The 288,358-nt window shown below is 40.9% G+C and overlaps 9 protein-coding genes and 1 long non-coding RNA gene across 24 annotated transcripts; 5 read left to right on the top strand and 5 right to left on the bottom strand.

Moving 5' to 3' along the window:
• Positions 1-84,460: 84,460 nt before the first annotated feature.
• rapgef1b (Rap guanine nucleotide exchange factor (GEF) 1b) lies at positions 84,461-122,790 on the top strand. 10 transcript variants are annotated; one of them, XM_075456292.1, is made up of 27 exons: positions 84,461-84,767; positions 103,019-103,164; positions 103,716-103,894; positions 105,650-105,806; positions 105,913-106,001; positions 106,083-106,238; positions 107,206-107,256; positions 107,819-107,933; positions 108,061-108,241; positions 108,843-109,364; positions 110,297-110,499; positions 112,541-112,702; positions 114,473-114,619; positions 115,132-115,224; positions 116,215-116,300; positions 116,696-116,801; positions 117,440-117,515; positions 117,820-117,907; positions 118,782-118,871; positions 119,658-119,843; positions 120,297-120,381; positions 120,486-120,580; positions 120,705-120,783; positions 120,875-120,976; positions 121,095-121,192; positions 121,278-121,406; positions 121,568-122,790. In XM_075456292.1, the coding sequence occupies exons 1-27, from the start codon at positions 84,740-84,742 to the stop codon at positions 121,716-121,718; spliced, it is 3,600 nt and encodes a 1,199-aa protein (XP_075312407.1). In that variant the 5' UTR covers positions 84,461-84,739; the 3' UTR covers positions 121,719-122,790. The 10 variants fall into 10 exon arrangements, with proteins under 10 accessions (XP_075312407.1, XP_075312406.1, XP_075312409.1 ...); XM_075456291.1 differs by having other exon boundaries at positions 106,080-106,238; XM_075456294.1 differs by lacking the exon at positions 107,206-107,256.
• Position 122,791: 1 nt separating this feature from the next.
• Positions 122,792-125,818, bottom strand: uck1 (uridine-cytidine kinase 1). The gene is made up of 7 exons (XM_075456301.1): positions 125,616-125,818; positions 125,023-125,182; positions 124,417-124,513; positions 124,161-124,303; positions 123,990-124,084; positions 123,864-123,912; positions 122,792-123,772 (listed from the first exon to the last, which is right to left on the bottom strand). The coding sequence occupies exons 1-7, from the start codon at positions 125,709-125,711 to the stop codon at positions 123,579-123,581; spliced, it is 834 nt and encodes a 277-aa protein (XP_075312416.1). The 5' UTR covers positions 125,712-125,818; the 3' UTR covers positions 122,792-123,578.
• Positions 125,819-126,537: 719 nt separating this feature from the next.
• On the bottom strand, positions 126,538-129,503 carry dnlz (DNL-type zinc finger). Its single transcript, XM_075455765.1, has 3 exons — positions 129,102-129,503; positions 128,832-128,971; positions 126,538-127,027 (listed from the first exon to the last, which is right to left on the bottom strand). The coding sequence occupies exons 1-3, from the start codon at positions 129,414-129,416 to the stop codon at positions 126,874-126,876; spliced, it is 609 nt and encodes a 202-aa protein (XP_075311880.1). The 5' UTR covers positions 129,417-129,503; the 3' UTR covers positions 126,538-126,873.
• Positions 129,504-132,027: 2,524 nt separating this feature from the next.
• Positions 132,028-152,918, top strand: lrrc8aa (leucine rich repeat containing 8 VRAC subunit Aa). 3 transcript variants are annotated; one of them, XM_075455918.1, is made up of 5 exons: positions 132,028-132,231; positions 138,734-138,797; positions 139,733-143,938; positions 145,284-147,408; positions 148,659-152,918. In XM_075455918.1, exons 4-5 carry the CDS (start codon positions 145,294-145,296, stop codon positions 148,932-148,934), a joined length of 2,391 nt encoding a protein of 796 aa, XP_075312033.1. In that variant the 5' UTR covers positions 132,028-132,231; positions 138,734-138,797; positions 139,733-143,938; positions 145,284-145,293; the 3' UTR covers positions 148,935-152,918. The 3 variants fall into 3 exon arrangements, with proteins under 3 accessions (XP_075312033.1, XP_075312031.1, XP_075312032.1); XM_075455916.1 differs by lacking the exon at positions 138,734-138,797; XM_075455917.1 differs by lacking the exons at positions 138,734-138,797; positions 139,733-143,938.
• A 678-nt stretch (positions 152,919-153,596) lies between these two features.
• phyhd1 (phytanoyl-CoA dioxygenase domain containing 1) lies at positions 153,597-160,859 on the top strand. The gene is made up of 11 exons (XM_075455920.1): positions 153,597-153,871; positions 154,755-154,913; positions 155,193-155,268; positions 155,359-155,406; positions 155,511-155,566; positions 155,653-155,715; positions 155,809-155,830; positions 156,252-156,380; positions 156,501-156,617; positions 157,581-157,707; positions 158,290-160,859. Exons 1-11 carry the CDS (start codon positions 153,839-153,841, stop codon positions 158,336-158,338), a joined length of 879 nt encoding a protein of 292 aa, XP_075312035.1. The 5' UTR covers positions 153,597-153,838; the 3' UTR covers positions 158,339-160,859.
• Positions 159,670-163,437, bottom strand: dolk (dolichol kinase). Its single transcript, XM_075455919.1, has 2 exons — positions 163,300-163,437; positions 159,670-162,769 (listed from the first exon to the last, which is right to left on the bottom strand). The coding sequence occupies exon 2, from the start codon at positions 162,624-162,626 to the stop codon at positions 161,055-161,057; it is 1,572 nt and encodes a 523-aa protein (XP_075312034.1). The 5' UTR covers positions 162,627-162,769; positions 163,300-163,437; the 3' UTR covers positions 159,670-161,054.
• Positions 163,438-164,330: 893 nt separating this feature from the next.
• nup188 (nucleoporin 188) lies at positions 164,331-180,318 on the top strand. The gene is made up of 43 exons (XM_075455602.1): positions 164,331-164,484; positions 166,199-166,253; positions 166,418-166,491; positions 166,576-166,660; positions 166,761-166,841; positions 166,945-166,989; positions 167,092-167,184; positions 167,307-167,426; positions 167,564-167,775; positions 168,844-168,958; positions 169,202-169,402; positions 169,873-169,953; positions 170,051-170,143; positions 170,240-170,359; positions 170,462-170,588; positions 170,731-170,889; positions 171,433-171,559; positions 171,643-171,730; positions 171,832-171,908; positions 172,027-172,141; positions 172,226-172,346; positions 172,445-172,511; positions 172,706-172,831; positions 172,949-173,189; positions 173,268-173,474; positions 173,566-173,735; positions 173,859-173,928; positions 174,021-174,088; positions 174,195-174,390; positions 174,649-174,726; positions 174,836-174,921; positions 175,012-175,157; positions 175,239-175,417; positions 176,226-176,426; positions 176,526-176,618; positions 176,742-176,894; positions 177,666-177,803; positions 177,893-177,967; positions 178,128-178,346; positions 178,486-178,617; positions 178,699-178,772; positions 179,073-179,202; positions 179,535-180,318. Exons 1-43 carry the CDS (start codon positions 164,459-164,461, stop codon positions 179,712-179,714), a joined length of 5,244 nt encoding a protein of 1,747 aa, XP_075311717.1. The 5' UTR covers positions 164,331-164,458; the 3' UTR covers positions 179,715-180,318.
• A 45-nt stretch (positions 180,319-180,363) lies between these two features.
• Positions 180,364-212,886, bottom strand: cdk5rap2 (CDK5 regulatory subunit associated protein 2). Of its 4 annotated transcripts, XM_075456327.1 has the most exons (51): positions 212,695-212,886; positions 209,711-209,766; positions 206,995-207,056; positions 206,142-206,252; positions 205,296-205,372; positions 205,013-205,136; positions 204,704-204,882; positions 204,469-204,607; positions 204,201-204,254; positions 201,154-201,276; positions 200,925-201,044; positions 200,674-200,766; positions 200,318-200,536; positions 200,028-200,198; positions 199,812-199,922; positions 199,594-199,731; positions 199,334-199,513; positions 199,016-199,210; positions 198,585-198,776; positions 198,273-198,402; positions 198,038-198,180; positions 197,826-197,942; positions 197,533-197,676; positions 197,323-197,435; positions 197,011-197,150; positions 195,203-195,340; positions 195,006-195,115; positions 194,689-194,832; positions 194,047-194,148; positions 193,355-193,533; positions 192,903-193,245; positions 191,227-192,793; positions 190,970-191,071; positions 190,423-190,568; positions 189,025-189,386; positions 188,671-188,903; positions 188,378-188,429; positions 186,955-187,118; positions 185,875-186,222; positions 185,255-185,380; positions 184,977-185,093; positions 184,589-184,778; positions 183,580-183,701; positions 182,841-183,062; positions 182,637-182,726; positions 182,282-182,544; positions 182,044-182,193; positions 181,821-181,959; positions 181,610-181,656; positions 181,444-181,498; positions 180,364-180,873 (listed from the first exon to the last, which is right to left on the bottom strand). In XM_075456327.1, exons 1-51 carry the CDS (start codon positions 212,745-212,747, stop codon positions 180,749-180,751), a joined length of 8,820 nt encoding a protein of 2,939 aa, XP_075312442.1. In that variant the 5' UTR covers positions 212,748-212,886; the 3' UTR covers positions 180,364-180,748. The 4 variants fall into 4 exon arrangements, with proteins under 4 accessions (XP_075312442.1, XP_075312439.1, XP_075312440.1 ...); XM_075456324.1 differs by lacking the exons at positions 200,674-200,766; positions 200,925-201,044; positions 201,154-201,276; ... (7 more) ...; positions 209,711-209,766; positions 212,695-212,886 and having other exon boundaries at positions 194,047-194,145; positions 200,318-200,534; XM_075456325.1 differs by lacking the exons at positions 190,970-191,071; positions 200,674-200,766; positions 200,925-201,044; ... (8 more) ...; positions 209,711-209,766; positions 212,695-212,886 and having other exon boundaries at positions 200,318-200,534.
• A 2,654-nt stretch (positions 212,887-215,540) lies between these two features.
• Positions 215,541-287,011, bottom strand: col27a1a (collagen, type XXVII, alpha 1a). Its single transcript, XM_075455292.1, has 61 exons — positions 286,578-287,011; positions 282,433-282,503; positions 275,344-276,854; positions 272,535-272,588; positions 264,343-264,396; positions 261,652-261,705; positions 261,448-261,501; positions 254,055-254,099; positions 251,873-251,926; positions 251,371-251,415; positions 250,197-250,250; positions 249,427-249,471; positions 244,183-244,236; positions 242,824-242,868; positions 241,229-241,282; positions 240,951-240,995; positions 239,749-239,802; positions 239,285-239,338; positions 238,115-238,168; positions 237,970-238,023; positions 237,469-237,522; positions 237,276-237,320; positions 235,480-235,533; positions 235,322-235,366; positions 235,158-235,211; positions 235,012-235,065; positions 233,019-233,072; positions 232,364-232,417; positions 229,067-229,120; positions 228,816-228,860; positions 228,062-228,106; positions 227,715-227,768; positions 226,589-226,642; positions 226,208-226,261; positions 226,065-226,118; positions 225,898-225,951; positions 225,661-225,768; positions 225,489-225,542; positions 225,257-225,364; positions 225,097-225,150; positions 224,926-224,979; positions 224,694-224,750; positions 224,537-224,590; positions 224,396-224,449; positions 224,226-224,279; positions 222,055-222,108; positions 221,653-221,760; positions 221,298-221,405; positions 221,026-221,133; positions 220,881-220,934; positions 219,698-219,760; positions 219,560-219,613; positions 219,438-219,473; positions 219,311-219,328; positions 219,171-219,206; positions 219,057-219,083; positions 218,874-218,924; positions 218,597-218,765; positions 218,406-218,515; positions 218,095-218,313; positions 215,541-217,976 (listed from the first exon to the last, which is right to left on the bottom strand). Exons 1-61 carry the CDS (start codon positions 286,628-286,630, stop codon positions 217,830-217,832), a joined length of 5,295 nt encoding a protein of 1,764 aa, XP_075311407.1. The 5' UTR covers positions 286,631-287,011; the 3' UTR covers positions 215,541-217,829.
• Positions 250,038-254,864, top strand: LOC142372406 (uncharacterized). The gene is made up of 3 exons (XR_012768237.1): positions 250,038-250,132; positions 250,211-250,291; positions 254,729-254,864. It is a non-coding gene; the product is annotated as an uncharacterized LOC142372406 (long non-coding RNA).
• Positions 287,012-288,358: the final 1,347 nt, after the last annotated feature.

Below are 288,358 nucleotides of genomic sequence, written 5' to 3'. Positions count from 1 at the left end.
GTCTATTTGGTAACTCACCTGTAAATTAAAGCAACCCTGCCCATAATATAATTAAAATGAGTGAATTAGGTAAAAATGAATCTCGTAATAAGTGAATGGCTTTTGAGGCAGGCCTTGAGTGACCATTCAGTTTGTGTAACCACTTGTTACACTTTCTTTTTTCAGCCTTAGAAGCAGCCAATTGCTCCACATAAAACCCCATGTTGAAATGCCTAACTTAATGAACAGCAGAAACATCTGTAAAGAGTTGTAGAGTTGTAGGTGCATTTAAACTACGTTAAATCTATTATTCTTAACTGTTATTGCTACTGCCCACTGACTGTATAAAAAGATGGACAGAGCCATCCACTGTCAGACATGAAGCTGATGCCTTAAAGTGCACACCACCAACAGTTCCAAAATATGTCAACAACAAACAAACAAACAAACAACAATGGCAACAGCAAAATGCCAAACTGGAGGCTTTGACACAAAAGTTCACAAACAAGTTGGTCATGTCCATCTTTTTAAATGAATTTTATAGTTGATCCATACTTGATAGCTATATGATGGACACCCATTCATTGTTGTGGAACTGGCATGATTAAGTCTAAGGTTTATTAGTTAAAACGTTTCTGCTGTACTTTGTGTTGGCAACAAATAATCAGAAACTGGTATTTTAGCATCTTAGCAACCCATAAGGTAGTGTTTCTTAACCCTGCTCTTCGAGGCACACTGCCCTGCATGTTTTCAATGTTTCCCTGAGCTGTTTCAAATGATTGGCTCTCTATCAGCCTTGTGCATAGCTTAAAGAGCTGAAGAGCTGACCCATTTATTTGAATCAGATGTGATGGAGCAAGAACACATGGAAAACATGCCCTGCTGTGTGCCTTAAGGACCAGGGTTGGGAAAAACTGGCATACGGTGTCCACGGAAAACACTATACTTGTTAATCATTTTGTACATGTTAGAATTTAGTTCAAAACACTACTGTGCCTCACAATGCTTGAAACACTCCATTCAATACTATTCAGATTATCTGAATCTGAATATTGATGAATCAGAATGTGAAACCTTTGACATTTATTTATTGACCATTACACTCCAAAATGCTTTGTCATCAAAGTTTTACCCAAAAGAATGCTCCACAAAAATGAATATTGTATTGGGAAACTGTTGTAATTCTTTTGAAAGCCTCTTAAATACTTCATATGCCTGTACTTTAATGGGGATTTATGTAAGCAGATTTGACCTTCATGTTATCTCTTCAAGTATGATCTGTTGTCGTCTCACTCTTCTATTTTCCCCTCCTGACACAGCTATACACCAGAGCCAGTTACCCCAGTAAACTGCAGCAGTGCAGCCCTAATCAGAGGTGTGTATCAATGGTATCGAATTCAGAAATCCTTGTGTCCCATGGCGTTTGTTCTGATGCATTGATGCACTATTGACGGAAACAGGATGGCCAACAGTGACAAATTAAAATGTCAGCAATGGCAAAGGTGAGCCTCGCCTCTCCTCGCTGTGTCCTTAAGGTGAGCTGACAGGCCATCGGCTGAACGATTCCTGATAAAATGCTGACACCTCACTCACCTGCATACCCACACCAACAAGGACATCAGTGACAAGGGGGTGTTGCCTCTTGAGAGGGAGTGAGTCAAATGGAAAAAAAAGTAGTGAGATTAACTGTGACATAATGGTTCACTGATAGATTTCTAGGTGGTGATTTTGGTTATAAACTGAGTTCCAACTTTTTAAAAGCAGCTCCAAATCAACTTACTACAACAACAATTGCTTATGAGTTATTTTAGCCATTTCTTTGTGACAACAGTAAAATATGATTATAGCATACAGATTAACACAGTAATTATGCAAAAGAGAGCATTTTCCTAGAATTGAACAAATTGTAATGCTGGTATGAGATTAATCTTGAGTAGGACTGATGCTCACTGATTTTGTGCAGTGCATTTAGAAGAGTGTTAGGAGGGTTTTTCTGGGCAGATGATCTGATGTGTTCAGTTTAAAGAGGCAAAGTGACAAAGGAGGCTGGAATCAACAAGGCTAGAGACTATAATCTTCAGTGGAGAGCTGTCTTTAATAATGTGCACAGAGTCATCCAACTTGGATGCCAAATATGTGAGACAATTAACAAGAAAGCCAGTTTCTTTTTATACCCAGATGTATATGCAAAACAACACATCTGTCCTCTGGTTCTGTTTTTCAACGTATGGTTTCGTCAAAGTCCTCCTAGACTTTCAGGAGGAAATTTCAAGTCTGTTCGCTCACTCCCACCCATCTACCCACGTACACAAGACACACAGAGTGTATGATAACTAAAAAAAAAATCAGTGATCAAGCTTTACAACAACTTAGGCCTCCCCATCTTTTCTGGTTCTCTTTTTACTATTTTGACAGTTGTCTGGATTTAATTGTGGCGGCTTATAAACGTCCGGTGAGCACATTAATCTTTCTATGTCATTTTCTTGATGTTCCAGCTGTTCTTTGGTTGTAATGGCGCTGCATTGTTGATGAGCACAGTTCTGACAGCCAACTGTCCAGAAATTCGGGACATTCAGGATGAACTCAGGACAGCCACCATCGTCCAGCCTCCAGAGAACCCTTATCAGCCAACTGGGGTCAAGGACTGCCACTGAGTGACAGCTCCTTTTAAGTTGGATCTATATTAAGTCATTGTGTTTACATGGCATGCATCCTAACTTCCTGGGACTAACGAGGGCCTCAACAGTAATGGTGTCTGGTTTCCCAGGTCTGAAGACTGCTTTGATATCGTGCTGCTGAATGCAATGGACAGTGGGAGTGGTACTGTTGGTATCAGATTTGTTTTATTCATGTTCTCTGCTGCAATATTAAGCCTGATATCGAGCCATCCTTGACTGACCTGTACTTACTGGAGCCTCTGCAAAGTGAACAAACCAACACCTCGCTTCTCTTACATAGCTCAGAGTCCATCTGATCAACTTGTCTAATCTATGCATAAGCACGTGTATTACACAACCACCATTAGCATAGCATCTGAAAGCTGTCATCAAGGAAAAATGTTTTTAATATAAGGTTATATTTTTGTCTTTGTGCCTGTGGCAGAGATGGGAGATTGCTTTGCAAATAGCATTGTGATATTACAGTTGTGCCTTTTAAAAATAAAAAATATAAGAATTAAAAGACCAAAAAGGTTGGGGACTCCTGCTCTACACTTCCACTTCACTACCCTCTCTCTCACTGAAAGACAAACAATTCTGAGTCTGTTTCATCTTAGCAATTGTTAAATATTTAGCAACATTCAAATGAATTAGTGAGATCTGATAATCAAAGTATAGTAAGTTTTACATTATCACACAACATATGAAGCTTACAAATGCTGCTTATGTACAATATCGTATCTTCTTACTCTCTCTGTTAGTCTAATTGCTTCGGCTTTGACTGTGTTCAATCATGTTTGGGTATTTAAGGGTCTTCCCAGAATATTAATTACTTGATTTTTGTGGCAAATTATTATAATTTTAGTCATGTCTATCACTTGATTCTCTCACATGGTTGAATTACCAGGAACTATTTAGCTTGAAGTCAATCTATTAAATTTGACACAAGAAATTAAAGGGATAGTTCGCCTCTTTTGACATGAAGCTGTATGACATTCCATATTAGCAATATCATTTATCAAATTTGACTTACCCCCTGCTGCGTACTGTGAGCCGAGTTCCAGCCTCGTTTTGGCGTTGACGAAGGTAGCCCGGCTAGTTGGTTGGGGCTTAAAAAATAAAGCGTTTTGCTTCTCAAAATAATATGCGTTCAAAAGACTAATACATTTGCATCACAAAATCGTTCATCCAGAAAAAGTCAGACCACACAATCGCTTGGCGCTATTTTCTCTCCAGTTTTGAGAAGCAAAACGCTTTATTTTTTAAGCCCCAGGCAACTGGCCGGACTACCTTCGTCAACGTCAAAACGAGGCTGGAAATCGGCTCACAGGACAAAAGAGGCAAACTATCCCTTTAAGCTTTTTACAGATGCTATCCAAAACAGAAGAAGTCATTGTTGCTTGTAAGTTTATACTTTACAACAAAGATACGGTTAGCAGACAATTTTATCTCATCTTTCAAAGCCATGCGTGCCTCTGAGATGCAAATGAGCTGTCCTTAGATGTTGGTGTTGGAGGTACGGCACTCCGACCTCAACCTTGTTTTCCCTATGAGTGAGTTACAAAGTCAACACAAGGTTGTAGGATGGTTGATGGCAGTATATGTAACAGCCCTTTTAGCTAGAGGACTGGGGCTTAAGTTCCTTTTAAGATTTTTGTTTGTTTGTTTTTGTTGTAATTTCCCATTGCTCATGCTTATCCCCAAGACAGGTTTTATTTAGGCAATGCCAGATTTATTCACAAAAAAACATTTGATTAAGGTTAGAAAAATACACACTTTAGCAGTGCAGGGAAACAGGATGACCGTCTGCCCAGTCACAGTGTTAGAAACACAGAATGTTTAGATTTTAAAATCTCTTTGGCACTCATGAAAAAGGCTGCCAAACCAAAAATGTTGATGGACTGTGGATATTACATTTGGTCACTTTAGGTTTTATGCTGTTTTTATCATCTTGTAAGCAAACTGTTACTGAAATGAGGATGAAATGAGAGATTTTGCAAGCAGCAAAATTGTGCTGACATTGAACAAGTGCGTGAGTCATTGTTCTCAGTTTTCCTCATCCAGATAAATATGTGTGGTTGTGTTTTTGGATCTTATCTACACAAGAAAATGTTTTAAACATTTTTGGCAGGGAAAGTTGAAAGCTTTGTGTGGCCAGCATAGAGAGAAAGAAAAAAGCTCCATTGTGCCAAAGCGTGTATCCACAGTGAAAATGAATGGTGGCATTCACACAGCTTTTTCTTATACACATTATACACATTATACACATTACTGTTCCTGTTTTAGGCACAAAAATGTGTAACTTCTAACTGATCAAACAAAAAAATATTATTCTAATAATTAGGCTGTCACATCTCCAGCGGGTTTGAATATCACTGAAAGAATCATCCATTTTCCTTACCTAGTCAGGGGGCCTTACCTAGTCAGGGTCACCTATCCCGTCAGCCACTGGTCAAGAAGCAGGGTACACTCCTGACATGGTGCCAGCTCATCACAGGGCTAACACAGAAAGAAACAAGAGAAACAACCGTGCAAGCTCAAACTCTCCCCAATGCTTACTTTACACATGCTTTTGGACTTTGGGAGGAAGCTTGAATACCCAGCAAGAACCCCCACAATCATGGAGCGAACATGCAAACTCCACACAAAGAGTACCCAGCTGAGACTTGACCCAGGAACCTTCCTTCTCGTTCATAACAAAATTCTATTCAACAACTTTTATCATGTATGAATAACCTGTTAGGTTACAGTGGTGATTGAACATTTGTGACTCTTTGAGATCTAAAGTATCATCAGATTGTAGTGCTTAGGTTGTACAATAAAATCACATTAAACAAATAAGACAAAAATTGTATTCTTGGCCATGTATTGAGGAAAATGATACCATTTTATTTTTAGTTGCAAAATAATGCAAATTTTTCCGATTTAGTATTTGGTGTGACTATCACATGCCACAGTCAGAGGTGTAAAGATCAACCAACATGAATCCAAACTAGATTTTAACACGAAAACTGTACATCGTGTAACATTATTACATAGATTCCTGGATCAGATAAGCTGTACCATAAACCCGTCTCTGGCCCTGATCTAAATTTAAAAGCTGGTTGACTAATGTTTTGCTAAAGATCCTTGTGAAATGAAAGTTTGGCTCCTTTATCAACTTTATCACGCCAACGCACACTGGTGGTGAGCCAAGCAAGCTGGATTTTGACAACTTTTAAACAACGTATCAACAGGATACCACATTCAGAGTGGTGAAAGTGACGCATCGGTATTCCATTATACTTGCAAAATAAATACAAATACAGTTTCCAATTCTAATGTTTCACAGTCATTTGGATTTTATTGAAAGGAAGAAACATGGGACCAGCCTGCCCAATAATCTATCCAATCCTCTATCCTGTTTTCAGTTTGTAAGGGTGTGTATTGTAAACATACTTCTTCTTTTACACAAGTTGAGTTCCAAGCAGTTAAATACTGTTAAATAATGACCATGCAGAAACGCATTAAAAAGAGAGAAATAATAATTTACCCACACTGTCCTTATACTTGCAATAAACTTTATTACAACATACATTTTGGTCTTTTGACATTCAGTGGGTGAAATGTTGTTTAATTATTTTTATTTTTTTTCGGAATCTTCTCAGGCACGGTTTATGAGTAAATCATTTTCTGCATTTCATACCGGTGACAAATTTGTTAATCTCTTTTTTGTGTGTCAAAAAAGACATACTTAGTTGTCTTTGAACCTCCTTTGTTTCCTCTGTCTCTATCTTTTCTTAATTAAAGGTAGAATATTTAACTGTGACGAGACCTGACTGGCTGGGGTTCCTGGTTCAAATCCCGGCAGGGGCCTTTCTGTGTGGAGTTTGCATGTATGTGTGGGTTCTCTCTGGGTAGTCTGGCTTCCTCCCACTGTCAGGTTTACTGGTAAATCTAAAGTGTCCCTACGCGTGAGTGTGAGCATGCATGGTTGTGTGTCTCGTTTGTCTCTGTGTGGCCCTGTGATGGACTGGCGACCTGTCCAGTGTGTACCCCGCCTCTCGCCCAATGACAGCTGAGATTGGCTCCCCTCCCCCCCCCCCCCCCCCGCAACCCTAAATTGGATTAAGCGGGTATAGAAAATGGATGGATGGACATCTGACCAAACTGCATAATGTTTGATGAATAAATCAGAAAATGGCTGAAGCTGTTTTGAATATCTAGAAATGTAGACGGTGGCATGAATGTTTACCCAAAAGTGTTACAGTAAAACACTGCATCCTCTGTGAGGAAGGTACCCTGATTGTTTGACCATGTCGTCCTAAATTAACATCCTTCATGGCTTTGTTACAGTGATTTCCCACAGTCTTGGTATTTGAAATACACTAATGAGATTTACCAAAGGTCTTTTTTCCCCCTTCGTTTGTAATATGAAGCCCCTGTCACACATGCACTGGTTTCCATTAGTCTGTCATGTGGGAATTATGGAAATGGCAATCTGACTAGGTTGAACCTGGTAACATTTATGATCGCTTTAGCACAACCATGAACTGCCGCAGTCACATTAACGGACAGACACACAAAGCAACAATTACTTTATTTAACATGTGATAAACTCTCAAGACAAGACCAACAAGTGAAAATATAGAAATGCTGTTCAAACTTTCTTTCGCCATGGTTTTATCTACAGTATAGCTACAGCACAGAGCTCTTTTTCACTCTGCATCTGCGTCTGATCTTGTATCAATATTTCAGCTTCTCCCATCCACCACCATTTTGTTCAATATGATACTTCATGTTTGTGAGCTTCATATGAATTCTTAATAATAAAACACATTATTACGGGAAAACGGTAACTATTGAGGGACTCACAGATTTTTTTTGTGGTGTAGTTTCTGTTCTCTGAGAAACAGCAGTGACTGTGCAGAGACGATGTCCTCAAGTAAAAAACAAACAAACTGTTTTTCTCAAGTTGATGGCAGCTACACTCTTACTGTAGTACAATGAAACCCTCACAATATAGCACTGACTGTTCAAAATCTTATAAATAAATAAAATTTATATTCTTAGCTGCTTCCATCCACCTTTGCTTAGTTAAATACATGCACCCCTGGCACCCTAATCTCAATTGTTCTGGCAACATGAATTATAGCTGCGAGAGAACAGACTCTATACGAACTATTGTGTTATAACCTACCACACGTTCACACTCTCCTCTTACACAAACCACAAATATTGTGTCTGTTTTTGTCACTTTCAATTGTATGTCTGAATGTATCATGTTGAATCTAATTGTGTCAGAAATTATGACTGAAAATTAGTACAATAATGTTTCGTGTCAATTCAGGGTGGTTTAATTAAAAGGCCAAGTTGAGCTGTAACCGAAGCTTGATTCAACTCAGTGCGCAACAGTGCCGACCGAATGCTATCCCTTTAACTGAGTGATGAAGCAAATAATGATACAAATCTCACGCATTAAAAAGGCTTTTTATTTCAACGTATCTTTGTATTATCACAAAGAAAAAAGTATCTATTGTCTACAAGTTTTTTTTTCTCTTTTTTTCCCCCCATTTTGGTCAGTGCATTCAAATCTAACATGGACCCAATTGCCGTTATCAGTTGCCTCGGGGGTAATGGCCTGCAGTTTCAGGCTTCCAGTGAAGCCTGCAGATGTCTCAGACTTGTTCTGTTCTGTTCTTGTTTCCAACAGATATCACGGATCATAGCAACTATAGAACTTTGTAATAATTAATCACTGTGGGCACCTATCACATTACTATGCTCTGCAATTCAATCTGTTGTTAATATACTGTCAGAGTATCATTTCATTAGTTTTAAGAATTACATTTTTAAGGCAGGTCATCGCCAATTCCTAAAGAGCAAAAGAAAATATAGATCATCAATCTTGAAATTCTATGACATGCAAACTAAGCCAATACCCTTAGCTAGATATGTGGGACAAAGTCAGGATTTTTTTAACTGTGCATTTTTTATTTTTTATTTTATGTCTGTTAGTATAAACTATGTTTATTCTCTAGCAGGAGAAACAGACGATCATTTATCTCACCGGTCATTTGAGTCAAATGCTTGTTACATCAGAATTTATTAATCAATCATCTTGTGTCTAATAATTATTTTTTTTAAAAAGGAGGGTTTCCAAAGTGCAACTTTGAAATATAAATCAAAAACTTGAGGGAACTTCAATTGACTTGTGGCTGTGCTAACTATACAACACAATAGACTAAAACACATTTGTTATCTTAGTCTGAATAATTTTATTCTCTGAGCTATCACAGTTGGCTGGCAGACATTTACCTTAAAGCATGAATGTTTTAGAGGCAGGAGGTCTGTCTACAACTGAAATAGTCACTACGGCCAGTCAAGTGTTTATAAAAGATGCTACATACATTTTTTAGATTAAAAAAAAAAAATGAAAATGGGCTCTCATACTATATGACTCTGTTTCAATGAATTCACCAAATTTACACCATCGCCTTGTTCCCTTTTACCCACATCACCTTGCTGTTATATAAGTGCTCCAGTTCTGACTTTTTGATTTAGTATATATTTGGCTGTGTTGCTGTTCTGACTTTGGTTGACCTGAATTTTCACACTGAACTTGAAATGGACAAAGAGGCTCATTGGTTTGGTAAATGTGCCATTTTTTAAACTATTGAACTTGTCAAATCATTCTTTGTGTGGAACAAAGTCAAAACATCTATCTGACTAAATTGGTTTAAAAATAACTCAGAATTGTTGGATTATCCAAGAGGCTTCTATGTTTCTGTTTTGACTGATATCGAGGTGTTTAAATGTTTCATAGATGTATTTCAACACTTCAGGCTATACGCCTTTTTTAAAACTGTACTTGGATATGTGAAGGTTCACACTAAATAATGGAGAACTAAATGGTAAGCGACATAGAATTACTCTCACAAATATTCACACTGAAGAACTTGCAGTGAAGCCGCTCATCCAAACTTGAGTCAAAGATCATCTCCTTCATAGTCATAGTCAAGTCAAAGTCCACAAAGAGTTGTTCTTCCCATTTCCCTCCCTCATCTGCATCTCTTGCTCTATACCTGCATTTCCTTGCAGCCATCCTGGTGACAGAGCTGCGGCCTAGAGCGAGTGGTCATGGGGTTCCAGATGGTCTGGTCAGCACAAGGTTCTGAACCGACCCCTTGGCAGCTGATCCTGTCCTGCCTCAAACCCCAGGGGCTCTGAGAGGGAACAGGCATCTCAAGCAGGATGAGAGGCAAAGGACAGGAGTGGGATTGGGAGCTGGTGGAGAATTGCGTAACAGGCAAACCTGTCATTTACTGCATCTCATCCTCAAACAGTTTGAGACTTCTTTGAAAGTGCCTGCACTCCAGAGTTGTTTGAAGCACAAGCATACACACTTTGCTATCACTCAAGTGCTGTGTAACAAAAAAAAATTACTAGAGCTGTAGAGGGAGAAATACAGACAGATCATATTACAGATAGAAATGTGAGGAAGAATTCAAGACAATGAGGGAGGAGGAACGGAAAGGGAGACTCAGCGAGGCATAGATGACAGCTTGTGACGCCACATTAGTCATTGTGCAAGAAGACGGAGGTGTCTACACGGCCTCTTTAACTCTGTCTACTCTAATGGCTGTGAGGAGGTGCAGTGCCCACAGCCTGTATGGTGCGTCCCGGCAATGCTGCCTGTGTTTAGACAGCGGCTGCAGTAGTGTTGAGGGAAACACACAGGGGAAGGAGGGGGGAGGGGGGAGGGGAGCAGGGCAGTGCTAATTGGGACAGAAGATCGGGGTCAGAAAGAAAGAAGGAGAAAGGGAGAGTAGAGGATAGAAGAAACAGGGAGTCCTCAAGCCCTCAAGTGGTGCTCTCTGCTTAATGATGCGTCTCTCGCATAATTAGCAGACGGTAATTAACGCTCGGATCACCTGGGTCTCTGTGGATCACATGCTCTCTCTCTCCCACTGGCCATCCAGTCCCAGCTATGAACAAGAGGCAGTTACATCCCTTTGGTCCGACTCTCCGGACCTCTCAGCAGCCCCTGCAGCTCAGACCTCACTAATGAAAGCATTCCTTCCATATGGGACACATATTATGGATAAATCTATGGCTCCCTCTAAACCAGCTTGTGTTTATTTTTGCGTGCATGCGGTTGTCTGTCATTGCTGCTGCATGTGTGTATGTGCGCTAAGCGGGTTTATATGGGAGACCGCCAGTGTTTTGTACACATGGTCTGTCAGGCTGTGTTGGAGTGGGCCTCACCTCCAGGCTGGTTTAAATATTAAGACTGAGTGGTGGCCCAACATGCATATTTTAATTCAGCCCTTGTGTGGATGCAAGAAGTGGCACATGACCGATTATTCCACACAACAAAAGTTTACACTCAAACGTATTCATCATGATCTGAACCAACTAGATTACAAAAACTTACCTGATCTTAATGGATGTGCATTACAGAAAAAGGGACGCATAAACACACGTTTGATCACGCATGAACACATGCAAAGAAAAATACACACAGATGGAGGCGCAAGAGACAATATGCTTTTGCTGGCTTGCTGCACGACCGTTAATAAAACATGGACTTGCTGAGACATTCATTCCAGGCAAACCCATCTCCAAACAAAGCTGTGTGCTTAATAATACAGTTATGAATTTATCCACATCTTTTCTTTTCATCATCCGTGTGCCCCTGGGATCGGGTCGTGTTGAGTCTTGCCCCCCAGGGGTGGCATCAGCTCATGGGATGTTCACTTTCTTATTAATTGAATTTTAAAGTGACCTTCCAGTGATATTGATCTGCATTTGATGAAATCCACAGTCACACACAGAGAAGGAGACACACACATATCCATCCTGCCTTATGCATCCTTCACAAGCTCAAGGTTAGCATAGTAGCAAAGTAAGCAGCGAGTTGGAGTGCTTCGTTGTGTAGAATATTTGTCAGAGTTCTGTGATGGCTGAAGTTTGGGAGTTGTGCTGAGTCGTGCAATAAAAGGAAATAGGGGTTGATGTAGGAAACAAGAGGAGAGAAAGGTGGGAGGAGGGGGAGGAAATGATGTGAGCAAAAGAGAGAGGCAGCAGGGGAGGCATGTCCAAAGTGCTCTGGAATGTCAGTTCGATGCTGTGGTGGAGGGGATTAAGGTAAAGGAAGTAAAGGAAATAACAGTTTTACTGGATTTTAAGCAAGTGAAGATACAGGAAGCCAGGTGTGAGAAAGAGAAAGACTCCTCTGACCTATTTTGCAGAGTTTGGGTGCTGTTTGGCCTCAGCTTCATCACTAGCAGCTCCCTCTTCTGGTTCAAAATTGGCAATGCAACCAGAGACAAGCTCCATTAAGTGTTTTCATTCCTAATTAGTTGCAATGAAAGTCAGTACTTGCATCTGAACACACTCATCCATCACTTACCCTGTTAACAACAGCTGTCAGTGGAATTTTGACCTTTCGAATTTGAAGCTGATGAAAGCTGACTCTGATTACAGGAAACAGCTCAGAGATACCCAGATGACCGTTATTGAGACAAATTTCTCCTTGAAGAAAATCCCAGATTACTTCATCTTCAGTGCCACAAGTCTGTTGAATTACATGTGAAAACATACGGGACTCTTTTGCTCTAACCCACGATCCAGCACAAGTGTGTGTCCATGTGTGGGTGTGTAACCGCCTGTCTGGTGTTGAAATGAAGAAAAACATTCCAAGCAATAGTTTCTCCAGAGAAATTGTGTTTCTAATCATGACATGTACAAAATTCATCTTTTTTTTTTGCTTTACCAACTGTTTTAAGTTAAATGAGTCCAATCAAAGTCTTAAATCCACTTGAGAATTTTGCTCACAATACAATGAAGTTTAGTTGAGCTCCTATATGTGCTGCCTGTCATTTTGTGCTGTTAGTCAGGCCTTACATGGGAGTAGGGTTAAACACAGTGAATCATAGATCTGAGCTTTCTGCTTGGTGACATTTACAGAGACAGAAGGATGTTAAAGAGCCTTCGATAATTTCTGGCTTTCATCACACACGCAGTGATGCTGATTGTGTGCTTCACTGCTACATGCAGGGGTTAATGGCGATTGATTGCTTGTCGTTAATCACCGTGGTTTGTGATTACCTGGCAGGGCTATATTGATTCCTCATTGATCAGTGCAGCTCCGCCACTTCGACCACTCTGTCTGTGAGCTCACTGTCATTTAGCACTTTGCTGGTGCAATATTGTCGTTATGACACCCCAGGCATCAGTGTTGCTCAATCACTCCCTGGAGGAACATGTCTGCTGCGTTACAGAAGCACCAGCCAGTCAGCCAAAGTTTGATTTACATCAATATAGATTTCAAAATCAACAAAGAGGAGACGATTTGTCTGAGTTTGGTTACATGGTTGGTGTTTTTTTTTTGTTTTAGTTTGTTTCTTCATTTCCTCTCTAAGATGAGTTGCGGGTGTGGTGTGAATGAAGAAAAAAAGTTTACTCTCACCGCCATCCCTTTCTGCCTTTCCGTCTCCATCTCATCATTTCTGTACCTTGGTGCAACTGGTTCTTGCCTCCATTAAAAAACGTGTCCAAAGTAATGAGTTTAAAGTCAAGGTGCCTGTCTCAGTGGGGGAATAGAAACTGTGTGTGTGTGTGTGTGTGTGTGTGTGTGTGTGTGTGCAGTAAGGCTTTGAGGTATCCTTTGACAGCTGCAAATTTAATAAGCAAATGTTAAAGGTAGGAGGAGGTGGGCAGGAGGGGTATGCATATGGCTTTGCTTATGAAATATGAATGACTGTTTCTGTATCTTCTTCAGCGGGCCTCATATCGTCTCTAGTTTGCATTTCCCCTGCTTCTCGCAGAACAGGATGCACAGTCCAGCGGTCTTTTGAGGAGGGATGTTGTGCTCAATATAAAATTCTTTCCTCCACTTGACAAACTGATTTGCACAGAGTTATTATGAGTTGTTTCATGTGTTAACTTGAATTAATATTTCTGTTCGGTTTTAGAACTTCTGAGTTTAGCATGCAAACCATCGTGGAACTGCATGAGGAGTAGGTCACCAATACCAAGTGAGTTGGCTCTTTAAATAGATGTTACCCACATTGTCTCAGTTTCAGGCCTGTATTAAAGAAATAAGTCCTCTGAAGCAAGGGAATACAGATTAGGTGAATGTGTTTTGTTCGGTGGCACATTTTTTTTACAAAGCTAAAATTATTTTGGAAACGTTGGTTTCCAGTAGCTCAAGTCATGAAGGCAAATATGGAAAAATATTTAGTAATATACAGTATATCACACAAAAATCTTCTCCAGCTGATGACTTAAATTCAGACAATTATCAGTCGTTCAATATCTAAATAACTTGTGTTTTGCATTGTGTAGTGTTTAGAAGAAAGAGGTCCCACACCCTATATTTGTTTTTATGTTGCAGGAACCATTAAAAGCATAATTTTACAATCTCAGATTTTAAGCGTAGAGATAAACTGGTGGCAGGTAAATATGATTAGTATGATCAGAGTACAGTGATTTATACAGCTTTGGCTCCTATGAGAACAATTCTAAATTACAGAATCCTATATCTACTATAGTATAATGCATTAGCTTTTTTTCATTAGTCATTCACTATATGGCTCACTCAAGTCTCTCAGACTCCACAAAACCAGCGGAGTCATCTGTCAGCCGACTGAAGTAATTAGCATTCAAAAACATCGAAAACATGAACAGGGTCACAGAGAACTTTGAACAACAGTTATTACTAGGGATGCACAGATACCGATACTGGTATCAGGCCGATACTATTCTAATATAATTGTACTCGTTAAAGTTAACCGATACCAATTTATTGCATGAAGACCGTGATCAGAGGGTGGTTGTCATTTTTGTTGTATTTTTTTAGATTGGCGGCTAGGGGAGATGCCGAGCTAATCAGGAACAGTGCAGTTAGGCTAGTGAGACCGAAACATGTCTTCATATTCATTGCATTTTTTTTGTGGTAGAAGTATCGGCATCGGTACTCCGTCTCTGCAAGTACTCAGATCCAAGTATCGGTATCGTATCGGTTTTTAAAAAAGTAGTATCGCTGCTTCCCTAGTTATTACAGAATTAGTATTTCTCCACATGGACGATAAATTCAAAATAATGTAGAGCACCAAGAAAATTAACTATCTATAAAGACAATAATACATTTTAGATAATGCATTTAAAGGTGCATTTTGTAAAAATTTTGTAAATTTGATATTCTGACACAATAGCCACAAGAGGGCAGCTTTACTATACGAGGTTTAAAACAATAAAGAAGAAAAGAAAAAAAAATCTCTGTTTCCATATCAATATGACATTGGTTTATTCATGATGACATGTATGCCCCAAAATGTTTTTAGAAAGATTGATTTATTCATTTACAACTATATTTGTTCCCCCCCAGCCTACCAGGTTTACTAAGAAGAAAATCAACAAAGGAAAAAAAAACTTCTCTTCATTACCTTTGTTTCCTGTTGATTCCTACTGTTTTGTTTTGTTTTTATTTTTATTTCATTTTAACTGAAAAATCATCATGAAGAATAGCAGACTAGCAACACACGTTTTTGGTACAGACATGGTGGTAAACACATGAACACTTTAGATCCTTTCACATATGGGTTCTGCGTATTGGTGAAAAACTACATCCTTGTTAACACCTCACTGTTCCTCTTTGGTGATTCACACAAACCAAACAGGGGCAGCACATCAACACATTAATAAGCAAAGCCATTACAAAATAAGCTGCATCCACAACGTTTACTATATAACTTTTTATCTACCTGTCCAGAAGAAAAGTTCTGCATCAGATGTCAGTCTTTTACTAGAACTACTACTGCTACTGAACATAGTTTCTGTGTGGAAGGGGTTTGTGGTGGTAAAGATCTTATTTTCACTTGTCAGGAGCTTTTGCTATTATAGTAATTACTCTGTTTTCACTTACTATTTATTTTCTCTATACTCTGTTAGCTGACAGTTTGTTCGTTTTTTTACTTCCACAAATGCCAACAACTGCTTCCTCTTCTTATTCCGTTGCCCCCAGGTGAGCCAACTACAGTGAATCACCTTCCATCTGGTGGCACAAAGTGGTGTTCCAAGAAAATCTGGTCCCCTTGTAAAGTTTCACAGTTGTATAACTCAGCTGCATACTACATAGGCATTGTTTCTGCATAATGTCACAGGTACTGCTTTTTCCAATTCTGTTGTTGAATTTTTAATGTTTTAAACCTTTTTTGTTTCAACAAAGAGCACCTTTAAGGTTATGGTTCGGCTCACCAGTTAAGCTTAAGTTTAAGGTTGCTACTCTTGCCTGCTGATAACTTGCACTTTGGCATGGTTTTGATCAGTTTTTTGCATATGTGATGTAGCTGATGCCTTTGAAAAGGCATAAGCTATTGATACAAGTCAGTGAGTATGTCCTCCTCTACAGGTATCTCTACAGTCCATTATTACATCAGCAATGGAATTCAGTCGCAAAGCTTGTGGAGGAAGATTCCTGCAGCAGTAGCAAAAGATGACTAGCTACTCTGCACTTCCTCTACATAACTTCCTTTTTTGCTGTTCAAACTGTAGTACCTGTCTTTTGGACTCAAGCAACTTGAGCAGATCTTATGTGCAAGTAAGGCCAGCTTTTCACCCAGAAAGTTTACTACCAACCTCTCCATTGCAGTGCTTCTGCAGCACAGTAACTACCTGCACAATTGTTTGCAAACCAAGGAATGCCTCTGATGATGACCGTGAATACGGTTTTGTGGAATTCATGGTTGATATGACTTGAAAAGTGAAGGCATGAAAGTTGCCCAGATGTAACTTGAGAGCAATGATGTGCAACTGCTGAAATTAGTTAAAAATCAATCATTATCATAAGAGGAAAGGTGTGTTTTCATGTCTCTGTCTTTCCTGTACACTAAAACTATAGTGAAAGGTGTATTATTGCTAAGATTACCAACAAATGCTTTCACTGTCTATTTTGTGGACAGCCAGGCCCATTTCCAAGATGCTTACCTCCTACATGAAAATTAGGCACCACACAAAAACTCTAGAAATCACGTGACTGCAGAGCGGCTTGAGCCGTGACTGAGACATGTGCCACATGCAACCAATGTAGATGCTTTCATCTGTTAACATAAGAGCCAAAATAAAAATCACACCACGCACGCATGACTCTCCTTGTGTAAGCGATAGGCAGGATTTACAAGTATGTAATGCAATAATTGCTTGACCGTGGAGGTGCCTGATGCTTGTAATTGCAGCAAAATTTGTTCACAATTTTACATTGCTGGTCCATCTACTGCCATGTGAAAATTGTAACTTTTCTAATGTTTCCACAGCTAGCAAAGCAAAATAAAAAAATGTGCCAACAATTACATTCAACACAGCATAACATCATGCCATTAGAAGGGTATAAGGAGCAGGACTGTTAAAGATCACGTTAGCCGTATGGTAGTGTGTCGAGGTTCACACAAGCAAAGCTCAAACATTTAGTCATAAAAACGTAAAGGAAAGCAATATGGCCTTTGTACGACTGCTGTATTAAAACACCTTCGGATGCAGAATATTATAGTATAATCAGTTCTGTTATGTGGCATATGATAATCAAATCTAAAAACATACTTTAATCTGTTTTGTATCCCAGAAAGTGTTTATGAACTGAGCCTTATTTCATTTGGATGGGGTTTTAGAATGCAGTACTGTATGATAACACCTATTTTCTTCTTCTCTTCCTCATCACTGCCCCTTTTATAAGTGTTCATATCTTTTTATTCAGAAACTTAAATAAGCTTTAGTTTTGCTGCGTAGGCTGTAAACAACAAAGCTCATAGGGTGTATACTCTAAGAATCCTGCATAATGTCTCATTGTCCTGTTAACAGTTTGGTTCTGCACTAAAACATATTTTACTGGCTGAATATTTGTTAAAAATATTTGAATATTTGTTAAAAAACTGCAAATATACGCCAAAGGAAGCCTTTGGAGCAGAAACATGAGAATATTTCTTGGATAATGGAATCAAAATAATCTGCAGCTCACCATAAGTTCGCAATGGGGCAAAGCTCTGAATACAATTTTAAAAGGTGGGAACCATTAGTTGTTAGCACAAACTATGAACAGCAACAACCATTGTAGTAATAGTAGCACCATACGGGATACATGCCAGTGTTGTTAGTATTGTTTATCTCTACACTGTGGTTCATTGAAACTCTGCTTGATGAGGCCTGAAGATTGAATAGATCTCAGCTATCCAGCTGCTGACATTCAGAATATTTGGCCTCGCTTGCTTAATATACACTCTAAAATATGACAAGGATTTTGTCAGATATTCACTGACAAAGCACAATGAAACAGTGAGGTAGGAGAGTCTATCTTAACACGAAGCACACTCTCCTAACAAATGTCAAATAAAGATGAACAAGGTCATGGAACAAATCTTCCTCTATTCCCCCATTTCTAATGTATATTAAGTCCACCCTCTCATCCTTTAGATGGGATTTGTGTCGTTCCAGCGGAGGGGTCCTCTCCTCCCTCCCTGGCCTGCAACTCTAAAAGGGTGATGAAATGTGAAAGAAAAGGGGCAAAGAAAATGGACCCAGTTTCTATGCAAAGAGAAAAAGCCTTCCCTCCTCTCCCAGATGTCTTGCTTCTCCATAGTGTTCAGTTTAACCCCTCCATCCGTCTTTCTCTTGCCTAATTACAAACTTGCACACACACACATGCTGTTTTTTTTTTGCTCACTCCCACAGTAACAGACAACTAGCTGTGTGCTCACCAGGCTCTAAAGGCTGAAACCGATGGTGTAACAGGCACACACAACGGCTCTCATTAGCAGTCTCACACCGATAATGTGAAGATGAAAAGACATTGCACCCTAGTGTGTGCAATGCTGTTTTCTATGAGCTCCGAATATGCATTACTGTACAGCTCTGAGAGACACACCAGTGCTTATGAGAATGTTTTAAACCTGCTTTGCTGGTGGAGAGAAAAGTCCAGCAAGAAGAGCATACTTCTGTTTCCTTCAGGCATTGTTTGACCAGCATTATGAATGAGCAGCTGTATTAATCAATGTTTTGTCAGGCTGTATGAATGCACTGAGAGAAACATTTTTGAGAGTTATCTTAACTCTCAGAGCCACCGGACATACAAATGTTGTCATCCAAAGTGACATGTGACTTCTTTCTCCAGCATCGAGCTCTTTGTGACATTGTTACGAATACCGAGTTAATAGGGTTGTGGAAACTGGCATTTATTTTTTTGTGTGTAGTTTCAGTACAGGGTATCATACTGCACTACTGACATCCTGAAATACTTCTATAATGATCCGGATAATTCTGCAGCTCTTTTATCAGCTGGTGAAACTCTACTTTCTCCGAGGGCAGATTGGATGGACATAGTTTTTGCTTTTCTTTGTGAACTGTGAAGAACTAAGAGGACCAAAATATAAACACATTTTCAGGGGGTGATGCCTCCTTTAAGCCCTTTATTGCATAAAGTCAAAAAAAAAAAACACATTAAAAATATTGTTCATCGGCTTTAAGTGAGATGCGAATCATGAATGACTTGATAATCAATAATTAGTTAACAATGAACTTTATTAATAACCCTTAAAGGACGATAGTGGTCATGATTAGTTTATGCTATCTGTATCATCTGCATCTTTTTTATAGTAGCTTCTAGTTTTTTCAAAGGTGATTACAAGTCAACATCACAGGACTGGAAGCCACTCATTTATTACTGTTTTTTGTGCACTGCATGTAGTAATATGTAAAACTGATTATAGTTACCTTTTATTTTCCTCATAACGTCATTATTATTGTGGGCCTTGAAAGGAAGAGGGACGAAGCTGAGACTATTGATAGGACAGAATTATTACATTAACCTGCAGATTTTTGTATGTTAAACACCAATTCCCCTTTTACACCTGTTTCATTGTATTCAGGCATGAACTTGCATACCTAAGCTGCACGTCTTTGGACTGGAACAGAGAGAACAGGTAATATGCACAAAATAAAGCCCCTGCTGATTAACAGGTTTGAGCCCAGAACCCTTCTTGCTGTGAGGCAACAGTGCCGATCGCTGTGCAGACCTGCGTTAGATTGAGGCGAGTCAAAAGATAATATCTAATTGGAGTAACATAATTAACTGCTTCACCCACTCTGAAACTATCCACAGTATATGACTCACTATACTTATATATAACCCACGGCTTGGGTCAATATCTCCAGATGGTTCAGAATGCTGCAGCTCGACTCATCATAGTACAAAGAGGTTGATTACATTGTCCCTTTGCTCGCCTCACTTCACTGGCTTCCTAATTTTAAATTCAATTTCATATTGACTTTAGAATCCTTCCTCCGTTTTTCATCTCGCAAAAACATCTGATACGGAGCCCGGCTTGTTTTTTCCAGGTCACAGTTTGTGACAAAAGGTGATCAGGCTTTTGCTATTGAAGCCCCGGCACTATGGGACTCTCTGCCATAGTCAGTTTAATGTCTCTGCTTAATCTGCACACATCTTGCTTGGCCTGGTGCTCATTTTACCTGCCAATCTGATTTTATTCCGTCTTGTAAAGCATTTTGTTAAGTTGTAAAGAAAAGTCCTACATGAACAACGTTTTTTCTGTTATTCCTACTATTATATTTGTAATTCCAGCACCATTTATGTCCTCTTCTGACAAACCCGGTCTTGTACATGGTAGAGTTTGAAGATGCAATGACATTGTGTGTGGTATGCCCTCTTGAACATCTTTTTCTTTCCTCACCATCTATCTCCAATTCATTTTTTTCACCTTGGAGAATTAGCAGAGAGGTGCTAAAAGCCACTGTGGTGTTGACAGGTTGCACTTCCTCTTTTGAAGAGAGTAACTCTCCATTATAACCAGCTGCTGAGCATTTTGGCATGTTGGATTTTCTGATTCTTATAAGATTTTGTGCGTTTGAGCATGAATCCATATCTATGTACAGCCCTGACATAAGTGGATAATCATATTGTTTCTGTTATTTTAGTAGTTTAACAAAACATATTGGGGTTACAGTATACTGAATATGAGCTCCAGATGCAGACTCAGCTTTAACTTTAGGGTATTCACATCCAAATTTAAGGAAGAATTTGGGAGCTATGTGTCCTCGATATCTGCAATTATCTTTTTTAAAGTGTAATTGGATAATTCACTCAGAGGCCTATTTGTTTTTCATAGATGTTCAGATTAAACAGGTACAAATTCAACGTAAGGCACATGTTTTGGAGAAGACAGAGTAACAGTTTGGTATACTCTGCTTGAGACATGAAAAAGCCTGTACAACCAGCGAGGGCATCATTTGCAGTTGATTTCAGGATCCTCTCCATAACAAAGTAAAGATTCTTCTTGACATCCAGCCAGAACACTCTCCAGCAGGAAGATACTACTTAATGCTACCAAAGAAAAAATAAGCTTTGGGAACATGGTCCCTGGTCACATAAATCAAAGGTCAACTTGTTCCAGAATGAAAGGAAGTATAGAGAAATGACACTACGTCACAAATGTTTAACGATTATGTGATGGAGAACAGGAGCAGTCATATTCATTCTGAAGTGAATTGACGCTGTTTGACCGGACTCATTCAAATGCCACAAAGATGACAGGGCAGAGCTTTACAATGCAAGCACACAATTTGACCTCAACCCCATAGAGTTGCTTTTCACATTCTAAAAAACTAAAGGAAATCTTTAATATACAACAATGAAGACAGAAAAGCAACACAAAGAAATGACTCTTTGTTGCCTGCAAAGGGTTTTTGACAAAACATTCAAAATAAATATTTTATATATGGTCATTGCTAATTTGACCAAATACATCTGAACGCCCCCAAAAAGATGGTTGCACATATTAAATAACACCTTTTTTTTAAACCACGCTCTAATTTGGTTGTAAAGAGTCCATAAGCCCATATTTGTCATACAAGTGTGATTGGAATATGCTTTTGTAAATAGTAGACAAATCTGAAATTGTGTCAGTGCCCAAATATTTCTGGATATAAATGTATGTGTGGAAGTTTGTGTCTATGTATGAACAATATGTTTATACATGCAGTCCTTTTTTTTTTTTTACATTTGAAGAATTTATTATAAAAGAAAAAATATACTGACCAACTCCATTGTGAGTAGTTTTCTGGTAATGCATGGCTGTATGGCACAGCTCAGGAGTGTTTAATATTTTGCGTCCCTTCCCTAGATGTGGGCGTAAGGCTCTTGATCTTCCCTTGTTCATATTAAATAAGTCAGATTCCAGCCCCCACCTCAAAAACCTATACGCGCATTTAGACTGGGGGCTTATTGGATGTGAGTATGAGCTTGTGTGTAGCTTTCCTTTCAGCTCAGGCCAGTGAGTTTGAAACCTTTTGAACAGGCAGTAACATGAGGCAACTATGACAGGCAGGACGACCCTTGATCACTGTTAATTACCTAAGTGGACGTGAAGCTCCCAAACCGCCAGAGCGGTGCTGCTAGCACTCTACATCAGGGAGCATGTGCATATGTGCTTTCAAACCAGTGTGAGACATGTTGTGTGGGTGCACCAAAGCATTTGTTTGGGTCTCTGTGTTAGGATGCTCATCACCATGTGGCATATTGCCCTTCAAGTGTTTGGCATGTTCACAGGAAGACAATCATGTCATTAAATATTGTTCAAAAGCAAAGCAGGGTTTGTCAAACCTGTCAAACACAGAAGCAGACAAAGAAGCTCTTGAGTAGCAAGTCTTTAATGAAGCTGAGGCCATTTAAGATTTATGAAAGGAGTTTAAAAACCCAACTACAATGGTCTGTCATTACACTCGAATTCAAAATAGTTGCATCAGCTCTTAGGAAATGATCTGCATTGAGATTACGAGGCTGATTTGCTAGATTCCCAGGTGATTCAAAGTAAAGAGCAAGAGGGTTGCGGCGTCATTTTTATTCACGCTCAGAACTATTATTACATTTTCAGATCTTAAGACATGAAAAAGGAAGAAAACTTAAAAGAAATCTGACCAAAAAAAAGTTGTTTCCTCAACTTTAAAAGTGTCCTCTGTAGCGTTGACACGTTATTAATTAATATTTACCTCGAAAATAGCTGGGACACCACCTCTTTTATTTTAATTTGTTACGTTACAGTCCAAAGAGGAAGACTGTTTAAAATCTTGCAATCCTAGTATGTTATTTTAAGAATCAGTCTCATTCTGAGTCGTGCGTCCTATTTGGATTGGTAACCGGCTTTAGTAACTGTCTGTGACACTCTTAAGTGGCTTAAAATAAACATTTATTCAACATTGCACAGGTATATAGGGGTATAAACAATTGATAAAGAGACAGAAATTAGAATTATTGGGGAAACCAAAAAAAAGGGTAATAGGGAAGAAAGGAGCAGGCCATTAACAGAGTTACCTATCAAAAATGTGACTAAATCTGGTTCATAACACGGATATTGTGCCAACAGTCTTCTGCCCGCGTAGGTCTGTTCATTCGTCGCTTCCAGAGAAAGTTTTCACTTTATCCACGGTTTCAAAAGATCTCAAACCAGCACCTTACTTTGTCGTAGAGTATCGTGGTTATTTACAAGGTGAGCGTCAGTCCTTGGAGACCACGTTTCCTTGGTTACCAGCGGCTGGGCGTCGTTGTTGGAGACCACGTTTCCTTGGTTACCAGCGGCTGGGCGTCGTTGTTGGAGACCACGTTTCCTTGGTGACCGGCTGGGTGACGTTTAGTCGGCTGTTCTTCTTGGGCCGGGCGGTGTGATTTAGCAAACACTCGCGTGTATCGGACCAGACTTTTATAAAAAAGGGGAGTCTAAAAAAATGGGAATTAATAGTTACGGAGTAAAATAGAGAGAGGACAGAAGAGTTGAGCTAAGAGCAAGCGATAAGACTACAAGAGGTCAAAAATTGTAAGCATAAGCTTAGGGGACAAAGGGAGTGGTCAAGGCTTGGAGGACCACAGGGAGGTCCCAGAGTTGCGGATTTTGAGAGTAAGCAGTAAGAGCGAGCTAAGAGGGGGGAGATGGTAGATATGAGAGCTAAGCAGGGCAAGAGCAAGAGGCCGATTTTCTGCGCGCCTCTCTTTTAAGCTGGAGATCACATGTCAGCTTTCGTCCAATCAGAGTTCAGCTGGCTTTTGACCCAAGGGAAAAAGGGGGGGTTGACCACGCTGAATTCATGAGACAAAAAGGGGGGATTCTGCTCCTTTCTTATACCGTATTTAACCCATATGACAGTGATTTTAGACAATATAATGTTCTTAACAGACAATAATGTCACATAAAAGCAGGCATAAACACAAATATGAGCATGAAACACTTATTAGCATACAATACTTCATATTATCATGACAAAAATGGTAATGACAACTTTGCTTGCTGTTAATTTAGAATGATCTGCAGCTGTTCGAGTAATACCTGTGGAATTAAACCCTATTAGGTTTTGCATTGCACATAATGAGAACATTAACATCCGTAGTTGAAATTGTCCATGGTTGTTTAGGCTGACATAGCGAAAAGTGTCCGTCTTCTGTGTCCACTGGGGGGCGCTGTGGCTCCACAAAAGGGATTGTTATTAAATCCAAATCTTCATAGTTTGGAAAATACTCCATGTAAGAGAATGGCGAATGTTTCAAAATGATCTGTAGATTTATGCAGTTCCGATTTTAACAGTTTTATTCCAGGAGAAAGTGAGGATTATGGTGAAAGTTCTACTTTCTAGAAAATAGAGAAGTGTGGCATTCCTTCAGGTTGGACCAGCAGGACATTTGAGGCTACATCTGCTCTCTTATCAGGAGGTGTCCTACATAATTTATTATTCGTAGCTGGTCTGGGGGAGAGAAGACTCGGAAACAAAGAACCCCATTTAGTTGGTCTCACATCTGGCTCCGTTATCTCCTTTGAGCTGATCCGTTGAGAGGGTCGTAAAGAGGGTACGTTTCTTGATGTCAAGAAAGGTTGGATCTTTATGTAAACATCTCTGTGCTCTGTCTTTCCTGAGAGCACGCTACATATCCCCCACTTGATTTGGAGGTGTCCTGGGGAGATCTCGGAATCACGGAGGAGTAATCCCAGTGGTCTCAGGTCCAAGAGGCTGAGGTGTTCTCTGAGGTGGTTGTGTTGGCTTTTCCTATCTTGTAGTACTATTTTACTGTAAGACTTATGGAATTAGAAAAACATATAAAAAGATATAACGAATTTAACTACGGTTTCTTAAGGGACTATAGTCGTAGCCTGAAACTAATGTCTAACCTATCTTCTAGCTAATTCTTTATAAAAGGGTAAATGGACTAAGTAACAAAGAAAAATCCAAAAGGGGCAGAGGTGACAGAAAAGTTGGCTTAGAGTTATACTTCATTCGCTAGTTCGTGGACTGCAGGGGAATATATGACTCGGGGTTCTTCCGATTCTGTCTCCTCATCAAAAGTCACTAGATCGGTGGTGTTTTTGTCCTGATCTGGCTTCTTACGTTTGTTACGTCTCGTGGTCCATTTGAGTAGGTTAATTTGGCCCTGGAGGGCGTTAGCGCGTCGAGAATATAGGTACGCGATTCCGAAGGTGAGGAGGTAGCCTAGGGCAACCATAGTCGCGGTTACTGTGTCGGGGCCTGACCATGAGTAGGATATAGTTGGTCGGGGAGGTTTGTTGCTGGAGGTTATTTCTTTCAGCACGTTCTCTATGGGACTGACGTCAATGGTTTTAAAACCTTCAAATTGGAGTTGAGTGACCGTGTCTGCCTCAAGCTCCAGGGATTGCTTTGAGTAGAAATCGGAGATTTCTATTTCCCCGTCGTATTGGTCAGGATTAAGGTGGTAAAGGGCCAGGTCTCCTATGTGAAGGATTGCGCCTTCAGGAACTGTGACCCACAATGTGCGGTTTGGTAGTTCCATTTTGGTAGACGTGTCGTGTTGATCGTAACTAATAGTGGCGGTCTTCGCTGGAGTGTTAACCAACCAGCGACTTCCCACAGTTTCTGCTTGGGTGTTAGTTACTTGGTATTTTGGTGTGAGAGTTGTTTGGCACTGGGAGTCTTCGGTGAGAAGTTTAAGTCCACAGAGGCCCCCAGTGTCATCTCTAACGAATGGTTTGCTGGGGCAGAGATAATGAATGTCTCTGGTAAGGGTGCACATTTTTAAATTGGGCGCGAGGTAGAGATCTGGAGAACTATCGTGGTACGCTACCACTGTTGGTGTGTGCACTTTAACGTGGGTTTCACCTTTCCAGATTCCTACGTTGATGACGTCTTTTAGTCGGTAGATGTTGTCGAGGGTAACTATGGGAAGATTAATGAGGAAGGCTATTTCGCGGCCTTCGGGATTTACGTGAATGGGGACTGCGCTGCCTAGTGTATAAGCTAGATGTGCTTGCAAGGGGTTAACAATTTCTCTAGTGGCCGTGGACAGAATGTCCTGTACTACGGCTAGCGACACTAGGTACGGAGGGATTTTTCCCATAGCTAGAGTATCAACGGAGGAGCTAACATCTCTTATCAGATCAGACATGAGCATAGTTACCAGCTGTGTGTGAGCATAATCAACCTTTAAAACTCCCAGCAGTGTGTCTTCTGCTGCGACTGTCTTCATCAGGGTTTCACTATGGGAGTTCAAAACCAAGACCGTGCCTTCCACAGTTTTGGTCACCGTGCTGAGCTGTCCTCTCTGCAAGTCTAGTTGCTGTTGGATGCCCGGGATTTCACCCTGCAACTCACCCATATGACGCTTTATCGCGGCAATGTTTACGGCATTCACGGCTGACGCCCCCAAACTGAATAGGGAGCCGACGGCGGATGCGGCTGCCAGTAGTCCCCCAATGAAGCGTTTCTCCCTTCTGTTCGCCCCACTCAGTTCTGATTGAGTGATGGTGAACTTCTGGAGTTGTTGCAACATATGGGTGATGTCTACCTCCGCATGAGTGATGACTTCTCTCTTCCACCGAGCGCCGGCCCACGAAGTCAGTTTGGCGGAGCTAGGCACGTTCCTCGTGCACAGCACACTAGGACTGAACCGGACATACACCTTCTGGGTGTGTAGCCGGCAGTTGGTGATCAGGAGTCCGGGTTGTTCCATTAGAACAATTCCGGAGTCTGGTCCGGGTTCAACGATCTCAGTCCAAGTGGGAATAGTTGCCAGTCCCATCGTCGCAAGTATGAGCCAGAGTGTCATCATCCTGGTGAAAAACAGTGATGGATATTAGGGCTTATTTCAAATTGATACACTTTTGGTTGGACGGAGGTTAGAGTTGGCTAGTTCACCCCCACTTGCAGTTAGTGTGTTAGTAGCTTTTATTAGACAGGCAGTCGGATCGGGAAGACGGACTTTAGTTTGAACTATTCTGGTTTTGCCTATTTTGATTTTAGTTCCTTGCTAATAATATTGTTTAGGAGGGAGCTCTGTGTTCTTTTCTTTTATCGTTTTGTTAAGGCTTTTGCTCCCCCCCTTGTGGATCTCGGTTTTATGGGTTTGCTGAGACCTGATTGTCCTCAGCGGGTCCCCTAAAGCTTTTATGTGGTCTAATTTGGTTTCTGTGGACCCATTTGGACTTGGCTTCTTTCTGTCCTTGGCTGATTTTTATCTGATACACCACTGGTGACAGTTTTTCGGTGATCAGGTGGGGTCCTGTCCATCGAGGAAGGAACTTTTTGGCCAGCTTTCCAACCTTGTGACTCGTCTGTTCACCGGTTTTGGTGAAGTTGTAGTACCAGACCTTGTCCCCCACTTGGAGTTCCTCCTGTGAGGCTTTTTGGTCATAATAGCTCTTTCTTCCCTCGACCGATTTTTCCAGGTGTTTCTGAGCGAATGCAAAGGTTACCTGTAGGTGTCTGCTGCGGTCCTTCATGTACTGGTGAGTGGTGTACGCTGTTGCTACACTGGCTTCACCTGGTTGGTAGAGCAGATGCAGTGGCATTGTCATCTGTCTGCCTGTCATCATTTCAAACGGGGAGATTCCCGTTGCTTCGTGTGGTGTTGCTCTGATGGCCATTAAGACCAACGGCAATTTTACATCCCAATCTCGTTGGTTGGATGCAACGTACTTCTTGAGTATGTTCACCACAGTTCGGTTGGCTCGCTCTACTTGACCTGAGGCTCGCGGGTGATAACTGATGTGAAAGTTTGCTTTCACACCCAGAGCTTGCCACAACTGTTGCATGACTTCTGCCGTGAAGTGTGTTCCTCTGTCTGAGTTGACACGACTCGGAAGGCCGAATCTTGAGAACACATGGTTCATGAGCAGGTAGGCGGTAGTTTCAGCTGTATCGTTTGCAGCTGGTAGGCATTCTACCCATTTGGTGAATGCACATGTAACCGTGAGGAAGTATTTGTTGCCTCTGGTTGATTTGGTGAGAGGTCCCACCCAGTCAATTTGGAGGTCTGACCATGGGAATGAGATGCCTCTCCTCTGCAACGGAGCCCGGTGTATCGGGTTTGTCGGCTGAAACTGGCAACACACAAGGCATCCTTTGATGTAGTCGGCTACATCTTTTCTCATTTTTGGCCAGTATGCCACTTGTTTTAACGCGCTGTATGTTGCTTTGACACCTTTGTGTCCAGCCGCGGGAAGGTCGTGTGCGTGCACAAGCATCACCCCCCTTTGGTTTCGAGGGACCACGAACGCAGGTGAAGAGAGTGCGTCGGAAACATGAACTAAGACACCTTTGACCAACCGCAGGGCTGATCGAGTGGCAAAGAGTTTCCTTAAATCAGGAATGTTATTGAGGTCAGACTCAGAGGGTGTGTTTGAGCCGTCAGACACGAACAACACCATTTTATTGATGGCAGGGTCGAGCGATTGAAGGGTGACCAGGTCAGTGTCGGTGAACGCTGGTTCTACTGACACTGATCCATCGTTAGATGTCTGGGCGGGAGGGTTCGTTTTGGAACGCGTCACCACACAGACCTGTGGTTCGGAGGAGTCCGCGGTGGCTGCGGTTAGCCACGAGGGATCCAGTGACCAGGGGATGCCATGCATCGCTCCCTGTTTTGCCAAGGAATCAGTTAGATCGTTCAGTTCTTTGTCTTGCCCCGGTACACGTGAGTGGCCTCTGACCTTTTTCCAGTAGATCTGCATGTTGTTGGACTCAATGGCGTGGTTACATGCCAGGAACAATTCTTTATTTTTCACAGGTTTTCTGCTGGAAGTCAGGAAACCATTGCGTTTCCACGTGGCAAGGTGGCAAGAGAAACTGAGACGGGCGTGGTTTGAATCAGTACAAATCAATAAGTCTTTCACACCTTTTTCTGCAGCGAGTTGTACCGTGATCAGGACACCTGCCACTTCTGCGTATTGGGACGACTGTGAACCAAGCTGGAAGCTTTGAGGTTCATAGGGGTTGTTCTGGAGCCAAACGACGCCTGCACCTGCTCGTGTAACCGTGTCATGATGAAAAGAGCACCCATCTACATACGCAGTAGTCATGTTTTTACATACGTTTTCATCGTAGTAGTGGTGGTGGGGGTTGGTTACAGGTGAGGGTTTATCTGTAATTGCGCAGAGTGGAGGTGTATCTGCAGTGCAGTTCTGACATGCAGCAAGATCGGTGCCGAGAGGGCTCTTTTTGTTCTGCGCGTAGCGGACTTCTAAGTCGAAACTTTGCAGAGCCATTAGCCATGAGGCCACACGGGCATTTGTTACAACTCCATCCCTTATACGTTGGCTGTTAAGGAACGTGGTAGGTTGGTGTTGTGTTTCTACAATGACCTTTTGGCCTCCAAGGTAGTTGGAGAAATGTTTAACTGCCCAAACTGTGGCAAGCAGAGCTTTTTCACAGTCAGAATATTTCAGCTCGGGTATAGCTAGCGTTTTACTGGCGTACGCCACTACTCTCTTATCCTGGTCGTATTTCTGATACAGACCAGCGCTTAAACAGTGAGTTGAGAAGCCCACTTCGAGGTGGAATGGTTTGTCGCAGTTAGGGTAGTTTAAACATGGTGCTGTGCACAGTTTTTCTTTTAAGGTGGACATGGCCTTTTGTTGTGGCTCAGCCCAGATAAAAGGTGTGTCCTTTTTAAGTAGTTCCGTTAGAGGTTTTGCTATGTCGGCATAGCTCTCAATGAACTGTCGAGAGTAGTTGCAGACTCCTAAGAAGCTGCGGAGCTCAGAGACGTTTGAGGGAACTTTGATGTTACTGATGCCCTGGATGCGGTTAACTTGTGGCTCGACACCACTTGGTCCTACTAGGAGACCGACGTAGTCTACTTTGGTTTTGCACCACTGACATTTTGAGAGTGATATTTTTGCACCCGCAGTGGTGAGTTGACCCAGGACATGGTCGATTTCCTGAATGTGTGCATCCAGGTTGGGGCTACGGAGAAGGATGTCATCAACGTAGATGAGGTTACCTCGTTCGCCGGCATCAGGACATGCTTTGTTCAGAAATATGTTGAATTCAGCAGGTGAGTTGGCGTAGCCAAAAGGACACCTGGTGAATGTATATTGACGGTTAGCGAACGTGAATGCCAACTTGTGTTGGTCCTCAGCGTGTACTGGAATGGTCCAGAAACCCGACGCCACGTCTAGAGTGGAGAAGTATTTGGCATTTTTAACGCGAGGAAGTTCTTGTTCAAGCTGAGTCATTGGCCACCTCGAGAGAGGGACCTGTTGGTTGAGTTTTCGATAGTCGATCGTGAGTCTCCATTTTCCATTGGGTTTCACGACCGGCCAGAGCGGTGCCGAGTAAGTGCTGTTACAAGGCCGAATGATCCCGTTTTTCAACAGGTCGTCTATTATTTCTTGTATAGGCTCCTGTGATGCTAGAGGAATCTTATACTGACGCACAAACGTTGGTGGTGCGTCTGGTGGAGTAGGAATGCGCATTGAGTGGATTGTGGTTAACCCACAATCTGAAGAATCAAGTGAGAAAAAGTCCTGATATTTGAGAAGGGTTTGGCGTAGCTTGTCGCGTTCCTCGTCATTAACGAGAGCGTTAGCTTGCGTTACCACTTCTTCGATTCGATCAGCAACATTAGGGGATGGCCCTGTTGTTACTTTTTCCTGTGCGTCGGGAGAGTCTGGGGTTGATGTAACCGCCAAGACGTCAACCGTGTGAAGTGTCATTTGTTCATCATGACTAAGATCAATGCGACTGACTGAGTTCTGGTCGAGAGTCACGACCGAAAAGAGTGCGATCGCCCTTGAAGGCTTTGTGTAGACAACGTGAGTTGTCTGATGTTTTGGGTAGAGTGGAGTTGGGATTTGTCCCAGTATTGGGATGCCCAGCTCAAAGTCATGGAAGTCAGTACTGATAAGCCAGCCCAGTGGCGTGCCTTTTGGGATCAGTATGGCTTCCTCGCCGATGTTGTTGATCAGCAAGAATGTGGTCCTAGAATTTAGGCCCAAAAGAGGAGTTGCTTCCAGGGACAGTCCAAGTTCGAAGAACAATGGCGAAGGTTGAAACAGAGCTTGTGAGTGGTTAAGACTCTGGCCTGGTTGCATGCATATCCGGAGAGGGACATTCGCCGTGCGTGCTGGTATTGTGGCATGTTGGAAGTTAGCTACTTGGCATACCTCTGGAATTGTCTGTCCTGACTTCAGGTTGTCTGCGTCAGGCAGATAAGAAGAATCACGCACGGGTGTTAGTGACCACAGAATGTTATTTACTGTGTCAATTTGGACTCCTAGTCTCACCAGTATATCGCCTCCTACGTACACTGAGTGTGGAAGGTCGGGAATAACCAGAAAAGTGTGAACCAGCATTCTGTTATTCCACTTTACTGTGAGAGCACAAACACCCATGGCAGTGAGTGTTGTGGTTGGTGTAGGATCTGATGGGAAACGGAATGTCTTTTTCACCATCCGGAGATTGGCGTTTTCTCGTGCCAGTGACTCATATAGATCTTTACTGATTGCGGATTTATCAGCCCATAAAGCTATAATCACATCATCTATCTGCGACTTTTGCAGTTCAAGACCTCCGAGCACCTGTGGACAGTACTCGTCCTGCGTGGCTGACGGTTGTAATGCACACAGGAAAGTGTCTCGCTGTGTCGCGAGCTGCGTCACCAGGTTGTCAGGGTCGGCCTGAGCGGCTGGACTGCTGTGGACAACCTCATCGTGTGTTACGGTTTCGGACGGCTCGAGTGAAGTTATCTGTTGGACAGAGTTATGCTTTTCACTTTCAAGGACATAGCAGCTAAAATCTTCATTGTACGGAAAAGTAATCGTCAGAGGTTCTCGCACTTGTGCCCACACTTTCAATCGTTTGAAATCGAGTAAAGGCTCGAAACGGTTCAGAAGATCTTTTCCGACAAGCAAAGGAATGGACTCAAGCGATGACACATACACGGGATGAATCAGAGTCATTGGTCCGATTGACAGTTGTATCAGAGATACTGCTGACAGCGTAGTGTTATTAGAGGCGTACGGGCGCACCTCCAGAGAGCAAGGTTGGAGTTTTAACTCTTTATTGCCGTGGTTTGCTGCCTTACGAAGTCTGTTAAAAAGAGATAGAGACATTAAAGTTATATCCGCGGCGGTGTCGAGGAGAGCTTCATGTCTCAGCACATTTTCCAAGGTTAGTGAGATGTAAAACTTGCGTGCGACTCCCTTTTCAGAGAGGTTGCACAGAAATTGGTGTACAGGTGGTTCAACTTGTATCAGAGAGGCATCCTGGTCAGAGGAGATCTCTTTTTGATCCAGCTGTACAACCAAGACTGCGCTAGGTGGGAGAGGATCTTTTGCCTCTTCTTCTGTGCTGTTCACAGGAGTTTGTGACTCTGTTTGAGCCTGTTGTGGGTCCAGCTCAGATTCTGGAGTTGGCTCGGCTACTCGTTCTGGCTGTGAAAGGGAATCAGCTGGCAGGGCCAGGTTCTGTGTCACAGTGGTTATAGACAGAAGGTCAGACTTTTTGTTAACTTTCTTTTCTTTCATTTCTTGCAACAAACGTTTAATATTGTCTATCTCATCCTGGCTGAGACCAAAGGCTTCTTTTTCCTTTTCAGATCTCATGCCTGGAGAGTCTTTGTTGCTCCTTTTGTGTGAATCATTCGATTCCTGTTGGGATAATTTGGACCATTCCGTGCGTGGATGTGTGTCCCGAGGCCTATTTTTATAGTCACCCTGGTTCTCCCGAGCTGGGTATTTGGGAAACCGGTTTGGGAAGAACTTTCCTCTGTGAGGGTTAAAAGGAGGTTCGTTGTGTTCTGCACGTGAGTGAGATCGCTCTTTACTGGGCCAGTGAGGTTTCGAGTAGCCGTCTCTCGGATGAGACGGTTGAGTCTGTGATGTCTTGTGACTCTCACTAGACCGCTGTGGTCGGGTGTCGTGACCAGTTGCCTTACCCCTTTGGGCTCCTTCGAGCTCCATAGGTGGGTGTTCGGCGTTCAGCGTCAGAACAGTGTTATGCTCTGGCTGTTTAGCTTGTCTGTGTTTCTGGAAACCTAAAGTGGCCCACTCACGGAGCTGCACAATTGTGGCTGTTCGCGGATTAGCCATGACCCCCAAGTGGTGACTAGTAACGGGATGGAGATTTTGGATGAAGAGAGTTTTGAAATTTATATCTTCCTCCATTCCCTTGTCGTTGCGTGAGCCAAAATAAGCTTTGAGGAGACGGTAATAGTACTGCTGAGGCAGCTCACTACGTCCCTGCTTAATCATCATGGCGGTACTTAGACCAGACTGAGACAGCTCATCTGAAAATTCCTTCTCCATCGTTTGACAGAGAAGTGCATAATCATTTTGGATGTAATCGAGCTGACGTTCGATGAATCTACTTACTTCACGGCTGGACGTGATTTTAATCAAGTAGATTTTGTCCGTAATGGATGCGTTTGGAAATCGACGCAAATAGAAGTCAATATCATTTAAGTAAGCTCGGGTGTCGTGCGGCCCCCCAGGAGTGGGTTCGAACCTTGGCACGTTGCGAGCGATTTTGTCTAATTCTCGGTCAGAAGGTCCCAACGGTGTGTGGTTTCCCAGAGCAAGGACCGACTGATCCAGTCTGGTTGGTTCTGGGGACTCACCGTGGGCTCTGAAAGGATTTGGGGTAGCTGGCCCTGTTGGGGGAAAGAACGACTCCCCCTGGGCTCCCTTATAGCTAAAACGGCCTTCCTTTTCTGGTTGAGAGGGATCATGCATTTTCAGTTTGCGTTCAGCCTCCAAGGACTGACGTAAATCTCTTTTTGCATTTATCAACTCTGCTGTTAGGCGTTCGTTTTGCTGATACGCTTCATTGATTTTGTCTTTAGCTTCGCCGAGGTGTTCCTGCAAAAGCTGTATCTGTTTTTGTTTAGCACTGAGATGCGTCTCATAGGATGCGACTTCAGTGTTCAAATCCTGCACTGTCTGCAGGGCATCGTGGAGAGGTTGTTGCGAGTCCTTATGGGCTTTATCAACCTCTTCCAGTTTAGCTTGGTTAGCCAGCAACTCTTGTTGGCACTGCTGGAGCGATTCCCCAAGCTCCCCGTTTATCCCTTTTAGTTGATTCATATCTCTGTCTGATTGTTCAACCTGGGTTGTTAATTTCTTTATTTGGTCAGCAGCCTGGCTTGCTGTCCTTTCAGAGACATCTAATTTATGTTGGAGGAATTTCTTTTCCTCCTGTAATTGCGTTATCGTTTGCGACCGAGTTTTGAGTTTTTCAGCGGCTTGCTCCACCACCTTATGGGCATGTTTGAATCGCGCGGAGAAGACGACAGCTAAGCTCCCCAATAACTTTGTTAAAGTTTTGTCTTTGGGCGTCTTCGCTTCCACTCCTGCAATAAGTTCTGACACTATTGCCCCGAGCTCGTTGGGGTCAGTGCCTGTTATTTTGTTGACATAACCTGGAATTAGCTCTTCAGTCAAATCCATCAGGGTGTTTTCCATTGCTTCGAATGGATCGTCCTGACTGGACGTGTCAGAAGTCATGTTGATTTGTCGAGAAAAGTTTTGTTAATCTATTTGTTTAGGCGTAACCGTGGTAAGCAGTTAGGCAAGTTATAGACTAAGTTTAGCGTGTCTGGAAGAAGGGAAGGAAAGTAAGAAAAAGAAAAAGAAAAAAAAAAAATTCTTTCAATTTAAAATTAATAAAATAAAAAAAAAAAATAAAATAAAATAATTAAAAATTAAAATTAAAATCAATGATCAAAAAAAAAATTTTAAAAGTTTTATCGCTTAAAATTATTTAATTCCAAATTGCTTTTGAAATTAAACTTAGAACAAAATTAAATAACAACAAGATGGAAATAATCAAACAAAAGAAAATTCAGAAAGAAGTATTCCTTAATAAAATTTATCTTACTTGATTAAGCCAAAATATTGATAAGTTCTTTCCTTCTTCCAAGTGTCGTTCCTTTTCTAATGATGTTAATTTTGGGGTTGCTGATTGGGGTGTCGCAATTTAGGAGTTGTGGATATAATCCACCGTTTTAGGTTGACTCTCTTTTAACCGCAAAAATCAGTTACTGTTGAGTTTTCTGATTTTAAATTTCCTATTTATTTAAGAATCGTTTTTCTCTTAAACCCTTAAACAAGTTATGCAAACAGTCATTGTTAGTACAGGAATTAGTTGTGAACCACGTGATTGCTTTTCAATTCAATCACTTCACCACAAGTTACAATGGCGCTGGTCAGATTTGTTAGTCAAACACCATTTCCCAGAATTCCTTCACTTTGTTGTAATTAACCAAGCTACCAGCAGATGACGCTAAGGCTCGTTCTTGTGTTATGTGCAGCGGGCTTCCAGGGGAAGAGTGAGAAAGTGCTGACGTCAGATGTTGACGACTTTGGCACCTCCCACTCAGGAAGTGTCCGTGCTGTGTGGCTCTCAGCCCACAGCAAATTTTTAGCTTAGCAGACTCACGCCAAGCTTTTAAACAACATTCATGTCACAAGCAAAGAGAAACACGGCGGTTTCTAACACAGCTTTTATCAACAGCTTTGCAGAAGAGGCAGCATTTGCGAGACGTGGCAGTCTCCAACTTTCCACCTTAAGCTTTTAAGGGCTTCCAACACGTCAGCGCTCCTGCCGACGTGCTGACTCAATTGGGCTCGTGCTTCTACGAACACCGAGTTAAAACAGACTTGCCTTTAGGCACTTCAACTCTTCAAAATTGACTATAACTACCCTCTCTTCGGGAAGTGATAATACACACGCCGTATAGACGTTACTTTCACCGGCCACGGGAGGTTTCGCCGTAGGCCTGTCAAATCTCCTGACTGTTTGTAAACAAACCAGCCGCAAAAACTTAGGTAGCTACTTCTAGTTTTGCACGGAGTCCTGAGTTCAGCAGACAACACCGGAATTTCGCGGATAATTATCTCTGTTTCTCAGAGTGGTTATATCAATGTTGGATACTCGCAACCATTAATCCCCACTTGGCCAGATATTATTGAGCGTTTTTTTAACACGCTCTTGCATGCAAAATTACTTCAGGAGGAAGCACACTCAGGCAGCGCTGACGTGTTCCGTTTCTGTGTTTTTGTAATACTTTCTTACTACAAAAACAATTCAAACAACAAGTTTATGCGTCCATAAAGTTCGTTATTTGGCTCTTCTTTACTCTCGTTAACTCTCAACCTGATGCAGGAAACAACAGTTTGTAAAAATGCTCACACACAGACAGCTTTGCTAAGCGCGGCTACTTCACAAATAGCCTCACACGGGGCACCAAAATATATGTAGCGTTGACACGTTATTAATTAATATTTACCTCGAAAATAGCTGGGACACCACCTCTTTTATTTTAATTTGTTACGTTACAGTCCAAAGAGGAAGACTGTTTAAAATCTTGCAATCCTAGTATGTTATTTTAAGAATCAGTCTCATTCTGAGTCGTGCGTCCTATTTGGATTGGTAACCGGCTTTAGTAACTGTCTGTGACACTCTTAAGTGGCTTAAAATAAACATTTATTCAACATTGCACAGGTATATAGGGGTATAAACAATTGATAAAGAGACAGAAATTAGAATTATTGGGGAAACCAAAAAAAAGGGTAATAGGGAAGAAAGGAGCAGGCCATTAACAGAGTTACCTATCAAAAATGTGACTAAATCTGGTTCATAACACGGATATTGTGCCAACAGTCTTCTGCCCGCGTAGGTCTGTTCATTCGTCGCTTCCAGAGAAAGTTTTCACTTTATCCACGGTTTCAAAAGATCTCAAACCAGCACCTTACTTTGTCGTAGAGTATCGTGGTTATTTACAAGGTGAGCGTCAGTCCTTGGAGACCACGTTTCCTTGGTTACCAGCGGCTGGGCGTCGTTGTTGGAGACCACGTTTCCTTGGTTACCAGCGGCTGGGCGTCGTTGTTGGAGACCACGTTTCCTTGGTGACCGGCTGGGTGACGTTTAGTCGGCTGTTCTTCTTGGGCCGGGCGGTGTGATTTAGCAAACACTCGCGTGTATCGGACCAGACTTTTATAAAAAAGGGGAGTCTAAAAAAATGGGAATTAATAGTTACGGAGTAAAATAGAGAGAGGACAGAAGAGTTGAGCTAAGAGCAAGCGATAAGACTACAAGAGGTCAAAAATTGTAAGCATAAGCTTAGGGGACAAAGGGAGTGGTCAAGGCTTGGAGGACCACAGGGAGGTCCCAGAGTTGCGGATTTTGAGAGTAAGCAGTAAGAGCGAGCTAAGAGGGGGGAGATGGTAGATATGAGAGCTAAGCAGGGCAAGAGCAAGAGGCCGATTTTCTGCGCGCCTCTCTTTTAAGCTGGAGATCACATGTCAGCTTTCGTCCAATCAGAGTTCAGCTGGCTTTTGACCCAAGGGAAAAAGGGGGGGTTGACCACGCTGAATTCATGAGACAAAAAGGGGGGATTCTGCTCCTTTCTTATACCGTATTTAACCCATATGACAGTGATTTTAGACAATATAATGTTCTTAACAGACAATAATGTCACATAAAAGCAGGCATAAACACAAATATGAGCATGAAACACTTATTAGCATACAATACTTCATATTATCATGACAAAAATGGTAATGACAACTTTGCTTGCTGTTAATTTAGAATGATCTGCAGCTGTTCGAGTAATACCTGTGGAATTAAACCCTATTAGGTTTTGCATTGCACATAATGAGAACATTAACATCCGTAGTTGAAATTGTCCATGGTTGTTTAGGCTGACATAGCGAAAAGTGTCCGTCTTCTGTGTCCACTGGGGGGCGCTGTGGCTCCACAAAAGGGATTGTTATTAAATCCAAATCTTCATAGTTTGGAAAATACTCCATGTAAGAGAATGGCGAATGTTTCAAAATGATCTGTAGATTTATGCAGTTCCGATTTTAACAGTTTTATTCCAGGAGAAAGTGAGGATTATGGTGAAAGTTCTACTTTCTAGAAAATAGAGAAGTGTGGCATTCCTTCAGGTTGGACCAGCAGGACATTTGAGGCTACATCTGCTCTCTTATCAGGAGGTGTCCTACATAATTTATTATTCGTAGCTGGTCTGGGGGAGAGAAGACTCGGAAACAAAGAACCCCATTTAGTTGGTCTCACATCTGGCTCCGTTATCTCCTTTGAGCTGATCCGTTGAGAGGGTCGTAAAGAGGGTACGTTTCTTGATGTCAAGAAAGGTTGGATCTTTATGTAAACATCTCTGTGCTCTGTCTTTCCTGAGAGCACGCTACACCTCAGTCTCATTTATATTATGAGTCAATGTGGGATTTGGGGGGGAGTGAGTCATAACGGTCTTGTCAGTGTAGTGCCCACTGAAAAGCCAGTGAGTGTAGATGGTCAAAGTGTCCTTGGAAGTATTGACTGGATTACAACATAGCACTGATAGACAGCAGATGTAATCCCACTGTTTCTCATGGGTGGAAACTTGTCGATAAAAAGGAACTAATGGCCTGTTTTGCACATGAAACCAGATGCCGGTTGGATGTGTTATTCATGCTTTAAATATACATCAAATAAGAAGGTGAAAGACGCAAAAGCAATATACTTAAAAGGCACTTGGGCTTTCAAATTACATTGGATTAATGGTTTTTGTTGTTGTTTTTTTGTTTTTTGTTTTTTTTTTGGCTATTCACAAAACTGGCCTAACCTGGATCCCTGTTTATACCATTTGTGGGCAAAACAGCTTTTTCTTGATGTTTTCTCATTGTCTTTGGTAAGAATACCATTTCACTATCGTTTCTTGCAGCTCCTAATCAAATAACAACCATTTGACAAGAAAGACCTTCACTTTTCAAAAATATTTTCAAGCACCAGCTGCCAGACTGTTTGAAATAGAGAAATAACTTGTAAATGTCTTTACATTTATCCTCCAAAGGTGTAATGAGCAAATAGAGGAAACAGAAATCATCTGTGACAAGTGCATCTGTGCCGGCGAAGCTGAGGAAAGTTGTGAAAAGACAATGGCAGAGGGAAAGTTGCATCATGTCCATGGACGTTCCATCTGTCTTCTTTGGGGAAAGATGGAGCCAACTATGCCTTAGGCTCTGAACTTGAGCTACAGCACAGATCAAATCTTCCCATTGGCAGGGGATTTGAGACCTTTATCCTTTTATGGTGTTGATCTCAAATTGTATCATACAGTAAGAGAAATAATTTTGTACAATAAGATTGTTTAGATCAGGCCTTAGTTTTCCTTTCAAATGTCAAATTAGAGTTCCCTGTCCATTAAAAGAGGGTTGTGCTTTTTGAGTTTGATAGAGTATAATGTCACTATTCTATAGATCAGACTTTTTTTGTAAGCTACAATGTATTGTGTGTGGAAAGAAGGGAAAAGCAAGGAAGAGATGGAGGGAGAAAGATGCTTAGGGAGCACAGAAAACAACACTATCAAAGGAGGGCTTCAAAGACTATCAACTGCGTCTCCTGGGTAATTTGCGATCCTGCATTCTTTTGACTTCAAAGGGCCGCTGTGTGTTGAAATACTGCAAGTGGGAGAGTGAAGGGGATGGGGGGACGTGGGTTTAGAGGAGGTGGGGGGGATCTGATTTCTCTAATAAATGCTGACACCAGACCTGTTTGATATTAGATTCAGGGAACAGTTTGATTTGTTATAGCCTTTGAAACTCTTCGGACGTCCTTCAGAGAGCCAGGCTGGCTACCACCGTGCCCTGAGAGCAAGATAGGAGAGCAGAGAGTGCCAGGCTGGTAGGACAATTCTGACTCTTTGCCTGTCTCTCTGTTGGGACTCATTCTGTATACACCTTAGTACACCATCAACAACTCAGAGCACATAAAGCCTAATTTTTTCTGAAGCAATGTGTATCAGCAGAAAGTGACTCAACAGTTCCTACTCACCTATTGAAAGACTACTACTTTACTCATTTTAAAGTAATTTAGCTTATCTTCAATACAGCACAAAAATTCCATCAGCCAATATCAAGTGCTACGCTATAAACTAATTAGCAAATACATAAATAAGATACTGCATGTGCTTGTATTTAAGATAAACCTTGAAACACTATTAGCCACGGTGACATAATGTCAAACTGACGAGTTAACTTAAAACAGGAAATGGCCAGGGGCCTCGAGAGAATTGTCTCACCCTGCAGAGCTGTTATAGTGTGGCAACCATATTTTGATACCTATCACTGACTGCAAGTGGAAGATGAATAGCAGAAAAGGAAACTCTCAGGGGTAGTTAGAAAAGTACTTCTAACAGGATAGTTCACAGCTGCAGTTACTGCATACTGGCACACTTTGAGGATTTTTCCTGATGTGGATCTACAGTATGACTGCAGTTTGGTGCAATGTAGACTTACTGTCCATCACTCAGCATTTTAGAATTATAAAGGTGGGTCAAAGAGAAACTTTGAATTCTTGCATAAAAACAATGTGCAGATTCATAGCTCAAAACTGCATGTATACTCATATAGCCCCAATGTTAATACAATACCAATAATCCAATACAGAAAGGTTGGAATGCTGTCCTACAGCAATAATTAATTCACAATAGAAAATAGAAAAAATATCAAATGTTGAAAGTGAGACGTTTTCCTAATTTATGAAAAAATTTCAACTGATCTTGAAATTGATGGCAGCGACACGCTCAAAAGTTTGTCAACAAAGAACTATTAATCTGCTATAAAGAAACACCTGGAGGAACATGTTGCAACTGATTATTTAGCATTAAATCATTAACATAAAGGTAGAGATTTATGGTAGAGGTTTAGCAATTTTGCAATTTAATATTTAATATTTGATCAACTACAGTCTCATCGAAAGATCTGGGAATCTGGAGACATCTCCAAAAATCTTAATAGGATGCTAATGATCTTCAGACCTGCAGAAGATCTACACGTACCTACACAGACATGATTCTGTCATGGCAATCATAGAGACTATCCAAAAAGAAGAAGAACACATAGAACATTATCCAGAAAACACAACCGTCTTCTCTGGGCCAACCCTAATTTGAAAAGCAATGAGGCAAAGTGGAAAAATATACTGTGGTCAGACAAATCAAATTTGGAAATCATGGATGCTTCCTCCTGGTGGTATGGAGGCGTATTAGTCCATGTGGAACTGGCTACTTGTGAAAAGGCAACATCAGTGCTGGAAGGTATATACAGATTTTAGAGCAACACTCTCATCTAGAAGGCTTCTTTTTCAGGGAAGGCCTTGTATAATTCAGCAAGACAATGTTAAACTTCACATATGCATATATAATAACATGGCCTTTTTATTAGAAGCGTATGGTGCTGGACTGGCCTGCCTGCAGTCCCGATCCCGAACTGAAAACATTTGGCACAACATGAAATGGAAAATATGACCCAGTTTTCTGGAATTTGGTTAAATGTGGAAATGTGCTTACACATATTTTTAAGCAGATTTATAAACAATATTTCATAAAGCATACACCAGCCTGGTTTCTGTTTGAGTCCAAGTGTGGAGATAGTACATGCTTTGCAGTAGAGCAGGATAAGGAATGTGTTTTATTTTGTTGGTTTCCTCCGGAATCACAAAAAAAGAACAAAATTACTGAATGAAAAGAAAGCAATTTCAAGTAAAGAGTGAAGGTCCTGGTAGAGGTGAAAAAGACATCGCATTGGAAATGCATTGGCAAGGTTCACCAACAATACCAGGGCATTAAGAGAGTCTTTCAGTCAGAGTCAGAGCACTTTCTTCCTCTAAAACTACATTTATGAATGGGGAAAAGGTGTGTCCAAGGTTTAAACGTGTACTTATTGTTTATACTGTACATTCAGTCCACTTTTTAATCCCAAAAGCTAATGTTGATTTGAATGATGCATTAATGGTATTTAAGAAATAATTGAGAAATTTTAAGCAGAAAATGTACATGGGGAAGAGAATCTTTGGAGATCGTTTCACCATTTCAACATTTAATTCAAGACACAATAAATCTGCAGTTACGAATAAATCGAAGAGGAACTAATGGGATTTTTAATCCTTTATTCCTAATAACTCCCAATCCAGGACTATATAGTAGATACTGATGGTTTTATAGAGGCAAGATGATCAATTTTGAAATAATTACTTGATAATTACCTGTAAAGTCATACTTCAGTAGTTTCAAATTGATTAAGAATTCCTTATCGAACACCATTGACACTTTCTGTATCCTCCTAAGTAAAGGGAGATATCATCCCCCAATTTGCCATTATCTTGACAAATATTTCCTCAACAGTCAATCAAAGATAATAGTTGAGAATAGGACCACACATTCATAAACATTTTCTCAAATCTTCAGTAACAATTGAAAACACACAATGAACATTTGACGCTAACCTAAATAAGCATAAGCGGACACGAAACTACAAAACGTTGTTATTAAAGTGCTTTGAGTCTTTACAAAGTATCTCAATATCTTGCATCTTGATACTCTGAACATCAATTAACTTGTCAAACAAACAAACAAAAAAACACCATATTTGATATAATCGATCTAGGCTATCTCCCATTTGTCTCATTAGTATTTACCATAATCAAACCAATAAGATAGAATATGTTATTCCCACTGATTTTAATGCTACATCAGACTTCTGCACACCAGGAGAGCTGACTAGTGGAAAGTTAGATCCTTTGGTTGTTAGCCAATTTGAATATCAGCTTATTTAACCATTTCTTTGCTTTTCAGGTTTCAGGAGAGCTGGGGTCTCCACAGCAAAGAAAACGTAGTATGTGTAAGTTTTAAATGACTGCTGAATGACGTCATTTTGCATAGTTATTGAGTTTTATATTGTTAGCATCATTCTAGTCTAGTATAGAAATCGGTCACAGTAAGCATGCTTGCTGTTGGCTGAAAAGTAAACACTAAAAATTTGCAGTTACGAAGAAATAAAAAAAAACTAATGGAATTTTTATTGCTTTAGTCAACTAAACTTAACCTTCGTCTTGTGTTAGTTCCCTGTTACCATCTCTTATGTTAACGGGTCGGTTTTGACCCGTGTTTTAATTTAGTTGTAAAATACACTAAAAACAATCATCTATCATCCAATTTGTTTTCTGATCTCTTGGTTACCTTGTTAGGCTTCTTTATCCATAAAATTGATTTTAATATTTTTGGTGTGGGCCCCTGGGCCTTTTTTTTGTCAGTATACCCCTCAATTTCAATAAAAACAAAAATGTAAAATGAACATCAAGAGAATCAATAAATAAAAGGTTGTTATGTCACCTGACTATTACTGAGGGGATTTAGAACACATATCTTAAATAAATTAGTTTTATTTATTTTTTCTTTTTAATATTATTAACTATAGTAACATCTATGGTGTTACGGGTCAGTTTCGACCCATATATTTACATCAAGGAAAAAGGCAAAAAAGTCTCTTATTTTCAGCAATAGAACTAGCCTGGCTGACGCGTCCACAATCTCGATGAGATGGTGGTCTGGGAACTAGGTGTGCATTTTCTCGTATTTGAGGCGTGGTTTACGAATGCCTAGAGCCGTTTATTGGGCGCTACGAATGTCTATCAAATGACGTCAGGTTCTTCCCATGCTGCTTTGCGCGCGATTCATAGCCAATTGTATCACTTATACCAGATGACGACAGAAATTCGACGAGGAAGAAGAAAAAACAGTAAAATAAAAGTAAACTTGCGCTCTAAGCTACTTAAATTAACAACAAAGTAGGCCTATATGCTATATTCTACATGATTTTTTATGTTGTAGAGTTGTGAATTTATTTTAATAATGGAGAAATTGAGCAGCCTTGCTTTGTTGTCTACAGTAGAAGATCAACCCTCATCTTACTTTGAAGCTCCCAGCTCCCAGAAGTGACGTCGATGCAGCTTTAGCAGCAGAAAAGCTATCAGGCTTGTGTTGATGATAATAATAAACTCCTGGACTATGTACAAACTTCCAAATGCATCGTTTTGTGAGTACAGACCATATTTGTACTACTGTAGAAGTTTGGTGTCATGACATGTGATTTTTGTGTGGTAATTTTGGAGATACTGCCAGGGTCCGTTAGCGCTTGTACTAAGCTATTCGGGATAACTCAGTAACTCAGCTGATGTTCAGCAAATATCGGAAAAACTTCGGGTGGGCTACTTGGCTGGATGTCACGGTTCAAATGACCCTTGGGTGAATCTACTCCGAAACACTTTCTAAGTCTGCATCGAACGGTAACGTTGTGTCCGCTGCCATGTTGGATTAACACTCTACAAGCTTCGGTGTTGCGCATAGACGTCGTCATCGTCTTGCTGCCCCCCCCCCCTGTGATTGGTTCCCAAACTCTGGCAAAAATATCGGGCGGTGGTTTCCAGGCTGACTTTGCAGTGAGAATGAAATCGAGCGCAAAGCAGCATGGGAATTCCCAGGCTACAATAGAACTTTAGTACAAACACAAAATGAAAAGCAGTGTGTTGGCTGACAGTGAACTTGTGATTTCAGTTTTGGCTCTAATTATTGCTTTATAATCTTATCTTTATAACTGGGTCGAAACCGACCCTAACAACACAAAGGTCTTAATTTCAACTAGAGCACTTTATAATTTAGTGAAAACATTTTTTTTTTGTTTTATTTTGTTGAAATAGAGGTTCCTGACAAAGTCATAAAGCCTTGATGAAATAAACAAATTTATATGGTTGTTTTATGCATTTAAAACCTAAAAACGGGTCGGTGCCGACCCTAACACAAGACGAAGGTTAAATTGCTTGTTCTTGAATACATTTCTACTTCTTAAAAATAATATTATGTAAAATTATGAGGCCTCTCTCATTTCTAAGACTATTTTTAAGCAGCTTTCATTTCATCTATCCTCATATTTACTTACTAAACCAATGTCAAGCTAGACCCTGTGCTCTCAGATCTCTCCTCTCTTATCTTTACCAAGGGTTAGAAAAAAGTTATTTGATGTGGGCAGCTCCATCTGCTTAGACTGAACTACAAAAAAGTTTTGGGGTTTTTTTTCAGCCACAAAGACGTTTTGCGCAATTAGATGAAAATAATGTAAATGTATTTATTCGTAACAATCAGCTCTTCAGTAAGAACTAATGAGAGATTACAATAATATATTAAATGGCTTTTACCCTCTTTTCCTCACTGTTCTACCATCTTTAAATGTTGGGTCTCTGTTGTTTTTTTTTTTTTTTTTTTACTTAATTATGTCCCTGTTTGGTCCAGAATTCTCTTAGAAAAAAGATATGTCATTCCAACTGGTTTTAATAATTAAATTGAATTGGATGTTTAGTTTAAAAAAGGTTTGGTTGGGGCTCAAATCAAAATGCTTTATCACATGTAGCAGAAAATATCTCCAGTTTTGTCCCTGTTCATGTGTTCAGTTTACGTATTTGAGCATAAGCGCAGATGCAGCAGGTGGTTGACTTTCAGATAACGTTTTATTGGATGCAATACCTTGGTGACAGAAGTCATATTTTTACATTCTTTCATCTTCAGGCCTGTGAACAGACCTGCAGGAGCTTCATTAACTACCAGTGCCAAAGGAGCTGCCGCTGAGACTGCAGTTGTTAGCTAGTTAAGCTTTATTTATTAGGGACGTCTTGTGGAGATAAAGATCTTACTTTTTTCTAAGAACTTCATATCATGACAACTCAGACCAACAAAGCTGCCATCCCACACACCGCAGAGTAGATTAGTGTCAGATGAGCAATGTTAAAAATAATGTTTTTGCAGTTCCACTATTTTTTAAGGTAATGAGTACTAAAATAATTGCAATTTTAAATATTGGAAATAAAGTTACTTAGATTAAAATAAGATGATTGCTCCATACAGCTGTAGGACACCTTGAGCAGTCAAATCTTGCATTTCTGGGTGCAGCCTTTTTTTTCCACACATGAGATAAGCATCAGGGAAACGGTTCTCAGCAGAGTATTTGTTAGACATCATATTGACCTCACATCAGTAACAATATACCGTTAAAGGGATAGTTCGCCTCTTTTGACACGAAGCTGTATGACATCCCATATTAACAATATCTTTTATTAAATTTGACTTGCCCCCTGCTGCGTCCTGTGAGCCGAGTTCCGGCCTCGTTTTGGAGTTGATGAAGGTAGTCCAGCTAGTAGGCTGGGGCTTAAAAAATTAAGCATTTTGCTTCTCAAAATAATATGCTTTCAAAAGAGTAATACATTTGCATCACAAAATCGTTCATCCAGAAAAAGTCAGACATCACAATCGCTTGTTATAACATATTCTTTCTTTTAGCATTACATACCTAAACCAAGTTTTAGAGATGGTTTAGGTTCACTTCCATTCATCTTTGATAAGACAGTGTAGTGTAGTCAGTGAAAAACGTGCTCTACTAAATAGTAGAGGAGGATGTTAAAGGGTTAAATCATTTCACAGCCTTTTTCCTTTTAAATGCTTTATTTCCTAGGTTTTAACAAGTTAATTATCATGAGTCTCTACTTAATACATCATGATCACATGCTGTTATTAAAAAGTTTTGAAGTAGATTTTGAGAAAGGATTTTAATCCGTTATTAAAAAACATCTTGAATAAATCAACATGTATGGGTGAATGTATGCGTGGGTGAATATTTTTCCTACTTATGGTTTCAAATATATTCAGCTCCAACCTGCACAAAAGCACCCCTACATCATAACATCGACACACATCAAAGTGGATGGGGAGATGTCATCACCTCGCCCAACATGCATAGTGTTCACTGACCCACGGGACAATTATGCTATTTGAATATTCTGCAGGATGATTGATGTGTTGTACGCCACTGTGGTTTCTATGCATATTAAAGCACATATCACCATTGATCTATTGATGCATGGGATTGTGTGATGAATATGCAAAATCGCATGCTGTACATCAGAGCGATTGGCTGCCGATGACATCACCTCCAAGTCACAGGTGTTTGATTCATGCACTTTGGACAGGACACTACATGTTGTAAAGGAGATGTAATCAGCACAACTGCTGTATCTATGCCAACTGAAAAACACCCCATCATGCTACCCCTAAAATTTATAGCCCCTCCACGCAGCCCCCATCAGAGTCCCTCCCCTCTTTTCTTGTCTCTCTATCTGCTCATTAATGTTTGGTTTTCAACAAAGAACCATCTGGGCATGGCTACCAGCCAGCTCAGGTGGGCCTTTACACAAAAAGACAGCTTCTCTTCAACATCTGTCTGCCAGCATCAAAGGCGTTTCTGTTTACCCCCTTAACTCCCCCTCTCACTTTTTCTCCCTTTTTCTCCTTCCATCTCTTTCTACTTCTCATTGTTCTTTTTCTGCTGCTAAAACTTCCCATACATTAGATGGAAAGCAGACTAAATGTGGCATCCTCCTCCCCTTTCTTGTCTCTCTCCGCCTCTTTGTCACTCTACAGCTTTTCTCTCTTCACCCTAAGGGTGTCATGCATCTCTCAGACTGCTTTGTTTTTCCCTTTTCAGCTTTTTTAGATAATTGTTTCCCTGTATGTATAATGAGCAAGACATGAGTTCTAAAATTTTCTGCGCTTCTGTGCTTTGCATTCATTTGTAATTATTTACTTGGGCTTTAGGTGCAAACATGTTCCTTTGAGTGCTCCAAACTCCTTACATTAGCAGCTAAAAGTAGTGCTGCCATTTTTACGGGTGTTTGTACAAGGTACCACAATGTCCACAAAGATTAATAAACATGTTGAGGTATATGTGAAGACGGTAAAAACAAGAAAAAAAAAAGTGCAACCTAGATTTACAGCTTGTAATCAGACACGGATTGGTCCCCAGTCCTTTTGTGACTGCAGTTTATATCATGGGAAGAGTGTACTTTATTTTGTGATGAGAAATCATGCTGGCTGCTGTAGGTAACCTCTCCATGGTTATGAGATGGTATATTCAGCTGGTCTGGCACTGTAGATGCAGGGGATTAGAGAAAGTGTTATCCTTTGAGCTAGGTGCTGCTGTTCAACACAGCCAGTTCCTGCTGGCTGAAACACTTCCCTGCCTGCTTGTCTGACTGTCTTCTCACAGGCTCAGTGTGCGTGTGAAGAGGTTACTCAGGCCCTCTGCCTGAGCTGAGTGTTCAAAACATGAACGTAGTGACAGTGTTTGATGATGAAGAACAGACTTTCTGGAAGCCTCCTCAATGTAAAGCTGGAATTGCTCTGTTGATGTTTCAAGCCCTTTGCTCAGAACTAATAAAGATTGATTAGTCTTCCTTTCAAGATCAATGGCGATGCTATTTTAGTTATGCCTGTTTGCCGGGATGCATTCTGATCAATGACAGAGCTATTTTTTGTGTCAAGGGCAGAACCCAGTTTACCTCAGGCAGGATGAGAGACAGGCTTGGCTGACGGACCGTTCAAGGCCACAAAAGATTCAGCAGATCAACTTAACTCCTCCCTCCTGTCCCATCAATAGTTTTCTGTTCTGAAGTGTTGACATTGAATTAGAGTTGAAAGATTTTGTATGCTCTGTGCCATACACATTACCAGCCAGGACAGTTGCATCTCTGTCAGATTACAACATGCCACCCGCATTTCTACTCGAAAAACAATTCAGGGAAACCCCGACTGGATTGTTACATGTCTACCTGTCCTTCTCCCCTTCTTGATCTGTTTCTCCACGGTTTCTTCTGCCTGTCTCTACCCCAGCAGAGGCTTTCTACTGCATCGACTTAGTAGAACTAAGGGCAGGGTTATTGTCTATGTTTCTCTCGCGTCATGTTCAGCAGGAGACAGCCAACTGGAGCGTAAAACAAGGCTGTGGTCTGCAGGTAGCCACCGGCTGAGCTCACCTGCCGCTAAATTCACTTTGACAGGTGAGATCACAGCCTCATGGCGGGGCACTGCACCCAACAGAGAGGCAAGAAGCACGAGGCTGTTGGAGTTCAGTCTCACAGGACCGACCTCTGCTCGACAACTCCGAGGGACAAGATAGTTAATGGTGAAACATCTAAAGGGTTATAAGGCTGGACTGGCTGATGTCTATCGCTAGAGTGAAATTATCAATCTTTGACTGCTACTTTCAGCCAAACAGTCAATTCAGTAAAATTCAGTTCGATCCAATTCAATTCAGTTTTATTTATATCCCACCAAATCACAACAAATGTCGCCTCAAGGCACTTCAAACATACAGTCCAATTCAAGCCAATTACAGTCCATAGTTACTGTAATAAAATCATATACCAGTCAAATCACATTTATTAGATTCCACACTTGTCCAATTCATACAAAGCCAAAAAAAATGAAAAAAAAGTTGTCTTGCTTAGGAAACCAACAGATTGCATCGAAAATTCTATTTTCAGTCTTGGCCAGCTTGTCACTGTTGTCACTTTTACACATAGAATCACATTGTTTCAACGAAGGATTCAGAAAGGGAAAAGGGTATGCTTCCCTTAACAGAAGCATATGGAAAACCCGTACTATACATGGGACAGCATGCCATTTACGATATAACGAACATTAAAATGATTGAATTAGACTGCTTGTTTTATAGACAAATCTACTGCTCTCAATTAAAAACAAGACATCACACATGAGGTGCAAGCTGTTTTTATATGTAAATATGATTTTGTCAGTTTAATCTGTGCAGAAGGGTTCTTTAATCTTTCATGACCCTGGGGAGGCTGAGGCCGTCTGGTCTTAACAAGATGGGAATTAAGGGTACACTAAAAATAGCTGGGATTTTAGGGTCATAGATACCATTTGTTTGCCAACAGGAGACCTAAAGTACCGTGACCAAATTTCAGCTCAACGTAAAAACAAAAGAGTCACTCCACCTCACATCCTTGACGTACAGCTTGTGCCCTTTTTCCAGTTGTTGAGTATTTTTATGTTGAGAGTTTTTTATGCTTTCAAAGGATGGATGAGTGAAATGAAACAGGAGTTAAGCTGGAAATGGCGTCCTTTCAAACTTTTCATTGGAAAAACATTTTTGTTTTGCTGCACTCTGGTGCTTGTGTGTGTTTGTCATGTTCTCCATCGCCAGAGAGTCTTATTTGTTTCACTCAGGTGCAAAATAGGGGCACAACTAGGAAACCACACCTTCACATGCACACACAGAAGCACACAACCCTCTATACTCAAACTTATCCCAGCTCCACAGCTGCAACTCAGCAAATGTGGCGGGCAAGGTTTAATTTTCTGGCCCCCCGCCTCAACCCCAGCCTCATGCATTTTTCATCACCACCATCTTGTTCCCACCCAGTCACTGCCGCTGCACAATGCTATTGATTGGCGATTAAGCCATCAAGCTGTTAGAAAGAGGTTAATATTTTAAAGCTGTTACGCCTTTCCACCATCCTTACCTTAATGTGTACCCTGTCGTACACATTCCAAGGTTTTTAAGAGGTTCCGCTCTCGTGCAAGGTCAGGTTATGAATGTTTGATGTAATGCAGACGACAGTATTTTTTTTCCCCCACTCCTACACAATGCTTCCCCTGGCAGAGAGGCAGTGAGTTCGATCAGCTGACTGTGCCAAAGGTCAAGAGGGAACAGTGTCAGTCAGCAGGGCGACTGGGGAGGGTCATTCACTGCAAACCCCACATGTAGGATGTGTCTTGTTGTTGACCAATTTGCTTATGGTAATTTGAATAGATCTCAGGAGATTGCCTGGCAATATTGAAGGTTCAGCATTAATTGTGACCACTGGGCAAATAATTTGCAGTCTCATCCTATTCCAGCAGCTGATGAGCATCTTGAGTTATTTTTAGGTGTTAATCCAGGGGATGGGCTATTCTCTTTCTTCTCAAAGTAATGCACGTAAACATGCTCAGTAACACTTCTTATAGGCCTGTATGTATATAAATATATGAGATATTCTATTTAAATTTTTTGTCCGATAACAAGAATATTCTCTCCCTCTTTTTGTCAAATGAGTTTCACACAACTGATGTCAGCAAATTATATGTACTGTTGTGAGATTTTTACTTCTTTTTTTACTTATTCTTTTTTAGTCTTTTTTATGTTTTACTTTTTGCCCAGCCAACTTTTAACCGGTACATTTAACCATCTCCCTCTTTTTTTAAAACAGTTTTTACTCGTTAATTTACCCTACTTGTTATAAAATGTAATAATTATAAGTATATAAATAAGTATATACTGATAAGACCATCATCCTTGACCAATTTCTTGCATGAGCTAAGAATTAGAAATATCTATCATTCTTATCTGAATCATTAAACTAAACAGCTCCCCCCCTTTAAAAATGTGAGAATTTGCTGCTTATTCCTGACAATGATTTTTACTAAGCAACTACTATGTTGCCCAGTTTACCTTCACCACTTACTGCACATCTAATAACAGTCTGTGTTTATGTGTGTGCTGAGTCTAACTCTGTCTGATATATCTAAACTATACATGTAACTATACATGCGCATACGTCGCTGAATGGGACTTTAAACCTTAACGAACTACCACAATTTTCTTTGAGATCTTAGACTTGAGAGAATTATAAGTCAATTTCAGGCATAATGACAAATCAATCATTTTAAGTATAATACAAGACAATTGGATGCACCCATCGCCAATCACTACAGTAAGATATCACTTTTATATCTTTACTTGCATAAAATAGAATCATTTTAAAAAAAGTAATACTTTTACTGCTGACACTGCTGATATTTTACTTGTAAAGGGTGTATTTACGCTACTACATTAATACTTTTTCCTTAATAAATTCAATTCAATTCAATTCAATTCAAAAATACTTTATTTATCCCAGAGGGAAATTAAATGTTGATGTAGCTCAATTAAATCAAAGAGTTATTATAGATGCTGATGGCTGTGGGCAGGAAAGATTTCCTGTAGCGGTCCGTTTTGCATCCAAACTGAAGAAGCCTTTGACTGAAGAGACTCTGTTTTCCGATAACAGTCTCATGGAGAGGATGTTCAGGGTTGTCCATAATTCTCTTGATTTTATGCAAAATCCTTCTTTGCATTATTGTCTCCAGAGGTTCCACAGTCGTCCCCAGAACAGAACCAGCCTTCTTTATCAGGTCGTTGAGTCTTTTTAGGTCCCTGGTTCTGATGCTGCTGCCTCAACAGATGACGCAAGAGGAAATGACGCTCTCAACAACAGACTTGTAGAAGATCTGCAACATCTTGTTGCAAACCTTGAAGGACCTTAGCTTCCTCAAGAAGTACAGTCTGCTCTGTCCTTTCTTGTAGATTGCTTCACTGTTGTGTCTCCAGTCCAGTCTGTTGTCCACATGAACACCAAGGTATTTATATTCCTCAACCACCTCCACTTCTTCTCCCATGATGGAAACAGGGTTTGATCTGACCTTGTTTCTCCTGAAATCTACAATCATCTCCTTTGTTTTGTTAACATTCAAGATGAGATGATTGTTCCCACACCATGCCACAAAGCGGTCCACCAGCTCTCTGTACTCAGCTTCTTGTCCATCTCTGATACACCCGACAACTGCAGAGTCATCTGAATATTTCTGTAGATGACAGGAGTCTGACTTGTACTGAAAGTCTGAAGTGTACAGAGTGAAAAGGAATGGTGAGAGTACAGTCCCCTGTGGTGCTCCTGTGCTGCTGATCACCTGGTTAGACACACAATTCTTCAGTCTGACAAACTGTGGTCTGTTTGTCAGGTAGTCATTAATCCAGGTGATTGTTGAGGCCTCCACCTGAGTCTTCTGGAGTTTCAGACGAAGCAGATCAGGCTGGATTGAATTAAATGCACTGGAGAAATCAAAGAACATGATCCTCACAGTGCTGCCTGCTTTGTCCAGATGACAGTGGGTTTGTTGAAGCAGATGTATGATAGCGTCTTCAACTCCAACTCCATGGCGATAAGCAAACTGCAGGGGGTCCTGATATGTGCTGGTTTGCATACACAGGTGGGTCAACAGGAGTCTCTCCAGGACCTTCATGATGTGGGATGTCAGGGCAACAGGTCTGTAGTCATTGATATCTGAAGGGTGAGTTTTCTTTGGTACCGGAACCAGACAGGATGTCTTCCACAACAGTGGTACCTTCTCTTGGGTCAAGCTAAGGTTGAAAAGGTGTTGCAGAATCCCACAGAGCTGCTCTGCACAGGCCTTCAGGACTCGGGGGCTGACACCATCTGGACCTGCAGCCTTGTTCCGGTTCAGTCTTTCCAACTGCCTCTTCACCTGACTTCTAGAAACAGAAAAGTGGGAGGGGGAGGCAAAGGGGACAGCAGCATCTCCTGATTGGGTTGATGACAAACTAGTGGAAGCAGAAGAATCCATGACTGAGGTGGAGGTGGAGATGTTACAGGAAAGCTGTGGGTCAGAGGAGGGTGGGATGTCTCTTTGGCTAGGAACAGGAGGGGAGGATGGTGAGCTTGTTCCTGAACTGAACCTGTTGAAGAATGTGTTCAGCTCATTTGCTCTGTCCAGACTTCCATCCATCCGATCCTCCCTCTGCTTGAGGCCTGTGATCTTCTTCATTCCTGACCACACTCTGATATTGTTCCTCTGCAGTTTACTCTCAAGCTTCTTTCTATACACCTCCTTGCTCTCTCTGATCTTGACTTTGAGCTGCTTCTGTATACTCCTCAGTAGCTCCCTGTCTCGCTCCCTAAAGGCTCTTTTTTTCCTGTTCAATAGTTCCTTTAGCTCACTGGTGATTCAGGGTTTGTTATTAGGGAAGCATCTCACTGTTCTGGTGGGGATGGTGTTGTCCACACAGAAGTTTATATAGTCAGTCACACACTCAGTCATGGCATTAATGTCCTCTCCATGTGGCTTACAAAGAGAAATCCAATCGGTTGCATCAAAACAACCCTGTAAGGCTTCTTCAGCATCATGTGACCACTTTCTAACAGTCCTTTTTGTGACAGGTAGTCTCTGGACAAGGGGTTTATATGCTGAACAGAGAAAAACAAGGTTGTGATCCGATTTTCCCACGGGAGGCCTTGATTTGGAAATGTATGAATCCTTGACATTTGTGTAAAACAAATCCAATGTCTTGTTTTCTCTGGTAGAGCAGCTGACAAACTGTTGAAAAGTTGGCAGTGTAGCAGAGAGTGAGGCATGATTAAAATCACCAGATATTGCCACAAAAGAATTGGGGTGTTGGGTCTGTATCTTAGCAACAACGGAACTGATGACATCACATGCAGTGTCGGCAACAGCTGAGGATGGAATGTAAACAGCCACCAAAACAACACTGGTGAACTCTCTTGGCAAATAATATGGCCGAAAACTTACTGCCAATAGTTCAATGTCAGGACTGCAGAGACGACTCTTCACAGTAACATGTCCTGGGTGACACCATCTGTTGTTGACAAGCACTGCCAATCCACCCCCTTTCCTTTTCCTGCTACTCTTTAAATCTCGATCTGCTCGTACAGTCAGGAAGCCCGGCAGAGAGACGCTGGAGTCGGGTATATGATCCTGTAGCCATGTCTCAGTAAAACACATAATGCTACATTCCCGATATTCTTGCTGAGTCCTTGTCAAGGCTAAAAGTTCATCCAACTTGTTAGCTAACGATCTTACATTTCCCATGATGACGGATGGCAGAGATGGTTTGAACTTCTTCTTTCTTTCTCTCCTCTTTGCTCCTGCTCTGCATCCACGACGCCTCCTTTTCAATTCCAGTGGGATTTCTGGCTTCAGTTGTCGAATTATTTCTGCTTTTCCAATATTAATCAGCTGCTCCCTGTTGTAAACCACCTTGTTGCTATGGTTATGCATCATGACAAAAGAGTAAAATATACAAAAGTATTGGGAAAAATTAATCCAGCTGCACAGCATCCAAAGCAGGAAGGAACAGTTGTCCAAAAAATGCAATTTCTTCCAAGAAATAACAGGAATGAAATTTAGAAAAAAAGAAAAATCTCAATGTGAGGTACAGAGCTACTCCAATGTGCTGCCACCCTCAGCAGCGCATTCTAGAATTAAATAAAGACTCTAAATATACTTTCTCTAATGCTGGCAAACTTTAGATTATGAGACTGACCTAATTAAATGGCATTCCTGAAGAGGTCTTTCACCACTTGCTGTTTGACTGGTCTGGCATCCCATTAAAGAGGGCTGTGCCTTAAAGATGCATTGTAGGTACAGTTAACACTGAGAAACAAAGAATGACCCAATGGGATATTAAAATGTAATATATGTACATATGTGATAAGTGTAGAGTGCCTAGCACTGAGAACAGGAGGGATGTTGCAGGGACAAATTATTGTATTGGACAGGTGAATAAGATAAATGAATCATGAATTATTGCACTTAGGGGTGGAGGTTTATAAATAAAGGAAACATTCACAGTGATACAGATGTAGTTATTGCACTTTGATGTGCTGGTAGAACAAATAATCCCCCCAAAAAATTGTCAGTTGTTGAAAAATTATACAGCCAATTCCAATTGCACAAAAGTCAGCATGTGTATAAGCATATAATTTGTGTCATATATCTGAGGTCCTATGTTCTATTTACACTACATGGGGGTGGGGTTGGGGTGGGCTGGGATGTGGGTAGCAGGGTGGTCACTTTGACAGCTCTGTGGAAGGTTTCTGTGACTTGGTGACTTTGTGACTTGGTTTATGGGAGAGGGGTGAAGATGTCCATGGGAGGTTGCGTTTCTGCAGATTTTCACGAAGCCTGTGGGTGCAGATTTCTCTGGAGGGTCTTCCTGTTCAGGTGCAACCAAAGTACCTTGCAGTAATGATGGACCCGATGGGGGACACCTGTAGAGGTTGACTAGCTGCTGTTACGTCAGTTCTGTTTTGTTCAGTCTGCTCATGAAGTGAAGCCTCTAAAGAACCACAGCTGTTGTGTTAGTGGACCATGGCAGCTCTTGGTTATATGGAGTGAGGAGGAGATCATCTTGAGTTAATGGGTGCTGTATCCACAAATTAGTTAAATATTTACCATGAGATATCATGTATTTTACCTCAGTCAAGTTAATTTTTCATACGGTATGTAGTGCTATACATAGAATGTTATGGGGAGAAATGATGGTGCACAAAGGATTTGAATATGTGCAACTGGATCTCAGAGCAGGAACCAATACAGTCCCCCTGCGGAAGCGAAACAAGGGTGAGAAGAGAACAACGACAAGGGTTGGTAGAGGTGAGAACTGACATGGAATGGAATTATTTTGAAACACGGAGTGCCATGGGCTTGAGTCCACCTAGATTCAAACCTGCATGTCTTTAGATGAGTGTTCCATTGTCAGAAAGGCATCAGCAAGATTGAATGATGCTGGTGACCACAGAGGGAAAGCAACAATCTACAGTTTCTGCAGATGAAACTCTCTGGTTAAATATCCTCACTTTAACTTATGTCTGATGTCATGCATTGAGAGGCACAGGTTTGATCTGCATGTATTTCAAACTGTCACAACTATTTGCTGTCCGCAAGCACAAACGCGTTCATTTGATATGCTACTTCTCTGCCTGTCGGTCATTTTCCTGCTCCACTTGACAGTGTAGACAAGTGACTGACATAATAAGACATACTCTGCATTAGTGCCTGTCAGTTTGCACCATTTAAGTCCTTATGCTCTCCTCCAAGGCAGAGCTGGATAACACGGTTGAGCAATGTCCCAATCACAGGGATCACCTGCGACAAACCTCACCAAGACTGGATCAATACGCTACGCTCCTGAGGGTCGAGGAATTAATGTGACTCTACTGCCCTGCGCGCTTGTGTGTGAGTGTGGGTTGTATTTATTTGCAGCTCCCAACAAAATATCTTCCATGACAAAAGATGAATATAGAGACAAATCTAGAGAAATATATCTCTTTTCTCTATATGAATATAGAGAAAAAGGCAAAACAGACAAAAACAAAGAATCAAAGAGAAATGAGGACAAAAGCTCAAGAAATTAGTGAAACTTATAGAGGCGCAAAAGAAGGCAGTGTGTGGGAGATTCATGCAGGCAGGGGGGAAGCATTGAGCTAAGTTTGTGACTCCTAAGGGAGAATGTTCACAGCTATATTAATAAAACACAGAGGGGATAGTTAGAGAAGCTTTGTTTGTCTTGAGCTAAATTAACACCCCCTTACTATCATAATAGTCATGTCATTGTAGGAGGAGGATAAAGAGCCTGAAGAGCATTAATGTCGATGTTTTTCCTCCCACTTAATAAGCCGGGGTTATCTTCTGCAACTAAATTAGCACATGAGACTATAAAGTTCGACGCTTCTTCTCCTCTGTCATTCCTTTGGTGTGAAATGAAGTTTGAGATCCATAGTCTATACACATACAGACACATACTGTATGTTCACAGTGTTCCAGATGTACAGCTGTTTGCTGTCTTCGTTAATCTGTTCTGAGCTGTGTTTTTTTTTTTCTTACACTTGTCCGTTACATTTTGTTGCTGGTCTTAATTTCCTTCTTTCTCACTGTCTACTCTTCCTCCACCTTCCTCCCGGCTCATGTTGAACCTCCTGCTGTGGTTGCCTCCGAACACTGTCCACCCACCGCCTCTACTCCCCTGCCTGCAAGAGTTTGTCTCTCATTATCAGTCCTTACTGCACCCCAAACCAACCCCCCCCCCAGCATTGTGTCATAGCTTCAGTACAGTATTGTCTCATTATCCAACCCCGTTATCTTTGCAGACACAAGAGAAGCAGGGCGACACAGGACATCAGACACTCCCACTCGGGTTAGAGGCCAAAGGCTCCTGGCAGAGATGACAGGTGATTAAGACCGGCCAAAGGTTTTATCTGCCCACATCAAAACAGCTGAAAGACAAGCTGGACACTCCCTTATGTGGAACTTAAAACGAATGAACAGTCAAAAATAAAAGGGAATGTTGTTCGTGATTTTGAAAATTACTATAAAAAAGTAGATTTTAAAAGATAAAGACATACTTTCTCTTATTAATCGTTGGGGTTTGTTAAAGTCAAGTAATATGGGGCCATATTTGTCTGAAAGTTTATTGGCAAAACTCACAGACTAACAAATAGGATTAAAGCAAAAGAAAACAAAAGTACTTTCCAAAAACACTTGCTTTTTTGTCATTTTAAAGTTCCAGCCCCTTAAAACAACTGCGCAAACAGTGTAATCCATCCATCCATTTTCTAGGCTGGAGCCTATCCCAGCGGTCATCGGGTGAGAGGCAGGGTACACCCTGGACAGGCTGCCAGTCCATCACAGGGCCACTCAGAGACAAACAACCACACATATGCTCACACTCACTCCTAAGGAAGATTTTAGAGACACAAATTAACCTAACATGCATGCAGTTTTTGGACAGTGGGAGGAAGCCAGAGTACCCGGAGAGAACCCACACATACACTGGGATAACATGCAAACTCCACACAGAAAGGCCCGAGCCGGGAGTTGAACCTGGAACCTTCTTGCTGTGAGGCGACGGTGCTAACACAGTGTAATCCCACAGGTGAAATATATATATACACAAAAAAACTCCAACAACATTCTTACTAAAGATTTAATATGAGAGAATGCCGGCTTGTCCTGGCCCAAACTGAATATGTGAAGAGCAGATTTATCAAACTGGCATCATTTGGTTTATCATTTTGCCTTTGCCTGTAGCAAATGACATGCATGATATCGAGTTAATTTACTGTATTAACTCCATCCCATATTTCATATCAACATATGGTGCTGAGGCAACCCAACAAGACAAAGCCTAGCTTTAGCCTAGTTTTGTCACCTACATTTAAGTGGTTTTACAGTAAAAATCAATGCTTTTTTCTTTCCTGAAAATAAGCAGGAGGCTTTGGTACCCAGTGATGCAAAAACAGTTAGTGAGAGAAAAAAATAAATAAATTGGAGCACTCAAAGGCAATCCTCCATCATGACCAGTGATGTATTGTGCAGTTAAACAATAAATCAGTCAAAAGATTTTCCATTTCTCTGCTAAGATTTTGCAGATTTGGCATTATCATTTTTGAGTCAGCACGCAAATTGCAACTACTAAAATTCTCAGTGATCTCACCTATAAGAGCCCCTGTCTTAGTAGCAAAACAAAGCTAGAAACCCTTGGTGGTCACACAGAAACACTTGAATATGCTATGTCTTAGCAAAGGTCATGCTTATTTCACATATTTCTATGTGACCAGCCTGCTTGCTTTCAGGGTGAGGAGTCCCTCGACAGGCTTCTGTGAAAAGGTTGGATTAAGTCAGTCAGAAAAAAAGCAGAAAATGTGCTCTACTTTTGTTTTAGTTTTTTGGTCATTTTGGAAGTTCAAAATCATGTTATTCACTAAGCCTATGCCACCACGTCATACGTTGTTAAAGAGGTCATACTTATTTGACTGTGAGTCAAATGATAGAGACAAAACAGCACTGTCATAACTGAATCTATATCCTGCATCTTTTAAACTTCTAATAGTGAGAATAGTATGTGCTTATGTATGTCTCTTATGTATCTGTGGTCTCCAGAAATGTAAAATATCAATGTTTTACTCTGAGTTGGCTAACCAAAGTGCAGCCTAGCAATACAGTGTTCAGGACAAGTTTGCTTTAAAACGGGTTATTATAAAAGTGTTGGAAAAGCCCGATAAACTGGTGAGTTCAATTGGTTGGTGTAGAAGCTAAAAGACCTCACCACAACAGGCCTGGTTTGAGTCTCAGGCTGTGGCCCTCTGCTGTACGTCAGCATCCCTCTCTGACCTTTTTCATGTCCTCTATCAACTATTGATTAAGGCCACAAAATAAGCTATATTTGTGGTCCCTGAGTATGTTAACTTGTTCAAATCTGTCGGTCCCCTTTTCTGTGCCACCTGCAAACCAAGAAGCTATGGGAACAAAATATCAAAAGAAAAATGAGAGTCATAAATAAAGCTTTGCTTCCTCTTCTCGATGTATGGCATGATATCTCCTTGGCTCTTCATCCCTTACTTGAGTCATCTCTTGATTTTCCTTCTGTCTTCTCAGAGCTCCAAAAAGTAACACGTAACATTCATGTAACTGTTGGGCTATTTTCTATTTCAATTTTTTTTCATTTCGAGGTGGGGGTGGCGTGGCAGAGCAGCGGGGCTGGCGAGGAGACAGTGTGGAGAAGGGGGAGGAAGGAGGGGGGTTGTCTGTCCTAGGAGACAGATGGCGTGGGGGGCTGGTCCATGATGGGCTGGTGCTGGATGGGCTCCATGTGCTGTAGTGGGTAACTGGGGCCCAGGGTGGAACGTAGGCGGCACTCTGATCCTCAGCGCCGCAGTATTCCTCAGGCACAGGAGTCCACTTCCCCCGCCCATCTGTTCCCTCCATCGCAGCTATGGCAAACGTTCCCGTACACACATGCATGCACGCAAAAAGATATACACAGGCGAACATACCCAAGCATTCACATACACACATACGTCAGACACTGCCCCCTGCTAATCTGCAGCTTTGAGTTCAGTTACAGTGCACCAGCAGCTCTTCTCCCAACATTCCTCCTCTCCATTTTACAAAATTAGCCTCCAGAGTTGATTCGATCCCTCTAGTTTGCGCTTCCATTTCATGTCACACCAGCTGTATCTGTTACTGAAATGCACAACCTTAAAATGCTCCCACACGTACCTGTTGATCACCACAGCCTTTGCTCTAAGACAGAAAGTACAGAATGTGAGGCAGAAGATGGAAGAGAGGAAAAAAAATTGGCATGGTTGTAAACGGCAGAAAAACATGTTGCCATAAGGTGTGTAACGCATGCCGGAGGATGATGTGTGACTGTTTGTGACTAATGCATGTCTCCGGAGAATTTTCTCAAATCATAAATGTTTTCCTAATCAGTCTTGGTAATAAACATCCTGACACATGTGCAGTGCTCAGAGCAATAATGACTTCAGTGAGAATTTAACATCAGAGTCAAACGGCTGTTGGTGAGTCAAGGTCAGAGGGGGCGGAGCACAAGACGTCTTTGTCTTTTTGCAACCTGCAATGCTTATGATCTTCAGATGTTTATTCTTCTTTTTTTTTTCTTTAGTCTGTGCCTTGAGATGAAGAGAGCACAGTGTTATTGTCAGTGGTGAGTCATTTGTTAATTGTTTCCCTCTTTTTCTTCCTCTGCCAGATTGTGCCGTGTGACAGAAGGGAAACACCCTTGAACAGGTTGTCACCCTGTTATCGAAGTAAGAGTATGAATGGAAGGAAACCAGAGCAGCTGGTGGAATTCCACGCAGAAATGTGAAGAAATTGCAAAACTCCACATAAACAGAAAAAACAATCAAATTGTAACTATGCTGTGAATTAACACTGCTGTGCCCATTGAGCTCCTTTTTTTTTTTTTTTAATTCTTTAAAAACTCTGGCAAACTGAGCAAATCTACATCTTCTCCACATAATTGCCCCTTTTCTTTTTTTCCTCCTTTAAGACTAAAGGAGGCTTAGAGATTAAAAGTGGCCCGTGTAAATTACAGCAGCTGGTAGGAATTACACAATAAAGACACATTTATATTTACTTACAAAAACAAACACATATATGCAAATTAGTCTGAATTCTGTCCATTGATTCTGCTGTGAGTGTTAACATTAAGTGTAGAGCAAAATGCCTCTAAACACAGTTGGACCCACAATGAGACAAGTGTTTATGTTTCATGTTTATGCATTAAGCAGACGCTTTTATCCAAAGCAACTTACACTGGTAGGGTGAGGGGGTCTTGCCTAAAGACCCCCATTGGAGGTAGTACCTTTATGCAGGGGATATGAAGGTCACCCACATGAAAGGTGGAAATCTTACCACTACACTATCCAGTCCCAGTGCTGGATAGTGCTTTGCTGCGCTCCACCTTTTTGGTGACCTGTGACTTCAGTTGGTAAATTAAGCTTTTGTCAAATTCTGTAGAAATACAAAAAACACATCAAAGAGCCTCGCCCTCACACTCTTATTTTCCATCTGTTTAATAAAGTTAAAACTATTTGAATTTTTAAATCACTTACATTTACATTTTAATTGTAATTACTTCAGATATTTTTTTTATCAAGACTTTTGTACGCACAGTTTAAAAATCCACATAAAGAAAGGTTCATGTAAAAGTACTCGATCAGCGCAAAAATCCAGTGTTAAAGTCTAACAAATAGTCATAAAGTTTCCTAACTGAGCATTTGCTTTAGATAGGTGTATCCAAACATTGCCAACATTTGCTCATTGTAAATTTGATAAACTTATATCAGACCAAGCGCGGCTGTAGCTGAACAAACACTAATTATGTTACATGAGTTCATACGGATCACATGTTGAACTTGGGACTTCTACAAAGAAGACTCCCTTGTTCAGGCTGCATAACTTTGCTGTAAGCACGCAGTGGCTGCATGACTGCATGCCTTATTCATGATTTAAAAAGTCAAAAATTTAGAAAAAAAAAATACTCAGCTTCAAATATGAAGCCAGTCTCAAATACTATCACTCTATATAACTAGCAAGATACGAGCCAAGGCATTTAGGAAGAAAATTATTTAAAAGTAATTAAAATTTCTCTTAATTAAGCAATTTTTCCTTTCATTTAGAAAATATTTAATACAACATGCAAGACACTCCGCTGAGCAGTGGGCTTTTACTGTAAAGAGGGGCTGTCTGAAGGCCAGTTAGGGAAACATTAGGCCTTAAATATTAATGTAGTAATATGGCATTGTTGGAATGCTTACTGAGCTGTGGGCTCCAGGCCTGCTAGGTTATTTGTCACACTCCAGAAAGTTCACAGCAGCCAGAAAAGAAACCTTCATGAATAGCATAGCCTTTTCACCTGAAAAGAAAAATACAACACTTTTTGTAACTGGAAGACTGAAATCAATTTGTTACTTTACTGGCTTTTTCTTCTTTCTTTTTTCGTCTCTTTTTAGAATCTTTACATTCAGCCAAAACACTAATGAAATGTTTGTATTCAGACAGAAGCCAACTGAGATTTCCAAATCAAAAACAGGTATGAAATGCATTTAACTCAACTGTCAAAGCAGCCTCCTCTCCTCTTTTTCTCTCTGTGAATCTTCCAGCAACAGATGGCCAATGGAGAAACCAGCAACACGTTTATTTTTTCTCTGTCCTTTATTTCAACAGAAATGTGTCATACTTGGATGGCTACCCGAACACACATATTTTATTGTATATTGATTTTGTTTCAGGGAGATATTTAAATCTTACATCATTCAGTCAACTGTATACATATCTTTGGTAATACATTGCTTTCCACAGTATTTTAAAATGTGGTCTTAGTTCTTACAAATATATTAAAACCAAGAGAAAATGCTTTTTAGATTCAACACATGCTAAAAAAAAAAAGTCTTTCACTGTATTTAGATAACCTTGGAGACACACTTTAACTAAGACCGGCAATGATCCCTTGAACTCATCAGGGAATGAGAAGATAAGAAGATGGAGGTAAAAGTACAACTAGAGTTTAAGCTCAGAGAAAGCACGAGATACTTTTCTGGTATTAGTTTGTAGGAAAGCGTGTGTAGGTGCCAGTGTGTGTATTTGTGATGGCGAGAGAATGTTATGCTGGAGCTCGACATCTGCGTGATTGGATATGGAAAGAAATGCAAATGTAAAATCAGTGATGGGATGACTGCAGATGGTCTCAGCTGAAAAAGAGGTGTTGTGGGTGGTGCTGAAAGGTCAGTGACATGGGTGTTGGGGTTGGGTTTTGGAGGGGGGGGGGGAGTGAGAGGGGGTCAGTGATGTGAATTCTATCGATCGCAGGTTTCCTGACAAGTGTTCAGTGATTTCCTGTCCCTGGCAGAAATATTGTGCTTGTTAATCCATTTGAGTCGGAGCAGCAAGGGGGCTCAGTAAAAGAGGCAGAGCCTGCCTCTGTGTGGGGGTCAACGCAAACACGATGCTAATGAGCCTGCGCTAATCAATGTGTGCTGCTTAATCAGCTATGCAGCTTTTAGTGGCCACGGGAAGGATAGAGGAGAGAAGCGGACAGAGTGTTGATGGGAGTTCATGAGAAAGTGCAGGCCCAACCTCTTATTCACTCCCTCTGTTAAGAACATTGGCTCTCAGGTACTCCTTGGTGAATGCAAATTTACTTTCCTGCAGACATGTAACAGCCTATGTGTTATTAGGTTTCTGAATCAGCAGAGATGCTGCTTCACTCCTCTCGCTACAGAGTTGAAAATCGGAAACAAAATCCCGATATTTGTCCAATTAAACATGCACATGTTAAATATTTGTTACATATATTGTAGAGGTGGCACATTACCTGACAGCTGAATATTCTTAAATACATTTCGTGCTTATTTCTTTAAACATTTATTACATTATCAGTTTGAATAAAATATGGAAGGAATTTCACAACTTGCAGTTCTGTTCTTCTGGGTTTTATATACATCAATCAGCCACAACAATAAAACCACTGACAGGTAACGTCCCTTTTCACCTTGTTACAGTGCAATGTTCTGATGGCAAACCCTGCTCTTGGTCCTTCACATGGATGCTACTTTGACATTTGCCACTAACCAAACAGCAGTGAGCCCTACAAAAATTGCTTATGAAGACCTCAAAAAACACAACAAAATGTCTGAGGTGTTGACCCAGCTTCCACAGTCAGTGGGGTTACATCGCACTGAAAGGATCGGATTATTGGCTAAATTACAATAAGAATGAGTTGAGCAAGGGTAATTATCCTTGGATATATGGCTGTGAATGAATCAGATCAGAGGCACAAAGCATGTTATACTCCGATACGATAGGTGGCGCTGTACCCATTTCAACTATTGCTAATGGAGCCACTTCCGGTTGACCCCTTCAACACCAACAACAAACTCAGGCATTCGAGAAAATGGCGAATGGAGAGCAAGATGAAGGTACGTCCCTCTATATTTCGTTTGTGATGAGCTGCTTATTGCACAAACGCGATGCACAACGGCGCATTCTCCATCACGTTGTTTGTTTCTTTCCGACAACGACTACAACAGTAATATCATCTCTTCCGACTTCTGATTCACGACCGCGGGAAAAAATCTCGAGCAAAGCAGAACGCAAATTCTAATTCACCACGTGCTTCACCCGTCTGCAAACACGTTTAATTTGACTTTCAACCGAGATATCTCGGGGTCTTAATCCGATCGCGAGTAACCCAATCCGATCCAAATTCTTGGATTCTCAAATTCTCAGATTAAGGTGTCTACATGCACTTAATAACTCAATCTTATTGTAATTTAGCCAATTATCCGATCCTTTCAGTGCCATGTAACCCCACTGACTCTCTGGATACCAACTGGATCAAATCAGATGGCATCTGTGGGAGGCAAGACCGATCCACAGATACCCCACAACCCGCGGGACCCAAAGAATCTGTTCTTTGTCCCCATCGTGATTGGTCATAGCTCTTTTGGCAGCATGAGGAGGACCTACTCAATGATCAGATGTTTGTCATAATGACACAGCTGATTACTGAAATCAGTTTTTCTTTCAGACAAATCACAGTATATTTAGCACTCAGATGACATTACTTATCTCTAGGTTTGCCTGTAAGGCTCTCAGTTTTCAGATCCAGTATCTGAAACAGTGGGTCCTTCATTTTAGAAAAAAGACTTGTCACCTCTACAGGGTGAGCAGTGGTTTCCTTAGCTGCAGCCAGCTCAGTAATGAAGCTGATAAATCCATTAAGTTGATTAAAGTTCTCAGCTGTGACAGCGTGGTATGTATTCAGTCACTGTCTTTTCATCATTTGTAGGTTCCTAAAACTAGGAGCTCACAATACATGTTGGTTCCGAGAGGTTTTATAAGGAGTGAATGGTAGGGTCCACGTGTTTTAAGGGATTTTTGAGGGTCAAAACTTTAAGGTTAGGTTTAGGGTAAACATTAAGGTTAGGCATTAAGCTGTTATGGTTAAGGGCTCTTAAAATAAAGGCCTTCATTTACTTAATCTGCTAAGGGTACCAGGCCTGCATTAGAAGCAGACCTTTATTTCTAATTCTCACTGTTATTAGTGTGACTTGTCAGTTGTACCAATAATAACAATAACTTCAACAGTGCCTTCTCTGAATGCCTCAAAATTAAATCTGGAACTGTGAACATTAACTTGCACCTCATCTCCACACACCTGTGCATTCATATGTGAGTCATCCGGAAGTCCATTCATTCCTCCTTAATCACGATACTGCAAACTACCCGTTTTTTTCCTCCTCCAGTATTCACTTTGAGTCCACTGAAAAAAGTGTGCCAGAAAGTTGTATAAACAATGTAGCAAACAGGCTAAAAAAAATAGTCTGACAACACATTCACACCCAAAAGCTCAATCCAGCCCAACAAAATTTTGAAAAGAGTATAGTTGTTAAAATCAACTGATATGATCAAATAATTTTCCGTCTTTGGTATACATGCTGTAATAAATTGCATATTTTTATTTGTTTCTTTTTTTTACTTTCCTCCCTCACTTCCTGCCCTCCCTGTTTTGGGAGCCGGCCGCAGTTTGTTTGAGTCAACTCCACTCCTGGCCATATATAGAGGCCCGGCTTTTATCTGAATCCTAGTTTTTATTTGAGGACATATAGTACGTCTTTAGTAAATCACCACAAAGGGAAAAAAACAACGTTTATCATCTTGGCAAATTGTTGGATGTCTGTCTAATGGTCTGTGTACGTTATTGTGTCTGTTATTATTTTTATATTACATCTGTGCATGCATGTTCAAGTTTGTCAGGATGAGAGCATCTAAAACATGCAGAAATAGGCATTAAAGCTTTACTGGTATGTTGTTAATAATTAGAGAAGGGCTGAGTTTGAAGAGTGAGGCTCACAAATGTATTTACCAGAGTACTGAATGATGAAATCACAGACAGTTTCTAATTCATTTTAATGGTACATGATGAAGAACTGCTCGCATGTAAACTAATCTAAGTGTTTGGAAAATCTAACATAAATTAGTTAATGAGGTGCTTGGTATTAACCAATAGGCTGGGCTTATTGAAGTTTATATAACAGCAGATACTGCTTTCTCTCACGTCACACTTTGTACGGGAAAAGCCTAAAAACTACACCACCATCCAAACATTTAAAATACATTAGAGGACCACTCATATGACTGCATCTTGTGTACCGCTTTTGGCATGTAGAGAAATCTTTAAAGGAATTGTAACCTACATCATGACTAACTGGAGGAGGGTTTTGTGAAAAGTCAAACAGTTGAACAGCGTAGTTGTGTTTTGCACTTTCGGCCCTTCAGAAAGTCACACTGGCCTGATGTACATTTATTTATTTCAAAAGGTTTCACTGTTGTTTTAATGCACTTGTACTCCCGTAAAGAATTAATACTATAGCACATAATTCTTTAGTTTATAGACCTTCATCTCTTAACTGTTTCCCAAAGGGCATTTTTTTCGGCTTCTGTATTTTCCCTTCCTTCTTTTTCCCCCAACTCGTTGGTTTCAAGAGTTCCGCATTAATCCTGTTCTTTACCCACTCAGAAAAGGGCCACAACTCAATCAGTCTCCTGTCCACGGGATCAGCAGCCTTTAAAAAATGACTCCAAACCTAGAGTTGACAGCCCAAAGATGGGAAAAGAGGAATTAATCTCACAGAAAGACCCAAAGTAAGAAAAATAAGGGGGTTGCTGCCAAATTGAAGGTTGTGGTACAGAAACAAGCAGTGTGTTTGGTGGATGTGGGGGCGGCTGGGGTGCTCTTACAAATTGTACACAAATTCAGCAGCTGAGTTGGCATGCACATGCACACACACACACATTTTCATGTATGGTATGTGTGAAAATGAGAGAAGGGAGCAGAGAACAATCCATATTATGGGTCCAATCTGTATTCCCCAGGGCTGCAGCTGTTGCAGGGCTTGGGAAGACTTTATGAAGTGTCATTAACATGTTATAACGCCGATCAGAGCTGGCCAAGGAAAACAGGGCCACTGCATTTGGTTGTTAATTTTGTATAACAGGCCAGACTGTTTGGATGCCTTGACTGGCTACGGGAGTTGGATTTGTTTCAAGGTCATCAAACAACTGTTGAGAAAAGATGAGGTAAAATAGTGAGAAGGCACGTGAAGGAGGGAGAGAAGAGAAAGAGAGGAGAGTTGATTCGTGGCAGTGGTCCACATTGATGCTCTTACGGCGAGTGTCGATGTGCAAACTGTATTGGAATTGGATGGAGAACAGAGGGAAGGAAGAAAAAAAGAACATAAAACGAGAAAAACATAGATTGTAAAGGGCCATGAGTCTCAGGGCTTTGGAGGACAACACCTCTCTGAGTATATCCATTGTGAGTCAGAAACGTAACCAAATTCACCACATCATAACATACAGCGTGTCTTGTTCTTTTTCATTGCTCTGATTATTGATAATATTCATCCTGTTAGAAGGTTGCATGTACAAAGTGATGTCCATTTGATTCACTGTCCTGAAAAATACACATTAGCATGCCTTGCACTTGTCGCATCCTAAATCCGTGACTGTAATTTAAATGGCTCAAGTCTGATGCCGTGTCATTTAGCTTGTGCTGGAGAATATTTGATAAGGCTACATCATTACAAGCCCCCCCACCTATCTATGTATCTATTTGGATAAATGAGCAATGGCTTTAGTTTGAGACAGAGAGCCGAGCTGTCATTAGTCTGTCTCCAAATACACCCACCGGCTCTAATGATGCAGAAACTTGCCTGGCTATGCAGGAGCATGAGCTGTTTGAAGACCAAGAAAAAAAAGAAATAAAAAGATTTGAAGAAAATTGGGCGTAGCAATGTGTATGTCTTAAGGTGGAGACAGTGTTTCATAGTGGCGAGATAGAGGAGAATGATGGGATCTTTTTTGGAGGGTGGCGATGTGTGTTCGTGTGGTTGTGTTTTACTGGGCTGAGTTTTTAACGCACAACTCGGAATCTGTCAACCGCTCTTTGATGTCCTGCTTCTTCTGCAGCCTTTGAGGGGACTCAGGGAATCATTAAGCAATGAGTCACGTGTAGAAAGATGACTGGACCCCTGATGCTTTTTTTCCATCATCGATAAAAATGACTCTGCCTCTCCTGTATCCGGCAACTTCACTCAACTTTAATTGATTTTTTGTCCATAAATAACCTACCTACGATTAGCCAAATTATTCTTTAAACATGGTTAAGAAATCTATCCTTGCCCTCTCTTTTTTCAGAGCTGCTTCATCGCGACAAAGTCTGCAGTGTGTCCTATAATGACAAGTATGTAAGTGATATGAGTCTAATAGGTGGAAAGCTAATATATGCCTGTCACCAGAGAAGAAGGGCATGAGCATTCCAGAGTGCACCGCATTCTGAATTTGAACTAGGAAGAGGACATTTAATATTCTTTTTGATTGCATATCCAGCTGCATTTAACCCACAGAGGGATTTTGCTTTTAACTGAATATGCTGTACACAAGCACTTTGCAGTTTAACAAATATTTTTCCCATGGCAATGTCTCAGCCCACCGTAGGTTTAGTACTTAATCCTTCCCAACAAATCCAACTACTAGATCTACCCAGAGGTGGGAAGGGAGCTGCCATTTCTACAAAGAGAGTTATTGACATTATTAAGCTATCTGTTTACAGGAGAAAAAGCATTTTGTGTCATAAAGAAATGTATGCTATCAATCCCTATAAATCCTTTGTAGGCTATAACTTAGCTTTAAATGATTAAAGTGACCTTGCTCTGGAAGGCTGGGTGGGCAGGTTTTACTAATGTAGCTAGGAATACTTTGGGGAATACTAATGTTAGTTGAAGCAACATCTCAGGCCTGCTTGCAGCAGTTCTTACCCCAGGTCTCCTTTTGAAAAAGCCTGTCTTCTCATCTTTGGCTCTGTTCTGAAAACTCATTAGGACCAGAGATCAAAGAGTGGGGCAGCGGGCCTGTGAACTGGACACTGTGGGCTATTTCCATCTATTTATCACTCATACGGCTATTTTGACTCTCAAAGTGATCTGAATCCAAAACACACCACAGCTTTCCTCTGTAATCATGCCATTTTGGTGACGTGTATCAGCAGCCTTGCACCAAGAGTTCTCCATACTGTGAGTGCCAGCAGAATTGAAAAGCTTACCTACAGGTTTGAATAACAATAAGCTTTAACCGCTGTGCTATTTGGAAAAGTATCATACAGTTAGAAAGACTTAAATTATTTTGTGTGTGTGAGTGTGTGTGAAAATTCTAGTTTGAAAGATAGCTATTGGTGAAATGGTCTGCAAGCAATAGCACTTGCAAAATGTTACAGGTCCATTGTCTCTATACTGTGAGTCTGACCCATTCCTTGAATGAGAACATGTGCTGATATTTTTCACCTCTGACAGGTATGTTTTATGCATGAAAAACAAACTTAGATTTAGCGAGAGACCAGGGTTTGGTTTAAAGTAAAGAAACGTTGCTATTACGGTTAAAGTGATACACTAAGATTTTATTTATAGTGATTGTTAAGAAAACAAACAAACATTGACATCAGGAAGGAAGTGTCCATCCACCTTGATGCCCTCCCTCTGTACAGTCGGTAGCTCCTCAACTCGTTTAACGCACCTGTTTTTACCCATTTCATTTCTATTTATGACCACTAGAGGGTGCACTGAAAAAAAAACAGAATTAAAGGTCTTAATAAGCTTCTTAATGATAAGTATATCTAACCTTTAAGGCATACTCCTTAAGGAGTAGATATACTGTATATAATTAATTTAACAGCAATCAGCTTTTTACCATTTAAATACAGTATATTGCAGAATAATGTCATTTTTGATTTAGATTTGTTTTGTAATGTGGGCTTCTCCACTCTGTGTTACAACATTTAATCTGGTCCAGATATTCCTCCATGGAATAAAGAAAGAGAGATAAGGATAGAGTCAACTTTTATCTGGCTTTTCTGAGATTGAGAGAGCAACAAACAACAGTGGATTTATAAGGCTCTTTATCGTACCTTTCACATAAACTGTTGGTCATCTTGTCCCTCATTTATTTTTTTCTCATCTTGTGTATCTGAATGTCTAGGTTCATTAGACTGATGCCCAATTAGATTGTGAAACTTCATTATGCATTTGTGACAATAAGACTGCACTGTTTGGCTGGCATTTGAGGAAAGTCAAACAGAAAGCTCTACAGTCCCTGAGGGATCCAGCAGTTAAGATGCGCTCTGTATACTTTGATATGAATGTATCTGTTTTGATTCAGTTTGATGATCTTTGGTTCATGCGATTCTCCCCTTTCATTTCCTTGATTTTATTTGTGTCTGTACCCACCCAAAAACATATTTTTGTTTTCTGGGTTTGAATGTCCCAGTAAATATAAATCAGAGAGGGACAGGGAAAAACAGAAGTGTAATGTTCTTATAGGTTAAACATAATAGTATTAATTTCAAAGGAAACTTAAGTGCCAGATATTAGGCATACATAGTATAAGCATACATAGAAAGATTAAACATATATTAGTGCAAGCAAGGGTACAACAAGGCGAGCTAAATTGGGAAATTTGCAGATAGATTTAATTCCAAAATTTGAGGTAGAATGGGCCAAGAAATCCCCACTCAGGGACTCAGGATCAAGCATTCAAAATCATGGATCCAAACACAGTAAACATTTCAACATTTGTGTATTTCATGTTAATAGTTAAATAAGCAGAAGATGAACTGATTTGCAAAAGAGATAAACATAGAGATTTTTTTGTTTTGTTTTCAATCTTGTTTATAGAGCAGAAAAGGAAATGAGCGCCGTGCAAAAAGTTTAAGCACTCCTAGAGATCTGAGCCCTAAATATTTGCAAAAGTATCAGATCTTAATAAGTTTGTCATGTCACAGCTTGTTCAAAATTTTTCTATAAATAACTGATGTCCACAAAGCAGAAGAAGAAAGAAACTATATTAGGACAGCAAAACATTTTTAAGTGGCCATTTATTCAGTTCTCACTTTAATGGAGAAACAGCAGATAGGATCAGTGTATGTCAAGCTGAAGACAGAAGCACAAAGAAAACCCTAAGAGAAAGCTACTTGTATAATTGTCAGAAAACCTGATCGAAACCCTGTTTACTGAATAAGATCTTCAGGGAAATTTTTCGACTCTGGAGTGTTGCTGCAAACACTTGATCACAAACAACATCGATCTTCACTCCTGTTCTCACAAAAACGTTTGAGTCCTGTGTATAGAAGAAAGAAACTAAAAAAATAACTGGTTGATTAAATCAATAAGCAATGGTATGTGTGAAAGAAGAAAAAGGTGCAGAATTGAAATGAAACAACGTCTCTTCAACTGTTGAGTGCATGGATGAATTACTCATTGGGCTTGAGCTGTAGCCAGTAGCATGGGGAACATTTCACTCATCTATTCATCCCACTGAGAAATTGATTAATTCAAATTAAAGCAAATTCTGAAAATAAACAACACACGTTATGTAAGAAAGCTTAAGATGAAAAGAAGAAATTCCATGATCCTCATCATAATCTTCAATGGACGACCTCAAGAAGAGCAAGCTGAAAAGGCCCCAACCCAAATATTATCAAATCCCTGTAAGTAGTCCTTTTTTTTTATTTCAAACTCTAAAAGATCATGTCCCAGAACTGTGCTTGCTCAATTTAGGCTATGTTTACATTTCAAGTTGTTGAATTCCAATTCAGTCTAGATCAGATGTAATGGTTCACTATCATAACTATAAGTGTCTTGCATCTGACTTTCATGTGCTTGCTGAAACAGCAGTTGAACTGATCTATGAAATCAGTTTAAGTTCCCTTTAATTCAGCTGCTTTCCATTTGCTCTCTACTTTCAACAGATTTAACACTATTTACCTCAACTTCAGATTAAATGCCAGGTGAGCAATGTGATGACTACGGATAACAAGGGCAGGTCTGACAAAGACTTCCTGTCCCTGTCTTTTCACCTGCGAACAGTAAACACACATGACCTTAAACATATATTTATTCACCCTCGCAACAGTGAATGACCTCAGACAGCCCATAGCAGGTGATGAGCAGAACAAGTAGGCCATTTGCCTGCCTGCTTTTATAGCTGTTGAATGAGGCCACTGTAAATCCAAGTCAAACAATACTTTGAAGACGAGCGAGCTGTATCCTACATATAATGCAAGTCTTTTCTCCCTTAGCGCACACAGTGGTGAGCACAGGGACATGCAGTATTTATAATCTTTAATCCTTTCTGTTCCTTGGGCACATACTCTGCATTTAACACAGGCGAAGAGCAGAAGTGTGAGAAAAAAGCACAGAAGAGTCACCAGGGAGCTAGTTTATAATGGATCAGACATAAGGGAGTAGGTAACAGACAGCATCACATTACAGTGACCATTCTACACATACACATTATACATTACCAGCCTGCCCACCACATACTTACAGGTCCCCTCAATAGCACTTGCTCCTATCATTGGCAAGCATTTCTCTTTTTTTAGACTCTAACGAACTGTCAAAACACTACTGCCTTTGAAAGGCTTGTCTCAGTTTTCTCTCCCCTTACATTGTACCTGGCTTCTTTAAAACGTGACACTTCAACTACTGCTGTACTGTATACTTCAGAGAGACTGAAACTGAGTGGGAGAGAGAAAGAAGAATAAACAGGGCTACTATCTGTATGTCTGAATGTGTGCTTGTGTGCATCTGCCCTGCACTAAGCTGCAGGAGAGTGCAGTGTTTCACTATAGGGATTGTTTTTGCCAATTAAACAGGCAGTAATGTTCATCACAAAGCCTGAGCTGAGGTGCAGGGGATCCAGGGTTCCAGGTTGCAAAGCGAGGTTCCTCCGTCAACATCAAAAAAGTAGATTGCAGTACATTGGAGCTAAAGCAACTTGAACAACCCTATGGATGTCATTGGAGCTCAAAAGATGTAGCTTCCTTCGTTAAATCAGCTCTTGGAAAGTTGTCAGCACAGCTCTGCCAGAACTGCTTCTCCTCGTCTTGTTGTCTGTTAAGTTGTCTCTTTTCTCTTTACCTCGATGTTATGTGTTTGCTGACTGACTGTGGCAAAGATAATGAGGAGGATGTTCTTTCTTTTTGTCCCCGTGTCCATGTCCTCCTTTTTGAAATGTAACACATATTCATACTTCTGAGGATTACTGTTCAGAATGTTTGTGTTGCGTATGTGTCTTATGCAAGAATGTGTGCACAGGGGTGTTTGGCGAAGGGTGAGCAAAAAACACATCCTTTTAAGGACCTCATTAAAGGATTTTTCCAGTAATTGGTGGCAGAAGACACATTAATTTCTCTTGTTTACCTCCATCAGTGGGTTATTCTTTCATTGTTGTTTGATAGTCTGCCTGTTCGTCAGTTAGCAAAATAGTGTAAAACCTCCAAGGCCAATATGAATAAGAATTGGTGAAGAAGTGAAACACGGGCAAAGGAAGAACCCATCAAGCCAATCAAGCCTTCATCTTTTCTTAAACAAAAATTGAAAAAAAAAAACGTGCCAAATTTTTCTGTCATGCTCGATGGGCATTTACTTTGTCTGTCTGCCATTTTGTCGTTGGGGCATGTTGTGTACTACGAAACTGTTTCTCCGAAAAAAGTAGTCTCTTGTGGCTGGAATTAAGGCTGATGAGAGCAGTGAGACTGAACCTAAACATTAAAACTGAGTGCATTAAATCAAAACAGTTTTACAGAGTTGAAAAATTCTGAAAATCCAAATAAAGTTAGTGTATGTGTCTGGTTCAAATTTTCTTTTTGATTTTATTTGTCCTTTATTTAGCCAGGAGGCTCCCATCAGGGCTCTCAGGTTTTGAATGCAGACAAGAGTGAAATTTATATTATAATTTTTTAGAAATACAATATAATGTGTGTGAGAAATACAATGTGTGGCGGGAGTGCGTGACAAAAGACGCTCAATGACTGTCACGCTCAATGTGTGAGACTTGAGAGCCCTGGTCCCATTGAGATGCACTGCCAAAATTGTTTAGATGTGTATTATGGGTATAAACTAATCCTGCAATAATCCTGCCTGCTAATTAAAGGGAACATATTATGGCTACATGATATGTCCATAGAATTTGGTTGACTTTGTTGTATCTGCATGGTGAGAGGGCTAAACAAAATCCAGCCTCCTCTCAGAATAACATTAAGTATCTCTGTGACCATAAGTCCAAGGTACGTCAGTTTAGTACTGATGAAAAAGTTCTCGCTTAGCTAGATATCATGGTACTTAAAACAGTTTTGTGTCAGGTTTCTCAGCAGAGTTATTTATTGACATTTCCAGATTGTAGAAAGAAAACTCAGTTTTGCATGTTAATCTGTTTAAACCCTAATACACCAGGGTTATTCACTCTTGTGAAACAGGGGGGAAGTGTGCCGCCACACACAGGTAAACCTTTGTTAGTGGCAGATACTGTGGGGAAATCTTTGTAATTTGGTTTTCCTCTGCCTGAGGATGATGGGGTGGTGACTCCTGATGATGTCATGCTGCAAGGCCAAGGCAAAGTGCTTGTGTTTATTCAATGATGTTCCAACTCGTTCTCACTTGTTGGAGCGTGACACTGATGTGGGGGATGCTCAACCAATTCCCCAGCATTTCTACAGGGTTTCGGAGGAAAAAAGTTGATGGAAAGTTAAATAAAATATATGCTTGACAAAGGTATAGCTGGACTATTATGTTCTAGTGGGGCCTTTCGCTGTTTGTTAGTGGATAAAGCAGACAAAACTCCAAAGTTTTGCACAGATTACTGTAAGGTAAATTCAGTAACAAAACCAGATCTGCAGATCTGTGTCAGATTTGGCAAGTGCCACTGTCTCAAAGAGCAAAAGGGGTCTTGGCTTTTCTAACACCTTTATGGTTTTTATTCATATTTAGGGATGAGCTTTGAGCTATGTAATATCCCTGCAACCTTTCAGCGTCTCGTATCCGGGCTTGAAGGCTGTGCTGTGTACCTTGATGGCATGGTGGTCCACAGTCATACCTGGGAAGATCATCTTGACCGTATCAAGAAGCTGTTTGGTCGCCTACCTGGGGATGATGGTGGGACAAGGACAGGTACGGACTGTGCGAGCAAAAGTTGCTGCCATTGAGCAGTTTCCAGTGCCTGCAACAAAGAAGCTGAGTGGAGCTGATGCGTTTTCTGGCTCTCATTGGTTATTAACGCACTTTTTGACGGCCTGCCACCAGGCGTCTTCTTGAGTTGCTTTGCACGTGCTCTCAAGGTGAGTAGTGGTATGAGCTTCACCTGGGCCCGGTGTGCTGTGGCCCTGTAAGATCTTCACCAGCCTGCAGTCTGAGGTCTCTCTGGGTAGACTGGCAGATTGTTTCTGATAGGTTAGGCATACTGTTTTGTGTTGCATGCCACATACATTTCCATGCATCCATTCATGCCTTACACCATACTGACATTTACACGTTACTGTTGCCTTTATAAATAAACTATACTTTTTCTAAGATTCCCACTCATGCTTATGTATGTATATATGTATGTACAACTTGCCTATCTATGTACTTATGTATGTATTTATTTACTATTAACCTATCTATATGTGTATATAGGGCCGCTGACAGGTTTGGCTGGGCCCGGGACAAAATTCTCTGAATGGGCCCCCCCCCCAGCAACCCACCCACACCCACCTCTACTTTCCCAGTCTCTCATTTATTGCGGATAAACCAAAAGGATTATTTACCACTTTGCCTGGATATGGACTGAGTGGAGTTATGGCTTTCAAAATCCTACCACAATAAAACTCACGCTATTTTATTCATTTAGAGCTCATAAACTGCACATTTCATCAACCATTTTTCACTTGACCAAGGGAATCATGTGAAGGGTACTTTTGTTTATCGCCAGACCCGCGTGTATGTCCGCTGAACTTTCTGAGAATGTTCGGGGAACAAGGCGGAGCCCATTCATCTGGCGAGTGTCAAGTTAAATCAGTCTAAACGAAAGTTACAGGCTACCCCAAAACGTCACGTTTATAACCCATTCGTTACATTCAACTCTATCTAAATGGCAATTTCACACGTTGCCATGTCTATACTGGCTTATTTTAAACAAAATAAGGTTAAACCAGAGCCGCGTTACACTGGCTGTCATTCAGCTGACCGGGGATGATTCTCAAATCAATTCAGCCTGATTGGCGTGCGTGCCTGAAACATTTGGACATATTTGCGGACTTAAGGGCAGATTATAGTTCTGCGTCTATCGTCTTGACGTGTTGCTTTGCTCTGGTCGCGAACCACTTTTCATGTTATGATTCTGCAACCTCGGTCTGGAATTTCTAGGTACGCACAGCAGTTTCCCCTCGCGAGAATTTCGGTGGGCGGTGACGAGAACTTCAGCGGCGCCGGCGGAAGTGTTTATCTTTCAAAAAAAAAAAAGTGTATGCAAGATATGGATCTGGAGTTGCTTGACATCGAAGAAGAACAGCTTATTTTATTGGAGTTGGCGAAAATGCAAAGGAGGAAGCCACACAGACAACCGGAAATTCACACCGAGGACCAATCACAGCCGCTTTTGTCTGCGCACTTCCGTTGGTGGTCTGCATGCGTCTGTCGCGTAGTCAGGATTTTTCTGAGGTGCACGAGGACGCGCGCAGAGCCTCTGCGTGGGGGAGTGGTCAAGATTTTGACGCTCGCAGAGGCTCTGCGTCCGAGCGTCAGAGGCTTTGCGTCTGAAGCATAAATCAGCCTTTATGCGCATATTTTTTTTTTTTTGGGACCCCCCCAATTCCTGGGCCCGGGACAAAATACCCGTTTGTCCCCCCCTATCGGCGGCCCTGTGTGCATATATGTATGTATGTCTGTGCTATTTATCTATATATGTATGCACCATTGTCTATATATCTACATACATATATATGTATGAATGTATGTCGTCTTCTTTAACAAAAAACTCACAATATCATTAATATAAATGCAGGCAGAAAATGTACATACTAAAAATGACATTTCTCGGTTATTTATGCTGGATATCATAAAATAGTTGTCTTTCAGGAATCAATGACAGAGGGTGACACTTTGACCTCACAAGATCCCAAGTTTGATCTTCAGCCACTGCTGCATTCTGTGTTTGTTCTCCCTTTCTTCTCCCACAGACATACAATCAGGGGGATTAGAGATTGTAAATTTCCCACAGGAATGAATGGGGGGTGCGTGTGTGTTTATCTGTCAGTCTGTGTTAGCTCTGTGATAGACTGGCAACATGTCCAGGGCTTTCCCTGCCTTCTGCAGAGTGTGTTCTGGAGCCGTATCCCACTCGTCCCGGTTATTAGCTTTCAAAGCAAGATGCAAGGAAAGACTTTTTTCTTAATACAAAAAAGTTGTTTCTGAATAATTGTGTTAGGTGTTTGCCAGGGAGTATAAACTATAAGCTATAGATGCACGCACACAATTCTTTTTTGCATCTGTGTTTATAAGTAGTTACAGCTACATCAATATCGAGATCTTACAATGTGAAGCTTTTAAATCAGAGCCGCCATTTTGGTCAGACTTAAACTTGTGTTCTCTACCAATAATAACACAAGAGCCTGTGACTGTGGATTCTAGTTGAAAAATGTCCTATTTAAATATTCTAGCTTTAAAACTTCATGTTGTGTAGTCTGACTGTTATGAAAATATGATGAGTTAAGATATCAAATTAATATGGCATTTTCAGATCAAATATTAATCATGGGTTATAGGTTGAAATGATCCTTTTACTCCACCCACAAACTTCATCATCTTCTTCCATCCAAGTGTCTGTTAAGCAGCTTTAGCTTCAGGCTGCACTATCCTGCTTCAATTACTCACAGCCTTAATCACAGAGGTGATTAAATGCCTCCTCTGTGGATTGTAAGTTGAACTGTTATGCAGCTGAGCCACGTTGCAGGACTTTTCAGGCCAGGATTACGGTTACGTCCCCCAGTCAGGAGCTACCATGAGCGGAAGTGTGACACTCACAGACCAAACAGTCTCACTCTGCACCTAGTTCATATAATAACTGCTCATGTCAAAACTGGGTTGAACCAGTGTGAATAGACAGTGAATAAACAAACACTTTTAACACCTGCCAATTCAGCTGAACAGTACCGCAATCTCAAATGGCGTGATGAGCGTGTGAAGAGGCAGTTGGACAGTGGGTAGACTTTCCTGTGTTCAGCGTTAGATATTAAAAACAGGTGCCTTTGTAAATAACAAGAAATAAAAAAAAGCTAAATCCTAAAGAAGAAGTGCATGATGTGTGCAGAAGAAAATGTTAATTGTCACTTGGGCGATACCATCAAACACCCATTAAATGCCTCTGGCCTGCTGAGCAATACAAAGAAAAGGATGGACGTTGACATTCAGCCCTCTAAAGAGAAGAGTGGGAGGTGGAAAGGAAGCCAAGATGATAATCTAAAGAACTGTAATTGTTCTGTGTCACCACATCACAGGGTTGGTCTACACACTCGCGTGCTCTTTGTGCTTTCACACCCGGAGCCGTGAGCTCACCTCTCAGTCTGAGGGCGCCTGCGGTCCCCAAAGACTCCAGCAGCTAATGGAGGTGCAGGACAGTGAGTGGTCAAGCCTCACTGTGAACCCCTGCAGCTAGTCTCATTTCATGCTCTTTGCCCTCTTTACCCTTGCCTCGCAGTTAAATGTCAATCAGAAGCACTGGAAGGACTGGCGCAGAGGGATAGAGAGTCCCACCTCGAAGATGGGTCGGCCCGGTCATTTAAAAGCACCATGAAAAATGAAGAGAAAGGAGAGTTTGGGGACTGAGACCCTTAGTGTCAAAGTGATACAACGGAACCATCTTGAAAGGCAAGCAGCTCTCCAAAAGCCAGGATTTGCCGCCCTGTAGTGCTCTAAAGAGCAGCACAACAATAACTGTGTTAGCACATGAAAATTTCTGTGTATATATGTGTCCACAAAATGACAACATTTACAACTATTTATTTTTGTGTCTGTGTCTCTTTACTTTTCTTATACTAATTTCAGCCACTATATGTGAAGTTCACATGCATCGAAGGGTCCTAAATGTGGCAATGACTTAGCAAGTTTGACAACAGTTCAATTTGTATTTTTGTCAGCTGCCTTGTCAGCATGGTCAACTGGCCAAAAAAATAAATAAATCACCTTTCACAGATTTTTAAAAACGGGGGAGCTTTGACAGATTATCCCTGGAAAACGTGTTTTGATCTGTTGTCAAGTCACAAAAACAAGGAAAAAAATAGAAGAAAAACAAATGGATCGTAAAAAAAAATGCGTTACTCTTACCTTTCATGGCTTCTTTTCATGGAATTTGTAGACAGGAAAGAGGATGCAGCGCTGTGTGTTTTTCCATAGTAGTTTTCAGCAACCTCCCACACCTAAATTTGTCAACCAGCGTTGTTTTTGTTTGTGGCAGTAACAAAGTGATCTGTCCTCATGCAGCATTCAGTGGGTAATGACCTAGACATTTTGTCCTTCCTGTTCAAAATCTCTCTGTCTTAAGTCTCCCCTTTGCTAATCTTACTTGTATCTAACTTCTATATTGATACCTCTGGCTTCCCATCCTAATTCCAACTTGAAAAGCTCATTAGAAAAATCCCTCTACTGTATGTTGACAAAGGGGCCAAAGATAGAGGACCCCAATTGTTGTAAGGGTATCTTTCAGTCCTTCCCAGTTAAAATATTCAGGCCTTTAAGCCTCACTGATCCCATCCCTCTTTCTCTAACTCTCAGATGTGAGACAGACGAAGGGGCCTGACCGCTGGCCAAGGTTAACAGAGCCTTAAACTGTGTTTGAGCTCTGCATCACACGCCCACCACCACAGAGATCAAACACAGTTCTTCTCCCAGCGCTTACGGACAAGTCTCAGCTAACAAAACTGTCTTGCTTCTCCTTTCTTTACTATGTCTTCGGTGAACCACGTCTTGCCCACGGCAAACCTAATCAAACTCTAAGCCCAGTGTGAAACTTCTGATTGTGCCCCAGTGTGAATCTTCCCACATTAATTACCTGCTTTGATCCCAGATATCTGAGTGTGGAGATTGATTGATGTCCGCTTTCTATTTTGATCATCTGTTTCCATTTAGGATGATAGTTTTCACATAAGCAGCAGGATGATGTTGTTATATGATAACTTATTTTCTTACAACTTTACTTTAGGTTTTGTTCTAATCTAGTCCAAATTCCTTCAATCAGCTCAACTTTAACAAAGAATCTCATCATGAAAACAGCACTTTTATCACTGTGATGCCAGAATCTGTTACATTTGGCCAACTTTTCATTTTATATATATTGTTGGCACTCTTTTTATCTGCCTGTACATTGGTACAAATAAGCCTGGAGAGGCTGAAAGAAGCAATTCAAAAACTTATCAACAGTTCATGAGCACCACCCTGTGGGAGAATGTGGAATTATAATGTCTGTTTTGTACTCCACTATCAAACCAATAGATGGCAGCAAAGAGTGTAATTGCATGGCCAGGACACCTACTGTACAGGCAGTTTAATGGCACATAAATGTGATTAGCAGTCTTATGGACAGACTTTCAAAAACACTTATATAATCATTCTTTTCATCACAACTGATTAATAGCCAGCGATCGATTGTGATTTGGTCATTATTGACAGACTGAGTGACGCTTGTCATGTGATGCTAAGACACTTCAGAACCATCCTACTCTGATTTTGCTTCAGGGCTGTAGTGGCATACAAAGGTTTGGGTACCCCTCGTTAAAATTTCTGTTGCTGGGAATATTTTAGGAGAAGATGAACTGAAGTTCAAAGGGTATAAAGTTAAAAAAGAGTCATTCTTTTCCTCATTTTCCTCATTCGTCTATGATTCTGAATTTGTACAGTTTTGATTATACTTTTTGGACACCTCCAGAGATTTGAGCTGACACGATAACGTGGCTTGTTCCAAGTCACAGTTTGGAAAAGCCAGCTGATGTAAGTTTAAAAGACTCTGACCTCTCAAACCTTGTCTCAACAGTCAAAACACATTGGCCCCTCAAAACAGCTGCCTGTCACTATGAAGATTAAATGATGATAAAAGCAGAGGTCTGGAAGGCCAAGAAGATTTCCTTAAGATAGTTGTTTATATAATTGCCAGAAAGAAAAAGAAAAAGGCAAATCAAATCTCCTGTTTGACTGCAAAATGCAGTGTGTGGTTTCCCTGCACAAATGACTCTGGTAGAGTCAAAATTCTGTCATTCTCTCTACAAAGTTCAGCATCTGAAGTTTGCAAAAGATGTCTAAAGCAGCCTGAGCATTTTAGAGACAAATCCTGTGCACTGATAAATTTAACTTTGAATGCCTTGGACACAATGAACAGTGGAATGTTTGGAGAAAAAAGGTTGAGAATTTCATGAAAAGAACACTTTTTCCACTGTTAAACTTGGGGCTGGAAGTTTGTTCTTGGGGATTTTGTTGAAGCCAGTTGTATGGGGAACATTTTACTGCGAGAGGGAAGAAATCATTTGTTTGAATACCTGCATATTCTGGAAGCAAACGCAACGCTGCTTGCAAACATGCAACAGCTGAGAGGGAGGTGAGTGTTAAATCTTATGATCCTAAGCACCTAAAAATCTACAATGGAGAGCTGTAAACTTAAGGTTTTGCCCTAACCATCTTAAAAAAGACATCTGCATAAACCTCAAAAGAGCGGTGTATGCAAGATTCTCAAAGACTTGGAAGCCTTTTGAAGGATGACTGGGAGAAAATTTCTAAAATAAGAACAGAGAGACTTTTAGCTGGCATCAAAAAGCATTTAAAGGCTGTGATACTTGCAAGAATTGGTGCTCAAAAGTACTGACTATGCAGGATGTCCAAATGTTTCCTTATGGATCAATTCCCTATTTGTTATTTTCAAACTGTAAAAGATGAAGATCCTGACATCCTGAATGAATCCTGCTCCAAGTAGTAGGAAATCTTTTACTCAGGAAGCTTTTCGCTGTTTTTGACATTTTTACTTCAGCATACCACTGTATCCTGTCCTGACTCGTCTGCTGTTGCTTGGCAGTTCATTGTCTTCTGTCTGTGACTTTTATCACAGCCTCAGGGAAGGTATTCCACTCCTTCCACACCTTGCTCTGCACCACACACGCCCACACGCTGCTCACTAGCACACAAACAAAAAGCCCTTTGCACTTGTTATATGGGTGTGGTTTCTCCTGTGCAAGCAAGCTCAAAGAAGTCAGTGTAAATATGGATCTTTGACACTCGAAGCCTCAGTTTGATAAGTGATTAAAAAGCAGCTGATGGTCAGGTAAGCTGCGCAAGACATGGAAGAAGCATCCAACAATATATAACGAACTCCTTACCTCAGTATTATAATGCATGCCTCTGTTTTCAGGAGTGCATTGCAAGAGTGCAAGCTGACCCAGATCACTCAGAAAATTTAGATCATTCCGTCAGTTAGATCAATTATTCATAAAATGATGACACTGCATGCTTATTGGATATGCCAGAGACATAATCTAGTTGGTTGCCCCTTAATGGTTAGGATGAAGTGCAGCACTAAGTAGGCAAAAGACATAGTCAGCAGTTAACTGAAATCAGGGTTGAATCAGAAGTTGTCCTCCACCCCATCTTCTTCTTTACTCCTTCAATTTTCCTGGCACACAACTAAGTGGTGGTATGTGAAATGTACAGAGGAAAAAAGCTTTTAAAAATACCTTGCTATGTACATCTAATAAAACTTTCAGCCAACAGGGGACTCTGTGTTTCCATTTAAGTTGTAAGAGTCAAAGTAAAGTTAAAGTCAAACTAAGTGGCAAAGTCGAAATATTCTCAGATAGTTTTATTTGTATTATTTATATTTTTCATGCCTTTTGACAGGATTCAAGATCAACAAAGAAAAAATTACAAGACTATACTCAGTTCTGCTTTTAAATCCAGCAGCTCATGCATTGGCGTATATATCCTTTACAGATACAGTGTTACCATGAGTTTTTATGATAGTAAAGGCCAACCATCTCACCTGAAACACTGTTTATGCTAGAATTATGAAAATGGAAATGTTTCAATGGGACAAAACATTTACAGAAATGAAGGAGGAGCTCAATTTTATTCAGCAAATAGCTATATATAACGAGTTTGGTGATTGTTCGTGCCATTTCATCAAGATCTGGTGGTGCACCACCTTGACTTCCCAAGAAGAGACTGTACATACTGAGAAAATGAAACACCGAAATGTGTTGGAAATGGGTTTCATGCTGCCTTTTAAGCGTAACTTCCACTTTGAGAAAATACAGAGGCACAAAATAGCATTTATCGTGACCGGTGTAAGCAACAGGGGAGCTGTGAAGGAAATGAACCTGGCTCACACAAAACAGTATGAACCAAAACACCCCTGATACTGCGCTCCAGTTATCATCAGTCGGATTCAAGGAGACGCTTGTAGCAAGAACCAAGAAAATGACTGATTTAGTTCTGAGACATATTCTAAAAAATGTAATGACGCTTTAACTAAGGCAAATGTCAATGACTAAATCTGTTAAACCAGATTATGCCTTGACAATATGATTTTGACAGTGAATGAGAGCTCTTCCATGCTGAGATGCAGGCTATGGCAAGAATGCTTGCACATAATTATCATCTTAGTATTACCAAAAAAAACTGCATTTTTGTACTGGTCCAAATGGACTGCTGTTCCTGCATTTGCACTAACAAAGTTTGGTCCCATGGATACCATTCACAAGAAGCTGATAAACACTTTTTTTTTCTTTTTTCTTTTAATTGCAAACAAAAGTTATGGTTTCACGAGCAAAACTTTTGGAGCCACGTTTTCATCATTTTTACTGGCAGTTAATTTGATGGAAAAGTATACACAAAATTACTCAATTTTCACCACGTTTATTTATTTGTGTGAAAACAGTGTGTCACAACTCCGACCAGACACTGAACACGCCCATCCTCTTGTTGACGGATTGATATGGCTAATTCCTGACGCAGGGGGGCGCTGTTAAACCTAATGAGGAGGTTCTGCCCTAGTCTAGGTTCAAGGCATAAACGTGATAGTGTTGTGTGTGTGCGTGTGTGTGTGTGAATCCAGTGAAAATTACCCGGAGACGGACTGAGACAGTTTTTGACCGTACCAATGTGTGGGGCCTATAAATACACATTTACCCCAGCGGAATCGTCTCATGGACACAACAGTGTATCGAAAATGAGGGAATAAGCGGAGGAGACGCACGGCGAGGCTCGTCTGCAGCTACTGTTTTGTTGGACTGCGAGTGGGATCACAGCTGCTGGCTACGAAAATGTCGAGAAAAATAGAGAGCAAGCACGGTAAGTCCTGCCTGGCTAGACTCAGGCAGACTGCTCCACATTGGGATACTGTATAACGGTATTCCTCAGATGGGGCGCGGAGGGATAAAATGTGGGGGGTATGGACAGATACAATGACGATATGGGGCTCCGGATAACGCTGGATGAATGTGTCCAGTGTAAATGGTGGATTAATTGGGCCTCAAGGATTGCTCTTTTCTCGGCTACCCGGTTGAAATAAAGCGTCACTGTATAAGCTAGCTGGTATTAGCTAATTAAGTGGTGTGGGTATCACGGGCTCGCTAGGCTGGAAAATACAATATAAACGTGCTATCAATTTAAAAACTGACTTCACCGGCATTTCATTCTGTCCTGATTTCACTGGTCGTATATGTATTCTGCTTTGTTTGTGTGAAAGCAACGGCAACGTTTGGGAGCAAATCTCAGCTTTTCATTTGGAAGGAAACATCTCAATAAATCAGCGTACGGTTCCCGAAAATGTTCTCTGCCTCGGGAACCATCATTTGAGATGGGTTAATATGTGGAGCTAGCAACAGCTAAAGGTTAGCTTTTCAAAGCTAACGCTAGCTTCGCTCATACCTTGTACACTAGAGTTGTTCACGCCCAAGACCGCCGTGTGTATTTATGTTGTGTTGATTTTAGCATTGTGCACGTGGCATTTTTTCGTTGCTTTGAGGCTTGTTGTCTCTGCCTGCGCTGTTCATTTTCTATGCCACTGAAGGGCAAATAAAGCACTGCAAAGCACACAAAGTATGAGAGGAAACAGGGTGGTCTTGGGTATGCTTTTGGAAGGAAACTTTATACCCGCCAGCTACACTTGCATCCCATTCCACCAGCTGTCTGCCTGCCTCGCTTCACATACAGCCCTGCACGGTGTTGCGTGCAGTTAATGGACACACACCAACGCAGAGCACCCAGTAACAGGCGGGGAGGGAGTGTCATCCACCACCAACTCAGTCATTCCTCATTGGCGTAAAAGTTTCCGATTCCTTTCGTGTCTTGCAGACAGATGACTACATATGGTCACAGCTAAATGAAAACTCAGAGGCAGTATAGTTTTTGAAGATTCTGCCCCGGAGATGAGTTGAAAACTGGGAAAAAGGCAACTGTGATTTTGATATGAGCCCAATCCATCCCTCACCTCTTTCACCTATCCCTTTTTTGCCTCCCCAAGGCTTCCTGATATGCACATATTGACCCTAAAAACGTGTTGCCCAAGGATACACTGTGGCTTTAACACCTAATTCTCTGGCCCATCAGGTTCTGTGACCCGATTAGGACTTTAATCTGCCCTAAAACGTTTTAATCGTCCTTGTGTGTCTATTTAGTTACATTTCCAAACACGGTGGTGCTGCAGATTTATGTGTGTGATTTGTGGAATTTGGGTCCATGTCAGTTTATGTAACACCGGAAAAAATCAAATAAAAAACTGTAGGTGAAATCTTTGCTGGTAGATGGCCTCGACCATAAAAATGAAGCTATGTACTTATATTTGAAAATGATCACAATGACAGAAACATAATTAAGTAGCATTTTTAACGCATCTCTTGATGATGCATGTGAGAAGATACGATAATACATTTGTGCACTAGCTATCCCAAAAAATGTCCTATTTGGGTCACAAAATTTGGTGTTACACAGGCTGACAGGCGAGCAAGGGGCAAGACTGGGCATTCCTGGTAGCACTGAAAAAAGTGTCTGCAGCAGGCACGGCTTCAGTTTGAAATCCTTTCTCTAAGGGGAAAGGGGGAGAAAACATGGTAGGGCTGGAAGAAATAGATAGTTTTGGGGTCAGTTTGTGGAAACTTCACAAGAGGAGCCAGTTTCAGACCTTGACAGATGGACAAAACTTGTTCCTTGATGAGCAAAGTAAGGGAGGGTGGGAATTTGAAGAGAAGTAAACTTGTGAGTAGAGATTCCTCTGCATGGTTATCGTCATGGGTTAAGACACCGCCAAGATTTACCATGCAAACGGTTACCATAGCACACAGTTTGTTTGGGTCCATCAATGCATACATGGTCACCAAGCTCCAGCAGGAGAGTTATTGCCAGATTCACGAGCTGCATCAACATACTCCCTTATCACCATGGTTACAGGGTCCCAAAGGGACTGACTTTCCTCTCCAGGGAGGTGAACACCCGCAGCGTTACCTGTTGAGAGCTGCATCTGCTGCATGTTGTGTGGAGCTTAGTTGGGATGTCACCTTGCAAGTCAACTGGGTGGGTGATTTATCCCTTTTTAGCACTCAGCCCCATTCTCTGTATACTGCGCACCCACATGACTTCATCACTCAGGCAGCCCTAACTGTAATCTATAAACGCATTCAGTGTCTTGTGTTGTTGCCCAAAAACTAAGAGCAGCTGACAGGCAAACTCGAACCTCAATGCTTTCCTCTGGGGAAATGCATTGGGTGGAGTGAAGTACAAATTTGGGAGTGTGTTTTTATTTGTCAGTTAACATTTGGTATACTGTGTTGCTCTTGTTTAAATGTACTTTGGAGGATTACAGCATTGTTGGATTATGGAAAGAAAGACGGTGTGGGAGCTAGAACCTTAGGTTGCTTACCTTAGGAGCAGCCTGTGTTTTTACATGTACATAATGTATTAAATTACAATACATTTTGGTACCTCTGTCAGCACATTTGGCCTTTGGCAGGTGATAATTTTGGACTGAGTTTGTATTATGTGTGTATTCATTATGCCAGTTTTCCATTTCACGGCACAGTACAACCCGACTTCACTCAACTCGGTTCTCCACTTTGTTTTCTACTTCATGGTGTCCCCTGGTTGTGGGCGGGGTCAGCTGGTAATCATAGTGATGTATTTTGTGAAGCTGCAACACAACTTCACTTTGCGTGGCTGCGTGGAGTGATTTATTTATTTATTTCTATGAGTTTGCAACATGTTTTTAGTGCAGAGGACTTTAAATGTAGTCTATTATGTAAATATATAATAGTTCATAAATGTGTTCATGAATTCATTCGTTATTCACATAATATGTGATCTAAACATATGTATGAGATTTCGAGGATTTATGTTTTGCAATCCATCCCTACGTGATTATAAAATGGTGACGACAGGTTTCTTAAATGACTACAGAGAACAAGGAAGGGTCTCTGTTGTTACTGCAGTGTTTTTACATAACCGTACTTTACCATCTTAGCTCGCTTGGAGTCTTGGCTGAGGTGGTGATGAAAAAAGTCAGTTACGCTGTAGGTACCGATGATAGAAAAACGAAGCCGCGAAGAACTGTGTGGAGCTGTGCTAATCGATAAAATGAGAAAGCCACGTTAGCTCAGGAATCTTTGGTAGTTTCCTTCTTTCAGGCTTGTGGACTCTTCTCTGAATGGACGGTCAATGGTAGTAACCAACCACAGCGGAACTTATCCATCAGCTCCTTATTTTAGACCTCCCCCCTGCAGAGTGTGGGAGTGTGTGTCTGTGTTTGCCTCTGAAGGAGTTTAGCTGCGATGCAAAGAGTTTACTCTGAAGCATTCCTAGAGTTAACGCTGAAGTGTAAGTTATTTAGATGGCTTTGTGTTTGTGATGTGGTGACTGCAGTGCTTCAGACTTAAAATATCTTCTGGTGTGATGTACAGAAATGGCAAGCCCTGCATGCCTTAGTCACCAGAACTCTGAGCAAGAGCTAAAGTAGTTCTGATTACAAAAGGTTTCCCCAGACAATTTGGTCTACCCACATTGCTGATGAGTGATCCTACTGTTGCACAGGGCAAGCTATGAGTCCTGGTTTGACGTGCTGCAATTTTGAGGTTCGATGGGAGCAAGCATTTTACCCACCCTCTACCACAGAATGAGAGGCCTGCTGTTCTCGTATAGGTTTAGCTGTGTTGTAATTACATTTTTTGGGTGCTCTGTATGTGTATGGGAAAACAAAAAAGGGGGAGGGAGCAGAGCTCAGGGAAAGAAAGAAAGAGGGTGGAGCATTGAGAGGAATCAAGTCCCTGCTCAGAAAGAAAATAAGGTAGAGAAATGGATGGATTACACGCTTGGTAATGACCGTGCCGAGCAATCGATGAGAGGTGGAAGGCTGCGTCTGTGAAGGCAATCAGGCCTTCGTAACATGAATATTTTCAAGGCTGTTCCACTTTCAGCATCTTCAACAACATAATGCGAGGATCTATAGACGGCTGTTGAGATTGTTTTCAAAGATCTTTCATGTAATTCAATTCGAGAGCCATTTGCGTGTCATATTTATCTCTTAACTTCCGTCTGTGCGCAAGACTGTCATCTCCTCGGAGTTTTGAGATGATGCTTCATTTGAGTTCACCGTGTGTTGGCCTACATGCTAGAGAGCAGGTCATTTATGCCCGCAGGTGGCTCGCTCATTTCCTCATGACTGTTGAGTACTTTCCCATTCTAGACAACTTGAGGTTGGACCCTCTCCATGACCACTGATGACACGTTTCAATGCTTCATTTTTTTTTTTTTTTTTGCTTCATTTTACAAGCATGTTTATTTTTAGAGGCGATTGAGTTTTAAAAAGAAAACGCAGCTTTTCACTTCCTCTTAACTTTTGTCAGCGCTATTTGTGGATGTTTCCTCAGAATTGCTGTATAACGTGGCTGAGTCAGGTGTGAATGGTCATATGGACCAGTTATTTTATGACTAACTGTCAGCAGTTCCACTGAGAGATGGCTGTAAAAACACAAGCCTGACCAACAAAGCTCAGCATACAGTATAACCGTCGGTGTCACCTGGACTGATCACTGCGTGGACTCGGGCCTCTTGGATGGGGAATATAAGCTGGAGGAGTCAGGCGTCCTCAGAGGACACGGACTCCTCTTTGCAGGGAGATTTTGATGAGGACACAGGTAAAGACATCTGCATGCATTACTTCTGGTGCATGTATGTTAGACCGTAAGATCAGTGCTACACTTGCTGCTTTTTAAATTGATGCGATCTCAATCTTGGCACTGGAGAAACACGATGTTTTATGTAAAGTTGTTTATTTATAAGCTAAATTGTATTTTTAGATACAGTATAAATGACTTTCGATATTCTGCATTCGCTTCAGCAGGCATATATTGAAACGTAAATGAAGGGATAGGTTTGCTGGCTTTCAGCTAAAAATATGATCTTAGTTTCACTTGGATGGTTGCTGGTTACAGAGGATTCATATATGCATTTATGCGAAAAGAAATTGTGAAATGAATGCCCTCTTGCTTTGTTTTTGAGGGATGTGTGCTTTCTTTGTTAAGGCTGCTGTTGCCAGTTTGGGAGCTTTCATGTAAAATAGGCTCATTGGCAGAATGAAATGCAGGGGACATTCCTCGCTGTGCTTTTTGTGTCGTGTGGCTTTATGGAAAGTGCTCATTTGCTCTGCTGAAAGTTTGGGTGGACCCAGCTTGAGGAGGCTGCTCTACAGACCCAGAACCTCCCATTCCAGGCTGCTGCTTTGCCTTATCACCTCCAAAATTCGTAGACAAAAGCCACAGCTACTCTAATCCTAGCTCTTCAGGTGAGGATTTGCCAGTGCGCCTGGACGCCGTGTTCCTAATCCTGTTGCACAATGCAAAAAAAATGGCATTGGTTACACTGTTCTCCCTGCGTAGCTTCACCATGGTAGCTGAGGATGTTTGTTGACCCACACATTGGGGTTAAGACTGCTTGATTTATTCATGTTTATTGTGAGCTTGTGCTTCCCCCGTTATGCTGTGTGAAGTGATCCATCCTGGTGAGCTGGTTGCACATAGAGGCTCCTTAATTAAGGTAGCTGAGGATATCGTTGTATAATTACACAGCACAGAGTACTGTAAATGCCTTGTTTTGAAAACACACAGTCTGTGGTGCGCTCATCCCAATAAATCTGTTCATTTTAGCCCAGCAGAGTCAGTGTTTGTATGGTTTTGAGCCTCGTTTGTCTATCCCGATCAGCCCATTTGCTGTAGACACGATGGCCTTCGCAGGAATGTGAAGAGTTAGTATTTTGTTTCAAACGGATAACCAAAATTGTGCTCATGATAAGCAGTGTTAGTGAAGCATTAGATGAGCTGGTAATGCTGCTGGGACATTTCACTTTGTTTTACTGCAGAGGATTTACTGATTCCCTATATTGTATTTCTACAGAAAGTGATTCAGATATCCACAGAATTTTATGGGGCTCCTCCTTTTCCCTTGGTGGTCTTCTTCCTCAAATCTAATGAAATTTGGCCTGGAACATTTTTCATAATCTTACTGAAGTCAAACAAAAAGACAAATGGCATTAAAAGCGTTTCTCGTAAGCATTCATCTTCACACAAACCTTTAGAAAATGCAACCGATCTAAGGAGCCAATGTTCAAATTATTAAACATTCTTCAGTGTTTCTTTATCTTTTTGTATGCAGCCTAAAGGTTTGCTGCTTAGAATCACTTTGGCAAACCCAAGTCTCATACCAGCAGAACAGTCTGATACAGTATGAAAGTCAGTTACGCTAAAGGAAGTAAACTTTAACTTGGTTGTGTGCTGTCATATAGGGACACAGATTAACTGCTTTTATTGAATTGCTTTTATACCACCTGGTGGTATAGGTCGTTTGTAAATTAAGTGCGAGAAGTAAAAGTAGTTGGTCTGAGAACCAGAAGTGTAAGTCAAAATGTGGGTGTGATGCTTTCTTTCAGTTCTTGTTTCAGTGTGACTTTTGATTCTAGTCAGCTTGCTTAGATTTTGTTTTCTAGTGTTTTTTCTATGAGCATCTTGTTAGGGATGTTTGTTTTTTAATTCTCCTTGACACCAACGCCAGTTATTTGCAACACGTGGGTCTAAAGTTAGTAGGCATTGTCATTACACCCTACCCTTTGATACAGTGTAGTTTTGAATGGAGAAAGTTATCATAGGACTGATTTATTTATTTTAATTCACTTGCTGACTGTCTTGCATGCTTTACTCATACCGTCTTGGACAACACCAAGGATGAAAAAAAAAAAAAGTAATCGTCTTTTTAAACAGTCAAAGGTAAATGAGCAGCAGGGCGAGAGGCAGAAATGGTAAATTATATTGGTGGTGCTGAATGCAACGGTCCGAGGGGCAGAACACTTGGTGATTGAGTAAAAACGGTTTTGTCAGGTTATACCCGTGTGTGCTTGTTTCTAGTGCCAAATCATTGAGACTCCAAAGTGGCATGGCTGTAGTCAGGGAGCTGGCATACAATGAAGGGGATGACCCACAGTTGCTGCCAGTTTCCGATAGGAGTCTAAATTAGGAATGGAGGGAAGTTGACATTGCTAGGAAACAACTCACTGTTGTCAAGACAGATGTGGGTTTGTATTGATGTGTATGTGCGTTTGCTTGTTTTTTTTTTTGGTGCCCCTGCCCCTTCGTTTTGCAAGGAGACGGTGCCCCTTTTCCTGTGGTGATCGAGGAGTAGTGACCATCTAGCGCTTCAGCAGGTGTGTTTGGGGCTATTTAGATGGCTACTACAACTTAATCCTAATCGGAAAAGAGCACCTAACCTACCTGCCACAATGAATAATGGAGGGATGGGGCCATGGTGAGGAGTTGGGCCTTGATTTCTTTTTATCGTATCCAAACAAATAAATGATAAGCTTGCACACATGATGTTTACTTCGTCAGTGACTAACTCAGCTGCTAGACCCGTGGGCCGAGTGAGACTTTCTGTTTGATGGTGTCAGCTTTTGCTAACCCACTTCTTCTTGGATGCTTCTCATCATACAACCTGAAATGGTAACTATGTGTTTTAAAATGGCAACAAAACACTGTGGATGCATTGGATTCTTTGAAAATTGTATAATTCTTTGTAAATTAAATAGTTTCTCAAATCAGCGAACTTATGCCTGAGGAGACTTGATTCGGATCATCTTTTTATACACATTTACATGCCTCCTGAGATTAAGTATATTTATTTTGAAATTCTGAGCTGACAGCACGATAAAAGACACTCAGGTCATCTGAGTCATCTTAAAAGATTCACATTGTTGCTGGCAAAACCCCAAACCTTTCATTGTTCGTTTTATGAAGAGAAATTCCCGTTTGCTTCAGTTGTTTGAGGAGTTCTTGACAGTATCTTATGATGTTCAATCCCAGCTGGAAGTGAAACCACAAGAAGTAGATCGTGTATGCCATTTTGCAGTAAATTCATCGTCCAAAGTGGTTTTCTACAAAGTCTCTTTACAGTCCGTACCTCTATCTTTCCTGGTGGATTCCACTCATATATTCGCCGGTTTTTACCTCGTGACGTAGCTCGATTATCACGAGAGTTGCGATCACCAGAGAATCCATGTTGCCAGGCTTCAAGCAAGGCCTTTGTGGCCAGAGCACATTAGTTTGGACCAATTAGCATCTTATTGTATTGCAACAAATAGATTTTATACTAACATTAACGCAATAAATCGGGTCTCATGACCCTCTAGAAGTGTGCAGTGGTGTGTTTTTCAGACACTGCCCATTGCCTGTATTTTTTCTGTACTGTCTTGTTTTGCTGTGCTAAAGACCTTATTGGGTTGAGAGGCCACTCGTGGCGTACCAGTGTGTGGATTCCAAAAAAGTATACACAACAGCAGATTCATCGTTTTGCTCACATTCAGGATGATCATAAATTCAAAAACAGAAAAAAATGTATTTTTTTTACGTGTGACTGATTCTTCAGATTAAACATAATTTAAATCACTGCCTAACTACAAGTGGTTCTGCAAAGGCGAGTCTTGTGTTTATGACACATGCATCTGTCATCCAAGCAAATTTTTCTTTTCTTTTCTTTGGAAGCTGTGAAAATGCAAAGAATTTGACTTGCCGCAGTGCTGTTGAACCTCTGGATGTATTTTGTGGACTCTGGTTGTCAGTTCTATCCAAAGCAGTGTTTGTGCACAGAGTGTCAAGAGGATAACAAGTAGCCCACTGTACAGACAAGATCCGCTTTGTACAGCACTCTTAACATGAGGAGAGTGGTACCACTCCTCACTGCTTGAGGCCATTTACTGTTGCCTATGCTTCTGCCTTTCTGTATCTGTCTCTGTCTTGTACTCAGCAGTGAAGTGATTGGTTCTCTTGTGGCTGTTTGTCTGCATTTAGGATCAGTCTCCTATCTCAAGTGCTTTATAGTGCTTATTTTCATTGTGCTGTCTTGCCAGACAGCTGTCGTTCACTGAGAACTCCAAATTCATCTAGCAGTTCTTTGTTGTTGTATTTTTTACAGATACTGACAGGCTGGGTATTTATAGCCCTTTCTTGTTCTTTAGTCTATTGGTTTCACCCAGGGTGAACCTGCCAGCCGGTGTGCTCTCACACTATTGAAAGATTCAGTTCAGAAAGCAAGCTTTAAAGGGAATGGTGAAAAAGAAATTCAGCAAGCCATTGTAGCCAGAAGGTCACTCGAAGGATCAGGCTGCTTTAAGCTTGTTCGTGCGGTGTAGTTGTGTGGTGCAGGGATGTCCTTGCTCTCGTGTAGGTTTTGTCCTGCTAAATAAGCTACGTTGTTACATGGCGAGCTGCAGAGGCAGAGGTTCGGAGTCCAGGCTGCTCTGTACTGTGAAGAGGGAGCGGCTCAGTGATGGAGACAAGGGACAGGAAATCATACCAGTGGCTTCGACGTCAGTAGGGAAGGAACAGGAGGGGTACCCAGGGTGGTGTGTATATGTGTGTAGTGTGGTTTCCCGTTTTTAACACTTTGCATCATACAAGCTTACACCGCCCTCTAAATGTAATTTGTTTAATGTGTACCAGTTTTTGTTTTAGCCTTTTTAATTTCTCTGGACAGGAAAAAAAAAAAACTACATTTTCCTCCTTTTTTTTTTTTTTTACTCTGTTCATCATTTGGTTTTCAAAGTGTCAGAAAAGGAATCAATAAACTTATTGATTGATCAAAGCTCATTTAATCATTTTACATAATATTTGCATAGCGTAAAGCAATCCTTACATCTATCTGAAACCAATCTTTAAAAGTGAGACATAATGAATCGATGCTCTGTGCAAAATGAAAATGTCCTACCACAGCGGCTATGCACGAACATCTAAAAAGAAAACGTGTAGGAGCTTTCTGACCTCAAAACAACGAGTCAGCGGCATTAAGCATTTATTACAGTGAGTTCTGTTTGTTGTTATTAGTGCCATCAATGTCATGATTTTATGACTATCTACCGTGTTTAAAACACCTGTATCATGAAGTAATGAAGGAACTGTAATGAATGCATTCTGCTTAAAGGGAGTTCTGCTTTTGCACATGTTTTACAGCTCGCCAACATGCACAGAAGCAGAAGTGAGCTATGCATCTTGTTCATATATCACAAGTCGTATTGTCATTCCAATATTCAGCAATGATATTGCATGCTGGATGGTTTCCTAATATCATGCAAACTACCGATCTAGAAAAGATGCCGACTCTGGAAGGAGTGGAGTAGAGTGAGTGGGTCAAAAAGAGCAGTGTAATGTAATTATAATGTCTCTATAATTATGACCAAAGCATGTTGCATACATTTAATTTAGACTTCAGGAAATTGTGTTTTTAAAAAAATAAAAAGGAGGCGGGGTAATAGGAAATGTTGGCTTTAGTCTTAATCAAACATACTAATTTTTACCTCGACTAATTACAGCCAGCAGCTAGATTTTATAACATATAACCGGTGTGATACAATTTAAACTCTGAACCTTTCACTTTGTTATTTACTCAACCCCTATGCCACTTTGCGCCATTCTCGTGTGTGTGTGTTTTTCTGTTAAACAATTTGGGGCATCAAAAGCTTCTACATCATGTGCCACAGTCTATGTTCTATTTGTCATCAATGCTGTTGAAAGCTAGGCCTCAAGGGATCCCTCTCTGCAGTTTTTTTTTTTTTTTTTTAACTTGTGGTTGAATAGTTTAGAGAGACTCTTTGTATCCTCATTTGTTTCTGTTGCTGGATGTGGATGCCTGTGTGAACTCTTTTGAGAGTCCGTTGTACTCGGGGAAAATTGAGTCAACTAGACCTCAGGGCTCGTTGCATGGCTTTCAATACAACTCCAATGAAGAGCTGTGCCAAGGGCTTCCATGAACCAGCTGCATTAGCCTGTCCGGTGCCCATAATGAGATGTCGACCCATATTGAAACCATCTGATTTGTACTGCTGCTGCCAGAGAGTGAAGATTATTTGAACACACACAATGTAGAGGTCAGTCACAGCCCACAGCCAGCACAGTGAGATCCTACAGTCTGCATAACCAATTGCCTTTTTTTTTTTTTTTTTTAAATGCACAAATACAGTTTTGTGAAGCAGTGGCTATCAAAAGAAATAACGTAATTACAGCGGTAGAGCTAGCTTGAAGGTTGATTATGGCAAACGCACCACCAGAAGGAATGTGGCTAAATTATTTTGTGTTTCCCGAAATTCTCAAAGTGATGTGCATGTGTTTAAAGAATGTGGTTTTCCCTATCAGCACACAAACTGGAAAAGAGGAAACGTGTGGGTGGTGACAACAGAACCAGCGAGAATTAACCACAAGCCTGAGCCGCATCACTGATTGGAAGGCTCACAGAAGACTAAACACTGATCACAGAGAAGATAGTGCTGATTCTGGATAGGGAGAGCTTTGGAAGATGGAGTTTAGTTGGCTTCATACTTTAGCAGATGAGGCATTAAAACAAGAAACCACCCTCAGACACTACCCTCAGATTTAGAATGCACTCTGAATACAATGGGGTCATATCCCAGGTATATCTCAGAACTTAATTTTAGTATTATAAAAAATTAAAAGGGCCAAGTTGCTCAGTGAAATTCCATTTTCTAAGCCTTCATGCCATTAATTTGATATCCTGTTTGTGTTTGTGCTTCATTCAGAACATGGACAGTCCTCACACAACAAGCACATTCCTCTAAAACTAAATTACATGTAGCATGACAGCATTTAGCACAACTCATACCAACCCACTGCCCTCGACATCTACACAATATCCGCCACTTCTCATCTGAAGATGTGCAATTACAGAACTGTGTGTAGTTTGTTGTAATCTCTAATCTCAGTATCCTTGAGATCAGGAATGGTAGTTTATTTTTTTGCAGTGTTATAACTGTATCTCCTGATATTTGTGCCTTTTCTTCTGTCGTGGAGTTGTAGCATGTAAGACTGTGTGTAAATTATTCATGCAACTTCATTTCAGCCTGATATTTAATTGTGCGTCACTAGATTGTTGTATATATATTTCAGTGTGCCGTTGGAATACTGAATCATTTTCAATGGGTCATTAAACAGAAGCAAAAGCATTATTTTTTTTTTAAGTTATTTCAAAACAAGATGATAGAAATGAATACAAACAAGAATGCAAGGTGCGTCACCAAAAATTTTAGACTGGGTTTTATTTTTTTAAATGCTTTTACATGCTGCTTGTTTGACTTAGTTTCAGTTCGCCATGTGGCGATTGTGTAGAACCTGGCGAGGTGTTTGCTTAGATAACATTTGCATGTTGCACTATTTCTCTAATCATTTCCTAAAGTTACCCAATCCATAACTACAATTCCAAGTGACAAAACGGTGAGAGAGGGTGCACTTATCATTTTCTCTTTATCTCAAAGTGCCATCTTATGAGTCATAAAGGCAATCATCTCTTTTCACAAAGCAGGACTTTCCCTTTATGAATGTGTTTTTAGTCATCAGTCTACCATATCATGTCTGCTTAAATTTGAAAACAGATGGCAGGAAAACTCTGACGGAAAGAGGCCCCCGACTGGCCTGCTGTGCCTCCTGTCCTCTAGCTCACTTTCACGTCTTCGTGTTGCACACACTCTGAAAGCGGATGACCAAACGTCATCTCACCACGCAGTTATGGATCTGATTTGGTGTTTTGTAATATGGATCTGCGTTATAGATTGGCTTTGCTGTGAGGGCACGCTCTGTTAGTCATGGTTGACCAGGCCGTCTGTTCCCATGCAACCCAGCAAGCAGAGTGCCTCCATCACCACGCTGATATTTACTCCTGACCGGTGACCCATGGCTGGTGGTGCTGCTTTTCTTCACTGAAAAGTATGTTTGTTGAAGCTGTTGACGGTATGAAATACTGACATAGGTGAATTTTATAGCAACAGAGTTAAAGAAGTAAGAATGCATACGAAAAACTTTGAACTTTTGTTAAAGAAATAATAAAGTAAAAACACTGATATGGATAACTCATGGTTGCCAAATGTCGACACTAAAGTGAAACAGAAGAAATGACAACAGTGACGCATTAATTTAACTATAAACTAAGTCCCATTAGTCTTTCAGCTAGAAACTGGATACATTTTTCCGTGCATGTCCCAAACCAAAAGAATTGGCATTGATAATTGTCTTGTCCATGTAGAAACCATCTCTTTTCTCATTTGCTTATTTGTTAAGTGAAATACAATACATGGTAAGTGGACTGACCACTTAGCATCCTGTATGTCATTTACTTACTTGGTAAGTGGACTTGATAGCCTCAGTCTCTGTGTCTCGCTGTTGAAACTCTAGGAATGCTTCAGAGTGCCATACTCAAACGGCACAGCTGGAAAGCTGTATAACACACCGTTAGACTCCTGCCTTCATTACTTCTTAAATCAGCTGTTAACCCTGTTCCATACCAAGGCTTCCTCACTACTCTGCCATTCCTCTGCTGTCACTTGGTGTGCAACACACTGACACAGAGCATGAGTTTCCTGTAGAGCTGTGTGTAGGTAACCAGTCATATAATGAGGATTCCTATTGAATACTGAGCACGGCCAGCAGGAAGAAACCACTACAATGGAGAGAATAAATAATTCACTAAACTCTTAACTGTTTCCTGTTGAATTTCTCTCTTTCCTCTCCATTTTTCTCCCTGCTGGTTATCTCAAGCGCCTCAGGCTTGCAGTTCCCACTCTTGCACCACAGCAGGCCTTGCCTGTAGAGAAATGATAACTTGGCTCAGCTCCTCCGCGTTTGTCATTCTACTGTGTAGCAGACAGTTATTCACTCGCAGTGTTGTCATTTTTATAGCCCAATAAGGCCTCTTTGCAGGTGAAGTCACTTAGAAACAATGCACTGGCTGTTTGCACCACGGGGCTTCTCTCATTTTCATAAGTTCCGCTTCAATGTGGCAAGAATTGATGTTTTCTAAAAGTACAGTTCCATCAGTTATAACTGTTGAGTAAAGGAGCAATAAAATTAGTCTTCATTAATTTGTAAAAGAACAGTCTGCATATAGGAGAAAAACATTCCATTTATCTAATCCTTTAATAATTCATTTGAAGAAATACTCCCAGTGTGGCATTCTTTTTTTCTTTTTTTCTTTTTTTCTTTTTTTTTTTTCTTGGGACAAAATTAAAAGGAATTTTAACTCCCTTGTACACACGCTTTCAGATCTTTTTTTTTTTTTTTTTTCTTGCTTGCGTTCTTCCCCTCCACAACAGCTGGCACAATGACCTTTGGGCAAATCACGTCTGTAAACGCAGGGCTTGCACCCACTTTCACTGAGAAGAAGTTCAGCAGGAGGTGACAGCTGTGCGTGTAACCTGAAGCACAACCTCATCTGTTGTCCTTCCTCCCTGTTTGCATCCTGTTTTAAGGGGGCAGGTCTCACCAAGGGCCAACCAGCTGTCCTGTATAGATCCCACCTGAACTAAACAAGAACTCCATCAATCTGCCACTGCCCTGTCAGTGCTTCGGTCAGACTTGGACAAACACGTCACCACCACCACTACCAACAACTAGGGCACTGTTTGTTTGTTTAGTTGTTTTAAGGAAAACAAATCAGGGCAAATTGCACATGAAATGGGGACCAACCAGTTGTCCCATAAGTTTCCATGCCAGCTTGATATATCAATATTTAAGTTTTTTTTTTTTTTTTTTTTTTTTTTGGGGAGATGTTCAACATCATGATTGAGAATCTTTTTTAGCCTGGAAGGTCTGTTGTTTCAACTGTGACCGATCTGTGCCTTAGTAGGGAAACTCCAGAGTGGTTTTATTTCCAGGAAGGATAATATTTACCTGGAAAGCTGGGATCTACATTATCTTAAGGCAGCATAATTCGATGTGTAGATCTATTGACTTGGTAACAGGAGGTCTAAAATATATTTAATCAACCAAAGGTTTAGTGCATACACTTAACATTAAAGGTGTGTTTGTGCTAGAAGCATCCATACATTCACATCCTGTGTGTGTGTGTGTGTGTGTGTGTGTGTGTGTGTGTTTGTTTACTTATTGTGTTACAAAGTCTTCTGCTGAAAAGCTCCTGGGGACTCAATAACTCTCCCAGGCTTTGTTGAATAGTTGTTCTGGCTGGAGTGTTTGTTTTAAATGTCTCCCCAAGGCCTCTAGGAACTGGAAAATGTCCCAGCAGTTTAAATGTTCACTTGCTAAATCCCCCACTATTTACTCTTATCAATCAGATTTTAGCAGTCTCCATCATTTTTCTTTAACCCATCTGACTTCAGTTTTTGCTACTTGCATTAATTGCCAAAACATAACAACTGGGAGCTTTTGGTCTTTATAGTGCTTTATTACAATGGTATTCTGGGACTTTAATTGCAAAACTGTAAACTAATCACGCGGTAATGTGATTGTGGATTTGTTTTGTAACATGAGGCTCACTGAAGATATGAGTTCAGTTCTCCATAGCACTGGAGCAGTTTACAGCCAACTCTGTATTCAAATCTAACCACACTTTGTTGTTTGTCAACTCAGACACTGCTGCTGTATTGCACTCTTTTTCTGATATGACAGCCACGTGTAGGAATAAACAAGAATAGTCCCAAAAAGTCCCATATTAAGTGTCAGCTGTTATCTCAAATTCTCTTTATATGCGTCAGGTGGAAAAACAGAAATATTTTCTGAGTGTCAATGATTATTTTAGGAAGCACAGCAGTCTAACTGTCGAGTCCTAAACGGCTGAAAAACACGTCTTCACTGTGAGATTTCTTTCAGCCTTTTGCTCAGTCAGTGACTTCAGTATGAGACATTACAACCAATGACCTCACCAGCTCATAACTCTGGCAAGCAGCAGGCAGGAAGTAATGGAGAGCAGAAGGGATGGCTGGCTGCTCTATGGTGGAAGAGTGGAGGGTGGACATTGAGAGGCCTGCATGACTTTAACAGAGCACCTCCCTGTGCTCTGGGCTGTCGTTCTGCTTCTCGCTGACTTTCTTTCACACTTTTCCTTTCTGTCTGTTGCTGATGTAATGCTCATCTGTTCATCTGGTGTGCAGACTTAATGTGAAAAAAAAAATGTTGTTCACAAAACCGAACAGAGAAGGAGGCGGTATTGAAGTGAATGTGGATCATAGGATGCAGGGAACCAGCCTTATGTGCATGACAAACTGCTGAGCTGCAGGGACTGCAATGATGTCTTGGGGACTAGCTGTATCAATCATCGCGGTGACTCCTTTTTTTTTTTTTTTTTTCTCTCTTGTCGCTGCTTTTCGGCTCTGGCGCACGGCTGCAGCTGCAAACTCAGACATTGTCCATGCGGGAGTGTTTAAGCTGGAAATGAATGAAAGTGTCCAGTGAATTATGTCAGTCACAGTCCCTGTGCTTGTGCCAAGTAGAAAGGAGGCAATGAGGTTATAAACGGATATGAGATTATCTCAGGCCTAATTCATATGGAGGTTGTCACGCAATTCAAAATGATATTGATTGCCTACACATTGCCATAAAGCAGAAATCTTGCCACGACAGACGCCTGGCTTGCGGCAAAACCGGCTAACACAGGTCTTTTTAGCCTCGGGGTACAAAAAACGAAACAACTTGCACGTTAGACTCTATGCCATTCATATTGTCTCTGTGTGCACCATAGAAGCGAAACATCCCCTGTGGCTAAGCTACAGTGCATTGATCCAGACAGCTGTTGAGATGAGAAGGTTGTCCCTGTCCGCGGGGTCTTTACTGTGCCCAGTATGTCTCTCTGATAAACTCAAGCTTCTCTTTCCTCTGTCTTCTTTAATCCCGCCTGGCTGACTAGATGGGGCTTTGTTTCTATATTTTACTGTCAATGTCTCACAGTCTTAAAGTGGCACAACATGCAAAGACTACTGACGTGATTGGAGAACTAATGACATTTATTCTATATTCTGCAAATACATGTTACATTGGAGCTGATTTTTTTTTTTTTTTTTTTTTTTTTTCCATAAACGAAAGAAGCACACTTTTGTTGGAGCACGAGTGGCTTTCCAGTGTATGTGATTAACTAGGTCAGAAGCAATTTCAATGGAATGAGGTGTCATAGGATGCACTTCCAGTAACTCTGTTGTTTATTGAATCAGTTTAGCAAGCTAAGGAAGTTACTCATGCTTACAAAGCAGCCAGTGTTATTGTATTTTTACATGGCATTGAGATAAGATTTTTTTTATTTTCAAACGCAGCTTTAAACAAGAGCCTGAGAGGTCACACATCCCGCATCTCGTGCATTCGTTTTTGGAGGAGGCTCCACTGGAAGCGTTCTCATCAGCATTTTTAATGAGACACAGTCGTCCTTGGCTGCCTCAGCGATCTTTGGCTTTTGCTCGGGGCTAAGGGATGACGAGGATTAGGGCTGGAGAGAAAGAACCGTGGGGTGGATATGTGCGTGGCATGTTGATCGACGGTGCAGATGAAAATGCTGCCTGGCTGGAAGTTGGGTTTGTGGCATTTTCCTGCTGTCAATTGCTGTTCAGCATTTAGAGTTTTTACACTGATGGCCTTGGAATGTCAGATCCCGCCATCATCGAATTGAGGGGAGATTACAGCAAATAGAGGTGTAATTTTGTCACTGATAAAACCCTCGCTTCCTGCCGGCACACACTGCTTTTATTAGCATTTATCCCCTGATTCGTTTAGGTGTGGCAGTGGAGAAAGGGGACATAGAGGTGAAGGCAGACGATGAACGAGTGATCAGTTATCGTGGGATAAAACCAGCACTCCCTAAAGTGAACACATTGAATTGTTAAATTACTCGGATATTATGAAGATGCCCTCCATGCAGCACAATGAAGTCATTTTCATTTCAGCACCAACTATATGGTTTTATTATAGCCACACTTGTCTGCTCTGTCTTTCTCTCTCACGCACACACGTGTGTGAGCTGCTGGAAGAATCTGTCCAGCAGATGTATGATGAACAAAAAAAAAAAGATCATCAGATGAAATGCAGATGTTGCAAATACTTGATAGAAGCTCTGGTGTATTCCTGTTTTGCTCTGGTATCCACACTCGAGCTCCGTTTTAAAAGAGCACTGTTATTTTGATAGTGACATCAGTTCATCATTTAGCGAGTGCCATCTGTTTCTATCTAATTTCTACTCCCCTGAGAATCTTTACCCTGTAAACGTCCACTCAACTTTCTCTGTTTTCCTCCTGTCCATAGACTCCCAGCGGTCCCATCTGTCCACTTTCACCATGATACTGAAGGACAAGTTCCACTCTCCCAAAATCAAGAGGACTCCATCGAAGAAGGGAAAGCAGCTGCAGCCCGAGCCAGCAGCCAAAAGTACAGAGAAACCTGCTAACAAGGTGTGTGTGCAGTACATGTATGATGGGAAATCCTTCTCTTTCCCACCTATTCGGTGTGTTTGTTACCCTGTTTGTAAGACTATTGTTTTCCTGTCTAATCTTTGGTTCTCCCGTATTCCATTGTGCCTTGCAAGAGTTCACTGCTGGTTCCCACAGCCTCCCAGTCGCTGTGGAAGCTGGCTGCGCAGGTGCCTAAACCTACAATGAACTGAATTGAGCTGAGCTGAGCTGATTCCTGAAAGAACTCCTCTGCTCCGTTTTGATGTAATGAGTACGTTCCCCAGGAGCGTGGCTAAGAAAGACTAGAGAGGCTGAAAGGGCTCTCGGGGCTCTACAGAGATTGCTCCAGGCCAGATCGCTTGATAGGTGGTGCTTTGAACTGTGATCACACTATTTGAATATTCTATTTTTTTCTAAAGAAAGCAGACAATGGTGCAAATACTTGAAATGTTGTCCTGTAGTTTTCTTTTCACTAGGGTTAAATTTTCAATGTTAAAATGACAAAAATACTAAGAAGCTAAATTCACTTGTCCTATTTTTTACTTTTGCAGAAGGTTAGCAGGCTAGAGGAGCATGAGAAGGAGGTGGTCAGTGCCCTGCGCTACTTTAAGACAATCGTGGACAAAATGGTGGTGGAGAAGAAGGTGCTGGAGATGCTTCCAGGTTCTGCCAGCAAGGTGCTCGAAGCAATCCTGCCTCTGGTTCAGGTCGAGGCACGGATACAGCAGAGGTGAGTCATGAAATCTTGTAAGACTCTTAAGCAGACGATTTTGGTCAGAATCTGAAAGTCGTCATTCTTAGCTCTCAAAGGAATTTGTGCTTTTGTTTTTACAACTGAGCTTACAAGAAACTAGCTCTATGACTGCAATCCACTTCCTGCTACACTTGAAAACATTCATTGTGTTATCTGTTAAACCTTTGTAACTATTTATCTCTTGACGTCAGATATATCTGGCTGCATGGTGGGGCTTGCATGTTGTGGGCTTTCTCTTGCTGAGCAGATTGATTGATATGTTGAGACTGACGACATCTCTTACCTGAAGGCTTCGTGGACTTGACACTTTAAGGTTTACACATTACAATAATGTGCCATGTTATTAGGAATGTTACTTTTGAGGAACAGAGATTCATTTTTTGACTTCATTTCATTTGACTCCCTATAACGTTCAACGAAACCTCTCCTGTGAGAGTAACTTTAGCTGCAGTTTAGTTTGGATTTTCAGGACATGTTGGAACTTCTCTGTTGTTTTCTCTGTGCCTTTCCCCATCCATCAGAACAGATGAAGGTATAGAGTTCAGAGGTGACAGATTTTGTGTCTCCCAGCTCTGTGTTTAGAAGCAGTTGATGGATTGTTGCTGCAGCACTGAGAAGCTGCCATCTCTGAGGATTTGACCTCAGTCTCATGGAGTCCGATCCCTGTAGATGACGGCAGAAGTTTAGTGTTTTGCTCTAACCTTAGGCTACTTGTGTCGAGTTGGATATTACTGCTACAAGCTAGTTGTTTCACAATCCACCCAGATGTTTTGAGGCAAATTCACCAAGTCATAAAGTAAGCATTGTGTGGCAAAAATTGTTTGAATAAAGCCAAGTTACTTTTTATAGATGAAAACCCATCTGTTAGAAGAACTGTTCTCTGTTAGAGACCAGCTTTGTTGGATTGTTTGTGGTAATTTAAATGAATATTAGACCAGTAAGTAGGTTGGCAGTGAGTGCAACTCCATGCATTAATGTGAGTTGATTAAAGTGCTTTTATAAATAGATGGTGTATCAGTCTCTACAAACAACAAATACTAGTCATACTGGCATGACACTTAAAGATAACCACCTTATAAGAATGGCTGTATATCTACACAGCTTCAGGGTAACCTATAGCCTACATCTGTCCTTTCCTCAAATCCTTCTAATTACCATAGCTTCAGTTGTCTCCGACTCACTTCAGGGCTAAGCCCAGCAGAGACAGTGGAAGGATATTCCAGTGCTGTGAATCAGCTGCGACTTGTTGATACAGGCCTTTGCCACACCTTAGTGTTAGGTCTGAATGTACAATCCGCTACAGGGAGAAACAACACCCCACTTCCCTGTGTGGTTCTACATTCTCCTGTCAGCACTGCAAAGCTGACAGGAGAATTCCAACCCCCGAGCTTGTAGTGAGACTTTTCTACAGTTCCTCAACAAATTCCCCCAAAATATACCACTTAATAGATAGGTAGATGCATTGAAATGACCTATGTCTTGTTGTTTCTGTGATTTTTCTTACTTCCTGTCTTACATGTGCACGTCCACTTCCTTTCCTCCACACCCCACTGCTCTGTTAAATCTTTCTCCATTCTACACCTATGATTTCCACCCTTTCTCTTACACCATGTTCTTTTTTTGTCTCTACTGTACAACCACATTTCTTCTTCTTTCTCACTTTCCTTAATTAAACTTCTTTAATTCTCCCGACGTCTGTGCGCCACTCATACCATCTCCACTTTTCAACAGTTCGGCACTGTCCTCTTGCCATAGTAGAGTGTATCAGAGTCTGGCCAAGCTCATCCGCTGGGCAGACCAGGTGATGCTGGATGGCATCGACTTGGAGGACAAGGAAAATGTTGCATCTGTCACCGGTGTCATCAAAGCAGTGCTGGACGGAGTAAAGGTATGCCACATGCCGATTAAAGAGATGTTAACAGTGTTGGAAATGCCTTCCCGAGGTGTAGTCATAGAGTAGGCTAAAGCCGTTTGTGTTAACTGTCTGCGAGCAGGAATTGGTGAAGCTGACCATAGAAAAACAGGAGCAACCATCACCCACCACCCCCAACAAACCTGCACCACCTGTTACTACAGCAGAGAGGTGAGTACAAAGCATGGGCCGAAGGAATACAAATGGACACCGAGAGAAGTCGGTTCACTCAGACATTTATGTACCCAGCAGCGTGTCATCAGAGGTGCCGCTGATAGATCGAGAGCAGGAAGTCTCAGCTAAGACGGCTCCAGCAGCTTCTCCTGCAGAGGCCGCCCCTGAATTACCAGATGAGGATGTGGCCCCTCCCAAACCCCCCCTTCCTGAAGCCAAAATGGCAGAACTCAGGTTAGGATGACAAACACTACAGTTCTTGTTTTGAGAATATTTTTTTTTCTGTGAGTTGATAATGGACAGCTTTTTGCTGAAGCTTAGGTCAGCTTCACACCGGATCGGTGGCGTGTGCGTTGTGTGTGTTGTTTTCATTTTAGCTCCCATGTTAACAGATTATGGTCATGGACATCTCACCCATGGCTCCAACCACATTGCAGCTGTGTGTCTTATGCATGGTGCCTATTTTTCACACGCAAGGTAAACGTCGAGGAAATGGTTCTTACAAACCTACACTGCTGAAACATTTGTTGATCATGCTTCATATCAGCAACAATACTTCATTGTGGTTTCAGGGGCATAGTCATTGGAAATATAGCTCACCTGTTGTGATGATGATTGATGATGATAACATGATTTTCTTTTAGTTTTGCCTGTTATGTGTAACTGCACTTGCAACTGGCTACTCTGACGTTATTGTACAAGATGATTGTGTGGGCAAAACGCTGTGCCGGTGGCGTGAATACACACAGGCGGCTGCGACTCACACGCCGCACTGCTGGTGTGAAGCTAGCCTTACACTTTGGCTGATAAGTAGTCTAATCATGTCTCATTGTTGTGGGACATGAATTTAGTCATAGCAGCAGTTAGGTTTAACTTACCGTTAAAGCATTTTCTGTCACTGATAACAAGAAATAAAAATCTGTTAGTTAGGGATATGGATCAAGGATTTCCGCAGTCTTCTCTCATATTCACAGATCGACAAGTTGTTGGGTTTGAACATTTCAATGTTTAGTGTACTTTCCAATCTAATTTGAAATTCTTTGGCTCTTGCACAACTTCCACTCTTAAAGTTTCAAATCTGGATAAATTTGTTTGTTTGCTGCTCTGCCTTTTCCTTCCTTATTCTTTCTGCTGTTTCTCGATTTTATTTATTTATTCATTTATTTTTCATCCTTGGTCTCCCTTTGGATTCTGGGAGCAGAGCACAGTTGAGTGCTGACGCTGGCCAAAGGAGACCCTCTCAGAAAGAGAAGTACGTCAGCCCATAGGTTCATCCAGTTCCGTAATAACATCCCGCCCTCGAACCTCATAAAGCTTCTTGATTGGATGAAAGCTTTTGATTTGCATGGTTGCATTATCGTAAAGTTTGTGTCATCCTTGGTATTCCCTGAAGACCTCCTCATCCAATCAGAAGGCCGTCCAATGCATGAGAGTGTGTGACTGACCAATGAAGTGTCTTTTTGTTAGCCTCCATATCATGGTTGCTTATCTTTACTCGCATCTCCCCATTTGTATGTGATAATATCTCACCGAGAGAATGTAGGTTTGACAGACAGGGTAACTTCATGTCATAGCTGAGTGAGGCTAACATGAAACACCCTCAATTTCATCTCGCTGTTCCACAGGAGGGATGATAATGTGTGTGTTCATGTATCTATACATGAATTTCTATGTGCATACATGTCAGAAAGTGCGTTTTGTGTGCTTAACAGACTGTCCTTGTTGACTCTGTCCCTGAGACACAAGCATCCATCATTTCTGTTTTTTTTTTTTGGTTTTTTTTAATTCTACTGTTTGTGCTTATTTGTTGATAGTCCGCCACCAGCTCTTCCACCTAAGAAGCGCCAGTCGGCCCCTTCGCCGACACCAGTTGCAGTGGTTGCCCCAATGAGCCGTGGCTCCAGCTTGCCATGTAGCGACCACAGACAGGTGAAGGATTTACTCAATTATGCATTATGGCTTCCTTCGGGTTAGGTTTAAGACTATATCAACGTAATATACAGCAAATACGCCTGCTAATGAGAAGTGCACATTACGTCTTACTGTGTCTGCGCAGGAGTACGAGCAGGAGCTCCTTCAGAGGCGTTTCTCCGGGGGGAGTCATTCCTACGGTGGAGACTCCCCACGACTTTCTCCATGCAGTAGTATGGGGAAACTCAGCAAGTCTGAAGAACAGCTTTCTTCCATGGAGCAGGACAGTGGTCAGTGCTCTCGTAACACCAGCTGCGAGACACTTGGTAAGAATCCAAATTAAACTCTAGAGAATGGGTTTCAATGTCATTTTTATAGTTGAATCTTGTTTGCAGTCAAATTAATGATAACAACCTTTAGATAGACCCACAAAACTGAATTATGAATGTGAAACTTTCCTGCCTTTGACATGCTGTGATCAACTGATCTTGAATTTCTTTTATGCGGGCTTACTGTTGGTTTTGTTGAGATACAAAACCTCTCATTTGTGACATATTCGCTTGCAAAGAGAGATTGCCCAGAAACCAAATTTGAAAAGAATTATAGAATAAATGCAACTTAAAAAGTATCACTTGTTACCTCCTGTTGATTTAACCAACCTATAATGGAAAAGCCAGATTCTGTTTAGGTTATGAATATGAGGGCTTTGTAAATGTTTCCAACTCAATTTGTTGGTCAAAATGAATGATGGGAACTAAAATATTCAGTAAGGGATTTGAGCATATCAATTTTGTCGGATGTGTTTTTGCCAACGAAACATTTTCTATTTCACTTATAGTGAGGATGCTGATGTTAAAGCGTAGTTCTCAGCTAACAGTTGAGTGAATCATCGGGAATTTTAGCTAAATCTCGTCTTCACTTTTTCAGACAACACAGAGAATTACGACCCGGATTATGACTTCCTCCACCAGGACTTGTCTGTTGGGGATAACCTGCCTCCGGTACCCGTAGGAGGTTGCCTCAGCCCTCTGCCCGAGTCTCACAGCGAGTCCTCATCCCCTGTTCCTGGACAGCATCCCTCACATCCCCGCTTCAGTGCTCCTCCAACCCAGCAGCCAGAATACTGGACCCCTCAGCCTAATCATCCTAATCCCCTACAGTCCTCTCGCATCAGCGCTCCACCTGCCCTGCCACTGAAGAAGCGCCGCAGCACCCAAACGTCGTCCTTCCCTGATGCCGGGTCCAGGGTCCTGTATGAGCGCTACCCCTCCCAATATGACAACCTGTCAGAAGAAGAGCTTCACCCTACGCCACCATTCCCCCTTTTCACTCCCATCTCACCCATGCCTCAGACAAATGGGGGCGTGTTCGTTTCTCAATACATTGCTAGTGAGAATGCTGACGTCTCCGCCAGCCCACCGCCGCTGCCAGAAAAGAAAAGCAGAAACAGTAAGTGAGGGTAAAGGTGGGGTTGGTGATGTAATGAGGGAGGGGAAAAAGAAAAAAAGGGGTAACCTCTTTAAATTAGCTGGCACAGAGGCTACATGAAGCAAAAGGAAAGAACCAAGAGTAATGAAGGGAAGAGCAGAGGAAGGGATGAGGTTGATCTTAGGAAAGGAAAATGGGGACATGAGCTGCATTTTGTCATCGGCTTGTTGAAGCATAGCTTATGTCAAAGAAATATTCATTGTGAACAGAGGCAGGAAGTGAATGCTAGGCTGTGCCACAATGGGTCTGGCTCAAGGGGTACAGAGGGCAATATTTGGTCATTTCCTCACCCGCCTCCTACATCACTTCCCCACAAGCTACTGTATTATGTCATTCATACAGTCAGCCCTTCCTGCTTGTTGTTACACTTTTCACAGTGTATGACTTCAGTCATGTAGAATGTTAAACGGACAATGAGCGTAAAGTTATTTTAAACCGAAGTTCCATAAATTTTCCACATAAATGCTGCACACTAGTCATAGAACAACTCACTTTTGTGTCACTGTCGCTGCTCTTCTTGTGTCAGGAAGGTTGTCCTATTATAGATTATTTTACAGAGACTGTCTGCTTTAAAGCCTTAAGATGTCGCTTCAGAATCAAATGGGTGTCAACCAGCCAGTTAAAGTGGGATTTAATACATTAGAGTTGCATTTTGGGAAATGTAGAAAGCAGGCGTTCATGCACTTGGCCATAACAGGGACAAAAGTCCCAACCTTTGCTGCCCTGACTTTACCTTTTTAATTAATTAAATCATTTAAAGTGTATGAGATGCATTAATCTTTAATTGACAGACTGTATATACGTGACGTGTCAGCCTTTAATTTATTGAGTTTGTCGTAACTCTAAGCAATTTAATCAAATGCTTGAATAATTAATCCATCTCTCTCCTCCAGTCCTTCAGTACATGCAGTTTGTGGAGGACTACTCAGAGCCACAACCTTCCGTTTTCTACCAGATGCCACAGAGTGAAAGCATCTATGAACAGCGTAACAGGCATTTCCAGGAGGTCTGTGGCTTCAATGATTCCTTCAGCAGCACCGACTCAGTTCATGAGCCTCTGCTGCCCCCAGCATTGCCACCAAAACAACGACAACTGGTAAGAAACCCCACCGTGTGTGCATTTATGTTGGCATACATCCTCCAAAGGAGTTCAAACCCTGTCAGTTTGATATTATAGGATATCTCACGAATGGCTATTGAAGGGAGAGAGAAACTTGGTTGACTCGTTTGGACTCAGTGAGCAATGCTGCACTTTAAATTCCTGAAACTGTTCAGTTCACGTTAGGATGGGAAACATTCATCAGTGACACTTGATTTGTAAGATTGTACCCACAGTTGTGTGCCAAACAGTGTTGTGAGCACACAGCTGGGAGGAAAGAGTGTGAGAGAATGCTTCGTGCATTCTGGACCCAAAGTACAACCCAGTGATAATCCTCGTTTTTTTCTTTTCTCTTGAGCTTGGTCCTATGGCTTGATCTCCTTCACCTATTCAGCTCCCCCCCCCCCCTCCCTTCTCTTTCTACCTCTTTGTCGTCGTTTTTTTTTTTAGCCAAAGCAGACATTTGTGCACACACTGAGGTGTTTGCTTGTAAGTGGGAGATAAGAGCAGCCTTTATCTTCCCCACATCAGATCCAGTCCACTTATCTTAATCTGGGGTTGCGTCTGGGCTAATTGAGACAGTCGTCTGCCAGTGAGTCATTGACATCAAGATACAATGGAATAGGTCATAGCAGGGGAGGGCAGTTCGGCATGAAACCTTTGAAGGCCCTGGAAGCTCCTACATCTTTCTGCGATTGATCAGTTCTGCCATAACACACTTTCTGCCCAACTGGAACCTTTTTTCAATATTTCTCATGAGATATTATTATAATTCAGGTGTATAACAAGCACACATGCTGTGCATCTGTGCAGTAATTATTTTTGAGCATTAGAATTGGTACGAAATGTCAGTTAGTGGGCTGTGTGGCCACTGTCGATCGTGTCTATCTGCACCAACAAAATCCTAATGAAGCCGATTTGCTACATTTTGTTAGTGAGATAATAGCTAAATATTTATAAAGTCACTAACGGGGGTAATGTGGGGAAATGTTTGCATTAAAGCTGCGAGAATATGGCTTTTAAACTCAAACTTCATGAAACATATGCACAAGCAACATGTGTTGTCACACAGTGATGTTTGGCTTAAAGCTTCGCCGGTGAATTGAAGACGGGGCACTTAGGGACAGTAAACAGATGCTGCGCTTTCTCCTGGGTATAAAGCTGTTTCACAGCCCAGATAGTGAGAGCGCTTGTCTACCCAGGCCCTTCTCTTTGTCCATTGTCCTCTTTCTGACACCACAAGTGTGTATTTTGAGCAGGTTTTATTTATAACATTCTTTTGTCTGAGCACACAGCCAAACTGTAGTCGCCTTTGCTGCAGCCGCCACACAGCCTAATCTGGCCTCATGTTTTGGGGTTGATGAGCTCGTGGCTCAGTGGAATAAGCCTGTTTGCCCGCTGCATAAACCCATGTTACAGGCTTACATGCTTTGGCGACTTTACACAGCTTTGCAAAAAAAAAAAAAAAAAAAAGGGGGGAAAAAAAGTAATTCCAGCTGCGGTTTGGATAAGAAAATGGAGACCAAAAATCTCAAAGCAGATCATATTGGCTCTGTTTAGACCGTGTTGTTGATGACCTGGTTTCTGTAAAACCAAAAAGGATATTAAAAGCTTTATGGAACTTTCGCAGTAGATATCATAAAGTGCTCCCTGAACAAGTTACTTGAACTTTTAGTAATTGAGGTTTGATAAGTCGGTTGATGCAGGGACACTTCAACGGCAGTAGCCTACACATCCCTTCACCGTTTACATCTTCAGCCAATGCGTGATACTTTTCATCTTATCTACAAGAATCCTCTTCAGCTTTCACCACTGCGACTTCACTACCCTTCTGCAGCTGAACTTTGATTAAGTCTGCTCTAATTCAGTCTTGCTTACTAGAGTAATCATCTGTCCCCTCTTTTTTTTCTCTTAACTCCCTGTTTTCCCTCTTTTCCTTTCCGTAACCCTCATTACTCTCACTTGCTCTATTTTTATATCTCTTCTTTCTTTCTTTCTGTCTTTTTCTTTCTTTCTTTGTCCTTGTTTCCTGTCTAAGGCCTCCCACTCCTCTTCCCCTTCTTCCTCCTCCTCGTCTTCTCTCTCTTGCCACCTCCAGCCGTCTGTAGCGGCCCTGGAGGAGGCAGGCTCTGGGCTGGGCCTCAGCATGTCCGTCTCTAACTCCTACCTGAATGGACAGGCATCTCTGACCACACCCACGGTGAGTCGCCCCCGTCCAGCAGAACCCCTCTCACATCTCATTCTCTGCTCTGGTGTGGGTGCTGTGTGGTTCTTGACTGGTCCAGTGGTGGCATGGCCTGTATGTGCTCCATATGTGATACAAGTCTGTTCATCTTTGTGGCTTCTGACAGGCCGACCCCCTCAAGCATCAGTGCTTTGGTTGCTGTGTGACCCTTAATTTTGTTCATCCACCCATCCATGTGTGCATTTCTTTAAACTGCGTGATTTTTGTTTTCATTTGAGGTATTAGATAGTATGTGATTAATATGCGACTTGCGTGGTCATGAATGTGTGCAGTTATTTGTCGCAGCCACTGGTTTGCCAGCTTTGTGTGTTTGTGCGCTGACCTGAAGCTTTCTTCCACATGACAGGTAATTATGTGACCCTCTTCTTCCTTTCAGTATTCCTCAGAGATGCAGTCACTGAATTGTCTTGAGTAACTCCTGAAAATATCACAAGAGGCTCTCAGGGCTTTGATTTAGGATCATAAATAAGTAATCAACCCTATGTTAGAATGGAACGATTCAGCCATCACTGGGTTCTTGTGAATGAAATAATTTATGGTCAGTCAGTACTTTATTTCAGGTAGTTAGGGCCTGGCCCTAATCCTAAAATGGCATGTCTATGTAACATTGTTCTTGTCAGTATTTTGGGAGAGTTGACCCATGATGACCCCAAGTTGCACAAGCACGCTAAGACATGGTGTGGATCTCCCTCAGGATATCTCATGTGGAATGCAGCACCAGATGGACCTGATGGAAAACACATTCCCTCTGTTTCGACTACTCTTTTTTTTTTTTTTTTTTTTTTTTTTCCTCCTCGTCTTCTCCATCCTCCAGCGTCTGTCTCATACTTCTCTGCCGTCTCATGCTCATCGAGTCTGCCTCCCTCCTTACCTCCCTCACCACCATCCTGTAACCTCCTTGCCCCCTAAATACGCACAGACCTCCACACCTCCCATTTGTGTTTCTGTGGAATGTTTGCATTCCTCTGCTCCTTGGGGCATTAAGATTTTTGGGAGATGCCCAGAGGAAACGAACACATTCAGTTGTGGACAAATTTATGTATTTTTTATATATATATATATATATATATATATATATATATATATATATGTAGTTTTTCCTTTTTATGTAGTGGGTTAAAGAGAAAAATGTCTTTAGTGCATGAGTACCTGCATTCAGTTGCGAGTCTCTGTGTGTGTGTGTGTGTGTGTGTGTGTGTGTGTTCATGTTCATGAGTGTGCGTGGTGTTTATCACTGATCTGTGTCTGCAGCTCTGCTGGTATGCTCAAACAGGGCTGGTATGTGAAACGTGTTATAACAGGTCGCCACTACCTCCCTGTTACCAGGCATCTCCTCAGCTGGCCGCACACTTATATACATTAAAACATCTTTTTTATTTAGCAATTTTTTAGGCCCGTTGATCCTACTTCTTGTGAAATTGAATGTCTCATGCCATCTTACCTCACTTGAGTTGTCACTGGTTCCACTTTTGCATTATTTCATTTTTTATTACGTACAGCTGTACGCGCAATGGGGCTCATGTTCAGGCACGTCATGCCCATAGTCCAGGCTTAATGGAGGTATTAGAGAATGAGGTGAACACTACTCCCCCTGCTTCTTATTGTTCAGCTTCTGTTTCTGTCTGCTCTGACTTCTCTTCTCTGATCTTTCAGTCCTGTCCTTTGTTTTGTTTTTTTGTTTTTTTTCCCTTTCTTGCTTTCATTTCCCCCCCCCACCAATCACAGAGCTTGGACCAGGTTGCCTTGACCAATGCCACCATTCTGGATGGCAGCGGGGGCGGGCCCAACGGTTCCCTGGCTGGCTCAATGGGTTCTGTGGCTGTTTGTCTTCCCTCTGAGTCTTCTCTCACTGACTCTCTCCACACCTCAGCGGTGAGCTCACAAAGGATAGATGTTGAAAGCCCAAGCAGGATTCATATAAAACGTAGTTCTTTAAGACGGACTGTAAAATCTGATACTGGGCCTCTTTCCTCGGAAGATTGAAGTTGGATAACAGCTGTTTGGTTTTCTGTATTGTTGCTCAAATGATGATAGAGTGACTCATTCTCTTAGTTGCATCTTGTTGTCATTATCACTGCCCACAAACTGTCTGCTGTCTGATTATTGGTCTTAAAAGAATCCCAGCTGAGCATGTTGCACTGCATGTTCTTGCCAGTAAGTACTATCCCTTTTACATATGATGCACTCCAGTGCCACCTGCTGGTGTTGAGGACACAGAGCTGGAAAACACACAGCTGTGGATAGAGTACAAGACCTTGGCCAGCTGCTATCTCTCCTCCTTAGCTACATATTCACACTTAAAGTTTGCTAAACCCTCAGCAAACACTCTTTGCCCCTCTCTGGTGCTTTACGCCTCGGTTTGTGTCCCTCCTCTCTTCCCATAGAGCGAGAGCGCGAATGACGAGGGCGGGGAGGGGGAGTATGTCAACTTGTACTCATCCAGCCAGGCCAATGGGGAGCTGCCTCTCTCCCTCAGAGTAAGTAGCTGTTTGCCACGGGTGAAAGGTCAATTCCATTTGCGCGTCCTGTCACCTCGGGGGGTATGAATCAATTCGAATGTAGCGAGGGATTTGATGTAAGGTGGCCTGTTGGCCTGGCACATGTTGCTCTCACATGTGTTGCACTCAGCAGCTCTTATTGATTCATCTCCTAGATGAAATGGCGCTGAAATGGAATGTGAGTGTAGCCAAACCTGACTGAGCATGACTTCAGGTTCACAGGTTTGTCTTTAAGGGAATCATGTGCTCTGGTTGGTGTCTGTGGAGAAGATGTCCATGTGTTTGTTGTTTTGACTGCCTGGCTGGTAATTGCTGTCTCTCTGGCTGCGCTTCAACTGTAACGAGCATTTAACCTCGCCCTGATCTAACTCCTGACATGTCTTTCCAAAAAGGGATGCGATGGGTTTCCAGTTTTCCAGTAACATTCCCATTAAAAAAAAAAACCTTCTGTTTACCTGTGCATGTGTGACAGCTGATGTGTGCGTGATCGTATTCCTTTGGGCCTGTTCATGTATGTTTGGTGTACTTTAGGCATGATGGGATGAGGGCTTTGCTTTTTTTTTTTTTCATTCTTACACACGTGGGAGACTGCGATGGAGACTAAGTGTGGATGTGTGTTTGGAGGTTTCACGTTTGGTGTAGTTTCAATTCATGTGGATTTTACCCAGTGGTGTTGTTCTATTTTGGGTCTCATCAGTTGGGTTTGCTTTACTTATGGTAAGGAAAAGGAGCTCTTTACCCATAAGTCCCCCCCCCCCCCCAATGTAATAGGAAAACGTGAAAGTCATTTGTACAAAGCATCCGTTCTCCTTTCCCTCCATCAATGTGTTGCATGAGTTCCTGGTGGTTCATACGATCTCATCTACAAGCAGTCCGTTACTACATGGAAGCACTCACCAGTGATATTCCATGTAACCTACTGTGCAGAGGCTGATTATTGTTTGTTTTCTTTCCCATTCCATTGATTAGGAAACAATCGCAGCTGATGATGCACTTCAAGACCCCGCCCCTCAGATACCATCAAGCAATAGCAAAGAGGCTTTGGAAAAAGAAAGGTAACAGTCATGTTATTTACTCCTTATTGATGACATAAACCTTTGTAATGCATGGTAACTATGTACAATATGCACTCTAAACTAATCTTTACATTGGACATCTTTTGTGGTGTTACTGTTTCCTGAGGCACTGGAGTTTCTGCAAGCCAATCTTCATATTTAAGGAGCTAAAGCCAATCAGTGTTTACTCTTTTTTTCTTTTTTTTTCTCGTCTAAACTGACTGAACTGACAACTCGGTTGCAGATTCATTTTATTTTCAGCAGATAATCAGGGGTCTCATTTGTCAAATGCTGAATAGATTTGGAGCTTTGCTTTCGTTCTTGGTGCCCTGGACGGATATGAGTGTGTCTGCGTTAACGGTGGTTGGTTGTGTGTGTGTGTGTGTGTGTTTCAGGAGGCAAAAGTCATCAGAATCAGCCGGGGACGATGAGGAAGATGTGGATGAGCTCTCCCTCATAGACCACAAAGAGATTATGAGCAGGATAACACTAAAACAAGAAGTAAGACAACGACTTCTGATGCTGTGTGCTGTTTTAAGAAATGTTACTGCGACAGAACGGCATGCAGAGTAAAGATTGTTGTGAGACAGATGTGGGAAAAAAAGATTCTGAGTTGCACCTCTGATGGGCATTGCTGCCCTCTGGAGGTAAATCTCCAAAGTTGCAGAGCTAAAACTGACAAACCTCCCTCCTCCTCTTCCTCCTCCTTTGTCCTGTGTGGTGCAGTCTGATGTGCAGATGTGTTAAAACGCTGCACGCCTGTCTGCAAGGTTAGGGGCAATGTGACAGCAGTGAATGACAAAAGAAGATCGGAAGAGACGAGAAATGCGTGAGGGAACAATTTATAACTTGCAAAGGCCTTTAGAGTTGTTACAGAAGACATATTGCAGTGCTGGTGATTGTATCATACACAAGTCTGACTTTTTCTTCGTCATCAGAGGAGCTGGTGCAAGACGGGGAGGGTTGGGGAGAGAGAAGGAGGAAATGTGCATGCTACATTTTGGGCTAGACTGCTTCACCTCATATCACCTCCTGCCGTTCTTCTCCTGGTTTCAATCTCGTGTATATTTCTGTCCATGTAGGTGAGTTTGTCATGTTTGCAGTTTCTCTGCTTCTCATTTATTTTTTTATTTTTTTAGAATGACGATGGTCCTGATGTTCGTGCTGGATCAGGAGATATCTTATTAGTCCACGCTACAGAAACAGACCGCAAAGGTACGGTGTTGAGACTGCTTGTTACCTCCAGTATGTCACTGTGCTTCTGGGTCACTGGCACAGCTCCGCTTTACTAGTTTGACACATCCTGATTTATTTTCCATTTAAGGACAGATTTATTTCTGTTGGCTAAGAATGATTCTTGGTTTGATTTTTAAATAGTCTGTCTCTCTCTTATTTCCACTGTGTCTGAGTTTGAAGCCATCGCGTTTGATGATGTGTTGTCAGTTTTAATTGGTTCACTGGCTGCCTTCAACTGAAATCTGCTGCATTTTCCTGTTTTCTTTTTTTTTTTTCTCAACAGATCTCGTTTTGTACTGTGAAGCCTTTCTGACTACATATAGGACTTTTATAACCCCAGAGGACCTCATTAAAAAGCTACACCACAGATATCCTTTTCAATTCACCCTTCACTCAGGGCTCGATCGCTTTTTTTGTCGGCAGATGGCCGATTTTCTTGCTTTAATCCTTATTTACTGAAGAATGACTTGTCTATCTTCTTTGTTCCTATTTAGATCTCTCAGCGAAGCGCTTAGTACACAGAAAGCTCTAGTTCAATTTAATCTTCTACTGATGGATACTGACGTTTGAAAATGTGGAAGCTTTTTGTGATTGTCTCGCTTTTTTCTCGTCCCACATCCAGAGTAGATCATGTGTTGTGAACTAAGCTCGGCATGATGGGCTCCCCAGTAACAGGATATCTTCTCTAAAGTTTTTGTCATTTTGAATGGAACGGTTAATTGGCTGATTTGAAGATTGTAATCAGCAGATTAGTTGCTAATGAAATAAAAGTTGAGGTCCTGCTGTTTTTACTGCAAGACTCAACGAGCAACACAGTAGTAACGGTGATTGCTGTGTAATGATGAATATTGTTTACACAAAGAAATCAGGCTAAGAGAGAATTACAGAGCTTAACAGAATCTTGTGCAGTACTTGCATACATGCCCTTTGTTTTGCTTTAAAATCCCACTAATGGTGAACTGCATTGTACTGTATAGAGCAAAACACCATCCTTCTTGTCTTAATTCTTTAATCGATCATCGTATATGTGCAAAAGCCTGTGTTTTTTGGGGTTTTTTTTGCATGAAAGTGTATATGTTTTTGGGGTTTTTTTTTTTTTTGTTTGTTTTGTTTTTTAGAGAGAGCCAACGGGTTAAACCAAGGTGCTGCACGATCAATAAAAACAACAAGTTAGTCAAGCATGCTTATGCATTTTGTATTCAGAAGTGAGAATTGGTTGAATTGTCTTTAACCACAAAGCACATACACCACATTCTGCCACAGTCCAGACACCTTCAAGAAGCGAGTCAGCAAGAACACATTCTTTGTCCTGGTTCGTGTGGTGGATGAGCTGTGGTGAGTAGGACTCTGACTTTGCTGTTAATCGCTCTGACTTTTTGGAATCTGTGGATATGTTTGGGTAATCATCACTAAATCTTGATAACAATTAGCGTGGGAATTCCCATGCTGCTTTGTGCACGATTTCATTCACACTGCAAAGGCAGCCTGGAAACCACCGCCCTTATTTTTGCCTGAGTTAGGGAACCAATCACAAAACGGGGGGGCAGCAAGACGGTGACGACGTCTATGCGCGACACTGAAGCTTGTAGAGTGTTAATCCAACATGGCAGCGGACACAACGTTACCGTTCGATGCAGCCTTAGAAAGTGTTTTAAGTAGCTTAGAACGCAAGTTTACTTTTAAAAAAGAGCAACGCGTCTTCTTCTTCCTCCTCGAATTTCTGTCGCTCTACATACGTCATCTGGTATAAGTGATACAATTGGCTATGAATCGCGCGCAAAGCAGCATGGGAAGAACCAGACGCCATTTGATAGACATTCGTAGCGCCCAATAAACGGCTCTAGGCATTCGTAAACCACGCCTCAAATACGAGAAAATGCACACCTAGTTCCCAGACCACCATCTCATCGAGATGTGGACGCGTCAGCCAGGCTAGATAACAATACTCAGTAATATCTAGAAAACCGCTGTAATTAATCAGCTTATCCATCATTTTCGGTTTATTTCCCTTTCATCAACTGCTTTTGGTTTGAGCACCAGCAACTCAAATAGGAACTATCTTCTATTTGTCAAGTCCCATTATTCAAACCTTTTAATCACTTCTTCTCCTCTCTCTTTCAGCCTGGTGGAGCTGACGGAGGACATTTTGAAACAACTCATGGAGCTGGTGTTCACGCTGGTGTGCAGTGGCGAGCTCAGCCTTGCCCGTGTACTCCGCAAGAACATCCTGGATAAGGTGGAGCAGAAGAAGTTGCTGCGCTACACTAACTCCCTCAAGCCCCTGGCTGCCCGAGGGGTCTCTGCAAGGTACTGTGGGGGTCAAGAGTAGGCTTTATCTGAGATGAGTGCAGCAGTGTCTCTGTACCTTTAAATATGACCATGTTTTATTTATTGCACGGAAGACGCCTTGGTAAATAATGAGAATGGCTACACTTAGATGTTTGTGAAATCAAGAATGCTGTTGTGCCATGTTTAATTTTGACAATCCATGGAAACGTTATCAAAAAGATGGCAGAGTTGGAGGCCATCTGGTGGACAGATAGAGAATGGCAGCGATTTAAAAGGCTCATAATTCAGGTGATGAGGCGGAAGAGGGGGACAGAGGCAGACTGAGCAAAAACAAGTGGAGAAGAGACACAAAGAACAAATAACATAAGCACTTGAAATTGTAGTTGTACTACCTACACAGTATTATCAAGATAAACTGGCATCATTTGCAGATGAACACTCCTAACATTTTGTGTGTTTTTTTTTTTATAGACCTGGAACTCTTCATGACTTCCGCAGTCACGAGATTGCTGATCAGCTAACTCTTCTGGATGCTGAACTTTTCTACAAAATAGAGGTACAGTGACCTCTCTTATCGTTTGCCTTTTCTCTGTTTTGACACTAAGCTCCAGGGAGTCTAAACTATTTTATTTACCCTACTCTTCTCCCATTTTCCTTCAGATTCCAGAGGTTCTGCTTTGGGCCAAGGAGCAGAATGAGGAGAAGAGTCCCAACCTGACTCAGTTCACAGAGCACTTTAACAACATGAGCTATTGGTAAGACAAAAATCACAGTAATGATCAGATGCTAACATCCTCTTCTCTGTCATTAGAATCCCTGTTTTTTCTCTGGTTGTGATAAATGCTACAAACCGTAGTATTTAATTTCTGTCTCCTACAGGGTCCGTTCTTTGATAATTCAGCAGGAGAAAGCCCAAGACCGAGAGAAGCTGCTTCTCAAGTTTATTAAGATCATGAAGGTACATTACCTCACTGTTAAAAGCATGAAGTCTTGTTTTGTTGCTTTTTTTTTTGTGGCATTAAATAGTTCTGCTTTTCTTTTTATTGCAGCACTTAAGAAAGCTGAACAACTTCAACTCTTACTTGGCAATATTGTCCGCCCTGGACTCGGCCCCCATCAGGAGGTTGGAGTGGCAGAAACAGACCTCAGAGGTAAGATGATTGTTAATGGAAGGTGTCCTGTCCAAAGATGTCATTGAGGAGCATTGAGTCTGTCTTTGACTGCATAACTGCTAATATTTCCACGCTTCTCCCATATCCTGCTTCTCAGGGATTGGAGGAGTATTGCACGCTGATCGACAGCTCCTCCTCCTTCAGAGCGTACAGAGCTGCTCTGGCTGAGGTGGAGCCCCCATGCATCCCCTACTTGTAAGTAAATGTTGGTTTTTAGACCCGTTCAGGTCTGCTGCGCACTGCTCGACTTTGGCCGACTTCCTTCTCCTCCTCTTTGCAGAGGTCTCATTCTCCAGGACTTGACCTTTGTCCACCTGGGGAACCCCGACCTCATAGACGGGAAAGTCAATTTCTCCAAACGCTGGCAACAGTTCAACATTCTGGACAGCATGCGGCGCTTCCAGCAAGTGTAAGACTTAATTAATAGAATTAATAGAAAACTTGCTCAAAGCAGTAAATGTCAAAGTGTCAGTGGCAGGGATTAGAACATGTGCTTCATCATCATTTAAAATGAGCTTTTGTTTTCTGAGTAATGAAGGGCTGCTTTAATCAAACCTATTCTAATCTCAGGCATTATGAGCTGAAGCGCAACGAGGACATCATCTCTTTCTTCAACGACTTCAGCGACCACCTGGCTGAGGAGGCCTTGTGGGAACTCTCGCTGAAGATTAAGCCCAGAAACATTGCCCGGCGCAAGACAGACCGTGAGGAGAAGACCTAGAGTCAATGGGCTTGCAAAACTGACCTCCAACTGTGCTTCATGACACTAACTCCACTTTACTACAGACTGATAGAAAGACAAATGAAAGCTATCCGTTGAACCTAACGGGAGACTCGTTTTGGGGAAACCAGAACAAACTACAGACAACTGAAGCGTCGTCGAGGTTTACAAAGAGCTATGTTGCTCTGGGAGATTATATTTGGGATGACTGTGGTCTGGCATGTAGACGGGGAGAGATTCAAAGACTATGATGGTACCAGAGAAAACCTGGTGCCAAAGAGGAGCGAGTAATCGCACAGAGTGGACAGGGAGACACTACGGAAATGACCAAAGTCTGCTCCCTGGGCTCTCTGTTTTAGAGTGGAGCTGTTGTGTGTGCGTGAGATTGAACTGAATGGTCCATTACATTCAAAGTCCCTTCTTTCTTTTTCCTTATGTATGTGCCATTCGCGGGTCACCTTCTGAAACCCTCTCACAGACTTAAGTTTCCCTCAGACGGCAGAACCTCGGGCGCAACCTGCCACAAACTGTGACATCCACACACAGGCTGCAGACTGAGAATCTGCTGGGGGGATTTCAACCCTAAAGACAGGACGGCCATCATAGACTGGAATTTGGAGTTTGTTTTGAAACCTTTTGTGTAAGAATCATTTATGGTTACATGTATTATATACAATGCTCCTTTTGTTCTTAAAAAGGACGTTTATGCTTATGAGAAGAGCTTGGCTTCTCCCAAGTGCCATATGTATGTGCACTTAAAAAAAAGCAAAGCAAAAACACAAAAAAGATGAATTACTAAAGATGCTGTGATCTATGTATGTCATACTGAATCGAGTGCAGTGTTCAAGTGTAAAGAACCATCAGGCAATCACAATCATGTCCCAGTAATATCGGTGTGTGAAAGAGTGTCTGCGTGTGTGACTGAAGTCCTCAGTGACGTGTGTGCGTTTGTCATTTCAACATGTGCTGTAGTAAATCATCGGACTGTCAAAACCCACACATCACACTGTGCTCTCAAACTACAATAAAACAAACAGCTCTGTTTCTATAAACACCAAAAGTTTGTCAAAAGCTTAATTTTCCTTTTTTATTAACCTCTTATTTATACAGGTAAAATCTCATTGAGACCCAGGGTCTCCTTTAAGAGAGACTGACGCTTATATACCCGAAAAGAACGTCCATTTATTGTTGTACAGAAACCGTGGGTGGAAAATTAAATTTAAAAAAAAAATGAAGGCATGGATTCGGCATTAAATCCTTAAAAGGAAACTCTTCATATCAAAGTAGTTGTAATAATTCTGAGCTACACATCTGGCCTTAATTACATTTTTTTTTTTTTAGAACTTATTACAAACAGGAACAGGCAAAGCAACAACGAAACCTCATATTTTGTACATTTAAATTATACTAACGTCATTACAAAGCAACAATCAAAACCAATAGTCAGTTTACTCTCAAACTCAAAAGTGCAGAGGCATGATGAACAATAAAACACTATTAACCTCGACTGCAAGACCTTCCATTTCAGTAACAGTTCCTGTTACCATTTAGATAACATTAAAAAAAACATGGAAGACTTGTTTGTGGAAGATAACCAACTATTAATCTAATAAGCATACTGGTTTCACACCAGTAATTGTACTAAAATAATATAGACACTGCATCTTTGATTGCTTGCAACATGGGATTTTGGATTATAAGTTGGTTTTTTTTGTTTGTTTGTTTTTTTTTAAAACCGCAGAGGGTGCAACTGTTTCACATAAATAGCAGCAATACCAAATAAAGACACATATTCACAGTTCGGACCCCCCCCCAGGCACACTCACTCTCTCACACACTCACACACACACACACACACTCTCAGTGAGGCCGACTACTGGGCTCATGAAGGACTCTCTTTGGTGGAGGGTTAGAGGTTCCGTTCTGCAGGTCGCTCTGCTCAGAGATGACTCGTTTGAAACCCCGGCCCTGGCCATTCATGGATCCACGCTGCCATTTGCAAATGTCACCATTCAGAATATCCTGGATGTGCTGCACAATGAGGTTGATGGCCACTGATGACAGACAAATGAGCCAGTTTTATTCGCATTTCTGATCCTGGAGATATTAACACAAAGCCTGTTTGTTTGTTTTAGGAATACTTACCCATATTGTCAACTCCCCTTGGAATGATGACATCTGCATACTTCTTAGTCTGAAGAGAATAAATTACACTTAGTGACGTTAATTAAAGCAATCAAGCACAGGAACAGTAATGACCATCGTACTTACAGGCAAACAAAACTCCTCAAACGCAGGCTTTACAAATGTTGTATACTGACTGAGAATCTGCTCCAGGTCTCTTCCTCTGTTCATGTCTCGCAGGACTACAGGAAAATTAAGTCACGTTATTGATGAGACTGTGACAAGATCCGGAATTATATATGATGGAGACGTCAATACCTCTGCGAGATAGCCTGACATCTGAATCTGTGTCTACGAACAGCTTCATGTGAAACATGTCACGCACTTTCTGGGTGTAGAACACAAGGATCCCCTCAAAGAGGACCACGTCTGCTGGGTAAACTGTGATTCTGTCTTCCAGCCTGTAAACACACAAAGACTTCTCAGACTAAGGACACGCAAAAAGAAGGAAGGACAGAGGATTTTTTTCCATCAGGTCTTAATCCGTGTAAAGCACTTTCATGTTTCTTCCTACCTGGAATGGGTGACGAAGTCATACGTTGGCACTTCAACCACCTTCCCTTCCGCAATGTCCTTCAGGGTTTTGTACATTAACTCATTCTCAAATGCCTCTAAAAGACATTAAAATGGGGATGGTTAAATTCAATATATGATACAGTGGATGCATCGTGTGGCAAATCTGCTATATAAAAGCAATATTATTAGTCAAACATCACATCCAAGCAATAACAGAGAAACCCTTAAGAACTACTCGAAGCCAGTAAGTTAGAATAACAGCTCAGAAGATCTTAGTGTGGAGTCAAAGAAAATCTTGTTTACACACCTTACATATGTCCCATGATTTGCTCACAGTCAATTGCTGATCTCTAACTATGTCATCCCCAAACATTGCTCAAGTCTTAGCACAGTAGCTCAGTCCCACACAGAATTAGGCCAAGCAATGCAAAACAAACTCCTCAGTTCAATAACATCCAAAAAAAAAAAACAAGATCTGAATTGGCCAACATCTGATGACTTTGTGGTTTCTCTCCGTATGTTAGTTCAGACAGGACCCAAATAATGGATACCACTTCCCAATAATAGCTTATGAAACACCATACTGTTTGTAGCTTGGTCATACCTGGGTGATCAAAGTTGTACTGGCCTTTAAGAGCTTTGGCTTTCTGATCTGGGGTCAGGACCTTGTAGAAGCTGTCCTGGCTTATGATGGCCACCTTCCTCTGGCGGTGGTCCACCTTGTTCTGGCCAAGGAGCTCCATGATCTTGGCGCAAACTGTTGACTGAGAAAGAGAACTTCACTCCTTACGAGTTACAATTCAAAACACATAACTGGACTGAACGAACGAAAAACAATTAAAAAAAATACATTTGTTTATTTAAGAAAGGAACTGAGAGGACCCTTGTGAGGCAGTGACCTCATTGTAATGTCCATCAGCTGACTTTAGGTCGATCACTGAGAGGGAAAACAATTTTGTTAGAGGAGCAGTTAGCTGTGCAGTCTTTTAGGCTAAAATGCCTCAAAGAGGTGGCAAATGCAATACAAATACGGCAACCTAAATTTAATAACCAGTGTCTTTGTGAATGAATATAAATACTTTACAGACAAGTGGGCGTGCCATTTGTTTTGACAGTTTGATGTATGCTAATGTCAGCGCTACCAGTAAAGTATGCTAAGCTAACCGGTACGTTAACTTCGTGTTTACAATAACTGACCTTGCCGCTGGCCGTTCCTCCACTAACCCCAATTAAAAAGGGGTGATGCCTTGGCCTTTCAGCCTCGTCGAAGGCTCCAAGAGCATCCATCTCCATCACCCGAATAAGAAAAACTGCAAAAACCCAGACAGTTTGGGTGCGTGCTACCTGAGCTATCAGCAAGCAAGTGTAGACAGAAACGATCCGCTGTTCTCGCGAGAACTAACACTGTGTGACGAATTCGACACTACGAAGCAGCCATGTATTTTTATATATATATATACATATATATATATATATACATATATATATATATATACATATATATATATATATATATATACATATATATATATACATACATATATATATATATATATACATATATATATATACATACATATATATATATATATATACATATATATATATATACATACATATATATATATATACATACATATATATACATATATATATATATATATATATATATACATATATATATATATATATATATATATATATACATATATATACATATATATATACATATATATGTATACATATATATATATATATATATATATATATACATATACATATATATATACATATATATACATACATATACATATACATATATATATATATATACATACATATATATACATACATATATATATACATACATACACATATACATATATATATACATACATATATATACATACATATATATATACATACATACATATATATATATATATATATATATATATATATACATATATATATATATACACACGTTTTAAAGCAACATCATAATTCCATAAAGGATTCATCATTTTCTTTATAGTGTCGTTAATTTTGCTCAGTAGTTTGAAGGTTGAGTTTGGTGGTACCGAAGTGTAAAACACAAAATAATTGACAGCACACCAACTAGATATTTCAGAACACGTTTTTAAAAACACTACAACAAAACATGAAATAGAATATTCTTGCAAAACATGCAGGTATTTTGTGACATTTAGTTTTCAGTCTTACTTTTAGGTTTTTATAAAACATTGTTTCTGTTTGAGTTCTTTGAAATGTGGCCGTGCTTCTTATTTTGTTTCCTGTTTCGCTGTTGTGTTTTGCACCTCAGCAATATCTCCGGCCCTGCTTTAAATGGTCACTTTTCTCTTTAAAAAGCACAATGCGAAAAAAAAAAAAAAGCTACAGAGATTTGTATTTATTGTTAAATTAAATATAAACATCTTACAAAGGGAAAACACAGTCACTGTTTCTCTGTGTCATTTTCTGACTTTTCCATGACGTCGCTACACTGTGACTCGACTCCTCTGGATTCATCCACCACTATCTCCACGGCATCGCTTCCCTCAACCCGCTTCACCATCTCCCCTTTGGCAGCGAGGATTTCCTCAATGTTTCTGAAACATAAAACAGAGTCAGAGTCATTTAGAATACACTGTTGTTGTACATGATTTAAAATGAGAGATGTAAATGTCTCAAACATGCTGTTTAGTTTGTTGTCACAGCATAAAGAACACTTAATTATGTTATAAATGATTCTGTGGGAAAAATGCTTTTTCAGCTAAATATTCAACATGAATAAGTTTGATCAGAATTACTCAGTAAAAACTTTTAGAGATGTTAACCGATGTGCTTTGTTTTTAAAAGGAAAGGAACAATAAATCGTTGAGATTTGAGTTAACAACTTTAAATGTTTCTTTCCAGCAACAATTGGCTTCTAATCAAATGACATGTTGTCATGGATGTTGTTACAGATCAATAACAAAATAGTGTACAATAGGTTATGTTTACAACAGCGGGTCTCAGCTATCAGCTTTTCCATTTTCTTTATTGAAGGATGGGATGAATTCCAATATCAAGAAAAACTTTTTTATCATACACGGAGAGGACATTTACGTGTTTACTTTTAACTTTTAAACTTAAGTGTGAAACGTTGACTCGTTTAATGCTGAAGCTCAACATGTTTCATGTCTCCAATTCTTTTTCTTTTTATTTATTTTTTTAAACAGTGGCTGACTTCTAACCCTCCTTTTCTTTTTTTTTGCTGTTTTATTGGCTTGTCAGTGAAGAGAAAGAAAAGTTTAAATAGCATTGTGGCATTATGGGCCAACTTAGAGTCAAGCAAAGAAGCTTGTGCTCCCTCTGCGGGAAACAGGTGCACCAGAAAGAAAACGACAAACTGATCGCGTTCAGTCAAGCGAATTCCCAGTAATACACTCTTTGTTTTTTTGCCAAAAAGGTACTACAGTTATTAATTTATATGGGTTGATATTTGTATGCACTATGACAAAATGTTTTATCTGTTGCTACTTGTTATTTTCTTGCATTGCCTCATGTGTGTTGATCCCTTGCATCCAGAATTTACTTGAAGCTTTTGCTTAAGTTCACAATTAGCTCATTCACTTTGAACTCATTTTGAATTGCCTGTTTTCTTTAGTCAACCTCCTCCTAATACCCAAGGAGCTATATCAGAAGTCTCTGCCGCCTCCTAACTCCACACGACGCTGAAGTCGGCCTCCGATTCACAAATTAAAGGGGTGGGCATAAAGGGCCATTTCACTGCATTTTTTGCATTTTGATCGACCAAAACAAGGTCCTGTATGGAAACTACATTAGTTAGACTGCTCAAATCTAAATAAAATTATTCTAAAGAGGCTATAGATTCATTAAAACCTTGTTTGGGATTTGCAAAACCTTTTTCTGATTTGTGAAAATGCAGAACAGGGCCATTTCACTGCTGTTTTTGCATTCTGATCACCCTGAAATGGGTCCTGTATGGAAACTACAATAGTTACACTGCTCAAATCTGGATATAATTATTCTAAAGAGGGTATAGATTCATTAAAACCTTGTTTGGGGATTTGTGAAACCTTTTTCTGATTTGTGAAAATGCAGAATAGTGTCATTTTACTGCCTTTTTTGCATTCTGATCACCCTGAACTGGGTCCTGTTCTCCACTCATCTACCGCTAACTTCTAAACTCCTCAGATCATCTATCAGAGCTTAACTGACTAAGAAAAATGTCTCAAATTCATCTCTTGTGTATCAATAAATATTATTCTATCACTTCAGTCGATCTCTCCTTGTTAAACTAACTTGCTTTTACGTTTTTATCTGCTTAAATCGACTGAGCAAGCTGTACATGGATTGATCTTCTTGGATCAATAAATCTGTGAATCTGAAAACCAAAGCACCACCAACCTTTTCCCTTGTAGGTCTGAGAACCAGCCGAGGTTATCAGCGATAATATGGTGATTCTTACATCCCGGACATGTCACTATCACTACACCTTTGTGGTAAGCTGGCTTAGATATCCTCTGCGTGGACCTGGTGGAGCAAACCTGCAAACATGACACAGCCCGGGGGTCAGATAGTGGACTTCTAAGACACACGGAGACGGGTTAGAATCAGAAAATAAGGACTTGTGGAATAAGACTTTTAAACAAAGATGCCCAATACTGGCTCCGCTACCTTGCATGTGTAAACTAGATGATAATGTGTTGTCTGGATTCTCCCGACAGCGTCTCCTCCCGGAGCCGGCGAGGCTGAGAATGTTCTGCGACAACTGAGACGAGCTTCACATCTGTCAGCAGGTAGCAAATGATGAAAAATACGTTGGTCCTGTGAGGGGAGCTGTCCTGTCCTGGTAGCGGTTGTCGGACAGTGAGACCCAGCACAGACTCTGGAAACGGTTGAGCGGCTGTAAAAACACCGCAACGACAGGCCGACCGTATGCCTCGTCGTTGGAAAATGTGTAAAAGTAAGACACCTTTGAAAGACTGACATCACAGTTTGTGTTTTAATGGGCTCACAAAGCTATTTTATGGCACAGAAGTTAAACAAAGATTTCATCAACGCGGATATTGACGCGCGTTGATGACATCACATATCCTACTATTTTCAAAATAAAGTCACTGGGTCAAATTTTACATCCATAAAAACGATTTACTGAAATCCAAGCCCTCTTTCTATTCCTGAAATGAAAAGAATGAAAAGAAACAGATACGTTATCTAAATATTCTGCACCTCAGGTTACAAAAGACGAGTTTCTGTGAATCTGTGCTCTTCGTTGAGCATTTTCATGTAAATTTCTACATGCATTTATTCATCGGTCTTTCTTACAATTTCTTCACACACAACCAACGATGGGTGACACAAGGCTTTGATGTCACCTCTCAGATCCAAATTTGACACACAATCTCAAAATATCTCTGGAATGTCCAGTGTGATACAAATCATGGCTAGACATGGCCCTATTTCATATTATACCCCGGTTCATGTTCTACCAAGGAGTGCACAGACATGTTTTTATCTCTGCAGTGTGTAACAAGGTTTTAGGGAGAATTAAAGAACATACACATTAAAAGTCTATTTTAACAAGCCACGGCTAAGGCTGCTGCAAGCCTGGGAGGCAGAGAAGCAATCCAAACAAATGATAAACTGAATAAGGTGGCGATGAGTGATGAGTGTGTTTCTTAATCCTCATTGGAAGGGTCAGGAGGAGTTTGTTTTGGGGAAACTCCAGTCAGCCTGAAACTAAGAGGTTTCGGTCACACTGAATTTGTGGTGAGCCCACTTGTTGTTTTTGTGGACTAAATTTCCATATTACTGTGAAAAGGAACATTTATCACCCCCCCCCCCCCCCCAAAAAAAACCCACGGCTCTCAACTGGTAAACTGATAAACAAATAAGTACTAGTCGGGGGTGGAGGATTCTATCACAAAACACATGCCGAATGTTTTAAATCACTCTATCTACCTGATGTTCTGCACAAGGAATTTTTACAAAAAGTATTCATTTATTATTTGTAAGACTACATTTTAGGTCCACAGTTATCATCAAATGTTTGCAGTTCTGTCAGAAAGTGACAGAAAATGACTAAAGGCTTATTGCAACACATCTGTTCAGAAGGGAAATTAAGTTGATTACAGTGCTTGGTCCTGATGGGCCTCGATCTTAACGTTATTTAGTCAGTTTAGGATTAGATGAAGGGACAGAATTTACCACCTGGGCCACTGTAACCCCTCAGTACAACAGGGAAATTTTCTAGCAAGCTGCTTGTAAGAAAGTGCCCAAAAATCTGTGTTTGAGATGGGAATTGGTGCTACTGGTCTGTCATTACAGATGCAGGCTGGGTATCTAATAGATATCAATTTTCTCTCAGTGAAATCATAACTAATTGCAATCCTTAAGCAAACTTAGAGAAAATGAAAGGATCCAAGTGTTTTTGAAGGGTATAAAGGGATTTATGCAAGTTTGGGCAGGGGGTTATTTTATTATTTTCCTTCATTTGTAACCTCCAGGAACCTTGGAGTTATTTTTTTTTAACAGACTTATCCCTTAATTTACACATAAAATAAATCTATCAAGGTGTGCCAACAGTCCTCCGAGAAACCTTCAGCTAATTCCGAATGCAGGAGCTAGATTACTGTCAGGAACCAGCAAAAAAAAAGTCATTTCTCCCCATAATAAAAATCTCTTCACTGGCTACCTGTATTCTGAATCTATTTTAAAGTCCTTCTCCTTACTTACAAAAAACTCAATGATCAATCTCCATCTTATAAGAAGGACTTTATAGTCTCATACTTTCCTGACAGAGTATTTCACTCTCAAAATGTTGGCTTGCTGGTGGTCCAAAGAGTGTTTGGGAGAAAATGGGAGGCAGAGACTTAAGCTGTCGGGCCCCTCCTGTGAGGAACCAGCTCCCACTTTGGGTTCAGGAGACAGACACTGTCTCTACCTTTAAAATTAGACTAAAAAAACTTTCCTCTTTGATAAGGCTCACAACAAGGCTCAAATCAGATCAATTCAAATTCATATCCTCCACCCAGCAGTACTGTTATATTCCTGGTCTCAAAAGATTATTGTGACAATTCTCATCTCCTTTTCTCTCTTCTCTCTTCTCTGTGAAATGTGATGGTTATTTTCTGCTCGGAATTGGTTTATTTCTAAGCTCTTTTTTTCCTTGTTGCTGCCAGTTTTGTGAGAAGCACTTTGAGCTACATGCCTGTTGGACAGGTGTTGACAAGTTAAATGAAAACTCACTCATGACTGTACTCTTTGACGTCATCAGTATTTCATTTTTATATAGAGAATATTTGAACAATATTATTCAGATATTGTATAATTTACAATTGATCATATTTCAAATCTATTTCTACATTCTATAATTTTATAGAAGTATATAGAAGTGAAATATGGTAATTCATTGGATGTAAAACTATAATTTGATCGCTGAAAAATTAAGCAAACCAAGGAAATAGAAGAAAAAGAAAACACAGAAGCTGCTAAATACAAAAAAATGTGAGTTTTTGTCTCATAATAGCACTAACTACAACAACGATAGTAAATAATGTGATTTTATTTTGACAGCGGCTTGAACAGCTCTTCCGGTTGTCTTGTGGAATGGAACAGCGCAGGCAGCGGTCTTTAAGCGAGCCGATGTGCCCGCAGGGTTCGTGCCTTCGTGCTGTTCTCTCTTCTCTGGCTGTTGAACGAGGCTCCGGCTTGGCGTCTGAACGGCCTCAGTCGCTGAGAACCGTTTGTGAAATGTGTCACCCGTGTACGGAGGAGGCGAGAGTCACCAGCTTTAATAAAAAAGGTGAGTGTCCGTGTGTAACTAGCTAACTATAAGTGATCCCAATGCCGCAACGCGTTAGCGTGCTATAGCGATGAGACATCGTTTCCCGTCCCCGCTCGGCGGGCTATTGTTGTGGGGGGAGACGGAAGGAAAGGTCGCTCTGTTGCCTGAAATGGATGAAATTTCTGTCCATCTCCATTACAGTAGGATTATTTATCACGAATTCATTTTAGCTAAAGGAATACTGTCACATAAACAGTTTAGAGCTGGAGGCCAGCAAGCTGTTATGGTGTTTCGACACAAACATTTATGATAAAGCCCCGAGATCATAAACAACAGATTAAAATACAGACTTTTGACATGCATTTAATCTGTTTCTTATGCTGTACTTCTTGGAAAAGCCACATGCTTTAATTTACAGTAAATATTCAATTAAATTGTTCAGGTAACAGATGCTGAATTGACTCTGGGTGCATCAAGAATGTTGTAATTAGACTTACATGCAGTGTCAGAGTGCTTTGCATGCAGGGGCCTGTTTAATGATACAGACATGAGATATTTTCCTGCAAATAGTACAAGTCCTTTCCTGTAAGGGGCATATCTGATGGTATAGACAGTGGCGGTTCTACATGGAATTACACCCGGGCGAGTCCTCCTCTGAGCGCCCCCCCCCAAGAAAAAAACTACATTCTGCGCAAACAGCAGTTTTTTTATTATAACAAAAGTAGAAATTTAACAAGAGCAGAGATACAATAATATAAAATAGTAAGAATTTAAATAAACATGCCCTTACTGCCTCACTTGCTAAATACCTGTCATTAGACGCCATATTAACCTTTCTTTCCGGGAGGAACAATTAGCTGCTTGGTTACTGCCTCGAATTCTATGCATGGCACGCTTAAAGTTATGACAGGTAAACTATACTTTGTCACAAAATAGAGTTGTAGCAAATGTTAAATGTTCGTCTTTGAAACTGCCTACAGAAGATATGAACATTCCGTTGGCTAATTACAGGGCCCAACGTTAACCCAAATGATGGAAATAAATAATAACTGAACTTGTAAAAGTTTTGTTGCAAAGCGCAATCTTATGGTGAAATTAGATCTTGTGTTTGTTGAATTAAAACCGGATTATTGTTGTATAAGTCAGTGTTTTTCAACCTTTTTTGGGCCAAGGTACATTTTTTTCATTGAAAAAAATCACGGGGCACACCACCACCCAAAAATGTTAAAAAAATGATCCTCTGTAGCCTATATTAACAATATAGTCATTATTATCAGTCACTACTAGAGCACAGACATTCGACAATGGCATATTATTTGCAGATTGCCATTGCGCTTTCAACCGTATCACCTAAGATACTCTATACAGTGGAAACCGCTTATAGTGGTCACGGATATAGTAATCAACCGCTTATATAGATCAAAAGGCTTATTTGTTTATAGTAATCAAGAAATCTGCTTATAATGTTAATTTTTGGCCATTTTATGAATGTAAACATGTGCGAAAATAATTTTAAAACTACGTGTAGCTATTTTATTTTTTACTCCCTTGATTCCTTTCTGGACGTCTGCTTCTGCCTCCAGTGTTGCCAGATTAGGTTGAGCAATTTCCGCCCAATCACATTCCAAAACCCGCACACTTCAGCAAAAAAACGCCCAACAATGTTTTTCACATGAAAACATTTAATATTTGAGTAATACTTAAATTCTGAAACATATTACTCATTAACCACATGACAAGTATCATTCACAGTGTTTTTTTTTTTTCGTTTTTTTTTTATATTAGTATAATGCAGGGAAGTGTTTAAGTGTTTAAGGCACATTCATATCATGGCCTACCTTCAGCATCAGCTGTTATGGCATCACGTAATTGTCTTTACGTGATAAACGTCAAACTTTTGAAGCTATAATTAGGTCTACATTATAATGCAGTTGTGTGTATCTGCATAGTATGATCGCTTAATCCAGAGAAAAGCAGACGGTTTTGCGCTACCGCTCAACGGGCTGCTGTGCGCGCTCCCGCGGCGGCAAATCAGATTCTGGCAGACAATCACTTTTTGGCACGACACCTGTACTCAACCACAGGGCCATATATGGCTCTGTTCAACCAGCTAAGGCATATCTGCCGCCTGCTGTGTACGTAGGCCCACACTGTATAGATTGATAGGTACACAATTTGATTTGTTTATTCACTTTTAACATTAACCTTTTATTCACTGAATAAAATGCATAACTGTTGTGAGAACAAAAATCCCCGCCCAAACGTGTTAAAAGCAGCCCAAATTGTATTTGCCCGCCGAAGGCATTTTCTGCCCGCCGGAGGCAGTCAAAAGACGCCCAATTGGGCGGCCACCCACCCAATCTGGCCCTCGCTAGCTAACGTAACGAGTTGACAGTTGCCAGCAAGCATGCGAATCATGGCTTAGCTAGCGAGGCAGAAGCAGACGTCCAGAAAGGAATCAAGGGAGTAAAAAATAAAATAGCCAAAAAAATAAAATAATACAAATTCGGTTTTAGTGATCAACCGCTTATAGTGTTCAAATTGGCTCTGGACCAACGTGATCACTATAAGCGGTTTCCACTGTATAGCCTACCGTCTGTGGTATCACCACTGTATAAAAAAATAAAAAAATAAACGACGGCCCGCCAGGCTTATAATACACTGGGGGAAACCGTGAACTAGGTGAAATTGGATAATTTCCAGCGGCACACCTGATGATCTCTCACGGCACAGTGGTTGAAAAACACTAGTATAAGCATAGCCAGCATCATAGCAAGAAGGCTAACAAACGTAAGACTTAACATTAATAATTAACATTAGCACTTCATTCATGACATGGATACCGTAATCATACAGAGAGAACATAGTGGCTTACCTTGTTGTTTTGAACGTTTCTCCTCTGCTTTTGCCTTTTCCTATCCATTCTTGCTTATTTGTCACTCGACATTGACATTGACAAGTGACAAGTGACTTCTGGACGAGTGACAGTCTGTCACTCGTCCAGAAGTCAAGACTAAACCAATTCACCTTGCCATTGGTGACCACAGAATCGTTCTACATATTTGTATGAGCCAGCCATTTCACACAATTCAGAAAAACTAAAACGTGTAGGGATTATAGGTCTGTTTGTAATTATAATATTATGAATGTGCGTTATTTGGAAGAAAGTCAAGGTGTGACTGACTTTAACTCACTAATTTCATTAGGGCATTCATATACAGTTGATCCCCCGTCCCCCCCCTTTGCCCATTTCATTTGGGTGACCCAGAGAACTTTCCCCCACACCCCCTCCCCCCTTCTCTCACAGCATCTGTGCACGGCACCTTCTTAAGCCTGATTCTTACTCGGCGCAACTGTTCTGGCTCGAGAACCATTAATGACGTCATCGAAAGCGCCAGCCCCTTCACAGGTCCTTCAGCTCATAAGCGCAGTTTGCGCCGAGTATGCGTCACATTTGCAGTTCTCTCCAGACCAGCGGGCGTCACTGTTGAGAAAACAAGCTGAAGAACCGGACGAAGAAAAGCATACGAAGAAAGCATACACAATGCCACCTGTGGTGTCACGTCAGCAGAGGCTGGCACATCTGATGTGGATGCGGAATGAATTTACTCTGGGTGTAGAACTATATATGTATCTCAGAGCTAAGCGGCTGCGGCAAAAACAGAAGAGAAGGTGGAATGTACGTCCTTTGCAACAAGACGAACTTTGTCAAACGTTGTGAAACGTTGTCCTTTGGGACAACGTTGTCCCAGTGTAACTTCATAGACGTGTCGTACAGATGTTTGTAGAGGCGCACCCTCTCGGTCACCGCGGTCTCTGCAGTGTTCATGTTTCCTTTCTCTTGGTCAGCTGTTTCCGGTTGAGCTCGCGCGAAGTCAGAAAAAAAGTTGTGTGCGCGCCCTTGCGACGCGCGAGGATTTTTTAGCTTGCGACGGGGGGCGTGGTGGAATTTTGGGTCACGTGACCGTTTGCGCCATTTGCGACCAGCTAGTAAGAATGGGTCAAAGCGAGGTTGCGCCGAGTAAGAATCAGGCTTTAGCAAGCAGGGGCGCCTGCAGCCACAGGGGGCGCTAATTTGGCAATTTCCCACACAGTGATATGATAGATAATTATTATTATTATTTTTTTTTTAAGCGCTCTTGCCGCCCCCCACGTCTCATGAAAAAGTGCCGCCCCGGGCGGCTGCCCACTTCGCCCATGCCTAAAACCGCCAGTGGGTATAGATCGTGACTTGAGTATATTGCTGAAAATCAGAGGTGGAATGTAACGAAGTATTTTTACTTCGTTACTGTACTTAAGTAGTTTTTTCTGGAATTTGTACTTACTTAAAGGGGAAGTTCGCCATTTTGCACATTAAGCCCTGTTTTTAGGTAGTCTGGGGTGAATTATAGATGTTCTGATCACAATTTGGACATTTGGTGCTGAACGGAGCATTTAGGTATCCACTGCTGCAGCCCACCCACCTTTGCATTGAGTCAATGACCACTCAAGCAAACAATCATAAAACGACATTAAACTTTCGTTTGCAGAGACATGAAACTCACCGTGTGGTCTGTGGTGGACAGCGATACGTTGGCTCGAAAATCACCGCGAAATACGCTTCCAGAGAAGTTGTATTACCCTTATTGTCCGTCTTCATTGATTTGTATTGTACACAAACAACGCACTATCGCCACCTAGTGGCTGGATGTCTTGCTGCTGCTATTCAACGGTGTCCGGAAAAATAGGTCCACCAAATGCTAAAACAACTGTTAGAAGGCACATTTCGCTGCGATTTTCGGGTCAATTTCGGGTCAATTTATCGAAATTGACCCGAAATTGACCCGAAAATCGCAGCTAAATGTGCCAGACTACCTAAAAACAGGGCTTAATGTGCAAAATGGCGAACTTCCCCTTTAAGTAAAAATAAAAATGCAGACTTTTACTTTTAAGGCTGAGTTATACTTGTTTTAACTGCCCTTGCGCTTGCGCTTGCGTCTTGCGCGTATGTTAATGGCTCGAGACGTTTATACTTCATTTTGCTTTGCCGGCGCTTGCGTGTGCTGCGTGGCGATTCACCGCCAGGACAGTAGGTGGAGTAGCGGGTTTTTTCAATGACAAGCCTACTTTGGCAAGTCTCTCTTCCATAGATTCATGCTTCTTCTTCTTCTTGTAAATAGCCGGTATTTTGTCAGATTTTCAACACCTCGGGGGTAAAAACGACTACTTTCTCGCCTGAAAATTTTTCAAATGTTGCTAAAGTTATATATTTACAGAGTTTAGCCTATAGCTTAAGGGAAATCAACTTTTCAGGCCGGCTGATTTCGGCTCGGGCAGGAGTGAAGTGCACTGTGTGTAAACGCTCTGCATACTGTCAGATCGATCAAGTAGTAGGCGGTTTCGACCACAGCCAGTGGCTTGCGCTTGCGTCTTGCGTGAAGTTTAGAAAATTGAGGTGACACACGCAAGCACGCAAGGGGGGGCTTGCAACCGCCCAAGGGCTTGCGTTGCGGCTTGTGTCTTGCGTTGCGTCTTGCGTTACCGACTATAAACCAGGCTTTACTCCGTTACATTTTGTGACAACTATCTGTACTTTCTACTTCTTACATTTCTGGAACTGACGTCGTTACTCGTTACATTTAGTCTGAAAATAGTAGTTGCAGAGCCGGCCAAAGCCTCCATGGGGCCCTAATCAAAATTAGATTTTGGGGCCCTCTATTTCTGCCAATAATATTGATTGTTGATCATTCACACACCTACTACAGTATAAATTTAATGCGTCTGACATGTCTTTACACATTTAAGGGGGTGGCCTAGGTAATAACACAAATAATACCAATGCAACCATACAAATAATACCAATGAATGACGATGAATGATGTTCAGGGTGCCACATATGGTTTTTAATCTCAAAATGTAGCACATTCAGCTACAAGAGCGGCCTGGGGTTGATTTTCACAACATTCCAAGTGATAAAGCATTGCGTTTACTGTAAAAGTGTCATCTGGTTTCCAAAAACTGCAACAGCAATGTGCAAAAAATTGTAGTGCATAGGCCTACATCAGCAGCAGCACTAAAAATTTTTACTTTATTTTATTTTATTTTTACAATAATATATATTTGATCATACAGAAAGCATCACTCATACATGCAAAAAAATGTTATTGCTCTTGGGGGCCCCCTACTGGCCGCGGGGCCCTAAGCAGGCGCTTAGTTCGCTTATGCCTTGGGCCGGCTCTGAGTAGTTGTTAGAGGAGGGTACTGCATTAAAAAGTGTGTGTTCCTGTTGTGTTGCGTGGATATTTGCTGTCGTCATTGCTACTGTACATTTCAACCAATCAGGTAACTATCTGATGAGTCACAACCCGCCCACTCAAAGCACCCAAGAATGCAAAGCATTTGCATGAATAATATTCAGAAGAAGAACAATGGACGCGAACGCAGGTGACCGTGACCATGGCCTGTGGCCATACCTTGACAAAATATTCAAGTTTAAAAAATTTAAAGACAATTCTATTATTTTTAACTGCGTGCCATGCAGCCCGAAGACGAAGGAGGTGATGGCGTTCAGGAACTCGCCATCAAATTTGAAAAAGCATCTTGAGGTAAGGCTAACTGTATGCTTCGCCGTTATGTCAAATGCTATGTGCAGACTTGATGCTGGTTTATTAGCTATGCTAACTGGAGTGTAGTTAAAACAGGCTCAACAGGTGCGGTCGAGTAGCCCACTATTTTAAAATAACATTCAGATTTGATTTTGCAAAGGTAGAATCTGTTTCAACTACATTAAGTCATATAGACATCTAGCTGAACTCCAGAACTCCGCTACGTTTCCTCAATGTCTTTTTTGTCGAACTAGTTGTTAAAGGGTTTTGTTCACGTGTGGCACTGTGGCAGCTAGTGCTAGTCTAGCTCACAGCCGTTTGGAATCATCATGGAAGCATGTTCCACGCTCGCAGTTGAAACTCCGCTGTGTTCAAATGTGCCATCATATATAGTTCTAATCTCCCTCGCCTACCAACTACGCATAGGGGTGTGAGGAAATGATCATACGAGTCCGCATGTGCTGCTAACCAAAAGTATATGCATACGGTAATCATTATGACATTGCTGGGATTTTCTTTAGAATTAGCGTAAATGACTAATTTCAGTCATGCCATCCCTAGCTTAGTTTGTGGGGTTCGCAAACTCGTGTCTCTTACCGCCACACAAGCGCGAAACTGCCTGTGATGGTCATAAATGTTTTCCGTGGTGGGCAACATGAATTTTCTTGGTGCATTTGAGGATTTTGTGTCATGTTGTCATTTTTTTTTATTCCACAGTTAATGCATTCACCTTCATATGTATCTATAAAATTGCCATTTTATCAAAGCTGGAAAATAAATTACACTAATATTATCTTACAGTAATAATCATGTCGTGAAAACAGTATTTGGTACTTTTGCATCCATGCAAATGTATTACATTCTTAATTGACTGCTATTGCTGTGCTTTAGTGGTAATATCACATTACTGATAATGTTATTGTCTTTTGTTATAGAGAAAACACAGATCTCTACTCCCCGAATACATGGAGGCAACACGGAGAAGACATGCAGAACCCTCTGGGGTTGAGGGCTCCACAAAGCAGAGGAGACTGGAGGACACGAAACCCTCACAGAAGGCGATGGACCTTGCCGTAGTACAGTTCATAGTGGATGGTTTGCACTCCTTTGGAGTGGTTGAGCAACCAGCATTCATGAACCCTGTTGAGAACCCCCCCCCTCAAACTACACTGTAATGTCCCGCACAAGGAATGTGAATGGTGTTCCTTTCCAATACAGTTTTTGATAATTCAGCATGTGTCTTTTTTTAATCTTATTTACTTCTCTTACTCTTGCACCACGTAAAACACCAACATAGACACAGATAGTTTCTCTACTCAACATGCTACAGTATACATTAGGCCATATTTGTTGTACACGCTGCTGGATGTGGTAACAGAATGTTGTTGATAAAAAAAAATTAAGTCCTAGCACCTTTTATAAGTTGTTGTTTTCCTTTTACTGCTCTCAACAGAGCAGTGTTGGAGAATATGTTGGCAAGGAAATTACTTAATCCGTTAGTGGTAAACTAGTAAATGTGTTGTCATTCACAGAATTAGAAGTAGAACTATGCACTGTATTGCCAATCACACACAATATTGACACCAATCTTTCAGTACACATACTGTTTATTGCTGTGAGCATTTAGAAGTGACATTGGCAGGTCTGCGGTTATGTAATTAAGAACTATAATGGCACAGCCATGACATGGAGAAAGACAGCCCATTGCTCAGTACCCAGTACTTTTACTTTTGTACTCAAAAGTACATTTAAAATTTAGTACTTAGTAGTTTTACTTAAGTACATTTTTGGTGTACTACTTTTACTTTTACTTGAGTAAATATTTCGCAGGGTACTTCTACTTTTACTTAAGTACAAGACTTCAGTACTTCTTCCACCTCTGCTGAAAATATAACGTCACCATATGCTTCAGCTTTGTGGTAGTGAGTCACTCTGTTCTCAGATGCATATTGTCTTTCATATGTGCTTGAGTATGACAATATCACCGTTGTAGTCATGAAAAAGGAAAGAGCTTCAAATGTGTCAGAACCAGTTAAACCTGGTTAAACCACCGGCTTTGTCGCTCCACCTGTCTTGATGTCTCCAGTCAGGACAGCTTCGAAAAAGGTGCCTGGTCGGGTGGGATCTCAGGTTTTGGTCAAATGTGCCTTTGAGGCACTTTCATCTATTAAAATGATAATAACCTTGTTATTTGGGGGGAGGTTCTTTAAAACAATACGATTGGTGTTTTGTGAGCCAAGACAAAATGCCATAATACCGGATACTAGAAGAGGTCAAGCAGTCCTTTTTGACCATATCAATGCTTGTTGAAGCTTTAGAGATATTACACTTGTTTGATAAGATGTTCACATTATCCGACTGATGCTGAACTGCAAGGCGTTCGGAGCAAATGTCAGTTTTATGCAGCGGGTGACAGAAAGGTATGTTGGTTAATTCTACTTGGCGAGAGGAAATTTAGATGGAGGAAACTCCAGCGAAACTGAAACTGAGAAGCCATTGACGGACAGAACCCGTGGGGATTCTGCTCATTGTTTTTGTTGACTGATACTGCTTATCTGTTCCCACCACCATGTCAACATGATAACAATGGCCCGGTTTCTTTTTTTTTTTTTTAAAGAGGAATGAGGTTATTACATTAAAAAGTCTTGGAGAGAATGTTCTTAATTAAATGCTTTCACATACGTTTGTGGGCAGCCGGGTTTCTAGATTATGTCTGTAAAGTTCAGGTGAACACGTTTCCGAAGTTGTGTTGTTGGGAAAATATTGACAGTTGTCCTTAACTGTTCAAGCCTTGTATACATCGCTTGTATACAAAGCGATGTCTACATCCATCTATTTTCTAAACCACTTATCCCGTTTAGGGAAAAGTTGAGCATAATCCAACACGATTTGTGTGGGTGCACACTGTGGATAGGTAACATTTCCCCTCTTTTCTGGCATTAGCCATTCAGTTGGGTTAGGTGGGCAACACAGCAGATGCAAAGCCCAGCAAAGAGCTGGTCAAACAGGAGCTAATCTCAGGAGTCACTAGCACAGCAGACGGTGAGCTTCCCAGACGAGTGAGCCTCCGGCCCACCGTCGATTCTGGAAGCTCAAGCTCACAGGCTAGAACAAGCTAGCTCGTCACTGAAACTGCCAGCAGTTTGGCAGGTGCCTTGGCTCCACGCTCTGCCTCATGTCTGCTGTGTGCTGTTCTTGCATGGTTGAAAGCATAGAAAGTGAATCCCTTATTTTTGTAATACTCCCACGTGCCTAAGACTTTGTATAATTCCTTCTACCTTTTTGAGAATTGCTTTCTGGTTCAAAGATATGGCTGTCTGTTTTTTTTTTATTTCAAACTGAGCTTTATTGAACATAAAGCCATAACGCAGTCGATAAGTTTGGCTGATATGTATATATTTGGCTGATTCACCCCAATATTAACATGGGCCATTGCTTAGCAGAGACATGCTGCTGGCAGGTAGATGTCTGGGCTGGGTCAGATTAGCACGCTCCAATTTCCCAATTCACAGAATGAGGAAGAACATGTTGAGAATTTTAAAGGCATGTGACCTGCGCAGATACTTTTAAAGATATAATTAGGATGTACACAGATACGTTTTTAGAGGATTTATAACTACCACAGTGGGACTTTCTGTATTTTCTGAGCGATAGAAAGTCTTTAATTTCCATTTTGCTTCAGCTGGGATAAACGAGTGTCCTTCAGGGAAATTGATATTTTGTTCTGTAATATTCAGGCATTAGCAGTGGCCAAGTTCACCTGCAATGTCAGCCCATGTAGCAGAGCCTCATCGTCAAGGATCTCCAGCACAAAGACGGCTCTGTTTGAGCGACAAACTGGGTAGAAATGCACTGGGATCCGACTACAAACAGGAAACTAAGAGCAGAGTCACTGTAGAATGCAGTTTTAAATCCAGTTAAACGTTACGATATGACGGTATGTTTCTTTGGGCTGTTTATTATTGTGGGAGGGCTCCAGTTCATCAGAAAAGATATCCTCAATCTGCGGAGGGGTAGTTCAGGAAGTCTGTGAGTGTGATTCTTGGATATGATAAGATGGTCCTGCTCCTGTTTAAAGACTTTACGGGCTCTTTGTTTTGTTTACAGGATGATATTTTGTCTGGCATGGATCCCTGTAGTTATTGTTTCCTTGAACTTATCAGTGTGTTCCTGTGACAGGTGTAGCTGAAAATAAGGAGCATCTTGATTCAACACTCCCTGCCTTTTGTTTTGTTGTAGAAAATAATGAATGAGAGCAAATACTTCAGTGGGTTGTATTCGCATGACTCATTCCAGCATAAACATATTTAATGTATTTCATGTGGTTTAAAATGTAATGGAAATTCCAGTTGTGTCAAACATTGCCTGTTTTTTTTTTTCCTTTTGTTTTGATAACATGTGAATGATGACATTTAAGAGTTCTTTGCCCGGCTGGGGTCTCTGTGTGTTAAAGTGAGGCCTAACAGGGGAGGCCCACAGTGACTGCACTGCTGCTCTGGTTTGAACTGGATTAAACAATACTTTCTTGTGGCCACTTGACCAGCTATCCTTTTCAATCCTTTCCCTTTAGGGAGGGTCTAGGTTAAGTAAACGAAGGCAAGTCTTTTTTTTTTTTTTTTTTTTTTCTAACTCAAATTGTATTGACTCACTAAAACCTGTTGCATCACACGGGTTTACTGGTTACCATCGAACATAATGTTTCAAAATACAAAAAGAGTTGTAAGGAGAAGAAGAAGATAATCAAATTTTAATTTCAAGATCGTGTTTGTCCACCTTTGATTTTCATACCAGCAAGTTCTAGTGTTAACATTAACCTTTGACACGACCATATTTGATTTTTAGAAAAGAAAAAACTGCTTAGTTTGCTGTATTTTTTTGCATTTCTCGTACATTTTCTTTGTGAAACCTAGTTTTGGTTTTACAGATGTTCTCAAGCATAAATGGAGAGAGTTCTTTAAAAAAAAATGGTCAGCATTATATATATATATATATATATATATATATCTTTTTCTTCCAGAGAAGATCCAGTTAAAACGCGTGTGTTTTCAGTTTGCTATCCTCCGGTCTGGGCCTATACATCCTGATCGAGCTGCACCTAAGGGGGTGATATCTGAGCTTGAGTTCACGCTTCTTGCTGCTCGGTGATGAGACTTTTTCTACTTTGTACCATGACAAGTTTTGGACTGTCCTTAAATCATCTTTAAGAAAGTTTTGGCATTTTTGCCACATTAAACTTGATGAATATTTGAAAGTAATTAGAAAAATTAGAGAAGTATTTTATCATGTGAATAATCATGGGTCGTGCGCTCGCTAACCTTTCAAATTGAAACTAAACACATTCAGCTTGCTTTTGCAGGAGTTTAGAAAAAGCAGTAAATATTTACAATTCAGAGGTCAGAGAAGACATGTTTTTCCTCTTTACTTCCCTAAGCATCAAATGAAGAGAGTTGCAATAACATTATAAGGGAAATCACTAAATGTCCCCATATGGGAGGTTTAATTCTGTAATATTTTCAAAATGTTAAAGTGATACTCCGGAGTAGATTCAACCTGGGGTCATTTGAACCGTGATATCCAGCCAAGTAGCCCACCCGCAGTTTTTTCGATATTGGCTGAACATCAGCTGAGTTACTGAGTTATCCCGAATAGCTTCGTACAAGGGTTAATGGATCCTGGCAGTATCTCCAAAATTACCACACTAAAATCCCATGCCATGACACCAAACTTCTACAGTAGTACAAATATGGTCTGTACTCACAAAACGATGCATATGGAAGTTTGAAAATAGTCCAGGAGTTTATTATTATCAACACAAGCCTGATAGCTTTTCTGCTGCTAAAGCTGCGTCGACGTCACTTCAGGGAGCTGGGAGCTTCAAAGTAAGATGAGGGTTGATCTACTACTGTAGACAACAAAGTATATGCTATATTCTACATGTTTTTTTTATGAATTTTTATGTTGTAGAGTTGTGAAATTATTTTATCAATGAAGAAATTGAGCAGCCTTGCTTTGTTGTCTACAGTAGTAGATCAACCCTCATCTTACTTTGAAGCTCCCAGCTCCCTGAAGTGACGTCGACGCAGCTTTAGCTGCAGAGAAGCTATCAGGCTTGTGTTGATAATAATAAACTCCTGGACTATTTTCAAACTTCCAAATGCATCATTTGGTGAGTACAGACCATATTTGTACTACTGTAGAAGTTTGGTGTCATGGCATGTAATTTTGGAGATACGGACCAGGATCCATTAACCCTTGTACTAAGCTATTCGGGATAACTCAGTAACTCAGCTGATGTTCAGCCAATATCGAAAAAACTGCGGGTGGGCTACTTGGCTGGATATCACGGTTCAAATGACCCCAGGTTGAATCTACTCCGGAGTATCACTTTAAGGTTTTTCCCAACTGTAACATTGCCGAAATACAATAAATCATGTTTTGCCTTGTCATTTCACAAACTGATTCTCTTTTGTCTCTATTTTCTTTTAGATAAACCATCATGATTCCCATCACAGAGCTCCGGTACTTTGCTGACACTCAGCCAGCGTACCGCATCCTGAAGCCATGGTGGGACGTTTTCACCGACTACATCTCAATCGTCATGCTGATGATTTCAGTGTTCGGTGGGACGCTGCAGGTCACGCAGGACAAGATGATCTGCCTGCCTTGCAAGTGGGTCGTCAACAAGTCATGCGAGACCATGCCCGTCCCAAATTTGACCACCCCCTATGCACCGGAGCCCAAAGGCATTCAGTACGACCTCGACCGACATCAGTATAACTACGTCGATGCCGTCTGCTATGAGAACATACTGCACTGGTTTGCTAAATATTTCCCCTATCTGGTGCTGCTCCACACCCTCATCTTCCTGGCGTGCAGCAACTTCTGGTTCAAATTCCCCCGCACAAGCTCTAAACTGGAACATTTTGTCTCCATCCTACTCAAGTGCTTTGATTCCCCGTGGACAACAAGGGCTTTGTCTGAGACCGTGGTGGAGGAGAGGGACCCCAAACCTGTGGGGAAAATGAACGGTTCGATGGACAAGAAGGCCTCAAGCGTGAGCGAGGACGTTGAGGCCAGCGTGCCCATGCTCCAGCGAACCAAGTCCAGAATTGAACAGGGAATCGTGGACCGCTCTGAAACTGGGGTTTTAGATAAAAAGGAAGGGGAGCAGGCCAAGGCCCTTTTTGAGAAGGTGAAGAAATTTAGGATCCACGTTGAGGAAGGTGATATAGTGTACCGTCTTTACATACGTCAAACCATAATCAAGGTAATCAAGTTCATACTCATCATAAGCTACACGGCCTACTATGTAGGAAACATCAGGTTCAGTATAGAGTGCCAGGTGGACATTGAGAAACTTACAGGGTACAAACTGTTTCACTGTGCTCACCCGTTAGCAACTCTCTTCAAGATTTTAGCCTGTTTCTACATTAGCTTGGTGGTGGTTTACGGTCTCATCTGCATGTACACTCTCTGTTGGATGCTCAGCCGCTCCCTCAAACGATACTCCTTTGAATCCATCCGCGAGGAAAGCAGCTACAGCGATATCCCTGACTTGAAGAATGATTTTGCCTTCATGCTCCACATGATAGATCAGTATGACCCCCTCTACTCCAAGCGCTTTGCTGTATTTCTGTCGGAGGTTAGTGAGAACAAGCTGAGGCAGCTGAACCTGAACAACGAGTGGACATTGGAGAAGCTGAGGCAGCGTATCACCAAGAACTCCCAGGAAAAGCTGGAGCTGCACCTCTTCATGCTCAGTGGGATCCCAGACACCGTCTTCGATCTGGTGGAGCTCGAAGTGCTCAAGCTGGAGCTCATCCCAGATGTGACCATCCCACCAATCATCGCTCAGCTTTCCAACCTGAGGGAGATGTGGCTCTACCACACTCCCGCTAAAATTGAGGCTCCCGCTTTGGCTTTCTTACGAGAGAACCTGAAATCACTCCACATCAAGTTCACTGATATCAAGGAGATCCCACTGTGGATCTACAGCCTGAAGAACCTCAGTGAGCTGCACCTAACGGGGAACTTGAGCGCCGAGAACAATCGTTACATCGTCATCGATGGGCTCAGAGAGCTAAAAAGTCTCAAAGTGCTGCGTCTGAAAAGCAACCTGACGAAGCTTCCGCAGGTGGTGACTGATGTGGGCGTGCATCTTCAGAAGCTCTCCATCAATAATGAGGGCACCAAGCTGATGGTGCTCAACAGCCTGAAGAAAATGGTCAACCTGACCGAGCTCGAGCTTGTTCGCTGCGATCTCGAGCGCATCCCACACTCCATCTTTAGTTTGCACAACCTGCAGGAGATCGACCTCAAGGACAACAATCTCAAGACGATAGAGGAGATTATCAGCTTCCAGCACCTGCACCGCCTCGTGTGCCTGAAGCTCTGGTACAACCAGATCGCCTACATCCCCATTCAGATCGGAACGCTCACCAACATGGAGAGGCTGTATCTGAACAGAAACAAGATCGAGAAAATCCCCAGCCAGCTCTTCTTCTGCCGCAAGTTGCGTTTCTTAGACCTGAGCCACAACAATCTGACCAGCATCCACCCTGATGTGGGCTTCCTCCAGAACCTGCAGTACTTCGCCGTGACCGCAAACAGGGTAAGAGGCTCAAAGATCCAATTCGTCCAGAGCATGTTTAGGTGTTTAGTAAAAGTCCGTCTCGTTTTATGTTCCTGCGTCCATTCTTCGATGTTTCTATCGTGTAAGACTAAGATAATCTCAAAGGCCAGATAAGATGTTTTCAAAGGTCAGTACTCACGAGGCTGTGAAGTTCATTGCCAGGATTATAACTATGACTTTAAAGATAATGCTGTCACTGGGTTTCACAGTTATGTTCAGAAGAAGAACTTCTTGAAAATAGTGTTATAGAGTCTATGTGTATATATCTATATATTAAACTGTGGTTTCCCTCATTAGATATAAACTATGTTTTTGCTAATTTCAGGCCAAATAATATTTGAATAAAGCTTTGCAGAACATTTGTTATGCACAGTCTTACACATTTTGTCTCTCAGACCACATTGTTATTATAATATGACGCAGTCTTTGCCCTTTTTACCGTACAACTGCACAAATCCCCCCATACTTTGAGGAGAATGCGGATAAAACGCCTTTTTTTTTCTTCTTAGGGCAAAGGTTTCATTTAAAATGGTCCTGAACTCAAAAATCGGTCACGGTAGTAGTAGTTTATTTGATTTACAATCAAAGAATTTAATTGTTGGAGATGCAGCTTTGTTGAGAGGGGAAAAAAAAAAAAAAAAAAAAAATTCCAAACAAACAAGCAGAACATGTTCTTCTTTGTGCTTACAAGCATGCACACAACATCATGTGTTTTTAGTAAAGGTTACTATCGCTGCTTTATTTTACTGCCTTTGCTCGTGTGGCTGCGTGCTGAAAATAGCCTCCAGTGGGTTTGCAAGCAGCCCCAAATAGCTCAATTAAATGGGACTGTTGTGATGTCTCTCGTGTTTTTAAGGCCTTTGCGTTTTCAGCACTTTAATGATGCAAATGAGCTGTAAATATGAGTAACCTTAAATGTGTCTGTGCTTGAGTTCATTGGAAGCCATCTCTATGAAAATAGACTGGACTCAGTTTTTGATTTTATGCAAACGAGTTTGTGGAGCACCGAGAACGCGCACAAACATTACAAGTTGATACTTCTGATGCAGGTTTTAGCGTTTCCTTTTTTCTTGTGTTCTATACTTGTGCAGAGACTTCAAGCCTAAAGTTGCAGGTTGAGACATCTGCCCCCTTTACTTTGTCATCTGGACATATGGTTTAAGAAGTTAACAAGTCGGCCTTTATGTTCAGAGCCCTAATTATTCTGCCTTCTGTCCTCTCCTCTCCAGATTGAGACTTTGCCTCCGGAGCTGTTCCAGTGTAAGAAACTGCGTACTCTGAATTTGGGGAACAACTGCTTACAGACGCTGCCATCGCGCTTTGGAGAACTCACTGGGCTGACCCAGCTGGAGCTGAGAGGGAACCGCCTGGAGTGCCTCCCGGTGGAGCTCGGAGAGTGCCGGTTGTTGAAGAGGAGCGGCCTGGTGGTGGAGGAAGACCTGTTCAACACTCTGCCGTCAGAGGTCAAAGAGCAGCTTTGGAGGGCTGATAAGGAGCAAGCTTGAGCCAAACCGCTGTAGAAGAAAAAAAAACAAACAAACAAAGAAATTTGGATCAGAGGAACGGATGAGAGTTTTTTTCTTTCTTTTTTTTTTTCTTTTTAAAGCTAAGCTAACCGTAAGAGAAATGCAGCAGCCTTGACCATGTAGGCAAAAAAGAAAAAAAAAGAAGATGTCTGGACCAATAAGAGTAAGGATGTCAAAGACCTCCAAATATGTTTGGAAATAACTCTTCTTGATGCTTGTAAAGGACAAATGTCACGATCAAGCCCAGGGAGAGTCGGGTCAGAAATGTGGCTTTTCTGTGTTTCATCCGGATCGGAGTTCCAAGGATGCGGGCAGGTGATGCCAAACATGCATGCCACATTAGAGCAAACTTTGATATCGGAGAGAGCTAACAGCACAACCTAAGGTGCTCACGATCATTACTTTGCTGTGTACAGGATACATGCAAAAGTTTGCCTGCGTTTCTCTGGACTTGAGACCTCTGGTGAGTTTTTGCATATGTATTTGCAGTGTAGTCAGGCTCAACTATACGTACAGATGTTTCAAACAAACAATAGCCAATCTGTTGAGGCATGAGGATTTGGCCGTGCTGTTCTTAAGGCTCCCTTTGCGCTCGACTTGCTCGGAGGCATCTTTTTATTTGAACAGCGTGACTTTGATGGAGATTTTTAGAAATCATCCCACAGATGATCTCACAGCTTAGGCCTTAACTCCAAAAAAAAAAAAGAAAGAAAGAAAAAAGACTTGTGGAAACAACTTCAAAGACGAGCTGTCGAATTATTCAGTGAAAATAAATGGAAACTAAGCACCCAGCAGTTGTTAAATTATAACATCAGCCTGTGTGGCGGACTATTAACTGCTCGGGGAGCTGTGGTGGAGGAATCCACAATCATTCTTGGACTCTTAGTTTTGCATCACCAAACATCCTGTTTACTTCAGTATCTGACAGGCATTTGCTTCTTTTACTCCACTTCAAATCACACAACGCACATGTGTCTGTATAAGAGGGGCTTTGTCTCTTTGGAGTGCATGAAAAAGGAGAAGAATTTGTTTTGACGTACTTCAAGATACAACCAGGCATTGATATCATTTGGGCCTCGAAAGGCTCAATGCGTTACGCAGCCGTTTTTATATTAAGCATCTGAATTTTAAATGCAGTCGGATATCTTAAGTGACCTTTGTTCTTTTCAGAGCTTGTGCATTTTGCTTCACCGACTGAAGTGTAACCATATACTCATTCCCCGGCACACACAAAGTTAGCTCAAATTCATATATATATATATATATATATATATATATATATGTATATATATATATGTGTGTGTGTGTGCAGGCATGCACAAAGGTATTCATTCAGCAGAAAAAGATTCACATCAGTAAAACCAATCAAGGTACTTTTTTATTCTCCTTATGTTTTGAATCATGAGATCTGGAACCTATGTCGTCAGGCACTACCGGTCTGAAAAAGAGAAGCGTTGACTCAAGGGCCCAGTTGTTCTCGGATGAGCTCTTGAAGTGTATTTATCGTGCTTCCGAAGAAGGGAGTGCCCACTCGTCCCTGATGTGTTTATTCATTCACGAGGCAAAGGACGACAAACAGGAAATTACAGAGCGAAGGGAACTGGTTTGGACCGGCCTCCACGGGGGGAGCATTGCTTTGTCGAGAGAAGTCTGCAGATTATGTGATATCCATGCTCCAAACTAGTGCAACATGCTTTGTCTGCTTGAAACACTTTTCTTGTTAAGACCTGGGATTTAATGGCATCATTTGGATCAAATCTGCTATGTTTACTCCTGCCAGACATCTCTCGTTGCTAATATGGCCTTAGCTTTTACAAGCTATACCCCGTTAATGATCACAAACATCATCGGGGCCTTTTTTTTTTTTTTTCTTCTTGTGCTGTAAAATGTATAGCTCAAATATTTAATGTCTTTGTTTTAATGTGTATCGTGTGGTTTTATTCTTACCAGCTGGCTCCTTTCAATTTTTTTTTTTTTGCTTTTTAAGAGATTCAGAGGAAGCTCAGCGTCGCCATTCAGCTGCACTTTTGTTCGCAGTAAATTTTGTTTGACTGAGGCCTTAAGCTGCATGCAGATGTCCTTTCCAAAAGGACAACTGGGGAAGTCCTCTCACACCATTTTCAAATGCAGGAAAAGGAGCCTGAGCTTTAAATGTCCCGAACAGCAAGCGGATCAAAAGTTGGAAGCAAAGGTCAGAGCGCAGATGACGGGGTGCAAAGCAGTAAATGAAAGGAAACGTCGGATTCGCCAGAGAGTATTCAAATGTAAACAAACTAATTGCTAAAATGGTACTTCATCTTATTAAACCTGTGTTAGTTTGATGTTTGCAGTGCCAAGTAAACAGGTCTTTCAAAACACAACCTACGCAGTCCTTTAGGTGGTAACACAAAGCTTTACCACAAAGACTTTAATGCACCGTGGTTCTGTAACTGGCCACAGAAAGACGGGCCCAGCCTGCAGGACATCGTCTACATCACTGAAAAGGGAATTTGATATTGTAACACCAACCACTGTGGTGCAGTGCAGTTGCCAGTGAGCCTCCCTCCTGCGTCAGTGTCAGATTGAGAATCACCTTTATACGGGCAGCAGTTCTTGTGTTATCAACGGCGTTTGGACCTTAACATGCTGGTCGTGTCTTTAGAGTTTGGAAAGTCGCAACAAAAATGTGGATTTAGTTTCATTCTCATCCAAATTCCACTTTTGCTTGAGCGTTTATTGTTAATGTTGAGTTATGAAGTTGAGAGTGCCATGGAAAACTGATTCACACTATTTCAGAATAGCTGAATTTGCCAAAATTCCTTCTTCCATATGGATGTGTGAGTGTGGATGATCTCGTAGGACGCCTGCAATCAGGTCTCTGTCCGTCCCACATGTGTACGTGAAGGACGTGCGCTAATGTTTTCCCCAAAAGTTTTTATTTTTTTCCTGTCCTCCAGAGCCATGACTCAGCTACAGAGTCCACCACTTCCCTCTGAGTCATGCGTTTCACTTCCAGCCCACTCCCTTTCCCCCGTGTCAGCGTTAGCGGATCAGCTCAAGGTCTGTGCTAAGGTCAGTCAGATGTTTGTGGAAAACCAAAAGGAGGAAGTTGTAACGACACCCTGCTTGGTTCCAAGAAAACTCGAGCACTTTTATTTAACTTGCACCACACAAAAAGCGTCCTGTTTTCGTGTTGACACGTTGGCTTTAAAGATGTGCTGAAATGTAGGTTTTTATTTCAGCAGAACATCAGACAACGTGTTCTGTATGCGTGTCATGTATGCCTTAAGTCGTGTCATTTGTCTTAAACTATGATTGTGTTTTTTTTTTTATTTAATTTTGTTTTGGTTTATTTTATTGCACCAAATGTACCGGTTTGAGCAAACTGGTACATTTGGTCCACAGAAGGTTTCAGAGCAGACTGAACGGGTGGTCTGCTGACACAACTGAACAGAGAAGGTTGAGAAGGTTACAATTTCATTTTAATCGCCTAAAATCTCAGTATTGGTAAAATGACTGAACTGCCATGTTTTAATCTATGTATAAAGCTTCTTTTTTTTTTTTAAATACACTATTATATCCACTGTGTACAATGAATCTGTCTCTGTATTCTGATGCCTGTAAGAGACTTATAAAAGCAAATTGATGCTTTTTTTTTTTTAATCATATCCACGTTTCTTTTTGAGGCATGAGTTTGTTGATGCTGAACTTGTGTGCACTATAGCCATGCAGAAGTCCACCCACTTAACCCCCAGCGCAATCTCCTTGAATATAAACTGTAAAGCGAATGGGCAGACTCGTGTCAACCAGCTCTGTCCGTGTTACAGGTGGACAAAAAAATACCTTTATTAATGAATTCTTGCCAAGTGAACTGAACACTGGCTTTTTAAGCATCTGTCATAGTGGAACTTGGATTTCTGAATGTTAAGATCATACTTTTGTACCATTCTGACACATGATAATAAAATTAACACGAAACACTAAGTCCTGCTGTTGAGTTTGTTGATTATTCATCCGTAGCTGGTTCAGCCTTCAGAGGGAAGTCTTGTGAACTCTTGACTGAGACGTCTGCTGCTGCTGACACTTGGCTCGTCTTGGTAAGGAAGTCGCAGGTTTGATTGACAGCAGTAACAACACGTTTATTATTTGTTCCAGTCAGGCAGCAAATCTACATGCACAATACCTAACCCTTAAAGTGGTTCACCTACTTTTATTCCTATTGACTAACATTGTTATTGAAGCCTGTGCTTTTTTTTTTTTTAGGATTTAGTATCTAAAGTGTCTGCTGTGAAAGTTTATGTTCAAATAATGGCAACTTCAACATTGTGCTTCCAGAGAGGGCGTTGACTTACATATAAGGTGGCTGGATGATAGATCTTTTTCTGCAGTAACATCATTGAAGTCAGTATGTTTTCAAGGGTTTATGACATGCAACTGTGGTGGAACTTTCCAGATCCTCTTTTTATGTTAAATCCCCGATATTTATAGTTTTGCATAATAAAAGTAAAGCTATTACGGTTTAATTCCTTTTGGTATTGTGTGTCGCCTTTAAACTAAAGTAAACTGTTCAATAAAGCTAATATACTGTCTTCCCCTTTTTAAGTGAGAGGGAAATGTGGAACATGTAATTAGCCAAAGTGGCCACAAGATGGTGGTGTTTCCTATTTATTCTGTTTGCGTGTCCCATCGGTGACACCTAGCGGCCATTCTGGGCTACTACCTTAGCACCCACAGAGGACAGTGAGCCCGCTGATGCTGCAACGAAAGAGTTAAAGTCCAAAATCCTATTACTGTACGTTTGCGCTTTAATTGATTTGACAGGTCACGTGGTCAGGCTGCAGGTTACCCGGATGAGACGAATAACACATCGTATGTGCCTCACTAACTGCTCTTAGCAAACCACGATGGATTTTATGACCGATCTGGATGTGCAAAAGGTGAGGATTATTTTGAAACAGCAACGATGACAAGTGAGCTGCAGCCTCTGGCACCCTAAACTTGCTGATTCTTAAAATGCAGGTGCTCAGATGAAATATTTCAACTGAGTGTTTCTGGAGGGGTAAATTATAAGTGAAACGTTGTGATAAGTATATACATTGACGTGTCTATCGTCCTGAGATTGTACGAAAAGGAGCAGTGCTCATGTGAAGCTCATTACGCAACAAGCTGCAGCAACAAGTTGGCTCTCAAATGCGCCCCCAGATGTGAAAAACTTTTTTTTGTTTTAGTGAATTCCCCTAATTGACATATTATAAGGAGCATTGGTATAAATATTTTAAATCTTATGCGTCTCTTTTGATGCCACAAGGTATTCCGCAAGTGGAAAAGGTTATATAATTACATTTTTATTTTATAACCTTTCACAGGGCCCTGAAACTAAACATGATTTTTATAGTGCAAAGCATGGAAGAAGCTTCAAAGTTAAAATACTGTAGTAACTGATAATCAATACGGTTGCAGATCAGTTTCTGCAGATCCACGATTGATGATTCAAAGAAAAAAAAAGATGACAAAGTAACACAAAATATGTGTATGAATACTGTTAAATATAATTGCAAAAAAAAAACAATGTAAGAGAGTGATTGTTATGTGCAAGTGAAAGTGTTCACATATACAAGTTTTAGAATGTAATTAGCATGTAAATGCTGTGGATTTAACCTGAGATTTAACATCAGTTCGATATTTCCTATGTTGCATCGGTGTGTGAGAATCAGAGAGCAGATATGACAGAGAACTGCAGTGGAAATGTCTTGATGGTCTCAGTAATAGCTTTTGACAGCCCTATGAACTGTTGACACTGCCTGTCCTCTGGATTTACAGTACAAGGAGGATGGGTACGTGGTCCTGGATGGGCTGCTGACCTCCCACGAGTGTGATGAACTGAGGCAAAGGATGACCGAGATCGTGGACCGGATGGACGTGCCTGAGCACTGCCGCACCACCTTCACCACCTACCATGACGAGCAGCTCAAAACACAGGTGACTTACTGAGCAGTACAGCACGGCATAACTCTTTAACAGTGTCAGCATTTTAATAAACATCATGTTTTCCACATGCTTTCCATCACAACGTGACTTACAGATGCAGGTAAGGCTGCAGAGAGGCAGTCAATGTTTGCCCGATATAGCTCGACCCCAACTGTCCCTCCTGTCAAAGCTAATAACAAACTGTTATGTCAACAGCTTAGTTAGAGTTTGTCTGTAATGTAACTGTTCTCTGGTGGATCAGCTACCACATGTTAACATTTTGTCCTGCAGGGAAATGCTGATTATTTCATCACAAGTGGAGATAAGATCCGCTTTTTCTTTGAGAAGGGTGTTTTCGATGATAAAGGTGAGCTCTTGTAAAACTCTTCATGGCCTGTCAATTATTTCCTCAGTAGTGTGAAAAGCAAAATAAGATTAAGGATGTCTCGACTTTCAGGAGGATTCATTGTACCAAAGCAGCAGTCACTCAATAAAGTTGGACATGGTAGGATATCCAGATTTAAAAATAAAATAAATAAAAAAAAAAAAAAACTCATATAAAGAGCTCTCCAAAAGTACTTACACGTGATGCAATTCTTGTTCTTTTAGCTCTACATGCACACGAGCCTTTGTACAAAAGGGTTACACATTCACCCAAAGTTCAGGTGAGTTCGCTGTTGCATAAACATCCAACGAATGATGACCTGAGTCATATAATAACCAGCACTTAATTCACATGTTTTCCTGCCAGGGCATTTCCAAGAAGTTGGGTCTTGGAAGCCCTGTGATACTGCAAAGCATGTACATTTTTAAGGTAAAGCTTCTATCTGTCTGAAAGCTATTGTACAGTGTCAGATGATGCATGAGTGCATTAAATATGTCATGTTTCATTTTGCATCCGTTTCAGCAACCAGGCATTGGTGGGGAAGGTAAGAGCACTCAGCTAAATCTTTTTATTTGCAATTTTTCCATCTTCAGTCAAAGAAACATGTAAAATTAAAATCCTCTACGTTCCTATACATCAGTGTCTTATTACATTCTACAAATAGAGTATAGAATTAAAGATAAGGAAAATATGGAAAAAAAAATTACATATACATGTATATATAAAATACTATTGCTTGAATTTGTAATCAGGATCAGGATCCACTGCTCATGGTTGTGATTTTAGTAAAACATAAGACTGTAGTCATGGCTACTAAAAAAAATCCATTAACAAGTACATGAAGACATTTAAAACCAACATTAACATTAAGTTATTTATCTAAATATTTCTGAAGTGTAACATGCAATAAACTCAAGTGAGAGATAGTATTTCTATATTTATACCTAGAATGACTGTTTTCTTAGTGACACCTCACCAAGACGCTACGTTTCTGTACACGGAGCCTCTGGGCAGAGTAATGGGCATGTGGATCGCCCTGGAGGATGCCACCGTAAACAATGGTTGCCTGTGGTTTATCCCAGGCTCACACAATAGTAAGTACCAAGCTTACTGGTTCTATACTTCACCATTTCATGCATAAGATCTGATTTTTATATTTATATATACACAACCTTGTGCTATCAGAGAGCTATACATCATCTCTTTTTTCCCAGCTGGTATCTCTCGTCGTATGGTGCGAACCCCAAAAGGCACCTACCCACTGACAGACTTCACCGGTAGAGAGCAGACGTATGATGAGGAGAAGTTTGTCTCTGCACCAGTTAAAAAAGGTAACTGACTTGTGCCTATAAGTAGGCAAATGGCTGTTGGAATGAAGAAAACTTTGTGACTGAGGATCTACGAAAAAAATGTCAAGTGCCGCGTAGGAGCCGAAGTTTGTTATGTCGAGTGGATGTTTATTTCTACAGCACATTTGAAACAACTAATAGTTGTACAACGTGCTGTACAAGCTGAGCAAATGTACTCATCATGAACAGTCCCTAAAACAGCATCAAATAAATAAATATAAAGTAAATTATAAAAAAAGCAGTGCTTGCATGATAAAATCCAAGATATGCCACTCTGACAGGTTTAAAAAAAACTATTGTGAAGAAATGGGTTTTAAAGAGATACTTGAAAATGAGTTTTTTGTTTTTTGGCTCGAGTACACTTGTGACACGTGGACATCCGTACACATTAATCTGTTGTCGTGTTGAAGAGTCCGTGCGAGGCTAGAAAAACCAAAGTCATGTACTGTAGTACATCAGTCCCCAGGTGCTCATGGTCAGTTTCAATTTCAGGAATGTGAATGACAAAAGTCAGCGTGTGTCAAAATTGTGCTCCAAAGATAAGGAGCCACAACCGAAAACACTTTTATCACCTCTAGCATTTAGGCTGAATCTCGGGACATGCAAGGGCAATTCATTTGTTGACTTCAGTGCTCTGGATGGAGCCGGTAAGGTGGCAACATGTCTCCTTAAACCAAATAATACCATTAAACTGGATCCTGTAATGAACTGGAAGCCCGTATAGAGAGGCAAACGCAGGTGGAATTTCAGATGAAATTTCTCTCTCAAAGTAAAATGAAAGCAGGTAGACCTTCACCTTCTGGGATAAAGTGATGAGGCTTGTTTCCTAAAATGGTTTCAGCTCCCGAAACGTGAGGAAACGAATAACCTTAAAGATAATCATCAGTTCAACTGTAGTGTCAAATAAATCTGGGGGAGCTGGTCCATTCATCTCTCTGCGTTCAGGTGGTGTGGTCCTGATCCACGGGCAAGTGGTGCATCGAAGTGCCGAAAACACTTCAGAGGACTCTCGTCACGTCTACACCTTCCACATCATGGACGCCCTTGACACCCGCTGGAGCCCTGACAACTGGTGAGAGCTGGATGGCTTTGTGGTGGATTGGTTGTCACGCTCAGTCTTTCCTATCTGACTCATAATAATGATGCTCTTTAGGTGCCAGAAGGATCAGATTTCCCTAACTGACTCAGGAGCGTCTCAATAGTCAGCTTGTTATGGCCTTTTGTTGTCTTCAACCCCCCTGATAAGAAGCAGTATTTGCATCTGTATCCGTTGCAGCAAGCTGCCCAGTCCTTTTAGTAACCTGAAACCTCAATGTTTCTACCAAACAGTCGGCATGAAATTCTGCTTCTGAAAATATATCTGTTTGAGTGTATCATCTTTTGATAAGTATTGTTTTAAAGAGGATCAAATGTTCCCACGGGGTGTATTTACTTTTTCGTGTCTGAAAATGATCCTAAACTGTAGAGGATGCTGATTAATCTTGACTCAGTACTGTTTTTGTAGTACTGAGCTCATCTTGTATAAAACACGTCTGTAAGATTAACTATTGCTCTAAATGAATAATGAAAATGAATATTTTATTTGTATGTTTCCAACTTCTCTCAGAGATGACACATTTTAAACCCTTTTTGTCCGTCTCTTTGGTTCTTAAAGGTTGCAGCCCACTGAGGAGCTCCCGTTTCCGCCTCTCTACACTAAATGAAGGATGTCTTTGGTGCTGCACAAAGAGGGACCATTCTGTACCAAAGCTTTAAAACATAGCAAGTGTGTTGGAGGTTCTTATGTTTTTCTTTATATTTTCTTTTTTCAACATATCTTATCGATATCAGTTTCTATATCTGGCCTACATGTGGAGCAGTACGGTGGTTATTAGCTGTTTTAGGTGGCAGCCTCAGGACATTGAATCCACAACCCCCCTCAGAGTGAATGGTCATAAACTGAACCTTTTCTGTCACTTTCAAAGACTGTAAATAAAGTTTTAGCCCCACATGGGCAAGTAGATGAATCCGTATGCTGGTAAGCTGCCATCTAAATATATTTGCTTGCGATTACTTTAAACCACAATGCTAATCCAATTAGCATTTTTTGCTGTGAAATGATCACATTGTTGTGGCTAAGTTAGGAGGTACTAGGATAGGTTTGATCATTTTTATAGTAAGTGGAGCAAATCCATAGATCAGATCATCCGGGTGTTTTTTTCGTAGTCTTTTGGTTGTCAGATGTAAGAGGTGACTTATCCCTGAGGTTTATGAGGTTCTAAACTTTCACGTGCCGGTTCCATAGGCGATCAGTGTGATAGTTTGCAAAACTGTTTAAAGTTGCTTGATAAAGCAGAACAACGCAGCCACAAAAGTGCCAACATGAAAGGCTTGTGGGGATGTGTCGGACATTTCTTTATGTTCAATGCAGATTTTGGGTCTGGTCGAATAGTTTAAAAATATTAAATATTAAAAATATTACCTCATTATCTAGTTTGGTAATCAAAAGAAAAAGACCAGTAAAAAGCCACCAAAGTTGAACATATTGTTGTCACAAGCTCCTCACAATAACTCCCTTGTCCTAATTGTTGTACATGATTCAGTTAGTATGATTGTATAATTGTGCTTTAAATGTTGCAGCAGTTTCAAGGAATTAAACTTTTATAAACGATGGTTCAGTGTTTCCTGTGCCAAGGGAGATATATATAAAAAAAGGAAGCTTCAAAGCTCCTTTCAGTTAGAGCACTTAGTGAACTTGACCAGCTTTTATCATGGCTGCCACTAAGATACTTTCAGATTGTTCCACTCTGGAAGTTTCCAGAGCAAAAACCACTACCCTAAAACTCTCACCACCCAAGGACAAGAAGTCAGTGGACAGATTACGTAATGTCAACAATCTCTACAACCAGGTCTATTTGGGGAAAAGATTTGGTGGCTAACTTACAAAAGACAAGGGTGTTTTTGTGTTTTTTAAATGAGACTGAACTTCACTGAAATAAACATTTTAAAAACATTTTGATCACCTTCCCACGGACCCTCCACAGTATACCTGATGTTTCTATCCACCTTTATTCAGCGTCATACATCAGCATCGTTCGCTGTTCAAAGCCTCCTTTCCAAATATATCCAAATTAAATGAGATTCTTTTTACAGGTGAGTGTAGAACATTTGTTTTCAAGTATTTTCATTTTAAGATACATCTCAAATGAAAAACTACATGTCTGAATGACTTTCAACCCCCACATTCAAACTTCTTCAGCAGCTCATAAAATGAAACCGAGAGAGCAAAGGGTTCATGTTTGTGTTGCCAAAGTACAGTCAGTCTTTATCTTCTTTGATGCACTCATCATGCAATATTACATTATTAAAAAATGCAAGGACGATGGCAAAAACAACATAGCATCATGCTAACAAACGCTCATCACAACAGAAATGAGCATACACACAAATCAAATGCTTAAAACAAGATTCAGTAGGGTCTTCATCACATAAGTTGATTTCAAACCTGGTGACACTTTGAGGATAGCGTTTCAAATAAATCCTGATTAGGATGCCAAAAACAAAGGGCCTGTGTTCATTAGTGTGGCCCAAAGCTTATATACAGAGTCCACAACTATGGTTTGAAGGCTCAGTATCACACGGAAATGTTTACATTAGTTTACCTTAAAGGGGTCCCAGCAAACCACAGACATACTGAGCAAAGTAAACGTATAAAAACAAAAACATACTGTAGGACAGTATGTGCATATATGTTACAGTACTGGATTTCACATTAGTGTCATGCAGGAGCATAGTGAGAGTCAGCCCTTATACAGAAGAGTTGAGTGGGGCTGCCATACGTCCATCTACCGGTTCTACAATAAATGGTCATGAGTGATAGAAAATACATTTCTTAAGGCAAATATTTTCAGCATCAAGTCGTTTGTATTGCCATCTGGGAGGCAAAGTATAGTCTAAGGATGAGAAGGTTGATTAAGAAAGAGACAAAACTTTAAATAATGTTCTTCGAAGGCAATACATGGGCATGTACTGTTTACAAAAAGGGAAACGACAGGGAAAAAAAATTCTTTATTCAGTTCTGTAGGTGTTTAAAGGACGTTTTTTCCCCCCCACTTTGCCGAACTGTTGTATAATTTAGGAGTTGCTGGTGTCAGCGGTGGCGTGCACCACCAGCTGTCACTGTGCACAAAGAAGATTTAGCAACCCTTCCACACATTTCTGAAGAACTTGCTCAAAAAAATAAAATCCTCATTGCAGTTTGAATAAAACTTTTGTCTACTGTCAAATTAAAGCAGATTTTTTTTTTATGCCACCTTGGTTTTTTTTGGCGTGCTCCTTCTTGTGCCTCCGAGTCCTGAAGGGCTGCTGTTACATCTTATCGTATCTAACTTTAAACATCTATTTCTCCAGCTTCACCATTGTCGGCAGTCATCTGTCCATTCAAAGCAACAGCAGGATGAAGAGGTAGAGAGGGAGCAGGAGGTTGTCAATTTGGGAGGTGTAGGCTTCCAGCATTGCCACCATAGTGATCGAGCCAACTATCCATGAGTAGGTGGAGTTCAGATTGATGTTTCCATCAAAGATGAGGAACATGGCCACAGCGATGATCTGGGCAAACACGGATGTTGCCGTCCCCTCCACGGTTTTTTTAGTGCCAGGCCAACGAATCTCCCCCATGGTGCTGCCGAACACGGACGCCACAGTGTCTCCAACTCCCACAGCGAGCACACCTGCGTAGGGCACCAGGCCGCCTGCCCCAGGAAGTATCCCCTTTGGGGCACAGGGTCCAGGAAACAGCCAAATGGGTAGAGACATTCCCACCAGAAGGTAAATGTGGGTGAGGATGAGAGGCCCCGAGTCACGTTCATCCAGGAACAAGGTGAGCAGCTGCCGGAGCAGCTGACCAAAAGGCCTGATGCGAAAGTAACGCACGTACTCCAAGAACAAGAAAGCTGCTAAGCAGCCCACAGATGCCACGTGGAGCAGCTGTCTGTCGTATATCATCCCTGGAACATATGTGGCCACTACAATGACGTGGAAGTACTTCCTGACAATAGTCGAGGCCTGGTGCTTCTTGGACCCCGACTGCCGCCGATGGTTCTGATGCAACACGACACAAGTGGCTACGACGGCCAGAAACACCCAGTACCCCAGCAAACAGAGTCTTCTGTCATTTAACGTGACAAAGTCCAGCAGCCACATGATGGGGTGCCGGCCGATGAACAGGGACAGCCATGGCATCAGGATTCCCAGAACCAGAACGGCAGTCATCATGTGAAAGAAAAGCGACGACACCCAAGTCTCAGACTCCATAAAGCAGAAGAGCAGGGCAAAGAAAACGCCCAGCAACAGTGAGCCCAACACTACGACAGGCAGGAAATAGTTCACTGGATCCCCTTTGACCTCTGCCAGGTTCAGGGAGCGCTTGATGAGCTGGTTCACAATGAAACTGATTCCACCGACGATGATCAGCGCCTCTCCAGGTGTGAAGCAGCGTGGCAGCAAGAAAAGTACAATCAGGCAGAGATAAACGAAGATCAACAGTACCTCTAAGACCTCGATGACCTCAGACACAGTCAGCGTCTGCTTTGTCGTGTAGAGGATGGCACTGCCGGCCAGTCCTGCAATCACACAGGTGTTAGTGGGCACGGGTCTTGTGATGCCCAGCGCAATCAGGGAGAGAAACAGAGCCAGAATCATGCCTGTGATGGTAATCACCATGGAGAGGCGCTCAAAGTAGACGTACCCTGAGGCAGAGCACTTTTCTTTCAGCACCAGGCCCAACAAAGGCATCACCATGGAGGCTGGAACAATGCCGCTGTTTGCCGACGGACGAAACTGGAACACGGCGCCCCCCGACTTGAGCAGACGGTCCCATTTGTGCTGCACGTAGAAAGCCTGAATGAAGAGGGCAATGCTGCACCAGGAGTGCTGGTTCCAGAGCGCCATGTGGACACACAGCAACATCGCCAGAACTACACTGGACTCCACGAGGACTGGGCTGACATGCATGGCTGCAAGGCAATGGCTCACAGAGAGGGGGAGGGAGGGTTGACCTGAACAAATATTCTGCAACAGTGAAAGTCCTCTTCTGTCACTTCCTCTCTATGGCACTCTTCATTGTTTGGCGGGTACGTTTCACTTGCTTTGGATGTCTGGGGGAAAAAAGACAGGAAGGAGTAGAGTGGGATTACAGATAAACAGCAAGATACAAAGGATGATAAAAACATTAATTACTGCTGTGCCTTGGTTATGCTCTTTCTGCTTTCTGCCATGAACTCTGCCCACACTGAACATTTATACAGTCAGTATCTAAGCACGTGTGTGAGACCCAAGAGACACGCGTGCTCTTTCCCCATCAGCTGCAACCTTTGTCCCGTTTGGGGGGGGGTGGAGGGTTCACAATGACAACTGGCCTGAGTCAGCCGCCTTTAGCATATGGCCATCACACCCGACCGACACAGTGCAATCAACAACACAGCCCGAGTAATTTCCAACATCCGCGCTCATGCAGCACAGAGCGGGGCAGCTGCAGTATGGATCGAGTCTGTGTGAGTCAAGGATGCTGCAACGTCAAGCTAACAGGAAAATACAGCTGACTCTGCCTGGTTAGCTTAACGCTGCAGAGCACAGGCAGCAGGCGGCGTGGAGGCAAATACAGGCTGACAGAGACAAACATACGTACCACATAAGTGCAGGGTTTTATCTGGAGGAAGGCGAGTTGTGATGTTAGCCGCCTCCGCGCTTTACGGATAAATGTATTTCCTTTGTCAGCTGTCGCTCCTTAGACTCTGCAGGAGGGGGCCATATTTGACAGCCGGGACACGTGGTACACTCTCTGAACTACCATAGGTCAATACAGGAGGAGAAACCCCAACTAACATGCGCCAATGTGCATACACTCCCGGGTCAGCAATCTGCCATAAATATCTTATTTTTTTTAGACAAGAAGGGATTTTAAGAGGGTGTTTGGGATCGTGTATATACATTTGAATTCCCACTAATCAGAAAGTGCTATTAATAGAGGGAAATATTTACTTATTTAAAGTTTGACAGGGACAGCGCGTGGAAATAGTACGTTAACGCAACCCTTACAACGTTAATATATTGAATTTTATTGAATTGAACTGAGCCATCTCATTGTCATTGCACATTATCATGTCATTACAAAACGCTAATCACTGTGGAAAAGGAGTCTAAGAAAATGTCCATACAATTTTGAATATCTACAGAATACTGTAGATGTAAAACATAAGATTATAAAATACAACATAAGGAATGGATCATTTGCAGACCGTGTCTCTCATTAAGCTGTTGAAGAAAACATTTAAAAACAAACAGGAAAAGCTGACTGCGAAATAAAGAGAACATCACACACAGAGCACATTACAAATGCCGACAAGAGCAGAGAAAAGGAGACATGCAGGAAAGAAAAGGGAATCGACCAGCGTTTTGTTATGTGCCATTATAGCTTCCAAGTTTGTCATAATGTCTATACCTTTTTAGCAAAGTTTTCAATTCAGTTCAATTCCGTTTTATTTATATTGCGCCAAATTACAACAAATTTCATCTCAAGGCACTTAAATAGTATAGTCCAATTCAAGCCAATTGGAATTCAATTAATTGTAGTCATAATTATTTTCAAAATAATCCAATTCATTCATATTTCCATGTCTGTTGACCTTTTAATGAAAAATAAATCGACTGAACCCACTCAAGGTGGCAGTAAAGTAGAACCAAAACTGACAGCTGGCTCACGAAGAAGAAAATATCCCTGCCATCAGCGAAGAAGAATGCGCCAATGACGAGCCTGCAAATTAACCAATCACATAGCAGGAGCGAAGATGGCGGAATTGGAGATCAGCGTCAGGTAGGCAAATAGCGTCAAACTTTATATGCCATTCATATTGTTTAAATTTATATTGTGTGAAGTATTTGCCAGTGAATGGTTATTTTTTATGCAGTGTGTATTTTTATTAGGTTAGAATAGCAGTAACACTTACATTTAACAGTTTGTCTTTCTCACTATTAGCACCACGCTAACTTAGCTTAGCTTAGCAACTAAACATTTGAATGGCTTCTCCGTTGCCGCATGTCAACAACAGCACGAGAACTTTGTGGGATCAGAGAGTGATATGACTTTGTTTATTTGATGACAAACCCTCCGTTTATGTCGAGATAAAGTATCTTTCAGTTAGCATCAATAGCTACCGTATGTCGTCACTGGTTAGATAGTTAGTTTGATTACGATTTTGTAATAATGAAGAAGCCAACGCCATTGACGGGCATGGACAGGACAGTAATTAAGTTATTTCAAGTTATTGCAGTATATAATACTTTTCACATACGCACTGTTTGAGCATTGATGTAAAAAATGAAACTAACTCAATTTTAAGTCTGTTAGTAAATTGTTTAATTGAATTTAGATGATCTTTTTGCAAAGCTAAATGATTGTGGGATTAACGTTATAGAGGAATGTTTAAATAGCACCTTGAACATTGAGTTATAAGTTTCATAGTCAAGAAAATGGGATCAGATTTGTTATGCCGTTTGCAAAATGTATAGAATTTGGTTATAAAGGGGAAGAGATTTAAAACTATCAATGGCTTTAATTAATGTAAGGGATGCAGAATAGCTGAGGGCTAATCCTTGTCAAGTGGACAGATGATGGAGTCAGCTTTAAAGATGCAAGGTTTAAAAGTGAAAGAAATGAAAGTATGTATTAACGAATAATTTAAAAGAGATTGCTGACTCTGCTGAGCTAATCTCTTCAGGAGGCTCATTCCACAACTTTGGCACCTTAAGAACATAAGCTGTCATCAAGTGTTTTTAGTCGTGTTTCAGGCATAGATAAGGAGTCCTATGCAGGACTGCGTCAGTCAGATATGTACCTACGACAGAGGCCATTCAGAGCCTTACAAGCTATTCTAGAACCTACTGGAATCCATGACAGGGAAGCTAAAACCGGTGTGATGTGGTCACGTTTCCTAGTTGTTGTTGGAAGCATTTCAGCTGAGTTTTGTGCAATCTGGAATCATTTTATGGATTTATTTGCTGTTCCGGTAAACAAGATAAGGAAATGAGTGCATATTTAATGACAATGAACATAATTTTTAAAATGTTTCTTCAGCATGAAAAAAAAAACATGACTGGACAAGTTTAGTGACATGGTGCTCAATTCTGTATTTTTTTTCCAAACCACACACTGAGATTTCTTGTAACAGATTTAATTTCCATGGAACCTGCATATGAATATGGTGAAGATGTTTATGGCATATGAACATTTCTGTCATGATGGCATACATTGTATCGATTAAACCTGACAGATCAAGATACTGTAACATAGATCCTGAAATAATAGCTACCACTGCATATATGGCAAAGAAAAATCTCATTTGACTGGATATCGATTGTCATGTTTGGCACCCTGATCTGCACACAAAGAACAATTTGTGGCTTAACATACAAGAACAAGCAGGTAATTTCTTGTGTATAGGCAGGTGCTGATGTGCGTTAACGCAGCAGTATGCACACATTATTGCTAATTAATGCTTTGCTCCAACATACAACTTTCCTTCTCGTAGGAGCTGTCGAGAATTATGGACCATACTGCTAGGGAGGTCCGCACTGAGAGAGCCGGTATGTCTCCTTGCTGCTTTTTGTCATGTAGTGTGAAGGACCCTAAAGTCCAAATATTAAGTAGATCAGTTTTTAAATTGTTTTCCGATGCTTCTGTAGGTGTTGAAAGTTGAGGAGTAAATGAGAAAATGTTCTCTGTTGGCATTTGTGTTTGATGGCTGCAGGCTCAGATTGAGGCAGAGCTTGACAAACACTGGGAGAGGCTGCATCAAGGACTGAGTTACTACAAGCCACCCAGGTATTGTCACTCCTTGGTATTTTCACAACAAACGTATAGTTATTCAGAATGAAATGGTTAATTGTCCCTCATCCCCTTTTGTAGCTCATCGTCAGCTGGGAAAGTGAAGGATAACAAAGATGTTGCACAGACACTGAAGGACTTTGGTCTGAGGATCAGTAAACTATTGGTAACAATCCTGTCCGTTTGGCATAACATGCGGTGCATTGTTCTTATCATTTAATTTAGTGAATGTTTGATAATGACTCGAGGTTTTGTTAATGTTGCAGAATCTCGATGAACAACAGAGCGTGCAGATTTTACAGTGCTATCTGCAGGAGGACTACAGAGGGACCCGTGATTCATTAAAGGTGCCTGTTCACATGTATTCTTAGTTCACTGTTTTGTAAGAAGAACAAAAAGAAAAAGATGATGATGATGATGATTGCTGACATCGTTGAATCTCCTCAACAGGTTGTTCTAAAGGATGAGCGGCAGAGCCAGGCACTGCTGCTAAAGGTGATAGAGTGATCTGCATCGAGCTGTTATAAGATCAGTATGAGGGGGGCTACTCCCACTTTTCATCAAAAAGTGTAACTGCACGTGTGTTTGTTTTCACAGATAGCTGACTATTACTATGAGGAGCGCATGTGTTTGCTCAGATGCGTTCTCCACCTGCTGACATACTTTCAGGATGAGCGGCATCCCTATCGGGTGAGAGGCACTCACATTAGTGATGATTCTTTGTTTTTACATTGTGTGTTTCTTGCTAAAAGTAGGTGGTAGTGGCCTGTTTTATGGAACCTCGGGCATGTTTTTATTTATTTTTTGTCCAGGCTGAATACAGTAACAGTGTCAATAAGCTGGAGAAGGACTTGGTGAGCAACTATCAGTCACAGTTTGAGAATCTCTTCCAGGCCGAGGCACCAACGTGGGAAACCCATGGAAACTTAATGGTGAAAATCATTTAGTTCATATATGTTTACCAGACTTTTTGTTGTAATGTTGGTTGAAAGTTTTCTGTTGGACTTAAAGGTCATTACTGCCATTAGCCCTTCAGGTAAACACATCTCCTCTTTTTTTTTTTTTCCAGACGGAGAGACAGGTGTCACGATGGTTCCTGCAGTGTCTGAGAGAACAGTCTCTGCTGCTAGAGATCATCTTTCTTTACTATGCGTACTTTGAGATGAGCCCATCTGACCTTCTGAGCTTCACCAAAATGTTCAAAGAACAAGGCTTTGGCTTGAGACAGACCAACAGACATTTGGTAGACAAGAGCATGGATGCGCTGGTCGACCGGATCGGGTAAGCGCGCTTACCTTGAGTATCCTTAAATCGGATGGATGTACGATTCCCTGATTCTGACAACTCTGTCTGGCTGATGTTGATTGTTTTTTGCTTTATTTTTATGATGACTACACATAACATAACACGAGTGTTCACGCTCATCGTGCTGGACTCTTATCTGACTCAGAAGCTGTAGGAAGTTATGTTTGTTACGTCTCTGCGACCACTCCTAATGAGCTTCACGTCAGCAGCTTTTCTTGCTGACGTGAAGCAGCAATGGATCCCATTGATTTTAAATTGGTATATTAGAAGTTGGTCGAGATTGGCAGGTTATTTATTTGACTATTATTACAAGAAAAAGGAACTGGGAGTTATATTACACTTTTTAGTAAAAAGGAAAACCTGTAACTCTGCACTGCAGATTCTACCTGTTCATTTAATGCCATACACAATATTATAAAAACTGACATGCTAGATTAGTGTATTATTACTTTGCGGTCCAGTTTACCTTTACCTCCCAGAGGGAAAAGTCTGTCTCTACCACAACATGAAGGGATGGCATCACACTGTGTCCTACGAGCTGTGTTTCTGATAATTCTCTGAGATAATTAGGTTAGTATAATCCTTTTGATTGGACAAAGCATAAACTCCCTGCTCTGTTCAGGATGGGTATGAATCAGTCTGGCCTATTTTTTTTATTTTTTATTATCTGTTGTAAGTTTCTGAGTCTCCACGTGAGATGTGACAGTTGGTAAATCTGTTTCTGTTACGGAAAAAAAAAAAAAAAGAATAGTCAAACTGATCCTTGACTGCAGCCTCCACAGTTAAAATTGGTGCATGCAGCTGGGTGATGTGTTCACATTGATGCTTATTAGATTATTAAAGCCTGAGCCAATGACTGCAGAGGCTTTTGATGTGGGACTGAATGGTGAAGAAACGTATGTTGTGTTGCACTCAAAAGACGGGTGTTAGCAGCTGCTAATTTTTTTAGGGGCTTTGGTATATTAGTTTTTTTTCTTTATTTTTATATTAGTAATATTTCCTTGTGTGCTTTTTGAATGACTTGTTTGTTTCTCTGACCTGCAGATACTTGAGCTCTCTCATCCTGGTTGAGGGAATGGACATTGACTTCCTGCACAAATGTGCTCTGGAGGATTGTACAGAACAGCACCAGTTCTCCGGTGCCGCCGATGTCATTAAGGTTCGACTTAAACTTGTAACTACTGCAGAAAATTAGCAGCATTAATGTTCACGCATAAAATCACAGCAGTCTGAAACCTGAAGCCATTCCAGATATTGGCCTGAATGCTGTTAAGATCTGCAGGACTGGGTGAAAGAACCATTTATGGAGGAACTCAATAATTCCACCTGTACAACTCTGAGACCGATGACGTAAACTTTCATGACGAATTCTTCTCGCATCTGATGTTTGTCGTTCCTCCAGGAGATGGATCAGCTGCTGCTGACACTCGGTGACATCCCTCATCATGGGCCTGTGTTGTTGGCCTGGGTCCTGCTGAGACACACAGTGAGACCAGATGAGTCCAGCCCCGTGATCAGGAGGATAGGCAACACCGCCCTGCAGCTCGGGGTGTTCAAGTACCTCTCAACTATGCTGAAAGGGCTCGGAGTCTCGGGGAATAATGTAAGATCAAACGGGTGGGAAATTGATTGTAAAATGCCAAAATGAAAGTCCACGGAAATCAAGACTAATCAGCTGTGTTGAATAATGTATTTTTTTTATGTTAAACAAATTCAGTGTCTTTTGTAGTTGTAGTTTCTCTCCTCCTCCAGAGTGTTTACTGCCTGCATGAAAGCTATAAACGTCGCTTGAAGTAAATCAGTCTTGAATGAAAAGTTTCTTTTCATCAGTTTTATAGAATCTGAACTCAATCAGGTTTCAAGTTTCATAATTATCCTCTTAAAAATGGAGTGTGGGAGGTTTTTTTCCTTGGTTGGAACGTGCAAACAAAAACTCAAAAAGATTTTCTTTGTTTGACCTCTAAAATGAAAAGTTTAGCCAGCAAATATCCCACTTTGGGGAATTCGCGCACACATAAAAACACTTTTTTCTGCAGCATGAAATGTTATGTGATGTTTTTACCATCTCTCCAGTGTACAGCAAGCACAGCGAGAATGTGTATCTATGGCCTCCTTTCGTTTGTGGTCACTTCCTTTGAAGAAGAAAGCCTGCAGGTACAGCCCGGTTTTACACGTCTAACCCCCCCCCGCAAAAACACACATTTATGATTGTGATCTGTGTTGGTAATTTTCCTTTTAATGGACGTGACAGACCGATGGCGTGGCGACGCAGTCCTCCAATCTGATTGATGCTGCCTGTGAGGTCCTTTCTGCTCCCAGTCTGGCTGAAGTCTTTTGGGAAATGGTGAGCTCGACCCACAAGATGAAAGGTGCTTGGTGATAAGAGAAATAAAAAGATTACTGTTGATAATCGATCTTGTTTTTCAAAATTATTATCTAGAAGCCAAACATGGGACTCGGGATGATCCTGGACAGTGCAGTTGGGATGTTCCCCCATAAGATTGGACCTCTGCTGCAGCTTCTAACTGCCCTCGTGTCAAATAAGTCGACTGTAAAAAAGGTAAATTGTATACCTGCATAGACTTTAACCCACCCAGGCTTTTCTTATGTAAATGCTTTAAAAAAAACAAAAAACATCAATACTTTGGCTTCTTTGTGACAGGTGTACAACTTCTTGGATAAGATGTCATTTTACACACAAGTTTACAAACATAAGCCCAACGATGTCATCTCCAATGATGACGAGACGCTGTGGAGGAGACAAACTCCAAAACTCCTTTACCCCCTCGGTTAGTTTTCTTTATTATCATTATTGCAACATCTCGATATAGATGGAGCGAATGTAACCAAGATTTCCTGAAGTTTTGGTGGTCTTTTGCATGAATGTGGGGGTATTTTTCTGAATCAATATTTGTCCACCTCAATCATCAGGCTCTGGGCAGACTAACCTGTGGATGCCCCAGGGAGTGCTGGGCCAGGTGATGATAGGGGGGGAGCAGGGCTACATGGTGCGCTGGGACCACTCCTACAGCTCCTGGACTCTCTTCACCTGTGAGGTGGAGATGCTGCTCCACGTCGTTTCAACCGCCGGTACACAAACGTCAACATTTTCCTCGAGCAGCTTGAATTTTCTGGTTTTAAGTAAACAGTACTTCCACAGTAGCACATTGTGTACTCCTTGGGACTGAGGACTTGGTGTGCTTGTGAGCATTTTTGGCAGCAGGACGTGTGGGTGTGACATCAACTCAGTAAAATACAACGGCTGTCTTTGTTGAGCTTCAGAAAATGTGGCTTATTGGTGTCTTAAACTGCAGCAGAGGTCCAAGGTCACTTTTTTTATTTTCCATGGAATTTGGTGACAAAAGACCAAAAAAATAGACTGCAGCAAGACAAATTTTTATATTTTCCACAAAGATGGAGCTCAGGTTCACTACGTGGGTCCTAATAACAACTGTAAGTTACTAAAGTAATGTTTGAAGCACACCGAAAGTATTCATTTTATGATTTCTAAAAACAAACAAATGCTTGGCTTTTAAAAAAAAAAAAAAAAAAGCTTTTTTTTTTATTTTTTTATTAGCACTGATGAATTAAACATGATTAAAATCTTTGTTTTTCTGTATTTTCTTGTGCCAGATGTTATAGCCCACTGCGCGCGTGTAAAGCCCATCCTGGACCTGGTCCATAAGATCATAAACACTGACTGGACTGTGTCCGATTGTCTCTTGCCTCTCACGTCACGCATTTACATGCTGCTCCAAAGGTAATCTGACTTTAGAGACACTTGGCATTTATTTCCATTTAAAACATTCTTCATCTGTAAAGTGGATTTATCCTCTCTGTCAGGCTAACCTCGGTCATCAACCCCCCAGTGGATGTGATTGCGTCCTGCGTGAACTGCCTCTCCGTGCTGGCTGCTAGGATGCCAGGGAAGGTGGGTATGATGGGTTCTTTCGGTATGAACAGAAGTGGGGAATCTGAGATTTTAGATTTTCCTCATATACTTAGCTCTTCTCTTTTATTTTTGGCTCTCAGGTGTGGTCCAGTCTGCACCACACTGGCTTCCTCCCCTTTGCCTCCAACCCTTTGACAAACATGGCTCAGTGTGTCAGGTGAATTAAAAAAAAAACAACCCATCCACGATTTAATTTCCCTGGTAAATATCAGACGTTATTTTGGGTGGAAGTTAAAGAAACAACATTTATTTATTTTATTTTTTTCCATCCCAAGTGCTGAAGGGATGAAGGCAGGTAACTACGGCAACCTGCTGGTCCAGATCGAGCAGCCCAGGGGGGAGTATGCTGTGACGATTGCCTTCCTTCGTCTCATTACAACCTTGGTTAAGGTAACTACAGTTTTTAGAAGACGCAAACCTTTCTGTCCGGCTGCTGTGACATGCGTCTTGTATGTTTGTCATTATGTTTTTAAGGGTCAGCTTGGAAGCACTCAGAACAAAGGTCTGATCCCCTGCGTGCTGCTGGTGTTAAAGGAGATGCTGCCCACGTACCATAAGTGGCGTTACAATACCTACGGAGTTAGAGAGAGAATAGGTGAAGGCCCTATTTATTTGTATTTGTTTTTATTTTCTCTCTTTAAATGGCAAAATAAACGCAAGACTGAGTAAGAGTTGGCTTCTCTGTTGCTGCAGGTTGTCTCATTTTGGAGCTGATTCATGCCATTCTCAATCTGAGCCCAGAGGGGGAGGACCAGGGCAGGTATGGGTGTATTTTCTTAACTTTGTGACCAACATGTTTTTTCTTTTTGTTTTTGGTCATTTTAAGACGACCAACCAAACGATCATGGAAAAAAAAAAAAAAAAAGTTCACTTGATAAAGATAAGTTTAAACTTAACAGGCTTTTAGTTGTTCACATAGAATCTTGTTGATTTCCTCCTCTTTCCTTGATGCAGCACTCCCACCCTGCAGTCCCTTTGCATCTACAGCCTGGCGAACACAGAAGCTGGACAGGCTGTCGTCAACATCATGGGAGTGGGAGTGGACACCATAGATGTGGTCCTCGCTGCACAGCCCAGCAGGTGAACCAGCCTGAAGTGTTCATCTTAGTTCTCCTTATATTCTATCTTCTTTTTGTCAACTGTGTTGTCATCTTTGACGAATTAACTTTGGTTATTTTTCCTGCATTTTCTGTCCAGCTGTGGCTCTGAGGGACCGGGTCAGATCCTGATCCAGACAGTCAAGCTGGCCTTCTCTGTAACAAACAACGTCATCCGTCTGAAGCCGCCGTCTGACTCCGTGTCCCCACTGGAGCAGGCGCTGACGCAGCACGGCGGTCACGGCAACAACCTGATTGTTGTCTTAGCCAAATATATTTATCACAAACATGATCCGGCGCTGCCTCGCCTCGCGATCCAGCTGCTCAAAAGGCTCGCCACAGTAAGACTTTTACCGCACAAACGCAGATTATCGATTCATACTTGAAAGGTTTAATATGGCACGGAACGTTTTCTGTAGGTTGCTCCCATGTCCGTCTACGCCTGCCTTGGCAGCGATGCGGCAGCCATCAGAGACGCGTTCCTCACACGGCTGCAAAGCAAAACAGAAGACATGAGGATAAAGGTCATGATCCTAGAGTTTCTCACTGTTGCCGTGGAAACCCAGCCTGGCCTGATCGAGCTCTTCCTCAATCTGGAAGTGAAAGATGGAAACGAAGGGTCAAAGGTATGAAATGCAACAAGTTTATTTGTTTTTAGCAAAGCCCGACAGGTGTTCAAAGTTTTTTTTTTTTTTTTTTTTTTTTTTTACCTTATAGGAGTTCTTGCTGGGTGAGTGGAGCTGTCTTCATGTTGTGTTGGACCTGATCGACTCCAAACAGCAGGGGAAATATTGGTGTCCGCCGCTGCTCCACCGAGCAGCCCTCGCCTTCCTCCTGGCCCTCTGGCAGGATCGCAGAGACAGCGCCATTTCTGTGCTGCGGACCAAGTGAGCACACTTTTTTTGGGGGGGAATTTACTCTGGCCTGGAAAAAAAACAACAACAAAACATGGAAGTGGATGTTGTGTAAGCATACATGGTGTGTTGTTGCCTTTTTTTTTTTTTATGCAGAGAAAGATTTTGGGAGAATTTGACAACCCCTCTTTTTGGAACCCTCACTCCACCTTCAGACACCACAGAGGTATCGTCCCGTTTTCACTTTGCTTATCAGACTACATCTAGAACTGGATGTTAAGGGATGTGTCAGCTCAAAGACTTGTAATGTGTCCCCAGTCATGTGTTCTGGAGACCTGTGCCTTTGTAATGAAAATCGTCGGCTTGGAGATCTACTATGTCGTTAGGTAATTTCAGAATCTACACGATAACTCGGCTGTTTATATCACTAATTATCAGCGATGTCTCAAGTGTTGTAATCGAGGCTCCCTTTTGTTGTTGTTGTTGTTTCAGTGGTTCCTTGGAGCAGTCTCTAAAGGATGGGCTTCAAAAATTCTCCAATGCACGACGCTATGAGTACTGGTCCCAGTATGTCAAGTCACTGGTGTGCCACGTGACGGAGGCGGAGGAGGAAGGCATCTGTTACTTACCGGAGACCCAGATGCTGATCTCTGCTTGGCGGATGCTGCTGATTCTTTCCACCAGTCACGTATGTTACAGTCGTCGTTCCCAGTTCAACTTAAAAGAATAGCATGACATTTTGGCGTGTTACCACCCTCTCATCAGCTGGCATCTGAAACTTTACCCTGAGCTAAGACAACATGCCGTAGGCTGTAGCCTCATGTGTCAGCCAACGGCATATTCCCAATATATTGAGCCTTTTCTTTTTAACTGGTCTGTGAAATCCTTTGCTGTTTCTTTGTTTGTTCTTTTCTGTAAAAAATCTTCTGCTTTTTGCTGCTTTTAGGCTGATGTGATGCAGCTGACAGAGGACTCAACCAAACTGAAGCTTTTCATGGACGTCCTCGATGGGACTAAAGCTGCTGTGAGTCACCACAACGTGAAACGTATTTCTGTGATTTATGGCTTCTTCTTTTCTATTTGTTTTTTTAAATTTATTTATCTTTTTTTTACCTGCTTTTTGTCCCTTTCAGCTGACCTCACCCATGTCTGAGCCTTGTCTTCGTCTTGGATCGATGATGGCCACTCTGCTGCTCATCCTCCTCAAACAATGGAAAAGGTGTGTGTGCAGTGTGCAATGGACAGAGGAAGAATTTGACATACTCTTAAATTCCTCTTCTTTTATAAACCGCTCTCTTTTTGTATCTAGTGTGATAGCAGCAGCTCCAGACATCCTGTCCCCCCTATCCCTGATTCTTGAGAACGTCCTACAAGCTGACCAGCAGATGATGGAGAGGACCAAAGCCAAACTCTTCTCTGCTCTCATTTCTGTGCTGCAGATTCAGGGACTCAACGGTAAGAAGCGCATGCGTTTTTCTTTTCTTTTTTTAAATCAAAAGTTTAGTCGCTCATTTCTTTTCCTCGACTGCCGAATAGGTGGGGATATTTCCCAGCTGCCCCAGCTGTTGCTGTCTGTGTGTGAGACGGTTAAAGACGAGGCGCTGGTGCTCATCGACAGCACTCGTCACATGAGTCAGATGGGAGACACGGCGGAGGACGAGGACAGCATGGAGACGGAATCTCCTCGTGGGCCAAAGAAAGACCAGAGAGACGGGGTAAGCAAAGCAGAGAGGGCGCGATGACCAGAGGATTCCAGGTGAAAACGGTTCTCATCTTTAAAACCCACCAACCGAAAACAAAAAGAGCGAATTCAAGTCCATTCCAATTCTCAGCTTTCATTAATTTATAATTGATGTTTTTAAGGATTTTTCTCAATGTTCAGACACAGCGTTGAGGCAGAAAAGTGTCTTTCAATATTCATTTTAAAATATTTTATTTAAATCATGTTTGAAATTGTATAAAATTGCACATGCATGTGATATGTTTATCTGTTAAAAACCTTTACCCGTTTCCATGCACGGCATTATTCCAATAATAACCTGGTTAAAACCGTACTCTGAGTAAGACACTGTCATGTTCACAGCATTATCTGATTACCTTAAACTGAAGTAGGTCATATTTAGAGTAAGCAAGGGTCTTTTTTTTCCCTTTTTTAAAAAAACAAAAACTGCTTTCTGTTTAAAGCTAATGCTCAGGTTTTATGCTTAACAGGATCTGCTCATCTGAATAGCTAAGAGAAATAAAATAAGAAAAAAAAAACATGTAACATTTAAGCTTGGGCTAAGTTATACACCTTAAAGGAGCTCTCTTTTAATCTTGATGTTTTCCAAAGCATACTGTCAGTTCAAAAGTTGCTAGTTTTGCTTATTATGTTTCTATAGAATAGTTGCTTGTTTTCAGATGGGTTTGTTAGTTTCTGTCACAAGATTTGGCAACAGTGGCTCTTGGTGCTGGCGAGGGACAAATCAGAGTAGCCTAAAGCATTAGCCATTTTCAGGAACTTTTCTTTCTTTTTTTTATTAGGTGTGTGTTCTAGCACTCCACCTCGCGAAGGAGCTGTGCCGCACCGATGAGGATGGTGAGCACTGGGTGTCGGTGATGAGGAAGGTTCCTGTCCTGCCCTCGGTGCTGAGCGCTGTGGAGCTCAGCCTGCGCTCCAAACACAACCTTTACTTCACCGAAGCTGCACTTCACCTGCTGCTCACACTGGCCCGCACTCCTCAGGTGAACACGCTCTTCTAATTTAAACCTACATCTTTAAATCGGTCTTTTCTCATGAATTAAAGCTGTTAACTTTTTAAGGCGTCTTCATTTTTCTTCTAGGGGGCAGCAGCTGTTGCTGGAGCAGGAGTTATTCAGACTATCTGCCTCCCTCTTCTGAGTGTGTACGAGGTCACATCAAACGGTGCATCACAGGTAAGAGAAACATGTCAGCTTTCACTCTACAGTTTGTTGCGTTTTGAGTAACGACAGTGACTTATGATGCCGATGTGAAGATAATACGACCTAATAGCAGGGTGCATCCATGTCCCTGAGCAGAGTTTCTCCCGGAAGTCCCAGGATTCCGCCTGCTGGCCGGGTGTGTACCGCCTCTGCATGTCGTTAATGGAGAGTCTTCTCAAGACTCTGCGTTACAACTTCATCAATGAAGCTCTGGACTTTGTTGGAGTACATCAAGAACGCATATTACAGGTATAAACCTGTAAAAACCTGGTGATATTTTAAAGGAATAGTTTGCCTCTTTTGACATGAAGCTGTATGACATCCCATATTAGCGATATCATTTATGAACATTGACTTACCCCCCGCTGCGTCCTGCGAGCCGAGTTCCAGCTGAGTTTTGGCGTTGACGAAGGTAGTCCGGCTAGTTGGGCTTAAAAAATAAAGCGTATTGCTTCTCAAAACAATATGCGGTCAAAAGAGTAATACATTTGCATCACAAAATCGTTCACCAAAAAAAGTCAGACCTCACAATCGCTTGGCGCTATTTTCTCTCTCCCTTCATATCAATGCATACAGCCACCTGCCGATAGCCGCACCTGTTACAGTGTTTACTGCTCGGCCTGCACTTCGGTCTGCATGGTTTACACAGCCTGCAGTGATACGAAGGGAGAGAGAAATAGCGCCAAGCGATTGAGAGGTCTGACTTTTTTTTAAGGTGAACGATTTTGTGACGCAAATGTATTACTCTTTTGAACGCATATTGTTTTGAGAAGCAAGACGCTTTATTTTTTAAGCCCAACTAGCCGGACTACTTTTGTCAACGCCAAAACTCAGCTGGAACTCGGCTCACAGGACGCAGCGGGGGGTAAGTCAATGTTCATAAATGATATTACTAATATGGGATGTCATACAGCTTCATGTCAAAAGAGGCGAACTATCCCTTTAAGCAGCAGTCTCCCTTTCGGCTGTTTTCAAAACCCCTTTACATGAAGCTGAGCTTCCTTTTTGCTGTCCGCTCAGTGTCTGAACGCAGTGCGCACAGTGCAGAGTTTGGCCTGTTTGGACGAGGCAGATCACACGGTTGGTTTCCTGCTGCAGCTCTCCAGTTTCTGTAAGGAGTGGCAGTTTCACCTTCCCAAGCTGCTCAGAGATGTGCAGGCAAGTCGAAGGAAACCGCAGCATCAACAAAAAGAATGCGTGGTGCTCGTGTTCAGCATTCAGTTACTGGTTATTTTTGCTGTGTGCAGGTGAACCTGTGTTACCTGTGCCAGACCTGCACCTATCTGCTTCACAGCAAAAAGATGCTCCATCACTACCTCCAGGTAAGCAAACTGGGTTATTTTTTTTAACTTCATTTTCTAACGATGCTGCAACATCATTGCATTCCTTCGTGATTCTGCATCACAAACACTGAATTAAATGTGCCCAAGACAAGAGAACATGTTATAAGTGAATTACAGCTCAGTGCAATTTTTTTTTCAGGCAAAGAATGGTGAGGCGTTGCCCCCCGGTCCCCTTCCCAGAGCGCAGCGGCCCCCTCAGACCCTGTCAAAAGAGGCAGCAGCAGGGGGGGGTGACAGAGAGGAGGCCGAACAGAAGGCCCTGCTCGCTGTGCAGTGCAGCCTTCTAAAGATACTCAGCAAAACCCTGGCAACTCTGCGGCACTTCACTCCAGACTGCTGTCAGATTCTCCTGGACCAGGTCTGACGAGCTGAAATCACTTCTCTCGCCTCAAAATTTGTTTAATCTTTAGTTCTCAACTCAGTTATTGACGTCCTTTATGTCAAGCGATGAAGGCAGGAACAGGTAAAGATTCTGATGATCTCTTTCTGTGTGTCAGTGCATGGACTTGGCAGAGTACAGGACCCTGTTTGTACTCAGCTTCACAACGCCAGCGTTTGACCCTGATGTGGCTCCTTCATTTGGGACCCTGCTGGCCACCATCAACGTGGCCCTGAGCATGCTGAGCGAGGTACACCTTGCTTATTTGATGAATATGAACCATAATCAGCCTACAGTGGATTCCTGATCATTTTGTGCTGTTTATTCGCAGATGGAGAAGAAGAAAGAGCCAGTTTCCCTAAGCATAGCTTCACTGGCTTCATCAGAGGAGATTCAAGCTCTGAAGTGAGTAATTATCCCTCCTAATATAGGAAATTGGTATCACTTTACACTTTAAATGTCTTTTAAAGAACATTTTGGGTAAAAATAAAGATAATCATTACTTGCCTGCCCAACAAAATCTGTTTCTAACACATTATTGGTGTTATGTTTAATCGATAAATAAGAGGTTAGTCCAATCAGGTCACAGCTGTTCAAGCTTCTTACAGTGAGTTGCATGACTAGGTTGATTATTAGTGGACCGATATGAAAGAGCTTCAGTTTTACCAGAGGGTTAACATTTCAGAGGTGGTCTCTCTTCCTCAGGTCACTGCTGATGTTCACCATGGAGAACTGTTTCTACGTGCTGATCTCTCAGGCTGTTCGGTGTCTCAAAGATCCCTCCATCCTCCTTCGAGACAAACAAAGGCTCAAGCAGGAGCTCAGCTCTGAGCTGGTGAGATCTCTGACCTGCCTTGTTTGAAGTGTCAATTCTGCTCATATTCTTCTTTACTGTGTCACCAATTGGCAGGAAACACTTCCAACAAATGTGATCAAATGTCATATTTTGAGCTCAAAACTGGGAGTAAGGGGAAAAAAAAACTGTAGCATGGACTGATACGGATATTAAAAATAATACACATTTTTAATTGACCTTCATTATCCACCAGATGATTGTTTTTCCTCACATTTCAGTCTGAAGTAAAACCCCCGCCATATTCTTCAGACTGTACTTATTGAGTATACCATTATTACAATGAATTCCTCTCTCCTTGTTTCCGTCCTCAGAGCACGCTTCTCTCCAGCCTGTCCCGACACTTCCGGAGGGGCTCTCCGTCGTCTCCAGCCAGCGGCATCCTCCCCTCTGCTCAGTCCAAGCCACCCACACCTGGCTCCAAGGTGAGCCACGAAGGCCAGGAGCCCGTCATCCAGCTCGTTCAGGCCTTTGTCAGACTTGTGCAGAGATAGACGTTTGTTTGTCTTTTTTCTACCCCAAAAAAGGTTAACATTTCACACCTGTAGTTAGCCAGGGTCATATGTATTTATATGGTGTCATCCCCCATTTTGAAGCTTACCGTTGGTGTTCAAGTTACACAAATGTGACTTAGTGTTTACTCTGATAATGTTTAACAATGAATGGGTGCCAAGAATAATTATTTTGCCAAAACTATTTCAACTGAACTTTCCAAGAACACAACCAAAATGCTCACTTTAAAAAGGTCAACAAGAAGCTTTCTTAAAAACACCCAAATGATGAGGAGCTCTGAGTCTGTGGAGATCTTGGTGCTACTGAACATCAGTCGCTGACTGTGGTCCATCTTTCCCAGGCCTAGTTTTATAGGTCACTACGACAACGACCTGACACGTTTAAAGTGCTACTTAAATACGACCTGTGTTACTAAATGTAGTAGAGCTTACCTGTAAAGTCTTTTCTATTTCACTTCCTTTTCACTTAAATCTCAACCTGAGCTATTTTTGCATTTGTTATCCTGTGTTAACGTTCTGAAGTGGCAGCCAAGATTTGTACTTTAAAAGAAAATGTATATGCTAATAAAGGGACCTTTGTACCACAGTGGGGAGAGACGTCTTTGAATCAAACAGCAGCAGACTCGAAGGATTCACCTTGATATTCATCTTTACTGCATTTGCACATTATTCCTCATACACATTTGAGCTCTAAACCATCCTATACATCAGCCGACAGGTGAAAACAAAGTAAAAACAAGTTGGTAATAAAATACATTTTCTTATATGCATCATATAAAAAGAAAAATATTAAACTTGGAGGGACTATTTACAAAGGCATTCTCTTTTTTTAAAGAAACTTTTACAACTTCAGTACCAGAAGTAAATCTTAAAAGGCAAAGCATGTGCAATTAAGGTTAATTTAAAGAAAAAAAAAAGAGCTTTGGGGAACAAGGTGATCGTTTTACAGCAGGACAATATCTGAATATGAACAAGGTAAACTATCAAAAGCAGTGTTGCGTGCTAAACCTGCAGGTTTAGTCGCTGCTACGATCTTCTGATGATTCGGAGTGTCTGCGCGGAGTCCGTCTGGAAACGGGGACACTTGTCCGCTCAGGCTGAGTGTCTGTGGTGTCCACTACTGTCCACTGACTGGGACCTCCTACATAAGACAAGGGGACAGCAGATTGTAACAACGGCTTGTGGAAAAACAGCGAGGTGTTGACAATCACTGCACAGCTTTGACCACAGACATGCAGGATAAAACCACCTGATACTCATGCATCTGGCATCTCGTTCATTTAAAAAAATAATTTGACATTTTGATCAATACCTCCCAGAGCTTCTAAAACTCACCACACTGTCTTATAAAAGGTAACACAATTTGTGGTTTTCTGTGCCTGAAAGTTTGTTGTGCTGATGTCACACTACTCCATGTAAAACCACAGAGTTGAACTCTGCAAGCAGTTAATAACCAAAATGTCAAACTATTTCTTTCAAAATGCCTGAAGTAGAAAAGGCTCCTCATGCATCAAAAATCAATCATATTTAATGCAGTTCAAACTGTCCATAGCATGTGTTTCTGTTGGCTTTTGTTTAATGAAACCAAAAAAAAAAAAAAAAGTCTTAAAGTGTCTCAATATAATAACATTCTGGTATCCACTTTCATGCAGGAGCTCATGAAACTCATGCATCAGATCACTCTGACAGCCTGCAACCCAACCACACTAACCTTCGCCTGGTCCTCCAGACGGGCCTTTCAGGCCAAAGAGGGTACAGTAATTTGTCTACCATTATTTCACAGGGAGCACAGAGGGGAAAAGAAGAGTAATTCACTGAGGAGAGGAACATTAGCGGAACATCTTGTAAGTGGGTTCTAAGTTTATGGGTAGACTCACCTCTAAATTGCCCCGGGCTTTCTTCAGCACTCCGTGGGTCAGAGACACTGCGCAGAGGAGACAATAATACACAAGTTAATTTGCATAATGTTACATTGATTATCGCCAAGATCCTCAAGTCACAGCAAATTTACAATTGGAAAAATAAACAAGTAATCCAAGCAGCTTTTCTTTTCAGGAGAAAGTTTCCAGGTAAAGAAAATAATCGTACACTGGTCGACGATGACCCTCTCCATTCCCTCTTTGAGCTGGTTGGTGGTGCGGAGACGTTTAACGGCGCCGCTCAGCATCCTCTCCTGCTGTGACAGTCTGCTCTTCAGTCTGGCTATCTCATTTTTCAGCAGCTCATCCTGACACACAGGATAACAGAAGGATTAGGTGCATAGATGCTTAATTAGCTAGGGTAGTTACAGTAGGTGTGCGTTTGCATCTACCTGCTGGTTGTTGCTGCCGTCCCCTGCTGCGTAACCACCCGGCAGACAGACTCTCCACAGCAGTTTGAGCAGTCGGCCGGCCTCCTCCAGCACATGCTGCATGGTGTTTGTGCTGATGGATAAACTCTTCAGATGTTGCTGCTCCATTGCCTGCAACGATGTGCACACAATGGCATTAACTCTCGTTATACTTTAATACGAGCAAATTCGAGCATGATAGTCCTGCTTCTGTCTGTACCTTGTTGTCTGCGCCCTGCTGTTTGAGTGTGTGGAAACACTCCTGCAGTTGTGCGTCCATGCTGCGGGACAGCTTACGGCCCTCTGAGATCTGCTTGCGGAGGGCGTTGTAGTCTTCAATCAACCCCAAAATATGACGCCCATTGCGATTGGCCCACGCTCTGTGGCCGGGCACCAGCCGAGAGGGCGCGCCAGAGACGCTGTCGCTGGAGCTGCTGCTGACTGAGCCGCCGTCCACCTCTGAATGAGCATGATGTTTCACAGCTGAGAACATTCAAGCACATGCACGTGTTGAAATGCACAACTCAGTCTTTCAGTAATTCTACATCACGCCATCTGTGGGCGGGTAATCTCACCATGGAGGACACTGGTATGTTCATTGTGACTGTAGAATGAGTGTCGCAGAGGATCACAGCCTTCACGACCCGGTGACCTGGCTCCTTCATCTGGAACAGAGGCAAAAAGCAGCACTGACACAACCCGGCAGATTCCACCATGTGCTCATATGCCTTCCTGTTTATGTCCAAGATGAATAAGATGTGCAACAGTGTGGTTTTCACCTGGAGAGGACAGCAGGTAGTTGATGTTGATGGTTTCAGAGCGATTGGGTCCTCTGAGCAGCTGCTCCTCCAGTTTCTGCCGCAGAGCTGTGTTGGTCTGGATGCTCCTCTCCAGCTGCAGCCTCAGGTGTCTGATCTCTGACAGCAGCTCTGCGAGGTCCACAGAGCCGGAGGAAGGAACCGGGGCGGGCTGCTGCTGCTGCTGCGTGGTCTCATTAGATCCTGACCAGTGAAAGAAAGATCAGATATCCTCTCATGAGTGCCACAGAAAACCAAAACAAGGGGAACAGAAGCAAACTGGATAGCTGGATTTCACCAGTCAGACCCTGCAACATCACAGGTTAGTGTCCACAGTTCATATGAAAATTTATATTCTGACAATGCAAATTGTCCAATTCTAAACCAAATTTACCTGAATAGCTATTAGCTGTTCATCGTATGGTTATATGTAGTTGTGCTATTACAGAGGGTGTGGGCAATAAGGTGTGCATCAGTGAAATGGACCACGTTGCTGATAACACAGAATGAAAACACACCTCTTTGTACAGCATTTTTTGAAGCTGTGCCTCAGCAAAAGTTGATCCATGCATTGGAGCTAATGGCAGTCTTTGAAAAGGAATCTGAATATGGGTCGCTGAACATTTTGTGTTACTTCTCAACTAAGTAACCCTCCCAGAAAAATAAAAATAAAAAGTTTATACACTGCACTTTACTCGGGACATTTCAACCAAACTCGTACCCTCGTGTTTGTTGGAGTCGGTTTTTATCTTTTCGTAAACTTGCAGCTCCACCCGCAGAGACTGGAGAAGATGTTGGGAGTCGGACAGCTGCTGCCTCTGGAGTTTCACCTCGCACAGCGACCTGAAAACATCCCACATGGAAACATTTTAAACAGGCACCAACTTCTAATAATGACATTCAGTGGATGTGATAACAGCTCGCTCTGCTCTTTTTTTGTGAGCGTGTTTTCTTTTTGCTACAGTCGTGTGTTAACGCTGTGTGCAGCACATTGGGCAACTGTGGTTGTTTACAAGATGATAAAGATAGAAATAAATGTAAAGAAACATGATTTAATGCAGTTTTGTTTTCTGTGTAGCAACAAGAGATGAAGTTTTATAAAAGGGCATCACAGTTTGTGCCGCTTTTGGACGTGCTGGAGCCAAATCTCCCCTTTTTCTGACCTGGATCCACAATCTTTTACTCTTGGCAAAAAGCTGTGATACTTTAGGAATATTGAACAATGTTCTTATTGTGAAACTAATAAGAGGAACTCTGCTTTCTGCCCCCTAGTTGCACACACGCCTTTGTGATGTTGCACAGAATCACGTCTATAGACAAAATGTTTTGGTTAATCTCAGAGCAGAAAACAAGTTTTATATCTAACTGGAGCCCGAGCTTTGGGCTTTACACAACGTCAGACACTCAGACGAGCGAAAGGGAGCGGAGACGCGATCATGCACTAAACTGGACTCCTGGTTTCGAGTTGCAGCCTCACTCAACTGTGTCAGCGGAACATGGGGCAAGAGGTCACGTACCATCATTATGCCATGAGCATTTGTGTGTTCGTTGATGAGCCTTCCATGATAGACTCAAGTTTCACAGATGTACTAATGCTATGGAATAATGGTAATGACCATTTAGAATGCTAATTAGTAGCCGTGTGAGGTTTCAGGTTGCATGGAGAAGGGCAGTAATGACAGGAAGTGTGTCCTGTGAGGAGACCTTTAGAAGCCTGCGCTTGTATGTACCTGTGCAGCCCTTCTTTGCAGGAGCGCAGCGAGTCCTGCAGCAGTGCATTTTCCTGGCTGCTGTGCTTTAGTGTCTCCTGCAGATGGAAGTTTTCCTGCCTCAGAGCATCGCACTCCTTTCTGCTCTGCTCCAGTTTGGCTGTCCGCCTGGCTAGTGTCTCCCGGAGCTTCTCATTCTCCTTCTGCTTATCTAAAAACAAATGACAGACGTCTGTGAGGAAGTGTTCAACCACTTTGAATTTGTTCAGCCAAGTTAAAACATGAAAAAAAAAAAAAAAAAACTTTCAGGGCATCCAGGAGTGGCATTAACGTGGTTTATTATGAAATTTGCAAAATTGTCACTCTACTTCTGTCGGGTTAGAAACTTGTAGGAAAATGTGGGTTTTACCTCTAGATCCCATGCTGAGCTGCTCCTTTAGGGCTTGGTTTTGTTCCCAGAGGAATCGCACCTCATTAGCCAGTTGACCTTGCTCTTCATTGCCGTGGATGAAGATATTGGTGGACGCTGAAAAAGAAAATGCCCATATTGGTCAGTCGGCATATCAGAACACGACTACAGTTAATAATGATGACGTGCAACCTGGAAGCCAATGACATAGGATAAGAGTGCTAGTTTTTGTGTGTGTGTGTGTGTGTGTGTGTGTGTGTGTGTGTGTGTGTGTATACCTGTGTCTTTCTCCACCTCAGCCAGTCTCTTCTCCAGCTGTTCTCTGAGGTGGTCATTGGTGCGAATGCTTTCCTCCAGGCGTTGTCGCAAAGCTCTGATCTCCAGTAGATGTTCTGCAAGCAGCTCTAAGAGCAACACAAGCACACATCCAGGTTAAGGGGGTACTTGAAATGAATTTTATGGTTCTCAAGAAAACATGAACAAACACACAAAACAGAGGTCAATAAATGTGGAAAGTGGAAAACGCATCCAAAGCCACCAACTGATTTAGTACTGCACTTACTTAACACAAGGGCCTTTCTAGAGACACGCTGCAAACAGAATTGCTTAGACTGAAGCAACAGATATGACTCTTACTCTCCAGTCTGGATCACGCAGCAATCACTTCTCATGATGCAGCCGTTATTAAAAAGGTTCTTGCGTAAGAAATGCACATTTCTTTTAATATCATACATTTGTGTCAGCATCTAATCTGAAATAACTATCAGAGTAGTTTACACTCAGTGTAAAATGTAACAAATCTAACTGCTGATAAAGAATGAACATTTAAAACACACATCACAGTCATCTTGTAATCGAATCATACAAGTTTAAATAACTACCAATGCCCATAATTTACCTGAATTCATTGTGCGAGGGTGTTCTCCAGCACCTCTTTGTGAGAGGATGTCCGCGTCATGTTTACAGGCTTCTGTTTGAGGCTCTGAGACCTCCTGGTTGTGGCCCTGACCCCGTTCCTGATGGTGAGAGTTAGTCTGTGCCATGACTGAGCGGTGCAGGTCCAGTTCAGTGCGCAGGGTGGCGTTGAGGTCTTCGCTGCTTCTTAGCTGCTCCTGCAGGCGTCCGTTCTCCCTCTGTAGACCCTCCAGTCTGCTGACGGCCTCCCTGTGACCCGACACACCTTCTTCTTGAGCTCCTCCTGCAGCAGTGACAGCGACTCCTGTCCAGTCAGAGCGATGCTGCTGGCCTGAATATGTACAGGATTACAAAGAAAGATAAATAACCAACTCCAAAATAGTTATCCCTATGGAGCTTTATGAAAACTCGTTACTCATTAAATCCTGAAATTGAAACTATATTCTGGTAAATTATTTTAGAAAGAAGCTGTAAACCAGGAGGTCATTCACTGGTATAACTTCTCCACATTAACCAGCACTATCAGACCACGATTGAACCACTGAAACTTACAGGAGCAAACGGGTAAGTGTTAGGTCAACAACCCTCTGAACTGGCTGTTACAGACATGCTTCACAGGATTCTGCAATAGTCTTTGCTGCCTTTTTCCCCCAAGGGAAATACAATTTGAGGATTAAACCGGATAGGTACCACTGAATAATGCAACTTTAAGTGGAGGTGGCTTGAAACTGAACACCGGTTCTACCCTTGACCAGCATGCTTTGTCGCGCTGCATGCCTCACTGCAACAGAATAGATCTGAGTGGAAAATAAGTGCCATTACAGACAGTAACTAGACTGGCTGTGCCCACAAACAAGGACTAAGGCAATATCAATGACATTCCACCAAGTAAGAAATGGAGGAAAATATGCATTTTTAATGGAGCAAATCTTGTCTAGTGCATTCTATACCTGTCGGGATGTATCATCTGTGGCCTTCAAGACCAAAAATGGACTTCAAACTCTTCCACAAATACATTCCAATACCAAGACTATGTTTAAAAATTGCATCTGGAAACTCTTACGATGTGCTCGACTGCCACCTTGTGTAGTGGGGCTGCTGTGGCAGGAGGAAGAGGAGTGGTAAAGATCAGAGTGAGAACTGTGGTGGCTGCTGGGACTCTGGCCTCTGATCTTACTCTGAAGACTCTGGATGAGTCGATTCTTCTCCTGCAGCTCCTTAGCCAACCTAGGACGAGACGAAATGAGTCATTTGTACCAGCTGGATTGTATTCACCACATCAACTCGACGAGAGAGCGAAAAAACAGCACCCAAAAAGAAAAGAAGAGATAACTGAAGTCGTAAGAGGTCCAAAACTAAGGGCTTCGAGGCAACTTTTGGTGAAAACACACAGAAGGGAAAAAGATTTAATTCCACAGCAAAACGCCATGCTGTCTGTCTGGATCAAACCAACTCACAGGTCCAGCTGCTCCCTGGTGCATTCAGCCAGAGTGAGGTTTTGCTGGACGAGCAGACTGACGTGCCGCTGCAGCAGCTCTCTCTCGCCCTCTAGCTCCAGACGCAGGTAATCTATCTCCTGCTGGATTCTAGACAGGCTGTCCGAAGCGTCTCTCATGCTCTCCTCGTAGGAGGGAAGTGACTGTGGCGCCTGCTGAAGCTCCCCAAGACTTCCCACATCAGTGGTAATATGTGTAAATGTTCATCACACCAGACCTCAGTCACACTCAGCTTTATATTATGATTTAACAATTCATAAGTGTAGTTTAAAAATAGTAGTGTGGTGTCTAGTAGTGTTTATTCACGTCATAATGTAAGGTTAAAGGTATATTTCAGTAATGAAAACAAAAAATGTAACCAAGTTTTAAAGATCACACATATTCTACAATATCTTCTTGAATCTTTTCATTTATGTCCCGGGCAATTAAAATGGGTAAAAATGGTTCAAATTCTGTCGAACTGTATGTAAATAAATGTAGCATCTCTAATTATCTCTAAATTCTGAGACACCGGTGACCCAGTTATGGGCAGTGTGACCTTAATGTTTTGGTGGACAGATAAAACCAGGTCAACCGCAGGATGCTATTAAAAAAACAACAGAACACACACAAATGCACAGCCCTGGGTCATAAGGCGATAGGCTGCGTGGAGGTGTGGGGGAGGCTTAAAAAGGGTCAAGAGACAAATATCAACCCATATTGTCAACAGCAGAAAAAAGGCTGTTCATATGAGAGTGGCTGGTAAGCTCAGCACACAGGCTGGAGACAAAGGGGAAGAAACTGGGAAGAATCTGGCACGCGTTAACAAAATCCTCATTACTCGCAACCCGACAGCTTTGGTTACCAGGGCGTTCTCTTTAAACACAGTCAGCAAACAAGATTCCCCCGTAGCTGATGGCTTACACTTGATGCATAACAATGCGAGTGGTATTAAGTAAAATACATTAATCATGGGATTGTATGGGAGTGCACAGGGAGTATGGGGCGTACCTGCGAGACAATTCAAGAGCTGCTACATCTTCATTATCCAGATGAGACTCTCCTAAAAGACAAAGGGAAATGAGCTGTCAGGGACCTGTCTGTACACATCACTTATGGTCGACTGTTCATCTCCTTTTTCCTCCCCGATGGCTTTCAGCTTAATATTTTCAAATTCATAAAATCATTCATCTGTGTGCATGTTCTGTCTTTTAACACAATATTGTGTCATGATTAAAGTAATATCAGATATTTAATTCTGCCTGTGCAAAACAGCTGATGTAGTTTATGAAGGCAGGAGGCACCTTTGTCCAGCCGTCCCTCCAGTCTGTCCAGGATGCTCAGGCTCTTGTCCAGCTGCGTTTTGACCACTTCGCCCATGTAGCAGTCGACTTCGCCAGCGTGCAGCAGCTCTTTGAAGGCCTTGTTCAGTTCCTCCAACTGCCGACGCTGCAGGGCTCCCAGCTTGCGGCTCTCCTTGATCTGCTGCCTCAGTTGTGACAGCTCCCTGGCCTGTGACTGGACCAGTGAATCCAGCCTGTGAAAACAAATCAACAAGTTAACAACAGAGATTTGATTTTAAAACGGACTGTGCAGCAAAAAAAAAAAAAAAAAAAAAAAAAAAGGCATTCTAATCGTGGGCTTAAAAGAATGAAGACCTCGCAGGTGATGTAGAGCGGCTGCGGGCCTGCTGCGGTTGTTCAGACAAGATTTTCTTCAGCGTCCTTTCTTTCTCTGCATCTATATTTGGACGGCTGGTATTGCCCTTCACTGAAAGGCTCCTTTCTTGGCTTTGGCCCAATTTGTGTGCGCCTTCATGTTCCTTGATGACAGATGGGTCAGAGACGCCAGCAACTAGGTCACCAGACAGAGAATTCCTGCGCAGAAGGCTTTGCATTTGACGGATGAGTTTGGTCTGGTTTTCAAGCTGGACCTTCAGCTCTCTGACTTGTGCTTGAAGCTGCAGAGGGTCCTCCGATGCACCGTATTCATCATACGCCTGCAGACTTTTCACACTAACCTAAAAATAGACAAGAGAGTGGTTAGCAAAACTTTGACAATTTTCACACAGAGAAACTGATGTTAAGCAGAACTAAACAGAGTCGGTTCGCAACACTGCATCTCCTGTTCTCCCAAGGTGAAAATAAATTAAGTTTAAATTGCTCTGATTGTGACAATAACACTGCAACAAGGCTACATTCATTGAGGTAAACTTAACCAGTAAGATACAATCAGACCCGGTTAGGAATTTACTGAGGTAATACTAAACAGAGGAAGGCATTTTTCAACCTAAGCCCTTTCCTTTGTATTTAGGTGTAAATTATTGGTGAGTAAAGAAAAACAAACAAGTAAGAAGACTGAGTGGCAACTGAAATGGCTGCAGTGTATCACGTTCAGCAAAGTGAGAGTGCACATATTTCTCAGCTAAAGTTCACGTTCTTTCTGTTGCTCTTCCTTTTTCTTTCTTCTTAAATTCACTTTTGCATACACCAGCTCAAAAAAAAAATATGGCTACCAACTTTAAATAATATTTAAAAACCAAATATCTGACACCAGTATGAGAAAGTAATACTATTTGAGGTCTAACGACAGGGAGGTTTCAAAGCCCGATCTTTAAAACTCATGGCAGCCAAAAGCCAATAATGACGCAGATTTTCTCTTTTAGGCGGATCTATTTGGCCAGTTTTAAGTTTTGCCCTCAACATCCACTGCCAGTATCATGGCGATTTGACTGAAACGAGGAGCAGTGTCATGTGTTTTCACTCTTATTTTATGGTTTGTTTCCACAGCAACAACACTGCGCTGTCCACAGAGGCACCTGCCTGTTAATTGGCTTAATATGCTCAGGCACTGGCTGATGCTAATTAATAATAATCAAAGAGAAAAAAACGGTCATTGTTGGCCTTCATTAATTTGACAGGCATGACATCACTTTTTTTTTTTTTAATTAAAAATAAATAAATACATAAAATTATCATCATGCGTGCAAATGCCAATGACACTGAAAGACTGGACTGCAAAGTCTTTGATCATTTAGTAAAGAATAGGATGGTTACCTTGGCAGAGCTCAGAGCTGGGGAACTAGGGTACGTGCTGTAGGTGGAGTCCAAATTTTCAGTTGAGGAGAAGGCTGCCTGTTCATGTTTCAACAGCGAGGGCAGGCTGGAGCGGCTGGAGCCAGGGTTCACACCCACCTCCAGATCTGGCCACACAGGGGAGACAGAGACATCAAACAAGGGAACAAATCAGTGGCAGTGAGAAAGCCACAAGAGGACATAAACAATGAGATAAGGCTAGCCCGAATTGAGACGAGAAATAAAAGTGAGATGTTAATAAGTACTTGAAAAATATTCTCAAACTTCAGAGTTGAAACATGCAAAAGATGTGCCAATAAAAAGCATTGGCAGCCCATTCAAATTTGCCTATCAGTGCAGAAGAAATCCCAGGTTAAAACCAGAAAAGAGGCCGTGCGTGTTATGAGACTCAAACGGAAAACACCAATTCTTCCCTCCTCATGCAGATATACTGAAAGAATCTATCCACATTTGAGATTAGTGTCCACTCAGCAGGCAGACATGCAGAGTCCGCCTGGAGGCTGTCTACCTGTGCTACTGCTCTCTTCCCTATCGTTCTCACTCTTGGCACTGGTTTCGTAACCCAGGTCCTGCAAATCCACCTGCACTCCTTTGTCACCCTGCTCACGAGCTGGCATTGAAAGCAATATATTTCAAGTTAGAAAGAAAACATTTAAAGCATACTCAATCTTACTTATTATTTTTTATATATATCCAGTATCACATTATAATAAATTTCTACTGTTGCACAGAACCAAAAGCAAGCACGTCAGGATGTTATCTGACCTTTAAGTGCAGTTTCAGGGGAGGGTGTATTGGTAAGAGCAGTGGCCAGTTTCTCCTCCAAGCTCTTACATGCCTTCTTCTTCTCCCTCAGAGCCTTATGTAAAGTCTCCAATTGGACCTGAACACTTGGTGGTAATCCTTTGGCATCCTGTCCTGTCCTGTGGGCTTCGCTCTCCCCTCTGTGGCCCCTCTCTTCATGCAGGGAAGCCTGGAGATCAGATATCCTCTGAGAGTAATCACTAAAGACCTTGTAGAGGACCAGCAGATCTTGATGGAACTTCTGGCCCTCGGTTTTAGTAGAAGCGGTGGACAGATTGCTGTGGGATTTTGTTGTAGGCTGTGCAGGTTCACCCAGTTGCTTCCTTTCTTGTAAAGCTCTCTGAAGTTTGTCTAAGTTTACTTGGAGGTCAAGGCCGGTTTGTGATGCTTTATTAGAGACAAAGGAGCCAGTGTTTGCACAATGAGCTGCTAAAGAGGCAACGGCAGACTCTGCTGCACTTAAGCAGTTCATTAGAACTTTAAACATCTCTTCATTTAAATTAGCATTATCAGAAGCTCCCACTGCACCGCGGTGTTCCTTTGACTCTTCTTCTTCTTCGAGTGACCCAGCCGTTTTTGCTTTCTGCCTTGAAGTTGTGCCATTCAGGCCACCGCTGTCACTGCCGTGGCCACGTTGTGCAACAGCATTTGCGGCCCTTAGCTGTTCCTGAAGTTCTGCGTTGAGCCTGTTCTGTTCCAAAAGTGCTTGTTGCAAAGAGTCTGCATGCCGCTGTAGCTCATGCAGAGAGTCCTCAGTACCTCCACAGACCCCTCTCGGACCATCTTGATCTGAAGATGCATTTACCTGGTGCAATGCACCCTCTATTCTTAAACAAAGATCACTGATTTCTGGATTCTTTTCTTGGCTGTGAGTGGAGGTAATGACCTTCTCTGCCATGTTCAAAAGGTTGATAAGCTCATTGTTGAGCTCCTCTTTCTCCTGTAAGGCGTTCTGCAGCTCAATGCATCTACTGTGAAAGGCAGCATCAGAACCCAAAGAACCAGAGCCTGCGTGTGAAACAAATCCACTCTGGCTGTCCAGACTGCAGGCAGTCAGGTAAGCAATGGTGGATTGTGCAGCTTGCAAGGCTTCGGTGTACTGGCGATTAAGTCTGTCCTTTTCCTGAAGCTGAGCATGGAGCTCTTCCCAATCGGAAAGCTGCTCAGTCAGCTTGTTGATCAGCGCCTCTTTCTCCTGGCACTCCTGGTGGAGAAGCTCCAGCTGGCTGAAAAGAGAAAAATCGTTTTGGGTGGGATCCGCTGCCACCCTGGCTTCCGAGCCCACGTCAGACCCTGCTGGGCTGCAGCTACGTTGAGTATATCTGGGGGTGGATGGAGGGGAAGTGCTATGCTGGAGTTCTGTGAGGGAGTCAAAGTCAGTATGTGACTGCTGGTCAGAACCATAGAAATCCAAATCAAAGTGCTGATGTGCACCGGCTTGTGGCTGGTCAGAGCTCACAGTCAGCCCGCTGCTGCTTGCCTCCACTCTCAGCCTCACGGGCACAGGGAGGCGAGATTTGACAGCAGCCTGCAAATGAAACGAATGGAATAAAAGACATTAAAAACAATGATAGTAAGTTATAAAGTAGGGAACAATATGGTGCATCTTTCTACTTTAATTACAATATAACACATACCCTATGTCTTGTGACATGTTGCTTTATGCTCTTGCTGTGTGATGGACATTGAATTTCTGGACTGTCCCCCTCATCTGCAGTGCTGACAGTAGTCACAGGGTTCTCCCCGTCTGACATCTCCTTCAAATTTTTCTTTCCTCTTTCTTTTGACAGTTTGGTGACTTTAGAATCATCTTTAGTTGCAGCTTGCTGTGTTTCCAAACTCTTTTTCAATTCAGCCTGTCCATCACTGCTGTTCCCAGACACGTCAGTGCTCTCCTTCTCTTTACACTCAGCGGATTTTTGTTCCTTCAGAAGACCCCGTAGCTCCATATTTTCTGATCTGAGTCGGAACAGTTCATCTCTGCAAGAAGCGATATTTGATATTTGATTAGTGTAACATTCATTAAACTTAACTAAAGGTGAAATTAGGAGGTAGGTTCTGAACCATCATGAAAAAAAAAATGACCCACCTGAGGTGCAAGGCTGAGGAAGACCCACAGTCAGTAAACATAGATTGAGGTGCCATTACATCCATGTTCCTCTCCCTAGAATCTCCACTGTCAAAGAGGCTGTGAGAGTGACCATGTTCTCTACTCTGGCCAAGCCCAACATCCATGCTCTCCTCACCCAACAGCTTTCCAGATGTCATCTAAAATAGTGCCAAGATCTAGTTAGCAATGACTAAAAATAAATAGATTAATCTCTATAGTATCTACAGTGCTGTGCAAAGTCTTGAGCCACCCCTAATTTCTTTATATTGCCAGGAAAACAGAAAATAGGTGCAGCAATTAATTGAAACGTGCAAACATAGAGCTTGTTAGTACAAATCTAACAAGCCTAAGGTCAATATTTGGTATGACTACCTTTATTTAATTTGAATAACTCATAGATTGGTTTAAGGTCAAGAGAAAAAGCAGCCAACATCCAAAGGAAGAAACTTCTTAATCAAAAAGAGAACCTTAACAAAGACTTTAGAACTACTGATGAAGACCATTTAAAAAAAATAAAAAAATAAAAAGTCTGGCTGCTTGGAAGAAAAATGTAAAGAAATATGGTTCAATTGGTGGCTCAAGATGTTTGCATAATACTGTTCATCAATATTTATGAGCTCATCAAATAGTACTCTATGTGCCAATTTAATAAATGGTCAACCGTGTCATACCTGTCCTAGCTTGATGTTTGTCTGGGTCTCTTTATCCTGACCAGGAAGATGTGCCCTGTCACTGTGAGACAGTGGCTGCGTCTCATGAGTCTTCTCAAGCTGCTAGAGTGATGGGATGGAAGGCGAGTATGACACACATGGCTTGGTAAAATGAAACTTAAAGTGGGAACATAATCCATAAAACACTGCACAGCAACAGCAGAATGGCATGATGTGTCTAATGTAGCATGGCGAAGAGAGACCGTTTCATGGGACACAGAGATAAAAAAAACAAAAACAAAACAAAAAAAACAGGGACTGATTAGGAAGGAGAAGGATAGAGAAAGTGGGTAGTTTCTACTATAGACAAGAAACACTCGTTAGAGAAACAAGACATGTAGCACCATAGAGCAAAGAGACATGAGCAGCGGGCTAGACAGAGTAGAGGTTAAGAAGTGGCTTTAAAGGTTAGAAAGGAGCTAATAAAAGGTGGGTGTTAGATAATGGCTCGTGATTGAAGTATTTCTAGCGGTAGACATACTGTGGAAAAATTATCACTAGTAACTTAAAATAATGCCCCGTTTTGCAAGGTTTAGGAAAAAAAAAAAAAAAAAAAAAACCTTCCAGAGCACATTTATCTGCAGATTTCTTTTGGCCTCTAACCTGTTTGCACTGGTTTCTGCTGGTCAGGTCTTTGTCTTCTTTGTCATGAGCCTTCCGCTCTGACTTCTCCATCAATGACAGTCGGCTCTGCAGCTCATCGTTTAAACTTTGCAGTCCACTGACACAGTCTTGCAGCTCCAGCACCTAAGGCACAGAGGGAATCCCTTTCATCCATTTGCATGTTTATCTGACCTTTGAGTTTTAATGACAAATTGTGCGTGCCAATGAACAACATCTGCATAAGAAAATGTAGATTTAAGACTTGGAGAAACAATTCTTCTTCCAAAACAGATGCATTGGTTTTAAAGTGAGTTTACCTTCTGTCGGAGCTCCTGAGCAGAGAGTTGAGAAAAGCCATCATCAGGTGCTTCTCCCACACAGATACTCATGTAGGAAGTCTGATCTCCAATAAAACTCAAAGTATCACCTAAAAAAAAAAAAACATGAAATAAAGAGTTTATAGGTTTATAGATACTGGAATATGACATCTGCATGGTTTGTTTTCTGGTCATACCATCGTTGGCTCCACCAACGCCTCCTGCTCGGTTTTGAATTGCTCCCAAGCGAGCCTGCAGGGATGCGTTCCAGCGCTGGGAATCCTCGAGCTGATGTCTCACGCTCTCCAGTTCTTTAGGATCAATCAGGTTCATACCTGAACAGATACAGAGATGGTTATGGTTTCCAACCGATTTCCTATCTGGTGTTCAGTTTTCAGAATGTTTCTAATGTCTTATCACAGCGATGCACATGTTGGACCATTCTAAGTTAAATTAATCGTTAAGATAGTGAACGCTGCAGTAGTTTTTTGTTTTAAAAAAACAACACAGTGGCATTACATATTCACAGAGTCTCCTAGTAGAAGTTTTTTTTAATAAAATAAGGGACAAAATATACATTTAAAACTTCATAGATTTTGATTACGCATTTGTACAAATTCTGATATTTGATAATGGAAATAGTCACCAGACATACATTATACACATGTCTGATACATACAGAAAAGAACTACATTTACTCAGCATCCATGCATAATGACTGTAGGCAAACCAGGTGGATATGGTTTTAGACTAAATTTGATGGAAGCATGCTTGTTTGAAATATGTGAATCAGAATACGCTAGGCTCAGGATTTAATATATTTTCCAAAAGGCCACAATGTGTAAAAGAAAGTCTGGAGTCAACAGCCAAAGAAATACACAGTGAAACAATATCATTATAACAGTGGCTTTGCATGTTTATCCACTTAAAGCTTTTTCACAAATATATGGACAGACTATGTGTAAATTATTATAATTATATAACCAAAATATGAAATGTGGACATTTCATCAGAGATCATTAGTCCGCTACATTTATCTTGCAGCCACTGAGAATGTGAACCATGTGTGTGTTGCTTACAGCTGACCTATTTATACACCTGGCCCTCTGTAGACAGGGGTGTGGGAGGAGCTCGCTTATGTTTGATCAGACATGCGTGTGGACAGACACTCAAGTTGTGCGAATTAGAAGACAAACTCAGCACACAGCGACACCTTTAACCCTGTATAAAAGCTGTGCACTGCAGTCATGCGTCATATCAAGGACTAATGGTGCTAAGTTACATCAACTATGTGATGTCAGAACTTTCTGGATTAGGATCCATTTCAGGAGCATTAGTTTTTAATGGTGTGCTCATTGCATAATTATCCAATTCCATCAGAGAACAGTATAAAAACCTTTAATATCTTTATTGAAATGGTTATATAAAGGAATACTTATGTGGCTAAATTTAAATGGTGTGACAGATGGCTTGATGGGTTGGATTAATGACCAGAGGGCTGTGAGAGAAGGTCATGTCATTGACAAACAACCAAATGTACATAATGGACAGTCAAAACAAGCAGACAGCGGGTTAGAAGTGACAGACAGAGAGAGGGCAGGCCAACAGAAGCGTTTATTTATCATTTCATAAAGGACAGACAGTGCATGTGCTGTGGGTGTAAAGGTAATACATTTAATGAGTGGCAGGAAAATGAGTTGCAACTCTGGTACAAAGACATGCAGATGAGAAGGTGACGATGTAAAGAGCAGTAAACAGAAAGTGCACACAGATGAAAAATGGAGGGACAGTCAACGCATGCAGAATAAAAAAGACAAAGGGGGCATGTAGTGTTTGTTTGTGTGTTCCCTAATAGCTTTTAATGTAGATAATAACTTGATGTTTTGAACTCCTTGACAACCCTAAGTGATAAAGGAAGTCTTTCCCTGCCTCATTTCCTTCCTTGTCCTTTCTTTATATCTTTAGTCACCATCCTCATCTACAACCCAGTGTGTTTGCACTGCACCTTCTCTCAGTTTGGCCCTGTTTATCTCTCTCTCCAAGTCATCCCTTAGCTCCTCATTAGTTTTGATGCTGTCTTCGAGCTGCTGCCTGAGAAGCTGAACTGCTGTCAGCTCCAGTTGCAGAGCTTGGAGACGCTGGGCACTGGAAAAAAAACAAAAAAAACGCATGAACCCAACAAATTGAGATTTATGTACACAATCTTAATTGAACAGGAACGTTAACAAATAAGCAAGTTAATTTTCAAAATAAACCTTTAAATTTTTGCATGATTTATAGTATTAAAAACAAAAAAAAAAACAAAAAAAGTCCCAACCTGTCTTCCTCCTTCACAGTCCTGACCAAGCTGGAGTAGAGCTGTTGTTCAGCCCTCAGGGCCTTGTTTAGAGCACCATGCTCCTGTTGCAAGGCTATCAGGTTTGGCAAAGCCTGTGAGAAAAATATAAACGGTTTTGAAAGGCATTAAACATTGAGAATAATGCGTTGTTACATTTCACGTGTTAAAAAAAAAGAAGTAAAACTTTACTTCTTGCTGCCTGTCTCCACCTATCATGGTTCTCTCTCTCTGAGGCAGCGCAGGGAGTGATCTGTCCATGCCACAGCTGGTAACGTGATCTTGGGTATGATCGGCTCGACTGTCAGCTCCCTGACCAAGGCGCAGATGAAGAACCTGCACAAATAAACCAACCACAAAGAATAACTAAGATGGCTGAAGAGGAATCGAAGAGATCAAAAGCAATTAAGTGAAAATTTCCTGAATCACGGCTACAATGTGCCAAATTGATATAATTTTCACTTTGTGGATCAAGGGCTCCTTACACTGATGATCTCCTCCTTGGTCTTCAGAGTAGCAGTGAGGGATTCAATATTAGCAGCCTGCCCTTCACTGCGACCCTCCAACTCGGAAAGCAATGAGTGGAGCTCAGCCAATGAAATCTAGAAAATTAAAACAAAAAATAAATATATGGGTTTAAGATCAACAAATTATATTCCAATAATAGATGTAAAGAAAATGCTTCCAGCTCGCTGACCTTCAGTTCATTTTCCCTCTTCAGTGCTTTGTTCAGTGCTTCAGTTTTCTGTGCCAACTCCTTCTTCAGGATAACAACTGTTTTCTTGGAGAGCGGATTGTTTTCCTGACTATTGTCACTGTTTCTCCTGGACAGCTCAGCTTCTGTTCAGACAACACAGAATCAAATACATGTCCACCATGAACTCGAACTGCAAATATCCAGTGTGGGGATTTAAAAGGTCTGAAGGCCTCACCTTGTCTCTCATCCAGCTTCTCTTGCATGATTTGGATGGTTTGTCTGAGCTCCAACACATGATCCGAGTCCGCCCTCTGACTCATCTCTGCCAGGAACTGGTCCCTGTCCTGACCACTTTGCAGAAGCTTCTGCAGATTTACAAAGACAGCATGTAAACACGCTCAAACGTGTACTGGTGAAGACCTTTTTCAAACATGCGTAACAGAGTAATGTGAACTCAAAATGGAGGACAACTCTCATTCTCTTTGGGAGTTTTGATTCAAGCACAGTTTATGGCTGAATGACTGTGTTACATCTCAGAGGATCTTACGTTGATGAGGCTGTCTTTTTCTGCGAGCAGGGCTTTGAGTTCTGCAGTCTCTAAATAACTCTCCTGGGCTGTTGAGGAGCTTTGCTTCTCAGCATTAGCAAGCTGCTGTTGCCTGTCAGCCAGTTGCTTCCTGAGTTCCTGAATCTCTTGAGTACGCTCAGACAGCATGCGGTTGAAGCGCTCAGCAGACTCCTGGGGTGACAAGGCAGGAGATCAAAGTAATGAGATTTGGTGAAGTTTGTCACAAATCTGCACACGTCGGTATGGAAAAGAATATTTTCATATATACGTTTACACTGAAATTCATTTTCTTACTTAATTAATTGTTTGCGTGGCTATTTTATTCATTTCACAAAATGGCATCATTATTTGGAAGAGAGTTATCTGAAGAGAGTCAATGGTTGTGAATGTTTCCACAATTACATGCTGACCTTGAGAAGCTGGTCCTTGCTGCTAATTGTAGCCAGAAGCCCTTCCACTGCACTCTCATTGTCAGAAACCAATCTTTCCCTGGCTTTCACAGCCTCAGCCAACATGGCCTCTGTGACCTTTAACCTCTGACCCATCTGTTCAGCGAGGTCCCGTGCATGAGTTTGCGACTGGCTCATCATTGATTCAGCCATTTCCTACAAAAAGTGACAGTTAGAAAACTCAAAAGCCACATCACAGACACGTTTAAGGGCTGACAGCCCGAGTGATAATGGTAAAAATAACAAGGCTAAACATGAAAGGGTATTTTGACAACTAACCTCCATATCTTTTGTTTTGCCTTCCAGGGAGAGCTGTAGCTGGTTGATAATGGAGTCTTTCTCTCTCAGGGATCTGTTCAGGTTATCTTCTACGTCCTGCTTGGCTCTCTGCAGGTTCTTCAGAGTATTTGCAAGATGCTGCAGCTCAACATCCTTCTCCTTGATGAGACTGTCAAAATTCTGGAAGGAGAGAAATAGTCAGCCCGACCACCCCGAAACAACTTATTTTTCCTCAATCAAAAAAGGAAGCAAACACTAACATTGATGGTTTCCTCATTATGAGCGAGTAGGTTATTGAGTCTATCCAAGTCCCTTTCCTTTTCTCTTAGCGACAGTTGCAGCTGGTGAATCTCATTGTCTTTCTCCTCAATGGCAGCAAATTTCTCATCTAAAGCTTGCTGTAGAGGGCAAACAGAAGAGTGTCAAGAATCAAATCCTAGTCAACTTGGGAACCAGATCATAAAGAAGGAATACTCACCTCCAGAGCACTCTCCTTTTCTTTTAGCCTTTGTCGCAGTTTGGCAAGCATGCTGTCGTTACTGCCAGGACTTTTGCTCTGCTCAAAGTCCCCGGCCATATTTATGTACTCCTAATTAACACAGAAAAATTATGCTAAAATGCTATCTGAAAGTATTCAATGGCAAATTTTACTTTGTTTTTTTAGTCAAGAATCTGTCTGCGTATATTATGTCACCTGTAGCTGCTGCTCTTTGTCAGCCAGCATGGCTGTGAGCCGCTGGATTGTGACTTCGTGGGTCTGCAGTTTTCTTTTGGTTTGGTCCAGCAGCTCCTGGTACTGCTGCTCAAGAGCCCTTTCCCTCTCCCCCGTCTCACCACTCAGCTTTTTCAGCTGATTGTTTAGATCCTGAAGTAGGACATGATGCAGATAACAGACAAGGAATTAGAAATCCAAATAGCATTCTTCCGTAGAAAACCATTTGAATGGAAATATTCCAGACAGCCCATGTACTGGTGCTATCTTACATTCAGGGCTTTGTCTCCCTTCTTCTTCTGCTGCTGCATGTCTTCCAGTTCCATCTCAAGCTGGTCCTTTGTCTGTTGCAAGTCAGCCAGCTCTTGCTCCTTCCTCTCCAGGGCACGCTGTAGTTTTTGGGCTTCAAGCACCTTGGTGTGGTGATCCCCTTGGAGCTGGGCCAATTCTGTTTGCTTTTCCATTAATAGGTTTTGGTGCTCCTCTACTCCCTGAGGGAAATACACAAGAACTGCTTAGCTTTAAACATCCTACAGTGTAACTGAATTCTTATTAGTATAATGTAGGGGTAGTGGAGCATGGAGGAACGTGTGGAGAATGGGGCATATGACAGATGCGTACGACATGCCTGGTATTTCTGCAGTTGGGCTTTATGTGCTGCATCTCTAGCCTTGGTCAAAGCATCATCTCTGTCCTCAATCTCATGGCAAAGCTCAGCAATCTGTGCAATACAAAGACAGACAGACAAGCTTGTGTTAGAGCTTTGCTCACCACAGAACAGAGATGGTAAAATAGCAACCGCTATGTCAGCCATGCTCAAAAAAAAAAAAAAAAAAAAAAAAAAAAAAGCTTGTTAATGAATGAATGTATTTTTGTTACCTCTTTTTCCTTTTCTCTGAGAACCTGCGTGAGCCCCTGGATTGTTTTATCTCGCTTCAGAGCATTTTTCCTCTCAGAGTTTAGCTCGTTCTCCTTCTCCTCCAACTTCCCCGATAGGCCCTGATAGCACAAGAATTATTATTATTTTTTATTTTTTTTTTTTAAAAACCAACATATCAATGTAACCAGAAAATATTTTAATAGTAAGTAATGAGTCTCTTCTGTGTACCTTGCTCTGATTCTGGGAATCCTCCAAAGTTCTTGTCAGGTTCTCATTGGTGCTTTTTACCTGGTTGAGCTCTTCAGTCAACTTTTTACTAAGAGACTCCAATCGATTAAGGTCAATCTTCTTCTGAGAAAATACAAACAGCACAAACAAACAACAAGAAGGAAAATAAGTTATACTGAGCATGTTTTGCAACAATAACCTTTCTTTCACATCTCTTTGTCAGAAGAATGGAGATCTACCCAGCTGGTATTACTGAAAATAACTACCTTCTCTCTGACAGGGGTGTATTCATCATTAAACTCTTCTGTAAGATCTTGCAGACACTTCCATTCTGCCCCTCTATGTCTGAGTTTGGATCGAGTAACAACAGTGCCACCATTTAGCTTCTTCAAGACAGGAATACGACTACCCGTAGGAGAAGACACTCTCTGCTTAGAGATGCAGCGGAGGATCTGGATTAGGTCAGAGATCACAGATGGCTGACTTGAGGAGCTCTGGAGCAGCGCTTTGGCTTGAATCTTTCCTCCTGGTTGATCGGCGGTACCATATCTAGGAACAAACACCTTGGACTCTCTTGGTTTTCGTTTGGGCTGAGGGTCTGGAGGGGTGTCGGAGGAAAAGTCTCGATTCAATGACTGCAGAGATGTGGAGAAACCCTTAAATCCTGATCGAGACAGTGTGCCCTTTCGTTGAACCAGATCAAGATACATGCTCTGCGAACGATGACGTGTGCCTCGGAGTCCAAGACTCATTGAGCCATCGATGCCTGCTCCTGATCCCAGTCTGCTGCCCCTAAGGCCTGAGCGCCAGGGGAATGTCCCTTTACTCACAATTCTATCCAGACTCACACATCTTCTCATGCGATGTTCCTCCTGACCATTTCCACTTTTCTTGAACTGTAATCTTTCATGGGCCAGCTGGGATGAAGCATCGTCAACAGGACTGCCCACCCCAGAGGACCGGACTGGAATCTTGGAGCGGGTGCTCTCCCTGCCACTGCTCACTGGGTTGTTTTTGTTGTAGATGTGAACGATGCACTGGATGATGTGTTCCTTCTCCGCCTGCAGTTTCTGGATCTGAGTGCTGTGTTCATCCTGCAGCTGGTTCATATTAATGTCACACTGAACCACCTTCTCCAGCTGGAACACACATTTCCCACAGAGGAACTCTCCATGGCCATCTCGAATCACCTCCCGTCCCAGCACATGGGAGAGGATGACTTGTAACTTCCTCTTTCCTGATGAACTGAAGATCCAGCGACACTGGCTTCCCACCAGACGAACACCGCATATACGGCACGGGTCCTTCATGACACCTTGGATCTTCTGCCCTCACCAAATCAAACAGAGTCCAAGTAAAATCTCTCCCCGACACTCCAAGTGTCCAGTGACTTAATGGCCATCAGCCTGCCAGCAAAAGAAGAGCCATCTATCTGTTTTTCTCACTGCACCAACAAGTGAAGCACAAACGAGAATGACCGAGTGCAAAGCACTATAAGCCCTAAGCCTTAATAATCCCTGCCTCCGCCTCTATTCCACTGTCCTCAACTCATTCCATCAGATCAAATCCTTTGGGACTACTGCAGTCATCTGCGTTATGGCTGATGCCTAACCATCTCCAGAAAACCTATCAAATGCACTGAAAAAGACATCTGGTATAAAGGTTTGCCCTGTGCAGGCTGTGGTGATGGCAGCAGCCAATAACTCCTAAAGTCCCCATCCGGTCTGACAGCTTGGATAAAATATCTTTGAAACATTAAAAAAAAAAAAAAAAAAAAAAAAAAAAAATGAATGAATAACAATGATCAGCTTTGAGATTACAGAAGGTGCCATCTGACAACTATTTGTGTCCCACATTCAATCACAAATTTGAAAGTCCTGTCAACAATCCCTGGTACATAAATTTTCCTTTTTAATTTTATTTTTTTTTTTATTTAAAATTTTTTATTTTTTTTTTTAATTATCCACAATGCATAGTTGTAAATCAATTGTTCATCCAGATCTTACAAAAATATCGAGATGACAATACTTTTTTAACTTTAATAAAGGATGACCAAAAATAACTATCAGAGGAACCGTTTCCACACAGCACGATAATCCAGTCTTAATACCATGACCTGAGCCCAGATGCCAAGGACTGATGAGGAGCTATGGACATGTTCCAACTCACAGCTTTCTATTTCTGAACCTCCTGCACAATGCTTTGATAAACATTTTAGAACTGGATTTCATTTTCTTTAAATCAACTGCCCTTTCTTAAGTAACAAACCACAAGTTATGTGTGTTTAATACCCATAAAACACTGAAATACATCTCTTCAGTCAGCATTTCAACATTCAATGTTGAAAATGGGTCACAATATTCAACCAACAAGAATGTATACAGAATACAGAACCTGATTTTTTTTTTTTTTTTTTTTTTATAAAAACAAACAAAAAAAACATTTCACTGTCACTTTATCAAGCTGAAATTAAGGGATTACTCCATAGGTGAAAATATCAGTCAAATATCAGACAAAACAAATGCAGGCCAATAAGCATCAGTAGAAAAAGTAATTGCAGTTAGCTGTCACAACGATGCATTTTTATTGTTGCTTATCTAATTACAGCATTTTACAGATTTGCTACTGAAACAATGCAACCTTTTCTGGACTCCAACCCTTCCTGGATGGTAATAATGATGCAAGTGTAACCGGTAGCAACACACCGAAACCCCAAATTTAACACAACAAAGAGAGCAAACTCCCTCCTTACTGATCTGGGGAACAAAAATAGAACTGTCCCAAGAGGCACCCAGAGGACAAAGGCGAGTCATATAACACACCAATGAACATTTCCCAGAGGGTCACAACAACAACGTAGACGACCCTTTTAAGTCAACTCTGTTATGTGTGGCACAAGAGGGAACACAGTCAGTGCCCCTCGTCTTCAACGAGTCTGAATCATCTCACACATGAATGCCCTGTTAAGAGTTAGCTTTTGCTGTGAGTTGGGTCTCTCACAGGATAGAAGTATAGAAAGGAATGACAGAAGAAATCTGTCCACCAACCTGCTGCTCTGGCTGCGTTTTGTCCTTCTCTCTATGTAGCTCGTCTCTCAGTACCTGCGGAACACACAGCCAGCAATCGCTCAGATGTCCTTTCATATTGCAAGTATTGTTGAAACCAAGTTTTATTTATTTACATTCTAAAGTTAAGTGAAAATGAAAAGCCATTTTCTGAATATATGCACAAGACATGAAAACAGGTTGCAAAAGTTGCTATCACAGACAGAAGGCTCTGATAACCCATATCTTTAAAAACATTTCAAATCCACACCTTAAGTTCCTGATCCTTCTCTGCGATGAGGTCAGACAGCTGTTTGGCTGTTGGTGCATCTGTCTGATTGTCTCTGCTACTCTTCTGAAGGATCACAGCTTCCTGGTTCTTTAAAGTGACCCTGAGCTGCTCGATGATACTGTTATGAGTAAAAGGAAAATTATAATAGTGCTCAGGTTTTTATACAGAGAAAAATATTCATGTGCATGTTGTCTTTAAGCTCCTTTTTCCGTACTCGTCTTTCTCCTGCAGGGCCTGCTGCAGTTCTTGGTCTGGACTGTGAGCAGGACCAGGGGTGAAGGCGCTTGGTGGAGTGAGGACTTGGAGCTGCTTCTCCATGTTTATATTCCTGATCTTCTCCTGCTCAGCAATGGCTGCCATTTTCTCAACCTCTTCCTCTGCTGTTCGCAGACACTGAGAATGGAAAAATGTCCATTGAATTATTACCACTGTTGTAATTTTGAGAGTAAGAGTCAGCACGTTGAGTGGCGAGATTCATTTTCTACTTTCCAACTTCCATGCACTGTGACTCTTTTTGACTTACCTGTTCCAGGTCAGCAATCCTCTTGTTAAAAGCGTGTCTGAGTGCATCCATCTCCCTCTGAGCTTGCTCTCTCACCCGTTGGGGTTCTCCTGATTCTCTACCAGCCAAACTTTCTAATGCTTTACTGAAAAAAACATTCATAGAAGGGATAAGGTTGGTACGTGACTGCGTTTTTACCCCATGGCAACTTAAAACCCTACTGACATTTGAAATCTTGTGTTTTCATGAACCACAATGAGACAATATCTGACTTTAACAGAGTCAACATGAGAGTGATACATACGATGCAGACACGAGCAGCTCCTGTTTCTCTGCCAGCTCTCTCTTCATAGACTCCAACTCCACCTTCAGCTCAATGTTCTATCAAGAGATGATACTTTATAGTTTAAAAAAAAAAAAAATGCACATCTGGAGCAGTCACAAAAAAAAAAAAACATATTGATAACACTCGAGTGGTTGTTCTGACAGGCGCATTCCTGTGTGCATAAAAATATTTTTGGTAAATGTAAGATATTCTATAATAACAGGTCAGTTCTCCAGTCTTAGAGGCTCATTTTCTAAACAACACTAAAAACATCAAAGATAAGAGTAGCTCCACCATTCCCTCCTTCCTCCATCCCGGAATGAAGCAGGACACACAAGTGTTGGTGTGAATGCGCAAAACGTAGGGTTACTGCCACATGGTACGGAGGAGAGGGTGAAATGGAATTGGGCCTTTAATCTTGCATAGATTGAATAAACCTGCCTTGAAGTCAGTCTGACCTTAAGGGTGTGTTGTTGTGACAACCATTCCAACAACTATTCTAAAGAAAAGATTTCACTCGAAAGGGTCAAGAAATTAAAACTTAAATTCATGTACAGACATCAGGCCCAAGGGTATTCCAATGTGGCTACATCTCACTCCATAAATAAATAAACACCTGCGACAATGAAAAGGCAGGACTGTTGTTCTGATATCACTGATATAAGGTTAGGTTGAATAAAATACAGCCGCTGAATACAGTTTCCGAACTTGTGATCTCAGTTAATACTGGTACAAAACAATGACTCGCATGAAGCATGGCTATGGGGCAGGCCATCTAAATGTTGAGTCTAATGAAGATTAGGAATACTAACATAAATACTATACCGTTTTAAAGATGTCCTCAGTGGAGTCATCGCATTTCTGCTGCATGCGCTCCTCCATGAAGTAAATGCGCAGCTTCAGGTTAAAGTTCTCCTTTTTCAGAGCCGTGATTTGCTGAGGACAAATGCAACAAAAACATTTCAATACACAAAAAAGATAAAAAGAGACAGGGTGAAAGGTTATGTTATAGCATTTTAGTGCCTGTCTGGTCCCAAATTCTGTACATTTGGTTCACTTATGTCATAAGTTAAGAAAAACAAATACTCAGTCAGAGAGTTAACACACTTGAGCAATTTATTTGTGGAGAAAAGCGGGGTGACGTGTTTACATGGAAGAAAGGGGCCATGTCCATGGTTATTTTCAAACCGAAAGGGAGGTTCGCATGTGTGTGTGTTAAGTAGACTGTGCATCATTGTGCTCCAGGCTCAGAGCAGCATACATCTGGTAATGGGGGTTGGGTAGACTGTCAGAGGGAGGAGGTAGAAGTCTGGACTCCTCCGTAAACCTCTAATCATGCAGCCACTCAGGCAGCACGAGCCCAAAAATCGGAGCATGCATTCCAATCAAATGTTGAAATATGTTCTTAAGCCCACCTCAGTCCTTCTCCTTTTCCTCCTACACTCAAACTTTCATCACTAAATGTCCATAAATGGTGCGTCTTGGTTTTAAGCAGACTATCGACCGAGCTCATATTCTGTTAAGATGGGGTAAATTACTGACCTAATTTCTCGTAGGTACAGGCTCAGCGTTTCGGTGTGTAATCATTAACCCAACGGATAAATAAATTCCAAGTCATAATCATTAGTTAATCTATATGTTACATATGATATGTGTACAGTTGATTCAGAGGACTCACATTCTCATAGTCCTTCATGGTCAGAGCTTTGATGGGGGACATCTTATCAGGGAAGGATGGAGCTGTGAAAGAGAAATGAAGCAGTATTTTTTACTTTACTACTTTAAACTAATTTGAGTCACAACTCAAGACAATCTGTTGCACAGAGAATCCATGCCGCTAACAAGAATAATTCATACTCTCTGCTTTCGCATTCATCCTCATTGTGGTTATTTTAAAGAGACAAAGAGAAAGAGAAAGAAGTCTTAGCTTCTGAAGGGCTGCCCTGTTTAGAGCAACATAATCAGGCCACAGCTGATCATGTAACATTACTCATCAAAACATTTCCCAACATTAACTCATGGCTCATGGTTTGTTACTGCTTGACGGAAAGCCCCCCCATCACACGTCCCTCTTACAGTCCCAGCTGCTTGCTTGTGTACATGCATTTCTAAATGAAAAACATGTTATAGGTTTCCGTCTTGCCTTCAGTGCATGCCAGAGTTTTCAGAGTAAACATGGATCTACATCTGGTTTCTAGAATGAAAAAATGTCTGACTCAATTGATGTTATGGGAATTCTGCAATTCCAATGATCTTTGAAAAGCAAATTTCTGCTATGTTTAAAAAAAAAAAAAAACTCCTCATAGTAGTTGTGTTCGTGTAGCATATATGTATATGTTATATAACCATGTATTATAGTGACATGTGAACTGAAAAAAATAAAATAAAATAAGGAAATCGAAAAGTTTCTTATTCCAAAGAAACACCATTTGTGGCTTATGATGCCTAAACATCTTTCCACATGTAAAACACCCTTAAATTTGAGTTGTTATGACTTCTGTCATCAGGAAAGCCGGGGAAGTTTGAGGGCTCAATAAATTCTGACTCCCAACCGTTTGGCACCACTCAACAACCCTATAATGACAGTTAAAGCTAATTGGTGCTTACAAAGGAGGGGGAGGGATATAAACGCAGTTACAGCCAGCAATTTCCACTTTATGAAATGTCATTAGGAAGAGGCAGTTAAAAGAGGAGTAACTTATTCTCGAAAAAGCTATTTTTTTCTTCTCCACTTAAAGGCAGGGTAGGGGATCTTTTTCTGGAACATTTTTTTACATATTGCTTGAAATACTCTTCACACCCCCATTGCAACCAATTAATTAAAAGTTTTGACACAAATATGAAAAGTTTTAGTGGCCTCTAGAACGTACAATCTAGGAAAAACAGTATCCAATCATTGTGAACGGACCGTTCACAATGATTGGATACTGATGCCGTCTATCAAACTGCAATCTGCTCCTCCCTCCCCCTCCTCCTCCTTCCCCCTGTGCGCGTACCCTGCTCCGTGAACGAAGCTTGGCAGGAAGCTAAACTAGAGCCAGCTTGGCTAGCACCTAGCATTATTAAACGTATAGTTAGCATAAACTAAATACTAAATACTAAATACGGCAACGATCGATGCTTGCTGTCAGAACAGCGCTCGTGCACCTTCGTGCTCGTTCATGTACTCTAGAGGCGTGCCTTCGGGGGGAAAGTGAAGAAAAGGGTTGGGACTTTTTACCGGTGTATTTTCAAAATGCAGCTTCGCTGGACTCAAAATCCAGGATCTCCTACCCTACCTTTAACAGCCCTATAATGGTGAGGATATCTCTGTGACTTGGCTGAAGCAAGACGAGCTTTAAGATATAAAAACACCATCTAGCAAATGACACGCAAGCTCACAATACAAGTCCAAGACAAAACTGAGTAAAAACTGAAAATTCTTAGGCTGGGTTGCTTTTTCAAAACTACTGTGAAAGCAGTGTAGATTTATAGGAAAGCCAACAAGGAAGGTAATGATACAAAGCATAACATTTCAGCCACTAAAAACAGGATCCACCTGGGGCAGTGATCAAAGGGAAACATTTCTGTGACATTTCTGGAGTGAGTAAAGCAAAATCTGGAAAAGCAAAATCAAAGCAATTTGAGCATAACAAACAAAGGTATGCCTGAGAAATAAAATGAGTATTGAATTAAAAGTATGGCTTGCCATCTTAAGGGTAATAATAATATTCTCTGATACTGTTAGCTTATGGGTCAGAGAACATATAGAAGGGAGGATGGATTCCACAATCAGCTAATTCTAGATGTCGTGCAGTCAGTCAAGACAATAAAACTTATAAGAGACTGGTTTCTGAAACAAAAGAACAACCCAAATTTAAAAAGAAAAACATTAAAACAATAAAAGCTGGGTGGCACTCATGGACAACAAGCCTGAAGATTACTGAAATCTGGGGGAAGCTTTTATGTATTCTGTGAATGCTAGACAGAAAGGAAGCACTGGTGAAAATATCTCATGGCAAGAGTTTGAGAGCCAGTGGAGGTGGGGCACCAATTACTATGGAAGGGTGTCCAAAATTTAGCACATACCACAATCTTTGCTTATTCAAGTTCACAAATAAAAAGCAATAGTGTTTTAACAATGAAAGAATAGTTCAGTTGTTTATGTCTGTTTGCTTTCATCCAACAGCCTAGACCTGCTTTTATTGTTTGCATACAACAATAAAAGTACGACACTTCATTTTAAAATGGGCTTATCTTATTATGACAGGCCAATTAGTCCCTCACCACAGCTTTGAAGTCAAAACTGTGAGAGGGCACAATAATTCAGCAGCAGATTTAATTAATACACATGAGAGGCACACACCTGAGCACGAAAAGAACAGAGGGAGGGGAAAAAGAAAGCTTTACTGTACCTGTCATGCTGTCAGTGGAATATTCTCCAGCATCTATGGAGTCTGGAAGTCTGCAGCTGGACACAGATTTATTTGTTAAAGATGCACTTCTCGGTAATGCTACAGATAACTGGTAGAAGTATCACAGTAACCATGCCACCAAAACAAACAGAGACCATTAATACTTCAATAAATCAACACGGGAATCAACTCGAGCTTCACTCTGGATTTACACTGAATAATATGGATTTTGATAAGCACAATTTCATGGTGTTCTTGTATTACTCACGCTGGCCAGTTCCACTGAGCCCTAAGGACACTCCATAAATAGCTTAAGAATGACTGTGCTTCATTTACATCCACTCTGACATAGCCTCGTTTCTGTGTGCTGTAGTGTTTTTCTATTTGTGGATTCCAAAAACCATGAAATCAATCCAGTTATGGGGTCAAACAGATTGTTGGGAACCAAAAACTTGCATGGTTTTCTTAAAGTTTTGTGGTTGAGGAGGTTAAAATAAAGTTTGGGTTAGGCATTCAGTCGTGTTGGTTAAAGTTAGAAGAAGATGCTCGGGAATGCATTTTGTTAATGGCAGGGCCCTACAACTATACAACAACAAGGATATATGTGTGTGTGTATGCATGTGTGTGTGTGTGTGTGTGTGTGTGTGTGTGTGCACGTGTGTGTGTGTGTGTGAGACCATGTGCCAGTAGCCGCCTAGCTCTAACATTAACACAGAAGGGAGGAGGAGAGGACAAGTGGACTACTGTGGATCACATCAACTAAGCATCACACAGTGATGAAACAGTGGTGTTACTCACACAGTACAATGCACAAAATATCAGCAGCACACATCTGGATTACAATGTCAATTCAGAAAACTAGTGATGCTCAACCACTACATCAGTCAGCATACCAAAAAGCTATCATTGGCAACTTTAGTGAGGCTGATTGTTAGAGAGTAATCTCCTATGAGAGCGAAGCAAGTTGTATAAACAAAAACAAGAGCTCTGTTGGTCCGAGTGCATGTTCAACGACACTGACCTTTTCGTCTAACAATATGACGAATTGAATAACTTCCTCTCATAGCTGCACTATTACAAAATATAGCTCTACTGCTTCTCTGGTTAGCTCCAGCTTGATATATGAACACATGACACATACTGACATGAAGTTCTTGTACACACATGTATACATCCTTTTTTTGGAGAAGAGGATGGATAGCCATGAAATATACTGAACATAAACATTTTGAATTTCAGGCTGAACCATTATGACACATCTCTTCCCCATCTTTTTTTGCCTAAACACAGAGCAAAGACTGCTAAATTAACCCACAATACACAGTGCATTGCAGGGGCGAAAAGAAGCTACATTACTGACTGAGGAAACCAGGAAACCCATCAACAAAAACCCATAGTTCATCGCTCAAAAGTTCTTGTTCACATAATGTGAAAAGCAGCATACATGAAACAGGGTACACTTCTTTATAATATTCCTCAACAAGACACTGAAGGTCATTAAGACTGTGCTGACAATCATTGCATCAATGAGGTTTCACATGCCAAGCAAGCTCTTCCTGTGTAAACGGAGAGGAAGCACTCTACAACAAGAGTTGTGATAACAGCAAAAACACTCAACCTAAAAACGGGGAAACAACTTCAATACAAATTAATCCGACAAAAAAAGATTACAATTGGCCAGTGTCAATGTTGTTGATAGAATTTTGACAGTAATGCAGATGTAATAACCTCTACAGCAACCAGTGGAAACAATTCAAGAGCCAGTAAACACTGACTTCCTCTTTTTCTCACTTTGCTCAGCTGCTACTGTCAAAAATGAGAGCAGCTAAGGACAAAACATCCCTTACAGCCCTTAACAGAAAAACAGCCACAACGCAAGGCTCTAAAAGTATGCAAAGTTAGATCTTTTAAACTGAAAGCATAAAGTGAATCAGGTTTCAGAATGACCAAATAAGTAATTCACACCATACATATCAGCTAACGTCTTGGATTACTGAAGCACGCTTACCACCTGGGTGACCGCTATTCCACACAGCACAGCTGGGTTAGGACATTTAAAGGAACAATAACCAGGTCACACTACAAACTAAACAGCAGAGATGCACTAACTACCTTTTCAGTGGAGCAGGAAAAGCTGTTAACTAGCTAAATTCTGCAAGTAACATCCAGCAGCAGCACTGTTGAACAAAGCGAATAATAATGTACAGTTCACCTACCACAGTCACATTCTTCTCTCGTGTCAAGGAGAGCACACGAGGAAAAAAAACAAATATATCATGTTAACTACTCGACCTGTACAAAGAGAGCAGAGACGTCGCTGCTGCAGTCTGAGCCCATTGGCTCATATAATTTCCGCTTTAATACACTCTGAATGACAGTTCAAAAAGCCAACCCACCGACCCCACTGACAACACAGCCTCATCCACTGATTTAGAAACCACTGGCAGTCTGCAATAATGTATTTTAATTTGTTCAAAATCAGCTTAGAACTTTAAAATGTCCTTTTTAGGGTTATGTTTGGATACATATTTTGCTATTTGACAAATACATGTAAAATTAAAATAAAATTAAAATGTCCAGCGCTCGTACCAAAAACTGTCACTGCAAACACAAAAGCAACCTGAAGTAGAGGGTTATTAACTATATAACTTAGTGACTAACTTTATTTTATCTTTCCCGAAGCAAATATAGACAATGATGTTTGAAATAATAAGAGCAACGGAAGCCTCCAATTAAAATAATGAGCCTTGTCTCGTCAAACTTAATGTTATAAAGGCTATTTAGGATAGATGAATAGTGGCAACTTAATTGAGTAGCGCAACAAACACATGTAAAGCAAGTTAACTCTTCATGTTATTACACATGCTCATTCAGCGATAACAATGTATAACACTGCTTTCGGATTTACGGGTTAGCTAGAACATACAACAACCCTCTGACATGCTAGTTAGCGTTAGCACGCTAGCTGTCGTTGTTAGTTTTACCTTCCGTTGATATCAACAGGGAGCGTCAGATCGTCTCCCACGACAGAATCCATTATAGCACGTCACTTGTATATATCTCAGAGGAAAAGCATGTCATTTTACCAACTACAAGCAGTGTAAAGTTCGAAAAGCGGGCAAAAATTCAAAATAGTCCAGGCTACCGCCATTATAATATGGTAAACGTCACCATTGTGCACGTTGGAAAGCTGGCGTTGCCTTTAAGTGCTGTAGGAAATGTCTTGTATTTTTTTAATGAAACCCTCAAATATACACCTTAAAAAGGTAAATTTGATTATACAACATTAAAACAACACAAAAACGTAATGTGTTTGTTTTATATTCGTCTAGATGTTTGTTCATAAAAATGCTTAGATGAAAGATTGTTGTTTACAACCTAGCAACTAAGAATTTTCGAGGGATTGGAAAGGCAGCATAAATATGGGTGGATACTGACAAAAAGCGATTGGCCAAAGCAAACACTCTAGGGAGGGTCATGAATGCTCAAAAATACCTACGCTGTCGGTTTGAATAAATTGTTCTCGTAGACGTCCACCCTTGAGTTCCCGGAACGGTCTCTGACAAGATAAGAATTTACAGAACATGACGACTATTTATTAATGGTTTTCTTGATTCCCCATCATATAAGCATAAGCACAGTCAGACAAATCATACCATCCAAAACTCTGGAGTTGAAGGTCTTCTTGACAAAAAAAAAGATTGGCGATGCAACACTGTTTTTGCAAAGAGGGGCACCGATTTTGGCTTTGTCTTGAGCAAAATCCAAGTAAATAATCTTGTATGTCTCATAGAATGGCTAGAAACTTGCACAAATCTAGAGTTTGTTTCACATATTCAACAAGAATGTCCTTCAACATTATGAGTGTGGTAAGTAGGGCGTGTTGCGCCATAATTAACACTGGCTCCAAGGAGAGGGTTGATTACAACATTTAGTAAACATGGTGTACTCTAATGCCTGCGTAGTCTGTACATTTTACCACTCTTTTAGGAAGGTTAGGGAGTGAGTTGTCAAACATGTGACTTGGTGTAAAGCAGCAGGCTCAGCGCGAATGGAATCATTCACAGGATAACAGCGACACCATGTGGTTAATGTCATCTCAGCAGCACGTACCTTGAAGCTTTTTAAGACCTATACAAAGACAGTCAAATGAGATTAAAAAAAAAACAGTTTGTCTTGCTCATGGTCAATAATCCCATCAGGTTTCAGTTACAACTGAGTCTACATTAAACTAAACTATAAACTTTCCTATTCTCACACGCCTACACTTTATTTGTGTCTGCATATTCAAATGTGTGTATGTGAACATCTGTGTATATGCATTTATGTCTATTGATATGCATATATGTTTATGTTTGTCTATATTTTAGCATAAATGTATCATATATTGCTAATTTTCTCAAGTTTTATGTACATTAAGCACATGAGATTTAGACATTATTGATAGTGATATAAAGCTGCCATTGCCATGACATTACTCTTTCCTTTGATATTGCAAACCAGAGATAAGGCTACGGTAAGGGATAGGATAGACGGCAGGATTCCTGGAACTCTGGCACATAAATGTCAGAAAACATCGCACCTAATGTGAAAGTGCTTTGCCATGATGCACATCCATTGAAATGTCTCTATCATACAAGCCAGTAAAGCATAAACATACAACAACATGAACTTGTGCACTTTAAACATAGAAATGGCCATACCCAACATGGGTGAATATAATCCAGTGTCAGTCTTGGGGGAAAGCAAAATGGAAACGAAAACAATTAAAATGCTTTACGATCACGCAGTATTGTAACTGGCCCCTGAGCAGCAGCAGTCTGCAGTTAAGACACTTCACAAGCAACAGCTTTTCTATGGCAGATGGCAGGTCAACAGTTAGCTCATTAGAAGCATTCAAAGTGAATATTGGCACAGTGAGCTCAGCCCACTTAACCCATGATCCAATTTTGGTCATTTTCAGATTTCAATAACCCATAAATACAGTCTCTACACTCAATTACATTTTTTATGACAGAAAATCATTTCTGTGAAGCACCCTCCCCGATATTATGGAAGTCTCCCAGACTTGGGTTGGTTACCAGCCAGACGTTGCATACAACGACAAGCTTGGAGATGCAGATCCCCAATGCTCCCCAGAAGTGTCAATGTTCTGCATATCATTTTATTTTGATTATTTGACCTATTGCATATATACATTGGGGGATTTGCTCAAATTCAGTAAACGCTCAGCAGTTTTTTGATGGAGAGGGACAGTGGGCACTGTTGCTTAAAATGTATTTTCTTCATATTTTATTTTCATATCATGCTTACATGATACATATTCTTTATTAGTTTTATTTATTTATGTATTATTCCAGCATAAGAGCAGTGCTGTGAACTGCTGCACAAGGGTCCCCCAACTGTTTCATCTTGCCATTGGGTGCAACACGTACTTTACATACGTCACAAACCCCGATTCATCCACTTGGCACATAACTGCTTGTAAAATGTATTGGGGCATGAGCTGTCTTTTGAATCTCAGAAGCCTATGCTCTGGTGGGAATGCTAGGATTATGTTTGTTATGATGTTTACATTGTATGTCACCGTGTGAAAAATTGACATTGTCTTTAGATGTGAACATTCATGTGGACTGACCATTCTGAATTCATTTTCAGGGCTCCACCATTAAGAACTTTAGAGTGGAAACATATGAAAGTAAACTAAATGTGACCCCTGTTTCTTCTTTTAATATGACCTTAACTACTCAGTTTCTTTATTCAACATGTTTTTTTTTATCATGATTGAGGTGATTCAAGTAATCTAAATAAAAATGAACAAATCCACACACAAATTAAAAGTATTTATTGAACAAATATAGACTGAACAATGAATAAAGAGTAGACAGATAAAAGATGAATGCACCAGAAATGGTCTTATTCAGAGTTGGATGATGATGACTTGCTGTATTTGACTGATATCTCCAAGCAGGCATTAATTATAAATGTAACAAAAAATCTTTGCTCCAAGTCTTGTTTAATTGTGAGGTATTCTTAGCTTGTTTTAAGGTTAAAAACAGATTTACAAAAAGCAGAAACAATTTTCACATATTTGAATAATTCCTTAAAACACAAGTTATAGTATAGCACAGTCCTGTTACAGTACATGGTTGATTATCATAGAGGAAAAACAACATAATTAAAATTAAAAAATAAAAGCCCCAAATTTACACATAAAAAAAATCTATAAACTCCAAGACCAGTTGGGATAACTGATATATAAAGTTGTCAGAAAGAGTAGTTTAAATTCAACCAAGAGAAACTTGCTCAGTCAGCAACCACATTAACCTTAAATAACAATTAAATTAGCAAGAGGGGATCCACTGTATACAGCAAGGTTTACACAATTATACACACTTGTGTCCAGCTACAACAAAGAAATGCTTTATTTAATTAAAAGTATCTCCACTAGTTTCTAAAATATTACGAACAACTGAAGGGGACTTTGTACAGAAAATAGGAAAACCTTATTCTTAGAAATACTTTAAACCCTGTGATTTATACTGGATACAAATGCAAAAAAAATCTGTCTTAAGTTTTAATAATCATCTGTAGAAAACAATCCCTTTAGAGTAAGCATCTCCTTAAATTGCAGCCTTAAACAAACAAATAAAAAGTTATGAAAAACAAAGGAAAAAGGGTCGCATTTGGAAACTACATCACGTTCGATGGGATATTACCGTTATAGTGCATTAGAAAGCTATGGTAATAACTGATATGGACTTTAATAAGTCTAAGCAAGCATGCACTATAAACATAACAGAATATTCAAGCAAAGTGGTGTACATCAGCACTATGGTTAGCACCTTAGGTAATTTACTTAGCACCATGCAATAGGGTGAGGAAGGGATAGAAGATGAAGGTTTTATTTTGATTCCTGTACCCACTCTCCTCTCTCCCATGGCTCAGTTCTCTAAGGATTGCCTGTACCTGTAGTCTGTTTGCCGTAAATAGAGTGGGTGACACTCATTAGAAAATAATACTTCTATTTTTAATCATAAATGAGGAAGCAAGAAACTAGCGCCATAATCCACAGTTAGAGAGGATTTAGTGAAACACTACTGAGAACTAGAGCTCTATACTTTTCTTCTTCCTCAATCTGACATTTAATCTCCACCTAAACCTCCCCAAACATCAGTGGCATACGATTCAATAACAGATGAGTAATAACTTCTGCAAGTAGTATCAAACGCACTAACTTACTTCATGTGGACAGCTTGCATGCGTTGGTTTGTGGCCTTTTACTGAGAGCTGAATGGTTGCTTCTATTTCTTCCACATCAAGGAGGAAACTGAAATCTTTCATTTCTGGCACTTGTGAACATACATGCGATTTCTGCTCAGTTTAAGCAAACAAGTGTTTTTCTGGATTATTTAACCTAAGCAAGATCATGAGGAGATGAGCACCAAAGGCAAATAAACTGGTACCCCTGAAATATCCTTCCATATAAGATCCAAATATTTAATTATCTTCTCATTTTCTATTGCACTTAAGAGATTATTTCTTTACATAAGATATACATGTATAAAAGTAAATAATAGAGCACATATATAGATATATATATGTACATTAACATTATTCCAATTGCTTTAATTCTCTGTTGACAGAATTGTATTTCTGGTATTTAAAAAAAATAATACACGCAGTATACAGACTGTATACAGTTAAAAAAAAAAACAATAAGTTACTATGAATGTCCGCTGCTGAACGTGGCCTTGCTCTCCCTTCACTTAATGTTCTGGAGACATTGTGTGGCCTTTATTTTCAAGGCGCCCATGTGGATATCCTTCTTGAGGAGCTTCAAGAGGCTTTTGCTGTACTGAGAAGCCATTAGTGCAAGAACTCCCCTGCTCCTCTTCAGCTCCTGTTTGTACACCCTTGCCCTTTTGCTTCCTCCCTCTGTATCTGCAGTCCAACGGGAGTTTGGTATTGAAGCGGGATCCGTTTTGGGGTGGTGGCTAATTCTCACTTTGACAGTGTTTGGCTATGATTTCAAGCCTGCTTTGGTCCCTGCGCCTGTGTTAATGTGTCTTGCAGGGGCGGCCGTCCAATCCTCCATGCTCAACTTACACTGTGGCCCTCACAAGAAGCAAACCGGACCTATTTCTAGATGGTAATGTGAGCTGGGACTAGTTTTAGGGAGGTTGTAGACGTCGATGACAGGGAGCAAAGTGGGGTCCAAGTAATGGAAGACAAAATGGGTCTGGTGCCAGCGCCCATCTTTAATCTGGAAGTTAAAAAACAACCATAAAACATATAGGTACATCTTATTCAATAACTAATTTTGGAATACTATGAGAGCCTGAATTCTGCTTTGATATAATTCAAAAGTATCTTATTCCTACCCAGCAGGAATCCTCCAAAACGTCAGGCTCAAGCTCTCCTCCCACCTCGAACACCTCCCCAGTCCAGGCCTTGAATTTCACAGACTCCTCAGCAACTGGCTGATTCTCAGCTGACCTCCAAACAGAGACGTTCAGGCAGTGGATGATGACGTGCTGAATGGCCTCTGAGCTCAGCAGGTGCAGGAAGTTCATCTGGACACGACCAACACTGACTGTTGGCTGCAAACATGAAGGGTTAGGGTTAGGATTAACAAGTTTGTTTTGTGCCAATGTGTGGAATATCAATACGGTTGCCATTGTGTCTTGTATACCTTGGTCACTGTTATTGGTTTAAGGCAAGTCTGTCCCCCTCCAGTAAAGTTGCAAGAGACTTCTATGGTGTCTGATGAGCAACCCAGGTTGGGATCAATCCAATAAGTGCCTAAAAAAAAGAGATAACTTTTAGATAACTAAAAATAAATTTGCTCACCATCCCAGTATCCAGCACAACATTTCCCCTCACCATCATTTAACTTCTGTTCACAGCTGTGCAGGTCCCTGCAGATGCGGGCGGGGTTGTCCCGAGTGCCCAGCGGGTTCTTCAGGCTCTGGATCAGGTTACTGAGGTAGTGAAGGGTCTTAAAGATCTCTGCGCCCTGGTCCAGCATTGGCAGGTCCATCACTGGCTTATTCTAGAGAACAAACACAAAAACAAACAAACAAACAAACAAACAAAAGTCTGTAGGGTTTCAACATATACAAAACCAAAATACTACAAAGAAAAATCATATTCAACTAACCTCAGTCCTGCGGGGGGTGGGTGGATCAACAAACAAAAGACCATCTTCTTTCTGTTGTACAATAATAAAATCTTACTTTTACTTCTATTATCAGTGCCACAGTAACTTAGTGAACAACACATTACAGCCTATTACTGAAGACCTATTACATGTAATGAAATCAGAAAACGTAACATGACTTACAAATGACAGAGGGACACCTGGGGGACCCTAAAGAGAGAAAATAATTACTTAGACAATGATTCTTGCACCATAAAGTTATATATGTGGTTTAACCCATAACAGTGGAAAACTTACTGGAAGTCCAGGGGGTCCACGTGGTCCAGGGGACCCCTAATAAAGAAAAGAAATGTACATACTTCATGAACTTCTACGCTCTCATTGAAGTGTCCTCTGTAAAATACAATACAAACAAAGACAATTCTATACAAACATACCCTTGGACCTTGAAATCCCTGTTCGGAGAGAGAGAAGACATATTTTGAGCCCAAATATCGTCATCAGTTCCACTCTTCAAATACAATACACACAATGTAATAACAAAAAACTGAAAACAAGACTCACAGTCTCCCCATGGTTGCCCTTCTCTCCTCGAGGACCCTATAAGTAGATGTACACAATGCAGTCAGTGTACTTAGGTATAACAGTGAAGACAAATGTGAAAGCTTACTTCAAGTATGACATACCACAGTTCCACGGGGACCTATAATTCCCACAGGGCCAGCGACTCCTCCTCTGCCCTGTAGGAGAGAAACAAAAATCTGAGTGTAAAATAAGGCTGCAGTGCATTTTCCCAGTCTACTCTACGTTATCAATCCACTCACCATTACACCCTGTGGTCCCTTTGGTCCCCGTATGCCCTTTGGCCCAAAGTCTCCTGAAGACCCCTGTAAACAGCAGCAATAAATATTTGAAGCACTCATGACATGCTTTGTACACCTGTTTGAAGCTGTGATACTTAGTGTCATTTTTCTTTGCTTCATCATGGGACATCTGACATCAACTAACTGTTTGCCTATTGAACGCAGTGATTCCAGCTGTCCTATAAGAGTATGGCCTTAGGTTCACTGTTGTGCTTTTAATAGAACACAATACGTCTTTATTCTCATTTCAACAAGACACAGATGGAATGTGTTCTTTGGATGGGAAAGAAGCTTTGTCTCGTATTTATATGCATGATGAATGCAGTGTTAGCGTTTTAAATCACAAAACTATTATTGAAATTCCTGGATACTGACTGTTCCAGGACAGATTAAAAGAAGTAATCCACAAGCAGGGCGTGAGAGAAATCATGAAAGTTGGTTGTTCATAAATGGGATCTTGTGACAGGAGAAAAGAGCTTGCAAACTGGAATCACTTAGACCCAAAGTGCAGAAGCTGTAAGGAGCAGCTCTTAAAGTTTCTTCTATAAATAGTGATACATTCATTGGAGGCTTTAAACTGTGTGTAACATTTCATATTTAGTTATATATTAATAACACTGACTCGCTTGTTCAAACAAACATGCAATTATTGTCAATACAATAGACCATGTCCTGCAAAATCTAGATGATGCAAAAACAGAAGCAAGAAGCCCTGTTTGTGGAAACTTTCTAGAAAAGTTCCACCAGCTTTAATTAGTTCTATTAAGGGAGAAGTGGTGAAACAAACTGCTCGGAGCTGAAACAACTCTAAATGAGGCTTAAAAATGGCTCATTTAATGCTTCATTACCTCTCAAATTGACATCTTAACTGTTTTTTGTTGCACGTGTTTGTAGCTGTTTACCCATATGGAAGTGCTATTGGGATTAACTACAACGATTTGTGATGAAAAATGGAACTTTTAAAATAAACTGCTTGCATAGGTCACACAAAATGAGAACATTTCTATCATCCAATGGAGAACACAAGGCTGGGCTTCAACGGCTCCAATGGCTGCACATATTTTAACAGCATTAGGTAACTTTTGTTTGTTTTATATTCATTAGAAATGTGGAAGATTGTGTTGCTCTTTGGTCTGAAACATACCCGTGGCCCAAATTCTCCCAGAATTCCTGGAAAACCTTGCACCCCTGAATCGCCCTAAACAAGAAATAAATCAAGGATAAGAATACTCCAGATCTCACTCTCAGTATACTTTTTGTTAACATATACTGTATTTCCGGCTACGTACAGGTTGTCCTTTAGATCCTTGGTCTCCCTGTGGCCCCTGTGATCCCATTCCACCTCTGAAGCCTCTTTTCCCTGGAGAGCCACTCTGTCCTCGAAGACCCTGCTCACCCTGAAGACATGCGTCATGATCATTTATGCCAATACAGAGCTTGTATGCTTCATTTCTAAGTTTATAAATATAGCTACCGCTCACTCAGAAGAACTTCAGCAATTCTTTGTTTCTATTTATTGTTTAGCTCAGATGCTATTGAGCATACTTTATTGCCCTCTTACCTTTGGTCCAATGGCCCCTTGATCTCCCGGGAGTCCTATAACACCAGCTTTACCACGTGCACCAGCTTTACCAGGAAGACCTGCCTCCCCATCATCGCCATGCTCCCCCTTGATACACGATGAGAAAGAGAGCGAGGCATTAAAATGACTAATTAATTAATTAATCCAACTGCTGGTTCATTCGCTGGTTTAATGATTCAATGAGCTTCCTGCAGGACAAACAAGGCAGAGAAGTCCAAAAAAATTCATCAAGTTGTTGGTCTGTCCAACATATTCAAATGATGAATAAAAATGAATACTTCTAAGCAGTTCTGTAGACGGGCGGCTGTACAACAGATCAGTGAAGAAGTCTCACCGGCATGCCTTTACTGCCATCTTTTCCTGGGACTCCATCCACCCCGGGCGCACCCTCCGGCCCCTCTGGGCCCACCACGCCTCTGGGACCAGGAGGACCAACCCCACCCTGAGGGGAGAACAAAAGGCTCATCAGATAACTAGAGTGAGCATGAGTGTCTGCTACATACCAGTCTCTGATGCATCATTTAAATCTGTTTCCACATACAAAAGAAAAACATCACTTTCAACATCATTTTTTACATTATCACACATTTATGTTTGTTTTTTTTTCTGATTTCCAAAAATATGTGTCATGAATACAAAAATTTTGACAGCAGGGAGTTTGCAAGCCTAATCAATTCCATAATAAAACATTATAGTGCAATAATGTGATTCTGGATGCACAAAAGAAATATCATACCTCTGGTCCCTTGGCTCCTTTTTGTCCTGACTGACCCTTTTTGCCTTTCTGGCCCTGAAAATACAGAAAAGGGATTTCAATTGTTCAATAATTGCACATTATTTTTGATCAACTAGTGCCTTCTTGTACTGAAATGTGTTCAAAGTTGCATGCCATTTTACTCTCAGACCAAAACAGAAACTAACTACACAATACTGCTGTAATATTGCACGAATGAAACTTCCGGATAGTTGATGACCACTCGATCCCTCTGATTATGTACAATATTAGGTAGTTTTCCTAACCTTGCATGAGACCTGTTGCTATTAGTGTAACTCCTCAACCTAAATGTCAGTAAAGTCAGCCAAATATAGTTGTTTTATGTGAGTTTAGCTCTCACAACAACTTCAGCATACATCCTATATAAGCACGCAGTGGTGGAAGAAGTTATCAGATCTTTTGCTGAAGTAAAAATAACACCACAACACAAAAATGTTTCAAGGAGATTCAAATAGTATAGTAGTTCAAAACTAAGGACTGAGGTAGCAGCGCTTACACATACTTAAACGTTAGAGTACTCATTATACAGAACAACTCATTTCAAAGTAGCTGTAGTTATTTTTTTAGTAAGTATCATATTTTTACACTTTTTGAGGTTTGTTAAGGAAGTATTAAAAACCATCAAGTTTGAATTTTAAGTATGTGGTTGGTGATTTCACTTCTTTTTCTGAGGAAATCTTCTGTACCTAAACAAATTAACATTTTTGGCAAATATTTTTTGAGGTTTATTGATCACATTTGCCAGTATTACTAGTAATGGACAGATTTTTTTTATCAGATTTGCTTTAATTTTTCTTGTTGCAGCATTGCCCAATTTAAAAGTGTTCAACTGTTCGTGCCAATCCAGGTTAGGATTGGGCATTGGATTAGGATTACTAATGCTTTTCCTTCAGACATCACATCATTGTAACACACAAATTCATACATACACAAACGCATAAACCAACAATAACAACAGGCAGATGCATAAACAAGAAATAGCAAAAGTACTAACCCTACAAAATTGTATCCAATTAGACAATATCCAGAGATGTATAGTAACGAAGTAGAACTACTTCACTACTCTACTTAAGTACTAAAATGCTGTATCTGTACTCTACTGGAGTATTATTTTTTTCTCCTACTTCCACTTTTACTTCAGTACATATTTTCAATGAGTTTAGTACTTTTACTCCGATACATTTTTTATGTGCTGCATCGTTACTCGTTATTATAAATGCACACATAAAAACGTACACTCATTCATGCACAAACACACCCACACGCATACAAACACGCAAACATACATATACAAACACACACAGAGAGACACATAAGCATGCACACAGTTTAAGAAGGGGAAAAGTTGTAGAGAAAAAAAAGCACAAGCAGGGAAGAGAGGGGAGGGATGCTTTAAATGGAGAGGGGACATGCTTGATCTGTTTGTTCACAAAGAGTTAAGCCCAGTGTTTTCAGGTGTTCTAATCACTTTTTGTTTTTACATGACATTTGTATTTGTATGTGGCCTACTGGCCTTGAGATTTTTTGACAAGTTGAAAGAAAATGACAAGGATGAAAAGAAAATGTGTAATGTGTGAAGTGATGGGAGATGCGTTAAAGGGGGTAGGGACATACTTGCCAATACATATTCTTTCGCTCAAAAGAGTTAAGCTCAATGTTTAAAGGTGCTCTTGTACATTCCGCTGTACTGCTGTTACAGCCAAACATTTTGAATAATATAAACAATTTGATTTTGAAACTTTCGACTGATTTCTTTAATAACTACATTACACAATACTTTTACTTTTACTTTCAGTACTTGAGTAGTAATTTTAAAAATAAACTACTTGCAATACTTAAGTACAAAACATGTTTAATACTTTAGTACTTCCACTTAAGTACGGTGCTTAAAGAGCACTTCTACTTCTACTCAAGTCACCTTTTTGATAAAGTACTTGTACTTCTACTCAAGTCTGAATCGCTAGTACTTTAAACATGTATGACAATATCCATAAATAGATTTGTATTCTAACCCTCAAGTCCAATGCACTCACTAAAAAGGACTCATCAAACTGTAATTCCTTAGACACACACACACACACACGCCCTCTACATCACACAGCAAACAAATGCTTTTATATTGACATCCTTACTTGATCTCCTTTAGCCCCTTTGGGTCCTTGCCGCCCTCGAGGCCCAGGGTGCCCCTGAAATTGACAGTTATGTAAATGAAAGCATATAAAAACAATCTGTGTTAAAATACACCAGTTTTGTACGTGTAGACCAGAACAGGGGGTGGAAATCACATGTTTTTGACACTCACTGGTTGTCCAGGAGCTCCAGGTCTACCTCGTTCTCCGTCAACACCAATTTGACCCTTAAATGGTACAGCTGAATATTAACCCCACAAAACAAAACAACTGAATAAAATTCTTTTGAAATAATCAGGAGTGATGGTGCTTACTTTGTACCCTGGGTCCCCTGGTTCACCTCTCTCTCCTCTGTCACCTGGGGGTCCCTGATAAAAGAGGAAACGTGTGAGTTAACTGCAAATGATTCAGTTCCTGTAAAAGAAGACAAACAACAAAGGGAGGAAGACAAGTAAGTCAAGCGTGTCTTACTATGTCACCTGGAGCACCAGGGGGACCCTCTTCCTTCCTGTCATCTCCCTGCTCACCCTGCAGATACAAATCAGAACAGAGAGAATGCTTCATGTAAGACACAAACTTCTGATGCTTTTGAGCTTCTGGGCTCTACCACCTGACACAACTGGCTGACGCTGGGGTCAAACTGACCATCAGAGTAAAGATACAGGAGAAGATCAATGTTGCACATAAAGTGAATGAGGTGTACCTTTTCACCTTTTGGTCCTGGAGACCCCATGGGGCCCTGTGGTCCCCGATGGCCCTGTGATGACAGACATCCAGAAATCATGCTATGTAAAATGACTACACCAAATAACCATGACAGACTAGTTTAATAATGTCCACTCATGTCCAAAGACCTTTAACAAAGTGATTATACCTCATAACCTAGAAGACCGGGTTCCCCCTGTTGACCCATTCGACCAGGAGCACCCTATATAAACAAATGGCATCGTCAATCACACTACCAATTACATAATATCAAATCAAGACCTTGCACTTCAAGTGAATATTTTTTAATCATAACCGTTCCACTTTACCACATGTCCAATAGTTCCTCTGGACCCTTTTGGCCCAACAAAACCTGGCGGTCCAGTCTTTCCCACGGTCCCAGTTTCTCCGAGGTGACCCAGATGGCCTTTTGCACCCTAGAAATACACAAAGAAGTTACAGGAAAGCTGATAGCAACAAATTTCCATTTAATCCTTCGGAGTTTGTGAGGTTATCAAAGGATCTGTTATCTGTTTTCAGCGATCATGTTGATGATAATACCTTTGACCCTGGTTTGCCTCGTTCCCCAATTTTGCCAGACTTTCCTTCAGGACCCTAAGGAAAAAAAAATGAACAAAAAACACAAAGAAAAAGCTTAGGTTGAGATTGAGAGTCTAAAGGTCAGTTTACGGCACGGTGCGTGTGACCTTCAGCACAAAGACAGGCGACTTACCCTGACGCCAGTGAGTCCAGGACTACCAGGTGGACCCTCCTTTCCCTTTAGCCCAATTTCACCTTTTTCGCCGTTGTCACCCTCCTGACCCATGTCACCTTTTTCACCCTGATCATATGTGCACAAAAAGAAGTCTCTGCTTAATATTCTATACCCTAAACGGCAGCTGTGTTTTGGACTTGTTGCCTGTATAGACTAATTATTCAACATCAAGAATATCATAGAGAAACTGTTCACCTTGGTTCCATCAGGACCAGCTGGACCAGCTTCTCCCTCTAAGCCTGGCTCTCCCTTTACACAGGAATACATACACGAGACCATGAAATCAACAGTGGCTCCAACTGGAAAGGTTAATATCTGATAGTTTATTCAAAATATTAAAATATATGTTATTTTGAGCATACCCTCTGTCCTATCAGACCTTGCTCTCCGATGTTCCCAGCAGGTCCAATTGCTCCCTGTTGTTTAAAAACACAAATAACCTTGGGTTAAATCCTTGAATCTGACAAGATACACCCAGGTAAAACAGCAAATTTCAATGTCTCACTTTTTCCCCAAGCTCGCCCGGCAGCCCTGGCTCACCCACTTTTCCTGGTGGACCCTTTTAAAAGATGAAGAGAGGAAAATGCAGAATGAGTTTGGTCAAAAATGAAGCGCTAAATACTCTGTGGCATCACATATGATATATGTATCAAGGGTGTGTTCCTTTAAGTATCGCAATGTGAAAGCTCAGACTGAAAACTGAAATGACTGTTATTGATCCACTGGCAGAAGCTAAACAACACATGTCACATATTTGGTCATTTAGTCTTCACAATAGCCTTTTTGTCTGTGCAGATTAACATCAAGACATGTGGAGTATGGATGCATCCTTGTGTTTAACCACATGCACAAGTATTTGCGTGAGTGTATTTGTAATGTTGCTCACCTTTTGACCAATTTCTCCTAACAGTCCTACAGTCCCAGGTGGCCCAGCTGGTCCCTATAAGTGACAAGACAGGTACTTGAGCAATAATTATACTAGAACTGTCGAATAAAAATCAGCTTTAGTTTAATTTATGCAAAAAGTAGGAAATCTCTGCCGAACGTTTATTGTGATTGAGCCAACTGCAAATAGATCTGCCAGCCATCTGTACTCAGTTTGGTTCTGAATGCAGTTGCTAAACGTACTTCTAAATCACTGATGTTCTACCATGATTACTTATTGACCGCTGTGGATGTGAATGATGATAATTGCCCTGTTGACTCGCATTTAATCCAAACAATAATAATGATACAACTGTGGTCTTTTATTCACATTCCTGGTTGCATGCCCAAAGGAAGACAAGAACAGGACATAAGTGTTTAGTCTATAAGTGAAAGCAGTTGCACAGGGAAATAGTTTAGTGCATGGGACATTAAGCAAGAGATGCCCACTTTATCTAATAGGAAACAGGAGAATATCAGCCTGTGATTCCTCCAGACGAATGAAAACAAAGAGGCACTGGGGGCCTGTTTCTAATAGGGTAAGCTAAGTTCAGCACGCATGCAAACTGACACATTATTTATGCTTCTTCTTCAGTTAACAACTCACAAAATCATCATCTTTGAAAACTGTTTTCATTAATGCAATATTTAGATCTACTTCTACAATTAGGGCATCTCTTTTTAAAGGCTAAAATCTCCCATTTTACTTGCAGCTCACTTTCTCACCACCACAGAACAAATATGTGCAGGATGAGACAATTCTCTGGCTGCTCTGCAGGAAACATTTAATACAGGCAAATATATCTTTAATAAGCTCAAATATATGTCTCATAAACTACCCCCTGGCTGTTACACTCTGGATTAACAAGACTGGGCAGAGTGAACAGGTTTGCTGTTTCATACCAAAGAGAATCTTATAAAGCCACATAGGACAATCTTGATAAGAGGAGTGTTAATATTGTAAGGAATGGGCCGCAAAATAGAAACTGAATGAGATGGAACTGAGAGATCTGAGGAAAACAATATATAACAGAGGAGGCATAAAGATTAGGAGAAAGGCAGATAAATGTCTGAAATGCTGGAAATACCGGCTCGCCCGCTATTCCCTTGTCCCCGGGAGGTCCAGAAGGCCCTTGGATTCCCTGAGGACAGAAATATCAGTGAGCTTAGATCACAGGTACTGTTGGTACTAACATATCATCACATGGCTCTTGTAAAGTTTTTCCAGAGCTGATTACACTTAGCCCTAATTTCCTCTGTTTTTTGAAGGTGTCAACAATACAATATGTTTAAGATTCCACAATGCGCTGTAAAATAAAACAGTACAACAAAATAATACAGTATACACAGAGTTTAATGTATCAAATCATTTCTCTGTCTGATAATCTTTTATATTATATGTATACTGTTCATAGTTTGAAGGTAAGGAACTCACAGGAAAACCTTTTGGCCCAGTTTCTCCTGGCTCTCCAATCTTTCCCTGGGGGGACAAGATGAAAAACAGAAGAATAAAAAAAGAGAGGATTAATGAGTTCAGTGGTCATCAGTGCTAAATCTGTGCTTTTTATAAAGTAATAGTTCAAACCTGATCCAAGCATTTTATCAGATAAAGTGACATGGACTTTTATGGTTTATTGTAGACAAGCTCTTCATCAATATTTGTTGTTTATGCAATATCGACACATGAGGAGAATATCTGATCTTCAAACATAATAGGGACAAAAGCTGGAGCCGTGTGATGTTGTGGCTTCCATTTCTATGTACAATATTTTCTCTCCTTCTCTGCCATTGATGTAATTCAAAATCTTTCCACTTCCCTGGAAGTTAATATGCAAACTCCTCTGTTAGATTTACAAACCTTTTGAAAATAAAAACAGAAGAATCAGCAACAGATGCCATAACATTTTTAAAAGTGAAGCATAGTTTGTAGAAGTTTAAGTGCAGCCACAGTAAATGTTCTCAAATCCAATCAATTAGTGGAAAAAAGCAAAGCAAAGCAACTCAATCCTTAATCGTTTTATATCTAAATCTGGCCAGAAGTTTGCAGAAAACCAGTAAATAACTTTGTTTTTTTTCTTCTTTCTTCTTCTAAATCCTGCTGATGTTTTACCCCTCGAAAGGAACATAAGTGCCAAACAAATATATGAGAAGGAGGACTGACAAAGTAGAGAGGTGCCCAAGAGCTTTACCTGTGATCCAGGGAAACCTATTTTTCCTGGAGGACCATCAAGACCCTGTAGAGAGAGGGAAGGGTGAGAGATAGCCAGTGTCAATTTATTGTATTATACATTTCCTGCCATTCAAGTAGAAGGAGAAAACACACAGCTTCCTTTACAGTTTTTCCCATTTAAGGGTTCTGCGTGAAGAATAAAACATTTTTGATACACATTTTATGCTATTTCAATGTCATTCATCTACATAATTTGACTTTGTGACCTACCGTCTTGCCCTCTAACCCCATCTCTCCCGTTGGACCGTCAGGCCCTATCGCTCCCTGAAACACAAGACAGCTGTCACTTCACCAACAGAGGTCACTGTAACACTGCCAGACGGCCACAACATGCCGTAAACAAACATTGCTCTATAGCGTGACACCAACAGCAACTACACAGCAAAGGCTGTGTGAGGTTTGCAACGTCTAAACTACACTTATCAGGAAAAATAGGAAAGCATGTTATCTAATCTATAAAAGTAGATGTAAAAGGCTTGATGTAAAAGAAACAGCCTCTATTGGGTGACACGTGTCAGAAAAATGCATTGATCTATGACTTGCATTAATGCTGTAATAGATTCAGTATACAGATACATATAATTCACACTTCAACACACACTGACAGAAAAGTCAGCCTGTTTAGATTACATGGGTGCAACTGTCAAACATGGTTAATCTAAGGCCTCCTACTCCAGTGAGCAGACATGATAAATGGGAGCCAGGCAGTGGACCAATACAGTCCATCTGCTTTGCACCTGCACACAGACAAGTTTCTCATCTACTCTCTGGAAGATGCTGGCTCAATGAAACTGACAACATGCTGACTGACTGATAGGAATGGGGAAATTCTTAGGTCAAACTCATGTTACACTGGTTGTAAATAAGTGTTTTTTATTCTGTTTAAACTGCTGTACTTCTCAGGATAATAAACAATTTAAAGAAAAATCTAATAGAACATGACACAGCAACAAAGGAAGCCTTGCTGTTTGAGCGATTGATGACCGTACGCGGTGGGAGTTTGGCCCATAGAAAACACCACTAGCTGAAGTGCTCTAAGCCTATTATACAAAGAGCGGGATGAGCACTGCTCATTAACATTCCTGTCTGGGGTACCTGCTACCCACTGGTTGCGTTTACATAGCCTGATTAGCCGATGTGTAGAGAAAATGTTCCATTCACTGATTCCAACCATGGAAAGACACTTAGATATTAACATAAGTGTTTAAGCCTTTTCAGACACAGGCAGAAAATTAATAACAGGAGTACGAATTTAAAATAATCAACGTGACCAATTTTGATTTAAACCACCTTAATAATAATCACAGGTTGCTTAGAGGGAGAGGATGATGGAATGAATATGCTCTTCAACATGGAAAACATTAGCCGGAGATTTGTTTATTGGACGTTATTAGATACAGAACATGACTAGTCAGACTGGCGATTCCTCACGTCTGACATCCACACTTTGAACAAGTTTAAATAGTTTTTGCAGACTCAAAAAACAGAGAAAAAAACCGCAGTGCCACCAACTTCCTATGGTCTGATGCCAGCATGCACTCTCAGATTCCACAATATTTCAAGTTAGAAAACACTCAATCCTTGTATCTGAGTGGAGACAGATGTTGCATTTCTGTCAACATCAAGTCTCAGTGCCTCCAAGTAGCTACCATTTAAAAAACATGGTGTAAAAATCTGTGTAAGAGTTTTCAGCCGAAAAATGTCTCATTTCATGCTTACAGGTTATATTCAGGCAGACATTTCAGCCTAGACCTTATTTTCATGTAATTTTATTACATTAAAAAGGTGAGAACAGAGAACAGCATTTCTTGCTGGGACAGAGCTCATGTATGTTTTGGTACCATCTGTTGTTTACTTGCAGCATTCAGGTTTCTATTCTTGGACTACTCAGTATAAGTAATGAGGCATGTCTACTGGCAGAAGGGGCTGCTGACGTTATTATTAACTGAAAACACAGTTTGAGATTTAAGTGTGCCCAGGCCAACGCCAGCAAAGCCCATCTCCAATGAACGCTTCAGATAAAGAATCTCAGCGCTAGCTAATCCATCTCTCCAGCTGATTTAGTGGATTATAGTCATTAAATTCACCTTTAAAGGCGAAAATGACAGGATCTTCACATCCCATGAGTATAATATTAGAAGCAAAAGTGGGGATATCTCAAGCAAAATTGAATGGTAACATCATTAAAGTCAATGTCATCCTCAAAATTCATGATTGCCATTATACTCACTTTAAGTGCACCTAATAGCCCTAATAAAAAACATAAATTCAAAGAATTTATTTGCTGCATGTCGTTCCAGAAGAAAGTTCTTTTTATGAGCAACATTACTTATCTGTTCTGATGTTTCTGCGGATATCTATCCAAGGACAACTCCAGCTGGATCTTACCTGCTTTCCTACATTTTCTCCTTCACATACTATTCTAGATTCTTACATGATTTCACTCTTATTGAGACAGCAAGGACAAAATTTCTCAAATCTGTGTTGCTACTGGTATCGTCTGAGTGTATTAGTTTTCCTTTGTTAGATGGTCTTGCGTCTAGTTTGATAGATTTTTGTCCCAAATGCACCAGAAATCTGTGGAACAGGATTTACCGCCGATAATTTTCAATGTAATTGACAATTTCAAAACTTGTAGTTGATTAAAGCTCCATACCATCTACTGTATTAGTGCTGCAACTGCAACATAGAGTAACATGATGAAGATTAATGTACATGTGGAGAGTGTTTAATGTATGTGTAATGTTATTGTGCTCCTTGGAGATTTCATTTAGAATATGAAATGTGTACACAATGTGTGTACTATTATGTTAAATGAGAAATGAGGAAGCTAAAACTAGTAATCCTGGTAGTAAAATCTAAATTTTCACCATTATCTCAATGTCCATTCAAACATTTAGCACATTTAGGAAAAACAAGACGGTAGCTTTGTAGATCTAAAAGTGTTTTTCTAAAAAGGGTTTTCCGCTCGAGGATGATAAAAAAACTTGCAAAAAGCTGATAAAAATCCATTGTTAATCCCCCTAAAAATCCTGTTCCTCCTGATAAGCCACAAAAACCAGGTCACATTTTTAAACCAACATGGAAACTGTGTAGCTGGACAGACAACGGATCATTCCCACAGCTAGTAGCCATTGTTAGATTTGTGCAGAACAAAAAAGCTCTTTGGAGCTCTTTCAGCGGTTATAATGAACATCTCAGCAGGATGAAAAAGGCTCATTTCTTGACTTTGAACCTTCATATGTGCTACGCATGCACCCATTAAACACACGTGACATCAGTTTAGAGGCAGCTCCACATCTCCCAATTATGCTCACCCACTAATGTTTTCCAACAGTGCATCAACACCAGCAGCACATAGCTCCTATAAACACACATCAGAGCATATGCACACTCTTTTGCCAAGTTTATGATCTGGTTTTCAGGCTGGGGACTATGACACAATGCCTGCAGAACAACAGTCATAACCTAAACAGCAAAAACAACTGGCGCGAAACCTCAGCTTACCCGCAAGCCTTTAGGTCCTCTGGTACCGGTTGGCCCAGTTGCACCAGAAGGGCCCTGAAAAACAAAGGATAAAAAAGAGGATAAGAGGGAAAGTAAGGGGCAGGAAAAAGGGAAGGAGAGATAAAACAAAGGTTTACACTCATGGACTACAGGGCCCCCTGGCTATTGACCCTGGTGGGGGGGGGGCAGCCTGACCTCAGGAACATACTATGGGGTTTGTTGTTAGATCTGTCACTCACACCAATTAAAAGGTCCGCTCTGGAATCCTGTCCTGCTGCACCCCAAAGCCCTATATTTATATTTGTTTTGGTGGCTCAGTGGCCCCCACTGCAAACCGGTGCTGGGCCTGATCTCTGCCAGGCATAGACAGAGTAGAGTCACAGCAAGGGGAGAGGGGGCAGTGGCAGATTCTAATTGGTTGTAGGTGTTGGGTGTTTGACTGACAGAAGGGTAATGCAGATTCAGCAGGAGGCTGTCAGATCTCATAATGCTCAGAAAACTTCTGTAGCAGACTATGGAATATTAGTACTACATACTATCCTTTCTACTATCTTACAATTGCTAAAACTATAGCTAGTAAAACAGTGGTAGAGCATACTGACTGAGCAAAAAAAAAAAAAAAATCTGCAAAATGTGCAAAACAGCGGTAACTTACTGGTCTTCCTGGTGGGCCAGAAAGTCCAGTTTCACCTGGCATCCCAGGATGACCCTATTTTATGTACACAGACACACACAAAAAAACACATATATTACAAACTGACACAAAAGCTGATTAAATGATTATCACATATAAAGACCAATGATCTGGGAACAGTAATGGCATTAAGGAGTTTGTTTGGTTTGATCATTACATTTACTGAAAAGAAGTTTCAACAAAGAGAAATTTCCAAACGTGACTTTATTAACAAAGTGTTGACAAGAAGGATCAAATTCATGAAATTGCACTGAATTTGTTTAAGCCAACAGACTGTCTTCCTTTCACACACACTGGCAGTGCGAGCAAACATCTGCAGAAACACTCTGGACTGGAAAGCACATTTAATGTAACTAGGAAATGGGGAGAGAAATGTCTGAGGACAGCTTGAGGAGCTGATTTTATATCAGAAAACATACCACTTCTGGCTGCCTTTCTCTCTCTCTTTTTTTTTATTGGACTTTTCCAATAAAAAAAATTTCTGGCCACACCATTTGTAAAAGCATAACTGTATAATGAGGAGTGTACAGTACCACTAACCAGAACATCTGAGTACAATAAAGTTAATTCAGTCTGCAACCCTATAGCACAGTGGGCAGCTCTGATGTCATGTGGCCACAGGAATAAAACCTAGATGCCTACAGTATGTCCTCTCTGTTCGCAGCTATGGATGTCTGCTGGTCAGCTCCCTTCACTTTGTATGATGCCATCTTTTCCAAAGGGTCCGTTTCTGTTTCGCAGCTGAAGAGGCAAGCCTACAGAGAACTTCTTCAGAAGTGTGTGTCTGAGTGTGTGTCAGTGGTGAAGTGAGCCAACAGGAAACCTCTCTCTGTTTCAGAAGAGTGATGACTAAATTGTTATCCACTCCAGGCAGTCATATATGTTAGATGGTCCATAACAGATAAAGACACACGATAGAGAAGCCATTTGCTCTGTTTGAAAGAGGAGGGTAAGTGTGTGGCAGGGTAGAGTAACAGCCATAAAACATTAAGGATTATGCTGAGATCTTGAAGACTAAAGGCAAACTATGGAGGGATGCCTGACATCCTCTTTCCTTGTTCCTTTTGAGAAAATCTCAGTAGCATTTAAGATGAGTCAGCAAATCTGGTAGCAATTAAATCCCGTTAAAAAGGGTTTTAATCATTGCGAGGGGTCCATTACCTCCCTTTTTTGTTTAAGCAAGTGTTAAAACTTTTTCCAGTTATATGTCTCCTGCTGAGTGCCAAACCACAGCTTAGAAAACATGATCTTATGCAGCCCACTGGGGTGATGTGCCGCTTTTCACCTTTGACATAGTCTCATTGACCTGAACTCACAAATCTGGAAATTCCCATGGGAATAACAGACACAATTTAGTTTAGGATGACAGCTCAGGTTTTCCTTAAAGCTGCAGTAGGTAGACATAATAAAGCGCTCCTCCTGCAGCTCTCTCTTATTGGGTCAACTAAAAATATATAAATAATGTAGTCTTACATGCCACTGTTTATAAAACAGGGTTTTTACCCTTTTCTGAACAGGGCTAAAAAAAAAAATTAGGAGTACGCCCACTTTAATATCTGTGCAATTCCATCATTTTGATATTGGGAAGCTGGTCAGTCAGACACCTCAAGCGATACTTTACTTTTGTTTTTTGCACATTAGTGGAAGTTTTATTTCTACAGCCTCCATTCACCTTTTTTCACATTTTATAAATGGGAATCAAAAATAGATGGAAACTTAGGTAAAGTGACCTGTCACATTTCCCTAAAGCCCGTAAACACATACAAACAAAACACCACCTGATCAACACAATGCTAAAAGAGTATCATAGAATGTTTGCCAGATGACTGCAGAAGACTCTGCCTATCTTTTCCATAAAAATTGTGCAAGCTCACATTTTAGCATCCTCGGCGAAAAACTGCCCCTCTTTATCAAAGTGAAATCCCTCCTCTGTGTCTTTTTCAATCTTTCTTACCGTTGATCCCTTTTCTCCAGGTGGTCCAGGAAGGCCCATCTCCCCTCGATCCCCCTGACATGCAAGAGCACAACATTCATTCTTCAAAGTCACCTTGTGAAAACATCTAGAATGAAATTAACAGGCGGAACGTGATTTTTTTTTACCTTCTCTCCTGCCAGTCCTGCCTCTCCCACAGGTCCGATGAAACCCACCAAGCCCTGAAACACAGAAACTCAACGTTGGATAGATGAATGGAAAGACTTTCTTGGATAAATGTGTAGGAAAAATACAACTCAATACAGGAACAGGCAATGTCAGGGTTTCTTACTCTTTCTCCCATGAGTCCAACTTTTCCTGTGATCCCGGGCTCACCCTGCAGATATAAATCTACTATTAGTTGCAAGTTTGCTATGAAAAATGAATTGGCAATCAATATTTTGAGAAATTGAAAGAAATAGTAAATGAGTATGTTTTTTTTTTATTCACCTTAAGTCCCTCTGGCCCAACCTTCCCAGGAAATCCTTTTCTTCCCATTCTGCCCTGAAGAAAAATGAGGCATAGGATGATGAATGGTGAATAACAGACATTCACTTGCCAGTAAATGCATCGTTAACTTTAATCACAAATTCATAGCAAAAGGAAAGGATCTGTTTCCTGTATCTGTAGCTCATAATATGCTGCCGCAATAAGCAGAGTGGTGTACAGGTAATGCTGACATGCCATTTTGGGCAGGTTGTGAAATTGCTCAGTGACTGTAATGTTCCTGTAATTCTTGGGGTAAAAAGTGTTTGTTGAGGGGTAAGTGTGTTTTTTTTTTTGTTTTTTTTTCAACCAGCAATCCCTCCAGGTCAGATGTGTCTTGGCTAAACTCTTTAAGACTGAATGAGTCAACATTTCCAGGGTTTTACTGTACCTCAGACAGGATGTCAGCTTTAGTTTAACTTTACTTCACTTAGGCACACGGTAAAAGTAGATTTATGTAATGCAAATTTGTCCTCCAGGATTCATTGATACCTAGATTTAAGTCTACTGTACGTCTGACTAAATTAATTTAAAAAAAGCAAAAAGATAAAGAAAGGACACATGTTGTGTGAGGAGAGAGTGATGATGAACAAAATAAAAAGTGTGGGACAAGGTAAAAAAACAAAGGTAAAGACATGGGGTTATGCTTTTAAGAGCAGGGAAGCTAATAGGCAGCTAGCTGATTTGGTGGAGGAGTAGGAGGACCTGTGGCACCTGGCCAGAGATCAATCACTGCTTCCAAGACAGTCATACACCACTCCCAACCTCTCTCATTAGATGATAAAGAGGGGATCAGATAATGAGACAGGCAGGTGGCTGGAAGGCAGGTAAGTATGGTGGGAGTTAGACAGACTGAAAGTAAAGAGAGTGGAAGGAAGCACAAGATGAAGAAAAGCAGGCAGCATCTGGGATAATGATTTCGCTTCAAGTTCAGATAAATGGGCGTAAAAACAGCAAGAACTGAAATCATCCAATTCTTCATCACTCAATAAAACATACGAGAAATAAAGTCAACAAATCTTCCGTTTCTGCAGCAGCCCACCATCTTCCAGCAGTTTATGGCAACTATAAATCTAACCATTCATAAACATGGTTATGGTAGTTATCACCCCCTGGTGGCAAAAACTAGGGACTGCATATAGTTCTTCGCTGGGATTGGATAGACAAATCATCTAGAAACAAGCTTTAGCAGCCTCTATAATACACAAAGCACACATATCTATAAATTTTCTACCGCAAACCATGAAAGACCCAAAGTGATGACCTGCTTATCACCTCAGAGCCACTTAAGGAAAAAAAATCCACTGTGGTACAACAAACTTTGGGAAGCGTAATTAAAGCTTAGCAATGAAATTATACTGCAAACAATACAGACTACTGAGAGTAAAAACAAGAAAGATATGATTTAGAGCAAACCATACATTGATTTTCTCTTTTTCTGGGTGGTCTGCTGACGAATGTGGAGTAAAAGTGTACTTTTGGGATGTTAACACTGCCAATATTTTTACTGAGCTGCTAACTTAAGGACTATGAATCAGTTTCACTGCCAAGCTAGCAAACAGATTCAGCTTCATTGTGCAGCTCAGCTTTCCACGCAATGAGTGGTAGCTACTCACATAATAAATGCTTTCATTGTCTTGCATTTCATGCAGTTTGAACAAACATTGCAATTGTACAATAAAAGGTGGTCCCTTTTATCTTCTTTCTCTCCATCCTTCGAAAGTAGTTAAGAAATACCCTGTGTTTATGTAACATCTCACCTCAAGTCCTGATGGTCCTGGTGGCCCAATCGGACCCTCATCTCCCTGGAAACAGATGATATTGATCTTAGCACAACTTATGTTTCTGGACATAAAATGTCCCTCAGCAAAGACTAGCCTTGTGCCGTAAAATTTTAATGCTTTGCTGCCGCTTTGGGGTCGTTCTGATGTGGGTGGGGTCTGGCAATCTTACCTCCAAGCCAGGCATCCCTCGTGGCCCCGGTAAACCTCTGGCCCCTGGTTTACCCTTGATGGACAAAAAGCAGAAAAATTAATGCTAAAGTGTAAATATATATATATATTTTAAACATATATGTTTTTAGCTACAGTAACAACACAGCTGTAAGGAGCCATTAAAGTTTGGGAAAAGACATTCTTGGTACCCAGAGAAAGAATCCTATTGATTCCAAAAATATCCTGATTTGACCTGCACCGTGATTTATGAAACACGCTTGCAAAATTATAACATTAAAGACTACCTCCATATAACAATTATTAAATGAAGACATACAAACACATGGCAAAGGTTATACCTGCTACATACAGCATTGTTAGCATGCTGACATTAGCCTTTAGCTCAAAGTACTGTTGTGCTTCCACGAGTGCAGCTACTGATTCATTGTTGTGTGCTGTTTTGTGCTTTAGAGATATGCTACTTGACAGTTTACTCTGTGCAGATGATGGTTTAACTCACCTTTGGTCCTTCAAGGCCGTTTTCTCCTGGTGGTCCCATGTCACCAGGGAAACCCTGTTACGAGTAACAAGAAAATTGAACTCTATTCTTTATGTGAAACACAGATAAACACATTAATTGCTGCAACGGAGATTTAAGTACAAACCTCAGGGCCTGGTGGTCCAGCTGCACCATCAGGACCTTTATCCCCTAGTTTTCCCTGCAAAAAAAATCAGCAATCGATAGTAACTGAGTCCATTTACTCAAATACAATGCTTATATAAAAAGCTGAGGTATTTGTACCTCTTTTTGTTGCTTTTCTTTTCATGCCAGCGTTTAATTCTACTCCATTACATACAGGGAATACTCTACTTTTTTAAACACCTTTTTTCAAACATTTCACATTGCTTTGGTTCCTTTGCATATCAAAATCTTTGCACAGAAAATAATTGTTAAAAAATAATGTTTAATTGCCCACTAAACTATCCAAGTTAATCAGGTCACAATATCCCAAAAAATGCAGTCAGATAATAAAGAAAATGATCTTTAGCTTAATCAATAATCAAAATAATCAGAAGTAAGAAGTAGTAACAAACATAATTGTTCAGAAGGAGCTCATTGTCAACCATGAAAAAATGTTTTCTAATATTTTCTTGATACTATTTTGTCTGTATTTTACTCGCCACAGATTTGCCAGTGATTTTGGCATTTTCACTTCAGAGTAATAAGAATATTTTCTCAAACACTGGTTAAAAAAAAGGAAAAATCCTGCCTTCTTTGTGTGAATTAAACTAACAAGTAAACACCGCTTTGATATCTGTCCATATAGTTTAAGGCTAGATTACTACAGATGCTGGAAACAATGGAAAACAGTTGGAATTGCTTTGTAAAAAAAAAAGAAAGCAAAATCTGCCTCCTAGCATTGCTTACTCTTACGCTGTCCACAGTGAATCTAAAAAAAAGCGTAAAAATGTTCAAAGTTGTCGCAGTTTATTGCTGGTTATCAAAGAATCCTCTTACAAAAGCTTTAGAAAAAAAAGCAATCTGAATTAACTTTATCATTAATTCAGTCTTTTAAAAATGGCCAATTAGTCGGTTCTAAAAATGTTCTAAAAAAAGTTAATAGGTGCAAAGAATAGGGGCGAACACAGCAAATACACAGTCTCTCTTCATTTTACATCAGGCCAAAGGGCTCCGGCTGGTGCCGGTGAACTGACTTGGGAAGTGAGACTTGTTACCTGGCAACCTGAGGGTGACGACAACACTTTAGGAAATCAGAGTGACTGATATCTGAGTTTTGTCTGCTGATCTAACGTTTGGCCTGACTAGAACTAACCTGTGGTCCTGGTTTCCCACGGATGCCTGGTAACCCTGGACCCCCCTGGATGCCCTGTCCAATGCAAGCAAAACACATAAAAACTAAGACACAGACGACTCAGAAGTAAAAAGCAGAATGTCGATTTCTTATTAGGGAAACAGATATTAGACATGCATGACTCTGCTCGGCATTCTTTATCTCATGGGGCAGTCTCTCTGTTCAGTGATGCCTTAGATTTTTCTTACACAAACAGACAAATGTCAGGGACTAATATGAGAATTTTCATAGGAGCAACGACAGACATCTGGCTTAGTAATCTTACAGAGACAGCTATGCAACAAAGGTTGTGTAACATGGTATATATGTGAATTGGAGGCAGTGGGAAGGGAAGGGAAGGGAAGGTGGTGATGAAGTAAGAGAGTGGGGAGTTGGAGGATGTGGGAGCACCTATAATGTAGAAATGAGCAGCAGAGGTGAGCTACCTTGTCTCCTTGGAACCCAGTTTCTCCTTGCTCTCCAGGAATCCCTAGCTCCCCCTGATGAAGCCAGAAGGACACGAACACACGCAGGAAGACGGAAGAGGTTTGGACAGAGGGAGAGAAAAATGGAAGACATTAGGGGAGACTGTAACTTTTTCTACATTGTCAATCACATTTAACTTTTGCAACAGACAATACTAATTAGCATTCTGTACATTATGAGCATTGACACACAATGAATGCACTTTGGTGAATTAGCCAAGCCCTTCATGTGGTGTCAATCCGTTTATTTAAAAGACGTCAATAGGAATCGCTTTGTTATGTTACACCAAATGTTTTACAGGGTTAGGGTTAGAATTAAAAAAATTAATAATTTCTGAGTAGCCTCCTTAGAAATGCAAAGTGAGATGTGTTTAATGTTGATGTAAGACACACTAATCATTTGCAGATCTGGTAGTTTCTGCTTCTCTCTTATTTTGGTTTATTTGGTGTAATGTGCATTTTTTCTGGTTTTAGCAGGACAAATGCCAGGCAACAAAAGAAAATGCTTCAAAAGCGCACTGAACGCCTCACAAGCTCAGCCTGTTACAGATTCCACATAAATATGTAGGATTATGTCTGTCTGTTCACATCTTGAGATATTGTTGGAACCTATTGTTGGAGTTCTCAAAACTCCCTTTGCCAAAGCAGAATCGACTTACAGGGTCCTTAAGTAGTAAATCTCCCTGAGAGGAGAGTTCAAATGCATATATAACACATCTGAATCCCTTGGCACCGTGTAAACCTTTCCCAATTGTTATTCTATCAAAAAACAAACAACTATTAAGCAACACATCTTAAAATTCTTCATCAGAGACATCTGCAGAGATGATTATTTCAGGAGCAACATCTAATTATGTCTTTAACTTTATGGCCTCCACAGCTAATGTTAGCAAAACAAAGTTGGAGAAGATGAAGGTTCTTACAGTGGATGTCATGAATATGACATAGGTCGGAATAAAGAAGGAAAATTGTTAGACCTCATGTCCTAAATTAGTTGAAACAACCAAAAGAAGTGTGTTTGAGTTAGGTCAAAGGTAGAACCCAATGAAAGCATGCTCTGTGTCACAAGGTGGGATAGAAACAGCTACAGAAGGATGCACAGGAATATATATCCATCACATGCTGCTCAAAACACAGGCCAATAACAGGAATATTCAGATCACCTTATCACCTTTCAGTCCTGGTTCTCCTGGATTTCCCGGAACCCCCTGGAACAAGAACCGACAGATGGGTAAGAAAGATGCGTTATAAAAGTCACCCTCATGGCATAAACATGGTGTTTTGTGCAGGACAGCAATTTGTGAATGGCATTAAGCTAAGTTCATTTTCCATCCTCTTGTTTTAAATTAAACGTGGAAGGATTACATGGCAGTCCAAAGAATACAGTGCAAGACAAGACAGTTAAGGCAGACAGTTTCCATCTGTGTGTTTGAGAGATTACCTTCAGTCCAGCAGGTCCTGGAAGGCCCATTTCTCCCACAGGTCCCATATCACCCTGATGCCAGAAAGAAGAGGGGATAAACAATAAATATTTTCTGATAGCACATGCATAAAGTACAGTTAAGCACATGGCTTGTTCTTCAAACACGCACACTAGAAATGTGGTTAATTAAATGGAAGAATAAATTAATTGGTTCCAGATTATCCATGCAGATGTCAAACTGCACACGAAACAAAGCAATGGATGAACAGCCAAGAGCTCAGATTGTGATTTATCTTGAAATAAAGAGTGGCCTTGGTACAGTGTGTTAAATATTTGTCTAAGTGAATATTGTTGTATCTGCACATGTGATGAAGTATATCACTTTGATATTGTTACAAAACTATCCCCCACAAGAAAGGAGTTCAAAGGCAGGAAAGTTTCTTCTTCGATAGCTGAGAAGGAATTCCTGCAATAAAAGTCATCATCTACTGGAGTGACTTGCTTTCAGACAAACAAAATCTGCTCCACAGCGTAACTGCTCTCGCATTTCACTGTTCTCATCAACATACATTTACTGGTATTTACTGGTCAAAATCTGGTCAAAATCATTAAGGGACAAAATATAGTGTAGAATATCTTTAAGTGAACTGAATCCATCAGTTCTTGCCAAAAGGGGCAACCAGTACCAATACAAAAACTTGTCCCACCTCCAAATCTAAACAGGACTTGAAGAGGTCTTTTGAGCGTATGGCCCAATAAAGAATATTTTTCACTGATATTTCAAATGCTGAACGCAAAGAGGGATTGAAATAAAGAGAAACAGAAACTTTTTCTCATACTGTCTCTCCTCTGTGTTCTGGATTGTGTAAACAAGTGTAGTTGTCTAGACATTTTCCTTTCTTCCCTTTCCCTTAAATCAGTCAGCCTTCATAAAGGCCTCGAATCCCTAGAGAAGGGTGTTTGTATATTTAAATCTTTAAAGTGTAGCTCAGTGCCGCTGGTACATCATACTGTCAGATCAGATGGGTGTAGAATACACAGAGCTGTAATCAGAGAGTCCTCCGATTACAGGCCTACTACCACCACCGGCGGCCTAGAATAGACCGGGAGGAGCGGCAGTGACGGCTGAAGACGGGACACGACAAGAGAAACGAGTGAGACGTTATAATCAGACGTGATTATGTGGCTGTCAGGCTAAGCAGGCATGCAGGGCAAGGTGATGGGTGGGCAGGGGGCAGTTCTGATCCAAAATTAGTTGATGTGAGGATGATTCAGGAAGAAAATTAAATGGGTTGTTGATTTTTATCTGTTTGATTGACAGGATTGGATAATTGTCATGTTTTTTGGGATTAATCCTATTTCAAAATATGTTTACGGTGATCAAAAACTGAGAGAATGTGGTTAGTTTTCCACAAAAATGTCTAGGAGTGTAAATCATGAGAGCTAATTGGAAGTGTTTTTTTTTTTTTACAACTAAGCAGTCATATGCAATTTAATTTAAACATAACTCTTTCAAGCTATGTATTTATGAAATACTTGTCTGGGAAAAAAACTTGTTTGAACCGTCAAAACACACACAAACTACACACAGCAACACAGAGAGTACTACTCACAATAAGTCCAAGAACTCCATTTGGACCAGGGGCTCCCATGTCACCCTAGTCACAGAGGAAGGGAAAGATGATGTGAGATGAAGGGAGAAGGAGAAGCAGCACGTTTCTTAGGTTATTGGCTCTTTTTTAAACAAACATGCTCAGAAAAGTGGCTCAGTGTTCATTGAAGCTTATGAGAGTGGCCTGTGTGCATGTATGGGTGTGTGTTTCTGAGGTAAAGGTGGCGGGGGATGTGAGCCCATCGTCCCACTGTGGCTTTTTCAAGTATGCAGGTTCATACTACCTCAAATATGAACAGTGAGAGTTTTCTCCAAACTTTTGCAGACCCCAGAGGACATATTCCAATGTTGGTGATCACTTTTTTTGGTTGAAAACGAAATAGCGGTTTTACCCATTAGCAATACCTGCAAAAATGACTTTTAATCAATTCAAATATCTCAACATCTACCAGGTGATGTGGTTCAAATTGGCTTTTTCAAGACATCCAAGTGAGTTTTTCTTTAGTCCTGCAATCAGGTTGAGCTTTTAAGAGAAATTCCTCCAAAATATGGGCTGACTTCACTGATTCATGTACTTTAAATACGGAATTATTTGGTAATAACTTTTCGTCTAAGACCTTGATCACTGATAAATGACTTAATATAATAATATAATATATTAAGTCATTATAATGCATCGGCCTCTTCACCCCTTTGCTTTGCACGGCTAAACTTTTCTCACATCTTCAGATCACTGTGTTTCCTTGAACAAGAATTCCCTTCATGCTAATTATGAATCATAGGGTATGTCAGAGCACAACCTGCTGATGTGTTTTTGCCTTCCACTCTGATGGATGAAGTGCCACATTTGTAACGATAACAGCAAATATACCAAAATAGTGAAAATGTTAAGAATGAATAATTGAATATCTTCCTCATGGACAGAAGTATGCTGCAGACTGTGTTTGCTGACATCATTATTTAATCAAGAATGATTTAACTCATGATGACATCTTATCATTCCATATTGTATTCTTGGATTTAATTTCCCTTTTGTACTGCACGTGTGGTGGGCCCATGTTTATAGTAGTGAAGGGCAAAGGTTGCTTTTGAAACCAGTCTTCCCTTGAATCTGTAAGTTTTTGCAAATAAATGCCAAATTAAATCATTTACAAGAAACAAAGTCCCAGAATGAAACATCAGTGAAGCCTATGTAGAGCAACTTCAAACAAAACAGAAAAAAACCCTGCTGAACAGTCACATAATTTGAGAACACCAGGGAAAACACCAGGGAAGTGGAACCATGGCTCTCAGTTTGTGAGTGTGAGTAAGCGTATTGGTTATGTGCTTTGGTGTGTGCGTAACCGAATGCTTGACATACTGGTTCTCCATCTGGTCCAGGTGGTCCTCTCTCCCCAAACTCCCCAGGAAACCCCTGAGAACAGAGAGAAAAACTTTTGTGATTGGCTGTCCACAAACAGTACCGACTGCTTTATTAAATTTGTAATAGCTGATTTTTTGGCCACTTGGGGGCAGCAGAAAGACGTGAATGTGATATTTTAAGTGACACTAGAGATTATGACAATCGTTTTACTCTTTGGCTCCCCCTACAGTTGTGGGATGTGGAACCACTGCGATGAAAACAAGTTTCCGTGTGAGCCCTACACACGTACAGCCAGACACATAAATGTGTTGTCATGTTGGAGAAGCCACAAAAACACAATCAAAAGCCCACAGAAATGTCAGCGACCATAAAACAAATGATGTGGTGCGGGGCTGGAAACCAAAGTTGTGAACTGCGGTATCTCAGCCCCCGGGTGCTCCAGGGTAGTTTCAGGCCTGTTAATGTACATAACAAAAGTCAATGTACTTCAAAACAAGTCACGAGCACATAGTTTTAAGGTTAAAACATTTCTCTAGTGTTGCTTTAAACTGACGGGATGAACTTTTCAGCTGTTAGTTAATTACCTGTGCACAGCATTTTTGGAACACAGCATTATCATTCGTTAAAGTTGGGCTCAGTAAATTCCTGCAGAACATATCTTGACTGTTAATCTTTAAAGTATACCATAATTTTACTTTAAAACTGTAACTGTCATTTAGCGTTTAACAGATAGCATACAGTTGCTTTTTCTTTTTTAACTGCTACACTGTTAAAAACTGTCTACTACAGCAAAATACATCACAACAGGAAACATGATAAGAAAACCGAACACATGTTACGGATCAGAAAACCAGAAAAATGAGCGGAAAGACGATAAAGCTGCTCTGAGCAGGGAGAAATTGTAATCGAGCGATATGTCTTCTGTAGGTTCTGAAGTCATATGAAGCATTATTGATGTAAAAACGTTTTAGTGAATGTTTTAGACATGCATTGAATATAATAGTGATTGCTCTGATTAAATTAATGCTGCTGCAACTGGAAATAAAACACATCTTCATTTGGGAAGGGAGTGTCTAAAGTGAATCATTATGTGTTTAATCTTTTTTATGCAACCAATAAAGCTACTACTGTAATAGTGCAGCATTTACAATAATGTCACTGAATCAAATTTAACATCAACTATAAAGTAATTCAAAATATGTACAAAATAAGAGCATAATGGCCCCATTAAAAACATTAACTCCATCAGCTGTAGGGTGTGGAAAGCCAACTGTTTTGGGTACATGTTCTGCAACAAGAGAGAATATGAGCCAAGTAATTACTCTGTTCATTTAGCAGTAAATGGGGAGCTAATCTCAGATATTCTAACAGTCGGTGGTGCAGGAGAACAAAACCACAACTGCAGAAAGCACCGAGGCCAAGGCACGTTAACCCAAGACTATTCAGAAAGCCTCATAATGGATAGGCTGTAGTATTCTGGCCTCAATGCATTGTTTCAACATGCTAATTACTGTTACCTCCAGAAAATGTCTGTTATTTCTGCTGGAGCGGAGATGATTTAGATAAACAGCACGCATATTTATTTTAATCACGGACTTAACTTAGAAATACAATTTGTTGACTCAATGTAACTCTTTGTATTTGAATTTTGAGTTTATTGCTTGAAGAAAATTGGTCTGGGAGAATTTTGCCATCACACAAAAATAAATCTCTGTGAGTGTAAATGCTCACCTCTACTTTAATCTACTAAAATATCCCCTCGAGCCAATGAAGCGATCAGAACTACATTAAATGCTTCGATTGTGCAGTTTGAGAAAAAGCCCTTTTCTATTCATACTTAGCTTCTGAACAGGTTTAAGATCCCCAAAGAAACATATCAAAGCAGGGTCAATGTTTTGCATGACACTATTTTATGGTACTGAGGGGGAAGCACAAGTGCCACAGAAATCCATAAAGCATGACAGTGACCCAAAAGTTGAGTCATAGTGCCGTTAGTGCTGCTGCATGGACTACGTACAAATGTGGGAAAAGTGGCTTAGCCAAGGACATAAAAAAAAACCTATGAGCCTTAAGTGTAACTCCACATTTACATGTCAGACAGCCTTATTTGTCAGCGTAAACTTCAAATAGATCCAGAGTCGATATGAAAGAACTACAACAAATGAGCCTGATAAAGAAAACCACTAAAAGAAAAACAAAACCAAAAAAAAAAGAAAGAAAGAAAGAAAGAAATGGAGCTGAAAATGGAGAACTGCTGGCAGTACACTACGGAAACTTTCTGTACTCTCCTCTGTTTTACATATAACTGTTCCCTCTTTGCTCTTTTGTAGATGATAGACTGTGTGTCTGTGTGTGTGCTTCCTCGACAGAGTAGAAGCGCTGTGGTTATGGCCTTTAAAATGTCTGGCACAGGTTCATGCAGTTCTCCTGTTCTTTCTCCTCAACCTCGGAGGCGAGGATGATCTCTCAGGGATAAATTTGTTAAGTGTCCATGCACTCACACAGCAGAAATGGCATGCAGATCCTAAAACCATCTAAATTACATAACTCATCAGCTACTTTCTTTTCAGCATGAAGCCGTTCAGTATTTTTAGCTTCATAGGACCTGTGAAATAACTAGAAAAAAGTTCACGAGTCTTACAACACAGCTGTATGTGTGCGAGGAGGGCACAGACACAACACAATAATCAAATGCAAATAAAGACACATTAATGGTTATAATGTATCCACACCAACTTCCTCAACAATTCTCTAATTACTGTATAAGCTTCCCTTTCAAAAGAATCACACTACTGTAAATCATGCGTGGCTTGCATGTGCTCAGACATTTTGGCCCACAAATGCCTAATTTATTGAAAAGCCAATAAGTAACATCTGCAAAATGATCTCAGCAGTGTGTTTCAGGGTTACACATTCTTTCTGAAACACTCTTTCAAACTGACTTTGAACACTATCTGACACAAACAGCACTCTACACGGTTTCCTCCAAATGCCTTGGCTCCATGTTCTCCATGCTGAGGGGACTGAAAGCCCCTATGCTCCAACAAAAGCCCTTTTCTGTTGCATCCAAGACCCTGACATGCAACTGGTGGGACACCACTGTATTCAAGCTGCATTTAACCCTTCCAACAACCATGGAAATATTGAGCTGACCCAAACAATGACGTAAATGCAAACCTTCATTCATTTTCATAGGTAGGTTGGAGTTTTTAACACAGAAAAGGAATTTATTACTAAACTTCAGCAAAATGTGAATTCACGGGAGCAATCAGGGTCAGCTGTAACATTTGATAACCTATAGACTATATCATGTGCATGAAACATCTTTTGATGTAGTGCATGTGCGCTAAATAATAATTCATGGTTCTCTTAAAGAACAGTTTATATATATATTAACTAGTAATAGAAGACTGTAATATCTTATTTAATGCAAGAAGAATTACAAATGTCCCCATCAAGGGGGGAATTGAAAAAAGAAAAAAGTCATATCAACCCTGTTTATCTCAAACATGAGCAAACTTCAAAGTCATCATATAACATTGAGATGTTTGTCTGTATAGTTTGTTGGTAGCATCTAGTTTATCAATATCTAATAAAGTAGCTATATCTTTATAAAAAATATATAGAGACTAACTGAAATAAAAGCAAAATAGCATTTTTGTGGCAAAGAACACACCATAACATCCCTTGGCAGCAGTCCAAAAAATATCTGGATTATTACGTGGGACACTCTTGGTTGTGTTGGTGTGCTATTGTTGGTCATTCAGTTTTGCTGTACTATGAAAAAGAAGTCATAGCAGACAAAGAATTTGCTTCGTGATGGAGTGAAAATAAGTTTTAAAATAATCAAGATTGCCTAGTACAGCTATTGAATATGCTTTTTACCCATGCTTCTTTGGTCATTATTATTTTTAGCACTTCTTTCTCTTTGTGATGATGCATTGCTGATTCCCCCTCCAAGCTCAAGCTAATTTTCGACCAGACAGTATTCGACCTATGCGTAGGATCATCTCCAAGAGCAATGCCTTGTTGCTTTTTGGAGGACTCCATGCAAAAGTTACAGTACTGACTATAACTGTAATTCTATTAGCATGTGTGGAGCTAATAAATGCTGAACTGTTATTTTTACAGAAACAACACAGAAAAGAGGGGAACTTGAACGGAGTCTTTGCACCAACTGGCAGAGCTTTGAATATAAGAAACCAGTTCCAGGGAGAATACTATTTTTTTGTTTTATTTGATCGTAGTAAAACCTGTTCCATTTTACAGTTTTTTATAAAAATGTTATACTTAAGCAAAGGATTATGTCGTGTAAACCAGTGGTCCTGAACCACTGGGCCACAGAACAGTACCAGGTCGCAAAGCAATTGTTACGGGCCACGAGTGGCTCCCAAACCCAGAAGTGTAAGAGAATGGGAAGGAAGATTAACTCCTTACAATTGATGGGGAGCTGAAAAGATAGTTTAAAACATCTTTGCTGACATTTTGGGTCAAAGCCAAAGTTTAATACTGAGTCCTGAGGACATTGAAATATTAGCAACAGGTGTCACTCGATTTCTCCTGATAGCCCTTAATGGAATCATTGTTGTAAAGCAATAAGCTCAGGGCTCCCAATAATTCAGCGATATTTGGGACTTGTAATGTTTGGATGCATTCACTCCAGGGAAACTGACTGTATCTTATCAAAAACTACCTATCGATAGATAGATAGATAGATAGATAGATAGATAGATAGATAGATAGATAGATAGATAGATAGATAGATAGATAGATAGATAGATAGATAGATAGATAGATAGATAGATATAGCAACAACTTTGTCAGTATGAAACCAATGCGAAAAAGGTTGGAGATCCTGGTGTAAGCCATAGACTGTCTGTGGTGTAAACATCAGTCCACATGAGCAAATTTCAGTATTCATGTTCTGCCCCGCCATGTATTGTAACATATCTGGGGTGCTGCATGTCAGCATGTGGGGAAGCTACAGTGTTGGACAAATAGCTGCATTCAGCTGCAAATTCAGCTTCAGTGCCATCCCTCAAGTTGGATTTTTAATTGAAGGAATTGGGTGTATTACAATTGCCTCTTCATTTTGGTCCCTTGGGTTGGTGAGCATGCAGTTACAAGAATCTACAATAAAATCAGGCATCTTAGTTTTCAAACTCAAAAGTCATTCATAACAGGACAAATGATCACACTTAAAAATGATTTTCTGTAAAGTATGTTGAGACAAAACTTTACCGGCCTACCCATCTTGCCCCTCTTCCCTGGTTCACCGGTAATGCCCTAAAAGTCCAAAAAGAAGAGAGCAGCGTTAGCGTAGAAAAAAAGCAAACATGATGAAAGAAGATAAACAGAGAAGAAAGAGAAAGTCACACATTATGTGAAAAATAATACCAAAACCCAACACATTCTTGGATCACATTGATTTACGCCCAAAGCACACAATGAAAAAGCTGTAAGTGTAAGTCACCCTCATCTCCTGCTTCAACAGATGTGAGGAGTAACTGACTGCAGCCTATCTAACATCTTTATTGCCTATCATGAGTGATTTTGCATTTATATTTGTAAAATAAACAGGTTTCTCTGAGGGGTAAAGAGGCAGACACCGTAAATTTTATGAGCTAGTTTGCTGCCTAGCTATAGAGGGGTCCTGATTACAACCTCCCCTGCGCTGATGCAACCCCCTGGAGCATATTATAAGTAGGTTAATGGCTATGTGTGCTAGAAGCTGTACAGAAGGAGGAGACTTTAAGTTCAGGCAGTTCAAAGGCTCCAAGAGGGGGCTTTTATCATGAGTCATCAACACTCCCACACAGCTTTACACAGGAACATCTCGAACAGCTGGGGACTATTTCTCACATTATAACAAGTACGAGACAGCTGAATGAAATTGGCAGGAGAAGCATCATTGTCACCTCATAGGGACATTAGCTGGGTTCACTTGGTCAGTGTATGTTTTTGCAGTTATTGACAGTGGTTAAGAGAATATGCATTTGTGATTAACTCACTCTTTCGCCATCAGGCCCAGGAAGGCCAAAAAGGCCTGGGATTCCGATGAAACCCTACAGGAGAAGAGGAGAGACGAGAGAGAAGGAACATAGTGGTGAGTATTCAGATGCAGTGCAAGCAGCAAGATGAAAAGCAACTCCCATTGGCTCTAAGGTTGGGTTTCAGGGGCCGACGGTCCAGCATGGATAGGATGGGCTTCAATGTAGAACCAAGCCATGAGGCAAGTGTATATGCCCATGGACTGCATGGTGCTGGCTTCCACGATGTAGTCCAAGGGCACATACCCTCACGCCAGGGATCTCTGAAGATAACCAGGGGGACACACTGGGCTGTCAGTGCAGTGGAGACACACACAGAGGAAAACAAGCACAAACACCACAGTTGAACTCTGGAGGAACAGTTGAGATGCGAGTTATAGGCAAGCGTAAGTTGAGCAAGTTTACATTTACACAATATGAAATATGCTGCAAATAAAGAGGGCGGGGGATGTGGAAAGGTGGCTCAGTGAAAGAGGAGAGAAGGGACCAGAAACGCCTCCTCAAGAGAGCAGGGCCTCATACGGAGCTTAAACAGGAAATTCCAGCCTTCGGGGGCAGGGGAGACTTTGGAACAGCAGAGGAGAGCTGATAAAGAACCTTTATTGGAACGCGGCATAAAAATCAGCTTTTGTCCACAACTGTGTATTTCTTTGTATATCTAGAGGGTGTGTGCTTGTGTGCAGAGGCTTATCAACGCCCAGTCTTTCAGTAAATGACACACTGCAAGTGAAGGCATAATTTTAGCAAACTATTAATAGTAGTGTCCAAAGGATGGGTGTGTGTGGATGTATTTATTTGTGTAGAGGTTGATGCTGGGGCACTGTAGTACACCCATGCTTTCATGCATGCATGTGGACGTTGTTGTATTGAGGCACACATACATGCTTTCATATAGCACCAGGTTTACAGCATTTAAGAGTAGTTTTGTGTGGCCCTTCAGGAAACAACTGTTTGTGTGTTTTAACTGACATTTAAAGCCTTATACTGCTAATGTTTTGAAGTAAGAAGTGTCAGTAAGCCATCAAGCTGACAGCCTTGCCAATAAGCACAATCACAGGGTCTATCACAGCATCAATGTTCGTAATTTCATCAGATAATACCAAAGTTGAGGAGAGACTAAGTGGATTCTTCTTACCCGAATGCCTTTAGGCCCCACTGGTCCTATAGGCCCTGGTAAACCCTGAAAAACAAAGAGTGGAACTTTATTTTGACAACTCAACACACTTTCAAAGGTACACCTGAGAGAATTTAACGATGGCAAAACAACAGACCTACAGACAGGCAGGACTTAAAATCTGACTGGGCTAATTCATTCTTAATGGTCCATTTAAAAAAACGTGAGTATAAGCCCATGAAGAGGGTAAACATAATAAAAGGTACTGATGTAAAACATTCTAATATCTGTATACATGCAAAACATGCTCCAGTGGAGCATCAAGGTAATTCTCGAGTTTGTAGCTTGTCATGTCAAGTCTTGGACCTTATTATCTTTAAAGATTCTACATCCTCTAGTCAGTATTTACTCCAACATTCTTTTCCAACTTATCTGTTCAGCATAACCTAATTTCACTTGGTTCTTTGCCCTTAATATGGCCCTAACCAGAACTGTACCAGTCACAGCAGAGGATTTACTGCACCTGCCTGCCAGGATAACCTTTGGCACCTGGGCTTCCAACTGGACCTTGTTCTCCCTGGAGGGAAGACAGAGAGAGAGAGAGAGAGAAGTGAGAGGGTGAGAAAGAGAGGTGGGGTGGATGAACAAAATAACAGCAACATGAACACACAGGCAGGCCAGTCTGAACAGTTGTGAATAGTCTCAATGAAGGGATGATAGGCACTGATATGAGCCAAGTACAATGACAGCCTTATCATGTTTTGCATCAAAGTGGGTCTCAGAGTACAAGTAATTATTTGGTATATCACCAAAACTGCACGAGCCTGTCTTCAGTCAGAGACATTAATGTTACTGAGCTCATTGGGATTTTTTTTAATTAAAGTGTCTACAATTGCACATCAAGGAGCTATACTGTATACTGCAAGCACCTAAAAATCTCAGGTTGTATTAGATCAATGATCAGGGACATTTTAGAACTCAGTTTGCAGGTCGTTTTTTTAAATACTGAATATATAAGTTAAAGTCACCTCCCAATTGACTTTTGGACCCCTCTGTTCTCTCTCTCATGCTTTTTATTGATACCTCCTTCTCAAATATTTCCAAAAAGTAGGACTCCAACTCATCCAAAATAATTACATCTTTATTTTATCTATATCACTTTTGAGACACAAACTCATCATAAATATGATAAAAGATAAAAGTGTTTTCTTTTCCTTTATTTGTATGGTTTAAACACCACATGTAAAAGTACTTTATGCATATACAACATTGCACATTCCTTATATATTACACCTATATGATTAAAGGTGAGATGGGGCTTTGAACACAGCTAATGGTGTGTTACAGTAACAAAGAGACATAAGCACTTTATGTAAACCAGCTTTGCTTCCAATTGCTGGAGAGTCCACAATCCCAAACAGTTATTATTAGTGACTTGTAAATTAGTCACTGGCGCTATAGTAATTCACACTCTAGGTCAATGCCGTGATCATCATCATCAGCAGCTGCTTTGTGGGAAACAAAGGGGCGTTTGAGGATGGACATTATGTTGGAAGAGAGAAAGTATCTATTCCCCATGATAAGCACTGGGAGAACTCCCCAAGTTGATGACATCATCCTGATGAAGTGGACTTACTTTAAAAAAGCTTTATTTGCTAAGCATGTGTACACATACAATGAATCTGAGCCTGATTATTTCATTGCTTACAATGGATGTTACAGCAAAGAACAAAAATAACTAATCTGAACCATGGAGAAAATATTCCACTCTGCTTTTGATGACTAAGGTCTAGTCTTAACACAAGCAGTAGTATGACCCAGCTTGACCGAAAATAGCTCTGGATGCACAAGTTGATGCTCCACCCCTAAAATAGTGCTGGGCTGGACTTGAGAACCAGCCTCTTGTCTCCTCCCTCTTAGCAGTGAATAAAAGAGTAAATCAGACTGATTTCTTCAGTTTAAGACAGGCACTGAGATAACGGATACAGGCAACAGAAACTAACTGCATGCTTATAAATAAGTTTACTTTGCTTTAAGAGAGATTGTGGTGACAAGTAGCGACAAGAGGTCCAGAGAAACAAAGACAAAAGGAAACTTTCCCCAAAGCTGCAGTGTAACAGCCATGAGTGTGTCACTGTTGGCCTAGTTGGCTTGTTCCTGTTTCTCTTCTCTCTATTTTCTCTCTCTATTTGGCATTATTTTCCGATATCCTGGACAGCATCACTGCTGTACAGTCCTAAGGCCAGATGTCTGTCCTCACCAGTCCTTCATAACATGCTAATCTAATCTGGCTGCCCTCCCGGCATGCTGAGACACAGACTGAGAAGTCAAACATCCTGAGAGTGGATGATGACTGAAGATTTAGAGAATGAGGTGAGAGTGAGGGGTTAGACGTCAGCAAGATGAACACCTTCAGAGATACTGATGAAAATAGGTGATCAGCTACGGTACAGGTAATAGGCTGTGCAGCAGGAAGAACGAAGTATCTCAGATGAAGGAACAAGGAGTTGATTGTAAGAAATTTAAATGAAAGTTAAGGGTAGAGTGGAATATTGGGGAATAACTGTACGTCATCTGGGCATGAGTTGTAGGATATTAAAAATGTGGAATTTTTGTGAGTGAAACGTTAATGGGACGTGAAAAGTAGAGAAAACACGAGAGGATGCAGTTTAAAGGTTATGTAAGAACTGGAGAAAGATACTTACAGGCTCTCCAGGGAGTCCAGGTGGACCAGGGTGACCTTTCTGTCCCTTAAGAAACAAAAATGATACATGATAAGTATAAAATAATAAACAATAACAATAATAATAGTAAATAATGTACAGAACAATATCAGAAAAAGAGAAATGAAAGCACACAATTCATACAAGAAATCACAGCTGAGGAAAATCCTGACAAACACTTTGTGTGGGAATGGCAGATTCACAAAGTCAGATATGCATGTTAAAGCTAACAGCACCAACAGACAAATTCAGTGCCATATGCAAGGAATCAATCTGCCCTTCTGTCAAAGGATCAGACTTTCCACTGACTGTGTTCACAGAGTGTTGGTTCCAGGATTGTGGCATGTTGAGGATATAAATGCCTTCCTGTTTGAGTCAGATAGCAGGTCCCTCCCACTGCTTGCAGGCCAGACTATAACACCAGGGACAACCTAGCTGTGCTTTCCAACAGTTTTGCTGACTCCAGCAGCACAAACCCCCAACAAAGAGTGGAGAAAAACTAAATGAAAGGTGGGAAGACATACCATTGCAGACCACAGCTTGATAGAGTGAGAGAGCAAGAGAGAAAGCAAAGGAAGGGGGGGGGGGGGGCAAAGTAAAAACAGACAAGTAAAGAAAGTAAAGACTTTTGTTGTCCCGTTTTTCCTAAACCACAGCTCCAGAGGTCCAAGCCAAGACTCCCAGTGTTCCTGTAAACCATCTAACTGCAGCAGAAGAGGATGCAGCACCCTGCTTGCCATTATGCTACATGATCATTTTTACCAGCTGACAGCTTCACACTAGAACTTTAAAATGCCATCCTCAGCAATAAATTCCACATTTTTCACTGTAACAGGTACAGCGACTGTGTAAAAAATACATTGTTTTTGCTACTTTGCGGTTGAAATAAAATATACTTAAATGAACTTGATACCTCTTTCACCATAGACCAAATAATTATCAATGACACTGTTTTCACTTTATCTAAAACATATCAACGCTTTGTTTTGACATATGAGCCAACTATCACCTCATATCATTGAATGCATATTATCAAACACCACCAAGAGATAATCCAATAGAGTTGGGTGAGTAATGCACATGAAACAAACAAGCGATGTCAACAGGTGCTAAAATATATTAAAAAGAAAAGCAAGAATGTGTTTCCAATTTTTTTTCTGGAAACCTTATTAGTGAACAGAACTGTGGAGAAAGCAGAGACAGATGCACTTAGAGAGATATGGCACCGATGTCCATTTGTAAACTAAAGCATTAGGAAGCCGGCCAGTTGGAATGATGCGCTTTGTTGAATATGCTGATGTTTGTGTTTGTCTGTCACTCGCGTACATGAATCTGAAGGTCAGTCTGTTCTTATGGGCTTTTATAGAGGATTTTCTTCTTAATTTAATTGGATTTCCTCCCACATACACATGTGCACACATGTATGACCACATCCATACTCTAAGAAACATGCAGCTCATTATACCCCATCTTAGTACATGGCTTACTTATAGCACAAATGTATAGTCTTATATGAATAGTCCTCAAGCTGTGCTGTGAGGTCAACCAGCTCCACATATTCATGCACACATACAAGCTGTGGGTATTAACTATAGCCTCACAACCTCAGCTGGGCCATCACAGATCCTTATCTCACTCATTATGAGTTTACTAATGAGAGCAGCTATTCCCAACAGTCTGCCTGTGTTTACAATGCCACTTGTTTAATGAGCATGTGTGTCCAATCAGATAAACCCACCAGAATGCTTTTCATTTACAACAGCTCCCCGGTAGCTCCCTGTGAGCACCGTCCTTCTGCCCCCGCTAAGCCGATGAGTGCCCCAGACAATACTGAGCGCATTTTGTCGAAAACAAAATAAAAGATACAGTGTGACTGCTGATGACATGTCACTCCTCTCAGTTGTTACCAGCAACTATAGACACACTTAACCTTGTTTGAGTTCAAAAGAGCGCAGTGCCTGTGTCTTTTAACTATACCACAGATAATGTGTTTTCCACTGTCTTCCTACAGTGAACAGCACCACGGTAGCAGAAATACATCTCATCAATCTATACTTTCATCTTTTCACCCTAAGCTCTCCAAAATTACTCTACAGCATGGAGCCAGAAGATTGCTCAGTAATTGTCTGGCTACATGCACGTGTTGCATGTACAGTACAACTTAAGCACTTCACGTGCATGTCTGGCAGGAACAGACAAAACAAACAACTGCATGAACATAAATGGACAATTTGGGTGAAATCTACCCCGTGGAAAAAAAGAGGTTTCTCATCCCTGTCTGAACCACAATTTCAGTGGCATGTTCGCTTGCAGGCAGTATCCCTATTAAACCACAACTGGTGGGAGACATGGCAGTGATTTTTTGCGGTACATGTGAAACATGCAAAGAAAATTATGGTTGATTTGAATTCTCTAATCATTTCCACAATGATGATGAGGATTAGTTAGTCTGAACAGAGAGCAGGAGCGGAATGCAGAGTTTGGTTTGGAGCAGGTCTCGGAGAGCTTCAGACAGATTAAAGTAATGCATGAAAAAAACAAAAAAAAACAATGACTGATAGACTGTCTCACCCCTGAAGAGACATTAAGTTGTTATACTTTGTGCTTATAGGATGCTTTTTAAGGAAAACTATCCAATGAAGAGAACTTAACAACCGGTGTGGAGTGAGAGGATTAATAAACTGTACTTTTTTTTCTCTCTATATATATATATGTGCATATTTGTACTCTGTGGAAAATTCCAGTCTTGTGAAAAAGAAAGTACATTATCAGTAGAATCTGTTTCTTAGCAGATCTTAAAATTAGGTAAACAAAAAAACTCTGATTAACAACAACACAATTACAGTGTATTATGTCAAGAGTTGTTGATCATCTGGGGTTGTATTTATCTCATTTTAAAGAGAAGCCAAAAGAAAGTTCTTACAAAGATTATATCATGATTTTAGGTGGTTGGAAGTATAATTCTGCATCCAGAGCCACATTGCATAGGAGAAGCAGATAAATGAAACAGCAATAATTTTAGAGAATGGTTTGGAAGATGCAAAAATAATGAATGTTTGATTTATTGCCTAGAATTAGACAAGAGGATTGATAGGTTGACAGAACTCTGAGGTTTCTATGTGGAGATCAGCACTTCAGATCTGAAAAGCTAAAAGTTACAGTGATAAATCACATTATAAGTATTCTCTTTTACCAGGATAAAGCACATACTAGTCATTGACAAACACACAAAAAGTGAGAAAAGACAAATCATTTCGGAGTTAGAGGATAGACATGGTGATGGAGGCAGTAAGGTGAGACATGTGGTTTGTTATGTGGCCTTGTAGCTGAGGTTTGGCTCTGTGTATGTCTCCTCTCTCTGACCCTGCCTGCCATACTGAAAAGCCATTCAAGGTCTGCTTAGTAGAACAAATGTTGTACAGAGCGGAACATGCTTGGCTTGACCGACAGTGTAAAATCACACTCCACTATCATGCTTTTAAAGCACTACTGCTTTCTCCATTAAAGTTTTCCATGGAAAACAGGCAGCCAAATTCCAGAAATCCCGCTTGAAACATCAAGCTGTGGCTGATTTAGAGCCTGTACAGTTATGTGTGTGTTCAAGTTAGTGTGTGAGAGAAAATCGGAGAAGGTGGAAGGGAAAAATACAGAGCAAAACACAGGAAAAGCTGCTGTTGTCCCGTTTTCCTAAACCACAGAAATCCAAGCAAACGACACAAGTTAAACAGCTAGAGATGTATGAAAAGGAAGAAACAGCACATGAGTGTTTCAGGGTGGCCTATGAGTGAAGTAGTTATAAAAGTAATTATTTCTTCTTAATACTGCATATATTGTGTGTCTCATTGGAGAGACCTGCATCAGGGCAAAAACGCCTGGTACTTTCCACCTGAGAAACAGAACAAAGCCTGTTTGAGTCCAAACTATTACAGCAAAGTCTGGTGACTGAGTCACACATCTGTCATCGGACTGATTCTTGGATGGAGATTCATCAACAGCATCGGTGTGAAGCACAGCTGAGAACTACATTGTGTTTTGTTTTGTGCTGTGCAAGCTCCATTGTGTTTGTGTGTGGAAAGGATGTTAACCCCTTTGCGGTTCATTTAACAAATTTCTTTTACAGTTAGCATGTCTGTGGTCACTGACCAATACCTGAGGACAGCTCTGATGATGTCAGTCTGTATGTGTGTGTTGATGTAGTTGCCATGGCAGCGACTCCTCCAGACGACGAGCTATGATGTCATCCTGATAAGTAGGAGATTTAATTTGCTCTTGAGCTTTATTAAGAGAATTTCCTCTCAGTGTGTACATCTCATAAAGCCCTGCTGGTGATGAAGAGCATGCTGTGCCATCTGAGTTATACAAGAGGTAAATCAGCTGTCACATGTCACTGACTAACCTTCCGACAGGCCCTTAAATCACTTCCCGTAGATTGAGGGCAAATCTGTGAGTGTTTTCCACTAACTTAATTTTTTTTTCCATTCTAGCTGAGTCCATGTGCAAAAGAAAGAGGTAGAGACCTTCAGATGGACACAGACACACACAACACACACAGCAAAGCAGACTCCTAACAAAAGCCATATGTTAAGCTTGAGGTAGAAATCCTGCTAGAGACACATCCAGGGTACTATGGCTCTAGGAAGAGAATTAATACATGCAGAAGTGTTTTACACTTCTGCCAAAATGCACACAATCTACCTGCTATATTCAATTATTCAGTAATTGCCCAACTTAGTTTGACATGTGTGCATGGCTCAACTGTAATGGATATAAAAATTTGAGTTGAAACTTGTCTTTCCTGCCGTTTATTCCAAAGAAAAAAAAAGAAAAAAAAAACCTGTCAAGCATCAAGAAGCACCAAACATGTGGAAATTGAGGCTTACAATACAATTCTTCCTCACTTTTCTGGTCTAATAAGTACCCATTGTTGACATCTTAACTGTCATGTGCATTCACTTCACCTAACGGATATCTGTTAAAGTTGGTTTGATACTGTTAATATAATGTACTGTTATGTAATTAAGAGTGAACTCAGGGAGTTCAGACCTCCCCACAGTCTACAATCAATCATTCTATGCTGTACACGTTTTTTTTCACTTAAATACAACAGTCACATTGGTTACTCATATGATACTTATTATTATACTAGGTGACACATGAGCAGTCTTTAAGCAGTTTTGCTTATTTCAGTACCCCTACTGGTTAAATGCCACAATTTATTTGTACTCAAAAAAGGGAGTCCCAAGTTCATCAAGCAAGTTGGGTTTTAATATAGATAAAAATTCACTTCCTGTGGTACAATTGATTCCAGCTGACAGAGATGAAAGAATAGCAACAGGCAAAACCCACAAACTTTAGTGAGGCTAGGGTCTGAAGATGATCTGTGCCAATTTTGGTGTTGATTGGAAAAAAACCTTTGGCCTTGGAAGATTTAATATTTTCCAACAAAACATCTAACATTGTGAAAAATCCATTGTGTCCAATCCAATTAATTATTTAGTAAAATCATGTCACTGGGTACTGTGAGTTTGGATTTATCTGAGGAAGCCACTTATGAAAATTTGATCTGTTTCAAAAGTAACATAAATAAATACAATTCCAACTTTGACATTTTGTTGGTGTGTGGGTGCACCAGCAATTCCTTCTTTGCTCATAGTCCACTTGTCCACCAATTTCTACTAAATCCACCTGGTATAAACATGAATGTATACAGGTGACATTTATTTATTTTTACAAACAGTTCTGTTTTAGTTCTTATTTCTGACTGAAATGTGAAGTGTGAACTTCTGTTTCCATATATTTCCCTTAGTCAAGATGTAGATGACCAAATTGTATCATCCTGCTAACAGACACACAAAGGAACAAACAGGAGGTACTACAAACATTACTTTCCTGGTTCCCTTGAGGCAACATTGCATCCACAAAATTAAACAAATGTTTCGGTCCGTTTTGCAAATTGCATTTGTCCACTCTGCAATTCATTGGAGGAAGCCTCATTTTAACCATTCAGCTATGCATTTTGACAGTATTTATTCAATAGGTAAATTAATTACTTTAACAACTACACTTGGAGCTATTAGCTGCTTTAACCATTTATCAATACATAGCAACCCCTGTTAAACCATTTGAATATCACCTCAACAGTTTTCCCATTACTTTAAACTTAATATTTCATTCTTTATTTAATTGCTCATTTATTCAAACAAGTGTTGAAATCTTGGCTTGAAGCTTGTTCTACATCTCCAAAAGGCTAGTTTGCAAGCACACATGCTTAAAGGAGTAGTGTAAAGGATTTAGTGGCATCAAGTGACAAAGTTTCAAACTGCAACTAACTGAATAATTGAAGGCTTTCCAAGCATGTAGGAGAAATTAATGTGGTTTCTTAACAATGTGAAAAATGTGAAAAGCCCACTCTGGACCCAGTGTTTCTTATTTTGCTGTTCCGAGTGAATCATGGCAGTGAACATAGTGGGCCCAATGGAAAATGACAGTCTGTAAATGTAAATGGCTTGTGTCTCAGTAACAAAATCACTTTTTTTTTCTTTCACAGGATTTAACCTGAGTGAAAACATAGTTCTGAATACTACACAGCATTAAAAAAAACAAACAGATTATTCTTAATACTCCACAATGAAACTATAATTGTAATATGCTGAGCTGCTCAGCGGTTTTTCCACATAATGTCTAACTGCTGCAGTGCCCTCAGGGAACTCATTTTATTGAGAATCACAGTTATATTTTGATGTCTGTTTTATATGCTCACACACAAGCGCACAGGAATGCATCCTCACAGTTGTAAACAATGACATACATACTACTCAGACTTTCCCCCGTGGACTTACTCTCAGCTTGTGCTTGTTACACTCCTGCCTACCAGAAGCTCTATCCCACTTTTTCTCGTTTAAACTCATGAATCGCTCAAAGTATGACTTCAGTAACAGCTGTCACACAGGTTATTTTGTGTTAGTCCATGATCCCCATCCTCCCTCCCCTGTTGACAAAAACTTCCCCCTTCATCTCTGTGAGGTTTTCACAGAGATGAAGGGGTAAGTCCTGCAAACTCTGAGGCTTCTTTGTGCAGGAGCCAGTGAACATATGGAAGAAATGGTGGACGAAGCACAAACAGAGGAAGAGAGATGGAGGGAAGCAGGCAGGATGGGAGACAAGCAGAGATCTTAACTCACAAACATTACACTGTCACAATTTTAGCACACAAAAGTTAAAAAAAGGGATGATAATTACTTGTGCATTGCTTTTTTCTAAAATATTTCATGGACCCCTTTTTTAAGTTTGCAGATATAACCTGTTTACTCTTTTATATTACCAGCGAATAAATTTAGATACAATTCATGCTGAGATTTGAGTTGTTTAATTTTACCTCTCGACCTGCTTGGCCAGGCTTTCCAACTGGGCCAATAATCCCTGAGTCTCCCTAAAACACAATACAATAGTGTCAAAGAGCAAGAAAGTAAGAATTTCAGGTTGCACAAAAAGCCATCATAAATGTGCTTCTATAGGAGCTATTCAGACATAACGCCAATACAAATGGATGTAGCGTGTAAGGAAAGAAGAAATTTATTACCTTCTCTCCTTTTGGTGCTGGCCCCGGTGAGATGCCGGGGTCTCCCTTTTTTCCCTGAGAGAAAAACACAAAGGAAAACTTTGTATGGGTGAAAATGACCCATTATGCAGGGATTTAAATTTTACAGCAACTATGCAACAATTATATTAATAAAATAACTTTTGTGGATTGTGGAAAAAGTTAGAGCTGCAAAAGCTCACATCTATAAATCACATTCTATGAAACAAAAAGTCCAAAAATGACAAAAAAACAAGACGGAGTCCTCAGAGTTCAATCCTGTAAGACAGATACTTTTTTCAGTAGGCTCAGTGCTGCTTCAGTCACACACAGCATGCTTCATTGTCAGCAGGTAACAATAACGAGGCTTCAGCACATCAAAGCTATGGATCGGAAATTACACAGATCGCTGACTACCTCTCTTTCCCCTAAAGACCGATGCCATTTACAACTTTGTTTCATTTATTAACGATGAAAGAGCAAAGACTGCAGTGCACCCTGAGACATCAAACACTTTATAATCTTCCTTTCAGCACACTTGCCAAATAGAGGGAGCCTACTCTGCACAATTCTGCCAACAACTGTCCCAAAGCACTGAGGCAGTATATAAGATCTTATCTTATGATCATTCCACACTGTTCCTTAGTGTTTGTGTATACCTGACATGTCAATTAATGACTTTTAGAGGTTATTGTTGGAAGAGTTTGTTTCTTTCCGCAAAGTCACAATATTTACTTTTTTTCTCCATTCCTAGTAGTTAAGTAATTTTAAGTAATGCTTACCGGCAGACACCACTAATTTAAATGGTATTCCTCAATGGATGCTGCCTCCCCAAGCAGGACAATGCATAATGTACCTATTCAGGAACACAACAAAGTTGACCCAACCTCCAGGCTTTCAAAATCCCTATAAGATTAAGAATATGTGTTGAAGAGCCCAATCCATAGAGGCCTTTTACAACATTCTACAGTACCCAAAGGATTTGCTGTCAACATCCTGGTCCCAGACAACACAGGACACCCCAAGAGGTCCTTGTGTCCATGCCCTGAAGGCTCAGAGTTGTTTTGGTGGCACAAGAAGCCTATACAATAATAGGCAGATGGTTTTAATCCTGTTGTCATTAAGTGTATGTTAAAGAAAAATCCCCTCTCTTATCTTACTCTGCCTGAAACCAAGAGACCACCAGATGCGCTTTGAATTTTTTTCTGTAACTTAAGTGGAAAAGGGGTAACAGATCATCTCAGAAAGACATGACATGAAAGTTGAGTCAAGATAAAAAATAATCTCCGGCAGTAAATTTGCAAAAAGAAAAATGATGTCATGGAGAAAGACTTTAGTGAAATAATGAAGAACCCATGATGACTGCTGTTGCTGATTGATGTTCACCAATAGAAATAGTTTGAAGTTGCTTAAGTAGCCTTTTGTGCACGGTTGAAGAGTTGCTCTCTGTACGTTAAACATGACGTTATGGCCAGCAGAGCATTAAACTTCATATTAAGACAGGAGAAGCAGTGACCTGTCATTTACCAACTAGTACTATCCAATGATAATAAAAATCCATACCCATCTCGAGGGGATGTGCTAAATTAAGCTAATTAGCTGGATTTAGTTCTGAATATTTACAGTACCGACATTAATTAGAGGGATATTGATCACTGTTAACTCTAACTTATGAAGCGTATAAGTGCATTTCCCGATTACATGACAACTAAAAGCATATATGGGTGGAATAATAATATTAAGAAGATTCTGAAAAGTGTGGAATGTAATTTGAAATTGCATGGAAAGAGAAGAACTAATAGCCAAATCCCACCAACACAGTCCTTGTTGGCCTTGTTGAGGTCAGGGCTCTGGTGATAGGGTTGGTCAATGTGACCACAGTTGTCACTTATCTAAGGCATTTCCATAATGAACTTTAAATAAAGGCATTGCTCTCACTCTTTGCTCTAAACAGACAGTGTCAGAGGTCAAGGGTGTTTGCAAAGGTATACATCAGTCCGGACAATCGCAAGGGGGGTGCAGAGAATTTGTCTTGGGTAGGGTCACCTCCTGTTCACACGTTAAAATTGGACAGATTTATTTGCAGTTCTCACTTTCCGACTCATAATGTCTTTTCCTGACGCTCTGATAAATCACTCCGACCCCCTCTGGTGTCAACAAACCATTTTCTTCTCTCTCTGCTCAGGTTGTAGAGGAAGCAAAGACTCCCTCTCACTTTACACAGGAACTGTAAATTAGTGCATGATGTTTTATAAACACACACATAAACTGTTTTTTTTTTTAAAGGTTGAGACTCTAAAATAAATAGAAAAAATGCGTAAAGTTTCAGCACTGACTGGAATACCAACACTCTTCAGTTTAAACAGTGAGGTGTTTGTAGTCTCTCAAACTGCCAGGTATGGTGGCCTTGCTATGAACTTAGATGACCCTGATTCGGCAGCCATAAACTCCATTACCCTTGTTACTCTTTATGGATTCCAGCTGATATACAAAAAACTGAAAATGCAAAATGTCCCCATTGGATAATCATTTAGATTAGAGGCAAAAAAAAAAAAAGGTTATTATAAAACTAGCAGCATGGGACACAAAACTTTGTAACTTATTAAATTGGAAAAACCATCATGGTTGCAAGAATTTTCTTTTTGCCAAAACACAAAAGGCTCACTTGTCTTAAGTTAAACCAACAGCGTGTACCTTGAGGCCAGGTGGACCAGGTCGGCCAGGGTTCCCATGTGGACCGGCGGCGCCCTGTGTAAAAAAACAAGAAAAAAACAAAATCAGAGACAGGGAGATCAAATCAAAAGGTGATAGGTTTCATTCATCATTCGTCATCATGTTCAGATGCAGACGGTGCCTTTGCTGCTGTGAATAAAATCGCAGAAGAGGAGATCAAAGACTGTCTGGAGAACCTCAGCCTTCATGCTATTTTAATGTATTTTCCTATACATTAACTTTGTGCGTGTGTCTGTTTGCGTGTGTGTGTGAGAGGTATTTGGGGTTGGTGTTGGGGGTAGGAGCTCATGGAAAATTGGGCTCTGTGGAGCTGATTCAACAGATGGTTGTGGTTTCCTGGCCCATGTTGCCTCACAATGCACCCTCTCCCTCTGATACATGCACACAAACAAATACACAACTGCCAGGCATCTTAATGATTAATGCAGATCCTCTCGTGTCAAAACATTTGGAATCTGAGTTCCTCTGCTGATGTGCTTTTCTCTCTGCATTGGCAGTTGCTGAGGAAATGAACACTAACAAAGCAACCTCAGCAGTGGCAGCACACTGGTAATGTGAACCATTGCACTCCATCCAGAAGCCCTCATGGGAAGGTTTACCAGAAAAACTCTGGAAGCCAGAGAATGAATGTACACCAGTTTCTTCGTTTGAACAGAAGCATGCAGACAGAAGCACAGGGGGTGGGTTGCTGCACCATTCATCTATCCGTCTGACTGTCTGCCTTCTCTTCTTCTGAGTGAGTTTTTCCTGTGGATCCCTGACCTCACCCCTGCCCTCCACGTGGTGTGGCACCCTTGGGCCCCTAACCTACTCCCGTCCTGGGTCAAGGGTTGAGCGAGTTGAGTGGAAAAAGAGCCATGAGTGCTTTAAGAGATGGGTCAGTGAGTTTCATTGAGGTGAGTCAAAACAAATCAGGAAGGCTTTATGTTCGTGATCTGGTCTGAAGCATCAAAACCCACATTCTACTGATATTCAGACAGGCAAATCTCTATTATCCCACTGAGAAAAAAACCCAAAACACTGTGGGGTTTGGGCTAGGTTATACAGCTTGACAAAAAAAGTCCTTTCAGCAAAATTCCAAAACTGACTTATTGGTCTGCTGCAGACATGACAACATAAATCCCTTTTTCTGTAACTGATCTTTCTTTAAAAGTTAATGACCATCATGTCTCATTAACTTGCAATTTAAGCAATATAGAGGTATCCAATATCTTATTTAAATCTGAAACGCCTCAAGATTTTCAAACATATTAAAGGCAAAAAAGAGTTTTTAAAAATATATTTATTTTAAGGATTCTCAAGATCTTGCCCCTTTTTTGGCCCACATACTCCCCCTTTCACTCTTGGTTTTTATGCAGCTGGCATTCCACAAGAAGTGGTCTGCCCACATAGTGTTAAGGAACGCTGTTTTGCCCTAAATAAACTTAAACAAACTGGACATGTTTGAATTACATGCTTCAAAATTACCCCTGTGGTTAACCAAAGGTTGGGCAGTACACTAGTAGGCAAAGGCTGGCATCGACATGTGGTCCTATACGCCGACCCTCCATGTTGTATTCCTCTCTCTCAAAACAGGTGTCTAATTAGAGAGGACCAGGGTGGGGCGAACATAAGCTGACTGCTATCAAATAAAGAATAAAATACGAACCTCTGAGCAATAGTGCAAGGACGTTGTTGTGGCTCTTGTGGGTAAAATGTTTCAATTCATGCGCACTATTACTGCAGCCCGAAATTGTGACAATATATATAAAAATGAAAGCTATTGGTTCTATATGTGCGTCTCTGTGGTATAAAAACCTTGATTCACCCCTAATTTCTTTATATTTTGCTTCCAAGGAGCCAGACTTGGTCGTAATCTTTTAAAGGGATCTTGAAGAACAGTTCTCGGGGCTTTCTGAAAGCATATTTGCTGCAATTTTCACTAATTTTCAGTCCAGTCCATGAACGTTTTCAGAGGATGATTGACTTGTTCAACCACTTAACACTAACCTATGCATCATCAGTCATTCATGCACAAAAAGGCACCTAACTTAAGGGATGAACAAGTGTTGTGTCTACACATAACAGACAACTGAGCAAGGAGCCAGCTCTAAGTTGTATATTTAATTACTTTATCAGCCTTTTGCAATGACAGATAATTGCTTCTCATTTGTTTAGTCACGCTTACAAAAAAATGCCAACGATAACACAGTTTGACAGACATAAAATACAATGTTTTCACCAACAAATGGATTCCCAAAGTGCTGTGTACTTAAAGAAGTAGGAGAAAATTGTACAATTGTCGAACAAAAGAAGAGTCAGGTTTAAAAATGATCTACATCAGATAAACAGCATGTAAAAGTGATGTCCTTAACAAATGGAAAAAATATCCAACAATGACTTGACGCAGGACCTGAGAGATGCATTGTGAGCTGATCCATTCACTGGTCACTGAAGTCTCATCAGAGATTCTCCATGGAAGGGTGGCTGTCAAGAAACCATTTTTGAGAAAGAGAAACAGGGAGAAAAGGCTGAGCTATGCCAAATGACACAAGAACTGGACTGAAAATCAGTGGCAGCAGGGCCTGTGGAATGATGATTCCTCCCCAGAGCCCAGTCTTCGAAATACTGAAGCAGTGTGGGATCATCTTGACAGAGAACGAAACAATAGGCGGCCAACATCCAAAGAAGAGCTTTGGATAGTCCTTCAAGAAGCCTGGAGAACTATTCTTGAAGGCTACTTAAAGGAAATGACAAGAACACTTGTTTAAGAAGGTTGAGGCTGTGTTGAAGAACAAGGGTGGTCATACCAAATATTGAAATTCAATCTTGGTCTTAAATAGCGCATTTTCATTCATGTTTTCATGTATTAATTTAAATAACTGCACACATTTTCTGTTTTCATGGCATTTTACAAAGAAATCAGGGGTGATTCAGGACTTTTCGCACAGTGCATCTGCTTGCATCTATAATTTTCAAACATCATAAACGCATGCTAGAGCAAAGACAAATTGTATCCTGTATGTACATGTGGATCTTGAATCTGGATGCATCAAACCACACCCACGGTTCCATTCCCACACAGAAAAGAAAGAAAGACCTCTTAATGGGCTATGCTGTAAACTCAGTCTGACTTTAAACACCAGCTCGTAAAAGACACTTTAAATGTATATACAGTCACCGTATTAAAGATAAAAGAGATTCTGTATGATGCTGTGCCAAATAAGAGGCTACGGTGCAACGTCTAATTAACTAACATTAGATTAAGAGAGCATGTGAAACTACTGGATGTCTTCATAATTACCTTTCCTATACACACAAAAGGACCTTTTCCTCTAAGGATTCAAGAAAATATTTCACTGTTCGATAGAGTCTCAGAAGCATGTCTTGCCACTGTTGAAAAAGAAGAGCGGAACTTACAGCCGAATGTCACATTATTTACGGTAAAACTTAGTAGACAGAGTAAATTAATTTGCTATGACAGCCAATATTTTCATAGCTAAATACATCATGCCATGACCTTAGTATTCGGAGAGGGAAATACTAAGTAATGCAAGGTTTAGCTTAGGCAATAAAAACATTATAATCTCGTAAAGGTGATGACATGTTTGAGAATTATGATGGAAACCTAGAGCTAACGTTATGCCAAGATGTTTAAAATGTGATATTAAAATACATTAAAACACTAAATGGGATTGCAAATATAGAGAATTAGAACATGGTCAGTAATTTTTACTATCATGAAACTCATTACAGTAATTTTCCAGAGCCAAGACCCATGCACACAGTTTACATACAAATAGGGGTTATAAAGACCCCTAAAAATGCTGATCTATTGCCTGGTGTTACCAAAACAACACAGTACTTTGCCTTTAGTTAATTGGAGATTTGTTTATGCTCTATTTTTGAATTTCCCCCATTAGGGGATGAATAAAGTATTTTTCTATTCTATTCTATAGTTTTCGAATTTCTATATGTCCATCCTGGATCTGAGTCCATGCAGGTGAAGCAAGGTTGGTGAAATTTGCTCAGTGACAGAGGAGCGTTGTGGATGGGAAGCATGAGGAAAGATGGGTGACAGAGATTTTTTTGCTTAGACAAAGGCCCTATTGACCTGAGAGGCTCCAGGCGAATACGTGCAGCCGGTCCTCAGATAGTTATAGGTCTGTGCACTCATGATGCATCAGCGTTTCCGCTCACACCCTCCTACAACCATCGTCATTATACACCCACAAACAGACTCGAGAAAAGCTCTGTCTGGCTATTAATGGACACCTAGAAAAAGCTTCTGAACAGACATCTGTTGCCATGGCGACGGCATCTCACACTCACATGCGCGGGATCAGGGATCAAGGTTCATGAGTGGGGCTTCTTGGACTCAATGGTGCTCTGTGTGTCATCGTACAGACCTCCAGTAATCCAAGGCTACAGAAGGTCAGGCAAAAACTGGCCGAGCTGCAACCAGCTCTGTCCACAGCAAAACCCAGGGATAGGAATCTAGTTCTGCACATCACTGCTTATGATCAAATTATGCTTCTCCACTCGTGAGCCTGAACCATAACATCAGGTTTGTCATTTATTATTTCACTGATGTGGTAAATCTCTCGTCCCAAATTGAAGCCACAAGTTAATCTGGCTGAGAGGGGAGTTTATAAAGCAAGGGTTTATGTGGAATGCATGTTTGCATATGTGTAAATATTTGTATTTTTTTTACAGGAATTCTTCATAATGTCACTCTTTATATAGGCAGGCCATAAACATAGCCACTTATGTCTGTGCTTTACAGCGTGGGATGGGTGATGTTGCATGTATGCACTCTTATATACACGTGTGTGTTAAATAAAATGACTATGAGGTCAGACACAGACACTGGCAATGTGTTTGCAAGTGACCCCTGTTAAATCTGCATCAAAACCAATGGCCTTTACAAGTGCCTTTTTATTGAAAAGACTTGTTTTCATTGTTTGTGCTTTGCAAAACAGCCACTTCCACTGACAATGCCTCAGGCAGTTCAACAGCTGCTTTTCTGGGCCAGACAAAGGCAATGTCTAAGCCACCAGGATGTAAATCAGTATGAGGTGAATGGGTTATACATACTGCTGATGAGTGAGGTTTAAAAACAGACGTGCTTGTCCAAACCTGATCAGGCTCCAAATAGTTCAAGTGTTACATTGCAGTGCATACCAACCGCTTTAATCATTTTGCTGTTAATATTTTATAGTCATTAATGGAAAAATTATCCATAGTATTCAATATAATGAGATGAATAGAAAGGTTTTGCTTTTTTTTTTTTTACAGCGCCTCTAGGGTATAGTTGGAAAATAATCTGCAGCCCGGTTTCACAAAAATGTTTTAACACAGAAGTAAAGTTGGCTTGACCGAGTTCATTCAGGACTGAGCTTGCATATTTAAGTCTAATTAAAGTTTATTTCAGGTAAGTTTGATTTGGATCATAAGAAAAACACTTAATGTTTGGTAATGTTGTGGAACACCTACCAGAGTCTAGATTGGAGGAGCTGAAACAGCTTTAAGCCAGATAAAGACCTCCTTATACATCTATAGAAGAGGTGTATCACAAAGACTTTCAGTCTCTCAGTCTCTCAGACAGATCAATACAAATAAAAAACAATTGTAAAGATGCAAACACATGCACCCAAAAACATATTGACTCTGGACAATGTCCCATGACTTAGGTTTTGAGGACAGTGGACCAACTTGTCTATAAGTACTATTCATATTAATACTATGTGCATTTGTAGATTTCCACAATATCTACAAACAAGTGGAAAACAATATAAAGACAAGCAGAAAAGACTAGGAAGTGTTGGATATGTGTATAGTCTTTCACTCTATTCTCACAAGGGCACAATTGAATGATTGCACTGGCTGGATAAAGTGTTTAAAAAGGCAGAGACCTTTCTAGCTCTGCTAGCTTGTTCTTAAATCGTCATCATGCTCACATGTGCACCATGATGATGCCAAAAATGCTAATGATTGGTAGATACATTTATCAAATTTGCCATTTTATATCAGTATCTTAAATCACTATGATAACACATTAAATGCTTAATTGGTCATTAGTCCTAAACAGTTGAAACTAATGGGAATATTATGTTCTTGCAGGTTTTTGAGGGATAAAATAAAGAATACATGGACATTTCAATCACGGGTAGGGTTGCCAACCGTCCCTTGAAAAACGGAATCGTCCCGTATTTAGAAACAACAGCACCTGTCCCGTATTGAGCTGAAAAGGGACGCACTTTGTCTCGTATTACTGTGAGAGTCTAAAAATAGTCAGTATTATGCCAATGGAAATGAATAACGGGGCTTTATATGAAAATGTATGGTAAATTTGTTCCCAGGCCCTGTCCTGCTCTGTGACCAATGAGCTGACAGCATATTCACACACGAGAATACGCTGTCAGCTCATTGGTCGAGGAGGTACTGTTGCTCGCGGAGAAGATAGCGGAAGACAACAAAGCAGCGTGCATGAGTGACAGTAAGCAGACACTGCTTTAAGCAGTGGTGGACAAAGTACTCAACTCCAGTACTTGAGTTAAAGTATTGATACTCATGGTCAAATCTTACTCAACCACAAGTTCAAAATTTTACTCAAGTTAAAATACTGAAAACTTACTTTTAAAAATACTTAAGTATTCAAAAGTACAAAGTACGTTTTCTAATATCAGTACATTGCTGTATTGTTTTATGAATGCTTTTACAGAACCATGTAACTCTCTGAAACCTCTTAATGTAGACTTTTTGCACCACTCAAATAACTACAAAATAACAACAACACGGCAGCTCTGAGCTAATAGTATGCAATAGTATGCATTCATTTATTCATTGGTCGTAAAGTATCGGTGAAATAAAGACAGATAATGCCTTATTTAGAGGCTGTATTGTCTCTGCCCTGTTCTCTCCTGTTATATGGATATACGCTAATCTCCAGTGATCTAAATATCTTCCGAAGGACGCCGACTTTCACCAAACTGTTATCGAGTAGATGAATGTATTTTAGGCCAGAAATAAGGACCAGGTTTTAAAAAAAAAAAAAAACTTCTCCTTTAAGAAAGATAATTATTTTTATTCAGTTAATTTTGGTATTTTGTATTAAAGTGAATTCCTGGATAATAATTTGTTTCACATGTGTTCATGTCACTAAAAAAAATTGCATCTAATTCAATTCAGATTCATGTCAAATAGTTCAAAAATCGCTTCGCTCACAAAAAAAAGGGGCTAAAAAATTCATCAGGCCAGGAAGGGGGAAGGCATTCGGGTCGGCCGGCCCTTCTAATGAGGTGTCCCTTATTTATTTTTCAGGGAGTTGGCAACCCTAATCGCGGGCATGCATTATAACCCTGCTGTTTAGAAACATGTCAATCCATACATGAGGGAGAGGGACATAGAGAAAAATAAGAAGTATAGAAGAAGTAAAAGAGAATTCCTGAAAGAAGACCCTTGAATGAGACTATATCTATTTAACTGCCTTGGAAAAAGAGGCTTTTCATTAGTCCAAAGAGGGATTCCATGAAGTGATGGTGTAGCCTGCTGCAACAGCTCAGTCAGGAGAAGAAAGTCCAGTGGAGCCATGTGTTCTGTGTCTGTTTACAGTGCTTTTATTAGGCATCCTGCGGCACAGGCAGCCTTTTGAAAGGCCGTCTTTATAGGAGCTTTCCTGTTTATGCTTAGGGGTGGGAGGTCAGCACTCGCAGCCCTGTGCTGAATATGGTCAATCCGCCTGCATAGGAAAACTTTGTGTGTGAGTATATGAGAGAGTTTGTGTGTGTCAGCTGGTTGATGGGAGGGATTTAAAGCAATGTGTGAGCCCAGCCTGGCAGGTTATTATTGTAACTGCAGAAAACAGTCCAGGGCTTCAAGGCTGGAACACATAGATACAGGCTGTCGTTGTCTGTCTGTCTGTTTATGCGTATGTCTGAATTTCTTATTACGGCTATTTGTGTAAGAACTTTCAGTAAACGCGTACGCACGTACCGGCAGTAGCAGTAAAAACAGAAACGCAAAACCCACAAAAACCCACCATAAGCCTACATTAAGACATACCAATAATTTGTTTGGGGGTCAATTATGGAAAAAAAACTATTTCTAGAGGTTACAAATGGAAGTGTGTTTCATGTGGCTGAGGGTATTTCAATGTGACCGAGGAGACTTACCCGAGGACCCCTCTTGCCTGGCAGGCCTGGCTTCCCTGGAGGTCCTGGCAGTCCCTGGAGAGAAATGATTCTGTCAGTACTGAATATTGATATACTACACAAATGATCTTTGTCAACACCCAAGCAATCTTCTGCCGTCATATCTGTCAAAACCATCACATTATTAAGACTTTTTTTTGTGTTTACACAGCGAACCCGTCCATATCACACAGGCAGCACTGTGTTTGCAAGGGTAAAAAGTGACACCCTTTCCCTCTGAAGTAATTCCATCTCAAGGTGATGAGAGTTCAGCCTTATCCATCAAGAAGTTCTGAGCCTGTGTGGCAGGAAACTGTAGAAACACTAGAAATAACAGGTCATTTCCTGCGCCACTCAATGCCCCTGTGTGTCTTTATCAGGCTTGCGCTCATTCGTTTTCTTTTAATCAAAAAAGAGGGAAACGGGAAGTGAGGAAAAACAGAGCACTTGTGGTTATTTTGGCTAACAAGGCCAGCCTCTAGGACTCTGGATTCAGAAGTCAGTTTTTGTTAAAGCATATATATGGCAATCTTAAAATGTCTTGTTCTATGTAAAATGGATCAACGTTTCTTCACTACACTGTTAGACATAGGGCCAAAGAAAGATGACAAAGAAATGAGAATGTGGTAGAAGAGCAGCATCATCTACCATAAAGAGGTGTCAGTGTTCAACCTTTTCTGGGGTTTCCTCATCTCAATTTTAACAAGGCTATGAACTTTAAGAGACAAGGGAAAAACTATTCAAACTTCAAAACAACAGCAACCTGCTCACACATACTAAGTCTAAAGGTTATTGCAATCACGATTACTACCTGCATACACTGTGTCTCTCTGTGATCTGGTTTACGTTCTGCTGAAGATTAAAATTGGATCCCCACCACCTCCTTCAGGATGACCTCCATAGTTGAGACCACCCCTCTAGATGCAGGTGGTGTGCTCTATGGTGGCCTAAACATCCGTCAACACACACACTGCCATCCGTCTTCACACCTACCCCCTGCTTCAATCGTTCCTCTTTACACGTGTTTGTTTTTTTACTCCCACCGTTTTTGTCCTATTTGCATAATTCCATCAATGGCAAGATACTCATTTTGTTGCTGCTTTCAAAGTATTTTCCAACCACCACATTTCCAATTCAGTTTAATGGCAAAGGGCTTTTATAGTTTCTTTAATTCAAATTTGATTTCACGGCCAACGCTCACTTCTAGTGAAATTCAGAACATATAAATCACATTCAGGTGTGCAGTGGAACACATCCAGCAGTGAGAAGGAATTGCACCATATCTGTGTCTGCATTGGATGTTTGTCCTGGCAGCCAGTTCAGTCCAGTTTGTGCACGATGGAAACAGAAGTCCAAATCACACTTCTGCTGGGTTTGCTGCACACTCTCAATGTCTTAGTTTGAAAGAGGAATGCATAATGAAGTTATTTAATGATTAATAAGTTTGAGCCTAGCTTCTCACTTTCAGATTTGTTAGACAAAGTGTATGATAAGTAGGCAGAGCTGAAACTATTGCTGCATAGAAAATTACCTAACTTTGTCACTATTGCTCATCTTTGCTCATTTTCCAGGAAATATAATACTGTATAATACTGATCTAATTTACTTCTTGGCCATAAATTCACCCCAGGCTATTTTTTCTAAAGAACAGGAACAGTTTTTCTAAGTTAACAGACACTGTATTTGGCACAGAAACATGAACCTTAGCACAGTAACTACACATTTACAGTAAATGGACATTAAAACTTCCCTCTATAACTTTTCTGCAATCTATCTATTTCCTTAGATAATTGCACTTCTAATTAAGATTACAGGCAGTGTTCTCTGAACGACAGTCTTGTTTCAGTAAAGTCTGGTGTGGTCATCTGTACAGAGGTAAATTAGCCAATCCTTGACCCACTGTGCTCTGCAGTCTACAGTAGCAAATTATAAAATTACTGCAAATGAGAGGCCAGATGCATCTATCAAACCCACACGCCCTGCTCACACTTTATGTCAATTATCGAAGCACAGGTAACAAGCACAAACAAGAAATATCGAGACAAACATAAAAATATAGAGGTCTGATTGTTATGGCCGTGTTTAGACGTGAAGAACTGCACCGACAGTTCAGCACTTATAATATGTATAAACATGTGTGACGCGGCACATCTCAACAGCTTGACCTTTTAATAATGTAATTGTTTCTACACTCTGGTAGGTGCAGATATCACTAAACTTACCCCCCAAATTAAATAAACAATAAGATGAATTTAATTACAAATGCTTGGTTGAGATGCACTTGAACAGAAAAAAGGGACTCAAGGGATTGGCTTCAAGTGACACACTAAAGGCCTGGGCTATCTTTGCGCCTGCATAGGGAAACTGAATGTTTACTGACATTTCGCCTTTGACTCTTGACCTTGCTATGAAAGGCGGCTATGTGACCTCGACGAGCACTCGCTGACAGAGGAATCTGTTGAAGAGACGGCAAGGCAAGGCATCAGACCTGACACGTCACACCCAGCTTGGAGGGTTAAACGCACAGAGAAAGGAGAAAAGATGGGAGGAAAAGATGATCATCTGTCCCTTGCAGGAAAGGAGAAGGTGGTAGTAACCTATATACATCTGAGGTCTCTCATTTCTAATCATTTAGCACTTGAATCAAACTCCACTCGACGGACTGGTTTTACCTTTATTAGACCATTTTACTGATCTAAAGTCATCAACTGCCAACACAAAACTAGCGTTTCTGTGGCATTTGAACAACAACACTTTAACTAGCCAGCTCAGGCTAAACAGATGTTCTTACCGGCAAGCCTGTATCTCCTTTCTGACCCTTAGGTCCTGCCAGCATTGAGAACTGTGTGGGTGGCACCTCCCAGCTCAGGAAACCATCAGTGGCAGGTGGTGTTACTGTGTTATATAACGGCTTGGTGGGTCGTGGAGTGACTGGAGCATTGATGGTTTTGGTTTGCTTTGTCGGCTTGATAATCTGTTTGGAGACGGGCTTTGAGGTTTTAGCAGATGCAGATTTGGAGATTGTTGGTTTTGAGGGGCTAACTTTGGGTAATGTTGGCTTAGAAGTGATAAGTTTGACAGAATTTGATTTAGGTTTGGACACAGTGGCTTTGGAGGATGGGACTTTAGGCTTAGGAGATGGTTTCTTGGCTGTCGTAGGTTGTGGTTTCTTTGGGACTGCAGCTTGATCTAGTAAGGCAGGCTTCGTCTTTGGGGGTTTGGTGGTGATAGTGGCTGGAGTAATATTTTTCCTCTTGCTCTCTGTTCCTGCAATTGCCTTTTTGGGGCTGTTTTGAGGAGTGGGCCTTGGGGTTGTGGGTTTGGAGGCTTTCTGAGTTGAAACTTTAGAAGTGGAGGGTCTTGAGGTTGGTGGCTTTGTGGGTGGTGCTGCTGACCTGAGTGGTGCCGTTACAGTTTCGGTCCTGGTCTTGGGAGATGGGGCAACCAAACCAAATTGGGCTGTAACTGGTATCACAGTTACCAGCAAGGGAGTGGAGATGGTCCCATCATTTGGCTTTATTGTTTGGGAGGGTGCCACATATCTGACAGCTGATGCAGCAGCAGCAACACTCCTGGCAAGGTTCAAGCCAGTGGACTTTCTGGTGGTTTCTGGGCCACTGTGCCTAGGGGTAGTAGCAGTAGATGAGATGTTTTTTCCTCGTGGTAAGATAGGCAGTAAAGGGGAAAGGTTAGGCCTAAATGTGTCAGCCTCCCTGCAATGTTTCTTAATATACCTGCAGTAGTTGTGAGCTGCCTGTGCAGAAGGGACCAAGTCAAACTGGCATATGGCTCCTTCAAAATGTGCTGACGCTTGCTGCTGGCTTGTCCTCCCCAACAGGAAAGAGCCCTGGAGCTCTGGAGCCAGTCCCTCCTCATTGTCCCACCCAAAGTCTGCCTGAACACTCTGCTCTCCGCAGGAGGCATATAGAGTCACTGTCTGTCCATTAACTCCCACTGCCAGCTGGTGCCACTTGCCATCATGGGGTTCATAGGGCAGTGAAACAGAAGTGTTTGGTCCCGTGTGTAGGACAAGACTGTCCGGTACAAGCTGCAGACCAAGAAGGAGCTGCTTCCGGCCTGAGAGCAGGGTGAAGAGGAAAGCACTGTTGACACGGTGTGAGCGTACACTCAGGACCAGTGCCAACTTGGGCCAGATGCCCGCTGGAAAGACTGAGCGCAGTGGAGCCTCGATGTGTGCCCGTTGGTTGAGGATGATCCCCGATCTGAATGGAATAACCCCTGCTGGCACAGAGCGTGATGGCTTCTCTCCCTTAAGCCCCAACTTCTGGAGAATGTCGACATCTGGAAAGAAGAGAGTGGCGTTAGATATGCAAATGATTATGACAGGCCTGTTGTTATGTGACCCCTTTACGACCTTGGCAAAATATTTAAGATTTATCTTTGAATGATAGACTTTACATTATCATCCTTATCACATCTTTTTAATGTAATGCATTTTTCATGCATCCTCTTCATGTTCTGCAAAATTAGTACATAGGAATTACCATAGTTGACACAATCATCAATAACAATGCACAGCAAAAACACAGTGAAAGTATGGTATGACAAATTGTAAAAATATCCCATTAAGGTTACAGCAGGGCACGTGCAAGACACAGAAGAGCAACTGAGCATCGGGACTAATTAGAAACTTTTACTATAGTTTGATTTGCTCATGTATTTATACCATAGATATACAGTATATATATATATATATATATATATATATATATATATATATATATATATATATATATATATATATATATATATACAGTATATATATATATATATATATAACACATCACAGTCATCTGTGGAATAAAACATGCTTAAATGGTAGTAAAACTGGAAACAACACTTGAGCAACAATTTGTCAAAGGTAAATCAAGATCAATTGAAACGATTATTTAAAAATTCATGTGTGAGAACAGGCTCTGCAAAAGAAATCGCCTGAATTCACTGGATTATGAGCAAGCTTTACAAACACTTCCCATGAACAAAATAAAAACAATGCATAGTGCTGCTAACCCGTATGAAAGACATGGCAGCATTTCAACACATCATGTCAGAATTACACTGGAACAGCAGCTCACTAAATAATGGAGCTCAAATACTGCAGGGTGAATGGGCAGGTTTAAAAAAGTAAATAAAACTAAAATAAACAAACTCACTGGATTTAAAGCTGATTAGATCACCTCTGTAGCAGCTTCAGACCAAATCAGATTTAACTCCAGACGGACATAAAACTAGGATGATAAACTAAGAGTATGGTAAAACCTTTTTTTGGTTTATCCTGCTCTTTGAGTGGGTAAATGTGGCAAAAAGGCGCTCTTGCAGTTTCAATTTGAAATGTTTATGTACTGGAGAATGATGTTTTTCTCATATTCTATGAAGTTAGACTTTTGTGATGCATTAAACAGCTTTAAGTGTGCCCACAACAAGTGTTGCATGTTTATTTCTTTACAGGCCTGCAAACCGTTAAAGGTATAACATAAACTCAAATATGAACATCTGCAATCTTAGCCCATAATTCAAAACTGAGTCGAAGTTTGCTGAATTACAACAAAAATAGTTCCACTTCAGCCAAACCTGATCACATTTAGTTCCAAATGCATACTCCCATGCTAATATACACTTTTTCTCAGTGCCCCTGATGAAGTCACTAAAGTTTTAAACGAGATTCTGATATGGAGAGGAAGATGACCAGGGAATTGTCATGAAAAAGTACTCTACCAATTTAAAATAATAGTGTCAGAATGATGATTGAGAGTAAAATCACTGCAGAAGAACCAAAGGTAGTGGTTCCTTTTTATTTCACAGTTTTTGTAGGCCATGCTGGTGTTCACCACACGTTTTTGAAAACATAATGGCGAGTGGAGGTAATTTTGAAGGCCAATGCAGCGAGTACCAGGAATGTACAATCAGGCTTAGGGGCCTAATCCTCTATTAGTAGCCACCTAGCAAACACATTGCTCCACATGTGGGAAAAGATCATTGGATACCGTATAATGCTGACAAATATAGGGCAAACGTGCTGGTGATGCTTGCTGCAATGATATCAAAGAAAAACCTCCTTGATTTAAGACTACCGGTCATTCGTGAATGAAACTAGATTACCAGACAATCTCCTCCTCCTTCCTCCTGTCAATCATTCTCATCAGTGGAGCCAGATTTGATATTTAGAACGTGGCCAGAGCAACCACAAGTGAGTACATAATCTCCCTCCCTGGACCCAGAATACAGTTTCCAGTCTATCAGCCAACTTTGACTCTGTTCAGCATTTCTCTCTCAATAATCCCAACTCTCATTCTTCTGATGACCTGTGATCTGTTGGCCCCTCACCATCTATAGTCACTGGGCTCACTCTGACCTGCACTCACTGGTTCTCGTCTAATGGGGACATGCCTATAGAATGGGAAAGATGCGATGCAATGCTCTAATGTTTGCTGCACGGGTAAGTCGTGCAGAGTAAGGCCTTCAATGAAAGGCTTGCTTTATTAAATTGTTGGACTTCAGACTTTGGAAATTTTGCACAGAAACAGCATGGAAAGTAAAAAAAAAAAAAGGAAAAGAAAAACTTAATGGGAAATTTAATTCCCCATCAGCAATCCAGTTACTGTAACAAGAAATGAGACCTGAGGGAGAAGCTGGAGAAAGAGATCTTATTAGTGTCAAGCCAAATCAAAACTTCAGTTCTGCTTTATTTAGTACTCAGCATTGAATATGTATATGATTTCATACAAACCTGTACTCAAACATATCAAAAATATTTTTTTGCACAGTGGAATGTGTTCCAAATGTAAGCTTGCCTCTCTTGTACAACTAATTCTTTATGGTCTCTCTATGTCCTACATAAGCCTGCAAGACTTCCTCTTGCCTCAAAACATTAGGGCTTCGTAAAATAGAAGCAAGACTTACATTGGGTATATTGTATACCCATCCACAATAAATTCTCCACTCTGTGTGGTCTCTTCTGCTGTAAAGGACAACAAGACTTTGCAGTGAGGCAGGATGTTCATCACATGTGTCTGCTCTGGTCATAGACTGCTGTTTCCAATGTCTTTACTTAAATACATCTTGTGCTATTACTGGGGCATACTGTATATTAACCCTGTGGTTTTACAGCATACTGCATGTATCTGAGTCGACGTATGTTGAACACATGGCCAGAGTTTATAGTTATTCTCTGAGCTAAGTCACTCAAGGAGGACAGACAGAAAGTCCAAGGCTCTTCACTCTGTAATCTTATCCACTGTAGAGGATGAGGTCACTGATTCACACTCAAGTGAGTTCTCCTTTTTGCTGGCCAATATGAGCTCACAATGAGTCATTTGTGATATTCTTAGTCCCCACAGCAATACATTGCATGTATTTCCCATAACACATTTTGAACTGACACCTGTAAAAATTAATTACATGTTAACAAATGTATAAAACAGAAAACCACATTTTTTTCCCCCACACGACTGGAGCTGCAATGGGGAGACAAAATATGATAAAAGAAGCTTTGTGTACAATTTAAAACTGTTTCTCATTGTGTTGGCAATTTGGAAGTGATACAAACATGGGGGCCGTGGGAAATGTGACACGGAAAAATGCCACAGACAAGAATTAAAAGTGACCAAACAACAGAAGGAAACTGCAATGGCACAATAGTGGATGTTAAGAGGTACGCTCTTTGACTGTTATGCTACTTTGGTGCCCCGATATATACAATCAGCTTCTATATTGTGCTCATGCAGTGCTGCAATGAATGAAGAAATACCCTCAACTCGCTAATTGGGCTAATGCTCTGAAAAACAGGCTTAAGCCAGTTATATACTAAGGGGTCCAGAGAGTAATTCTGTTTTCTGCACTGCCTCCTGACAGAGTAGTCAGGAGGAGTTTTATTATTTTCTAAATTTGATTATTTATTTATTTTGTTTAGCACAGCTGTTTGAGTCACGCCTCTTCTCACTGTGTGTGGCAGGGTAATAGTGCATGGAAAACAGGGCTTCTTTTCCAGATTCTTAATCAGAACAACCTCAGCTTTCAAGGGGATGCACTAACAGTACTTCTGACAGTTTGCTAGGCTGTAAAAGCCTCACTGACAGCAGCGATTTACAACCGAAAAAATGTCCCTGCTGAATGTGCTAAACTTAAGAAAGACTGCCTTAATTTTTTAGAAGGAAAAAGAAAGGAGGAGTGGGGGCTGATTCACGGGACTGTATTAATAACGTTTCATCAGAAAGAACCACAAAATGGTGCAAATGATTACAAGTTACCCCAAAACATTTTAATTACATCAAATAAGTATGACAACTGGGTGGAGAACCTCCAGATCAAGCATCATCAAGGATTAGAAGCTGTCAGTGGATACTGATTGAATTTTACACTGCATGTTAAACCTGCTACTGAGTTGGTGGACTACTTGGTTGGCTGGAAAATTTGTGAGCACAACACTGACATAACATCACCTGATCCCATGACAGAACATGCAATAGTTATATTAGTACACAGTGAAAAATACTACATTTTCACAAGAAAGGCTAAACATTTTTACAATTACTATGTCTTCCTTCCCCTGTTGCCTACACAGGTACAGCTGAAGCTTTAATTCATCAGCACATCAACATCAAAATCAACATCCATATGTGTTCCTTTATTATGACATCCACTTCCCACATGTAGTTTCCGTTGAGTTGACCACAAACGGATGGTGGGAGCAGCAAATCCATGGACCTTTATTACTTAATAGCCCCTACATAAACGATCTTGTGAATTCAAGACTTTGACCTGCAGAATGTTTTCAACATCTATTAGACTTTACTACATCCTTACCACTCGTGATTCCTTGCCTATCTATTGCGCTCTCACCCTTGAACGATTAAAGTTAGAATTAATGCAAATCATTAGTATTACAGGTTATAAAATGTAAGACAGTAACAAAAATCTACATGGCTACAGTTAACACATTTTGCCATTCATGCTTTGTCACATGAACCCTGCCCTCCAGAAAACAACAACCAATGAATATGTTAACACGTCACAAGTTACAAACTTTTTGACACTACAACATATTCGCTAAGAGGACAATCGTATTTATTACACAGTTTCTGATGAGACTGGGCTGCTTTCAAAGGGAAACATATTGGCAAATAGATGCTATGTCAAACACTTATGAAGCAACAATATTTTTCATCTGAAGTTGTGTCTCTGGTCTGTGAGTGTTTGCCTAATTTTCATTCTCTTTTAACTCTGGTCTCCACCATCAAAAAGAGATTTGTATTTCCTAAATGCTAAATGTCGAACTGATGTTTTTTCACAAGCTAGTTTCTGTGTGAGGCCACTGTTTGACGCTGAGCAGGACGCGTACAGTTGGTGTCACAAATGTAACGTGGAAATATTTTTTAACGCTTTGCAAATCCAAGAGGAGCTGCAAATGGCTTATCATTATATGTGCAGTGTTGCACTTTGTCCCTTTGTCTTTTGATATACTTTCACTAAAATATAACTTGTAGTACTTATAAATGCTTTGCCAAGATGAGGCTTCAATAGCAGTTGTACATCTAAAACTGTGACATTTACATCCTGTCAGCTGAATGTTGTAAATCACCAAAGAGAGACAGGAGTGGTTTTACAGAAACGATCTATAATCTGATCGCTCCCTTGCTTACTCAACTTATCTTACTCAACACCTGTTGTCATGGCAACGGTTGGCCCAATTCCCATAGCAATGTGTTTATGTACTTGGGCTCTGACCAAACAGGCAAAGAGTAACTCTAAAATCTCCTCAGCTTTCTAATATACTTTACTGTTACTTTTTCTATTTTCTACAGAGGTAAACTTTTCAGCACATGCAAGAGAGGAGAGAAGATGAAGAGGATGGGAGGCTTACCTTCAGGGTGTACTTGTGTAAGTCCCAGGTAACAAGTACAATATAAAACTGTACAGAGCAATAGGGCTCTCCTGAGGGAAGAGAAAAAAGGGTTGTTATAGGGAGGCATCAGTCAAACAGCAGTGAATCAGATAGTTGTTTAACTCTTAAAGCAGTCTGGTATCTTTTTTTTCCTCAAGGCATTTATAAACTGTACCTAAAAGCCTAATTCAATAATAATCTACGTATGAAAGTGGATATACAGTGATGCCTTTTCATTATGTAATAACAACTTATGTCATTAGTTTAATTAAAGTCATTACATAGTGTGCGTTTTGCGATTGATAATAAATTCTGGCCAAACAGCCCAGCCACTCACATGGATTTTCACAAAATGGTTATAACACAAATCTTTAGTATTGACGAACAAACTGCCAGTTTTGACCTTTCAATAAAAGACGACTTTTAGGAAGATGGTGCCGGTACTTTTATCTCTAAGAGGAATGTCTGAATCATATTTTTTATACAAAACAAATCTGTCATCAGGGAATCTGTGGCATGAATCTTAATATACCATAATATTATAAATCAGTCTGAGATTAACATCAAAATTTGGTCTGCAAAAGAGCTGCAGCGAAAATAACAAATGGGAGCTGGATGCTGCAAAAGCACTTAGAGCACCTTTCTATCTCAACCCAACCCCCCCCTCTTGTGCTTTGTGAGACAAAAATACTATCGTATACTTATCCACCATCTCTTCTTCCAAAACCAATAAACAAACGCATAAAGAGCAAAAAGATCTCACTCAACACTCTCAACACATCCAGGTGTGTAGCAGGACTTAAAGAAACGGAATGGTGGGCGGATTGAGAGCTCAGTGGGGGACCGAGATCTGGTGACAGGCAGGAGAGCCAGTGTTTACCACTGGAGGTCATCCAGACACACATGGCTGCACACACATTGGAGGAGGAAATGTGTATAGCAGCTGTGTCTTGAGGGCCACAGAGAAGCAGCCAAATAAGGTTCCAAATACAACAGTGTGGAAATGAAAGAAAACTGTTGCATAAACATATTTACCTGCACTCTCCCTGACAAAGACGTGTCTGTCTCCCTGTGGAGGTGATTCTCTAAATAGCCTCAGCATTAACTAGTAGCAGCTTCCTCTACTGGCCTGAATGATTATAATCAGGGTGAGTGTGTGTACACCATGGATGTTTGTGGTGTCTATGTCTCCTGCTTTTCCCGCTCCTAGATGCTAATAAAGCTTCATCACAGTCATTCACACACACACAAACACACACACACATACACACACACACACACACAGCTGGCTGTGGTTACACAGGATGCATGTTTGCCTATATTTTCCTGACTCCAAGGTGATTACAGCCTGATTCAGCGTCTTATCAGCTGAGGAGAGATCCGTGCTCTGAAAAATGAGTCATGAAAGCTGCAATTTTAACTGAAGCAAAATGACTCTCATTCTGTTCCTCTGGCTGTTCAAAATCTGTTGAAACTGGACCAAGTTTCCCAAGAAACTGCTTTCTTTGGCTTGTCATATCAAACGCTCTCAGTAGCTTGTTTAGATTTTCATTAGATTTGCTTTTGAAGTGTACGTGACAGGTTGAGGTTTTTCCTCTATGGAACAGTTGAAGGTGGTTGCACTGAGAGGGATTTGTGAAAGGGGGGGTTGTTTAAATGAGAAAGGCTGACGTCTGTACATTCAAACAAGTGTGGTTTTCTTACTGCAACAGTGAGCTATGACATGACTCCTCGAGGGAATTCTCTGGTAAGCTGAGTGAACAGAATACAGGCTGGATGAACAACCACTCCTCTTAAACCAGACAATAGATTGTGTGCTGTGAGCCACTGTACTCACACATCAAAGATAGAAGGGGGACAACACTGCATTTTGCCGCTGATACCATCTTTTTCTTCACCAGCGGATCTTAACATTGATTAGTACACATATCCAAAGTGTTCAACAAAGTTTGAATTGTTCACACGGAGCAATAGGCTGATGGAGACAGTGAGTGTGGACAATGCAGTGATGTGTGGATGAAAACAAAATGATCTTGTTTTCTTTCAAAGTTGTAAATTTCACTCTTTAATGATATGGTTATTGTTTTGACTGCATTGGAAATGCCCCGTCCGTCCGTCCATCCGTCACACCACACACACAAAACCATACAAGTTGGGTGCCACATGTCTGCTATACCATAACCAGTGAAGGGGAGAAAACACAGAAAAACCTATGTATATTTTCCATTTCTGTTCACATGTTTGGACTACTCACTGATTCCCTGAAAAGATTTCCCAAAGGTGATCCTACCTCGTGAACACACACACGCACACACAAAGCACACAGCGGAAAATTCCTAAGGATGAGCTGACATTAATGAAGGCTGATGAGGAGGAGAGTGCGCAGTCCTGTGGTACACTCACATGTCCATCATCTGTTCTGTCTGTTGTGAAGCAGTCGCTCACTGTCTGACTGCTCACTTCATGACTCATTTCCAAAATGATTTACACATCAGTCTTGTTTCAAGTAGGAGCAAATGAAGCATAACATGTTTGAGGATTTAGAGGCTTTAGAAAGGATTTTGATTAATATCAACAATGATGATCTCAGGTCGTGTCAATCTGAATATTTTTCTTTTGTTTTAGCCACATTTTAAAATGTTACATTTACAGCTATTAGAAATTTAAAATAAACACAAAAATAAACTTTGTGAAAAGTCGGGAACGAGAAAGGGCGACACCATGTGGATATGTGGTGAAGTGATGTTACCTGAAGCTGATGCCTCGCAGGTACTCTTTTTCTCTGTAGCACAATCCATGCCAATCTGAAACTGGTAGTGTCGTTGCTGCAGTTCTAAACTTTGAAGGAAGAAAACCTCTTTTCTTTCTTTATTTCCTTCTTTATCTTTTCTTTTTTCTTTTTCTTTTTTTTTTTAAGCTATGCCAAAATGCCCCAAAATCCATTTAGGTCCAAAAATCATTTGGCACAATGTGACAAAAAAAAAAAATTGACGGTGGTTCAGTCCCCGGAATTCCATTTACCTCACTTTCTCGAGATCATTCAATAACTAAGCCAGATTTTAACAGCGCAGTAAAACCTCATATCGATTTGTGTGAGAAAGAGGCATGCATCATTGACTGAATGCACAAAAAAAATGAATGAAGCACTGACTCTTCAATATGAGGGCAACATGAGGTTGTTGAATCTACTATCATTCACTACAGCCCCATCAATACCAAATAGTTCGATCAGAATCACAACAGACCGATGTGTTCGCACTATTTGTAAGGATCATGGGGAAGCACTTGCAACAAGCATCTGCATTTTATGGGCTATCACGAGGTGATAAAAACTAATTTAATCTGCAGATGTTTTCTTAAATAAACTGACGCTGTCGTCGAGACGCATGTAAATGCATAGCTATGTTAGTTTTATTAGCACTTTCTTTCAAGCACCTGAAGAAAATCTTCTTTTAACGGCGACGCGTAAAGGTGGCTGTAGAAATGCGTAAAAAGGGAAAACGTGGAAAGCATCCTAACAAGATACAAACGGTCTGGCGGATGCTGATGAGCCTCTCGTGAAACTTTATAGGTCTGGATGATTGCCTTGTTTGCTCGCTTGACAGATGAGCCAGTTTAGTAAACACTACATAGCAGAGCTCATACGGGCACCTTGTGTACACATGCTTAAAGAAATAAAGAAAACATCTCTGACACTTAAATGCACTGCATCTCTCTGAGTATCACAGTCTGTTTTGTATAGAAGCAGACACATTAAGTCGAATATCAAAGGCAACACGCACAATTTGCCAAGTGATCGTGTTTATGCAGTTTATGTACGTTTTGAGAAATTTAAAAATGATTAAAACAAGCAACAAATTTGATCTTTTTGGCAAATCAAATGCACAGCATTGTTACGTGTCATACGAGTGACAAATATATGGTCCAAACAGAACCTATTTAGAGCCTCTGTAGTCCCCATGTGGACATCTGCTCTGTGTGCTGGATCACAGCCAGCCGGCACATCACAGGTAAGCACATGGAAGCATCCAGGTCCTTAAAATGAAACTCAGTCCCCGCTGGGAATATATATCCCACGGCGTCTCATCAGAGCGCACAGACACTATTAAATAAATGTTACTTACTTTGTGTCTAGATGAGAGGTTCTGCAATCTCTCCTTCGGGTGCCTAAATTCATTTGTATTCATTTGTCCTGGCAGTCAAAAACCTGATCCGTTAATCACAGCGTGACTCCTTTGCAAGGTGGCAGAAGACACCGGCCGCCGTTTTACGCATTTGACAATCTTGAGATGAAGTTCCAGAGGGAAAAACTCATGTTGAATTGTCTGTCAAGCCCGTCATAAATTCCTTCTGGCCGTCTAGGTTGACAGAGAGTTTCCCTGTGCGATTGTTTGTCGATATTCCCTTGCGTTTCATTCATTTATGCCAGATCCAGATTGAGGGACGCGCAGCCGGAGAGAATGTTGGGTTGTTCAGAAAGGGGGTTACGGAGTCAGGAGCATTGGACTCATCCCTTTCCTTTTTAAATAGGCTTTCTGTGGGTAAAGCGATGGCAAACACACCGCACAGCCAGGTGTCAAGTTACAAGCCCAGCGGTTGTATCGAGCAACTACACGCCTTCTCCAGGGGGTGACCCCATAGATCCGGCTAACCTGAATGAGGCACAGTGACAGGGCAGGTTGCTCAAGCACTGACCAGGGATGCTTACAGATACTGCCGATATTCGCATTTCTTTAACCAGAACACTGTCCCTAAATACATGATATGATTTTGTTGTGTGAAAATTTTCAAGCTTCTTCTTTGGATGTACCCAACCGAGAAGGTGATGCAGAATGAGAATCAGAATTTCTCTATTTGCCAAATGTATAATTTACACAGGAATTTGAGCCGCAGAACATTAAATAAAAGTTAACTTAGCAGAAACAAGTAAAAAAGAAGTTGTGCCTTTGAAAAAAAAATACAATTGAGGTGGGATATGTACAGAATGAGATGACCACAATGAGATGACTGGAAGTATGTACAAGATGGCAGGAATAAATATTTTTGACAAGAAGTGGATATTTACGTGGATCTGCATACAGAGATGGGGGGAGAGAAATGACCTGCATATGAGAATTTCGTGTCTTCATTGTAAACTTAACAAATGTGTCTTGTCTCCTCTTTGGATAAAAATGATGAAAATATTCTTAAGAAGACCAGAGGAAATACCATGCAAAATACATTAAATCATGTATAAGATGTTGCTTGCCATTTTGAACAGTGTGCAAAACCAGAGGTTAGTCCATATGTGAGACATCTGCATTGACATCAACACTGACAGTTTTGTTCATGATGCTAAAGAAGTGTTAATGGAGACGTGCAGGAGAAGCAGCACCTTGATGGGCTCCCATTTCCTTAATAGGGGTCATGGCCTGATCCAGAATGAGGCGGCCAAGGACCCCGGTACATCCGCTACAGCCAGTAATTGCTCAGTAAATCCATTTCTTGCTTCATTGCCTTGAACTTGAGGCAAAGATATGAGAAAAAATGTGAAACAAAACTGGATAAATACAACCAAAGCTTGCTACATGCCTTGGTTAGAATTTTAGTTGGTAAGAAAAACAAATGCTGGCTTTGGCAACATCCCATCATAATTCTGATCATTCAATTAAAAAGGACCAACAAATTTAGCAGGCTAGTTTAGTCATAATTAAATTGATTTAAAGGGAATTTCTGGATCATTTCTGAGATACGGAGAATTAAACTCTAAAACCTGCCCGAATGAAGCCAAACTTAATGAGTTGTTATTACAGCAAACTGCCAGATGAATGCTGCATACAACATCAGTGGATAAACAACTAGCTGAGGAGTCAACATATTATGAATGTCAATGACATGGTCCATTAGAGCTAACTCTTTGAGCTGA

This window comes from Odontesthes bonariensis, chromosome 22 (assembly GCF_027942865.1).
Source record: "Odontesthes bonariensis isolate fOdoBon6 chromosome 22, fOdoBon6.hap1, whole genome shotgun sequence".
Taxonomy (NCBI): domain Eukaryota; kingdom Metazoa; phylum Chordata; class Actinopteri; order Atheriniformes; family Atherinopsidae; genus Odontesthes; species Odontesthes bonariensis.
The sequence above is the reverse complement of the archived record's forward strand: the minus strand, read 5'-3'. Positions and strand labels throughout refer to the sequence as shown.

Coding starts and splice junctions, on each gene's coding strand:
- rapgef1b (XM_075456291.1), top strand. CDS start 84,740: ATGTCGAGAAAAATAGAGAGCAAGCACG. Junction 112,703..114,472: donor CATCTCTGACCACACCCACG/GTGAGTCGCCCC, acceptor CACCAATCACAG/AGCTTGGACCAGGTTGCCTT. Junction 117,516..117,819: donor TACAGAAACAGACCGCAAAG/GTACGGTGTTGA, acceptor TTTTCTCAACAG/ATCTCGTTTTGTACTGTGAA.
- uck1 (XM_075456301.1), bottom strand. CDS start 125,711: ATGGAGATGGATGCTCTTGGAGCCTTCGACGAGGCTGAAAGGCCAAGG. Junction 124,514..125,022: donor GTACAACTTTGATCACCCAG/GTATGACCAAGC, acceptor AATGTCTTTTAG/AGGCATTTGAGAATGAGTTA. Junction 124,085..124,160: donor TGTCAGGCTATCTCGCAGAG/GTATTGACGTCT, acceptor ATTTTCCTGTAG/TCCTGCGAGACATGAACAGA.
- dnlz (XM_075455765.1), bottom strand. CDS start 129,416: ATGTCAGTCTTTCAAAGGTGTCTTACTTTTACACATTTTCCAACGACG. Junction 128,972..129,101: donor ATCTAGTTTACACATGCAAG/GTAGCGGAGCCA, acceptor TCATGTTTGCAG/GTTTGCTCCACCAGGTCCAC. Junction 127,028..128,831: donor TCAGACCTACAAGGGAAAAG/GTTGGTGGTGCT, acceptor TTTATGTTTCAG/AAACATTGAGGAAATCCTCG.
- lrrc8aa (XM_075455917.1), top strand. CDS start 145,294: ATGATTCCCATCACAGAGCTCCGGTACTTTGCTGACACTCAGCCAGCG. Junction 147,409..148,658: donor TCGCCGTGACCGCAAACAGG/GTAAGAGGCTCA, acceptor TCTCCTCTCCAG/ATTGAGACTTTGCCTCCGGA.
- phyhd1 (XM_075455920.1), top strand. CDS start 153,839: ATGGATTTTATGACCGATCTGGATGTGCAAAAG. Junction 155,269..155,358: donor GGGTGTTTTCGATGATAAAG/GTGAGCTCTTGT, acceptor CTCGACTTTCAG/GAGGATTCATTGTACCAAAG. Junction 156,618..157,580: donor CTCTGCACCAGTTAAAAAAG/GTAACTGACTTG, acceptor CTCTGCGTTCAG/GTGGTGTGGTCCTGATCCAC.
- dolk (XM_075455919.1), bottom strand. CDS start 162,626: ATGCATGTCAGCCCAGTCCTCGTGGAGTCCAGTGTAGTTCTGGCGATG.
- nup188 (XM_075455602.1), top strand. CDS start 164,459: ATGGCGGAATTGGAGATCAGCGTCAG. Junction 173,736..173,858: donor ATTTCTGTGCTGCGGACCAA/GTGAGCACACTT, acceptor TTTTTTATGCAG/AGAAAGATTTTGGGAGAATT. Junction 174,922..175,011: donor CTCCTCAAACAATGGAAAAG/GTGTGTGTGCAG, acceptor TTTTGTATCTAG/TGTGATAGCAGCAGCTCCAG.
- cdk5rap2 (XM_075456327.1), bottom strand. CDS start 212,747: ATGGATTCTGTCGTGGGAGACGATCTGACGCTCCCTGTTGATATCAAC. Junction 206,253..206,994: donor CCATGAAGGACTATGAGAAT/GTGAGTCCTCTG, acceptor ATTTGTCCTCAG/CAAATCACGGCTCTGAAAAA. Junction 182,727..182,840: donor CTACCTGCTGTCCTCTCCAG/GTGAAAACCACA, acceptor CCTCTGTTCCAG/ATGAAGGAGCCAGGTCACCG.
- col27a1a (XM_075455292.1), bottom strand. CDS start 286,630: ATGAATTTAGGCACCCGAAGGAGAGATTGCAGAACCTCTCATCTAGAC. Junction 261,502..261,651: donor CAGCACCAAAAGGAGAGAAG/GTAATAAATTTC, acceptor ATTGTGTTTTAG/GGAGACTCAGGGATTATTGG. Junction 218,516..218,596: donor TGAACAGAAGTTAAATGATG/GTGAGGGGAAAT, acceptor TCTTTTTTTTAG/GCACTTATTGGATTGATCCC.